Raw genomic sequence first — 288,358 nt, 5'->3', positions numbered from 1 at the left:
GAAGGGGAACTTGTCAGCTTGGTAATATAGAAAAAGATGGTATAAAACTGAAGAATACTTAAAAGCTCTCTCAATACTCATTCTAAGGAATTGGTCATGAATTTTGTCAGCTATGAACTTGGCATAATCATACATGACAGCAGGGGGTTGTCCTGGAAAGAAAATGGACATGAAGTCTAATATGATTTCATCTATGTACTCACTGGTGGTATAGCCTAAAATACTAGATATCATTGCTACAATGTCCTGACCAAATTGAGAAAATATGGTATATATGTATGGGGGAGGATCTTTTGGAATATGTTTTTCTTCTACAATAAAAGATTAGAACATTTCAGCAAGCTTGGTAGTGGTAAGCTTGGGAAATTTGTCTAGTAGGTCTCCAATGGAAATAGGGGTTAAGTTCTACCCTAGTTGTAGTTGCAGAATTTCATTGATTGACTCTGTAGTGATGGTGAAAAGTATGGTTAGGTCAAGGGACATCATTGCTCTTTTACTGGGAATGTAGTTTGCATGGCAATAATGGATAATCTCTGGAAAGATGTGCACCTTAGGGAACTGATACTTGGGAAAATTAGACTCCTAAAGACCTATTTTTTCAGCATGGTTTATGTATTGGTCTCTGTATCAATAGTATAATTTGAGAGGGGATTCATGGACAAAGGTGTCCTTGATTTGGAAATATTGGTCAGCAAGGGGAAGGTGGTCCAGGTCTAGGTGAGGAGTGGTAATTGGTCTAACATCCATGGCAATTGGGGCGGCTATTCTTAGTTCTTATGGATTTAAGAATGGGGAAGGTAAATTTCCAGTCTTTAAGGTAGTGGTGGTTCAATTCCAGGTGGATTTTATTGTTATAGCTCCAAATCTCACTCTTATGGTTTGTGATGCTGCACTCATGGCCTAGGGCAACCCCTCCTTCCAGACCTGGTCCAAAAATTTAAAAAACAGTGTTTTATTCCCTATACGCGACATTGTCCTGAGTTAAACGCGTGTACACGCGGGTCAGCGTATACCCAACCCGCGTGTATGTATTAAAACACTTAAAAAAATATATAATTCCTTATTTTCGGGCGGAGATCGCGGGTTTTACCTGCTGGATCACCTGTTAGTGCCCGTGGCCCAACTGTTCCCAACCAACTCCTAACTAAAAAACTACTTTGGAGATGGTATAAAAAGACATCAAAGGGAAGGCCAAAGAGGAGAGAGAAAGGAGAGCAAGATTATTATGCTGAGATTTTCCCCTTAGACCATGTCTGAAGTCCTTGGTGCTTTCTGCACTTCCCCCATTTTGCATAGGAAACCCTTGTTTCCATGTGTATTGGTGATCATTCATCCTTGATATCATCATTGAGTAAGACTTGGAAGGAGCTCTTGTTGGAGGCTTGAGGCTGGAACGAATCCGGGAGGAAGCTTTGCTTGGAGCCTGCTGAAGCTGTTCAGGTGATATCTTTCCGTTATATGTACTTTATCTGCCTTTATATATAAAGAAACACGTCTTTGTTCCCGAAACAATCTTTCTTTATGCTTATGAGATTCTTGTTTTGAATTCTTATGCAAGTAGTTACTTAAATATTTTTATAACTAACTTTATAGCATAAAGATGGTTTATACATAAGTATTTGTACATGTACTGTTGTGTTCTTTGATTTGTTTGTCTTGTCAAAGGAAGAAGAAGGGAACTCCAAGAAGGGTTTGGACCCTAAAGGCCTTCTCGAACGTAGGACCTTAGGTACGTACCCTTAACATTAGAATTTGCTTAAAAGTAAAAATGATGGCTGTGTGTGTGTTTCTTTGAATAAGCAATTTTCAGTCTGGTAGAGTCTTAGCCCAAAGGACCCTAGGGGTACTTTCCCTTCAACCATTTATGTTACTAAAGTTTCCTTTAATTTCAATTAAGAAAACTTAGAGACTGGTTAGGAAATCTACAAGGCTTTCAATGGATTCTGGCTTAAATACTTGGAATTTAGAGTAAACTGGGTCTAAACTAGGTCACTAGCAATTCTGAATGGTTGAAAAGGCTTCAATCAGGGTAGAAGGAAATCTGGGAGCTTTTGGCATCTTCTGAGTGCAAGTGTACGTGGGTTGACGGATTTCAGTTTTCATAGGTGCATGCATGGAAAATTACAGTTAAAAATAACGATAAAACAATGATTTGGGGCTTTTTTGGATTTATGCGCAAAAAGTCAATTTGGGGGGTACAAGTGTACAGTGATCATTTGTCGCGTAGTGGGGTGAATAGTGACTATTTTGGCAGGTAGTGGGCTAGCGATAAGTGGTTTACTTCACACAGCCTTTGGGCGCTTGGCAGTATTGCGGGGAGGTCGCCCAATTCCATTCATCGAGCACCAAGTCGCTTCAGGGGTCCAGCAAAAAACAACCCATTTCGGGTGAGTATTGTTCGGACGAGTATTGTTTGGATTTCGGGCCCTTCCGAAATCAGCATGGGCCGTCAGATGGGGAGGGGGGAGATCATGTGGTGGTCGGGTGTGGGAGTTGCACGGAAGGTAATGGGGGGCTCGGCAAGCGATTAAGCGTGGCGGTTTTGGTTTAATACATGATTAATGCGGGGGTTAAGGCTTCGGGTGGACTTTCATTGGTGGATGGTTTGACTTTAATTAGTCGCAGATCGATTAATTATATCAATTAATCGGGGTTTGATAAAGTAAAGTTTATATTTCAAACTTTGGGGTGAGGATATTAATATTTAAAGGGATTTAATAAAATATACGGGAAAAGGGGGTTTTTTCGAGAATTAGTAAATATAAATAAAATCAGAAATTAATATTGAAAAGGCGGAAAATGGATTGCTCTAAGCATAATGTGTTTTTGTAATTCATTTTCTTTTTACATAGAAACATTATAACTTAGGCCAAGTGTATTTTTGTGTGTTTTTTATAAAAAGGGGTATTCATGGGGGGATTTCTTTTCCTTAGGAGAAATAAAGTTTTAACCTTAGGAAAAGGGATTTATTAGGAAGAATATATGAACTGAGGGGGGTAATGAATGCTTATAGGGGGATTTTAGTAATTATAGCCTATAAGTCATTGAGCCGAGGGTCTGGTCCCTCCAAAAGTCAGAGAAATGTTCTGAGCCTCTTTGACTTAGGGTTTTTAAGTACCTTGATCTTTATTTTGGGAAATTAGTTAAGTAAAAGGTGAAAATGAATGAAGGGAGTTAATTAATTGACTTTGATATTCATCTGCATGCTTGAGTGCCCATTCACATTTGGAACTTTTATGATGAGGGTGATAAATATGCTTTTGTCTAACAATAATCACAACTCTACAACCTTTCTTGTACTTACCCATCTATTCATCCTACCATTTTTACTTCTCTTTATTAGGGCGCATTTGAGCTAGCAAACCCTTATCAAACATTTTTCTTTTTCTTTACAATAGTAAACTAACTAAATCTAACCTTATTACATCCAAGGGCTCAGATTAAATAGTTGAGCTCCTTTTATTTACCTTACCTAATCTACTTATCTGCCAAGATTAAACAGTTTGGTCATATTTTATTATCTATCTATCAACATGAAATTGAAACGTGAAATAGTCAAGTTTAAACATTTTGACCATCATGGATTGTGGCAAAGATTACAAGCTGCACATAATCATTTATTTTGCACAAAAAGTAAATAGTAGTTGCATTTTGACTTGCACACTTTCATGGTCTTTTTATTTCTTGGGGTTCATATTTTTCATATTTTTTAACCTTTTTATTCTTTTTGTCCTTTGATTTTTCTTTTAGGACATACCCTCTTTACATTTTTTAATTTTTTGAATATGGAAAACATTTGCAAAAAGTAATGGTATGTACATATTACATGTTTAATCTCAACCATTCAAAAATTATGACTCCTATTGGTATAGGAACCTAAGAGTGGTTCCACTTAGGGATGGCATTTCTTGGTGAAATGTCAAGAACTTGTAGATCAATGGCCTTCTGAATTGCTATGATGTTCTCCTACAACTTTCCTTTTCACTTTTTTTGCATTATTGGTGTTTATGACAGTAAAACCTTTGAAGCTGAGGGCCTTCTCTTTAGGCTTCAACTCCAAAGAATCACTATCCAATCAACTCTAGACTTCTAAAAAATAGAATATGTACAAATGATTAGTGAAATTAGTAACTAGGTTCAATGTAGTGTTTAAGCATTCGACCATTAATTGGTCCTTCTTCTGCTTCTGTGCCATTTCTCTGAGGAAGAAAGCATTATTAACTCTGAACGCATAGGTGACATATGGGCCTTTCCATAGGAAATCAAATTTCCCATGTTTACCTTTATCCTCTCTTCTTGAGTCCCATTTCAAAACTTTGTCCCCTAGGTAAAAATCTTCTGCCTTAGTCCTTTTATCAAAAGCCTTCTTGATCCTTTCCTGCACAACTTGAGATCTGATGTACACTTCTTCCCTGGTCTGCTGTAAATGAATTGTTTGGTTGATTCTTCTTTGGATGTCATTTGGTTCAACCTGCAACTCTTGGAGTAGCTTCATCATTGGTGTTCCCAAGGATGATGGGAAAACAACTTCCATTCCATAAACTAATTGATAAGGACTAGTACCAATGGACTTCTTTGTGGCTAGCCTGTCTACACATAAGGCATTAACTAGCTTTTTGTTCCATGTTTTCTTGTTGTCTTCTAACAAATTTTTGATGATATTCACTAAACTCTTGTTTGAGGACTCTTCTAGTCCATTTCCTTGGAGGTAATAAGCTGTGGAATGGCACAAATTTATATGGTACTTATTACAGAAATCAATCATTCTCTTAGACTTGAAGGTTGTTGCATTATCAGTGATGATCTTGGTTGGGCACCCAAATCTAGATAGGATGTTGGATTCAAGGAAGGTTATTATAACAGTGTCAGTGGCTTGCCTTGATGGTATGGCTTCTATTCATTTGGTAAAATAATCTGTAGCAGTGAGGATCCATTTGTGTTGAGCATAGGAAGGTGGGTGGATTTCACCAATGAAGTCATGACCCCATTTTTGAAAAGGTGCTTCAGCAGATATTGGTTTCAAGGGGAGGCGTAAAAGCTTATTCTTTTCTTCAAAAATTTGGCATTTATGACATGAAGTTACAAATTTATTTACATCAGAAAACAAAGTGGGCCAATAGAAACTGACTCTAAGAATCTTGTCAGCAATGGTTTTCCAGTAAAGATGTCCTCCATAGTCACCTACATGAAACTCTTGTAACACCTTGTCAGATTATTCTTTCAATAAACAGTTAAGAAGGACACCTTCATGATTCCTCCAAAACAAAGCATTGTCAAGTATGCAAAAATTTAAAGATTTCATTTTTAAAAACCTACTTTTGGTTCTGGATAATTTAGGAGGAGCTTGTAAATTTTGTAAAACATATATGATGTCAGCATACCATGGTGATTCAATAAAGGCCTGGATGATTGGTGGAGTCACCATCTCCTCTCCATTATCCATTTCTGCAATAAAATTTATGTCTAAGGCCTGACAGTTCGATTCATCCATGAGCTTGGCTAAACCTTGGCCTTTGATTAACTTTGTTGGCTTGATTTCTAGGTCATATTCTAATATAGTAGCAATCCATTTCCCTCTCTTTCCATCTGGACCATCCTGAGTTAGGATATCGTTGACCACTGCATTGGGGACATAGGCTATTATATGTGAATATAAAATGTAAACTCTAAAATCTTTGATAGCTTTGACTATAGCAAAGGCTTGATTTTCCATTATATTGTACTTTAAAGGGGCATCTCTCAAGGCTTTGCTAAAAAAGGCAATAGGTTGTTCATAACCTTGATCATTCTTCTGCAGTAGGACTACAACAATTGTATGTTCTGAGGCAAAGGAAAATATGATGAAATCCCTATCAAACTTTGGACTGACCAAAACTGGTGTCTTTGTTAAGGCTAGCTTAATATCTTCAAAGGATCTCTTAGCTTCAATGGTCCATTTTATGGTCGAATCTTTTTTCAACATGTTATTCAATGATCTAATTAATTCTGCCAAGTTAGAAATAAATATTCTAAGAAAGTTTATTTTTCCTAAAAAGGCTTGTAATTCTCTAATGCTCCTAGGGTGTTGTATCTGTAAGATGGCTTCAATTCTTGCAGGATCTATTCTGATACCATCTTTAGAGATTATGTGGCCTAGCAGTTTTCCCTCTTCTAACCCAAATAAAGATTTTTTAGGATTCAAAGAAGTTCCATAATTCCTACATTTGATAAAGACCTTCCTTAGATGATCTCGGTGTTGTTTGTCAGATTTTGAGAATACAGTGATATCATCTAAGTATATTACTAGGAATTTAGCAAAAGCTATGTCCATAACTCTTTTAAAGGTGGCCCATACATTCTTTAATCCAAAAGGCATTTTCAAATAAATGAATGTGCCCCAAGGAGTAGTGAACGTTGTTTTAGCCTAGTCATCTGGGTGAACTAGAATTTGATTGTAACCAAAAAACCCATCCAATAATGAGATTCTGGTTGACCCTACTACCCTTTGTAATATATGATCCATTTTAGGGAGAGGGTAATTGTCTTTGAGTGAAAATTTATTGAGATTCCTGAGATCAACACAAAGTCTAATCTCACCAGTCTTCTTCCTTGTTGGCACCAAATTTGAAACCCAATCAGAGAATCTAATTGGTGCTATTATCTTGGCTTCATACATTCTTCTAATTTCTTTTTCAATAGAAGGCAGTAGAATGGGATTAATCCTCCTAAGCTTCTGTCTAAAAGGTTTCTGGTTTTCTTTTATGGGAATGGTGTGTTGTATTATGCTGGTGTCATAGGACTTGAGGTCCTCATAACTCCAAGAAAAGACATCTTGGAATTCCTTTAGCAGTTCAATGTATTTCACTTTTTCAGTAGGAGGTAAGGACTTTGAAAGTTTTATCAATTTTGGATTTTCCTCAGTACCTATGTTACACTCCTCTATATTAGATTTTAGGGGTTCCATCTTTGGTTTTCTAGTGACATCATTTGAATCAAACAAGTCTTCCAAAGGGGTTAATCCTTTGGGAAAAAATTATGTTTGAGATTGATGATTTCAGAATCTTCGTTAATTATCTCTTCAATTTCAATTTGCTTTAGATTTTGTACATCTCATTTTGTAAATTTAGTGGGATGGAATATATCTATCTCTTCATCTTCTAATTTGTTAATTTTTATTTTATCTGTAAAATAGGTATCTAATGTTATGTTAGTATCGATATTACTATTTACAAATTCTTCTTCTAAAGTTAAAAATTTATTTATCTATTGGTCATTAGTGAATACTTGCCAGTTTTTCAAGTTATCTAGGATAGCAGGTCTGTGTCTAACCTCAGCAATGTACTGATGGTTAGGTTGAAATGGTAACTTACAAGTGTTGGAAAACATTGCTAAACTATGGGCCTGCATATTATGTTTCATGGAATGACTGCAAGCTTAGTTTCTAGAAAAGTGTTCAATATTTCTACAAATATTCCTTTGTAAAAACTTAATCTAGGGTCTTTGGTCATATATACAACATTAATTTGTTTTATAACCAACTCAGGATCTCCCATAATAGACACTCTTATGGCTCCTAACTTTCTAACCAATTTGAGACCTAAAATAAGCACTTCATACTCAGCCATGTTATTGGTGCATTTGAAATTCAATCTGTAAGCATGGCCCTCTGAGTAATCATTCTCTAAATTGTAAATCCATACTCCTGCTCCTACTCCTAACTTGTTCACTGATCCATAAAATTCAAGATGCCATAATATTTCATGTTCATAATTCTTACTGTCTGGGGGGACAAAATCTTCATTGATTAAGGTGTCTTGATCATCATTTTTATCTGAAATCTCTTGAGTTTGGACAATTTCATTTTGAGATGTAACTGCAACTTATTTTGGTTCTGAAATAATGTTGTTTGAAGCAATTTCTTGTGTTTGTTCAGCATTGTAAAGAATAAAAGAATCAATGTCAAAATGCATGGAATAGATAGGAATGTTTTGAGGCCTAACCTAGCTACTCACTACATATCTCATTAGAGTTTCTCTGTACAGTTTTTTAGGATGTACAAAGACTGAAATTGTGGCATATGGCATGTCAAGTTGCAAAGATCCTTGGAGTGTAGCCTCCCATGATCTAGACAATATCATGCCATATTTAGGTGGTATATCAACAACAACTATGTCCATGAGAATGGTCTTAGCAGGATATTGTACTAAGGAAACACATAGGTCTTTGATTAACCCTAGACACTTTACTTGACTTGAATCAAATGAAAACAAGTCTTTGTAAGGCCTAGTGATGTCCAAGTTCAATTTTTCCATAACAGATTTAGGCATTAAATTGTGTGAAGCCCCAGAATCTAACATTGCATTGTGTAAGATCTTATCATGAATGTTAAGGCTAATATAAAAGGGTGGTATCCCTCCTTCTAATGGTTTGCCATTAACATCAAGACCAAATATAAGCTTAGGCTGATCATCAAACAAGTTAACAGAATCTTCATTCTCAACAAAGTTTAAGGATTTGCTTATTTGAGACTTGTAAGTTTCATTTTTAATCAAATCTATTAAGGGGACTAAGATTTTTAGCTTAGCCACCTCTGCTCCTAAATTGCAAGGCAAAGTGGCTTTCTCTATTTGAGGATTTGGAATTTTCATGGCAAGATTTGGAGTAGGCTAGTCTTCTTTTTCTACATTTGAGGTATTTTTATGTGGATTTTCTATTGTGATATTTGGAGATTCCTCCACTGTCTCCATGGAGGGGGTTAAAGTGGATGGTTGATTATCAAGGGGTTGGTCATTGGTTATATCTACAATGGTGGGACTAGAAGGGTTTTGATTTGGTGTAGAGAGGATTTGGAGAGTTTTAATAACTGGAACTGTTTTGATTTTGTTCGCTTGATTTGGTACTGCTTTCTTGTTTTGGTCAGGAGTATCAGTGTTATTTTTACTCCTCAAGTTGTACTGTTTGTGCACTTCGAAGATAGTAGAATCATAACCTTGCTTGTAATTGAATGATTCTCCAGATTGGGTCTATAATTCCTGAAGCATATGTAATTCTTGATCATCTTGAGTCAAAAAGACAGTTTCCTCCTCATCTAATCCCATTAAGTTAATTTGTGTGTCTTTTTCAGGGTCTTCTGAATGGGAAGTTTCAACATAGTTTTCTTGAAAAGGAGGCATAATATTCTGATCAGGTCCATTTTTTCTAGTGTTTTGATTTTGATTCTTTCTAAAATTTGGATCTCTCACTAGAGTTGCTTGTTGATTATCCCAGTGAGGCTTCCTTTCAATGTTCTCTATCCTATCCATCAGTTTTTCCATTCGTTTGGCTAGGGCATCTATTTTAAGGTAAGAGGGTGAGGCTTCATCTTTCAACATACCTCTCCTTTCATTCCTAACCCTAGCTCTTTTTGCTAGAAAATTAGCTTCTACACTAACTGCTACACTCTACATGTATTCTAAGGTTGGGGGATTTCTCTCTCTCAGTTGGAAAGCCATATTAGCATCAAACCCATCAGGAAACTTTATCAGAGCTAAACCAGGTGGGGGTTTGAGATTAACTAGTATTGCATTGTATATATTGTTAAATCTGGTACAGTAATCCTGGACTGTTTCATTTGGTCCTCTCCTGATGTTTTCATATTCTGAAAGGATCTGTAGAGAGTTCTTTTTCTTTTCCCATCTATTTAAAAATTGCTAATAAAATAATTCTAAAGTGTCTATACTATTAGTAGGTAAAGATCTAAACAATGTTCTTACATCACCAACTAGAGTCTGAGCAAAAAGTCTCATTTGGACATCTCCAATATAAATTTCATGTAATTCAAAGAAATCTGTCATTTTGTTTGTATGTTGTTGTGTTGTGTAAGTTCCTATTCCATCGAATTGGACAATTTTGTTCTAGTAATCTTGTGGTATGGCACCACATGGAGCAGGTAACACAAGAGGATCATATCTATTTGCCATAGCTCTAAGTTGGGCAGAACTAAGAAGTGGGGTTGGGGTACCAAGAGGTGATACAATGGGTGATGGAGAACTAGGAGTAATGGGTGACTGATGTGTAATGATAAGTTGGTAGGGAAGTGAAGATATAAATGGAGGTGAGGAATGAACTTTAGAGGTGGAAGGGAATAATGGTGAACTAAAGGGAGTTGAAACTGTTTCAGAAAGCTTAGGGATCTTAGCAGTAGTAAGGGATGACTGAGGGGAATTTAGAATACACTGATCAATTGACAAGTTTACTTTTTGGACTTCAAGATCTGCAATAAACTCTAGGTCTAGAACTATGTCATCAAGTGCACTTTCAGACCTGGTTCTAAATAGGGAAAGGTCAAATGACTCATCAAAGGGGAGGTCTTCTAAAAACAACCACTCATTAGGGCATGAATCTACTTTCATTGAAGGTGTAGGACTGACTAAAATTTCTTGTCTTCTGGATATTCTCGAAATTGGGTTGGGATTATCAAATACTGGGATAGGGTTAGGATCAGGATTGGCCCTAGTATAATGAGTTCTCCTTGAAGCAAGAGTTTCGAACTTTTCTAGTTACTTTATTTTTATGAAATTTTTATAAATAACTTCTAATAAACCCTTCAAGAGGCTTGAAATAAATATTTGAAATTTCTCAAAGGTTTATTAAGACTGAGGATTTGAGTCCCCAGTATGGTTGCCACTATGTTATCACTCAGAAGTCTTCCCTAGAAGTTATGAAAAGAAGGAATAATCTGAGGTAACCACAAACCAATCTTCAGACTCGGGTTCTAGCCAACCTAAGTCCAGAGAGGGCTCTCTCTTTATAATTTAACTTTGTTTGGGTGGGATTTTAGGCTAGTTCTTAATGTTCATAAGGTTTTGATTTTGGTTGGGTGGTGGAATTCTAGGAACAGATGGGTAGAGCTAGTTTCTTCAAGCCATTGGGCTATGGAGTCAATAAAAGGATAGCATAACTGGATCAGATCATTAAAGGGAGTGTTTACAAGGTAGGCTAGCAAAACAAAAGGCAAATATTCAAGGGCTGATGGATGGAATGATTCTAACCAGGGTAAAAGGGCACTTAAGAATCCTTGGACTGGGATCAGAATGAGGAACAGGGGGTGATCATCAACAAAGGGCAATTAAGAATCCTTTGCTACATAGACCACAAGGAAAACTACAGAAGCTAAGGAGCAGCTAAGAATTCCCTAGCTAAGATAGTTTAGCAGAAAACATTAAGAATGTAAACAGTCAAGACAGAGTGCATTGAAGCAAATTCTGAAATATCATTCCTAGTTTAACATTCAGATTTCATAGAAACACATATGATTATTAAGAAACATAAGGAAAAACAATAATACACATGAGAGAATACTTATTTGATTTTCGCTTTACACAAGAATCCTATAAAATGTCTGAACTTTATTCCATGATCCAGCAAGCCAATCCAGTTTTTGATACAATAAGACTTTGATTTGAGTGAAAATTCTATAGAAATGTCTTTGAATCCACACTAAATACTTTGAAATGTGAAGTATTTATACAAAAAATATTACAAAATATCTCATAACAGTTTGAGAATTAATTAAGGAAATAAAAATATCTTCAAGGATGAAGATAGAGACAGATGGAAAACTACATCATGTTGTCCCTTTAATTGTGGTAGTGGTGGCTATTGCAGTTGAGTTTGAGCCCTTTTAAGCTGGCTCATATTTGTATGCTGGAATCATCTTTGTCTTTAATCTTTTACTAAAAATCTTTAACATGCTACTCTTTGACCCTGTTTATCTGTCTCTTACCTGCCTTCAGATTTACTATGGTAACTTATAGTAAATCTTTCATCTTTTCCCACCATTTCATCCTCAGGTAACTTTACTTTGAGCATTCTCTTGTAGATCTTGTTTGCCTCTGTGTATTTGGAAAAATTAAGCTTGGTGACAAACAAGTGTTTCACCTCATGCTCTAGAAAGAACAAATTCTCTAAAGTATCATACAATACTTTCCTTGTTGGGAAGGCCTTGCTACCTGAAGTGCTTGCTTGATCCTTGGCCAACTTCATTAATCTGTCAGTGTAGTCCAATTGGGTCATAAGTTTATCATGGATGACCATAGGACTGGGAAGGCCTCTATCCCTCAAAATTTGAAACTTGGCCATGAATCTATCAATGCCCACCTGCATGTTATGGAATTTTTCCTCTAGGTTTACCATAAGGCTTCTTTTGGAAAGAACCTTTTTGACTTCTATGATGGCTTTAGTTTTGTCCTCTACACCAAGCTCATTAAGTTCATGTTTGTTCTTGTTGTTCAAGAAGTGGATGAGTCGATTAGCATCCTCAGGTTGATCTCCCAAATCTTCCCTTACTTTCTTAATAGCCTCAGTGGCCACTTTCACCAGTTCTGTTTGCTCAAATATTACTTGAATTGATGGCCAAATATCATTGATAGAGTCAATGAAATTGGCCCAGAGCATCTCCTTGGTTTGTCCTAGTCACTTTTGTAGAGAAATATTTTTCTAGGACCTTAATCTTCTCACCCATCCTTAGGGTTTTTTGTGTTTCTTCTCTCTGTTGTATTTGGGCAAGCTTACAGTCAATTTCTAAGCTTGCCACTTTCTCTTTAAGCCTTTTAAGTTCTATTGCCTGGATGGACATTTCCTCCATGGCTTTCACTAGTTCTGATGTCTTTTCTGTTGAAGCACCTACTGTTGTAGACTCAATTGTGACTGGTAGTGTTGTGGCAAGTGGAACTGTTGGTGCCAAAGATGCTACCAGTGTTGAAGGAACTGCATTTGTTACTATGGGAATGGTAGTTGTAGGAGAGGTGGCCAATTCACTTTGTTTGGACTGAATCAATATGTCCAATTCTTTCTCTGTTTCTTTCAACTGGTCATTTAGCTTTAGGACCAAGTCCATAAGCTCTTCTTGTCCTTTTTGGGTCTCCAATACTTCTGTTGTTTGTGGGTGATGTAATGGTGGAATCTTAAGTTTCTTCTTCAAAGCAGCTATGTTATCATTCTTCTTTTTTATCAACTTTTCAGTGGCCTTTACATCTTTGGGATCATGTCCCAACTCAATGATTAAGTCCTCTAAGGACTTGATTCTGGTGTCTTTTGCCTGTGAAGAAGCCTTCTCTAATTGGAACTGAGCTGATATGTTATTTAGGGAATTTTGCAATTCATGAGTTGCAATGGCTTTCCTTATGAAGGTGGAGTAGATCATCTCCCCTGTCTGCTTGTGCAACTCAATCTGGTCAATAGGATGTATGACTTTGCCAGCACTTCGAAATCTATCTTTTTGAAGTTAGCTGTTGTTCTTGGTTGCTGAGTGGTAGGTTTCACAAACGTCATTTGAATTTCGCCTTCTTTCACATCATAGGCTAACATAAGCCTTGTCCGGTTTGTTGGTGCCATATTTAGGTATTGTGCATAAGTCTGGGCTTTTAGCCTCTCATTCCTCGCTTTTATATCTTTCTACCTTTCTCTGATGTCTTGGTCCTTGTCAGCGGGCATCCTAAATGAGGACACTTCAACACTTTGCAACCTTTCCAACATCTGAGTATGTGATGTGGAAGGTTCTAGTGTGCCCCCAGAAGGAGTGACAGGCCTGCTTCTTTCTCTTTCTGTGCTGGTGGCCCCAACTGTTTCTTCTGTAAATTCCTGTTCAGAAATAGGATTTAACCTTTGCCTTTTGACCAAGCTAGTCTCTGCATATGTCTATGTGGTTGCTCTACCTGATGTAGTGGCCTCTTCCCTATTTCTTTTGAAGCTTTTCTCCTCATTCAGAGGAGTTTGCAAGGTAAGGGGAGTACTCATGTTGGGTTCTAGTATACTAGTTTGATTTAGTTCCTCTGATAGACCTGGTTGTTCTGACTCTTCTTGCACCTGGGATTCTTCTTCTATATGTGATTCACTTTGTGCCTGAGATTCTCCCTGTGCTTGTGATTCTTCTTAGATTTGAGACTCTCCTTGGACTTGAGATTCTCCTGGCACCTACAGGAAAGAACCCTCATCAAGCCTTTTCTCTAGATCAATTAGAGCATTTTCAACTGCAACTTCAGTGCTATCCCTATCTACTAAAGTATTCTCCACCCATTCCAATTTATTTGCATATTTCTCGATTTCAGGGATTTGGTGGTGAATGTAGGGAGCCATCTTGTTTTTCTATCTTCTGTTGCAAATGAAGTCATAGGGATCATATCTCCACGTGAAGCTATGTTCTAGTTTAAGTCTCTAAAGGATTTCCTCTGCTTCTCTTCCAGCTTCTCGGCTATTACATATGAAGGAGCCTAATTGATCTTTGATTCTGAGCTGGGCCTTCTTTTCGGCCTTAACAAAATGCACCTCATCTAAATTGATTATCTGCCTATAGTACTCCAGAGAAAATAACTTCATTGGGAGGTATCTGGGCAGTTTATATGGGGCCAACTCATAGCCATAGATCCTAATTTCTGTGTGATTTTGGTACAAGTACCAATCTCCCACTTTGTGTTGTTTTGACAGTTGCATGATCCTCCTGATATCTAAACTGATTCTAGGAGGAGGAATTCCTTGCAGCATGGTCACTACTGGATGTACAAAGAGATCTATGAAGTCTGTGTATGGATATGGTGAGTCATACTTGTGGATCAAAGGAGTCCAGAAAATCACTGACCTAGGATTACCTTTGGTATCAAGCTTTTGGAGAGTGAAGGGGAACTTGTCAGCTTCGTAATATAGGAAAGGATGGTATAAAACTGAAGAATACTTAAAAACTCTCTCAGTACTCATTCTAAGGAATTGGTCATGCATTTTGTCAGCTATGAACTTGGCATAATAATACATGACAACAGGGAGCTGTCCTAGAGAGAAAATGGACATGAAGGCTAAGATGATTTCATCTATGTACTCACTAGTGGTATAACCTAAAATACTAGATATCATTGCTATAATGTCCTGACCAAATTGAGAAAATATGGTATATATGCATAGGGAGGATATTTTGGGATATGTTTTTTTTCTATAATAAAATATTGGAACATTTCAGCGAGCTTGGCAGTGGTAAGCTTGGGGAATCTGTCTAGTAGGTCTCCAATGGAAATAGGGGTTAAGTTCTGCCCTGGTTGTAGTTGCAGCATTTCATTGATTGACTCGGCAGTGATGGTGAAAAGTATGGTTTGTTCAGGGGACATCACTACTCTTCTACTGGGAATGTAGTTTGCATGGAAATAATGGACAATCTCTGGAAAGATGTGCACCTCAGGGAACTGATACTTGGGAAAATTAGACTCCCAAAGACCTATTTTGTCAGCATGGTTTAGGTATTGGTAATTGTATCAATAGTATAATTTGAGAGGGGATTCATGGACAGAGGTGTCCTTGATTTGGAAATCTTTGTCAGCAAGGGGAAGGTGGTCCAGGTCCAGGTGAGGAGTGGAAATTGGTCTGACATCCATAGCAATTGTAGCGGCCATTCTTAGTTCTTGTGGATTTAATAATGGGGAAGGTAAATTTCCAGTCTTTAAGTTAGTGGTGGTTCAATTCCAAGTGGGTTTTATGTTACTAAAGTTCCATTTAATTTCAATTAAGATAACTTAGACACTGGTTTAGAAATTTACAAGGCTTTCAATGGATTTTGGCTTAAATACCTAGAATTTAGAGCAAACTGGGTCTGAACCGGGTCACTGGCAATTTTGAACAGTTGAAAAGGCTTCAATCAGGCTAGAACGCAATCTGGGAGCTTTTGGCATCTTCTGAGTGCAAGTGTACATGGGTTGAAGACTTTCAATGTTCACAAGTGCGTGCATGGAAAATTACAGTTAAAAATAACGATAAAACAATGATTTGGGGATTTCTTGGATTTATGCATGAAAAGCCAATTTGGGGGGTACAGGTGTAGAGTGACTGTTTGTCGCGTAGCAGGGTGAACAGTGAGTGTTTTGGCAAGTAGCAGGCTGGCAGTAAGTGTTTTACTTCGCACGGCCTTTGGGCGCTTGGCAGTATTGGGGGGAGGCCGCCAAATTCCATTCATCGAGTTCCACGTCGCTTCGAGGGCCTAGCGGAAAACAACCCATTTCGGACGGGTATCATTCGGATTTTGGGCCCTTCTGAAATCAACATGGGCCCTCAGATGTGGAGGGGCGAGATCGTGTGGTGGTCAGGTGCGGGAGTTGCACGGAAGGTAATGTGGGGCCCAGTGGGCCATTAAGCACAGTGGTTTTGGTTTAATGTGTTTTCAATGCGGGGGTTAAGGCTTCGGATGGACTTTCATTGGTGGAAGGTTTGGCTTTAATTAATCGCAGATCGATTAATTATGTCAATTAATTTGGGTTTAGTAAAGTAAAGTTTATATTTAAAACTTTGGAGTGAGGATTTAATATTTAAAGGGATTTAATAAAATATATGGGAAAAAGGGGTTTTTTCGGGAATTAGTAAATATAAATAAAATCAGAAGTTAATATGAAGAAGGTGGAAAATGGATTGCACTAAGCATAATGTGTTTATGTAATTCATTTGCTTTTTACATAGAAACATTATAACTTAGGCTAAGTGTATTTTTGTGGGCTTTTTATAAAAAGGGGTATTCATGGGGGGATTGATTTTCCTTAGGAAAAATAGAGTTTTAACATTAGGAAAAGCGATTTATTAGGAAGAATATATGAACTGAGGGGGATAATGAATGCTTATGGGGTGATTTTAGTACTTATAGCCTATAAGTCATTGAGTCAAGGGTCCGGTCCCTCCAAAAGTCAGAGAAATGCTCTGAGCCTCTTTGACTTAGGGTTTTTAAGTACCTTGATCTTTATTTTGGGAAATTAGTTAAGTGAAAGGTGAAAATGAATGAAATGAGTTAATTAATTGACTTTCATATTCATTTGCATGCTTGAGTGCCCATTCACATTTGGAATTTTTATGATGAGGGTGATAAATATGCCTTTGTCTAACAATCATCACAATTCTACAACCTTTCTTCTACTTACCCATCTACTCATCCTACCATTTTTACTTCTCTTTATTAGGGCACATTTGAGCTAGCAACCCTTATAAAACATTTCTCTTTTTCTTTACATAGTAAACTAGCTAAATCTAACCTTATTACATCCAAGGGCTCAGATTAAATAATTGAGCTCATTTTATTTACTCTACATAATCTACTTATCTGCCAAGATTAAACATTTTGGTCATATTTTATTCTCTATCTATCAACATGAAATTGAAACATGAAATAGTCAAGTTTAAACATTTTGACCATCATGGATTGTGGCAAAGATTGCAATCTACACACAATCATTTATTTTGCACAAAAAGTAAATAGTAGTGGCATTTTGACTTGCACACTTTCATGGTCTTTTTATTTCTTAGGGTTCATACTTTTCATCTTTTTTGACCTTTTTATTCTTTTTGTCCTTTGATTTTTCTTTTAGGACATACCCTCTTTACATTTTTTAATTTTTTGAGAATGTAAAACATTTGCAAAAAGCAAAGGTATGTACATATTATAGGTTTAATCTCAACCATTCAAAAATTATGACTCCTATTGGTATAGGAACCTAACACGAACTTCGTTTCTTGCTGAACCAAGATACTAACCATGATTCCATATAGAATGCACCTCCACTACTGATTTTTTGATCATCAACATTTCCTGGCCAATCTACATCTGTATATGCATGAAGAGTAAGATATTTCTCTTTAGGATACCATAGAGCAAAGTCTTGAGTTCCTTGAAGGTATTTGAATATTCTTTTTACAACCTAAAGATGTGATTCCTTTGGATTTGCTTGGAACCTTCCAACAATTCCTACTGCATGCATGATATCAAGTCTGGTACCTATTAGATAGAGCAGACTTCCAATCATAGATCTGTATGTTGGTTGATTCATTGTAGGTGATTCATCATTAGAATTGAGACTGCATCCTGTTACCATTAGGGTACATACTAGTTTAGAATCTTCCATTCCATACTTCTTCAAAATCTGCTTGAGATATTTAGTTTGTGAAAGAAAAATACCATCTTTTGTTTGTTGTACTTGTAGACCAAGAAAATAAGTAAGTTCAACAAATAAGGACATTTCAAATTCTTGCTGCATAACCGAGGAAAGATTCTGGCTCATAGATTCTTCATTGTTGTCGTTCCTCAGCTTTAGCTGAACATGCAGTGAAATCCAATCACCTTGCTTGCATCGAGGATTCCCGGGTCATTGCTAGGATTGATCACTTCCATCATAGGAAGCTTTGAGAATCCACTAAAATTGAAAAGTGTGCTATTAATCTTAACAGGGACGATGGTTGGAAGTTAAGTAGAAGTTGGATCCTCGCGCTCTTTTCATAATTTTTTTTTAAATAAATATAATAATTAATAATTGATTATTTTTACCTTTATATTGCAATATATATCCTCTTTGACCTCCCTATTAAAATATTATCCATTATTTTAATATAATAATATTTAAATATAATTGTTGAATATTATTCATTTTTAATAATAACCATATCAAACTTATTTTTAATTATATATTTACAAATATTCAATTATTATTATATTATTATTAAATTAATATAACTAATTTGAATTCAATATTATTTTAATTAAAAATATTAATAAATTAAAATAAAACATAACAAAATAATAATAAATTTATTAAACTAATTTTTTAACGGCTAATTCCTAACAATTATTTCCTAACCACTAACTCTGGAACAGATGCATCCTTGCTATTTAAACATTCTGACTGTTTGATTTTTTCACCTTTGTCCTGAGGATGAACCACATTAGATGGTTTGAAACGTCGACAAAAAAGTCATGATGTGACTAATCCGAAAGAATTTATCAAAAAAAGATGATAATGTCAACATAAACAACAATAATTAGTAGTTTATCATTCTCAATCTTGGTGTATAAGTTGTTGTCTGCAGATCATTTTGTGAACCCTTGTTGTTGTAGATATTTGTCAAGGTGATAATACCAAGCCCTTGGAGTTTGTTTCAGTTCATAAAGAGCCTTTTTGATCTTGCTTACAAGCTTTGCATCATTTCCTAGAATGAATCCTTCTAGTTGTTCAATATAAACTTCTTCTTCTAACTCTCCATTAAGAAATGCAGATTTTACATCCATTTGATAAACTTTGAATTTCCGAAAACTTGAAAGAGAAAGAAACATTCTTGTGGCTTCAAGTCTGGCAACAGGTTCAAATGTTTCTTCAAAGTCTATACCTTCTTGTTGAGCATACCCTTTATAGACAAGTCCTGCTTTGTTTCTAATAACCTCTCCATTTTCATTCAATTTATTCTTGAATATCTATTTTGTTGCTATAACATTTTTATCAAGAGGTCTAGGAACTAGTTCCCAAGTATCATTCTTTTCAATTTGGTCAAGTTCTTCATCCATTGCCTTAACCCAACATTCATATTTTCTAGCTTCATTAACATTATGTGGTTCTATGGAGGATAGTAATTCTAGATAACTGGAAGTTCCTACAAGAGTTAGACTTCTTGTTTGTACTCCAGACCCTTCTTCTCCTAGAATTTGAGATTTTGGATGATTCTTTTGAACATACCTGGATGGAGTCTTCTCTTTCTTAGTTGTATCTTATTATGATGCTTCATTGGTTTCTTCCTCTATATCATTTTGATTTGATATGAGAAATAATTCATCGTCTTCCTCATTGTCATCATCCTTTGTTGACCTTATCTGTTCCAAATTTCTACATGCTTCATCAATTACTACATCAATGCATTCAACAATTTTCTGAAGTTTCTTGTTATAACATTTGTATCCTTTACTTATGGATGAACAACCAAGAAGAATTCCTTCATTTGCGCTGGGTTCAAACTTACCAAGTTTTTCATCAGTCTTTTTGATGAAACATTTGCTTCCAAAAACTCTAAAGTGTTTTATAGTAGGAGGCTTGCCATACCAAAGTTCATATGGAGTTTGATCACTATTTACCTGAACATTAGCTTTGTTGAGAATAGTCACGGCAGTAAATGCAACTTCACCCCAGAAGGTGGCAGGAGTTCTAGATTCATCAAGCATAGCTCAAGCAATTTATTGAACTATTCTATTCATTCTTTCCACTATGCCATTTTGTTGAGGAGTTATGGCAACAGAGAACTACGTTTTTATTCCATGGTGTTCACAAAAATTTAAAAAAAAATCATTTGATATGAATTCTCCCCCTCGATCAAATCTGAGACATTTGATTTTTCGATCTGATTCATTTTCAACTAAAGCTTTGAAGGCTTTAAAATTTTCAAATTCTTCATCTTTATGCTTTAGTATACCTATCCAACACATTATAGAAAAATCATCAATGAATAAAATAAAGTATTCTTGTCCATGAGGTGACTTTTTCCTTATTGTTCCACACAAATCAGTATCGATGATTTCAATAGGCTTACTTGCTAATAATTTTTTTCATTGAAATGAAGTTTGATTTGCTTACCGACTTGACATGGTTTGAAAATGGTATTTTTTGGGATGTTGATTTGCTTAGATGCCCCAGTGTTCTGCACCATAACCAGTTTTCATCTGTTTTGCTTAGATAACATTGTTTTTGTGCACCTTTCAGAATGTATAGATTGTTTGGAGTTCTTTTACCTTTGATTACGGTCTTTCCTGTATCAATCTCATGAAACACACATCCATTTGATCGAAACACAACTTCATTTCCTTGATCACACATTTGATTGACACTCAAAAAGTTATGTTTTAAACCATCAACATACATGGCATTTCCAACTTTAACCTTTTCTTTCAAATAAACAGAACCTTTACCTTTAATGATAGCTCGTGTGTCAATTCTAAAGGAGACATTCTTTTCTTTTTCTAAAGCATTATATGAATGAAGTTTCTCTTTATCACCGGTCATGTGTTTAGAGCATCTGTTGTTAATGTAACATTGAATTTCTTGTCCTTCTGCAAACAGATCTATGCCACATCTTTCTGATTAAAATTCATTGTTTCTCCATACCTTGGAATTTGATGATGTTTTCTCCTTTTGAAGTGTTGCCTAAAACTTGCTCCCGCCTTTAGATTCTTCACGACCAAAGTTATTACAAACAAACATTCAGTTTCATCTTCAAGAGGAGAAAAGTTATTATAGGAACTTTTCTTGATTCCTGTTATTCTCCTTTGATTTTTTGCTTCTCTAGTCATGATAGTTTTGTAAGCAACAAGTTGAGCAGCCTTATGCCCAAAGTTCTAGCATGAAAAGCATTGTCCATTAAAGAAGTTTCTGTGATCATAGAATCTTTTGGTATTGTTTACCTTTTGGTTGATGCTTCTATTGATGTTCACCCTTAGAGTAAATTGAGCATGATTTACCTGATGAGTACTTTTAGGCTTTTGCTGACAATTGACATATTGTTCACTGGTCTTTGTTGCATCAAGATAGCTTCTGGTGGAGGCTGATGGCTTTTGTGATTGGGATGATTCTTCAATATATCCAAGACCAGTCTTTATAAGAGGAGAACTTTGAATCTTGATGATTTCATTTAAGGTTTTTGATCCTTTAGAAAATCTAAGATTAAGATATTTTGTCTTCTCAAGTTCTTTTCTTAGATCCACAACTTCACATTATAGTTTTTCATTGTGCTTTTCTCTTTCAGTGAGTTGATGTGTCAACGTGTCTATGATCATATTCTTTTCTTCCAAACAGATTTTGATTTTAGTGATTTCTTCAAGAAAGCCTTCCTCTTCTAAGGCATCCAAAACATCATCATTCTCATAAGCCCTGAGTAGTTTATAATCTTGTTCAGTTTCATCTCCATCACTATTAGATAATCCATCTCTATCTTCATGAGTATAGTAACTTCTTCTATCAACAACTTATTTCTATTGCCTTTTGCATATTCCTTTCCTTTTTCATGATTATATTTATGACGACATTTTGCACCATAATGACCAACTCTACCATAAGCAAAGTATTTTAATGGTAGATTACCTCTAAATCTTCTGGAACCCGATTGAAGCTTCTTGACAAAGTTTAGCTCATCTTCTTCTTCTAAAATATATCCTGATTCATTGTGCTTTTCCTTTTCTTTTCCCTTTGCTGAAGCTTTGAAAGTGACTTCTCTCATATCTGATGGACCTCCTTTCCTCATTTCAAAGGTAGTTAAAATTCCATGAAGTTTAAGAACAGTAATAGATTGAAGATCCTGCTTTTCTTCTATGGCAGATACTTTTGACTCAAATTTAGAAGATAAAGATCTCAAAATTTTCTCTACTAAAGTAGCCTCCTTTATCTCTTCACCCAGATTCGTCATACAGTTAACAATCTCATCTACACGTAAAAAGTAACTAGCAATACTTTCATCATTATGCATCTTAAGAGTTTCATACTGAATTCTGAGAGTTTGGAGCTTAGCACGTTTTACCTGGGAGTCTCCTTCATAGCTCTGAATGATTTTGTCCCATATCTCTTTGCTTGTCTTGAGCTGCATGATTTTGACGAATTCTGATTCTGACAGACTTCCCAATAAAATATTGACTTCTTTGGCACTGGTTTCATATAACTTCTCACCCGTTGTATCTGTAGGTATTGTTGTTGGAAATTGGTATCCTCCTTCCACAATCTCCCAAACATTGGCTCCAAGCGACTGAAGATAGGCTCTAGTTATTATTTTCCAATATACCAAGTTGTTCCCATTGAATATTGGTGGTCTTATAGATCCCATGCCTTCGTGATTTTTCATCTTGAAAGATCTCCCTTCAAGTGATCAAGCTTCTTCTAAATGACCTCCTTTGATACCAATTGTTGGAAATAATAATGAAACGGGGGTGAATCAGTATTTATAATTCAATATTTTTTCATTTCCCAATCATATTTATATACGCTACTTCAGTGAAGTGAACTTGCGTGTGCATGCACCTGTGATTAAAGAAATCAGTGCATACCCAGAGAACTTATGATTTAGTTAATTCATCATGTGTTGGTCTTTAATCAGTACATCAATATTTTATTCTATAGTGACTATGTGTAATAATAACATAATAAACTATCACACATAAGCAACACACATGAACACGAAGATTTAAGGTGGAAACCCAATGCGGCAGAAAAATCACCTGTTGTTGTCATATTTGTCTTCTTTTTAATATAAAGAAAATCTATTTACAATCTTGTACTAGTGCAAACTCATAAAGTACGCAGGCACCCACTTGCAGAAGGCTATAACCTTCTCTTGTTCTCCAGCTTCTCTTGGAAGGGAGCTACAACCCCCTAGCTCGTGTACTGTCCGATATATTTACTAGTATGTAGGCATTGGCCTATAGAAGGCTACGAACTTCTCTCTTCCTCCAAGGACCACATTTCATAAATTTTCAGAATGGATGCTCCTGGTACACAACAACACAATATGAAGGCCTTGTTTCATCAAATTTTCACACTGGACCCATCAGAAACTTTGAAGCTCAAAATGTATAATAATAATTGCATCAACAAATAATCAGTCAATCTAAACAGTCAAATCACTGTCTCTAGAACACTGTATTGAACCAAGAAACCTACATCATCATTCAGAACTAGCTACAACCTCAAAAATCATACATCAAAATGCGTACGCTACTTTAATAAAACTAACTTGCATGTATACACTACTTTCTTTAACCAAACCTGCGTATACCTCCAAAACTACCGAATCATAAAAACTTCTTAATAAAATATGTACCAACCAATAATATTCTGAACATCTACTGTCAAATTACAGAGATCTAGACAATCAGTAGTAAAGATGACCCTTCTCACTTCATCAATCAATCAATCAATCAGTCTCAATCTCCTTATGCATTCAGTTCTATTTTTAGATCTAAGTAGACATCATTGGCAGACAACAGTAAACCAGCAACACTGATCAGATAGATCAGTCATTTCTTAATTACATGCTTTTCTTTTGTACATGCTACTTGGAAGCTTCGAACCAGCATGTATATACGTCTTCACCAAGTTGAACCGACGTATATATTTGCAAATACTAACTTACAACTTCATTGCTATTCTAGATTTTAGATGTACCCATATCATGACGTTTAAGGAATAAAACATGTGCAAGCAATCAGATCTAGTCCAACCAATATCAGAACATTCAATGATAAGTCATTTCAGGTCTCATGATCTTGATCCAACATTGAATTCAAGGTGCACATAGGTCTCATGATCCTGATCCAACATTGAATTCAAGGTGCACACAATATTTCAGATTATATCATAATCATAGCCCCTACAACATAAAATGTACTTCAGATAGAAGTATTCCTAAGAAATCCTTTTCACTTGCACCCTTGGCCATTTGATCTTCTCCTCCTTATATAGTTTTTGGCCTTTCTCAATACCTCAGACGAAAACAACATTTAGAACCTATGGTATTCTTGGACGTGATCAAATAGTCATTACTCTGCTCAATATTGTGGGCTAATACCATGGTATTGACCCTTGGTATTCTTTAATCTTGAATTTGCTTGATTTTCCAACCCATACGTGCTTTTACTCTTGTGAAAGTGTGTGCATATGTATATGCTATTTTTGTTCTGTGAACTTGTGTGTATACACTTCTTTGACAAGGTCAACCTGCGTATACAGCTTAAATTATCTTAAAACAACCTTTTCCTTCAACTTCTTGATTCTGATCAATAGACCTTTGTTCCAACTTCTTGTTCTTCTGTACCAATGCCCTGTTATGTCTTAATTGACATGTTACAATGTGAGTTTTCATTTATCAAATCTAAACAAACTTGTGAGTGAGTTACCATCAAGGACAGCACTTGTATCATAATGCCAACATATTTAATGTGTTTTCCGCTTCATGGGTTTCTTATTTTCTTGAGTATTATTCTCTATGTCCATTGCTTCTTAAATATCTATTATAGTGAATAAATGATATCAGAGTTGTTCGAGAATAGAATGTGTGGTGTGAGTGTTGTTTTTATTCATCATTTCATATGATTTCAATTCTCACATGGAGAATAAATTGATAACTACCTCCCACCATTTTTTATGGAATGAGAATTAATAATAAAAATATGAATTCTTGAGGTACGGTTGTCTATATTTTCGAGGAGGAGTGGAGAGAAGAAGATAATGGAAGTGAGAAAGAAAGAATTAAGGTTGTAGTTACCTACTTTCTTACTACACAAAGTGGAAACATCAATACCAATATAGATGACATCAAATCCATTCTCGTAATAGATGGAAACTTAGATGACTGTGATGATGTTCGGAAGGGAGAAATTTGCTAATCATATTTTAATTTTCTCCCACTTGAACCTAGCAAGAGGAGAGCCATATTATATCACTAGGTTGTGTTTCTCCTTTTACTATATGTTGATAAAATATCCAGTGGAACAATTTATTTTTATTTTTCATCACGAGTTCAAGTCTCTATAGATCTCATATTCAATGAGGACTATTGTGGGAAAGATGTCAATTCTACTTGCAACAACCTTGGGAGAGTTTACTAGAGCCTTCTTATTTCCATGAACATTTTGAAAATATTACGTCATGGCAATGCATCGAAGGGTTTGGCATGATGTGAAAGAGTAGAGATTTCCATGAAAGGAGAGTCATTCAATACTGAAGAAAATAGAGGTGATGGTGTATCCTATAGTAGTTCCTGCCACTTGTGAATAATATTTAATATCTAAATTATGTTATAAAAAATGTAATGAGGTATACCAATCATAGAATTTTATGAAAGCATGAGATGTTATGAGAAATATTTGATGTTAGGGATGAATAATGTGTTGTCGTTGCTACAACACGCTCCAAATTCTTTTCCTACATTCAAATGTTTCAAGCCTCCTTATGATCATGCCATCCTTCGATTAAATCCATTAATGTCATGCTCAGTCATGTTTTTTAAGTGTTCAAGTATTCCTTTAGGAATATCTTAAAGTTGCGATCAACACCCTACAAACTTTTGTGTACACTTGAATTTTGGAGCCTATTGAGGATCTTGTGATCTATTATTCCATGGTCACTTCATGGTCAATTAATGCTTTTTAAAGTGTTTAAGCATTCTTCTCTGGTTCTAAGTGTCAATGTCACTTGCTCACACGTCCACAACCTTTGATGAATTCACAAATGCACATATTTGTTATGCAAGCTTAGTTAGGAATTACACAACTTTTGAAAGAAAGGCTTTAGTACAATGCACTGTGCAACTTATGTCAACAGTTAGTGTGCACTCTCCATTGACAGTCATCCTCTCACTTTTGGTTGCATTTGTCTCATCATTCTAGTGAGTCTCAACTATCACTTTTGTGCACCTGTTCTTTCACAAGTTCCCATTTCATGTTCACGATTGTCATTTTTGCTTGATTTCACTTTAGCAAGTGGATTTTTCATGTTATCTTTGCTATGACATGTGTTTCTTTCAATTTCTTTAGCTTTCACAAGTGTCATTTTTACTTTTCCTTACTTTTTCATGTTTCACTTTTAACTATGTTCACTCATGTATGTGTTTCACCTTTGAATATCACTAGAGGTAGCTCTAGTGTACTCTTCTACATTATATGGTACTACATATCATTATAATGTGCATTAGACACATTCCTATAGCTTAGTGCACTTTCTGGTCACAATCGACACTTGTGTCACAATGTGTGTTCTATGTGTCATAACGCTCTGTTTCAACTGTCGCACTTAGAAATAAGTGTCACTTTCTGGTCATTTCAAGGTGTGATTGTTGTTCATGAGTCCTATGCATTTCCTTCGATTATTTGATGGCTTTCATATGTGTGATCCATGTTTGAGTCTCATTCAAATTCATTTCCCTCTCTTACTCCACCTGTCTCACACTTAGCCATTTTGGAGCTCTTCTTGGTCCACTTTCCCAGTGCAAGTTATGAAAGCATCAATCCTTCACCAGATGATGAGCATTGTCGATTCATGAGCCTCATTAATGAGACCTTTCCCTCCTAGACTTGTGCACCGAGTCCTCTTTAAGGTAAGCTCCTATGATTTCACACTGAAAAAATTCAAAGCATAGTCACCTAACCTTCTTGCTTGTACTAACTTATTGCATTGAGTTTTGAGCATTCTACCTTTTATAGCACATGGAGTATTTCTAGTGGCCCTCTACAAAAGAAAACTATGCCATGCAAGGTCTCTCCCCTCTCACAATGCATTAAGCCTCTTCTTGGGAAAAGTGACTTGCCTTTTGCTGCCCACCTTAGCCAACTGTGCAATTTCCTCTTCCAATGAGCCTTCCTAAGCATAGGGTGCATATCTTGTGGATAGTTCGCCACTATGGAATTAAACTGTGCTAGTATGGAAGCCTCCCTTTCAAGTATAATGCATGACACAGTTACAATGCCTAGTCCTTCCTTCATTGCAGAGTACAACCCTTCACTGCACCAAGACCTTCTCTGCCTTCCTCTCTTGGCACAAGGGGTTGCTCTAGTGGACTACTAGTCACTAATGAAGAAAAATGTTGCCTCCCTTAAGCCTGCCTCTCAGTTATAGTGTATGGTGTAGTTTTATTCAACAAGCCATGAATACTTGTTCACTAGTCTACCTCATTGCACCAAGGCTGAGTCTTTCCCTACCTCATAAGTGTGTGTCACATTTCTAGTCCACATCTAGGGCCTACCTCTATCATTGTGAAGCTCAAATGTGCTATCATTGTCTCCTACTCCCTTAAGCCTAGTGGATGGCGCAGTTTCAGTTAACAAGCTCATCACACTATCTCTTACACTTGCCCACTACATTGGACCCTGAAGAGCCCCTCCTCATAGTGTATGGCATAGTTCTAGTGAGCAGTGGTGCTCTCCTCAACCACTGTTGAGCTCAACTGCGCCATCCTGATCAAGTTCTTCCTTCTTATTCCTTTCACAAACCTATCACAAGCAACTTCTTCCATGAGTAGGGTAGAGATAGAATAGATGATTTCAATATTGGTTTTGTCTTGTCATGAATGAACTAAATTGGTAGGTGTACCACATCAACAAGGAAAGGTGATGGTCAAGGAAGATGTCAAGGAAAAGAAACAAAGAAGCACTTGTAGAGAAGAAGCATAAAGAAGGACCATCATGAAGAAGTGGAGAGATCCTGAACAAATACAAATTGAATACATTTCATGATGACTCAAAAGGTCCCACTGCTAATCAATTACCCTTTGGAAGGTGAATACGAAGAACAAATCCAATATTTCATGAATATTGAAGATAAAGAAACAAGGAGATCAACTTGGCATTGCCACATCATGATGAAGTTCCATGTTATCATTATCAAGTTATGGCTTGTACAAGTGTCATCATAATGTCATATGTGTCAATGTGTATTTCCACATCATTTGTGGATGTAATTACTGTATTCTCAAAAAATGAAAAAATGTAAAAGGGGTGGAAGTCTAATAGTGATTAGGATTTAAATAGGAACGCAACCAAATACGGAAATAACCATATACACAGAGATGCAGCGGAAATAATACTTCATTTCATTAATGTAAAACATTGATATATGCTTACAAACAAAAATGGAAATAAACCAGCTAGGGTGATCCTGTATAATGAATTACCCAAAGTAATAATAATAGAGCGAGGCCTTGACTCATACACAACATGTTGCCTCCACAAGTATGGCTAGCCTAATAATACATCACAAACATCCAGAGGTGCAACATCACACAATACCTCGTCTGTGAAGGGCTTGATGTTGTATGGAAGGCGGAACTGCTAGCGGACTCGGAGATCTCATCCTTGGTGAAGCCACCCAATAATGTATGGTTGCAGGTGTGGTGTAGTCGGTAGGCCCAACTGCTTCATAACCTCTGCTGAAATGAGGTTATTTTGGCTACCATTGTCAACAATGAATTGCAGTGGCGAACCCTTCAACCACATCTGTGAGTGGAAATGACACTCCCCCTCCTCTGGATCTTTGAGATCATTCTTTTGGATCTTGGTGGTGGCAACAGTGGTGATGAGCTCTGCGTCAATGATCTTCTTCCCTTTTCCATTCCCCTTGTCGGGTTCTGACTCAGGATTGGAACATGCATCTGATTCTAAGGCCTTCAACTCGGCCACAAACGAGTGCTTGGTCCGACACTCACTTGTGTTGTGAGTGGGGCTCTTATGGAACTCACACCACTTTCATGTGTCCTTCTTCGACTTCGTGGTGTTGTTCTTTTCTTGTGGCTTCGACAGGTTGTCTTGGGTTGCCCCATCTTGGCTTTTTCCTTGGTTCTGCGATTTTGGGAAACCTTTCCCTTGCTTCGAATTCACAGATCCAAAGTCCCGCTTCTTCTGTTTAAACTTTTGCTCGATCTTGACAGCGTATCGGTACGCTGTGCCGAGTGAGGAGATGTTCAGGAACTCCATCTCATCCTGGATGTATCTGTGTAGGAAGTCGCGGTATTTGAGTACCAAATGCAGCTCATAATCCTTGATACCCAACTATGTGCGAAGGGTATGAAAAATGTGTGTGAACTCTGGCACATCTTGGTCCCTTCCTTGCCGCAGCATGGTCCACTATATGTATTTGACCTCATAGCTTTTGACAGGGTAGTATTGCTCCTTGATGGCATCCTGGAATGAATTCCAAGTGGGTGCGGCTGAAAATAGTGAGCTCGTACTTTCATCTTTCTGTTCACAGTAGGTTTCCCACCAGTCCTTGACGTGGAGGACTACTTTGAGAAGAGCGAAAATAAGCTTTTCCCGACTGGAAAAATCATGAACAGAAAAATACCCTTCTAGCAGATTTAACCATTTATCTACGGCATTTGCATCCATCTGACCCTCGAATATGGGGATTTCAAAATTAACTTGTACCTTAAAGGGTGTGGCGTTTCCAGAGTAGCTGTTGGAAGTCGATGCGTTGCCTTTGGGTAGCTGTTGGGAACATCTTGGTCCCTTCCTTGCCGCAGCATGGTCCACTTTATGTATTTGTCCTCATAGCTTTTGACAGGGTAGTACTGCTCCTTGATGGCGTCCCGAAATGAATTCCAAGTGGGTGCGGCTGAAAATAGTGAGCCTGCACTTTCATCTTTCTACTCCCAGTAGGTTTCCCACTAGTCCTTGACGTGGAGGGCTGCTTTGAGAAGAGCGAAAATAAGCTTTTGCCGACTGGAAAAATCATGAACAGAAAAATACCCTTCTAGTAGATTTAACCATTTATCTACAGCATCTGCATCTATCTGACCCTCGAATATGGGGATTTCAAAATTAACTTGTACCTTAAAGGTTGTGGCATTTCCAGAGTAGTTGTTGGAAGTCGATGCGTCACCTCTAGGTAGTCGTTGAAGGATCTAGGAAAAGTTGTCCATCATCGCGTTCCTTTGTCGCTCGAGGGCTTCTTCAAGAAAAAATTTGGTAAGATCTCCTGCCTTTTCATCCACCATGGGAGGCCGTCGGGATTTGTGAGGCTGGTCTTGCAAAGGTTCGACTAGTTCAAGCCCTAACTCCTTATATCCCGACCTCATTGGGGACATGCAAAGAAAAACATAGAAAAAGAAGACTGCTCTGATACCACTGATCCGGATTTAAACAGGAATGTGACCAAATACAGAAATAACCATATACATAGAGATGCAACAGAAATAATACTTCATTTCATTAATGTAAAATACTGAAACATGCTTACAAACAGAAATGGAAATAAACCAGCTAGGGCGATGGTAGCTTATCTCTAAGAAGAGATGTGGTGGTTACATGCCTCTGAACTGTGTTACAATGAGGCTCGAAGGCCTATTTATTGTTGAGAAACAATGGAAAACCCTAAACATCCAAAAACCTAACCCTAGGAGATGAAACGCCAAACTGTGGACCCCATTTGGGTAAATTGGTACATCAACTTCCCGGGGTCGTAACTTTGGCATACAATCTTCGTTTGACACGCACAATAGCTGGTTAGAAAGATCTATTCGAGGGCTACAACTTGCACTGATGCTACTCCTAGATTTACCAAAAAACATTGTTTAGGGCCTCAAAACGGCTCCGAAAGTTTAGGACCCGAAAAAAACTGCTAAAAATAGTAAATTGTGCTACAATTAAGGAAACTAAAAAGCTGAAAGAGACAGTTGTGGGGATCCAAGTGGGGTAGGTGGGTGGCCACCAACATCCACCTGGATCAAAGAGTCATATGTGGAATATGTAAAGTCACATGTGGACAAAAGAGTCTTATAGAAGTTTAAAGGTCATTTAGGAGTCCAAGAGTCATGGGGATATGAAAGGTCATTCCTCTTCTTATAAAAGTAACCCAGAAGTCAAGCAAAGATATTTTTGGAGGCTTATATTTTGGAGAGATAGCCTAGGCTTCTTCAGCTTGGCATAGGAGAGAAGATCATTTTTTGGAGAAGTAAGAAATGATTTAATGTTCCACTATTGGAACTAGTGTCTCACCATTGTAACTGTGTACTTGTATCTTTCACTTAATAATTCAAGCTAATTGAGGCAACACATTTTCGTTCATGTATCGCGAATATTGTAAGACTATTCTTGGAATGTTTGTGGTATCTGTTATGTTCATAACTACTAAAGAAATTGAATTACTTCGTTGTCTTTGGTGATCATTATGTTGAATGTGTGTTTTATTTGATTTAATGATCATTGTGTCTATGTGAACTATTTCGCTAGATAACTAACAAACATTTCCTTTCTCTCATGTTCCTCTCCTAGGATTGTACTATTACTTTCCTTCTAGATACTCTTGTCTCCCCTCTCGTGAAGGAATCCTCTTACACATTGCAATTGGTGTTTCACAAGGGAAACTTACTTGTTTGTTAAAAGGTTATGTGTATAATCTCTTATGCTATCCATTGAAATGAAGGAAAACCTTAAGTTATGGTGGTTGGGTTGATACTCTGGATGGGGATCCTACTCCAAACGGTGTGATTTCTAATTTCCCATTGGGGGGATCCCCTATTTTTTGGCGGTATCCAACATCATCAACATAATCTTAAATGTCAAACTACTTTCCTTCACATGCCCAAATCTTGATGGCTTCACAAGCACACGTCTTCAAACACGAAAGATAGTGCATCTCTTATTGAGAAATAATAATTGCGCAAACCCTAGAGATAGCGATCGTGCAATCCTTCTCAATAGTGATTGTGCAGTTGCTAGTGATAGTGACCGTGAAATCCTTGCTCACATTCATTGCACAATCCTTGATCACAGTCACTACGTAGTCCTTGCTAATAGTGATTGTGAAATTCCCAGTGACAATGTAATGGCATCCTCTGCAGATAGTGATTGCACACTCTTTCTTGATAGTGAGAGTGTACTTATTCAAGCTAGTAATATCACACCTCTTAGTGGCAGTCAATTCAGCGTTAACTCCTAGTTTCCTGACATGCGCTAAGCTCACTTAAAAATACTAACCCTAGTTGCATGTCTACTCTCCCTATATAAAGAGTCCAGTCCAGAGCTCATTTTCACATTCATCTTTCACTTTTGAGCTCCGTCCACTTTTTTATTACAAGGAGAATTCTCTCACTTGTGGTTGTGAATGCCCCATATTCTAGGTGAGTTTCTCAACTATTGATTTTGTAAGTGTCACTTTTGCTTTCTTTTTCTCTTACATGTGTTGTTTTTGTTTGCTCTATCTTTTCAAAGTGTCTCTTTTGCTTGCTTTCATTCCTGCATGTGTAACTTTCGCTTATTTTCACATATCCTAAGAGCACCATGATACACCTTCTAAAGGTAACTCCATCACACTCTCTTTCACTAGTTGATGCTATTTACAATGAGAACATGTACTGGAAACTCTCCCATATCATAGTGCACCTTTTGGTTACAGTCGACACTTATGTCGTAAAGATATACATCTTAAGTGTAACATTCGGAGACAAGTGTTTTTTTACTGTTGGTTTTTGGTACTGTGTATCTTCTTTTGATATGATTAGGTGTATATGTGTGTTCATTTAAAGACTTGTTAAATGATCTTACTCTCTTGTCTCATTGATCTAACACTTAGTCAATTTTGCAGTTCTTCCCTGTCTTCACCTCTTGCACAACCCATGAGCACATTCAACTTTTAGCTAAGTGATGAGTATATTACACATTCCTAAGCCTTAGTGACGATATCCTTACCTCTTGAACATGTGCACTATGCCCATCTAGAGGACAACCTCCTTCAACTGCACATTGAGCAACCTCATAGCACAAACCCTCAACCTTGCTACTTACACTTGCCCACTTTGCAGTCCTTGATCAACCCTGCCATATATTGCATATTATGCAGTCTCACTAGATAGTGGGGTCCTTTCTTGGTCCTTGCAATGGAAAACTACACAATATCTTATGTCTCCTCTTCAATCATTAGAATTGCACAATCACATTACTCAAGCCTATCACTCTTATCTCTTACACTTTCTCTCTGCACATAGCCTTGGCTAGCCTTTCCCTCACTGCACATTACACTATCTCAGTGGACAACAGGGTCATTTTTCCTTGCAATGCTCACTTGTGCAATACCTTAAGGATCCTCCTCAATTATTTTGCACTGCGTAATCTCAATGATCAATCTTGTCACCCTTGTCTCCTGGAATTTCCAACTATGCAAAACCTTACCTCTACCTCTTGCCATTGCACATTATGCATCCCCAGTTCCATACCTCCATCCCTTACCTCCTGAATCTACGCTTTGTGCCTAAGAAGGCTGCTAAATCAAGCTTTGCGCACTGTCCCGTCATAGAGAACATCTCACATGAACAAACAAGATAGAATAGGTGATTTCAGGACTGATACTTTATTGTCATGAGTGAACTTCATTTGCAGGTACTATCATCCTTTCATGGAAAGATGATGATAAAGGAGGTTAGAAATAAGAGGTTAAAAGAAGGACACTTATGGATATGAGACACAAATATGTTATCACGCAGGAGTAAAGGAATGTTGAACCACGATAGAGTGATGTCAACTCATGTAGACTTAAAAGGTTCCAATTCTTATCTAGATCGTTTGGAGGGTGAATATGAAGCACATAAAAAATCAACCATGAAAATGGAAGACATATTAGCAAGGAAAATAACTTAGTAATGATACATTACAATTAAGTCTTATGTTCCAATCGCCAAATTATGGCTTCTCAAATTGTCATCACTAAAGTCTTAAATTATCCATGTATTTTGCCACAATTTGTGAAATGTAATTTTGTATTTCCAAAAAAAAGAGAAAATATAAAATGTGTGGAAGCCCAAGAGTCACGCGTGGAATGTGGAAGGTCATATAGAAGCTCAAGAGGCATGGGGGAGATCAAGAGTCACATGGGGGATGGAGGGTCACCTAAATTGTTATAAATAAACCCTCATAGCTCAAGCAAATGAATTTTCACCTTGGCTTCTCTAGCTTAACATAGGAGAGTCTTATCATTATTTGGAGGAGAAAGTGTGGCTTATTGTTGCGCTATTGGAGCTAGTGTTGCATCATTGAAATTGTGTATCGTGAAACTTTCACTTAACATTTGAAGCTGTCAGAGTTGAAACACTTTCATGCATGTAACTTGGATGTTGTAAGACTATTCTTTTAGTGTTTACGATATATGCTTATTTTCATACATGCTAAAGAAAATGAACTATTTCATTGGCTTTGGTATGCATATTGTTGAAGGTGCATTGTTACTTTATTTCATGATCGTTATTACCTTGCGAACTATTTTGTAGGTTAATTAACAATTATTTCTATTCTCTTGTGTGTGTTTATTAGGATAGTACAATTACTTTTCTTCTAAAAACTCACTTTATCTCTTCTTGCCTGTGAAAGTACTTTATATACATTGCGATTTTATGCTTCATAGTGTCAACTTGCTTGTTTCAAAGGTTATGTTCATACTCTCTTATGTGGTTTATTGCAACCAAGGAAAAATTTTATGGCGTCTAAACCTATATCTGGATGGGGCTCCTATCCCAAACATTGTGAGGTTTAACTTGGACTTCATACTAGGGAGACCCTGTATTATTAGCGACATCCAACACGCAATAGAATTGGCACTAGAAGGAGGGACAAATGAAAAGCTGAGTCCAATGAGTCTATTTTGAATCTCTCATCTTGAATGACTCTTTCCCAAATCTTAATCCAGGGATGTTTTTATGAGAATTTCAATCTTTCAATCATGGTAAAACTGATAGATGACTTATCGCATCTTAAGTTTGATGGTGAGGGTAAAACATCTATTCTAGAGCATACATTTTTGTTTCTCCAATTTTGTGAATTCATGAAATCCATTCTCAAATGGTTGCTTGTACACTTTTTACCCCCACACTTGAAGGTCAAGTTAAGTAATGGTGTCATACTTTACCAGTTGCTTCTATTCATTCATTCGAACAACTCTTCAAGGAGCTTTATCAAGCCTTTGACATGTATGATTATAAAAATATATATAAGAGGATCAATCAACTTATAATGAAACCTGAAGAATCATTAAAGGATTTTCTAGATCATTTTCTTCACCTTTTCTATGAATTTTCTGAGGTGGATGTTGATTGGGATTTCATGAGTGATAAGTTTTAGAATTTGGTTCTAATATCCTTCAAAAAATTTGGATGATTTTTCTCTTCCAACTCATATTGATCGTAAGACACCTCAAATCCTAGAGGAGGAACCTACCACCCTTTTTGTCCCTTCTCCTCCCTTTTCATTGCCAAACAAGGTAGTCTCTAGTGTTGTTGTCGAGGTTGGGAAATCTAAAAATCAAATTTTTGATCCACTTATCCCACCTTCATTTTCTTCTAATGGTAAAGACTTTATCCTAGAAAAATTTGGCGGTTCTAATAAATCCATGGAGCTTGAGGTGAAGATTTATCCCTTGATTCCTTGAGGTGAATTTAATGTGCATAATTTGAATCTCAAATATGATATGATCGAAAGCATTATTTCTTCAAGGGATACCTATCATACTCTATCATTTACATATCTTGAATTGTTGTACCTTGATTTGTTTGATCAATACACTCCATCACCATTTGCTTCAAATACTCTTGATTCTCACATTACTGGCTCAAATGGTGATCAGGCACAATGTGGTCACACTACATAGGTATATGATAAAAAGAGTGAAGACACTTTCCATGTTTCTTTCCTCTTTCAAATTTCTCTATTTCAATATGATGTTTCTACATTTTTTGTTGACCGAGGACCTTTTGATCTTAGAAATCAGTTGAATGAAATCGAAGCTCTTAATTGAGATGAAGGTTTGGACAACCATCACCCTGAAACCAATGACTCTGCCGATATATGTGGTGATGAATGCACAAGTACATTGGATTATCTCTTGTTTTCACAAAAAAAATTTATATTTGAAAATATTTGATCTATAATATGATCTAATCATAGAAGAGTTTCTCATAGGAATTTCTCTCTCATCTCCCCAACCCTTGTGTTAAGATGTTAAGATGTGTGTAATAAATCAACTGATATATCATGTTATTCCAATTCACATTATGATGAATTAGATCTCAACTCCACACAAGGTTGTAAGGTTTCACATGATGAAGAAGATGGTGTGGTAATCATTGAACATATTTTTTTACAATTTTGGTAATCTATTTGGTGATGTTGACACATCCGATGAAACTATTGTTTCAAACAAGTACAATCTGATTCATAATGATCTTGCTTAAACAATTTGTGACAAATGTCTTCACACAAGTGATGATCTTTCCATACCCTCAAAAATTTTATCATTCATCAATTGAAAGTTCAGGGAATCATCAATAAGTCGAGCCACTTCAACTTCCACTGATAGTTATGCCAGGTTCTTGCTGTTAATTTTTCCAACTGCAGTCAAATTCCACCTTGGATAGCTCATATGACTGAGATGATGGGTGCATTATATTCCTCTTTTCAAGAGGACCAAAATCAACCTAAATATCACCTTATTTGGTCAAGTGGAAGTTGAGTTTTGAATTATTTTATTCATACATGTATTATGGAATGGGTTGACACTAACCACATGTGTAACTTCTTAGGTTGGTCTCAACCCCAAGGAGACCCTCATGAAAGCATAGAAATAGAAGAGACCTAAAGCTCATTTGGACACATTGATCAAGTCGTCTTCTCTTCTATTATTGTCTTGGTTCGCACAGGTATGTTACAGGAAAGTTCGTGCAAAAGTATGAAATCGCAGGGTCGAATCTCGCATAGATCTAGGGCTTTCTAGTTCCTGGATGCTAGCAAAAAACTGGGCATTTTATTCCCAGGACACTGGAACAGAGTGGCCAGGAAAATGTCCAGAGACCCATAGACGCTCGCACAGAATCTTATGAGAGCGTACAAGGTTTCAGAGGCATATTTGAAGGCATCGGTGCCCGGACGCTCTCACAAAGTGGTCCTTAGAGTGTCCATGTCATCAAGGACACACACATAACAAATGAAAGAGAGAATCTGAGGATTTTGGAGTAGATCTGGTGATTTTGATCCTGGACGCATGCACATAATGGTCTGCGAGTGTCCGAGCTGCCATAGACATTGGCATACAGTTCACAACGAGCATCCAAATCTCCTATAGACGCTCGCACAACTCCTCCTGCCTACGTCTAGTAATCATAGATGAGATTTTAGTATTACGAAGATTCCACATAGTGTTTATTAGTGTTCAACACACTGACAATAGTACCCAATAGTTGTCTACAGTTAGTGACACCATATAATAGTCATCAGAATCAGGGTTTTGTTTTCAAGCATGATTATATCTGTTTCATGGATATCATAGTTGTTTTGTTGCACATATAAAGTTATGGATCATTGTACTCTCTTTTGTTGAATCATTTGATGACGATCCAAGAAAAGAATATCTGCAATGGTTTTCCCTGTAGTGGGTTTTTACCCTAGTCTCAGACCAATCCCGATGTCTCTACATGTCCATGATTTTCTTCTATTGTTCCTTTATGTTCCACTGCATTGATGATGATGATATTGTTATTTCTATATAGTTGCATATGCTGATGAATAATGGTGCAAATGTGAATAATTTAATGATTATATGGGGTGAACTTAATGTATTAATGAATAAATGCAATTATCAAAGCAAAAAACAATGTAGCCCTATGGAAAATTAACAGTTGCAACCCTGATGAGGTCCTTGAAATAGGTCATATTCATATCTTCTCACATAATTCTTTTCTCAAAATTGTTTCGCTTAATGTAAGCTCACTCTTGAAGGATTTTCAACATTTTCAAGTTGATCTTCTTAGCCCTCAAGATAAATTTTATTATCAAGTGAAAGATTCTTGTTTGGCTAATTTTTGTTCATGCAAATCCCCTGTATCTAATGCAGGATTAGAATGCATATGTTTCTCAGATGTAAACATCTTTGAAGCTTATCATTATGATTATCGAGACAAATATTACCACCATCTGAAATATTCCTTCCTGACAAATTATTTTGTGAGCAATCAACTCTTAATATTTCTTGTGAATGCTATGAAGCTAATCATTTTTGTTCTAGCACAATCTATCATTTTGAGTGTTAGTAAATGTTTGAGTTATTTCGTAAATAGAAATCCCCATCTTGAAATATTGATTTTCCAAGATAATATAAAGATTAAATCTGATTCAACACATGTTAATATGTTGTTAGCCTTTTCTCATTATTATTTGTATCCTTAATGATTTCCTCGATTTTCTATACCAACATTCATTTTTAATCCTTTTGATTTTCATGTTTCTAGTTTAGTTTGAAATAAGATACATGGTAATGATTTTTTGTACTTAGCATGTGAGGAGAATAATTATGTAATTCGAAGCATTTATCAATTTTCTTAATTAAACCTATCTCTATTTTTTAATAAGGGTAAATCTTACTCCTTAACTGATCCATCTAATCATAATATTGGCCTTAATAATTTTCTTTCAATTAATCATTTTCCCATTGGTGTATCTGATGATAGTTGTTTTACATTTATTGATCTCAGCAAGGCCATTAATTCTAATGATTCACCATTTCACTATTCATATACTTGTCCGACAGTTGAGGCATTTCAACTTTTGTTGATGGCTATGCCAGGTCCTTAAGATCTTGACAAGGTTTCTGAACGAGACCAGGTTATTTTTTCTTTTCAAGATTCTTCCCATGATTCTATTGCGTTGATTGAAAGTTCATTCTCTCAAGAGTTTAATGGTTTTCAAAAGGGATGTTTTAGATACTATGATCAAATATATGATTGGCTAGAGGAATCTTATCTGGAAAACTCTATTGCTAATAATAAGTTTCAATCTTTCTTGATGTTTTCTAAGAATGAAAACATGGATGAATGTACATTCATGAGAAACCTTCAAGGTTTGTATGATCATTGTTATAATCAACAAGGTAAATTTGTGGATTGATTAAAGCTAGTTGTTATGGCACACCTTTCTGTCAATAGGCGAGACCTTCTATTTTTTGTTCAAGTTATTTAGGTAGACATCTTTATTTCTGCACATTGTTTTATATTGTTGCTAATCGTTTGTATCTTTCGACTTGCATGTTGGGAAAAACTCTTCTTGCTGCATTCGAAATATGATTTTACATAATCTTGATCTTCTAGTTAAATAGATTAGAGTTTAAGCTAAGTTGCATTGTAGTCACTTTCATCACATTATAACACTATTTCTGCTTCTCCTTTCTCATTTGGGTTTTGTTCTTCGCATGCCCTCTACTAGTATTTACTTTTGTTTCTTAGTTTATGTCTTTTATGTTATGTCCCTTTCTTTCATTTGTTTGCTCATGTCCTATTTTGAATAAGACCATGTATTAAAACCTTACTATTTGGCTCTATGGTATTGTGGAAAAATTCGAAAGATAAATTGTGGCAATTGGCAATGCTTGGCTTATCTTTGGTCTTCTTCTTTCTTTGGGCGTAAATATCTTTTAAGGTCAATGATGCATGTATAAAAGACAATTTCATCCTAAGTGAAAGCTCAAGAAGATCTATGATTCTCGTATCTATAATGGGATCTTCTTTCCTTGAATCAAATTTTATATTAATTGGTTTTAACGTGTCATCTCAGTCGAGTAGAGAGGGGAAAGGAGGAAAAAAATAAGCAAGCATACTAATTGCATAGGTGTATATATAAGAGTCTATACAAAACAAGGAAAAAACTCTCTTTCTCATTAAATAAGTTAGGATACCTCTTGTTGCCTTGGAAAAATAAACACCTATAAAATTCCATTGAGAATAAAGTATAAGAATAAATAAAGGATGAAATAAGAGAAAGGATTCCTACGCAGAGAAGTGAAGCAAGTAACTTTGCTGAGGTACTGAAAAAGCTCACTAGTAGCAAAGCAATACTTGTGATTCCTTGAAGTGACTTCGCTGGTGTACTAAATATGACTGTTGGTAGCAAAGAAACAAGATAGATGATACTAAAAACTCTAAGCATCTTAAAATCACAGAATTTACATACGCCTACTCCTTAATCGAAACAATTGAAGTTTGACTAGTCTTTTGAAGTGTGTTAAGACGACAAGAGGAATAGAAGGGACTACATATTTAACAGGGATAAGTAAGGAAGCTAGGGAAATTAATAGAATGAGACAATACTTCTAGAAGGCTACACATCATGCTCAAAGTTAAACCTAAACAGAGAAGTTGGGGTTCTTCTAAAATTTCGCCAAGTGTTGTTGCAGCTACAACACCCTCCAAATTTTTCCTACATCTAAAAGTTGGAGCCTCCTTATGATCATGCCATCCTTCATTTCAAGCCATTAATTCCATGCTCAGTGATTTTGTTTAAGTGTTCAAGTCTTCCTTTAGGAATCTCATGTGTAAAACTACTTGCCTTCACATGCCTAGCTCTTACACTTCTTCCAAGCATGTAAGATAACACATATCTTGTTGAGAAACAATGATTGCATAGTCCCTAGAGACAATGACTATCCACTCCTTCCCAACAATGATTGCACAATTTCTATTGATAGTGACTGTGTAATACTTCCTCACAGTCACTGTGAAATCCTTGCTCATAGTCACTACACAGTCCTTTCCAACAATGATTGCATAGTTCCCAATGATAGTGTAAGGGACTTCTCTACAGATAATGATTGCACACTCTTTGTTTATAGTGGGAACATACTTCTTCAAGTTAATACTATCACACCTCTTAGTGGCATTCAATTCAATATCAACTCCTAGTTTTCCGACATGCACTAAGAGAACTCACAAATATTAACCCTAATTGTGTGTCTACTCTTCCTATATAAAGAGTCCAGTCCAGAGATAATTTTCACATTCATATTTTTATTTTGAGCTCTACGCATTTTTGGAGTACAAGGAGCATTCTCTCACTCATATTTACGACTTCCCCATATTCCAGGTGAGTTTATCAACTGTCACTTTTGATTTTTCAAGTGTCACTTTCTATTTATTTCATTTTTTCATGTGTCGCTTGTGTTTTCTTTTGTGTTTGCATGTGTCACTTTTGCTAGTGCATTCATCACTTTCACTTCTTTTTGCATATCCTAAGAGCACCATGGCACACCGTCTAGAGGAATCTCAAGTGCACTCTCTTGCACTAATTGATGTTATTTAGCATTAGAATATGTGCTAAACCCTCTCCCGTAGCATAATGTACCTTTTGGTTACATTCAACACTTATGTTGTAAATATATACATATTAAGTGTTGCACTTGGATATCAGTGTCATTTTACTGTTGTTTCACTATATGCGTTTTGGTTTTGGGTATTATGTATCTTCTTTTCATATTCTTGGGTGTATATTTGTGTGTGTTCATGTAAAATGTGTGGAAGCCCAAGGGTCACACTTGGAATGTGGAAGGTCAAATAGAAGCTCAAGAGTCACAGGGGAGATCAAGAGTCACATGGGAGGTGGAGAGTCACCTAATTTGTTATAAATAATCTCTCATAGATCAAGCAAAGTATTTTTCACCTTGGCTTCTCTAGCTTAGCATAGGAGAGTCTTATTACTCTTTGGCGGAGGAAGTGGTGGCTTAATGTTCCATTTTGGAGCTAGTATTGCATCATTGTAATTGTGCATAGTGGAAATTTCACATAATATTTGAAGCTCTTAGAGCTGATACACAATCATGCATGTATCATAGATGTTGCAATACTATTATTTAAATGTTTATGGTATATGTTTATGTTCATACAAACTAAAGAAAATGAACTATTTCATTGGCTTCGGTATGCATCTTGTTGAATGTGCATTGTACTTGCTTTCATGATTATTGTTGCCTTGTGAACTATTTTAAAGGTTAATTAATGATCCTTTATATGATCATGTGTGTCTTTATTAGGGTCGTACTATTACTTTTCTTCTAATGACTCACGTTCTCTCTTCTCACTTGTGAAAGTACCTTATATACATTGAAATTGTATGCTTCATAGTGTCAACTTACTTGCTTGTTTCAAAGGTTATGTGCATACTCTCTTATGTGGTTTATTGCAGCCAAGGAAAACCTTTAAGTTATGGCAACTATGCCTATTATCTGGATGGGGCTCCTATCCCAAACTATTTGTGGTCTAATTGGTATTTCATATTGGGGAGACCCCATACCTTTGGTGACATCCAACACCAGCAACAGAATTCTTAAGCAAATTAAGGAGAGATTCATGGAGATATTGTGAAGGAAATTGAGGAATTGGTTTGAACCAAAAATATAATTATGACATATTGTGTTATGGTCACATATCATTTATATAGTGACCATTTGTACAATAAAGAATACATAAGGGAATATGAATATTTAATATGTTTTTCCATTCGAGAGTTTCTTCATTTCTCGAGTATTATTCATTGTGCCCCTTGCTTCTTAAATGGCTATTATAGCTCGAAATGATCATAATAATAGGTATCCTTAGTATAGATGTAACAATCCCACCTTTATACCCCTTGTCTTTGCATATGTGTTCATAAATATAAAGGCCAACGTGGAAACAATGACTAGTTGAGACATCCTAGAAGAACTTCAAGCATTAAACCATTTTCTTGGATATAATTAAAATATGAAATGTTGTCCTAAAGAGATGGACTCATGGATCCAAGTATGAGGGATAACTAAGAAGTGGGAAAGTGGTATATGGTGGCATAGCAGATCGAACCGCCACCTAGTAGTTGCAAAGGACATTATTCAACGAAGGAAAATGCCCATGTTTTCCTTGTTCCACATCATGAGTAAAGGGAAGATTGATAGTCCCTTATGAAATAGAGGGACACAAGAAAGAGTAGCCATGGAAAAAAGAATAACATGAATGAAACTAAAAAATAGAAAACATAGGAAAAAGGAGAGCTAAACAACACACTGGAAAAAGAGAAAACACAATGGTAGAGAAATAATTTTCTGAAATGTTGGATATGGAGCGTAGGAGCAATGTTGAAGTTACAACTAAGTCTTATAATCTAAAATTGGTGTGATTTCCCCTTGTATTGATGTGTTGAGGCCACTTGGCTGAGTGTCTCCAAGCCTAATTATCCAGTGAGAGGCTCGAGGAGGACTAAACCATGAGTGCTTACTGAGTAAGCTAATGAACCACTAAGGGCTTGCTAAATAAGTTGATAAACCACTTAGTGCTTGTTAAGTGGGATAATAAACCACTTGGTTGTTTGTTGTAAGGTTGATAAACCACTTGGCAGGGTAAGCTGACCCACTGTCGTGCTTGTCGTGAGGTTGATAAACCACATGGATAGTGGGCTATAGGCTCCTACAATGCTTTCATTAAAAATATAGCTGATAAACCACCTAGATAGTGGATTCAGAATCCTGGAAATGAACAATACCCTAGATGGTCCTTGGGTGAATTCCCTAAGTAAGCATCACCTAAGATTTTAGATCTGGCTCAACGTTGGTTAGCTGCCAAAAAAAATCACTGTAGGTAGCCTACGATTGGTTGGAGAGTGGAAGTCCCTTCTTCCATTGTCATTTGATTTAATTCATTTATATGAGTATAAAGATTTATGTATAGATGATTTCTGAATGATGAGTTGTGCTTAACATGATAACAAGCTAATATATGCTTCTGTATCATTGATGAATGAATGCTTCAACCTCTATGTATCTATGGTTGAAAGCTACCTAATATGTCAATGGCCATATCAGTATGTAGTACTATTAATTCTGTTGTAGAGCTTATAAACCATAGACTATGTCATATGTTGAGTGTTAGATACATGTCTAGTTAATACTGAGAATGCTTAGTCTATGAACGATGAGATGATCTTAAGGGTATATGAACACTTGTATGTGTTACTATAATGTTTTAAGATTCACTGTTCAAAGTGAGACCTATAGGATACTTGTGAGAGCATGTAAACTACATGTCACCTTAATGAGGAATTGAGAAATTCCTATCTTACGAAAGAAACTACGTCATCTACAATTGGCAGTAAAGCTGGATTGCATGAACCTGTGTAAACAAGTTATGGAATTGTGTCTTTCTTGTTCAAGACCAGGTGTAAAGTTTGTTCCTCCTTGTACCCAAGGTTATATCATGCTAGCCTTATGTGATTTCCTCCTCATCACACATATAATCATAGAGTGGCCCATAGGCACTTACCCAAATAACATCAGTACCGAGATCCCTAGATTGAACTCTGATAGTTTTTTTCTCAAACTCCCACAGAACCTTAGTTTTTTTTCTCTGATGGTTGGAAGACTAAGAGATAGGACTAAAGGTGATGGGAATTTATCCATTGTTAGGCATGCCAAATAATATATAGGCTCACTTGATGGTTCTTAGCACACATCCCACACCCAATAACCTAAAGTCCCAAGAACAGAGACAAAGATGAGAAGTTCTTCGACATTTGAAAAAACTGTAGGGCATATTGTATGAGTGATTATTGTTAACCACTGATTTCTTTGGAAAACATGATCATGGAAGTGGAACAAATATATGGCCCAACATAATCATGGGCCCCCCCAATTTGCAATATGTTATCACTTGGGGGGCCCACAGAGGAAACTGCTCGAATTAATCCTAGTGTATGTGGATGACCCTGATCCATCGTGGGCCCCCCCTAGTTGGTTTACTAAATCAAGTATACACCCTCCCCCATGAACCCACCTTTTATTTTTTACCTTTGAAAACCTTTTCCATAGAAACAACTCTAGTTTTCGATAACCTGGAACTAGATATAAAAAACCTTACTAGTGAATGAAGTTCCACTGAGTGGGGTTTGGGTGGAACTTGGAACACTGGAAATGTGCTACCGCCCCACCACTCACCAACCAATGCCTGACCTTGGAGCTTTCTCGCAGTGGGTGGTATCACGTCTAGGCAGCATGACCCTTTTGGAATTGGATCTTAGGAAAAATGTGTATAATGGATAAATCCCATAAGCACTTAGGGGAAAGACCTTGTGGGCTCTGTGCCCAAGATGAAGTGGTAGCGACCACATGGAGGCCATATAGGACCTGAGAAGCAGTGGACCCTTATTGTTCACAAAGCAGTGCCACATGAACTACACATGGATTCCATGTGGGGAATCCCATATTGATGTGGGAATCATTATATATTTCCCACTCCCCACTTCCCATCGATAATGTTTAACCTTGGGAACTTTCTCGATGGCGTTGGCGATGGAATGATGATGGTTATTGTCATGGAAAAGTCTATCTATCACAATCTTCTACCAAAAATATCACTCCCACTCATCAGATCGACCTTCTAAATCCTTTGTCATGATTGATGTGGCGGTGCCAAGTTAGACAGGTAGGAGACACGTGGACAAAAACTAGAAATTTTATGTTGGTGTGGTTCTCTATGATTGGTCAGACATCAAATAGTCATAGCTTTCAATTTGAGAGTCAGATTGAGATAAAATTTATATCGGTAGAAAGTTCTCAACAAGATGGACATGATGGTGGTGTCAAAAATTAATTCCACAAAATTTGGAATAAGGAGTATATTTGCAACCTCATCTTCAAGACAAAATTTGGAGTTCAAGTCAATTCACTAAGTAACACCTAATGCAGGTTGAGATAGTACAATGGGGTGGGAGGGAGTGTTACAAAGTGGTATAAGAGAGAACGTTCAACATTAGACCTGAAGAGGCTCACATACACATGCACATAGGATAAACACTTAATATAATAGTTTAATTGTTATATAATCATGAGTATTGATTTTAGACTTATAACCGATATGATTGTTGGCTTGACATATTCCTAATGTGTTATTTTATTTTCTAACTTGCATATTAACATGGGATTTGATTTTATAGCTAGTTTTAGATCAACATGCTTATTGAAAATATACCAAGGTGATGAGTAAATATATTTATTTTGATTCATTTGAGTAAATATATTTATTGATTCATTTAACTAAAAAGCATGTGTGTGTAACAATATATATATATATATATATATATATATATATATATATATATATATATATATAGAGAGAGAGAGAGAGAGAGAGAGAGAGAGAGAGAGAGAGAGAGAGAGAGAGAGAGAGAGAGAGAGAGAGAGAGAGATCCATCAAGGGAGAGAGGAATAAGTAGCATAGTACAATACAAGTTAGACAAATCCCATCATAATTGTGAAGAGGACTTAGTGGGGAAGAATTCAAAAATTTCCTTGATTGGATATATACTCTCAGGTGTTAGAGAGCTAAATTGAGAAATTTCAAGGAAGACAATGAAAATATCACCAAAGAAAAATAAATGGAGGTAGAGGTGAATGGAGTGATTTTCTAAATATTATCAAACCTACAGAGATAGAAGCAACATGAGCTCAATGGCAACTATCTAGGGAGGAAAAAATCCAAGCCAAGCCCATCAGAGGTCCAAAAGAAAATACTGGAGACTAATAGGGCATAATATAGCAAGTCAAGGAAAATACAAATGAAAACAAGTGAAGACACATTAAGAGGAGAAAGGGCCACTTAGCATTATGGAAAGAGAAACAAACATCCATGACCGATCATTAGGTACTGCAACTGCAAGTCACCATCATTTCAAGGAGAAGTAGAAGAGCTCAATGCCAAAAGAATTCAAGAAAGAAAATCCCCCTACCTTCGATGGAAAAATAAATAAGGCTTAAGATATAGAAGCTTAGTTGTTGATGACGGAGAAATATTTAGAGTGCATGACTACTCTGAAAACATGAAGGCCAAATTAGTCATTTTCGACTTAAAGGGGAAAGATGATATATGGTGGGAGGATTTGAGAAATGTTAAGGACATTATGAGAAGGAATTGTTGTGGAGAAAGTTTGAGAAATATTTCTAGGAGAATTACTTGTCTAAGAGGTACTATGATAGTAAAGTTAAATAATTCCATGAGCACATGCTAGGAAAGATTACTACTAATGAGTACACTAACATATTTTTGGAATTATTAAGTTATGTGCCATATATCAAAGATGAGAAGGTGAAGATTCAAAGGTACTTCAGTGGGTCACCAAAATCTTATCGAGGCAAGATTGAGTTTTATGAGCCAAGAACATTAAAGGACACTATATGAAAGAATAAATATTTCTATGAGCAATCCACACAGAATGTTGTGTTCTCAACATATTAGAAAAATAGAGATAAGGCCATCTTAAAGGGAAAAGGGCCAAAATCCTTAGAATATAAGTAAGGATGGAGGAATGTGAAGTTCATCACTCATACCAAGAATAAGTATCAACAAAAATCCACTACTACCAATAGAAACTAGCCCACTAAACAATCAAGAGAAGAGGTAGAGGGGTTTGGGAAAGGGCCCTTGTAGTTTTGGACATGTGGAGAGAACCATCCACGAAGAGATTGTCCTCAACAATAGAAGAATGAAACAAGGTTGTACAATGTGCAAGAGGAAACAATAGTGAATGATGTGGATCATAATATACTTCGCGTTTACACCGTATTAGAAAGTAAGTAGGAATACCATCAAGCTTCAATAATTGAGATGGGAGGTATGGTCATTAACTAACATGCTTTAATTTTAATTGACTCGAGTTCTAATTTAAGTTATATTAGCCTAAATATTTTAGAGAAATGTTCTTTGCAAAAGAAAACCCATGAGAAATTGTGGTTGGTTCAGTTGGCCACGAGAACCAAAAGATGGGTGGACGACATGGTTGAATCATGTCCCATGATGATAAGTGGCTTATCTACTTTATTTGATCTCTACCTTTTACCATTGGGATCATATGATGTGCTAATCAACATGGATTGGCTATATTCTCATCAAAATAAAATTTACTATTATAATTAATCGTTTTAGTGCCTCAATGACGAGGGTGAGGAAGTGATGCTATAGTGAATAATGACGCATGTCACAGTTAAGGTAATATTACGGCTGCTAGTGAAAATATGCAATAGAAAAGGATGTTCCCTGTATGCGGTCCAAGTGACCAGTGAGTTAGAAAGTAGAGAGGATAGAATAGAAACTTACATGGTGCTAAAAAAATTCAACAATGTATTTTTGAAAGAAATATTAATATTTCCACGTAGGAGAGACATCAAATTTTCCATTGAGTTGATTCTTGGGGTAGTGCTAGCCTCGAAAGATCCCTATTGTATGAGTATTTCATAGCTAGTGGATTTGAAGATGAAACTGAAATAAATGCTGGATAAGGGGTACAATAGACCCAACATGTCACCTAGGGACCCCCAATACTCTTTGTAAAGAAGAAGTATGGCACATTATGGCTATGCATTGATTACTGATAGCTGAATAAAGCTATAGTGAATAAAGTGTACTTGGTGCTCTGAATCGATGACTTATTCTATCAAATGTGAGGGGATGAAATGTTCTCTAAAATAGATTTAAGATATGGTTATCATCATATTGTAATTAAGGACAAAGACATCTATAACACAACCTTAAAAATAAGATATGGACACTATGAGTTTTTGGTGGTGCTATTTGGGCTCACAAATGCACCAATAAATTTATGTGTTTTATGAACAATGTCCTCAACCCATATTTGAACAAATTTGTATTGATTTTTGTGCATGAAATCTTAGTTTAATTAAAAACTAGAGAAGAGCATGAAGAGCATATAAAAGTAGTGTTTCAATTACTGAGGGAGGATAAGCTATATGCCAAACTCAACAAACGTGAATTCTTCCAAACACAAGTTCAATACTTGGGACATGTCATTTCAAAAGGAGTGGTTGTAGATCTCAAAAAGATCAAGGCCATAATGGAGTTTCCCATTCCTTGAAATGTCATAGAGGTTAGATCCTTCATGGGATTGTCTATCTCATACTGATGGTTTATTCAATATTTTTCAAAGATCAGGCATCCTATCACAAACTTACAAAGGAAAGGAGTAAAATTTCTCTGGACATCAGGGTGTGCAATTAGTTTTGAGCAACTTAATAAATTACTCACATGCGAACTTATTTCGAGAATAGTAGATCAAGAGGACTTTCTGATTTGTACAAATTCTTGTAACGAAGGACTAGGCAGAGTCATGATGCAAGATGGACATGTGATTTTTTATGAGTCAAGGAAATTGAATTAACATGAGAAGAACTATGTTACTCATGACTTGGAGCTTGCAATAATGGTCAAGCATTAAAAATGTGGAGGTACTACTTTCTTGGGAGAAATGTTGTGTTGATGTCAGACCGTAAAGGGATGAGATACTTGTTTTTCCAGCCCAAGCTAAACGTCAGGATTTGATCAACTAATTTGACTTCAAGATAAAGTACATTAAGGCAAGGAAAACAAGGTAACATACACATAATACAAGTTTTCAAGTGCCCCACTTGGTGGTCATGAGCACTTGTGATATTGATGTCAAAGAAAGGATCAAAGAGGCATTGGGACATGATGAGAATTACCAACATGTGAGGTAATGTTTGTAGAAAGAGCCAGAGGGATCAATGAGCAAGAGCTACAACTCCACTGATGATGGTATGTTGTTTTAAAAAGAAGGATGGCATGTGCCTTGTGTAGCTGATTTAAGGAGGATCATCATGGATGAGTTTCATAAGAGACCTTACTGAAGAGATCCTAGTTATTATATATAATAACCATAAAGAAAATGTATTATAGGCTAGAATTGAAGAAGGAAGTTGCTAAATATATTTCCAAATGCCTATAATTCCAAAAATTAAAACTAGAATACAGAGACGCAATAGGATTGCTACAACCAATCCTAGTTCCTGAGTGGAAGTTGGAAGTCATATCCATGGACTTCAGTATGAGATTACTGAAAAAAAAAAAAAAAATAAATAAATAAATAAATAAATAAAATAAAAATAAATAAATAAATAAATAAAATAAAAATAAAAAACAAAATAAAATAAATAAAATAAAATAAAATAAAAAATAAAATAAAAATAAAAAATAAAAAATAAAATAAAACAAAATAAAATAAAATAAAATAAAATAAAATAAAAATAAATAAATAAAAATAAAAAATAAATAAATAAAATAAATAAAATAAAATTTATTGATGCCATTATGGTCATGGTGGACAAGTTGAGTAAATAATCCCACTTCATAGTTGTAAATTCCACCCACAAAACCATTGATATAACTCAAAAATTCATGAATGGAATATTTAGATTGCATGGTGTACCTAAGAAAATCGTCTCAAATTGGGATGCTAAGTTCACTTCCAATTTTTGGAAGGCATTATTTGTTGGTTTTGGAACCTAGCTAACTTTTAGTACTAAATATCATCCTCACACATATGGCCAAACAAAGAGAGTGGATAGAATTTTACAAGACATGATGAGAATGTATGACATGCATCTACCAAAGAGATGGGAATAATTTCTACTATTATTAGAGTTTGCATACAACAATGATACCAAGAATCACTAAAAATGATCCCTTTTGAGGAATTGTATGGATAAAAATGTAACACTCCTATTATCTGGGATGACCTAGCGAATAAAGTTGTTCTTGGACTAGACATACTGAAGGAAATCAAGCAAGAAGTGCTCAAAATTTGACAGAAATTGAAGGTAACCCAAGATAGGCAAAAGAGTTATGTAGATCAGTACAGAATACTCAAAGAATTTCAAGTGGGAGAGCATGTATAACTTTGCATAAAACCAGGGAAGAGTTCACTGAAAGTGCAGTCATGTGCCAAGTTGCAACCCAAATTTTTTGGATGATTTTATATTTTGGAAAGAGAGGGGCCAATGCTTATAGATTGTCCTTACAACCCATAATGAAATCACTTGTTGTTTTTCACATTTCTTTGCTTAAGAAATATGTATATGACACTAATCATATTATTGAGCTCAAATCACTATTCCAGATAAAAAATATCAATGCATTCTTAAATTTATTGATATTATTCAATGGCATTTTATTTTACTCATGGATTTAAAGCCACAAATCCTATTGGTACACAAAAGTAAAGGCTTACTTAAAATAGTAGATTTGGGACTTACACGCATTAGGTTTTTCCTTAATCCTTTCTTGTTGGATAAAGAAACTTTCTTTGAGTTACCTTCCTTTAAGTTCTTGGTTCTTAATTAAGATTTAGAAGTAGGCTCTGAAATCTATATTTTCATATTGCTAGCATGCACTGGATGTGTTTTAGGTTAACCCTCAAAACTCAAAATTCTTGGCAATATAGGGAATGTTGTTATGTATGTGAACATGGATTACAATGGTGAGAAGTTTATGCAAAAGATCATTTGCCATGATGGATCCTCTAGCTCATCTCTTGGTTCTTCTCTTCAACAAAACATCTAGGCATGGCGTGTAGCAAGAATACTCCCTACAAATATCATTGTTCATGTGAAGAATCATACCCTCAAGCTCCATAATATGGAGAAATTATTATTGATCATTGAATTTGATGATAATCTAAGTATCCTTTGGTGTTAAAAGGTGATTACTTGAAATAGAGCTTATCCAATACATTTTAGATCATTTTGACATTATAAAATGATAGCATTGAGCTCATGTTAAAAATATATATGGATTCCTTGAAAGTTTTAGCCTTGAGATGCAAAATAGAGTTTTTACAAATGGAAACATTCTCATTAATTATGGTAATTTCCACCACCCATCAGTAGAGTTCTAAGAGTTGTTTCGAATATTGGGAAGTGGGTTGTCTCATCACTAAACGGACTTGAGAGCCAGAAAAATTCCCAGACATTTCAAAATTCCCCATATAAGGCCTTGGAATTTGGTTTGGCTTTATAGAAAGCCCACAAGCCCGATTTCCTATCCCAACACATCACACACCTTAAACAAAAATTTAAGTTAATAAATACCATTAAAAAAGTGAATACGTTGTTGAATTCATATGCCTCCAAAATGTTTCATGAATGAGGCAACGTGGTTGCATTGAGTACGAAAACTAAAGCTACATGTGGGATATTTTATTCTAGCATCTACCAACGTTCCCATTTTTTCCATCACACCACCTCACCAAGATACTCCATCCACTTATGCCAACAAATTGGGGTCAATCAAGCAGCAAAGCCACAAGTTTACTCAACAAATTCTTCTACTACCCCTGCTAAGGTATATGAGACTCAACTAATTATGAATTGAAATTTTTTGTGATCTTTTGCAGTGAGGGCCTATCATCAAACTCTTCAAACTTGTCACCTCTTGCTTTCCTAGATGTTTCCCCTATCTACACCATGAATAAACCAAAGTTTTATTGTGGGGGGCTACCATCGTGATAAGGGATGGTGTGATGGGGCCCACGATAAATCAGGGAAATCCATGTATGTTGACGATATTAAGGTTGGTATATATAGCTAACCTCCCCCTCCACCATCAAACATTAAAATCTATTGGGACTAAAAGCCCCACAAGCTGTCAATCTTTCAAACCCTTCGATCGTGCCATCTAGAGTATAGCACTTGATAATCAGGTTGACAATAACCACCAAGAAATGAGCGGTCCTACCCAGATATGGCCCCAAAAAATAAAAACATTCTCGTCAATTGTGGCTACTTCCACCACCCACTGATAGAGTTATAAGGGTTGTGAGAAGAATTGGGTAGCGAGTGGTGGGGAATCCCATCACTAAACAAACTTGAGAGTTGGGAAAAATTCCCTGGCATTTGATGATTCCTAATATAAGGCCTTGGACTTTGGGCTTGCCTTATAGAGCTAAGGAAATGCGCTTGGGAGTGTTGTTGGAGAAAAAATAGAGGAATGGAGAGGAGAAAGAGACACTCGCCAAGTTTTGTGGAGTGTTTTCACCAAAGTACAACCCCCAATGTTCTTAAGTGTAAGTGCTAAGTAAAACACTTAGCATGTCTACTTAGCGTGATGGTGTTATGACCAACACCCAAGTCAAAAGGTGCAACCCTCTTTTCGGATCGGTAGATGGATTTTGGATTAGTATTGGTGCTTAAACCTCCAACTCCAAATCAACAGACTTCATGAACAACATCTCACATTGTATAATATTCTTTAGTTGTCCAAAGAGGTAGGGACTAGCTACTTCATAGCTTATCCCACTTGTTTTCCATAAACTCTTGTGTAAAAGGTAGAAAAATGTCTTTAATGGACAAATTAATTTTAATGGAATAGTAATATATATACATATTTTTCAAACACTAAGATATTTTATATTTAAATAAAATTGATATATAATTGGTATTAGTGGAGAATTAGAATATAGTAAAAAAAATTAGTGTTAGGTCTAGAATATCGGTTATCACAAGAATCAAGTACTTAGGTGATGTTGAATATTATAATATAAAATTTTAGATGTTGATCATATTGGTGAACAATTGATGAACATGGATTTAAATATTATATGGGTAACTTAAAAGAAGAAATTAAACATGAACTTTTTTTAAAACATTCTGTAAATAATATGGAATGTAATTTTTCATTATATTCAATTCAAGAATAGGGCTACACATAAGTTTACAATTTGAACACATTCCAAAATAAAATATCATTTTGGGGTTCATAAGACAACCCTACGTCAACCTACTTGAATATCATATCATAGGAGAAAATGGAAGTAAGAAGAAAAAAATAACTATGTTTTAGTTGTAACAACAAATGGTGAAAAAGACATAAATATCAAGAAACAAAATTATTCACCTTGGAAAATAATGATGAAGAGGAAATGGAGGCATCTACACATAAGCATAAGAATAACTTGTTAACTTAAAAGAGTAGGAAATGAATGCAAAAATTGTGCACAACATTTGTTCAGATAGGTGTGAAATATTTGTTCATGCATTGATAAGTTTGATAGCACCTCAAACCTTCAATATTGTAGGTACATTAAGAAGTAAAAGGTCATAAATATCTTTCACTTAGGTAGCACCCATAACTTCATTGATAAAATGTTGGCATATTTAGTGACATATTTTCGAGTTTGGTTGTTAATTCGGGGAGTATTATTTATGTGGGAAAATGCCACAATATTAAACTATGGTAGATTATAATTTAGAAATTCCAATGTATGTCATCTCATTGAAGTTGTAGATGTTGTTATGGGGACCAATGGTTGAGAACATTAGGTAAAATTTGTTTAAATTACAAGGTTATATGTGACAATTGAATCAGAAAGAATTCAATATTAACTCAATGGGCCCAAAATCTAGACCTTCTCAAGTCAACAACTCTTATATAATGGAAAATCTCCTAAAAAAGGTAGTTGGGGAGTTATGGTAAGACTTTGTTCTACAGAAGTAAAATTGGAAGATGAAAATATTTTAGAAGAATTAAAATACAACTTAGGGAATAACTATAGATTCTTCCAATAAATACCTAAATGTCTCCATCCATCTAGAGATCATGAACTCCAAATTGAACTAATACCCGAAATTACTCCTCCTAATAAAATGCCCTATATATATTGTCATCAACAAAAGGGGGAGATTGAGAAAATGGTATAAAACATGTTGGATTTAGCATTATTCAACTTAATAGGAGTTCATTTTCAGCTCCAATGATGATGGTGATAAAAAAATATAATTCTCGGAGGATGTGTTCTTATAATAAAGATCTAAGCTAAATTAAAGTTAAGAATTAAATTTGATATCCCAAGTATTAAAAAATATAATTCATAGAGGATGTGTTCTTATCATTAAGATATAAACAACATAAGAGTTAAGAGTTAAATCCCCTATCCCAAGTATTGATGAGATACTAAATGAGTTTCATGAAGTCGCTTATTTTACAACACTTGATCACAAATCATGATACCATTAGATTAGATTAAGAAAAAAAGTTCCCAAAATATCATTTAGAACACATCAAAGGACGCTAAAAGTTATTGTTCATGCCTTTTGGGTTGACTAATTCTCCTACTTTTCAAAGCCTTATGAACAAAAATTTTGGACCCAATCTTAGAAAATTTGTGTTGGTTTTCTTCCATGATATACTTATCTATAGAAAATCATGGGTATACCACATTAAACATGTTGATAAAGTTCTAAAAATTCTTGAAAACATTCAATTATATTCAAAAGGATCAAAATGTGCTTTTTGGAAACAAGAAGTAGATTATTTGGGTCGTATTGTTTTAAAGGAAGGAGTTAAGGTGGACCCTCCAAAGATCCAAGCTATTACAAAATTAACTATTCCTAAGAACATCAAGAATCTTAGAGCATTTTTGGATCTTATATGGTATTATTGGGAATTTGTTAAGAATTATACACGCATTACAAGTCCACACACCTGTATTGAAGAAAAAATCATTTGTATGGAGTGATGAGGTTCCTTTGGCATTCTCTCTCTTAAAGGATGTTTTTTCTTCTACACCAATGTTGGAAAAACCTGATTTTGGTAAAAATTTCATAATTGAATGTGATGCATCAAGAAAAGGAAATGGAGAAGCATTGACACAAGAAGGGAGACCATTGTATTATGAAGGTCAATAATTCATGGGAAAATATTTGGTAACATCTACAATAAATAAATTTTCATGCACTTAAAAGATGGTGATAATATCTCATTGGGAAGCACCTTAAATTCAAGATTGGCCATGATAGCCTAAACTAATTTTTGGGGCAAAGAATGTCATCCTAAGACCAACAAAAATTTAGGTAGCTAAAATGTAAGGGTTTTGTTTTGAAACAATCTACAAAAAGGGGAAGGGTAATTTAGTGGCGGATGCTCTTGCTTGAATAGAAGAAGCCTCAAGTTAATATGTTATTACATCGCCTGTTCATGTATTGCTAGAAGAAGCTTTCCATTATTGGAAAAATGACAATAGAATGAGACAGAAACAATAATGTATGAAAAAAGTGATTGCCTCTATGAAACATTAGGAGTGGAAGGGAAATACACTTTGGTACAATAGTAGAATATTTTTACGCCTTTGGTAAAATTTCAATAAACAAATATTAAGAGAATCTTATGAATCTTTTTTGACAAGACATTCAGGGTACCTTAAAACATGTCAAAGGATTAGAAAAGTTATTTTTGTGAAGGGATGAAGAAAGATATTCAAAAATTTGTAAGAGAATGTCATGTTTTCCAAAGAAATAAAGGAGAGATAGTAAAATATCTAAGGTTACTTCAGCCATTAATCATACGTAATCAATGATGGTAAGATATATTAGTGGACTTCATTTATGATTTACCAAAATAGAAATGCAATAATGCCATTTTTGTGGTTTTCAATAGACTCACAAAACATGTAAACTTTTGTGTAATTCAAAGAACATACACAACAAGCCAAGTGGAAGAAGTTTTCATGAATAAATTCATCAACTTCATGGTTTTCATAAAGTCATAGTAAGTGGCAGAGATCCAAAATTCATTAGAAAAGTTTGGAAATAATTATGGAAGATGAGTGGAACAACACTAGCCATGAGATTGTCCGCTTGGGGTAGCTCAATTGGCAATGGTTGTGGAAATGAAGTTTCACCGAACCAGAAGACTTGGGTTCAAATATTGTGCTATCCCCCCTGATCGGGTTGAGAAGTTGGACATGCTGAAGATGTAGTCATACCAAGCTTACAAAATAAACACTACCTATGAGATTGACATATCATCCATGAAAAAATGGTCAAACATAAATATTTATAGGGTTGTCTACAATGTTACTCTTCATACAAGAAATAGCAATAGATAAAATTGCTTCCTTTGGGATAATGGAGGTATAAAACCACTTATCATAGATCTACTAAAATGTCCCCATTTGAGGTCTTTTATGGATATTCAACTCCTAGTGTCACATACTTTTTGTAAGATAAGCCCAAAGTAAAGGAAAAAAAGAGACATATGGATAGGACTAAAGAAACTTTGATAATTATTAAGGAAAACTTTCAAATGGTGTGAAATAGGATCAAGAAGCAAATACATCGACAACAAAGTGAGAGAGAATTTGAGGATGATGATTGGGTTTTTTTGAGGCTACAACCTTCATGGAAAATTTTAGGGGCTAATGTTCGCCCAGTGGGCTAATTTTCCATGATTTTTCCACAAAAAAGATTCTCCAATTTCCAATTTTATAAAAGACGATTCGCCCAAATTTTAGAATATAAAATTATTTTACCTTAAAAATCGCCAACATTGTATAGAGGCTATATATAAAATCATTATAAATTTGAATAATTTTACAAATATATCAATAAAAATTTTATAGTTTGCATATTAGGGATTAGTGAGATTCGCCAATGTTTTTAAAATTCAAGAAATTTTTCCATCCTTAAAATTTTCCTTGACAACCTTACAAACAATCTACACTCAAACTAATGAAGATCCATAAATTGGCTCCAAAATTTTAAGGAACCTCCAATATTATTCATGAGATTGGATACGTTGCGTATGAGTTAGATTTTCCTTCTTCTTGCATTCATAAGGGTTTCCATGTATCTTTCTTAAAAAATATTTTGGTACAAACTAGGCCAATGCAACCAAAACTTATAGAATTAGATGAAGGGAAGTTGTTTCTTGAACTATAATAAATTATAGATTGGTGTTATCTATCTTTTCAAAATAAAACCAGTATGGAGTACCTAATGAAGTGGAAGAATATGCCCCTAGAAGAAGCTACATGGGAAAACAAGTAGTTCATGAAAGTATGGTAAAGTTTTTCCGAATGGGACGGTATAGGCTGGTACAGGGAAGGCTTCAACTCAAGCTTCTACTGTCATTTCTACTTCTAAGGATTCTAAGGCTACCCTTGCTTCTTGTTATTTAGGCACCTGTTTCTTCTGGATCATATTCTTCCGTTTTAAGGCATGTTGTAGCCCAATCTTTCAGAATTGTTGAATGATGATTCGATTGAGGATTTCGAAGTTGGATGAGAAATTTTCTGATTTTGATGGCAAAGAATTCCAAGATTGATTATTCTGAGCTCAATTCTGAATTTTTTGATGTTGATTATTCCTTTGGCCCCACTCTGAACCTAACGGATCTACGCAGACTCTGGATTTGCTTGAAAGCTTGCAGACACCATAGTTTGACAAATTTATATAAAATCAATTGCAATTTGTCAAATTATTATTATTATTTAGCGAAAACTGAGGATAAATTGTATTAAAGGAGGTATGAACATCAAATTCAGATATAGTACATGAAAAAATTATTTAGAGACTCTTCTCAGATATATTGTTTTTGCCTTCACCCAATCTCTACTTTGTCAGTACATCATGTTTAAATATATGATGCTATTGATCTCTTTACATCACTTATATAAGCACAAAAAATGATCAAATATAAAACAAATTTTCATTTCATCAAAGATGACTTAAACTAATTATGTAGTTGAGAATCCTTGGAGGCTCTTTTGTCTCCATATGTTTCCTTATAGGTCTTCTCCATCTTAGTTTAAGTCTCATCTAGATGAGGGTGCAACACATTTACTTAAACTTTCAATCTGTAGATGCATATTGGATATAATTGGGTTCCTTCCACACCGAGGGAGATTTCATGATGGACTAAACTGAAAGATTATCTTTGGTGTTTCCCTTTGGTGTTATAACCTTGTACAAAGCAACTCACAGAATAAGGCAGTAAGAAGAGAGCACACTATTAGGACTCCACTATGTACCATTTTTGCTATATATTTTGACATCACTTTACTCTTAAAACCATGAACCTCAATGTCTTTTTCATTCACTTCATCCCAAGGTATATTGAAACCTCTTCTTTATTATATGGTTAATCTGTCTTACATTTAATTCCACAATACTCTTATATTTTATCATTTATTGAAGTGCATTGTTGCTAACACAAGTCAAAGATCGCAGATAAGTTATATGCCTTGTTGGGAACAAGCGGCCGTTGCTGAAACAGCTGACTCCGTTGCTGAAACAGCTGACTCCGTTGCTGAAACAGCTGACTCTGTTGCTGAAACAGCTGGCCCCGTTGCTGAAACAGCTAACTCAGTTGCTGAAACAGCCATCAAGCACGCAAATCCCGTTATGCGTAATTTGCGATTCTGGAAGAACTTTTTGAGGATAATAGCAGCAGCCCGAAGATACGGTTACCTGGATTATCTTGAAGATAGCACTTCTGTTGTCTCGGTTGTAACAATATCTCTTTTTAAAGAACAAAATAGTCTTGTTTTGAACAGAATCGAGATATTCGCTCTCATGTAAATTGTAAATGATGTCTCCTCTTTAAAAAGAGGAGACATCATCATTAGAGGGGGATTGAATTGTAAGTCACAGAACAGTATTGGGTGAGAACAGGAGCTAGTCTCCTTCTGTAATGTATCAGTTTCTTGATAGATGAATAAAAACTTCTTTTGAGCATTTCAAATTAATTCTTTCTCTTGGGGAATCTTGTGAGAAGGAAAGGGCCCGCCTTCCTCACAAGATTCACCCCTTTGGTTCCTGTAGTTTGTTTATTTATTTATGTGTTTGCACTTCTCTTAATTCTGTTGTTGAAACACTAGTTACATGGTTTTCAATACTCTGTTTCTTAGCGCTACACGTATTGAATGCACGAGTGAATGATGTTGAGAGCATGTGCTGAAGATCCCTGCATAAAGGGATAGGGTCTTGCTCCCATTGATTGCTTTCCTTTGCCTGCAGTGTGATTAGAAACAAGAGGACAAGTGCTGAAGGTTCCTGTTCCTGGGAATAGGGTCTTGATCTCTTGAAGTACTTTTCTTACAGTGTGATTAGTGCCAGGCAGCAGGTGCTGAAGTTCCTCACCAAGGAATAGGGTCCTGTTCCTGCTATGGTTGAATGATTTCTCTTCTTGTAGATTGATTTTCCTTTGCTGTAACAGAGAATTCGTTTCTGCTATAATTTAATTAACTGCAGCTTTAATTAAGTAGAGTGTGAATTGATAAATTGATGAATTTAACAGATGTGTGTCTTTCTTTCACTACAACATTGATCCCGCTTTTGAAATTGAGCATATCCAGTGCGCCATTACCTTTGAAATAAAAAGACCTTCTCGGGTTGACAATTTATGTGGAGCTCGAATTGTGAAAGCAATTAGAGCGACCAACATTTTGGCGCCGTTGCCGGGGAAGGTAATTATAGATTTCAAAAGCATTCATTTTTCTTACTTTTAATGTGCAGATTGTATGAGAGGACGAGGAAACCAGAAGAAAAATAACCGCACAGGTGGCAAGGGCTGGGGAGGACGAAAAACGTTCATTGACGAGATTGTATCGAAGGCTGAATCATCACAAAGATTAAGTTCTCGGAAATCAAAATTTCAGCGTTCTCCTCAGTCAGATTACAGAACAGAGGAAGTTGTGGGTCCTGAAAATACAGAAGAACCAGCAGTCAGCGCTGAAGAGTCAGAAGGAAGTATTGGCAGATCAGCAGAACACATTGAGGAGATAGTAGAGAGCGTTGGACGACCGGTAGAAAACATTGAAGAATCAATAGAGGATTCTGACGATCGAGAAAGTGCAGTAAGAGGACCAACAATGGAAGATAATAATGATGCATTCCTCTTTGGAGGAGGACGTGCAGGCCCTGAAGAAGAAAGAAGGGACGAAAACTCCCTTTCTACCTTGGGATTTCCCATCAGTGATCTTCCTGCAGGAACAATGAAAAATATCCCATTGTCTGCCCTACCTAACTTTCATGGTTTATCCACTGAGGATCCTGACAAATTTCTTTTTGAATTTGATATTTTATGCAGAAGTTATGATTATGTTACTAATGCTCAAAAATTGAAATTGTTTCCAGCCACCTTAAAAGGGAATGCTTTAAGGTGGTTCATGAGTCTTGGAAGTCAGGTAATCACAACATGGGAGCAAATGAAACAAAAATTTCTGCTTAAATATCAAGACTACTGCCGGACGAGAGAGAAGAAGGATGAACTATTCAATATGGCACAAAAATCGGATGAAAGTCTGGAGGACTACATCGAAAGATTGCAATACAACATACAGAGATCCGACCATCCAGATATAAGTAAGGAAATTCGTAAAACAATATTACTTAGAGGTTTAAGGGATGATTGTTTAAATATGTTAAATATGCTTGCTAAGGGAGATATATCTAAAGAATCATATGATGAGATTTGTGAACTTGCTAAAAGGTGCTCTAGGGGAGCTGCAAGAAACAGAATAAGAGATTCCACCTATTCAAGGGTGCAGAAATCAGCCAATGGAGGAGCAACAAGAGCAAAAATAGGTAATTTACTTGAAGAATTTAAAACCGAAATGCTAAGTTCTTTTGCTTCGCAGATTGACACTTTGCAGGTTAAGAAGAAGCAGGCTGAAGCAGAAACAACTCTGGCTGTCTATTGCCCGAAATGTAGAGACAAACATCCACTAAGGGAATGTCCAAGAGATAAAGTACCAGTTTGCACCCTTTGTGAGAAAGATCATGAGACAGAACAGTGTCCATCTCTACCAGGAATAAAAGCAGCATTGCAGCCAACGGAAGAAGAAGCTGAAGCAGTCTACCTGCTAACTCAAAGAAGACAATGGCAACCTAAAGGGCAAGGTACGAACTCTGGTATGCCATTTAATCGTTGGAACAATTATTCTGCTTTTGGCCAAACAAGTTACCCCCCCTTCAACCAAATGCAATACCCACTTTTCAATCAAATGAATTTCCCACCCATGCAAATGCAAAACCCTCCCTTTGTTGACCCTTCAATGTGGACTCCTTGGCCTCCACAGCAACCACCTCCTTTCAATCCTTGGAACCCAAATTGGAATAGTCAATCACTCCCGTACCCAAATCAAATGCCTCAATTCCAACAATCACTCTCTCTGCCATCAAATGCTCCACCAAACAACCAAATGAGACCCCAACTACCTGCGCAGCCAAATCCTAACCCCAATAATAAAGTTGTGCAAGTCATTGATATTCAGAATCAGTCTATATTTCCTACTATGCAATGTAATGATATTCATCTGAGATCTGGAAGAGTAGTAGAGCCTATTATAGATGACATAACTGATTCAGATAAAAATGAAACCGAGAAACAAAAAGAAGCTCAACCACCTCCTAACAAAAATGTTGAATTAACAGAACCACCATTCCCTGAGCGTTTGGGTCTAACCAAAACAGCTGAAACACCTGCTTTCAATTTTATGGGGGAATTGCAAAATTTGTATATTAAAATTCCACTTTTACAAGCATTAAGAGATGTACCAATTTATGCCAAAACATTAAGGGATATTTGTGTTAAGAAACCTGGTAGGAAAACCAAGGATCCCCTTACAGTACATGTGATGGGAGACTTGTCTGCATTAATGTCCGGAAAAGCCCCTCCTGTAAAATATGGTGATCCTGGCCATCCTACTGTCACAGTTCAGATTGGTAAAGCAATGATTCCCCGAGTTTTGGTAGACTTAGGTGCAGCAATTAATATAATGACTCTGGAAACTTCACAATTGTTACAGCTGAATAACACAATCAGAGATACACCCACCATCTTAGAGTTAGCTGACCGTTCCACAATTAAGCCAGAAGGGATTGTTGAAGACCTGCTCATTTCAGTTGAATCCTGGAAATATCCAGCTGATTTTGTTGTATTGCAAACTAAAACAAAGCTGGGGGGACATCCCTTAATTCTAGGAAGGCCATGGTTGGCCACTGCTGATGCATTTATTAGTTGCAGATCTGGTTCAATGACAATATCTAATGGTTATGAAACAAAACAATTAACTCTTTATCCTCACGCTACGCCAGTAGTTAATAATGAAGATTCTATATGGATGGATTATGATGATAATGCTGTTCAGCCGATTCTAACTATAGGACAAGCTTTAACTCTTAAAGACAATACAAAGGATGAGATAATCAATAATTTTATTTGTGAACCTTCTTCTGTCATTGCTGAAACACACAATCAATTAACTGCAATTTTTGAAACTGATGTGCAAGAAAAGATTGAACCTGAAGATTCATCTCAAACTTTAACCACGACCTCATCTAAAAGCATAACAGTTGAAATTGAACCCGGTAAGACATTAAACATAAATCCTGATCTAACAGATGCTGAAACACAGCAGCTAATGAAGTTATTACACGAATATAAGGAGGCATTTGCCTGGGATTACACGGACATGAAAGGTATTTCTTCTGAATTATGTACTCACAGAATTTACATTAAAGAGGGATGTCGACCTGTTTGTCAACCCCAAAGACGAATGAATCCTAATTTACGAGAAATTGTTAAAGAAGAACTTCAAAAACTGCTTAACGCAGGATTTATATACCCCATATCTGACAGTGAATGGGTTTCCCCGTTAGTAATTGTTCCTAAGAAAAACGGGAAATGGAGGGTATGTGTTGACTATAGAGCTTTAAACAAAGCTACTCAAAAGGATCACTTTCCCTTACCTTTCATTGATCACGTGTTGGACAGTCTTGCAGGGAAGAAATTCTTTTCTTTTCTAGATGGATTCAGTGGGTATAATCAGATAAAAATTGCACCCCAGGATCAAGACAAGACCACTTTCACCAGCCCCTGGGGAACTTTCGCCTATAGAGTTCTTCCATTTGGATTGTGCAATGCACCAGCAACTTTTCAAAGAGCTGTTATAGGAATATTTTCCGATATGCTGAATGATTGTATGGAAATATTTATGGATGATTTTACCCCCTATGGTGTGTCTTTTGAAGAGGCATTACAAAACCTTGAGAAAGTACTTAAAAGATGTATTCAAGCTCACCTCTCCTTAAGTACCGAAAAATGCCATATGATGATGAGTGAGGGAATAGTGCTTGGACATTTCATTTCATCTCAAGGTATTCAGGTAGATCCATCTAAAATATTAGTCATTCAGAATCTTACTGTTCCTAAAACTCAAACTGATGTGAGAAGTTTTCTAGGACATGCTGGTTATTATAGGAGATTTATTAAAGATTTCTCTAAAATAGCTTCTCCATTATTTGTATTGCTTATGAAAAATGCTGAATTCAAGTGGACTAATTCTTGTCAGAAAGCTTTCGAAGAGCTGAAGCATCAGCTGTCTATTGCTCCTATTTTGAGGGGGCCTGACTGGAATCTTCCATTTCACATATCTTCTGATGCTTCAGACATTGCTATTGGAGCAGTTTTGGGACAAGAGGAAAATCATCTTCCTTATGCTATATACTTTATCAGTAAGAATATGACCTCTGCTGAGCTTAACTATACAGTTACCGAGAAAGAGTTTCTTGCAGTAATCTATGCCATTAATAAATTCCGACACTATATTACTGGTTATCCTACTTTTGTGCACACTGATCATTCAGCTATTAAATACTTAATGAACAAATCTGTCACAAATGCTAGAGTTACCAGATGGCTATTACTATTGCAGGAATTTGATATTACAATTGTAGATCGGCCTGGTAAAGAAAATGTGGTGGCTGATTTTCTTTCACGGTTAAAAACTGACAATGATATTCCAGTAGATGATAGTTTTCCTGACGAATATTTGTTTGCAGTTTCTGCTCATTCTCCATGGTATGCAGATATTGCTAATTACTTGGTTGCAGGAAAACTACCAGCACACCTGTCATATAGAGAAAAGAGAAGAATTGTTCAACAAAGTGCCAGGTACAGCTGGATAAGCGGATGTCTCTTCTATACTGGGCTTGATCAGGAGATCCGAAGATGCATTAGAGAAGATGAAGTGTATGACATATTGAAAGCTTGTCATGATGGCCCTTGTGGAGGCCATTTTGCTGATAAAAGAACAGCACATAAAATTCTGAGGATGGGTTACTATTGGCCCTCATTATTTAAGGATGCAAAGAAGTATGTAAGGGCTTGTGACAGCTGCCAGAGAATGGGTCAACCCAATCATAGAGACCAAATGCCATTAAATCCCCAGGTAGTTTCTGAACCATTTGAAAGATGGGCCTTGGACTTCATAGGACCCATTAACCCTCCATCCAATCAAAGAACCTATATATTAGTCTGCACAGACTATATGACTAAGTGGGTGGAGGCCAAAGCACTTATTAGAGCCAATGAAGAGGCTGTTCTAGCCTTCTTGTTTGAAGACATCTTCACTAGATTTGGAATTCCCAGAGAGCTAGTTACTGATGGAGGACCTCCATTCAATTCTCATGGTCTTAAATCTACCCTTCACAAATATCATATTCAACATAGAATGACTACACCATACCACCCCCAGGCCAATGGGCAGGTGGAAAGCACAAACAAAGTTTTAGAGGCCATTCTAACTAAAACAGTGAAGGACAACCGAAAGGATTGGTCCCAAAGGCTCCCTGAGGCATTATGGGCTTACAGGACTACTTGGAGAAACACTACAGGTTTTTCTCCCTATGAATTGGTTTATGGTAAAAATGCTATTTTTCCTGTGGAATTTGAAATTAAAACTTTAAAGACTGCTTTAGCTGTTAATCTTGATTTGAATGATGTGCAGACAGCTAGATTGCAGCAGCTTTTGGAGTTGGATGAAAAGAGATTAGATGCCATTCATCAAACAAACATGATTCAGCAACAAAGGATGAAGTGGCATGACAAAATTATCAAACACAAGCAGTTCCAAAAAGGTAATTGGGCCTTGTTGTATGACTCTCGGTTTGAAAATTTTCAGGGAAAGCTACGTACACGTTGGCTTGGACCATATGAAGTAGATGATGTCTTTCCAAACGGAACGGTAAGGCTTGTAACAATTGATGATGCTAAAACACCTCTACTAGTCAATGGCCATAGGCTCCGTTTATATAAGCGCCCTGTTTCTAAAGAGGATTTCAAGACTGCTTGCATGACTGATATTCATTATCTTTTTCTAGGGGAGTCTTCTGCTCCTCACAGCACTTAATTTTCTGCACTATATTTTTAGTACTAGATTAGATTTAGCACTAATAATCCCTGTCAAGGATTGGCATATTACAATTGAATTTTGCAGATTCTGGAAAAGCAATAAGGAGGACAGATTCATCATGAGAAGATCTGAAGCTTTAAATCAAGAAGCTTCTTCCCATCATTTTACCCTCTTTCCTAAAGCAATATCCCTTCATACCCACATTACTTCTATCATTCCCACCACTCCTGAAATATCCTCCTTCAGTCAGTATTTCCCACCCCTTACTGCTGAAATAATCCCTTATCATTCACGGACCTAACTCACTTATCCCATTTCTCTGATTTTTCCCGTTGCTGAAACACCTGTTTCAGCAACATATCATTGACTTTTCCCGTTGCTGAAACGCCTGTTTCAGCAACGTATCATTGATTTCTCCCGTTGCTGAAACACCTGTTTCAGCAACGTATCGTTCATTTTTCAGTTGCTTAAACACCAGTCTCAGCAACTGGTTATCATCAAAACAATATCCCTCTTTGCTCTCACATAAGCTTTCTGGTTCTTCACGATATTACTTCAGATCCTTTTGGTGAAAACTATTCAGCATGTACCAGATTCAATTACACTCTGTTCTAAAAATCAACAAATTCTTCCATGTATATTAGAGCTATTTTGAAGCAACCGACACTTCGAATTATTAAATCAAAGGTAAAATGTAAGGTATAAGGTTTTAATGTAATTCGGTTAAATCATATTAAAGAGAGGATTTCATTTCATAATGATTGCATATCTTTACACGTCCAATCATTATTACACCATACGTAGGGGGGGGAATTCCGAAAATTGAGTAATTATTTCGCATGAACCAAGCAGCCGCCCATTGTCATATCCATTTCTGCCGTCATTTAGACTATGCAGCCTCTGTTGCAACAACTAGTGCGATCAGGATCTGAGTTTACTGTATTGGTGCCTCTGCGGAGAACTCAAAGCTATAGCCATGGGAGGGTCGGCCATTAGAAATGAGCCCGGCTCCATAAGTCTTCTTCAGTTGTTTCCTGAAGTTTATCAGATCTTCCAACAAGCGGGATGGACAGTATATTTTGAAAGGTTGGGGGAATTCAACCCGGAACAAGTATTAGAGTTTGCACAAAACCTTGAAGACAATTTCTCAGTGGTCCAAGGGGTTCGCATTTCAGTGACAGAGGATGACATAGTTCAGGTATCAGGGTTGCCAGCTGAGGGCATTCGCTGGTTTAGCAGGAAGCAGGTCGTTCTCAACGCACAGCAAGAATTTCTGCGTCCGGACGAGCAAGTGGAACCCAGAGGCCGCGGGGTTAGTCTGCACTCACTTCCTCAACCATGGCCATCAGTGGCAGAGTTCATCAAACACTACTTAACCTGTGAGGGGCGTTATTAGGTAGTGTACAATCATGATTTTGTTTTGCTGAATCACTTGAGGAATGGACGACTGATTAATATCCCTTATTTTCTGCTTGGTTGTATTAAAAACATGTCTTATTATTGTAAACGAGCCAAATCTCCAATGTCATCCCTTACCCATCACCGTTTATGCCAGTTGCTGATACAGAGGGGTTTTGCGCAGCAAAATCCCCCTCTGCAAGCCCCACCAGAAATTCCCCAACTACCCAAAGTCCCTCTGCAAGCCCCACCAGAAATTCCCCAACTACCCGAAATCCCTCTGCAAGCCCCACCAGAAATTCCCCAATCACCAGAAATCCCTCTGCAAACACCGGAAATTCCCCAGCCGGCCGAAATTCCTCTGCAACCACCCGAAAATCCCCAGGATATTCCAGAAATTCCTCAGCAGGACCAAACGCCCCAACCATCTGAAAGTCCTCATGACATTCTAGAGATTCCTCATGAAGAACAACAGGAGGAAACCCCGCATTCCCCAGTCAACCCAACCCCGAGCTCGCCTCGGTTAGCAGAGCCAATGGCCTCTACTATTCCTGTCCCTAGTGACGATTCTCTAACACCCCCTTCTTCACCCGTTAAGAAAAAGAGGAAAACCTCAGCAGTCACAGGCTCCAGACCACGGACAAGGTCCACATCCCAAATTCCTACCCCTCCGGAAAACCCTGTCCCCAGGAAAAAGCCCTCCCTTTCAAAGAAAAGGAAGGGCAGCGATTTTGCTGCCTTCCTATCAAAAAGAAAGAGAACAAAGACTGTTGAGACAAAATCCACTTCCATTTTCCCTAACCCTGCCACTATTCTACTAAAACCTTTATCCCCATCCCAAACTTCCCAACCTGTCTCGTCCGAAGGCACTGTCACACAAGAACCAGTGCCTCGGGATAATATGACATTGTTTATGGGTCAAGAAGTGACTGCTCCACAAGAACCAGTCACTTGCCCAGTGACTGAAACACAAGAAGCAGTCACTGAAGCACAAGAATACACCAAGCAGGACAATAGTGGGAAATGCCCAGTGACTGCTCCACAAGAACTAGTCACTGAGGCACAAGAGTCCATGTCTAGCCCGGTGGATGAAACACAAGAACCACCCACTGTGGTATCAGAACTAGTCACTGAGGAACAAGAATCCATGTCTAGCCCGGTGGATGAAACACAAGAACCACCCACTGTGGTATCAGAACTAGTCACTGAGGAACAAGAATCCATTCCTGGCCCGGTGGATGAAACACAAGGACCACCCATTGTGGTATCAGAACTAGTCACTGGAGAACAAGAATCCATTCCTGGCCCGGTGGATGAAACACAAGGACCACCCATTGTGGTATCAGAACTAGTCACTGGAGAACAAGAATCCATTCCTGGCCCGGTGGATGAAACACAAGAACCACCCACTGTGGTGCAACAACCAGCTACCACTGTGCATCAACAAAATATTCCAACAGAAACAATCAGCATACAAGGTCCACATACTATGACATCTCTACTGGAGGAAAATGAGTTCCTGAAGTCTGAATTAGAAGCTTACAAAGCTGAATTAGCCATGGCTCGAGAGGCTTTTGAAAAAGAACTCAATCTCCATACATTAGCACACGTAGCCTCAATGCAAAACAGGGAGCCATGCAGGGAATATATGTGCAAGGAGTGTGGCATCATTTATCAGAATGCAGGATATGAAGTAGTTGAAATTCCACTCCCTGAAACATTGATGACAGATGGAATACAAGAGGAATGCCCTACTGCTCCACAAGAACCAGTAGGACCCCCTATGATGCAAGAAGAAGAAGAAATCAAACCAGAGATATCTCATCCTTTGTGGACTGATGCAGCCATCCCGACAGAAGAAACACTGCCCCAGCACACTACTTCTGATGTAGCCATTCCGACAGAAGAAACACTGCCCCAGCACACTACTTCTGATGCAGCTATTCCGACAGAAGAAACAATGCCCCAACACATTACCTCTGAGGCAGCCATACAGACTCTGCCATGGGACCCATTGGAACAACTGAACAGATGGAAGAAGCAATATGCTGAAGAACAAGATATAATATTACGACAGCATAAGTTGCAATGGCAGAGCTATGTATATACTAACTGGGATAGCTGGGAACAAATACTGCAAGAGCACAGGGAATATAAGAAGGAAGCCAGACAGTCTAAGGAATGGATAGCCTTGATGTTTTCATTGGTGCGGAAATTGATGGTTACACGTAAACCCTCTGTAAATTACTCTCTCTTTCTTACTGAACGACTAGTTTATTTTCAATTAAAATCAATAGCAAATGGCAGACCACATGAATTAATGACTTCAGAGAAATTTGTTGAGACCTTTAAGGAGGCCCCTGAAAGTGACCAGCATCTGCTGTGCGAACTCTACCTTCATAATGAGGCCATTCCTGAAGATAGGAGAGTTAATCTTATTCCAATTGCAGGCGATATACAAATTAGGGCATTTGCTTCATTTTTGTCTAATCAGCTCACTTGGCAGACTGCGTTCACTGCAAGCAGTCATAATGAGGAGAATAAACTCCTGTGGATCAGACCAGAGCCTGTAGGCCCAGCCATGTTTATAGCACAGTATTATGAATTCTTGCAGAAGCCAGGAATGAACGAGCACATACAGCAATTACAGGCTTCAATCCTTTTTAAGTGTCAAGAGCACATTAGAATGAAGGGTCCTGCTGCATTGAAGGCCAATGATATCTTTTGGCAGCAGTCATGTAAGGAAAGACAAGATTATCATCCTTTTAACCCCCTCAACCTTCAAGCTGCATTATCCAGGGTCCCTAAGTATATTAATTGCATTCAACATTGTGGAGTAAACTGGATTGGGTATCATTTCCGTTTTCCAACCTTATGGCTGCCTTCAGACAAATATCAATGTCATTATCAGTTGACTGACAGAGAGGAAGCCTCGGCATGGCAACAGTTGCAGACCAACAGCGGATTCCGAGCTCCTACAGATGCCACCTTCTCCAGCTATTGCTTGAGTAATTTGCATGCTCAGTCCCAGTACTCAGACTCTGATTCAGACGAGGGGTTGCCTAAGGACATGCAACATTTTTAGCTGGGGGGGATGTTAGGACTCCACTATGTACCATTTTTGCTATATATTTTGACATCACTTTACTCTTAAAACCATGAACCTCAATGTCTTTTTCATTCACTTCATCCCAAGGTATATAGAAACCTCTTCTTTATTATATGGTTAATCTGTCTTACATTTAATTCCACAATACTCTTATATTTTATCATTTATTGAAGTGCATTGTTGCTAACACAAGTCAAAGATCGCAGATAAGTTATATGCCTTGTTGGGAACAAGCGGCCGTTGCTGAAACAGCTGACTCCGTTGCTAAAACAGCTGACTCTGTTGCTGAAACAGCTGACTCCGTTGCTGAAACAGCTGGCCCCGTTGCTGAAACAGCTAACTCAGTTGCTGAAACAGCCATCAAGCACGCAAATCCCGTTATGCGTAATTTGCGATTCTGGAAGAACTTTTTGAGGATAATAGCAGCAGCCCGAAGATACGGTTACCTGGATTATCTTGAAGATAGCACTTCTGTTGTCTCGGTTGTAACAGTATCTCTTTTTAAAGAACAGAATAGTCCTGTTTTGAACAGAATCGAGATATTCGCTCTCATGTAAATTGTAAATGATGTCTCCTCTTTAAAAAGAGGAGACATCATCATTAGAGGGGGATTGAATTGTAAGTCACAGAACAGTATTGGGTGAGAACAGGAGCTAGTCTCCTTCTGTAATGTATCAGTTTCTTGATAGATGAATAAAAACTTCTTTTGAGCGTTTCAACTTAATTCTTTCTCTTGGGGAATCTTGTGAGAAGGAAAGGGCCCGCCTTCCTCACAAGATTCACCCCTTTGGTTCCTGTAGTTTGTTTATTTATTTATGTGTTTGCACTTCTCTTAATTCTGTTGTTGAAACACTAGTTACATGGTTTGCAATACTCTGTTTCTTAGCGCTACACGTATTGAATGCACGAGTGAATGATGTTGAGAGCATGTGCTGAAGATCCCTGCATAAAGGGATAGGGTCTTGCTCCCATTGATTGCTTTCCTTTGCCTGCAGTGTGATTAGAAACAAGAGGACAAGTGCTGAAGGTTCCTGTTCCTGGGAATAGGGTCTTGATCTCTTGAAGTACTTTTCTTACAGTGTGATTAGTGCCAGGCAGCAGGTACTGAAGTTCCTCACCAAGGAATAGGGTCCTGTTCCTGCTATGGTTGAATGATTTCTCTTCTTGTAGATTGATTTTCCTTTGCTGTAACAGAGAATTCGTTTCTGCTATAATTTAATTAACTGCAGCTTTAATTAAGTAGAGTGTGAATTGATAAATTGATGAATTTAACAGATGTGTGTCTTTCTTTCACTACAACATTGATCCCGCTTTTGAAATTGAGCATATCCAGTGCGCCATTACCTTTGAAATAAAAAGACCTTCTCGGGTTGACAATTTATGTGGAGCTCGAATTGTGAAAGCAATTAGAGCGACCAACACACACAAAAAGGCTCTCTTTGGTCCTTGATGATGGATGAAGTTACCATTCAAAACATTGGACGTATCACATATATTGCACAGTGCTATTCTGGAAATATCTAACAAAAGTTTAGCTTCCCAAACTATCTCGGTCCTATGGGTATTGGTACTAAAATTCAATAGAGACAATGGTGCAATCCCGTCTCCATCATGTAGAAAACCAAGAATCAACATTAAAAACTTTATAGGGGTTATATTGGCTCTAATTCCAAAGTTTCTAAAGAGAATAGTGATAGGGAGTGGAACAGGGGGGATAGGAAAAGTAGGCAAAGATGCCAAAAGTGGTGCAGATTAGATCATCGATATGAGGAGAAGAAGATAAAAGGAGATCCAAATAAAACTGATAAGAAGTGGAAATTACAATAAACAACCTCAAGACATGTTTGGGGGGGGGCATATAAATATAAACAAGCCAAGAGTAATAAGACTAGGCGAATTTATGCAAAAGCATTGCCTCTGAAATGAACATTACAAGAGAGAAACCACAAACCATGAAAGGAAGAATTCACGGATGTGAAGCGAGGAAGAGGGAATTCCTAGATAGATGTTTTATTGTCCATGATTTTCTTCCAAATGGGTCTTTCATTCCATGTCATTCACTCACAAACATCATATGCATCAGAGTCTTCACTTGAACATGAAATCACGAGGAGGGTGTTTCTCCTCCATGAAGTACCAGCCCACTTCTCCTACTTATTCTGACCTTTCCCCATGTTTGAATTTTTCCATAATAATTGAGAGTTATTTTCCATCATAATAGAGTGTGAAGAGTTGAACACGCAAGGGCCTCCACTACCCCTGTTATGCATTTTTTCATGCACAATAAGCCAAGCATTTTAGAAGATGGTGTATGTATGTGTGGGCATGTGCGCTCCTCATGATGCAAGCTGAGGAGACTAAGGAGAGGGCCCTCCATTATAAGAACTTTAAAATTTTTAAAAATGTACTTGGAACTTATCATATGAGATATTAGGGGAGAGGGTCCCTTTAGATCTAGCCTTGACATACTAGGTCTCCTTTAGGGGAGTAGAGCCAAGATTGGTCATTTCGTCTACTATTGAGTTATTCACCCTTAAGAAATGATAACATTGAGTTATGAAGATGAGACAAAGTTCATGATCCATTTGATAATCTAAGCTAGCTTTAAATCATTGAGGAGTGGTCGATTTAAAATTATAGATAAAATAAGAAGAGAATCTCCAATCACAATAATCTCTTTAATTTTTAGTTGCACAACTTGTTTTGTTCCCTAATAGAAAGCATATGATTTATAAGACATATTTCGGCGTAAATCACATGCAGAAAATATCTGTTGACGCGTTTCGAACCAACTAGTGTGGTTCATTGTCAGGATAAGTTAAAGAAACAGATCCAGCTTAGCATGTTAAATAGTCTGAGCAGAGCCTCCAACGGCTAACTTGACCAACGACTAACTTTGACTTTAGGACCAGGGTCATAAAAATTATTATAATTTACTAGAAATTAGTTAGATTAGGTGACCTAATCTAACTAATTTCCAGTAAATTATAATAATTTTTTTGACCCTGATCCTAAAACTAATTTCCAGTAAATTATAATAATTTTTATGACCCTGGTTATTCTTATTGTAGTATTATAATTGTTATAATAAGGAAAATTGCGAGGGGTGGTAGGAGCAGGGGGGTGATTATTCATTCTAAGAAACTCAGCTAGCAGCAAAGGTGAATTTGGGCCAAAATTTCAAGGTCAACATTTGGCCAATTCCTTCATGGGTTATTCTGGGTATTTGGTGGAGAGGCCGGGGTTAATTTTCCATAATTTTCTGAGCATCATAGGTGGGGTTTCCAGCAACATCCTTGCAACAGACAACATAGTTTCACAGGGGCAGCGCAAGGCATCATTGCAGCAGTTATTGTGCCATCTGGGCTTGACATATTACCACGTGGGGTTGATCACACTTTCCATCGAGGCAAGCTCGGGTGCACCATTTCCACATTATTGTACTCTTCTCCCAGATTATAATAAAATGGCTCAGCTATTGGATATTCTTGGACTTTTTATGGGTGTGCACTAAATGTTTCAATTTTATGGTGTTGTTTTTATTATTTTCTTTGCATAGCACTATTTTTCCTAGTTTGGAACATTACAGTGGTATCAGAGCATGATCCTAGCCCAATAGTGGGAAACTAGCCAGAAGATCAAGGAAGCCCTGGGTATGAGTGCACAGTGATGGGGGAAACTGGAGACAAACCCATGGTTCGAGGGAAACCCAATATGCAGAAATTTTGGGGTAGAATTCATTGCGCTGATGAGAGGTTGGCACAGTTGAGGAGGGTGACAGACCAAACCCATCCTCACCCTTACAGTAGAGACGTGAAAGGTATGCAAGTTGTGGGGGTGCAGCCACCAACATCATGTGGGGAAAGTCAACCAGATCAGGACACCTAGTCTCTTGAAAGGGAGCAGGCAAGATAGAGACAGTTAAAGGGTGAGACCAGGGGGCAATTTTTCTAGTGGAGACATGGCTTCAGATATCAGGAGTTGGAGGAGGAGGTTGAGCATGATGCTGAGAGCCCACAAGATGGTAAGGAGGACATTGATATACCCGGTGTGGCACATGAGTGACCTTTATTAGAGACCTCTTTGATAGCCCTAGTTGACACCTAGAGCACATAGAGCCATTTGTTTGGGGGGAGCCACCCATGGATGAGATGCCAACAATTGTTGAGGTATCTGGAGTTGTAACCAAGTTTACAGGCAATAGATGCACATGAAAATTCCACGAGTTTCAGGTCGACCTTCTAACATTAAAAAGGAAGGTCGCATTGGTGTGTGAGGCTATTTTGCAACAGAATGAGGAGCTGGAGGGCATGAGAGTGGTTTGTACCGAGTCCACAGCCAGATTGACTCACATTGTGGAGCAAATGGATTTCCTACTGGTGCAGCTAGAGTGCACGTTGGAGCATGAGAGCAACCCTCTTCAGGCATACTTAGACAGGGATGGCATCACTGTTAGGTTACCTTGGCCCATTGGACAGAGATAGATAGAGCTACCTAATCAGATTTTATGTATTGAACAGGATAGCGAGATGAGACAACTCGAGTTGCATAGGATGCAACACCTGCATGTTGGGGTTGTTCTATGTGCGGGAGTTCCTGCATTCGATCCCTCTCTTGGGTTGGGTGGCGAGAGATTATGAGTTGGTACCAGGTGGAGTGGGTTATGGAAATGGTAGTGGAACCAGGTGGAGCTTAGCAGGAGTTTCCAGGAAATGGAGATAGTGGAAGCCCCAACTAGCATTGGGATCCGGGAGGGACCACCTACCATTTCCTAGGCATACCAGTTGACTATGACCTAGAGGGTATAGCTGACCTAGCAGTCAAGTGTGCACCTCCACTAGGAGAGTTTCGGTTAGTATCAGTGGTCGACCAATGTTTGGGCAAACTCCTTGGGTTGTCTTGGTATGAAAATTATACACGGGGTCTCAGAATGATCAACATAATCTAGTAGGAGTTTGTCATAGGAGGTGGCATTGGCAGGCCACCAGATAGTGCCTTGTATGGAGCTGGGGATTCTTCACATTTGTGTGAGACACGGAGGAGTAGAGCAGGGGTGGCATCGCTACTAACATCTGGGGAGTTTCACTTCTTGGGTCCCTTAGGGAGGACTTGGAGGGGAGGTCCCCTTATCGGAGAGCATGGTGATGCAATAGTGGAGGTGATAATCCAAGTTGAATGCAAGCCGACACATATGGACACAACTTTAGGTCAGTGAAGGATGGGTAGGAGCATCTAGCATGGAGTAGTGGTCTATATATGGGCATGGAGATGCATGGAGGTGTGTCACAGTATGTTGGACTGCATTGTGGAGTGGGAATGCCTCACATAGCATTGAGTACATGCGGGGAGTGACAAGTATAGTGACACGGGTAGGACACATGACAATACAGGATGGCATAGTTGTAGCTGAGGGTATCCAACGGTGTACAGGGGTAGGCCACAGTGTATAGTCGCATGTACAAGAGTACTAGGATAATTGATGGTTTGCAGGGGTGTATAGCACTGCACAGTGAGGTCTTGGAGTGTTGCCTCCAGGGAGACCCTAGGATGGAAATATCGGGAATACATTTGGGCGTAGTTCACCCAGGATCGACAGGGACATAGATGAGCGATACTTGATGGTATACGTGGGGACTCACATGCTTTACCCTCTTCTACATCCCTCACGGACACAGTCAATTTTACTGTCGACTTTCTACACTATGGGCATGAGCAGCGGGGGACAAGGAGCTCACCTGAGATATTTGGGTGACACTCAATGCACTAGGGGGGAGACTTTCCAGCAATGGAATTGGATTGGTGCATCAGTTGATAGCCATAGGTTGGAGGATGAGGTGATCATCTACAAGGGTGGCATATCATTCATCACCGAGCCTACATCTAGGGAGCTAGTCCCAAGGGAGACGTGTCACTCTTTTCTCAGGGCATGTAAGGAATAAGCATGAGCAGAGAATATCGGGTACAACTGAGGTAGTTTCCTAGTATGTGTCCAGGATCCAGACCTTATATTGGCACATTAACTAGAGGGCGGATGGCAGACCCAAGGGAGCTAGTTGGCAGGGACAAGGGAGATCCACATACCCTGAGTTGATTACAAGTATCAGATACCCATATTTTGGTTGCATTCAGGGGGTAGCTCTTTGGAACACGTGGCTTCCAATGATAATCGGTACTACACAATGACATGCACAGGGCTGATTAACATGCATTAGATTAGCCCACGATATATGGAGCCTATATATTGATCACATGCAGGGACTAGAGATGAGGCATGGATGGATTCTTGTAGTTGTCAGAAAGATGTTGCAGCAGGTCCAACTAGGGGATGCAGGGATTTAATCGATTGATAGATCACTCTATCTCATGATGGTTGGAGTCATGGCAAAGAGTGGTCTAGTTCACTCTAGGATTGGCACATGGGGGTACACAATGACCTTCATCGAAGGGCGAGGCAGGCTTTCTTTGTGGCTGCACCGGTTCAGAGTTAGATCTAGATGGGTAGACTTTGGCGTCATGGAGATGTCGGGGCAGGATGTGTCTCACCTCTATCAGTATTCCACCATCGAGTTCCAGGAGAGGAGGATACAATGTACGCACGATGGGCAGTCAGCTAGAGCCAGAGTGGTGCAGCGACAACATGGTGGCACCCTTCTATGGCTAGCAAGGGACCCAGACATCACAGTACTAGACAGCTCAGCGACCATTAGGGGTCAACTGACTGCAACAGGGGGAGGTCACTCAGGTCTTCCTTTAGGCCTTAGCGAGTCACCGATGGCGTGGGGGACTTCTGGTATTTATACCAGACATGATAGTGAGTGGAGCGAGGGGAGCTTCAGGTGGGACAAGATGGATTGGGATCCTGGTATTGAGGGATTCCTTCATGTCAGGACAGTGCAGGGACCTAGGATGACTCAGTGGCATGTTTGGGACCCCGGTATTACTGATGGTGATAGGGGTGATCAGCAGACAGAGGAGGCGCTTGTTCAGGCATTGCTGGAGGACAAGCGATTTTTGGTGCATTGGAGGAATTTGCTAGATGAGGATGCCACCTGGGAGGGTGAACACATACGTGAGCATCTGGTGTTGAAGTTGCTTGGGGACAAGCAACATTTGGGAGGGGAGGACTGTAATGTCCCTTCCGAAATTAAATTGTTACAGGTTTATTTATTCTACAATTCTGACAATTTTGGAGGCCATGGGACCCATATGCTTTTTGGAAAAGACTTAGGAAGGAAAAAGGGGATGAAATGTTTTGTTGGCATAGCATGGGGGTTACCCACATGAGGAAATATGAACCACCTTAGAGGGAAGTTCTAATAACTGAGGGAAAGTTGAATTTCTAGTTGGAGGGGGCCTACATGGGAAAAGAGGCCCATGAATTATAAATAGAGGAGGCTCAGCCTCATTTTGTATCTTTTGACATACTGAACTCAACCTTAGTTGCTCGAGTTTCTTAGCCAGGTTACTTTGTTGTGTAGCACACGAGTGTCTCTGAGTGGAGATCTCGACCCTTGCTTCAGTGGACTTCGAGTGCCACCCTAGGAGGGAAATTCGTACTACCTTGGAGGAGAGTCGGTGGAGTTTCACAGTCATATCATTCAACTTTTGTCTCAGCCAATGCATGTTTCTGGAGGACGTAGAAGGGGAACACATAGGTGTTGCTTGTGGGTTCATCCGAGCAGAAACTGGCGGGGGAGTTTGGGCATTGAAGTTACAGTGGAGGATCAACCTTCCAGGAGAGTTTTGGAGCAAGAGGTTGTTGCATTGGAGCAGTTCGATTTACAATCACTTGGGCCTGCGCAGAGAGCCATCACTGGGCTCATGTGGGAGTTGGAGGAAGGAATTGTAGAGATGGAGTTGGTCGGGAGAAGTAGGAGATCACTTGGAGGGCCATTTGAGGAGGATTGCTAGAGTTGGGAGAGCAGATATTGACAGGATCAGTCACAGTAACAGAGTTCGAAATTGGAGGAGGGCCAAGCTGTGAAGGGTCAATTTTTTAAGATTGGAACCAAGGGAAACCCTTTTTGGGATTTTCTGGGTTTCGGGCAAGGATCACACTTCTAATTTTATAGAATTTTTTGGGCAAATCTAAGGGGTCAAATAGGGGTCCCAACTCAGCCAACAACTAGAGTAGCTAAGGGGAATTTGGGCCAAAATTTTGAGGTCAACATTTCGCCAATTCCTTCATGGGTTATTTTGGGTATCTAGTGGAGAGGCCGGGGTTAATTTTTCGTAATTTCCTAAGCATTGAAGGTGGGGATTCCAATAGCACCCTTGCAACAGACATCACATTTTCACAAGGGCAGCGTAGGGCATCATTGCAACAGTTATTGTGTCATCTGGGCTTGACATATTACCACCTGGGGTTGATCACACTTGCCATTGAGGCAAGCCCAAGTGCACCACTTCCACATTATTGTACTCTTCTCCTAGATTATAATAAAATGGCTCAGCTCTTGGATATTCATAGACTTTTTAGGGGTGTGCACTAAATGTTTCAATTTTATGGTGTTGTTTTTATTATTTGCTATGCATAGCACTATTTTTCCTAGTTTGGAACATTACACACCCGAATAGGGTGGGGAATTGAATGATGACTTAACATCTAGTAGTGCCTTAATAGTGCACCCAATCACCATCTATCCAAGATCCATGAACACATTTACACATTTTTTAAATAAAATTTTAAAAATATTAAGTTTAAATTAATCCTCTTTTAATTAATATTAAATATTAAAATTTATATTTATTCTAAATGTTATATATATATATATATATATATATATATATATATATATAAATATAAAATAATAAACTTAAATATAAAATCATATATAATATATTATTTTTAATGATTTTTTTTAAATCTAAATTTAAATTTAGTATTATAATGATAATAAGAAGAAGTTAATTTTAAAATTACAATAAAAAAAATTATATAGTAAATTAGTGTAAGATATTTTTTATCTGTATGATAAAGAACTTAGAACCTATCATATCTTAAACATTACTTACTATCCAAAGTAATATATAGTTTCATTAAATATAAAAAAAAAAAAAGAGTTGAATAGAACATAATTAAAATAATAGTACTTATATATATAGATAGATAGATAATAGGGAAAAAAATAATTAATACAAATTTAAGTATATATAAAATATTTTTTAATTATTTAAAAAAAAAAATTAGAAAAATATATATTAATGTTTAAATAATATTAAATTCAATTTTTTTAATAATCAAAATACAGTGACTAATTAATATATATATAATTTAGTTAAAACATTTTAGTTAAAATATATATGTTTTTTATTAAATTATTTGTGTTTTTTTTAAATTAGTTAGGATTTGTATTATTAAGAAAACAAATTACATATAAAAACAATTTTTTTTTGTAGTTTGTGATAAAGGAAGCCAAATCAATAATATATCATAGAGTTTTTGATATAGTATACTATTTAAATTTGAAAATAAAATTATCTTGATAATATAACATATATTTATCGACATTTTTAATAAAATAAAAAATATTGTCAAAGGATCTTAGCTCGAGTGGTTTGTGGAACAATTCGTTTCTCTAGCTATGTGGGTTCAAGTCTCTGGCTCTGTTTAAAACAAATAATAATATAAACAATATTGTGCATATCTCAGTGAACAACTTTGCTACTTGTAAATAATATCGCAAAAGTATAGAAATAACTCATCTATTTGGATGAAGAGTACTGAATGGTATCTACATGGTCCTCCTTTTATGATGAAGTGAAGAATTCTAGGTTAGCAATATTATTTTCCAGGGAGGAGAGTCTTCTCATAATCTTGTTGTTCTATCTTTGAAGCTGATAACTACAAAGTAGAATCTCTTTATGAGTCTCCAAGCGCTCTAGCAAGACCTTTCCAAATATATTTTTAAGTTTCTAGTAGATATTTGATGGTCTACATGTATCTATTGTTCCAGGGTGTCGTGTTTCCTATGTTTAGAATCCATCCACCCACCTTAGCCTCCACATGTGCATACATGATAAATATACGCTCCATCCTAGCTTCATGTTCAACTTCATCTTAGCTCTAATTGTTGGAGGAACATACTGGACATAAATGGAAGTTGACCTCTCTCATACATGTTGAGCGTTGAAGGTGTAGGGTATAGAGTTTCGTCTCCCTTCCCTACAGGTGGTAAGGCACCTAGGTTGATTCATGACAGAGGGTGACAAAGTGACAATGCCAGAGAAATTATCTAGGATAAACACAATAACCAAAATGTTGGGGCTATTTGAAGTAGGTAAGAGACTAGGAGATCTAAACCCCAGAAAAGTGTATCCAACACAGTTAAATTGAGGAGGGTTGGAATCCAGAAGGTTGATCAATGGGTACGAGGGGAGTCTTATGACAAAGATATTTGAGAGCAGAGTAAACTTGAGACAAATTGAGCCCATACAAATTGACCAAGGTTTCGTAAAAGGGAAAGCTAAGAATATCTAGATCCTGAAGTGAAATTCCAAGCCTAGACCTATGAAATGGACATATAAACTAAACTAAACTAAATTGAGCCCATACCATCCTAAAAATTGAGTTGATATCTCTAAGTTTAGACAAATAAATAGGGACATAAACCACATGAACATGGAAAAAGGATTGATTATGGACTTTCCTACCAACACCATAGCTTGAACCCACCCTTGGCTTGCATTCCAAGATATCTTAATAGAATATGCACTCTAAGGAGAGTTAGACTCCTAGAGATGAAAATTGTTGAGTGGATTTACTCCCAAAGGGTTAAATCCCAACTAACTTCATCAAAGGAAACTTAAAAGCAAAGAGCCCAAACAAAAAATTTCCTTCAAGTGTTAGGATAGACACAGAGAGAAGAGTTACTATGTGGAATTGGAGGAAAAGAAATATACTCTTTAAATCAACCACTTCACTGAAATAAACTTGCACATAGTAAATCATCCAAAAACCACTTTAGATTCTTGCATATCTTTGTCCTTGGGTGCAGTCATAGCTTGTATCATGCCCACGCATTTCCATGAGTTACATACAACATCAACTCAGTATTATCCTCATTACCAACCACAACCAACACCTTTCATTGAAATTAACTTGATGATCAACTTCCCTTCATGATTTCAAATAATTGTCATGTGGAGAAAGCCTCATGAGGCATGCCCTCCCACACATTATCACCTCATGTCTATCAATTTCCTAAATGAGCACCTATCATGGAGGAGTTGTGTTTATTATTTAGTGAAAGACTATTTTCATTAATATTTGTGGATAATCTAAATATAAATTCTACTTAGTCATTTTAAATTCATGATTTTTTTGTTTTCAGTTTGAAATTTAAGACTGGTAAATTATTGTCAAAATAAAGATAAACTTTTTTCCTTGGAAAAAGCATAATTTTATTATCAAATGAAATAAAATTACATTTTGTAGATACATGACTAGCATGTACTTAGAGATAAAAGATCACATGGATCTGTCACAAAAGTGGATTAGAGCCCTCATAACTGCACAAGAAAGAAAAAACTAGTTGGAGATCCTAACAACCTATATAGTTGTAGAAATCATCCACCTTGCCTTTCTTCCCTTTCTTCTTTTTTACTTCCTTCCATACCCCTAGGGAAGGTTAGATAATAGCCAATGTCATATCTGCCAAGTTTGTTGCATGGGGGAGCTCATTTTTAGATTTAGATATCTTTGTTTCATGAGATCTTTTAGTTCATCACATCATTTCTTTCTTTAGTGGTACTACTTCCATGACTGCAAGATTTGGTGTGATTTCCATCTTTATTTTCTAATTGGCATCTATGACCTATTGGGGGAGCTCATCCTGTGTGGTAGTTTCAGTCATTTCCTCATTATCTTTTTTGAGGGGGTCCTTTTGAACCTCCTCTTCTTCATTATCTGAAAAGGGGGGCTCATAGGGTTTCCAGATCTTTGTTTTAGTCTTTGACACTTTCCTCTTACTTGATGGTTTTTTGTCCAAGGAATAGCTATCTTGTAAACATCATGTTTGGTTACATACATGGCATCCAAAGGCCATGTTCTTGTAATCAAGACTTTTAGTCCACTAGAAATGTCCATTTTTTAGTTGGATGTGATCTAGAAACCCCTTGTGAAGATTGATCTCCACACAAATGCCGATGTATGTGAAAATCCCCTTTGTTATTCTATCACTATATATTTTTATAAATGCCCCTAGTGCGTTTCCAATGTCTTTAACTACTTGGTGATGCCAAAAGGGAACAGGGAGGTTTGGAAAACAAATCTAGACAAGAATTTATGTGACTTCCATGGTGGATGAGTCAAATTATGGGAACAAAGGAGTAATGAATACCTGATTCTTCCCGAGAACCATGGTCCTTCCTCTAAGATTTTTTGGTAAAATAAATATAAACTATTAAAAGCTCTATATTGATATTAGACATTGGATAATTACTAAGACATTGTGGGTCACAAAATTTGTCATATTTGTGACACTAAAATGATTGATGATGAAAAACACTTTCTTTTAAATTGTCCTTCCTAACCTTTTAACTCATGAAAACTATAATGATTCCAAAAACACTTTTTGAAATATTTTCAAACGTAAAAATAGAACTAAAAAAAAAAGATAATTTTCATATTGCATCAAAAGGCACTCTATAATCCAGTATAGGAGTACATTAAAAAATTAAAAAATACTTACATTGAAAAATAAAAAAAATTGTAATATTAAAAAAAAAATTCAATATGAACCATAAATATTAATAACAAAAAGAAATCTTTCAATATCTACCATAAATAAAATACTTTAATGTCCACCTTAAAATGTAATTTTAAATTAACTTTATATACAAAAAAAAGAGATAATGTAATTGAATGTAAAATTTTATAATTGTATTTATAACTACTCGTTACTTTTTAGCATGAGGGAAATGTGTAATTTATCTCATGTTATGTTCAAGGTAGAACATGTGGTGTGTGTGTGTATGTATCTATATATATATATATATATATATATATATATATATATATAAATATATATATATATATATATATAAACAAAAATATATTTTTATGTCACCCTCAATAAAATATTTCAATTTACATATTGAGTAGCATAACTTTATATCAACTTTTTATATAATAAGAAAGTAATTGAAAATAAAAAATTTATTAAATTTCTACTTTGTACTATGAGGAGGATATGTAATTCCTTCATTATTTTAAAATATTTAGATATAAGTTTTAAATAAAAAATTCTAATATCCATGTTAACTAATATTTCAATACCAGCTTCATAGATATCTATATGTAGAGTGAGAAAATAAATATATATTTCTTAATGTTAACCAAATATAAAATATTTCAAGGATATATATATATATATATATATATATATATATATATATATATATATATATATATATATAAACCCCAAATCTAACAAGTATTGAGAGAGATTAAATATCTCAAAGTACAGAGATTTAAGTTTTATATCTAAAAAAATGTTTGCAACTCAAAAAATTTAATTCCTTTGTGAAGGTTTTAACCATGTATAGATAATACTTACAAACAAATTCTTAAAAATTATGAAATATACAACAGCGAGAACAAAAAAATATACACATATTTTTCGTCTGGAACTAAAAATTTGGAAAACCAAATTGATTTTTCATTATGTCATTTTCAATGTTACAATACAATATATACATATAGAAACGTCATAAAACCCTCAATCCATTAACCCTGGATTAGAACATAACCATAATTCCTTTGACCATATCTACAAAACCCTGGGAAAAACCATCATGCGTAAAAGCATGGGTGGGTCCGCCCAAAAAAAAAAACATTTTCAGGGTACTACCCCGAACCCCCTAATAGGGGGGTGCTATCGCCACCCTTGTGACCCCACCCCCCACCCCCCTCACTCAGAACCAAGTACAACGTATCACATGTGGGTCTGGTTGTGAAAATAATATAACACATACCCAACACTATGAACATTTATAAATATGAAATTAAGATAAATTGATGATAATATTTTATAAATTCTAATAAACCGAATTTTATTTTATTGAATCTTAGTCATCTTTCACAAAAGTGTCTTAGAGCCCTCATAATTGAGCAAGAAAGATCGTAGGTCCCTATAATACTAGTGTACCCCCGTATTGTTATTGTTGTGCCCCATGTAGCCCCCATATTGTTATTGTTGGGCCCCATAGAAACCTATTATTGTTATTGTTGAGCCCTTACATTATTATTATTATGTACGCCCTAATCATAGTGTGACCCTTTAAATTCCTATATATACCAAAGAGGTCTTGTCATTTGTATCATCAAAGAATTGTTCATTTATCTTATGTATGTTGGATAGTTGGCATTGTCTTAATGATTGGTGACACTTGGTATGTTGGCATTGATGTCAACCAGACTAGCATTGAGGTTAAAGACAACATATGTTGGCATTGAAGAGCATTTTGTTCAGGGGGGGTCACATGGTTACTGTAGTGTTCTATAGAGAATCATCATAGTAGTAGGCTTAGTGGAGAAGCCATAAAAATATGACTATGATCACTAGGGATTACTACAATTTGGAGGAGATTATGTATCAATGGATCAACTTAGTTTCTCCTGAAAGTAGCATAGTTGGAAATTATTCTCGAAGATCTTTCCAAATGGTATGTTGAAGTCTAGAAAAGGCCTTCTGGATTGGGAGTTACATTCAGTTGAAGTTTTTAGACATAAAATCTCATTCACTCAGGATTTAGGTAGATTTTGAACTAAGGTTAGAACTTAGGTGATTCAGGTCTAGTCAAAGGTCAGGTCACGCAAGAGAGTTTGGCAGGAAAAAAAGGTCCCAACCCCAACCTCCTGACCTATGAAGAAACAACTATCTAGTCGGAGGTTAGGTCGTGCAACATAATTTGGAAGGAGAATAAAGTCCTAATCCCCGACCCCTGAGCTATGTGGGACCCAGTACATACAAAGAAATTGCAGAGTTTGATTGGATCACGGTTATGTGTTGGTAGCAACGTGGAAGATTATTTTAGCATTACATGGCAGTACAAAGGACATGTGGCATGCAGTTTAAACATTTTTGGGTGGCCTAATGGGCCAAATCTAGGTGACATGTGTCACCATATAGAAGGTGCCACATGGCTTAGAAGATGTTAGCATAACATAAGCTAATGATGTGGAAATACCTTGAAGTTTGTGCCAAGGGGTTGTTTTGTGAATTGGTTCCTGTGTATTTAGTTTTTTGGTGTTGAATGAATAGAATGGGCCTACAAGAAATTCAAGGTTAAACTAAACACAGATGCATAATAGATGGAGCGGGCGGACCCATGACCTTCTGACCTCTCGATCAACATTGAAAGGTGTACCCAAGAGTGAGTTTTGCATGGTTTTCCCGTGTTATTGGTGACTTCACTTACTATGGGAGAGGAGAAAAATTGTTGCTAGTATTAATGACGAGTGCAGAGAATGGAGACAAGGCAATTGTGACCACGACTTGCAAAGCTAATTTACTAGGCCTAGCTCCAACGAAACAAATCATCCCTAATTTATCCTACATGCTACAAAGAATTCAATGGAAAAGATAACTAGGTGTAGAAGAGCTGATTACAAAACACGAAATCCATGCCTAAGGTACAAGTTGATTATTATGATTAGTTTGTAAGCATGGAACACCTTATTGGAGTTCACGATTTGACTAAGAATTAATTCTCAGCATAGGGAAACACTCATAATTCCATTATTTGCATTAAATCAGTTTTCATGACTAAGAAAAGAAGTTACATTGGAATGGGGAGCCTGGCTGAAGTGTGGAGGATGACTAAAAAACTCATTCTCAATATGAGGTACACCCAGATAACCAATCAACGATTCAATGCAACTGCGATGGTTGAGTGAACTATGCCCATCTCCAGAATTGAATATGGTTGTAGAGTGCATGCGCCCTGATAGAACAACTAAATAACATGCCATGTTGTAGTACATTACCAGATTCAAATACTACAAAGACAATATTGTTCCTAGCATAGCAGAGGAACAAAACAATGGAGTGTAGTTGATAAAAGTGGGGAATGTAGAATTGTTGTGAGTTACAGTGTTTAGCACTATGAGTGTGTGAATGAGCCAAGTGTTTACTGAGAGATAGTGTATCAGAGGGAAGAAACCAAAACTAGTTGAGTAGAAAAGAGAACAGTTCAAAGGAGAAGTGTTGGGTTCAAGAAGATGAGTTGGTATTGCAGTAGATTAGATTTATATTACTATGTTAAATGTATTAGCCTTTGTTGTCAGTTTGAAAATTGTGTGAAAAGTATAACATTGGCTAGAGAAAGTAGTGGCATGCATTAATAATAGGTTGGTGCCTCTTGGAAAGTGGTGGCTTGCTATCTAAAGAGGTTTTGGGGCCTCCTGTGAGTGGGTGCTCACAAACAACATGATGTAATTAAGTGGGTGCTTAATTTACATCATAATAGAAAATAGATTAGTGGTTTTTTCCCTTTGGGTTTCCACATAAAAATACCTATGTCAATATGTGTGTGTCTCTCAACAGATGAATTATGTGCTCATGTGAATGGTTTTCTTTACTACACATTTAAATTGTAGTCTGAATGTTCATACAAATAACTAGCATAATTCAAAGGAAATATAAGAATTGGGCATAAAATTTTAATAACCTCACAATTACTGAATCAACCCCCCCCCCCCAGAAATTCCTTATTCCAAAAATGTAAAAGGAGGTTTCCCCATCAAAGAGGATTATTTTCAAGTTGTTGATCTAACTTTTCTTCTATTTTGTGATCTAGTTACATAACATTTGGTATCAGAGTTATGGATCCTAGGGGTTCGTTGCTTCAAACAAGTCATCTTGGAATTTTCACTCTAACATTTTTCTACAAAGAGTAATAAGCTGAAATTGTGATCACATGGAGCCAAAATCTTGGTGAACTTCATGTAAAAAATTTAGATCTTGTTTTGCTATATTTTATGAGATATGTTCTAAAGAAGTTATAGTTTTTGCATGCTACGACATTCAGTATCAAACATGTGACCTAGCGAAAATTGTTATAAAATTCACTTTGGGCATCAAATTTGAATTCTGTAAAAGGTTCCTAAAATTTCATGGAATTTGGTTTTTTGAGGATAAACTTTAGGGTTGAAGGTCGAAATAATGACATGTGGAAATATGTACAAGTTTTCTATATCGAACCATTCTATAATCAGGTCATTGTGGGAAATTTGGTATAACTTTATTTTGAAGAATAGAATTTTGGTCTAAGTTATGGGGTTGGAAAGAGGACACAGAAATATACCTCATGAAATAATTTCAGACCTTCGGAGGCCTAAATTATAGAGATACAATAGTTTCAAGATCAAGCTACTAAAATTAAGAAAAAAGTGTGTATTATTTTAAATTACATAACTTTTGTTTGAAAAATCAATTTGAAGTGATTCAAAGAACATATTGAAGCATATATATTAGCTCTTAATTCTAATATGCCTAAAAACAAAAGATTGGATATGCCTTGTAAGCCAACATAAATCTCATCTATAACACATAAAGAAGAGGAAGAAATGCAACATGATATATCAAATTACAAGACCAGGGGCAATAAATTTCTCTCTCAAAAAGAGTAACAAAAAATGTATTGGAAGCTATGATGAATGTTAAGATGGATGGTTTAGAAGAAAAAATAAAATGGACATAGAAATTTTGAAGAATGGTTTAAAATAAGAAATAAAGGGCGATATGGACAGTTTAAAAGTAGAAATAAAAGGTGACATGGAAGGTTTGACAAAGTTGCTAGAAGAAAGGCTTCCTAGTAGTTATAAGGTATTTCATGAAACTCATGAAGAGAACAAACAAAATTTGAATCATGATTTTATAGACTCCAACTTTAGGATGAATACCAACCATATTCCAAAGATCAATATGATAAAGTTTGATTTAAAGGATCCGGTAACATGGATACTACAGATGGAGCAGTTCTTTGATCTACATGATGTGCAACATACACAAAAGGTACACATTGCATCTGGATATTTGCAACCCAATTAATTTTTATGGTATTGATGGATTTGTTCTCTTAAAGCACTAGTCACTTGGACACTTTTTATGGAGGAATTGATAGCACATTATAAGGATACAAAGAGAAATACCTTCTTCAACCAAATGATAAATCTCAAACAAAAGGGCTTAGTTGGGGAGCAGATTGAGGACTTCCAAAGATTGAATATTAAGGTAAATGATATTTCATAAGAGCATCTGATTGATGCGTTCTTAGGGAATTTAAAGGATAAAAGTCATTAGAGAATGCATTCAGGGTGGCAAGAAAAGTTTAAAGAAAAATTATGCCAACAAGGAGGTCTATCACTCACAACTATAAATATGGAAGCATTTTGAAGATCGAAGGATATATTAATAAAAAAAGGTAATAGTGTGGATGATTCGGGTATAACTGATAATTTTTTTCATTGTAAGATGGCCAAGGATTTGAATTTCTTTCTATATCTAGCACCTAATTCTCAAGTAATGGTTGCAAATCAAGGAACTATACATTTCGAAGGGAAGTGACATAATATCAACCTAACCATGAGGGAATATGTATTGAATGCCATTCCAATTTGTGGTGCTGATGTTGTATTAGGAGTCCAATGGTTACAATCTTTGTGAATGATAAATTTTATTTTTTAACAACTTTTTCGGAATTTTTTCTTAGAAGGAAAGGAAATTGAATTAACGGGTATCACAAGTAAACTTGGGAAGATAATAAGATCTAATGGCATGACAAAGATTTTGAAGAAGGAACGACGAGGGGTAATTTGACACTTATGTTTGCTAGATGTTAAAAAATATAATTCATCAATTTCTTCAAATCTCCAAAGTGTCCTTGATAATCATTCTAAGATATTTGAGAACCCCAAAGGTATCCCACCTATTTTTGATCATGATCATGTTGTTTACTTGATTCAAGGAAGTTTTCCTACAAAAATTAGACCTTACATATACCCCTATGCTCAGAAGAGTGAAATTTAACATATGATTGTAGAAACACTAGAGGCAGGTATAATTCAACCTATCAAAGTTATTTTTCTTATCCAGTAGTATTGGTGCACAAGAAGGATGGATCATGGGCTATGTGCCTAGACTATAGAGAGATCAACAAGCTCACTGAAGAAATGGCACCCTTACCTAATTACTTAACGGGAAGACACTTCAAGATAAAAACAAATCATGATAGTCTTAAATACTTCTTAGAACAAAGATTATCTTCTAAAGTGCAGTAAAAATGGGTCACAAAGATGTTGGGTTATGACTTTGAAATCATCTACAAAAAAGGGAAGCAACATATTGTTGCAGATTCACTCTCAAGAAGGGATGGGGATGTGGAAGCATTCCTCTATGCCATTTATATTATGCAACCTAATTGGATAACTGAAGCAAGGGATGAATGGAAAAATGATGAAGAGGTGTGGACACTCATTCAAAAGTTGCAGTACGATCCCAATACATTTGATATATTTATCTGGAAACATGATTCATTATGGTACAAAGATCACTTGTATCTATGTCAGAACTCCCAACTCAAACAAAAAATTATTTTGGAATTGTAAACCTCTCCTTTAGGAGGTCACTCAAGATTTTAAAAACTTAACACAAGGTCAAGAAGGAATTTTTTTGGGATGGACTTAAATCCAATATTCAGTAGTTTGTGGCACAATGTTTGGTTTTCCAACAAAACAAAGTTGAGACAATTAAGACCCCAAGTCTCTTACAAGCTTTAGCCATTCCATGTCAACATTGAGAGGAGGTCTTTGTGGGTTTTATCACCGGTTTACCCAAGTCTAAAAGAAAGAGTGTCATCATGGTAGTAGTTGATAGACTTACCAAGTATGCACACTTTTGTGAACTATCTCATCCTTTCAAAGCCAATACAATTTCTACTATATTTATGGAAACCCAAAGATTATTGTAAGTGGCAGAGATCCCATTCTCACTAGAAATTTTTAGACAAAATTATTTTCTTGTCTTGGTACTCACTTCGCTCATATCTCATCTTATCATCCTCAATCTTATGGGAAAATTGAGATAGTGAACAAATTTTTGGAAGGATAACTTCGTTGCTTTGTATCTGATAAACAAACACAATGGGTCAAGTGGTTAGCTCTGGGAAAATGGTGGTATAGCACTTCCTTCCATACCGCATAAAAAATGACCCCGATTATGGCACTTAATGAATATCATCCAACGTCCATCACATCGTATTTAAGAGAAAATTCTAAGGTTCAAGCAGTGGAAGATCACATTGAGCATCAACAACAAATTATCCAACTCTTAAAGGATAATCTAACTCTAGCATAGAATCAAATGAAACAACAGGTAGATGAACATCGCAGTGAAAGAAGTTTTGATATAGGTGATTGGGTATTCTTATTGCTACAATCATACAAACAAATGTCCCTTAAGCAAACTAAGAAGGGTAATAATTTATCATGCAACTACTATGGTCCTTACAAGGTGTTGCAAAAGTTTGGTACTATGGCATACAAATTGGCGTTGCCTACATCTTCCTGAGTACACCCAATTTTCGATGTTTCATGCTTAAAGAAGGTTATAGGTGAAAAGCTCTAAGTTCAAATAATATTTCCAAAACATGGTGACGAAGGACAAATCATATTGGAGCCAGAAGCAGTAACAGAAACAAGAACCCAACAACTACATAATCAATCAATTTCATAGTATCTTATTAAGTGGAAGAACTTACCCACTAAAGATTCCACATGGGAGGATGATAATCTTATACAGAAGCATCCAAAACTACTCAAGTGTTGAGGACAACATGTTTTTGAAGGGGAGGGGCATGTTAGGTCCCTATAATACTAGTGTTCCCCCATATTGTTATTGTTGTGCCCCATGTAGCCCCCATATTGTTTTTGTTGGGCCCCGTAAAAGCCCACTATTATTATTGTTGAGCCATTACATTATTATTGTTATGTAGGCCCTTATTATATTGTGACCCTTTAGAATCCTATATATACCAAGTAGGTCTTGTCAGTTGTATCATCGAAGAATTATTCATTTATCTGATGTAAAAAGAGGTTTCCCCCCTGAAGAGCCTTATTTTCAAGTCATTGATCTATCTTTTCTTCTGTTTTGTGATCTGGTTACATAATAAAAGAGAAAAAGAAAAGGTTTCTAGAGAAACTAACGACTTGTATAGTTGTAGAAATAATCCACTTTGAATTTTTTCCCTTTCTTCTTTTTTACTTCCTTCCATACCCCTGAGGATGGTTGGATCATAGAAACCAATGTCGTATGCACTGAGTATGTCGTAAGGGGGGATCATTTTCATATTTAGAGCTCATCGTTTCATGAGATCTTTTAGTTCCTAGAATCATTTTGTTCTTTATTGTTGTTGCTTCGATGACTGCAAGATTTGGTGTGATTTCCATCTCTATTTTCCACTTGGGATCTATAACATGTGTGGTTGTTTCAATCATTTCCTCATTATATTTGTTGGGGGGGGTCATTTTTATCCTCCTCTTCTTCATTATTTGAGAAAGGGGGATTGTACGGTTTCCAAATCTTTGTTTTAGTCCACGACCCTTTTTTTCCCGAAGAATATCTATCTTGTAAATGTCATATTTGGTTACATATATAGCATCTGAAGGTTGTGTTCTTCTAATCAAGGCTCTATATCCACTAGAAATGTCCACTTTTCAACTGGAAGTGATCTGACAACCCCTTTTGAGATTGATCTCCACACAAATGTAGGTGTATGTGAAAATCCCCTTTGTTATTCTCTCATTCTTTGTTTTTATAAATGTTCCTAGTGTATTTTCAATGTCTTCAAGAACTTGGTGATGCCAAATGGGAAGAGGGAGGTTTCAAAAATGAAATCAGAGAAGAATTTTTGTGACTTCCATGGTGGATGAATCAAATTTTGGGAGCCGAGGAGTAGTGAATAACCCAACTCTTCCCTCGAACCATGGTCCTTCCTCCACGATTTTCTAGAAAAATAAATATAAACTCTTACCAGCTCTATTATTGATATTAGGCATTGGATGATTCTTAAGACATTGTGGGGCAAAATAATTTGTCATCTTTGTGACACTAAAAAGATTGAAGATGAAAAACACTTTCTTTTAAATTGTCCTTCCTAATCTTTTAACTCATCAAAACTATAATGATTCAAAAACACTTTTTTCAAAGATTTTCAAACATAAAAATAGAATTAAAAATAAATAACTAAATAAAAATCTTATTGTGTCGAGAGGTACTCTATAATCCAGTATGGGAGTACAATAAAAAAACAAATAATACTTACATTGAAAAATATAAAAAAATGGTAATATACAAAAAGTATTTCAATATGAACCATAAATATTAATAGCAAAACAAGTATTTCAATATCTTACATAAATAAAATACTTTAGTATCCACCTTTACATCAACTTTATATACAAAAAGATATAATGTAACTGAAAGTAAAATTTTATCATTTTATTTATAACTACTCATTACTTTTTAGCATGAGGGAAATGTGTAATTCTTCTCATGCTATGCTCAAGGTAGAGCATATCACATACACACACACACACACATAGGTCAGTCTAAATAAAATATTTCAATTTACATATTGAGTAGCATAACTTTATATCAATTTTTACATAATAATAAAGTAATTGAAAATAAAAGATTTCTTATGTTTTTACGTTCTACTATAAGGGAAATATGTAATTCCTCCACTATTTAAAAATATTTAAATATAAGTTTTAAATCAAATATTCTAATATACACGTTAACTAATATTTCAATATCAACTTCATAGATATCTATATATAAAGTGAGAAAGAAAATATATATTTCTTAATGTTAACCATAAATAAAATATTTCAAGGTTAGATATATATATATATATATATATATATATATATATATATATATATAGATATACCCCAAATCTATCAAGTATTGGAGGGATTAAATCTCTCAAAGTACAAATTAAGTTTTACATTTTAAAAAAGGGTTGCAACTCAAGAAATTCAATTCCTTTGTGAAGGTTTTAACTCTATACAGATAATACCTATAAACAAATTCTTAAAAAACAAGAAATATATAATGACAAGAATAGAAATTATACACAAATATTTTTCTCTTGGAACCCAAAACAAGGAAACCAAATTGATTTTTCATTATGTTCTTTTCATTGTTACAATACATTATATACATGCTAAAACATTCACAAAACCCTCAATCCATTAACCCTAGATTATAACACAACTATAGTTCCTTTGACTAGATCTACAAAACCTAGGCAAAATCATCATGCATAAAATCATGCACAAAAGCATGGGTAGGTCTACCCAAAAAAAAACATTTCCCGGGCATTGCCCCGAACACCCCAGTATTGGGGTGCCATCACCACTCTTATGACCATATCACTCTTGTGGTGCTATCACCACTCCTATGACCATATCACTCCTGTGCCAAGCATAGCTTATAACATATAGATCTAGTTGTGCAATGAATATAACACACCCAACACTTTGAATATTTATAAATCTAGAATTAAAATAAATTTATAATAATATTTTATAAATTTTAATAAACCAAATTTTATTTTATTAAACCTTATATATATATATATATGATTTCTATCATTTTTTTAAAACTATATAAATGATATTAAAATTCATAAAAAAAAAATTTAAAAAAAAAAACAATTTATAGAGCAATCAATTCAAACTAATTTCAACTCCATTTTAAAAAATAAAATAAAATAAAATATCTTCCTTTATTGGTTTATTAGTTCTTACATTGAAGGCATTCGTTTATAGAGAGGTTGCCCTTGATCCCTTCATCCTATGTCTGCAACCTTTGAACTTATTTACAAATGCCACGGCATCTGATGTGTTTCAAAGTTTTGAAGGTTAAGGAGGTTGATGTGTATGATCATCCGCAAATTTTTAGATTCTTTAAAATATTTATATTAATTTATAATATTCCCTTAATGTGATGTAATCATGGCAGTTTTTCTTTAACTTCACGGTATATGTTTTTTCCATTTATTTTTTAAATGGTCTACTATGAATTATTGTTTTCATATTATACGGTGGTACGTCTATGCCAAAGCATTGCTAGAGTTAGATTTGAATGGAATCTAATGGAATGATTGATTATCCAGTAGTTTTTATTAACATAATTTAAATGTATTATAATTTATTATTTTTTGCTTTTCGAGGGTCTTCTCGGCTTCACCCTACTCCGGTGGACTCTTTTGCTTTCTCTAAATTGCCTTGGTGCATTTTTTCCTTTTGGTTGAATTATGTTAAATGTTTTTTTCTTAATATCAAATCTTATTTTTTTATTTATTATTATTATTATTTAGCATGAATTGATTTTATCATTATATCATCTATGATCATATTTTTGAATTAGTTGTTGCTTATTCATTAAAGGAAAAAGATCATAAATTACTTGCCCCGTTGTGAATACAAGAGTTGTCTATTCTAATGGTGAGTGTGTCTTGAAGGTGAGTAGAAACAAGAGACATGAAAGACAAAAAGTTAACTATCTTTCTTAATCTTTGACTCCGGGTAAATAGAAACACTTCACTCCTTTTTCTCAATTTTTGAGGGTTAAGAGTAGTATAAGACAGCCCTAATCGAGTTCCTTTCCTTAGCCATTGGCTCTAGGCAAACGATTAAAGATTGTTCCTTTTCTCCCTTTTTAAGGGCTAGAAGAAGCATCAATAGTAAATAAATTATTTCATATTAGAGAGTTTTCTAGGGGTTATTTACTTGTCTCTAACATTTTTTTGAGAGTTGCATGGTATATTTGAACTTGCTTGAGTATAAATGAAGAAACCTAGCTGGCCACCATTAGTATCATAACAATTTTACAACATAGTGCTTTTTAGTGTTAGACTTAGAAGTACAACTTATGGACATATTTAAGTTAACCTAATATTATTATTACTATAATGCCCAGGAGGTTTTCACTTTAACCTCATTCATACGTAATAGGTTTGGAATTTGTTTGACAGTATTAGAATGGGATTATGCTTCCAACAAATTTAAAGGTTTTTTTTACGGTTTTATATTCTTGCATTTTCTCTTTGCAAGGTTGACATGTGTATGTTCTACATTCTTGTTCGATTTTTACATGAAAATATAATTTGAGTCATCTTATATATGTCGGTGGGGTAAAGAATCAAGATGGATTTCAACTTTTTCTGAAAGATTATGTGAGCATTTAATCAATGCATGTCCAAATTAAAGTGTGTGATGTGGTGGTGGATGTGTATGCATTTTCTTGAAAGGCATGGTGCATTAAAAGGTCATAGTCTATCTGTTATAAGTTTTGGAAGGTTTTCCAATATATATTTTTGGTGTAATTTGCCTAGAATCTGTCAGTGATTTATTGGAATCACAAATTTGAGTTGTGAAATCTCCACAATATGAGTACCTCAAAGGTATTTTAGGGTGTTGAATCCATATGTGCAGTCAAAACCCCATTTTAAATAACAACTATCAAGATTTAACTAAAAAAAATCACCAAAATTTGGCCCAAAATTACATAACATATAATGTTTAGGTAGTGTCCATTAAAAGCATCACATAGACATCTAATGTAACTTGTGCATTGTACTTTTAGTTGTTGCTTCACCTGAGTATTTTGCGGTAGGTTCATTCAATTGTTCTCATTATTAATTTCTCAACAAACTCTAATTTCATCCCAAGAAGATGCCCAAACATGGACTTTATTTTTTCTAGTGAGGTGTGAAGCGCCCAACCACTACTAATGACGATGAAGAATACTTATCAGTGTGTTGTGTTGAGGTCGACTCATTTAAGCCACAATGTTGATAATGGTTTCCCATGGATCCCGTGCATGGCCTTCCCACTTATGTTTATAGTGGTGTGGTGGGAAATATCTTGTATTGTGCTTCTTCATTAAATGAGGAGCCCAAATGGTATTGATAGAGCAGAGTATCTACCCTATATTTAAAAAAAGAGATAATTCTATCATGGTTTTCTACAATATGATATAGTGGTTGGTAATTTGTTTGTTGATGTTTACTACCATTGTCAAATTTTATACTCATCATATTATTTATATTGATATACGATATGGAAAATGTTTTTTTCGTTTAATTTTATTAATGGTTTGATATGAATTATGTTTTCATTTTGTAGGTGATCCGTCCATACAAAATATTCAGGGTGTTGGATTGGAATGGGATGAATGGAATCAATTGGAACTTTTCAAGGAAAATATTGTATATCTTGTAGAGATGGTTGATGGAATTTCAAATTTTGTTGGAGAGAAAGAGTGAGGGATAACCTTCCTTAAGAATAAGAGAACAATAACATTCTAGAGACAATGACATTTACCTACAGATACCCCCTCCTTAAGAATAAGAGAAAGAAAATATTTGAGAGAGAACAACATTTATCTACCAAAAAAGTTGTGACAGAGAGAGGGAAAAAAAAAAAAAAAAAATCAAATTCTAGATGGATTTTGCATTTAGAGAGAGCACATCCTCAATGTATTGAATAAGAGAAAAAGAAGATTCAAGAGAGAATGGCATTTAGCTACAAATAAAGTTGTGATAGAGAGAGGGAAACAAAAATATATTTTCAAATGCTAGATGGATTTTGCATTTAGAGAGAGCACGTTCTCATTATATACATCTAATGGATATACATTTAGCTATGCTTATTCACATTCACCTCCTTTATATATGTTTTTTTTATGTTCTTGTTGCTTGATTTTGTGAGTGTATGGAAGTGTTTCCAATTTTGTCAGTCTTTGTGACTTATTGTAGGTATTTTTGACTTATTGTAGTCATGTGTTTCTGTGTGCTTCATATCATATGTATATGTTTGATGTGTGTGTTGTGTTGTGTAAAATTTTTATGCCTTATCGTAGTTATGTGTCTGTGTGTTTTATATCATATGTATATGTTTGTTTTGTGTGTTATGGTGTGTCTTCACATTGGTTTAGAAAAGTTGGAGGTTGAATTACATATGAATTTTCTAGAACTTGACATATGATCAAAATTAGAAATAAATTGGACTAAGAATGAAGAGTTGAATCAAATAAGTATTGGAAATTGTAACTATGTTCAGCGTTCATAATTTTTCATTGTACTTATTATGTATTTTTATGTAAAATATATATATATTATTTCATTAGTTAAGCATGTTCTTCATGATTTTAGGATTTGTTGTGTTAAATATTCAAATTCATATTTCGACCTGTTGTAAAGAAAAAGGAAAAAGACATTTTGAAAATGTAATTTGGGTAAAATCACCTCCAGAAGCCAAGTCAACCCTCCTAGATATCAAGTCATCTCAATGAAAGTTTTGTCTTTTCACATATGAGAAAAATTATATATAGGCATGCATTCTCCTCCAATTGGGAAAGAAACTCGGGCCTTTTATGATGCAATTCTAAGGCAGAAATATGTGAAATTTTGAGTTAAAGTGCGAGATTTCTGGCCTACAAAAGATGTGAAAATGTGCAAGCTTCCTGGGCTACAAAATATTTGAAGAAGTGAGAGATTCCTTGGTTACAAAAGATGTGAAACAGTGCAAATTTTTTGGGCTACAAAAGATCTTAAAAAGTGTGAGCTTCCTAGGCTACAAAAGATGTGAAACAATGTGAATTTTCTTGGCTACAAAAGGTCGGAAACATGTGCAAATTTTATGTGGATTTTGGAGGGCTTGACTTGGCCTCTTGGAGGAAGGATTTGGGTCTTGGATTTCTCATTTTGATCTGATTCTATAAGAAGAAGAGATTTTTTGGTTTCCCCTTGGAGGGCTTTTTCCCTGGCTTGGAGCCTAGGTCTTGTGTTCATTTTCCTTTTTGTGATTTTCATGTTTATGTTTTTGGTAATTGTTTTATGAAAAGAACATATTAAAATAAATAATAAGACAACAAATTCACAAATAATTACCATGCTAAGAGAAATCAATCCTAATACATAAATACACTAATCTCTCAACATGGTATCAAAGAAAAGGTTTGAAGAAAAAGCCCTGAAGATCACATTTTGTTGGCTTTCAAATACAAATATTTCAAGTCTGTTTCATCCTTGGAGGTCTTTGAATCTCTCTGTATGGTTTTTGTTGGATGAAGTTGACAAATTGTTGTAGATTTTTTCTCTATGTATTGGACAATATTCTGGGCGTATAAATACATTTCCTAACCTCTATGACATAAATAATACCTTGATTAATCTTTGATGTAAAGATATGTTGTATATTTATAGTGGCTTGCTTATTCTTCTTTGGTCTGCATATATACTTGGCTCATACACTACAAATGTTTAGTGGATCGGATATTCTTTTATACAACGGATTACATTAAATATACTGTGGAATAGAGAGGCTCATACTACAGTGGCTTGGAGGATCAAATATATTTCTCTGTGGTTAAATTACATTAGCTTGTATGGATTAACTCCCCCTATTGATCGATTGTTGTAGCTCACATATGTTGACTTCCTTATGGACTCACATCTATAATCACAGTGAGGACTCAATTCTATGGATCGTCTAATCTTTTCAATAGCTCATTATAGGGGTTTTCTTATTGACATTAGTAGATTTGAATGGTATTATATCATGTGGCTAAAATTCTTTGAAGACATACTATAGTGGCTCGTTCAACATATTAACTCAATGATAAACTCTACGGAAAGCTATGTGTACAGAGGCTCGACAATAAACTTTGTGGCTCATATTTGGCGACTCATAGATTGATGTCTCGCATACTCATATTCTATATGGTTCGCTTTGTCTCTCTATGATTCTTTGGATTACTATGGCATCATCTTTACAATGAAAGTTATACTTTGTGGTGGAATTTCTCTCTACAATAGTATCACATTACTATACAATGTCTCTTACTCATAGTGGTGACTCGTTGATGGCTTGTTTACATACCTTTGTGGCTTGCCCTATGGCCAGTCCTGTAGCTCGCATAAAATAACTATGGTGTCACTTTTGATGCTATTATGACAATGACCTTGTTCTTATGATAATGATGATATGTGATGACAGTCACCTTGCATGACCTAGTATGTATAATTATGACCTGATATAGTCTTGATGATAATGACTATGTTCTTATGATAAAAGTTATATATGAGATCCTTAATATGATAAAAACTTGTATATGACAGTAACCTCAACTAGATGGATAACAATGATATACATGTATACAATGTCCTAGATAGATAATCCAGTGGTCTTCTCTATATCTGACATCAGTGAACATGGTAATGTTCTGATCTTCTTGACCATGAGAGTAACCTTGATCATGAAACTTATCTACTTGGCAGTAACATCAACCATTAATATGGAAATGATAATCTGATGTATGGCTTGTCTTCGTAACAATTAATTTAGTAACTTAGAGAAATGGCGTTTACAGAGACTTTGTTTCTTGATGACTGTGACTTTTCTATATGATGACAGTAAGTGAATAATCTATATGAAAAAAAGATCATAATCCTACACAAAAAACCTTTGATGACACCTTGAGACTTTGCTTCTACCATAAAACTGATCCATTTGACAGTGAAGCTTAAAGTGAAGAACACCTTTGTGCTTGGAGGACAAAGATTTGAGCACATTACTCAAAATTTTGAAAGGTCATAAGACGATCAAAGATAGAAAAGGAATGATCCCTTAAAGAAAAGGAAATAATGGAGATCAAGTAAGGTGGTAAAGGTATGTACAATTCTAGTATGCATTTCATCATAGTGATGGTCATTCAAAAAAATAGTAAAAAGGTTTGCACACAGTGACATAATGTTGATTTGGTAGCATACCAAGAGTATCACTACATATGAAGACTAGACTAAGAAAAATGAAGTGAATAAAAAGGCACATCAAACAATATCATTAGGGTTTTGTAGCATTTTTTAATGCATGGATGACAAGTCTTGATAACTATAGAGAATATAAGGTTTATAGATATTACAATTTCTAACATCTTGAAGGTTTTTGGTATCTAGGGTTCATAAACCCTAGATGAGACTTGAATTAGAAAACCCTAGAAAATGAAACCCTAGCTAATTGCTTCTTCCATAAAAAAGAATCTAGCTTCTGAGTTTAACAGGTATGGCATCATGATGATATGGAGACAAGGGTGGTGAACAAGTCCAAGATTAATAGGGAGTTAACCCTCTTCAAAAGGATAAGTACTCTAAATTTTGGTTATTATGATAGATATTTCATCCTCGTACTTTTCCTTGTTGTTATTTCATAAAGGTTGTAGGCCAAGGCTGACTAACAAAATAAAGAAGTAAAAGAGTGTGGCAAGCATGAAGTAGAAGGGAGTAGTTATAATTTTACATCATCAAAGTTGATTAAAGGGCAATAATTTCACTTAGCTCAGAAGGAAAAAGGGAGTTCTGAAGACCCTAGTGATTATATTATTGAAGCTTGTTGATTGGTTTTCTCCTAATCACTAATTGAAATTTGAAGAGCATAAAACATAACTATGTTGCAATATGAGATATACCATGAAAAGGTACGTTGACCTTAGAGGGAGCAAGTAGTGGAATTTGGCATAAAGAATCCCACACCTTGACTTGAGGCCACTGTGATTTAGTAATTTTGATATTAATGATTTGTTTGAGAGATGATTTGGCTCCCTAGAAAGACATATTGGAGAAGTTGGAAAGATAGCAGTTGAGATAATTTTTTGGATGATATTGATGTACCTACAACTGTGTGGTTTGATCATGGAACACTTGGATTGTATGGATAGCACTATTGACAGCTTGGAAAAGCATAAGGGCTCAATTGATTTTTTGAAAGTTGATGTGACTTATTGAGAAATATGAGGTATAAATTTTTTATGAAGAAAGAAGGTATATGATAGCAGCTATAAGGAAGTTTGGCTCCTTGAAGATGACAGATGAACCATTTAACGACAATGATTTTTGATGATTGGATCCAGGAAGTTTGAAGTTTGATATGAACTGATTTTGTTAGGAACCAAGCAACCCTGTCATAAACATAGAATGTAAAATAATTTAGCTCTATAAAATGTTTGACATCCAAGAAGGTTGAAGTTGTAACACCCTCCTCCCACATCGACCCAAGTAATCAGCCAATCGGGGTAAAATGTGACGAAGAGTTACTATGATATGATTTGACTCCCTATGTGACAGTTAAGGAAGTGGAACCGATGGAACACAATGACACATACCTTCCAGACCTACTTCAAGACCCCTAAGAGCCATCCAAACCTTCCATGTGACTAGCCCCTAAGACAAACTAACGCTTAGTGCATTAATCCCCCAGCCGCTCCCATGGGTATGCATGTGACTGGGGACTTTCCCAAGTAGTTATGTGCCTGTGAATCTGAATTTTGTGCCACTTTTTGAGGCCCATGGCTCAGGTCGCTACCCAGAACTCCATGACACTTCTAGAATGAAAGATAGCAATGGAATAATGATACAAATGTAATTACTTGAACAAGGACTTTATTGGACCCCTACTAGCCATGACAGGAATTTCATCAAACATGTCACAAGTGTGTATTCTACATGTTTAAACAACAAATATAAGCATAGGGTTATCCTACTTATTTGAGAATCACTGAGAAGCATTGATGCCTCATCGCAATAACTACATTACCATCTATTAAATCACATATTCATTAACAATTAGTGATTAACAAAAACATGATGAGAGCCATACATTGTCACTGTCATAAAACTCATTCATAACCATCATATAACCAACAGAAAAATCAAGGATATAAAAACCATATAATCCACATATAAACAAGTATATTTACCCATGAAATACCAAGGAGAAAGAGAGCTCTTATTGATGATTGCATAAGCCGACAAAGTATGGGACTTCCATGAACCACCTAACCGTAGACTAGGTTGAACCAAATATTTCTTTCAGCCAGTCACCCCTGTGTCATATTCCAAGCATGAATCTGGGATATTATAAAACAAATCAATCAAAACCATCTAGGGTTTCCAGAGGCCAAACCACCTCAACCCTCAACTAGTGATTCCACCTCATGGTCAAACATCACTAACCATCACCAGATTCCACCCCATGCCTTTCCAAAGCTTTAGCCATTGCCTTTTTCAATCTCCATAGCTATTAATTAATCATAATTGGTCCCCATCACTATGTTTTTTCCCAACATTCAGCTTGGAATATGTTCCCCATGACCAAGGTCTCATTTTACCTTTCTTAATTTTTACATGGATTTTTTATCAGGGTTATTACAGAAGCACTGGTATGATGTAATGCAAAGGATACCTACAAATTCAACTATATCTCCACAAAAGAACAAGTAGTCGATGAATCGATGAATTATGAGATAAGCTAAGGATTGTAATGATGTCTCCCTAGTTGAGAGGGAGCAATGATCTACTCCCTATTTAAGAGGGAATGAGGACTACCCCCCGATTGAGAGGGAGTGATGTGGGACATTGTATTATCCATGTTTCATGCACTAGGCCAATGTTAACAGACGTGCATCTAGTGAAGGAACTGGTAGGGAGAATGGAGGATTAGATAAGCATATGGGACTGATACTTATTGGGGATTGGGAATTCAATATAGAAGTAGTCACGTGGACCGACATTCTTTGAGTATTGGGTAGGGTATCCAAGATAAGAGTGGTCGAAGAGGAGTGATATTCTTTGGGGATTTGGAATCCAATATAAGAATAGTGCTAGAAGGACATACCTGGTGCACATCTAGATGGTGTATGTGCCTTGAGAGGCAGTTGTGGTGGTGTCCATATGTAAGCCTCCCAACATTGTGCTTTAATTTAGTGGAGAGTTAAAGCTTGTTAAGCCCTGCTATGTTGCAATTTGACAATGTTGGTTATGATGTTGATGCTTGAAGATGGCTTATCAATCTAACTCTTATTATGAGAATATTTAAATTTGAGAGTATCATTGTACCAGTTGTGGAATTATGAATACCTCCCTAGTTAAGAGGGAGTGTTGGAAATTGTAACTGGGTTTGGTATTCATAATTTCTCATTGTACTTGTATCATTATGTATTTTTATTTAAAAACGAAAAAAGAAGAAAAAGAGAAAAACAAATCTTTTTTTATTAGTTAAGCATGTTCTTCATGCTTCTAGGATTTCTTGAGTCAAAGAGTCAAATTCCTATTTGGACCTATTGTAAATAAAAAGGAAAAATAGAATTTTAAAATGTAGTTCGTGTAAAGCCACCTCAAGAAGCCAAGTCGGCCCTCCTGGATGTCAAGTCAGCTCAATGAAAGTTGTGTCTTTTCACATATAAGAACAACTATATATAGGCATGTGTTCTCATCCAATTGGGAAAGCAACTCAAGTTTTCTGTGACATAATTCTGAAGCATAAATATGTGAAGTTCTGATGTAAAGTGCAAGCTTCCTGGGTTACAAAAGATATGAAAAAATGTGAGCTTCCTGGGCTACAAAAGACCTAAAAAAGTGCAAGGTTCCTGGGCTACAAAATATGTGAAAAATTCATGGGCTACAAAAGACCTGAAAAATTACAAGCTTCATGGGCTACAAAAGATGTGAAACAATGAAAATTTTATGGGCTACAAAAGGTTTGAAACAAGTGCAAATTTTATGTGGATTTTAGAGGGCTTGACTTGGCTTCTTGGAGGATGGACTAAGGTCTTGGATTTATCATTTTGATTTGATTCTACAAGAAGAAGAGATGTTTTTGGTTTTCCCCTTGGAGGGGTTTTGCCTTGGCTTGGAGCCTATATCTTATGTCATTGTCTTTTTTATGATCTTCATGTTGATGTTTTTAGTAATTGTTTGATGAAAATAACATATTAGAATAAATAATAAGCCAAAAAATTCACAAATAATTACCATGATAAGAGAAATCAATCCTAATACATAAACACATTGATTTCTCAACGTTAACCACACCACTTGACTTGGGTTCTTCATGTATTCCAATGAGCTATTATGTAGTGTCAGATGTGGGTTGCTCATGTATTCCAGTGAGGTATTGTATTTTATGCATTGTTTTTGTTTGGGCATGATTTTTATATTTTAATTAATTAATTATTATTATATGTCTTTATTTTTTTTAAAGGAAACAGGTAGGTTTGTTTCTATTGATTCAATCTAGTTTGAAGGCCATAAACTTTTACATTTTCTTTGAGATCTTCATCATCCATGTTCAAAAATGTCCCAAAAAGATTTGAAGTAGTAATTCTTTAACTACATTCTTCCATTATAAGCTAACACTTTTTCTATATCCTTCAAAATACTCCTAATATAACTAAAAACTTCCATAACATGGATTAAATTAACTTTGTGCGTTGTTGGCTTGACTATTTCAATAATCATTGGTTGATTGCCCAATTTTTTGTTTTGTTTCGCTTCTATTTCTCAAGTTGTCTTCTTAGCCAACCTTCCTTTATATTCCTTGTTTCGTTTTGTCTCATGGTTGCTGCCCTCATCTGCCCAAGTTAGGGTTTGCGCCATTTTGCAAGTGATTACCCTTGTTGATGAGGGACCACCTTTAAATGGGGAATTTCCTTTATAATTCACACAAACCTTTTGGGTTTCTACAAGGGGTGGATCCATGTGTTGCAGATCTGAATTATTCTCAAGGTTTGGAACCTCCTCTATTTCATATATCTCCTCATTTTATTGATTTGTTATTATTGTGTCTTTTGTAGAAGCTCCTTTCTTCGAATTAGTATTTGGATCCTCCTGGTCGATCTTAGCTTGATTCTGCAAAACATCAAATTGGTTTGCTGATGATGAAGCCCCATTTTTATTTTTAGTATTTTGATTCTTTCATGTTGATGAACTGCCTCTATTCCATCCTTTCCTTTGAGTCTATCACTAACCTTCTTGATCTATTGGAGGATTTGTTCCCTTACTAGCAGGGGCCTTCTTACAATCTCTAGCAAAGTGACTATATTCATGGTAAAGTATACATTTAAATTGGATCTACTCATAATGAAGACTCTTGCAATGATTCCAACCCCAGAGTGAGGCTTATTTATGAAGGAAAAACCTTCTCTAGATCTACCTCAACACAGATTTTAGTGCATGCAAAATGAGATCCTTTTGGTTTAGCCGTATCCAAATATTTTCTCACTCAATTTCCAATCTCTCTTAGGAAATCATCACTCCAACCGGAGACTAGAAGCTGAGGGAGCTTAACCCATAATGGGAATACATTTGGGATATCTTCATCTGGGTTTAAGTCTAAAGACCACTTGTTCAGACACATCCTTTGGGATACAAAAAAATAGGGCTTTTGAAGATCACATATTTATCTTCCATGAGTTCAAATAGAAAAACGAAAAATCCATTTCCACGTGTATAATGTGATATTTCCCTTCATCATTGGTTTCCAAGTCTTGTCAATCCATACTTCCATAGATCAAGGGGATGGCCACATCCTCGTGAAATTTCCAACAAGATCATGATCAGAGAAGGCCAAGGTTGTTCTTCAGGCTCCCAATGGAAGAGGCGCCGAGGGGATGGATTCCAATTTTTTAACGAACTTCACCTATACATTTTTATTCCTCGGTTTCTTTGAAAGAGAAACCATAAGGGCTTCAAAGGCTTTGATTTTGTCAGGGGAAGGGGGAGGATCCCCCTCCATAGAAGCCATCGTGAGTGCAAGATTTTCTTAGGGTTTTTGCAGTGTTTCTCTCTCTATCTCAGTTTTTCCCTCTAATGTTAGTTTTTTAATAATATTTCTTAATCTATGTCCTTAGTATTTTCTTTTTTACGTCTAATGCATTCTTGAAGGGGTATTAATTGACATCCCTTCGTTGTCTCTCCATAGTGTATGTAAAAAGGCCACACCTCTATTAAAATATGTCATCTTTGTGCCAATAATGAACCACTTGTCACGTGGTTTTGTCTCTAGGCTTCATCGTTAGGTTTTGCGAAGGTCACAGGTTCAAAACTAGGACCATTTTATTCTTCAATGCTATTAGCTGACAACATACCAACCGCCATACATACCACCTACTACTGCTATTGGTACCTACTCTTCTTTTCTTTACTATAAAAATCCAATCATAGAAAAGACATAATACTAGCATAATCTTTCCATGGCTCAGACTTCTTAGATTAGTGTTATATATATATATATATATATATATATATATATATATATATATATATATATATATATATATATATATATATATATATATATATATATATATATATATATATATATATATATATATATATATATATATATGCATATGCAATGTCATCCATGGACATACAAATAGTTGCTTGCAAGTTTAATTCCTAACATGAAAATCAAATCATAGGTTACTAGAGTTTGATAGACTGGACAGACGTACCTTAACTTCAATTTATACATAGTGAAAAAAAATGAGAATGGATGTGCGTATGTCTCTTTGCATTTCTTTGTCCTATTAGTAGACATCTTGCACGCCATGACTATGGTTAACAATTTTCAGCATTTGTCATTCAGAACTTTCAATACCAAAGAAAATGGTGTTTATCCTTTCAAAACCAAATAAATTGCATGATCTCTCCTTAATTAACTCTAAAATACAATTTTCACTTATGTTTTTTTCTTTCCCAATTTTCAAATTCAAATTATGGTTCCATTGATCAAATAGAGTGACAAAAGTTCAAAGGCACAAATAGACTAATTAAAAATATGAAAAATTAATATTGAAAAAATATATAATATTTATCTATTTATTATTGTCTTAATAACTTCTAAAACTTCGATGTACTATCACAATATTATGTAGAGACAAAAATTTCAAATTTTGTACATTCATTTCTCTATAGATTCTCCAGACTCGCCCACTCCTGAATAATACAAGGAGTTGGAAGTAGTCTTACCAACAAATAGAGATGGAGGCAGATAACTGTGAGGAAACAACGCTTGACAATGTAAAATTTGAGGAAGAAACAAAGTAAACATAACACTTATGAGGAAGACGACGAAGACTCTGGTTATCCGAGAGGAAAATGTGCACAACCATGAGAATAACTCAATAGCTTTGTTTTAAAATTATACACAAATATTATTCTCCTTTATAGTTGGCATTGGTGGTGTGACAATATTCTACATACACATTATGGACTTTGCATTGGTGGTGTGATAATATGATACATGAGCATATGGAATCAACACAAATGTTATTCTATTTTACAATTGACATTTTTTACATGACAATATGTCACTTGCAACATTCTAGAATTAACCATTTTCATTTCACTAATTTGAACTTGATGCAACACTCCTCCCCATGTAGTATTATAAATGAGTAAGGTAATCAAGAGTGAAGAAAGTTGGTTATTATAATTCCTATTGTAATCACTTCAAACTCTACTAACATGTGGGCATCCATATGTTTATTCTCAAAAACACCCTTTGTGTGAAGAACATTGGTTTTAATGCAATATTCTATCTTCATTTCAATGTGACCATATACATGATTCTCGTAAAAAGAAAAAATTGCCCTATCCAAATATAATTCATTCACAATTAAAATATGTTATCTATTGGTATATTCAACCTACAAAAAATTTGATAAGTGTTAATTGTAGGTTTTAACCCCATATAGAAATTACTTGCATATGAATTCTAAAACATAGAAAATAAACAATGCGAGAGCATAACACATATACACAGAGATTTTCCCCTGGATTCCAAAACTGGGACTACCAGATTGATTTTTCATTATGTTCCTTTCAATGTTACAATACATATTTATACATGCTGAAGCATCCAATACCATAGATAAAAAACCATCATGTCCAAAACCATGGACCGAAAACCATCATGTCCAAAACCATGTGCGAAAAGCATGCACAAAACCATAAGTAGGTCTGCCCAACCTAATATAGGGTCCAAAAAATTTTTCGTTGGGGCTACCCCAGACCCCGTAGAGGGGGGCTAACCACCCCCCTCAAACCCCCCACTGCGCAGTCGGCACAACAAAGGGGGGGCCTCTAACCCCCTGGTTAAATAGGGGGACTAGTCATGGAAAGAATATAACACAACCCAACATTCTCCCACTTGTTGTTTTCTTTCCACAGGGGGCCACAAGAGAGCTTAGTCATTTATCTAGCCCTGAAACGCCCATTGTTTCTCTACACAAAGGGAACTTCTCATAGCTCATAGATTTTGTCAATGCATCTACAATTTTCTTCAAAGTTTCCACCTTTACCAGTAACACCTTTTTGTTTTCTATTAGATCCCTCACAAAGTGATATTGAACATCAATGTGCTTTGTCTTTGAATGATAAGCAGGGTTATTTGCCAAGAAAAATGCACTTTGGCTGTCACAGTCTATCATTATAGCTCCCTGTACTAACCCCATACTTGAACACAATCTCTGCAACCAAACTGCTTCCTTGATTGCATGAGTGGTTTCCATGTATTCTACCTCTGTAGTTGATAGTGCCACTACAGATTGTTTCTTATTCATCCAACTGACTACAACTCCAAATAGGTTAAACACATACCCACTTGTAGATCTTCTATGATCGAGATCTCTAGCCTAGTCTGCATCAACAAAGACATGAATATCCAACACTCTGTCCAATCCTGGTCTTCCTTGGTAGCACAAAACATAATCACTAGTGCCACGCAAATACCTGAAAACTCACTTCACCGTTGTCCAGTGCTCCTTCCCTGGTTTTGACATAAACCTGCTCAATACTCGCACTGCATGGCAATGTCTGGTCTAGTACAGACCATTGCATACATCAAGCTACCAACTGCACTTGCATATGGAACACGGGACATGTCCTCTTACTCTTCTTGTGTCTTGGGACACTGTTCAGCACATAGCCTCACACCTATAGAAATAGGAACCTTCATCGGTTTACTATCCTGCATATTAAACCTTTGCAGTATTGTCTCGACGTGCTTCCTCTAGTTTAACCAGAGCTTCCTCTTTACCTGATCTCTTTTAATTTCCATGCCCATAATATAGTTTGCAGCACCAAGATCTTTGATGTCGAATTTGGAGGACAATTGGGTCTTCAAATCCTGGATAATTTCTTTGTTATTTCCAACCAGCAACATATCATCCACATACAATACCAGATAAATAACACGGTCACCAATTAATTTAAAATACACACAGTGATCTGCTTTGCTTCTAGTGAAGCCAAGTCCCCGTATAAATGTATCAAATTTCTAATACCACATCCTTGGTGATTGTTTTAACCCATACAGAGACTTCTTTAACTTGCATACCATTTATTTCTTACCCTTCACCGCAAAACCTTCAGGTTGCTTCATGTATATCTCCTCTTCCAGATCCCCATGAAGAAATGTTATCTTCACATCCATCTATTCTACCTCAAAATCAAAAGCAGCAACAACAGATAAAATTAATCTAATAGAAGCTACGTTGGCAACAGGAGAAAAAATATCACCAAAATCAATTCCCGGCACCTGGGTATAACCTTTTGCTACCAACCAAGCTTTGTATTCATCCACCTTTCCTTTTGCATTTGTCTTCTTCTTGAACACCCATTTTCTGCCAATGGGTTTCCTTCCAGCGGACAACTCCACCAAATCCCAAACCTCATTTTTGTGCAAAGATGACATTTCATCAACCATGGCCTTTTTTCATAGTTTTCCATTCTCTGAATCTACTGCTTCATTCACAGTTCTAGGATCATCATCAGTAATAGATAAAGCAAAATTTGAACAAAAAGAAGATGGACTATACCTTTCAAGCTACCTTCTTTCTCGAACTGATCTTCTCACACCCAGAGTTTGTGGCTCTTCGTCTTCTGATTCCTCTTCTGCTGTAGAGTCTGATTCTTCCTCCTTAAGCTCAAACTCTATCTTCTTAGGTTCCTTTGGTTGGACTTCATGTTTAATAACATCTTTCACCTCTCCAAACACCACATCTCAGTTGTACACAACCTTCCTTGTTACTGGGTTCCAAAGCTTATAACCCTTTAAACCATCCTTATACCTAATAAAGATGCACTTTTCAGATTTACCATCCAACTTGGTCATTTTCTCCTTTGGAACATGTATATATGCATCACATCCAAATACCCTCAGATGTGAAAGAGAGGGTTTCTTACCAGTCCATACCTCTTGTGGAGTCTTATCCTCCAACGTTGATGAAGGTGATCTATTGACAAGGTAACATGCTATCTCCACCGCCTTTGCCTAGAATTTATGTCCTAACCCAACACTACTAAGCATGCTTCTTTCCCTTTCCATCAACGTCTTGTTCATTCTTTCTGCAATTCCATTTTGCTCAGGTGTGTATGGAGTAGTCTTCTGCCATGCTATACCACACTTCTTACAGAATTTTTCAAATTCCTTGCTGCAAAACTCTCCACCGTTATTTGACCTCAACACTTTTATCTTATTCTGTCTGGTTTTCCACCAGGGCCTTAAATTCCTTAAACCTGTCAAAGACTTCAAATTTCTTCTTAAGGAAATATATCCATGTATTCCTTGATAAGTAATCTATAAATGATACATAGTGCATAGACTTACCCAGTGATGGAACCTTCACAGGTCCAAACACATCACTGTGCACAAGCTCTAATATCTGTTTTGCCCTCTTACCACCAGAGGGGAAACTCACTTGATTCTACTTCTCATATATACAATTCTCAAAAAAATCAAAATCCAGAGAGCTATTACTCATACCTTCTACCATACCTTTACCATGAAGTATTTGAAGGCCCTTCTCTCCAATATGTCCAAGCCTTTAATGCCACAACATGGTCTTCTCTCCAGAGACCACTAGATTTTCTGCTCCACTTTCAGGAACCACAGAACTGTTGCACCCATCAACAACAATGTTACCTTGCAGCTTGTACAGAGTTTCAATCCGAACTCCCCGCATCAATACCAGTGCTCCCCCAACCATCTTGCAGGTATCCTTCTCGAACACTGTTTTTACACCTGAATCATCTAGCTTGCTTACAGAAATCATATTTTTGGCCAATGCAGGAATGTGTAGAACACCCGGAAGTGTTCCAACCCTTCCACTTTGCAACTTCAACTTTACTTTTCCGCAACCAACGATTCTAGCCTTCCAATCATCCCCTAAGAAGATATCACCACCATCATATTTCTCATACTAGCAGAACCACTCTCTATGGGGAGTGAAATGAAATGATGCACCTAATTCAATCAACCATGCCTCATGATCTACATGTGTATTTGAAGAAGCCAAGTACACATCCCCACCTTCATCTAAGGTGGTTTTCGCCTTTGCAAAAGGAGCATCATGAGATCCCTTTCCTTTGTCAGGAGCTTTAGATTTACAGTGCCTTTTGTAATGCCCTTCCTTTTCGCATTTCCAACACACCACCTTTACAGGTTTTCCTGGAGATTTAGATCTCCCACTCAATAACTTATTTTTGTTTCTATTCTGGGACCATCCTCGTACAGACAAGGCATCACCATTCTGGCTCTCCATATTTTTCCGTCTCATCTCCTCCGTCAACAAGGATGAGACTATTTCATCAAATTGCAAGGCAGTTGCATTGCTACCTATTGCAATAACCAGACTATCCCACGAATCTGGTAGAGAACAGAACAAACTGATGCACTTATCTTCATTTAAAATTTTAATATCAACAGATAATAACTAACTTACTAAAGTATTAAATGCATTCAAATGTTCTATCACCGAGTCTCCATCTTTCATCCTCAGGTTATACAGTTTTTTCCGTAGGAACAGTTTATTCACCAGAGACTTAGATTGGTACAAAGTCTCTAACTTTCCCACAAAGCCTTCACCGTAGCTTCCCCTGATACATTCAACAACACTGAATTTGAGACATACAATCGTATTGTGCTTTTAGCCTTCCGATCCAACTTCTTCCATTCTTCATCGGACACTCTCGTTGGTTTAGTACCTGGATATACCGCGATCCACAGATCTTTATCCACCAACAGATCCTCCATCTTGAGTTTCCATAACTCAAAACTCTGACCATTAAATTTCTCGATCTCTATCTTTCCACTGCTCACCATCTTCTTTCACCACCAGAATCGATCCCGCAGATCTCTCATTGAACAGGGTCTACCACAAGCCCAAGCGAAATCCATTAGCAATAAAGGCGTCCCCATGAAGCCAAAACAACTCTGATGCCAAATGTAGGTTTTAACCCCATACAAAAATTACCTGTATACTAATTCTAAAACATACAAATAAACAATGTGAGAGCATAACACATAAAACACATATACACAGAGATTTTTCCCTGAATCCCAAAACCGGGACTACCAGATTGATTTTTCATTATGTTCTTTTCAATTTTACAATACATATTTATACATGTCGAAGCATCCAACACCATGGACCGAAAACCATCGCGTCCAAAACCATGGACTGAAAACCATCACGTCCAAAACCATGTGCAAAAACCATGCACAAAACCATAGGTAGGTCCACCCAACCTAATATAGGGTCCAAAAAAAAATTTCCCGGGGGACCTTGTAGAGGGGAGCTAACCACCTCCCTCAAACCTCCTGTGACCGCCCCACTGCGCAATCAGCACAACAAAGAGGGGCTCCGCCCCCCTTTAACCCCCCGATTAACTAAAGAGACTAATCGTGAAAAGAATATAACACAACCCAACATTAATGTGTTAAAATTTAAAAACACTCATCACATATTAATTTCATTATTTTAATAACTTAATAAAATATATTTAACCATATTTCTTATAATTAATTCTATTATAAATATTTTTTAATTATTTTAAACCAATTTTATATTTATATTTTCTCTAAGACACATTGAGCCATTATCATTACATTCTGTTTTTAAACCAATTTTATATTTATATTTTCTCTAAGACACATTGAGCCATTATCATTACATTCCGTTTTCCCTTTGCATTGACCCTCCCTCAATTTACTTCACGTCTCCTTCCCTTGCTTCAGGGTATGCTAATTATATTTTATAAATGTTATGCGCAAATAATTTCTGGCCTTTATTTATAGGAAAAAACGTGGGCAAAACCTTTAAAGCTGAAGCAAACCAAAAAAGCTTAAGCGTCCAACTCAAAAATCTAGGAGACAGTGAATGAGACTCACATGTTTGTCAGACTTGCCCGTAAGCATTTTGTTCTACGATAAAGTGGCTGCCGTTTTCCCATTCACATGCCCTTCTTTCTTATAAAAGTGAGTTTGTCTTATTTATTTAATACGTAAGATCATAAAGGAAAGGTGAAAGCACGTATCAAAGGTTATTCTGCCTCTTTTTATATAAATGTGATTTTGTCTTATTTATTTATTTAACAAGTCTTTTTGAGTGGGATTACTGGTAAATCAATTTTAAATATCAAAATTAAAAAAAATAGTAATAATATTTTAAAATTGTATTTGGTACCAAGGGTGTTGTAAGAGATGACAAGGATGTTTAACTTAGAAAGTTAAGAAATTTCAAAAAGTGGTGAAACAAAGAAAGTTTTGGATGAGAATGTATGTGATAATGATGGTAATGGGAAAGGATGTTTGCGTAATTTAGCAAGTTAAGAAAATTCTGAAAGTGGTGAAACAAAGAAAGTCTAAGATAAAGATTGTTATGGGAAAATATCTTAGTGCATAGTAAGCTTTGGAGTTTTCAAGGAAAGCTTAGATTTTATGATTATTACATTGAGGGGTGGAATTTTAATATTTGGATTCATAAAAGTTGGGTTTTGATAATTGGGTATAGGTATGTCTTTCATATGATTATTATTTGAGGTTAGTTAGGTTTTATATTTCGCTCAATGAAGGACCTTCAAATGACTTTTGGTTGTAGATGGTTTTGGGGGACAATGTATCTATCGCTGAAACCATGGTTAGTGTGTTTGTGGGAGGAAGACATAAATTAGAAGACCTAACCAACCCCATATGCATGGTCCAATTCCCTAATTTTAACTATCCAAACTCAAAGACACTAATCCAACAATGGATGTGGGAAAATCAATTCCTATTTGGGCCAAATTCCTAGAGTTGCCTTTGTAGTTATTATCTTCAAAAAGTTTGAATATGATGGGTATGCATTAGGGATAACCTTGTATATTGATGTGTCATTCAAAACTAGAGCTTATTGAAGTATAACTTGTGTCTTAGCTGAGGTGGACATTAGTGAGGGATTAAGGCACTAGGGTCTTTATAGGTATTGGAGAGTATGACAAGGGTATCTAGTGAAAATTAAGGATATCTAATAAAAAATGTTTTTTTTACTATAAATATATATTGAGAGGGAGGTTCAACAAAAAGGTTTTGGAGTATATTTATCAATATTTGGTGAAATTAAAGGTATTATTTAACCATGAACAAACATTCTATGAAATAGGAATTCACTGAGTGAAGGTCCCTTGTCTATTCTCCATGAATCTTGCTAAGAAACGTATTGAAACATTCCATGATCATGTCCCCTTTTAAAGAGGTAGTACAAATATTAATGATATAGAAGCTTAGCAGAAAAAACAATATAGAAACAAAAATTGATTACATGGGTCCTTACAGTGGGACAAATCCATTCCCAAGTGTCCAAACGATCTATTTATCCATGAATACATAAGGTCTTGGAAGTCCCTTTAAAAGTCTTGCCTTGGTTTGTTTGGTGGATATTCTTAAACTAAATGTGATTCTTATTTAAGAAACCACAAGAGAAGGGGTTAAGATGATAGGAGACATAGGAAAATAATTGAAAGAATGGATTCTTTGTTATATATGTTGCTGGAAATTCATGTGGTTTTCTAACCCATTGAAAGAAATCAATTTTCTTACTTCTTGCACCTCGAGGGCTTTGATATCTCTCTGCACTTGGTGGATGACACTTAAATATTTTTTTATTTATTAATATTTCTTTTGAAATACCAAACGCCAACTTTATGTTGAACATGGAGGGAGTATTACATCTTCTTCATAGTGAGTTGTGATATCAATATCATTTTAGATGTCACATGTAAAATCCACATTGAGTAATGAATGAAGTGCACTTCTCTCTATTACACGAAAAAGTAGAAAGCACTAATGGATGAAATTAGAAATTTTTTAGTATCAATTTCCATGAAAATGTAAATTAAATGTGAGTACAAGGTCCCATGTTTAAGTCCTCGGTTTTTTATTGTGGCCATGTACTAGGGCGGCGATGCAGTTCACCTAGCATTTATAGTGTTAGTAGTTAGAATTGACCTTGTGTCACACAAGTAAGAGACTAACCTAATTGTCAATTCCTCTACACATAAAAAAAATAAAAATAAATAACTAAATAAATAAAATAAAATAAAAATCATGTTTATTATTTAGCTAAGATTATTTTCTTTAAGATTTGTTGATAATATAAATATAAATTTTGTCTAGTCATTTTGTATTTATGATTTTTTTAAAATTCAAAATTGATAAATTATTGTGAAAATAAAGATAACCTCTTACAAGCTATAGTAATATTAGACATTGGACAATTCCTAAAATGATGTGGATTGAAACAATTTATCATCTCCATAAAACTAAGAAATTTAATGAAAATAATTTTCATTTAAATTATATGTTATTCATCAAAACTATAACATTCAAAAACACCGTTTTTAAATATTTTCAAATATTAAAAAAATAAAAATAAAAATAATCCACTTATACTTTTTAAATTCTAATATAGCAAATTATATATATATATATATATATATATATATATATATATTACTTTTATTTATTTATTTTGATTTTTTTTTTAATTTTTAATTCTAATTATTTTAAAATTTAACCAAAGATCTTCCAGAGAAATCACATAGATATTTTAGGGTCGACACGTTTCAAACCTCTATTGAGGTTCATCATCAAGACAAAGTTGGAGAGCAAGATCAATAGATCAAATATATGCAACAATAATTTTTTATGAGTCAAAAAAATAAATAATATAAAATAAAATGGAAAATTATAGAATCCAAATAAATAACTACAATAAGCAATTAATTAATTAATTATAGTTTTTATTTATCTAATATTCCTATATGATTTGACAAATATTAATATTTACTCATAAATTATAATATAATAATAGGATTCAACTACAATCATTCAAATATATAATAATAATAATAATAATATCAATAATATTAATAATAAAATTAATAAAAATCAAAATTTAAAATAAAATCAAAATAAAAATAAACTGAAATCAAATCAAAATAACAAAGATATAAAAATAAGGAGAACATAGAAAAATAAATTATTAGAAAAACATAAGCACGACAAGAGAAGGAAACCAAGGAGGGGAGAAAAACAAATGAGGGCTTAGGGATAAAGGGAAGGGACCCATGAACTGTCGATCTCCCATCCATTATCCCGATTAAGAGTATTAATTCTCTTCTCAAATTCAATGGCTTCTCTTAATTTACGGTGATGGAAATGATCAACCCTAGCAAGGACCTTAGAATCCTCTAAACATATATGGTGTTTCATTAATTCAGCTTGTTCTGCTAAAGTAGAGGAGTGTGTCCTACAGTGTATAAGGTCTATTGTGTGCTCTTGAATTCTCTGATATATGAAACGACCAGTCTCTCCAATGTAGGGGCTTCCACAAGAACATGGAATCAAATAAACACCCTTCATGTTTTTGGGATCCACAGGATATTTGATGGATCTTAAAGAGCCACATATGGTTTTTAATGGTCTAAAGGTGGAAACCACCTTTTCTTCCTAACGATCATAGCAATCTTATCAATGGTCCCTTGGATAAAGGGAAGTTGGACACTAGAGGCCACCTCAACTGGCTCTTTCTTAGTCCTAGGTCCTTCACTAGATTTTAAAAAAGCTTAGATACCTTGGGACCTATTATAACCATTCTTCTTAAAAACATTAAGGAGATGGGTTTTCTCATCAACAAGATGGTCTTCATCAGAAACCCTTAAAGCCTGAGTTGCTAGTGTGTTGAGAACACCTAGCTTTTGGGCTGGAAAGTGATGGGATTTTGCATGTAAATATTGTTCAGTGTGGGTTTTCTTACAAAAGACCCGGTGAGAGAAAAAACCATCATCTTTCTTTGAGATAAGCACATCAAGGAAGGGTAAGCTTCCATCAACCTCAAATTCCATGGTAAATTTGATGGAACTAGATTGATTGTTGAGATGCTGGAAAAATAAATCTAATTTCTCATGACCATGGGGCCATAAGATGAAGGTATCATCAACAAATCTTTTCCATACTTTCAACTTAAATTGAGTCGAAGCTAAAGCTTTAGATTCGAAACCCTCCATTAAAAGGTTCGCAACAACTGGAGAGAGGGAAGAACCCATTGCTACCCTGCATGCTTGCTCATAGAATTCGCCTTTGAAACTAACAAAGGTCGAGGTAAGGCAAACCTCTACAAGCTTGACAGTATCGGGATCAGTTATGTGATTGATAACATCTATAGCCTCCTTAATAAGGATGTTAGTGTAAAGAGAAACAATATCAAAACTAACCATAAAATCCCCAAACTCAAATTTATATGATTTCTAAAATATCTATGTGATTTCTCTAGAAAATCTTTGCTTAAATCATGAATCATAGAAATATTCAATCTAATATTTTAAAATTATTAAAAATTTAAAAATATATATATAAAAATAATAAATTACAGAAAAAGGGAACAAGTGCAAAACCTTTGAAGCCAAAGCACTCTGAAAAAGCTTAAATGTCCACGTCTAAAATCTAAGAGACATTGAATATGAATCATACATAATGTTTGTCAGAATTGCACATAAGCCTTTCGTTCTATGATAAAGTGGGTGGTGTTTTCCCAAATTCAAATGATCACTTCTCAATGTTGCACTTTTCTTTCCCTTTTTTAAAGCATTTTCCCCTTATTTAATACATAAAGATCACAAAGGAAAGGTAAAAGCATGTATCAAGGAAAAAGAGAATGTAAGAGAAGAAAAATAAAAATGAAACTAAGTGGTGTCAAGGGTCTTGCAAGAGACAGATGACAAGGATTTTTCTGTAGCCTAGAATGTTAAGGAATTTTTAAAAGTAGTGAATCAAAATAAGTTTTGAATTTTTTTGAGAAAGGCTTAAATTTGATGTTCATAAGATTGGGGAGAAGGATTGGGGAGAAGAATTTTGATTTTTGGATTTATAAAAGTTTAATTTTGATAATTGGGTATGGGAATGTTTTTTACAATCTTATTAAAGGTTAAACGAGTTTTATTTTTTGCCTAAAAGAAGAACTTAAGATAATTTTGAGTGTTAGATGGTTGTACATATCACTTAAGCTATGGTTAGCATGTTTGCGAGAGGAAGACATAGATTGGAGAACCTAACCAACCCTAGTCAAATGGTCTAGTTCCTTGATTTCAATGATCCCAAATCAATGACAATAATCCAAATATGGAGGTGGGAAAACACATTCCTATTTGGTTTAGATTCCTAGGGTTACCTTTGGAGTTATTATCTTCAAACATTTTGAATGTGTTTGGGTATGCATTGGGAGGCACCTTGGATATTAATGTATCATTCAAAACTAAAGCTTATTGAATTGTAGCTTGTAGTCTAGTGGAGGTAGAAATTGGTGAGGGATTAGGGCATTGGGGGGTTATAAAAAGGGGTATCTAGTTAAAATACGATTTTTTTTTTTGGAAAGACATATTGGGAGGGAGGTTCAAGAAAAGGGATTTGGAGCATATTGATTAATATTTAGTGAAATTAAAGATATTATTTAATATCTCATGAATGCACATGCTATGAAACAAGTTCACTAAGTGATGGCCCCATGTTTAGTCTCCATAAATGAATCATTCCACAATGTTTTTCCTCTTTATAAAGAGGCAGTACAACTATTGATGATATAAAATCTTAGCCCTTCATGGCTGAAATTATAGAGTGCTTAGGGGTTTTCAAAAGAGTTAAAGTTTATCTAGGGTTGAAAAAGCTGGGGATTTATTTTCTTGATCTTGGCAAGGGTGAGGAAATTTTATTATATTGACTTCGTTTACATTGTCCCTACGGGGTGGGTGTAAGAAGGTCTCTTTATCCATAGAAGTCCTATATATAATGACATCTGTGGATGATCCAAATGACTATAAATATTGCTTAAGGCCTAGAAAAGGGGACTATGAAGTGGGCAACAAAGTGAGGGATGGACGTTTGGGATTTGATCTTATCTTAGAATTAGGTCACCCATAAACTAGAAGAAAATATCTCTTCACCGTGCATAAGAAAAGTATTTGAAGAAAAAATCAATATAAAAATAAAAACTAACTACAAGGGTCCTTAGAGTGGGACAAACCCATTCCCAAGTGTTCAAATGATTTATCTATCCATGAATATACAAGGTCTTGGAAGTCCCTCTAAAAGACTTGCCTTGGCATGTTTAGCGTAAATTCTTAAGCCATATGTGACTCTTGTCCAAGAAACGACAGGGGAAGGAGTTAAGGTGATAGAAGAATTTAGAAAATAGATGAAATAATGGGATTTATTGGATATCTATATATATATATATATATATATATATATATATATATATATATATATGTGGTTGGAAATTCAAGTGGTATTCTAACCCATTGAAAGAAAACAATTTTCTTATTTCAATCAAATCTTCTTGATTGAATTATCTAGTCAAAATTTATGTTCAAGAACTTGGGTTAGAATATATCAACTATGTACATGTATTGGGTTATATATAGATAAATATTTTGGGAAGCCTTCTTTTCATTAGGGTATGTTAAGCAATAGTGAACTGCTATAGCGATGGGCTTAAATTTTCACTTAAGTAGATCTAAGATTTGGGGGAATGTGGCTAGGTTGGATGGCCTAGTTGATTTCTTTATGAAGAAAAATTGAAGGTGTGGGCCTTGTTGATGTGGAACCAATCAAATTGGTGCTAACTTGGAGAAACTATATGTCTGGTGGAGATGATGTATAAAAAAGGTTGGATATATTTATGGTGTCAGAGAATCTCTTAAATGAGTCAAATCCTATATATCATGGGTGGACATAGGAGGTGGCTTAAACAATTTTCCATACATATTCAAATAGAGAAAAAACATGATAAACAAATTAGTCGTTTCAAATTGAACTCTGCATGGCTAGAAATTGATGAATTTCATAAGCAAGTTAGAATATAGGGTGGGATATGATTCAAGGTCTAGAGACTCTACTTGCTTCTAATTTGCTTCATCCTTGAAGAAGCTAAAATGAGTAGTAGCATCTTGTGATGCAAAAAACACAACAACTATCAAATAAAGAGTTAAAAGAAGTTGAATTGGAAATGGATTCTTCTTATGACAAGAATGTTGAAGGAGATTTTGGGGAGGAGGAAAAACAAAAGTTTTAGGAGTTGGAATGTAAGAATAGGATGTTGTTGGAATGGAGTATGAAGAGTATCACAATATGGTTGAAGAAGGGAGACAGAAAAATAAAGTTTTCACTAATATTACAACCATAGGAAAAGGATAAATGTGACTATTTGGGAAGTGAAAAATGAGGAATGATGAGAGGAAAGGAAATTTTTTGAGCTAGTTCATTTAGGAATATATATTTTTAGGAAACTATAAAGAACTAGATTGGGAAAATATTGTCAAAATCCTGCAAATGCCTACTTATTTTCCTACATTGATTGTGAAGGAAGATAATGAAATGAGGATGGGGGAAGTTTGAAAGGAGTTAAAAGAAGTCATAGATAGATGTAATAAGGATGAAATTCCAAGGACATATGGGTGGAAAATTGACTTCTTTAGTTGTTCTTATGAGCTCCTTGAACAATATTTGATGAAGGTCATTGAGAAAGTCAAAACCTTAGTAAAGGTGTTGGGGGTCTTTAATTTAAATTTCTTAGCACTGATCCTAAAAAGAGATAAACAATAGTCCTTTGAGGAGTTTGGGCCTATTTATTTGTGTCATTTTGTTTATAAAAGTGTGATCAAGCTTCTAACTATCTATATTAAAAGAGTTCTCTCAAAAGTGATTTCAAAAAAGTAGTTGTATTCTTAGTGGGGAGATCGATAAATGAAACCATAGGGAAATGCAAAGAGTCTATACACAAGACAAAAAAAAAAGCCCAAATATGGTTATGAAATTAGATCTTTCAAAATCATACGAAAAAATTGCTTGGCTTTATTTAAGCTTGATCCTTTTCATATTCAGTTTTGTATCCAAATTCTTAATTGGATTATGGGGCATATATATTTAGTTTCTATTGTAGTGTAGATAAATATAATTGCTTTAGAATTTTAAGTCTTCTAGGGGATTAAGGAAAAATGCTTTCATTTGTGAAGTTAATTTTCTATTTCTATAAGTAATATTTACATCAAATTTCCATAGTTTTGTGTTGGTATGCCTCTAATAAAACTAAACTAAACATAGAAATGCAATTTTCAAAAAAAACAAATGAAGAGTTTGTTGAGTTTTTACCAAAACAAAAAAAAAACATTTATAGAGATTGTGCCACTAGGGCCATTTTTCTCACTGAATTAAAAAACTAAGTCTCAAAAAGGAATAATTAGTTGACCAATAGTGCATTAAGATTTGTAGGATTCAGAGACCTCAATGAGGACATGGTTGTTGGTGTCATGTAGTGATCATTCCATTATATGAGATAATACTAGGTGAGCCTCAATTTTATCAAGTCTACAACCCATAGACCGTGAGATCACTTGGAGTTCATCCAATGGTAGGAGGATTTCCCATCTATATTCATTCATATTTATCAAAACCATACCAAAAATTGCTTTGAGATGCTAATAGAGGTAAATAATGTGCATGTAATAATGGAAGCATCCCTGTGAGTGATCTATATCAAGAACCCAATCTGCCATTTCTGCTAGCACTTCATAATCTCTTGGGAACTAGTGCTTGTCAACTATTTCTCTCTTTACGTTAGCAATAATTTCTTGTACCTAGGGAGGATTATGAGCCCAAAATAATGCAACATAAATTTATTCTCTTTTCTAAGCCCTAAACCACCCATTTCCTTGTATTAAGTGTGCCTTGCTTGACATCAACCCCTTGTCATGTTGTTATAGAGCACAACAAAAGGAGGGAGGGGAGGGACAAGTATAAATTCAAAATTTTTGAGGTAGAAGGAAGCTCGGAGGGTGGTGAGGGGGTCGAGGAAGGGGGTGGGTGGCAAAGGAAAGGGAAGGAAATAGGGAGAGGTAGTTTCAAATAATATGAGAGGAATAAAATGAGAAGAGGGATGCCAAGCTAGTTAGAATTAAGACCTAGTGAAGAGCCAAGGAGGACCAAAATTTGGTGTTGGCGGTTCAAAATTATTGTGGCAGCTACAACAACCCCGAAATTTGACCTATTCAAAATTTTGGAGCCCCCCATACTAGCCCCTCGATCTTTGTCTTTGAAATTCTATGGCCTCTATTTCCTCCCTTGCATTCCCCAGGTTCTTATGAGAGTTAGGAAAATATCAGATCACCAATCTTATCTCAAGTTATCTCTCCTAAGTCGTCGGTCACATTTGCTGACCCTGACCTAAGCTCTAAGTATTCGACCTATGGCCATTCTCCTTCGAGTCGCATGCAAATTTCTCTCCGCATTAACTAATTTGCTTAATTGCCTAGTCACATAGTCGCATGTGGAGAAGCTAGTGATTTTGCAACTTGGTATATCATGTGACCTTGTGATCGGGATAAGAATGCGACCAACAACTAAGTGTGCCCTCACCACATGATCTCTCCTTAAGGAGGTTGCATGCAACCACTCAAGTCACACATTTTGCTAGCAACCCCTCTCCTTCCACACTTGAGACTTCCTTTATAAACGAACCTCCTTCTCCCCTCCATTTCATTATGGCACGATAAGCTAGCATAGCATACCTAAATGGCAATCTCAAGACCACCAGGTACATAACCCTTCATTTACTAGTAATTATTATTTGCAACATTGGATCCACCACTTGTCCACTACACTTTATGCCTCGCTTCTACATATTCCTCTTCTTTCCATCTCCCTTCCCCTTCAATTCACCCTAAGATATCTAAATTCTCAACACCGTGGCCATACCTTATGCCTTTATTGGCATTCTAAATATGCTCTCATCGTATGTTGAATCACACCAATTCCCTTCCGTTCCTTTAGCTCTACACTGTGTAGCTGAGGATCTCCATATTGTTTCCCTCACTTGGTTTGTTAAATCTGAACCCTATCCCAAATTTTCACCCCTCGAGCACATCCATAAAACCCCAACCAATGTTAAATCCTTCTCAACGATGTCCATCGGTCCCTTAAATCCATAGGATCACTCTAAAAGTGAAGAATCGGTTGCAATTTTGAATCATACGCACGACCCAAAATTCCTGTCGTGCCTTAAGTCACCAATAACCCATGTAGTCACTAGTTGCAAACGAAGTCAGGTAGTATCACTACCACTTGCAACCTATAGTTGAACCCTGACCTACTACTATTATTCCATTCACCCAAGTCGCAAGGTCGTAACTCGATATCCATCAACTTTCGTGACCATCTCACACGATAACTAATGTGACTATTGTTGGGTCCTTAATATACCATTATTATTGTCACTTTTGAATGCTTATTCCACCCATTTCTACCATTCTTCATCACGTCATTTATCATAATTTATCATATAATTCTATTTTACAATGATTTATGCTCTTATGTAAAAATATTATTTATTCTCCTTATTTCTAATAAATTGATGATTATGTATGATTTTATCAATGAAAGTTTAATAAATTGGTTATAACATTATTCACCATTTTTAGCCTTCACGATAATTTCCAGATTGAAGATTTGATCATTAAAAGTGCCAACTCAGAAATGCGCTGGAATAAGAAGTGACAGTTTTGCGGTTGATATTCTGAGCAAATGAAGCAGAATATGGAAAATCTGGAACATGGGTTTTGTCCAGAACAGACCCAATTAATTTTAGTGAAGAATGGCTTGCCCAAATTCAGCTTGTACTGAGAGAAACGCAGGGTTCTTTGAGCACGATTTTCTCAGATTTGTTGTTGCGGTCGTCCTCCAAATCTCAGCTGCAAAGCCAAATTCGTCTTGCTCTTGTTGAAATATGGATGGAAATATATCTTCTTGTTGATCAGTTGGTTGGAAACAATCTAATTTTGTAATATAAATTATGTTGTACTTATCTTTATTGTAACTTCTCTCTGATCTCTCTCTATTTAAATGAAAACAGAGATCAGAGATGGGGATGATTTGGGGATGGAAAAATGATGGAGAATTGAGGATTCAGAATTAGAGATTCAAGAATGATGATGGGATAGGATAGAATAGGAGGAAAAGGAGATTGTTGCATTGCCATTGTAATTCTCAAAGCTTTAGCTGTTGTAATAATTTCACAGTTTGATGATGAATAAATAAAAGGGTTGTCGTTCACTCTTCTCATCTGAAGTAGCCCAGCAGCATCCGCTAGCGGCTAAGGGCCCAGCCACTGGTGGATTATGTTGCTGCTCTGTATTATATCTTTCCAATTTCCGCCGTGTGATGGTTTGATTTAATTCTTATTTCTTTGAATCGTATTGCCTTACAATTTCATGTTTTTGCAGCGGGTTGTTATAATATTTTATGAAATTGTTTTATTGCACAAGCTGAGATTGAATCGTGTGGCTGTTCTTTTCCATCATGACAGAGGTTATCATCCTTCTCAATGTATATTGTTATGTTGTTCATTTCAAATGTAAAGCTTCGTTGTTCATTCCAGACCTTGATATTCATTATACACTGTTGGTTATTCGATTCCTTTAATTACATTTTGCTGCCCATTTACTTTGTTGTTCATTTCGGTTGATTAATTGCAATAGTTTGCTTTTAAAGAGTTTTCTTAGTTTACTTTCAATGGCAGCTTTAGTTCAATTTCTATTTCATTTTAATTGCTTTAAAGCAGGACTGTCAACTGTAGATAACATTGGTTATTGCTTCCTCGTTCCCAGATTGATTGTCTTGTTCTAGTTTGATTTCAATTGCATCAATCTCTAGAGGAATGAGTTATTGCTACTGTATCCTCAATTGATGTTTGCTGAGTGAATAGTTGGATTTCAGAGCATTTGAGTTTATGTTATTGTTAGATTTCTTTTTCAAGCATTCATTTACTTTTGGATTTTAAGCACTATACTGCAAAACATTACTCTTGAGTAAATAGCCGCCTCAGACTGAGTACACTCTTGAAATAAAAAGTCGTCCCTGGGTTGATAATTAATGTGAAGGTAATTAGGAGTTAAAAAGACACCTTTTTATCGCTCCACAACTATTTTGTCTCTACTACAAATCGCATATCGTAACTAGAGCTCAGGTTGTAACAACCTGGGTTAAAAGTTCATGTAATCAAGCTAATAAAGGAAAAATAAGACCAAGGTCATGGGACAAGTAGTCCAAATTGAATGGTGGGAAAATCATCCTAGTGGGTGTCACCTCGATTAATTTACGACTAAGGAAATTACCAGAGGAATCTGCAAAGGAAAAGAGGTATTAATTTACATTTGTTTATGCAAATAAAGGAAAATAGGAGAAAATGGAGATGAAGGGTCACATATTTACATGAGAGGGAAATTGAAGGAAAAATAGAGGAAACTGAAGAAAATAGAGGCCTCAATAATAAAAAGGCTTATGAGGATCAATTCACAAACTTTTTTCATCTTGGCTTTGGAATTGGTTTTACAAAGAGAAGAGCACTAAGAGGAGAAAACAAGAAAGCAAATGAAAGCAAAAGAAAAGTAAGGAAGGTTGGATCGAGTAGCTTCAACAGGAGGATTCTGTAGGTGACAAATTGCATGTCTGATTTCCTAGATGGTTTGTGAATGCATGGTACATGCAATTGTGTATTTGGTTCCTTTGTTGTCATTGGCATGGAATTTTTTGGGTGTGACAGTGGTTTCAGCCTTGCCTTGCCATTTCCAGGTAGCCATTGTGTGATGGGATCTCTTTTCTTAGTTAAGCTTTGGATTGTCGGAACGTTTTGGAACCGGGTGAGGTGGTATCAGGAAAATTTCTAAGGGTTAGGGGTGGAGGTGGTTTAATCTTTGGGAAGCCCTTGATAGGTAGGTGGAGACAATAAAATTCCTTAAGATAATGATGAAGAAACTTTGAGGCATCCAAGCTTGTTTTGGGCTTAGTGATCTCTTGAGTAGTTTTGGAAGGATCGTGGTAGCATGAGGGTGGAGGTGGTTTAATCTTTGGGAATCCCTATTTTGTTATGTCCTGAGTTCCCACATACATGCTTGGAATATGACATGGTGGTGATTGGATGAAAGAAAGATTTGGAGCAACCCAATCTATGGTTGGGTGGTACATGGAAGTCCCTAACTTGGTTGGATTTTGCATAAGTTAATAAGAGCTATTTTCTTATTGTGATTCATGAGTACTTGTACTTGTTATTATGTGGCTTTGATGGTTGTTCTATCATGGTTAATATTCTAGTTATATGTTGGTTATAAGCATGGTTCCATAACATGTTCTAGCTATGGCTCTTGTTATGTTTTGATTAGTTGATTAATGGTTGATGAATGCATGGGCTAACAAGTCTTGTTGCGGGTATTATGAGAGGGAATTAGGCCTTCTTGGTGTTACAGGGAAAAGTGTCTATATAGAACTGCTCTATCCCACTAAGGTGTGACAGCTGCCTTAGAAAAAAACAGAGAAAAGCTACTTTTGTTTTTCCTTTATGAATTATAGATAGAGAGGAACAGAAAGACCAACCTCTGTCTTGCGCCAATCTCCTGATTTGATCCCTCTCTTCTTTGATAGTCCTCAGCTACCTGCTCCCTTGCATGCCTAGCTTCACAAAGTACCTGTAAGATCACATAAGCATAGCACTATACAAAGACATGGATCTATAATCATAAACAATCTAGGATCAGATGTAAATTGACCATACAAATGTAACAAGCATCAATGACACAAAAGCATGGAGGAAAACTCAAATAGCTTTTATTGATAAACAAGAAAAGAGCCAAGAGGAGTTACAACCAATTGTTCTAACCCAGCATCAACCTCCCAGCAAAGAAGCCCCTCTTCACCTCAAACAAAGCTTAGATCACCCAACAATCTGATGTTTGTCTCAAGAAACCAACAGAAATTCCTTACAATATGCAAAATTCCAGCCTCTGGATCTTTGGGAGGAGGGATCCATATATAGATATCTGTAAGGGGGATGAGTCAGCTTGTGATTTGATTAGTGTCTTCTCTCTGATAGTTCTTGCTTCCACTTGGAGACTGATGGCCTCTTACTCATCCTTGGTCGAATTCAGTGAGGCAAGTGTCACATGAGAAGATTCTGGAAGCTTCCATTGCCTCTCCACCTCGCGGAATGACACTGCCATTTGTCATTTCTCGCCCATCGCACCCCACAGAAGGGACTTTTGAAATGCAACGCACCCTCACAGTGTATTTGGGTGAGATGCAACGCACTTAGCTAGTGGAGCAGCTGCAATGATCCTGTTTTGACCAATTCTGAGCAGTTTCTCATGGAGAACTTCTGGGAGAAGCTGTAATCTGTTGACCTTGTTCCTTTAGGGGTTAGAACAACACTTTTAGGGACTTAGGAGCCCTTGGTTTATGGACATTTCATGCTTGGGGTTGTAGGGCCCAAAAATGTCTATAACAGTTGCCCCCTAAAGTATGAGTCCGTTAATCTTTTGATGTCGGGTGAAATGCTTTATTATGAGGATCCGAAGTTCTTTCAATGCTGGGAGGAGACCTGTAATAAGATACAATACAATACATTATATTCATAATATTTTCATGATCTGGCTGAGGCGGGCATTCCCATGCTCAGCTTTATAAATTCATTTCCATTTACATAGGACAGACAATCGTCTGAGTGTAGACTGATGATTCTGATAGAGCCATCATCCTTTTGAGTGGATGATTATCTGTGCAGCAATGATGTACATTTAATGTCTTTATTTCCCTGAATATATATCGCAGCCCGGATGAATGAAACTAGATCTGGGGTCTTCAATCTCGTCCGATCTTCGCTCGAAGTACAAGTCGATCCATGTGAGAAATGTTCTGAAGTCGAACATGGAAAGACATCGCTTGATTACCAGTCAATGATGTAAACTGTTAACAAGCGCGAGAGGAATCACCGATAATGATAATGACACTCAAGGTACTGCAGTACAATTCACGTGGTGTGAATAAAGGACTTGGCGTCGAACACCACGCAAAATCTTTTGGTCGAAGGCCGTTGATGTAAACCTGTCGCCGGAAGTGAGAAACTTGCCATTGAGGCATGCAAGCTTCAAAGTACTGAATGGGGTGTTCCTAGATCAACTTCTTGGATAATGAGCTGATGTCGACAAGAAGTGATCTGTCACAGGAGGGCCTTAATGAATCCCACATCAATGACACGGAATAGAGCAAATGATTTTAATGGAGGTGAAAACGATCTGGTGATATAAGGTTCAGGGTGGCGGTCATGAAAGAATGGAGTATAATGTATGGTAGTGGGTGAGACATAGGTGAATTCACTGAATGACTTCTCTTGAACATATCGGCGACACTGATGTGATGGATTGGTAGCATTAACCCCAAATGTGGATGGTATGGCGTGACCATGGTGATGTGACCGGTGAATGAAACAACCCAACCCGACTCGGACACGGAGTGGAAGTGTCATGTTCAAGAGCGACTTGCTACCAACAAAGTTTCTTCAAGTTTTCTTCCCAATTTTCCCCAGTCATTGCTGACCAGTACCTCTTTATTTTTGTCAAGCTTGAGGAGGATAACATATGCTTGTTCTATAATTTTCCCTTCGGGCAAACCCATCGCTATGTTTTAACGAGCCTAGCGATAGTGAAACTCGTTCTCGTCTATAGACAAGTTTGTCGCTATTAATCTTTTTAACGAGTTTAACGACAAAGATAACTCGGTCCTTTTCAATTTTAGAGAGTCTGAAAGGAACGTAAAGCTAACTCCAAAATTCCTTTTTCGTCATCTAATCCCTTAAGTCTGAAAAAGTATAAAACAATACAGAAGGGATGAATTTTCGATACTTTTAACGAGCCAAACAAAACAAGCGCTCGATCTTTTTGTGTAATAATCCCTCAGGTCCAAAAAGATTAAAATCTAGACGAGGGATAGCACTTCCTGTCCCTTTAACGAGCTGGAGAGGCCAATGGCTCGACAATATTTTCATATTTTACGAGTCAGTTGAAAAGAGCTTAAAGGAGACTCGTCTTTTGAGGAACGAGTGATAAAATGGGTAGCAGCTGATTCCAGGTAAGGTTTGGAATTTTCAAATCACGACAGTGTTACAAGGATGGCTAGTGAAACCACTCTTCGCAGCTGTTCCTCAAAATGGGTAAACAATCAAATGGAGGTGAATGATCAGCCAATGAGAAAGTGGAGGTGACAGTGCAAACACGACCAAGGCTTTAATGGCTGAAGTACTACATTCACGATGGTTATTTACCGAGGAATAGTTCATTTTTTAACGAGCTTAAATGCGGGGGGAAACATTTGCTCATGGCTTATGTTTATTTTTTAACGAGCTTGAACAATGTGCTAAAACTGCTCGATTAATCCAGTCGTGTGATAAGAATGTCTCATATAAAAACGACAACTTTTAGAGTTTTGCCCCGCATCCTTTCTTTATGCAAGTTAGGAAACGACCAATCCTACGAGTTTAAAGGGTTAGAGAACCTACAAATTTAAAAAAATAAATAGTCGCTCTTCGCTTACACTCCAAAAGTTTGCATGCCCCCAGGTATAAAACAAAGTTTCAAGGTTACCCCTTCTTTAGTCTGTTAAAACATTTGTTTTACCGAGAGAGGCCTACCTCTTACAGGTTACCCAAAGATTGTTCTATTCACAGCGCAAACAAAACACTTCTTCGGCGATGTCTACCGAGATAAACAAAGGTGAGTGAAGGAGGCTACTCCACTCACATAACTTTGACAAGAGAATCTTGTTCTAGAATAACCCCCTCTTCCAATCACGGACGGGAGTACAGACTAGTCATATTCTCTCGCGAAAACCTACCCTATACCCGGAGTTTTCCTGCCGAAGCAGACTAGGGTGCATGCCCCCTGGGATTCAGTCATGTCCCCCCGAATCACTCGCGCTCATCGGGTGGACGAACTGGAGATTGAGACATTTCTTGCGTGAAAAGACCATTTAGGGATGGTATATGACTATTTGCTCTGTATGATCTGGGAAATGAAAGCTGGTCTACGAGCTTGACCACTCTTCCTTCGTGCGGAAAACACATTACTCTAAAGAGTGAGGAGACAATTGCTCCCATGCAATAAATATAGTCTCATCCAAGGAGTAGATTGTAATCCAGGGGTCCTTGAACTACCATTACGTTCATGTGAACGGTTTTCCCTCTCAATGTTATGGGCACATTGGGAAGGATCCCTAATGGTCGACTGGTTCCTTTATCAAAACCTGTTAGATTTCTCATCTCAGGAAAAAGCGATGGAGAACCAAGCGCTTTCCAAGCAGTTGAGGAAAGGGTACTCACAGAAGCCCCCTCATCTATGATGGTACCAGCAATAACCATTCTATATATTTGAACAATGATTTAGAATGGTATACTTGCTGGTAAACGGGGTCTGCCTAGTTGATTCCAGTCGAAGGAGACAACTAGGTTGCTTGGAGGTGGGACCGAATAGACGGCCGGGTATGACTCTGACAAACTTCCTTGCTGCAGTAAAGGAACGGGTAAATTGCCCCCATGTTCGTTGGAGTCTGTGCTTATGAAAAGAATTTGGACGGTGTCATCCTTGTTCTCTTCAGTGATTGTATCATCTGAAGATGGAACCTCCGAAGGCAAGACCGGGTCAACTGCCGCCTCGACCTTTTGACTTTCATCTGGTATGGATTCAGATGGTTTATCTTCAATGATAGATGCTTCGGCTGACCACCTGAGCGGGTTAGCCGGGTTTTCAACTAGTGACGGACTCGACAAGAGTTTTTCATATCCAGGAGGAAGTCGTAACGGTGAAACCCGATGATCGTCCAAAACTCTTTTAGCTTCGTCTAAGAAGGGACAATGGTGGACGACATGATCGCCTTCGCACAGTTTACAAGGAAATATATATTTTCCTTTTTGTCCTGGGGCTTCACTTTCACTAGTTGACGGTGTGTTTTCAACATGACCATCAGAGGTTGACGACACCGGGTTGTGAAAACCAGGAGACCAGTCCCTTAAGATCCGAGGGATGCAAGGACAATCTCTGTGATAGTGGTCTCCTTTGCAAATGACACATGGCGAGTTAGGCTTGGTCGGTGCAGTGTGTGGATTTTCGCTAGACGACGCTCGTTTGCCCCCATTCGCTTTTGGCTCCTTCTTCTTATTCTCTTTCTTCTTCTTTTCCTTCTTCTCCTTAGGTACTTGACTTTTGGCTTTACCAGCCCCATCAAGCGAAGAGGAAGGAGGAGAGGAAGAATTAGAGGAAGTAGAAGGTTGGTGGGTAACTCTGGACTTGTCTAGTTGCTGATTCGATTGTTCAGGAATTGTGGTGTTCTGAACGACAGAGGTTGAGAAAAGCCATACAGGCAAACCAATTGTCAGTCCTGGAAGCGACAATGTGGCCATATGGGGTGCACCAACATCTCCCCAAGAGGAGAAGGGACTAGGATTTCCTCCAAGGGGAATTCCTTGGTTGGTGGACTCCATTTTCTCAACCCAAGATCAACGCAGGAAAGGGTAATGAATATTCCGTTTAAAATAAATTTTAGACGCTTTGACACAACTTGTTTTTTCAGTTTTTAAGAGTCGAGAAAAAACAAAAGATGACTCTCCTTCGATTTTTAATGAACCTGAAGTGACAAGTGCTCAGATGGACCTTTTCTGTTAAGGAGTCTGAAAAGGAACGAAAGGGACTACTCTCGAAATCTAGGTAGAGGGATTACCAAACCAATCGCAAAACTGCAGAATACTTTTTATGGTACGACAGTCAATCTTCCCGAATGCTGTGTTCAGTGCATTGCGATCGATAGGGCGGCAGACACAGCTTCCTATGGATAAAGGAATAAGCCTATTGGGGTCTCCCAAAATATACTTGACGGTACGTGGGAGCACAAGTCTGTACTGGCACTTATTGTCTCAAAGTGGAGGAATCACCCAACCATCAGTGAGAACAACAGTTACCAGGCTTTACGACGCCGAATACGTCTCTAACCTAGACTTCTAAATGTTGTGCATTAAGTTCCAAAGCGTTGTTAGATTCATTGAATTTATTTTAAGTTGATCTTGTTTATGAATTTTTCCTTTCGGGTTCACCACGAGATGTAGATGTAATTCCTAAAATGCAATCTAAGATGATAAACAAACTTTTTATCTCCTTTATGCAATGAAAATCCTAGCTACTAGGGAAAAGAAAGACAAAATCTTTTCACAAAGAGAAAAGAGCACACTCTAAATGCACTTTCCTAAATCAAGCTAATCAGACTGTCTATATGCAAATGCAAATGCACATGCATGTATTTGTTTTTCGACTTTCTTAGTATATGAATGCTAAAAAGAAAGTTGATGCACAAATCTGAATTTCTTTTCAAGCGACAAATATCAACAAGTTTCTTTTCGAAATAAAAAAATGGAGACGATCACAACACCTTACGATTTTGAAATGAATACTTGTTCTCGACACTAGAAAATTACAAATTCAGACCAAAAGCAATAGTAACAGGATAATCGACCATCAACAGCAATTAAACTCTTTCCTACGATTGAAATCGACACTTGCGATAGTTTCAAATCAAATGGCGACAGTACGATTACGCTACTTTTGCAAAGGAGAACTGTAAATGACTCAACAAACACACAAAAACATCTACAGTTCTTTTGTACAAAGGAGGCGGAATAACAGTAAGGAAAAGGGGTTTCAAACAGACATATACTGATCACAGGCAGCAAAATTCAAGAATAGAACTAGAAAGAATGAACCACAGAAGTCAACTGCACAGAGCTAGTCTGATCAGTGCACCTGTAACACAGAGAATCTGAAATGAAGCGCAGGTTGTCCACTCGGGAAGTGCGATGAAATTTAGAATCTCTGAACAGTACCTGCGCTGGGCCAGAAACGAGACTCTGTTTGGGTTCCGGGTCACAGTTCGCAGTTCAGTTCTTGGGTTTTGGCCGAGCAAAAAGCAATCAGTAATGCAACAATCAGGGGTAGATCTAAGGAGGATCTAAGAGCTATCACAAGGGCAATCAGATAGTTTGTGAATCAGTTGTTTAAATCATAAACAGATCCAGTAGATGGATTGAAGTAGCAGTTGTCTACTTTGCATTTGTTATGGCAAATGCAGTTCGAATGCTACTTGTAAATTTATGAAACAAACAACAAAGAATGATAAACAAACAAACTAATTAGCTCCCCAGTCGAGTCACCATTTTGTTACAGGGAAAAGTGTCTATATAGAACTGCTCTATCCCACTAAGGTGTGACAGCTGCCTTAGAAACAAACAGAGAAAAGCTACTTTTGTTTTTCCTTTATGAATTATAGATAGAGAGGAACAGAAAGACCAACCTCTGTCTTGTGCCAATCTCCTGATTTGATCCCTCTCTTCTTTTATAGTCCTCAGCTACCTGCTCCCTTGCACGCCCAGCTTCACAAAGTACCTGTAAGATCACAGAAGCATAGCACTATACAAAGACATGGATCTATAATCATAAACAATCTAGGATCAGATGTAAATTGACCATACAAATGTAACAAGCATCAATGACACAAAAGCATGGAGGAAAACTCAAATAGCTTTTATTGATAAACAAGAAAAGAGCCAAGAGGAGTTACAACCAGTTGTTCTGACCCAGCATCAACCTCCCAGCAAAGAAGCCCCTCTTCACCTCAAACAAAGCTTAGATCACCCAACAATCTGATGTTTGTCTCAAGAAACCAACAACAATTCCTTACAATATGCAAAATTCCAGCCTCTGGATCTCTGGGAGGAGGGATCCATATATAGATATCTGTAAGGGGGATGAGTCAGCTTGTGATTTGATTAGTGTCTTCTCATTGATAGTTGTTGCTTCCACTTGGAGACTGATGGCCTCTTACTCATCCTTGGTCGAATTCAGTGAGGCAAGTGTCACAAGAGAAGATTCTGGAAGCTTCCATTGCCTCTCCACCTCGCGGAATGACGCTGCCATTTGTCATTTCTCGCCCATCGCACCCCACAGAAGGGACTTTTGAAATGCAACGCACCCTCACAGTGTATTTGGGTGAGATGCAACGCACTTAGCTAGTGGAGCAACTGCAATGATCCTGTTTTGACCAATTCTGAGCAGTTTCTCATGGAGAACTTCTGGGAGAAGCTGTAATCTGTTGACCTTGTTCCTTTAGGGGTTAGAACAACACTTTTAGGGACTTAGGAGCCCTTGGTTTATGGACATTTCATGCTTTGGGTTGTAGGGTCCAAAAATGTCTATAACACTTGGTGATTCTCAGATAATATTTAGACTCTTGTAATCAGATATGCATTCATGACCTATATCTTACAAGTTTAGCATGTGTTTGATGAAATGATTGTTATGGTTAGGAAAATACCTTGTTCAAGTTTTGTATGAATAGCTTTGTCCTTGTGTCATTTATGCTTCTGGAATGTCTCAAAAAATTTTGGGCAATGGTCTAGAGGCAAGCTTGAAAAGGTGGTAGAGATCTTGGGACTGCATGCTCAGAACTAGAGGAATTGGGCTATAATCGCATGGATGTAGTGTTGTACATGTGGTTGGAGGCCTATAACCACATACATGCCTTGTTGTCAGTGTGGTTATGTGCCTAGGGCAGTAAAATAGAGCCTCAACTCAGGGATTGACCATGCGGGATGGTTCTTTGGCCCCTGAGTGTCCTATAGTCCCTCTAGGATGTCTCAAACGTTTTAGCTCGTAGGCCCCACTTTCTTAACTAGAATTTGGAGGTCAATTCATGTTATAGTAGCACTCAAATAATGTTTACCTGGGTATGCCAGTTAAAGTGGGTAAATGTGGGAGGAGGCGTTACAAGGGTGGTATCAAAGCATGGTTCAAACATTTGGACTGGATAGGTTATGGTTAGCCCATTTAGCCCATCTAGCTAAATGTATATGATTATGCATGCATAGTATGTCAGACATGCATCATGGTAGTTATTATGTAGTTTGTGTCATCATGATGTTGTTGGTATGTTATGAGGTTGATATGTTGGCCGAGATGGAGCAAGAGATGCAGATCATCAAAACGAGGTTGTAGTACTAGACCTCGGGGTAAGATAATATTGCCATAAATGTATCATATGTTGGCATGCAGGTATGTGGTTAATGATTTTTATACGCATTATGGTTATGTATATGCTAGTTATTCTATTGTTGTTGTAGTTACATGAATGATAGATGTTAGTTAAGCAGTGTGGTTATATGCGCCTAAATTTTCAAGTGACATGACAATATGTCACTTGCAACATGCTAGAATCAACCATTTTCATTTCACTAATTTGAACTAGATGCATCTCTCCTCCCCATGCAGTATTATAAATCAGTAAAGTAATCAAGAGTGAAGAAAGCTGGTTATTATAATTCCTATTGTAATCAATTCACACTCTACTAACATGTGGACATCCATATGTTTCTTCTCAAAAACACCCTTCTTGTGAAAAACTTTGGTTTTGATACAATATTCTATCTTCATTTCAATGTGACCATATATATAATTCTCGTAAAAAGGAAAAATTGCCCCATCCAAATATAACCCTTTTACAATTAAAATATATTAATGTGTTCAAATTTAAAAACACCCATCACATATTAGTTTCATTGTTTTAATAACTTAATAAAATATATTTCACCATATTTCTTGTAATTAATTCTATTATAAATATCTTTTTAATTATCTTTAACCAATTTTATATTTATACTTTCCCTAAGACACATTGAGCCATTATCATTACATTCTGTTTTCCCTTCACATTGACCCTCCCTCAATTCACTTCAGCGTCTCCTTCCCTTGCTTCAGGCCATGCTAATTATATTTTATAACTGTAATGCACAAATAATTTCTGCCCTTTATTTATAGGAAAAAACGTGTGCAAAACCTTTAAAGCTAAAGCAATCCGAAAAAGCTTAAGCGTCCAACTCAAAAATCTAGGAGAGAGTGAATGAGACTCACATGTTTGTCAGACTTGCACGTAAGCCTTTGGTTCTACGATAAAGTGGCTGCCGTTTTCCATTCACATGCACTTCTTTTTTTAATAAAAGTGATTTTGTCTTATTTATTTAATACCTAAGATCATAAAGGAAAGGTGAAAGCACGTATCAAAGGTGATTTTGCCCCTTTTTATAAAAAGTGATTTTGTTTTATTTATTTATTTAATAAGTGTTTTGAGTGAGATTATTTGTAAATCGATTTCAAATATCAAAATAAAAAAAGAAAAAGGAAAAAAGAAAAATAATATTCTAAAATTGTATGTGGTGTCAAGGGTGTTGTAAGAGATGACAAGGATGTTTAATCTAGAAAGTTAAGAAATTTCACAAAGTGGTGAAACAAAGAAAGTTTTGGATAAGAATGTATGTGATAATGATGGTAATGGGAAAGGATGTTTGTGTAATTTAGAAAGTTAAGGAAATTTTGAAAGTGGTGAAACAAAGAAAGTCTAAGATAAAGATGGTTATGGCAAAATATCTTAATGCATAGTAAGCTTTGGAGTTTCCAAAGAAAGCTTAGATTTTATGATTATTAGATTGAGGGGTGGGATTTTAATATTTGGATTCATAAAAGTTGGGTTTTGATAATTGGGTATAGGTATGTCTTTCATATTACTATTATTTGAGTTAGTTAGGTTTTATATTTCGCTCAATGAAGGGCCTTCAAATGATTTTAAGTCGTAGATGGTTTTGGGGGACAATGTATCTATCACTGAAACAATGGTTAGTGTGTTTATGGGAGGAAGACATAAATTGGAAGACCTAACCAACCCCATATGCATAGTCCAATTCCCTAATTTTAACTATCCAAACTCAAAGACACTAATCCAACGATGGATGTGGGAAAATCAATTCCCATTTGGGTCAAATTCCTAGAGTTACCTTTCTAGTTATTATCTTCGAAAAGTTTGAATGTGATTGGGTATACGTTAGGGATAACCTTATATACTGATGCATCATTCAAAACTAGAGCTTATTGAAGTATAACTTGTGTCTTAGTTGAGGTGGACATTAGTGAGGGATTAGGGCACTAGGGGCTTTATAGGTATTGGGGAGTATGACAAGGGTATCTAGTGAAAATTAAGGATATCTAGTATAAAATGTTTTCTTACTATAAATATATATTGAGAGGGAGGTTCAACAAAAAGGTTTTGGAGTATATTTATCAATATTTGGTGAAATTAAAGATATTATTTAATATCCCATGAACAAACATGCTATAAAATAGGAGCTCACTGAGTGAAGTTCCCATGTCTATTCTCCATGAATCTTGCTAAGAAAGTTATTGAAACATTCCATGATCCTTGTCCCCTTTTTAAAGAGGTATTACAAAGATTAATGATATAGAAGCTTGGCCCTTCATAACTGAAATGTATAGTTCCCTAGGGTTTTCAAAAGAGGTAAAGGTTGTCTAGGGTTAAAAAAGTTGGGAATTTATTTTCTTCGTCTTGGGAAGGGTGACAAAAACTCTATTGTGTTGACTCCTTTTATCTTGTCCCTAAGGGATGTGTGTAAGGAGGTCTTTGTATCCATAGAAGGCCTAGGTATAATAGCATATGTGGATGCTCCAAATGGTTATTGATACTGCTTAAGGCCTAGAAAAGGGGATTATGAAGTATGGGAAAAAGTGAGAGAAAAGTTTGGGTTTTGATCCCATCTTGGAATTAGGTCACCAATCAACTAGAAGAAAATATTTTCTTCACTATGCATAAGAAAAGGCGAAGAAAAAACTATAGAAACAAAATTTGATTACATGGGTCCTTATAGTGGGACAAATCCATTCCCAAGTGCCCAAACAATCTATTTATCCATGATTACACAAGGTCTTGGAAGCCCCTTTACAAATATTTCCTTAGTTTGTTTGGTGGATATTCTAAAACTAAATGTGATTCTTGTATAAGAAACCACAAGGGAAGGGGTTAAGATGATAGGAGACATAGGAAAATAGTTGAAAGAATGGATTCTTAACTATATATGTTGTTGGAAATTCAAGTGGTCTTCTAACCCATTGAAAGAAATCCTTTTTCTTACTTCTTGCACCTCGAGAGCTTTGATCCCTCTCTGCACTTGATGGCTGACACTGAAATAATTTTTTAATTATCAATATTTATTTTTAAATACCAAATGCCAACTTTATGTTCAACATGGAAGGAGTATCACATCTCCTTTATAGCGAGTTGTGATATCAATATCATTTTAAATGTCACATGTAAACTCCACATTGAGTAATGAATGAACTGCACTTCTCGCTATGGCACAAAAAAGTAGAAACCACTAATGGATGAATTTTTTTTTTTTTAGTATCAATTTCCATGAAAATGTAAATTAAATGTGAGTACAAGGTCCCATGTTCAAGTCCTCGGTTGTTTATTGTGGCCATGTGCTAGGGTGGCGACACAGTTCACCTAGAGTTTATAGTGGTAGCAATCAAAATCGACCTTGTGTCACACAAATATGAGACCAACCCAATTGCCAATTCCTCTAAACATAAAAAAAAAAAAAAAAAAAAAAAAGAAAGAAAGAAATAAAATAAAATAAAAATTGTGTTTATTATTTAGTTAAGATTTTTTTCTTTAATATTTGTTGATAATTTAAATGTAAATTTTGCCTAATCATTTTGTATTTATGATTTTTTTTTTTAATTCAAAATTGATAAATAATTGTCAAAATAAAAATAACCTCTTACAAGATCTATAGTAATATTAGACATTGCACAATTCCTAAAATGATATGGATTGAAACCATTTATCGTCTCTATAACACTAAGAAAATTAATGAAAAAACTTTTGCTTAAATTATATGTTTTTTTTCCGAAGGTGGCAAAACTATCAAACTCAGGTGTCAAACCAACAGTGAGGACAACCATCTCTTGCTATCCGCGAATGTCGATTTGACTCATCACCGTTATCAAGAAAACCACGCCACCTGTAATAACCCGCTGGTGGTCCGTAAAGCAGGCTTTCATCCTGCCAGATGCCTCTGGGTCTTGAGCCATTAACTTGTTTCCTTACGTCCGAAAGACGAGCTCTTAGCCAAGCAAAGCAGTTTTACGGCATACTCCAGGCCGATTTAAATTATATGTTATTCATCATAACTATAACAATTAAAAAACACCATTTTTAAATATTAAAAACAAAAATAATCATCTTATATTTTTTAAATTCCAATAAACCAAATTTTATTTCATTGAATATTAATCATTTTCATTACTACCTCTTTATATATATATTATTTCATTGAATCTTAATCATTTTCATTACTATCTCTTTATATATATATATATATATATATTTCATAAATATTTTATTTTATAAATAGAGATATATTATATTTTAATATTATTTATATTTATTTATTTTGAATTTTTTAAATTGATAATTTTAATTATTTTAAAATTAGTAAAATTATATATATAGTTTTTATTTAAAAAAGTCGTAGTCTAATTAGCAGGAGGAATTGCCCGGAAAGTTATGGAAATTCCGGTCATATTTAAAGAAAATCTGGCAAGGATTTTTGTAAATCCAAGTTATAGTTGTTAAACTTCAAAATTTTAGGTGTCCTAGAAGATTTTGATGGTGATGAATCTATTTCCACCATCAAAAACACGATTCAAACACTGCCTCTATAAGATTTTTAAAATTTTTACCCACATTCCGACCACTTTTAGCCATCCAAAAAATTCCTCCGCCTCCTTCTTAAAAAAAGTAACAAGTACAAAACCTTTGAAGCAAAAACACTCTGAAAAAGCTATACATATCTAATAAATGGAAAAGGGAACATGTGCAAAACCTTTGAAGCCAAAGCACTCTGAAAAAGCTTAAGAGTCCACGTCTAAAATCTAGGAGACACTGAATAAGACTCACATTGAATACGACTCATACATAATGTTTGTCGGACTTGCACATAAGCCTTTCGTTCTACGATAAATTGGGTGGTGTTTTCCCAAATTCAAATGACCACTTCTCAATTTTGCACTTTTCTTTCTTTTTTTTTTTTTTTTGTTTTTCCCTTATTTAATGCATAAAGACAAAGGAAATGTAAAAGCACGTATCAAGGAAAAATAATGTAAGAGAAGAAAAATAAAAATGAAACTAAGTCTTGCAAGAAACTATGAATTTCAAGTGGTGCAAGAGATGATAAGGATTTTTATGCAGCTTAGAATATTAAGGAATTTTTGAAAGACATTCTAACGAATTTTTGAAAGTGGTGAATCAAAATAAGTTTGGAAGTTTTTGAGGAAGGCTTTGATTTGATGGTGATTAGATTGGGGTGTGGAATCTTGATTTTTGGATTTATAAAAGTTTAGTTTTGATAATTGGGTATCGGTATGTCTTTCATATTTTTACTAGAGGCTAGACGAGTTTCATCTTTTGTTTAAAGGAAGAATTTAAGATAATTTTGAGTGTAGATGGTTGTACTTATCACTTAAGCCATGGTTGGCATGTTTGCGGGGGAAGACATAGATTGGAGAACTTAACCAACCCTAGTGAAATGGTCTAGTTTCTTAATTTCAACAATTCCAAATCAATGACATTAATCCGAATATGGAGGTGGAAAGACACATTCCTATTTGGGTTAAATTCTTAGGGTTACCTTTGGAGTTATTATCTTCAAATTTTTGAATGTGTTTGGGTATGCATTGGGTAGAACCTTGGATATTTACGTTGTAAGGTGTTTCCTTGTGGGAACAATTCTCCTCTTGCACATGTGTCATCACTCTGTGTCATTCGATCCATCGTTAGACGATTGGATTGTGCTCGTCCGTTGATTTGATAAGTTGCACCGACACCGGTGGTTGCTCCTCATTGTATACTTTCTAATTTCCCTTTGCACAACTATCATATTGCAGTCGGCCACGTTCACGGTGAGTTGTGTCGATTAGATCCGAAGGAAGTAAGTTGTTAATTTGATTCGTTGAACGAGGCGATAAAACTCTCTTGGTTGCATTTTGATGAGAAGGGTTTGATTGATCGAGGTAGAGAAGGTAAAGATAATGGATAAAATGGAGTGGGTTATTATGCAACATCTCGATTTGCGACAGGTCGCTCACTGAGTGAAGACCTTACAACCTCACTGCGGGGCCTTTCACCATACACAAGCTTTACTACTTACTCCTAACACATAAGTGCATATTGCATTAACTTCTCTTCAACTTGTATTATTTTTGGATTACATCGACGTATGAGCATGATAGTTGAGTGTGACAATTGTGGAAATTGGATTTAAGACCTCTGTGGTTTAAATCTTTTGAATTAGTTTCCGGAGATTCCACAGTAAGAACCATTTTCTGCCAACGTTTCAAATCCCAACCGGGATCCATCATCAGGACTTCTTGAATGCTTGATAGAAGAAGAGCTACTTTAAGAGATTAAATAGTAATGAGGAGAGTAATTTGAGAAGAATGTTGGCTCTCCTTTTGAATAATTTTGACTTTGATTTATTAATGATGAGAGTAAATTGAGATGAATGTCGGTTTTCTTTTTAATAATAATTTTTGATTAATTTATTGATGAGCTAATTTAATTAATATAAATTATTATTATGTTGATCATTATCATAATTAGTATTAATTAATTATAATATTATTAATAATTAGTTACTTTTATTCTAATAAAATAATTATCATTAGTATCAATTCTTAATATTATTATTATTATAAATAATCATAATTATTATTCATATAATAATTAATAATAATAATTAATACTAATATTATTGATCATAATTAATATTAATAATATTAATCTTAGTATAATGTAATATAATATTATTAATAATTAGTTACTTTTAATCTAAGATAATAATAATTATTAATATTATTATTTATTTATTTATTTTATTAGTAATATTAGAGTATTATTAGTGTGATGTATTAATGTTAAAATTAGTTAAAATGTATTAATATTACAAATACTAGTTATTGTATTAAAATTTTATATTATAATATTAACAGTCAATATAAATAATTAATAATAAATAATTAGTACTTAATAATTATTCAGTATTATTAATTGATAACTAACATCAAGACCTAATAATTAATATTAATAATTAAAATATTTTAACTAATTAATAGATTTTAATTAATACTTAATAATCTTGATCTATAATAATAGTTAATGATAATAGTGAAAGCTATTATCATAATAGTTATTGTAATGGTTTAATTATGAACTAATTATTATTATTATTATACCAAAATTATTATAGCGAGTTTACTAACTACTAAGATTAGAAAGGGAGAGGTAATTCTACCACCGAATACTAAACCTGAGAAGTATTGGTGAACCTAATTTATCTGATTAGGGGAAGCCAACTTCCACTAATCTTCATACCATTGTCTCTATTTAGATTATGTGGATGCTTGATAATTTCAAGAGGTTCTCTAATCTTCCGCTTATGGTTTTGTTCTTCCCTAGCGATAATTGAGGCACTTTCCAAGCAGACATGGTGCTTAGTTTTTGAGGAGTGTTCTGCTAGGGCCAAAGTACGAGATCGTTCATTCTTAATATCAGCTCCATGTTCCTTGAGTCTCGTCTGCAGGGAGTGACTTGTTTCACCAATGTAGCTTTTTCCACACGAGCAATCTATTTTATAGACTCCCTTAAGTTGATGTCTATCAATACTGTCTTTGATAGATCTCATACCTTGTCTAATAGTTCTAGGTGCTGAGAATTGCATGTTTATGTTTTTCTTCCTGAGGATTTTAGCAATCTTATCTGTAACTCCATGAATATAAGGTAGAAAAACCCTACCACACTGAGGTTGGTCTTGTGGAAACTATTGAAGGTGGAAGGGCACCTACAAAGATAACAACAGATCTCAATAAACCTGTTGCTAATCTTGTTTTCCATCCACAAAGCCCACTCTTGTATGTTACATATGCAGATGGTTTGGTCAGGGCTTAGAACATCCAAACATTTGTAGTTCATTATACTCTGCATATTGATAATTCTATCAAGCTTGTTGGAGTTGGAGCTTTTGGATTTCATCCAATGTTGGAGTGGGTTTTCATTGGTGATAGATGTGGAACTCTTCTAGCATGGGATGTATCAGTGCAAGCAAGACCTAATATGGCTGGAATTACCCATGTGGGCTCAAAACCAATTGTTGTAGTTGCATGGCATTCCTTGCAATTTCTCATTACACTCTCTAAGGATCACTCTTTACATGTTTGGAGTACTTGTATCATTATCAATTCAAATAGGCCACCTATGTGTGCTAACTTCTTTGAACCTGCTGGGATTGAATCAATTGACATTGCCAACATACTCTCTCCAAATGGTGGAGAAACAGTTTACCCACTGACACATATCAAGGATTTACTTGTACATCCTAAATTGAATTTATCCAGTCTTATTTTTTAATGTCGCAACTGGTAATGATTTCAAAGGTATGTCAAATGTTTCAATTGGTGATGATTTCAATGGTAGGAGTGTCTCGTTCTCTCGTGAAGCAAGGAAACAAGTTTTTGAGGTTCTGCAAAGTACAAGAGGATCACCAGGTGATGTTATTAAAGAAAAGTTGTTGTTACTGGGATCAACAACCATTTTAGCATATCATCATCTCTAGATGCAACTACAGGTTCAACAAGCCAAAGATCGAATCAGCTTACGATTTCAAATATTGCTAGGAAGGATTTTATCCACAGTCATTTGTTGGAGGAACATGCAAAGAGTGGCCCAATATCACGTTTGTCACTTCTTACTATTGCAGACACAAGACATCCAGTTAGAGACATTATTGTGTGCCAGTCGTTCCACTTAGATCTCAATAGTTTCAACAAGGAGCAATGTATTTTGCATTATCCGGTCAAGGCATTTTTTATGGATGGATGCAACCTCACTTCTTATAACCTTTTGACTGGAGAGTACAATATATACAAGAAACTTTCCCCAATGTTGTTTCTAAGTTGAAAGCTCTTGGGGGAAATGAACGGTATCCAAAGCACATGCTATATAGTGAAAAGCAACATCTTTTTCTGGTTGTCTTTGAATTTTGTGATGCAATGAATGAGGTTGTTATATATCGAGACCTTATCAACTTGCAATTTGTTGGTGAAAAAGTGAACACTTTTACAGGGCAAGACAAAGCTTTCATTGGCCCTACTGATAATAAGACTGGGCTTACTTTGCAATTCATGGAAGTGAGTGCCAAAGATCCTATTGTTGGAGGTACAAGTGAGGGCAGGAGTAATGGAGAATTAGATCCAAACTCATTTTCCAAGTCTGGTTCTGTGAATGATCGAGCTCCATTGTAGTTTACCTTTGAAACTAAAGTTGATGGGATTTTATCTACACCTGTAGAGTCAACAATTTTGGATGTTTGCTTTGGAGGCCATATTGGGCTTACCAAATTGTTTGCTTCTACTTGCCGGATTTCTAGTGATCATGGTCAATATCTGTTAGGTTATGGTATGTTCTATGCTTATAACAGTTTACTTATTTTTCTTATTATATTCCACAGATTAGCAATCACATGTACATAAAGTAAAGTGCAGATAGAACATTAAACGATCGACAAAAAACAAGTCAAGACAAGAGACACAAGATGTGGCAGCTAGCCAGGGACAAACCCCACAATGTGTGGGGAAACCCTTTGATCAAATATTCTTTTATCTTCAATAATTTAGCAGAGAGAAATAGTACAATAAATCTGATTTATATCAGTAGTAGCAAACCCTAGATTAGCAGCATCAACACTAGCGGCTTCATCATTAAAACTAGGGCAATCGATATCTCACAAACCGACCGTCAGATCGGCTTGATTCCACCACCAAAAGTTGCAGCCTTCAGAGGAGGTTTAGATGAACCTACAACGTAGTTCATATGAGGATATCTTCTGCTCCATGCAGGTCAAACATCACTTCTACAGTTGCAACTTTAGTTTCAGCAGCGTCCTTCAAACTAGGGTAGTCAATATCTCGCAAACCGTCTGTTGGATTGACTTGATTCCACCACCAAAAGTTGCAGCCTTCAGAGGAGGTTCAAATGAACCTACAACATAGATTAGAAGAGGAGGATTGATGGTCCACGCTGGTCAAATTTTGGATCTGCAGTTGCAGCTTCAGTTTCAGCAGCCTCCGGCTTCACATGTGTGAGAGAGAGACCCTTTTCTGCGCAGTAGAGAAGAGACTCTTTTCTGCGCAGTAGAGAGAGAGAGAGATGTGATGAGATAAGTGAGTGCAACTGAGGAAAAACCCCCATGATGTTTGAATAGATGCGACTATTGGGCTTCTGAGCCTACATGAGTTGTAGGTCGGCTTGATAATAATTCCATAATCAAAATAAATTCATATCTCCATAAATACTTATCAGAATCGGATGATCTTTAGATCAATCCTACACCTCTCAACAAGAGGAATCTAATAAAAATATTATTAGCCATGAATAAGATGACCCACATGAAGTTTGGCACTAGTTGCCAATTTAACACTCCCTCTTAACTAGGGAGAACTTCATCTGTGATCTGTCTGTCGGTCACTACTATTCATCCATCAAATGCACTGCCCTATACAGCCTGACCCTTGCCCTGCTCTGCTCTATTCTGCTTGTTTTGCTTTGTCTTATTCTGCCCTGTACTAATCTGTACGACTCTGATCTGTTATGCTCTGCTATGCTTTGTTCTGTTTTGATCTGCTTTTGTCCGAATTATGAAGAAGAAGAAATGATCGAGGATGTATCATACTGACTCAAAGTCTGTCTTAGAGTATGTACCACTGATCCCAGACTAGTCTCAACCAACCCGAAGTCAACATCATAGTGAGTACAACTCCTACCACTGGTCCCAGACCAGTAACATCCTCCACTGACTCAAAGTCAAACTCAAAGTGCGTACCACTGGTCCCAGACCAGTAACAACCGACCCAAAGTCAGTGTCATAGAATGTATCACTCCTACCACTAGTCCTAGACTAGTATCATTAATCCCAGATCAATGCAGGTCATCCTAGCATAGGGAGTATGGTAGATACAATGATGCGTCCATCGGTACTACTATGGTCCCTAACTTCATTTCCCTGCTCATTGATCAGATGAGAGGTACTTCCCATGAGTCCTAGACTGGATGGGTAGGATGTCTCGACAGGAGAAATTTATCAATCCCATCCTCATAGGAGAACACATCAATCCTGCTACAATCGCCATGGAGAACACATCAATCTAGGCCACCATGGAGAACACATCAATCTAGGCCTCACAAGAGAACACATCAATCCTGCTACAATCACCATGGAGAACACATCAATCTAGGCCTCACAGGAGAACACATCAATCCTACTACAATCGCTATGGAGAACACATCAATCCAGGCCTCACAAGAGAACACATCAATCCTTATACAATCGCCATGGAGAACACATCAATCCAAGCCTCACAGGAGATCACATCAATCCTGCTACAATCACCATGGAGAACACATCAATCCAGGCCTCACAGGAGAACTAATCATCCTGCTACACAGGAGAGAAAATCATCCTGTTCCACAAGAGAGCGAATAGTCTTGTTCCAGTGCACACCACCAGGGGAGGGTGAGTCACATTGTGGTCGTATGTTGCTCTAGTAAGAACTGCAAGCCCTCAGAGCTCCCAGAGCTCAATGCATCATATAGGATCCTCATAAGAGAGTCTTTGAACAACTCCAAGTTGTTCTCGGAAAGTTAGGAATTTTACTTTCCCAAGGGGCTTTGTTAGAATGTTGACGACTTGTACATCTATACCGATATGCTGGAGCCTTATAGCTCCCCGCTGCACCATATCTCGAATATAGTGGTACCTGATATCGATATGCTTGAGCGATCATGAAATATGGGATTCTCTGAAAAACGAATCCCACTCTGGTTGTCACAAAGGATCACGGTGGTATCTAATGTAAATCCAAACAGCTCACTGAAGATCTTTCGCAACCAAACTGCTTCATACGAGATCACACTCGTAGATATGTATATGGTCTCAGTGGTGCTTATGGTAACCAAATTCTGCTTCCTGCTCATCCATTATATCAAAGCAGAATCCAAAGAGAAACAACACTAAAAGTGCTCCAGGGATCCTCCACACTACCTGCCTAATCAACATTCAAATAATCATGTAGTTTCATATTTCTGGCAGTGTATCTCAATCCATGAGAGATTGTGTCCTGAAGACATCTCAAAAGATTCTTGGCACCAATCTAGTGAGGCTCAACCAAATATGAGCTCACAATGCTAACTGCAAAACATATGTTCGGACTAAGGTTCACCAAGAACATCAACGCGAATGAGTTTATGAAACTCAGAGGCATTTCCCAAATCTGGTCCGACATCACTACCATATAATTTCTGAAAGTTAAGATCCTCGAGGTAGTCACAGGCTTGCAGTCCACCATACCAAATCTTTCCAGAATCTTCACCACATATTTTCCTTGAGATAGGAAAATTTCTCTTGGCTTCTGCCACACTTCAAGTCCTTGGTCCTTCATTTCAAATTCAGAAGCCAACTCCCTCTTACATTTGTGAATGAGAGGGTCTGCACCTATTAGAAAGAGGTCATCCACATACAACACTAGTACGAGAGGCTTTTCATCTTCAACCTTAAAGTAAAGGTTAGGATTGGCTTCACTCCTGGTGAATCCCAACTTCATCAAGTAGCTATCGATCCTCTCATACCATTCTCGAGGTGCTTACTTCAGCCCATAGAGAGCTTTCTTCAACCTACATACATGAGATTTTTGATCATAAATCTCAACTCCTTCAGGTTGCTCCACGTATACCTATTCTTCGATCGAACCATGCAAGAACGCGGTCTTGACATCCATCTGATGTAGGTTCCATCCTTGTGAAGTCGCGAGGGCTATGATCGAGCAAATGGTTGTATATCTGGCAACAAGTGCAAATATCTCATCATATTCTATACCTTCCTTATGGGAGAAACCACGAGCAACAAAATGAGCCTTATACTTTTCCGTACTTCCATCTGCTGCATGCTTTATCTTGTAAAGCCATTTTGACGTGACAACTGTCTTGTCCTGGGGTCTGGGAACTACTTCCCAGACATCATTCTTCATAATAGACTCATATTCTTCAGTCATAGCATCCTTCCATACTTGATGCTTGACGACATCTGAGAATGATGAAGGCTCATTTTGTATGATTGTGCTCATATTGGTCAGGTATCCCTGATACCTGTTGGGTTTCTTACTTTCACGGAAGGTTCCTCGGGGTGTAGCATGTCTTTCAGCATCATCAAGTATCCCCCTAAGCCATGAAGGCCTCTTCCTAGAATAGGAAGGCTCAGGTGGATAAATAGGATCCATCGGTTATTCCACATTAGGCATTATTACATCATCTACCCATAGAGACAGCTTCCACAATCGTATAGTGCCACACCATTTTGCTCTGGAGTTTGTGGAGTAGTAGTCTCCCTCTTAATTCCAACCTCAAGTATGCCTGAGTGAACCAATTGTAATATATCGGAGGTCTTGCTTAGGCTTGAGGGGAATGGTCCCCTTTTGAGCTTTCCTTCGGCACATCCCAAACATACACCTTCTTTTTCTACTCGGAATTCGGGTATCCCTGTTACCATATGTCTTACATCGGGTAGATATTTGTAATGAAGGTGGGAAAACCTCCAATGCCAAATTTCGGACTGAAGAGATGTGTCATAAGAAATGACACCTACCTGACTTTCATCGACCTGATATAATGAATCAACATGAAACCCAAGAGTAAAGGCATCTTTAACATTATTTTTCGATACATGTACCTTACCATCGTTGAAGTTTACCTTGTAGCCTTTTTCCTCCATTGCTGAGATGGACACCAGGTTCTTTTGGAGGTTAGGTGCATTTAATACATCCTGGAATTTCTAGGCTTCTTGAATGGTTGTCCTCGTCCTTGATTTCCAACATTCCTTTTACCTTTTCTATTGAATTTTCCATCCCTTCGATTACCATGAGAGGGATTTTGATCATCGTCACAGTGAGAGTCCTTTCTATCAGGGCATTCCCTTGCATAGTGACCTGATTTATTGCAAATGTAACATCATCCTTTTCTTCCACCCTTAGGTCCAACCTTTCTTTTTGATTTAGACCCGAAATTATTTCTTTTCTTAGCATGAGAAGAAAAAGTAGCAAGAGGACCTTTAGGCAAGGACACTTCTTGCTCTTCTACCCTTGTTTCTTCTTGAATGCATCTAGCCATTAATTCCTCGAAACCAGGAGTTACATTATTGTTCAAAAGAGTAGTCCTGAACACGTACCAATCAGATGGTAATCCTCCAAGAGTTGTGAGTGCCATTTCCCTATCCGTAATAGTTTCCCCAATAGATAGGAGATCGTTCTTGATCTCAGTGATTCTTAAGAACTTGCATACTCTCATCTTTACCCTTCTTGATTTCTCTCAGCTTATTTCTAAGAAAAAAACATGATTTGCATCATTAAATTTAAATAAACTCACCAGTCTATCGTAGATTTCCTTGGAGGTGTCTAGTTCAGAGATGTAGGCCACCAAGTGCTTGTCGATAGAGTCCCAAATGATCTTCTTTGTTTTGAATTCTCCATTTTTCCATTTGTTCCAGGCAGTAGCGGATGCATTTGATGGAGGCTCAATAATATTGCCTCTTACATGGTCCAACACTCCTTGATCTTCTAGGGTTAGATCAATAGACATCTTCCATCCGTGATAGTCAGCTTTCTCACGGAGCTTGTCTTCAGCAGGAAAGAGTGTTGAGGACCCCATAGTTCTTTTAGGATAGCCTTGCCAATCTTCTCTTTGGTGATTGCTCTTGCTCTTGCTCGGGCTTTGTCTTCACCTCAGCTCTGATACCATGTTAGGTTATGGTATATTCTATGCTTATAATAGTTTACTTCTTTTTCTTATTATAGTCCACAGATTAGCAATCACATGTACATAAGGTAAAGTGCAGATAGAACATTAAACGATTGACAGAAAACAAGCCAAGACAAGAGACACAAGATGTGGCGGCTAGCCAGGGACAAACCCCACAATGTGTGGGGAAACCCTTTTATCTTCAATAATTCAGCAGAGAGAAATAGTACAATAAATATTATTTATATCAGCAGTAGCAAACCCTAGATTAGTAGCATTAGCATTAGCGACTTCATCATCAAAACTAGGGTAGTCGATATCTCACAAACCGACCATTGGATCGGCTTGATTCCACCACTAAAAGTTGTAGCCTTTAGAGGAGGTTTAGATGAACCTACAACACAGTTCAGATGAGGAGATCTTCTGGTCCACGTAGGTCAAACTTCACTTCTGCAGTTGCAGCTTCAGTTTCAGTAGCTTCCTTCAAACTAGGGCAGTCAATATCTCACAAACCGACCGTCGGATCGGCTTGATTCCACCACCAAAAGTTGCAGCCTTTAGAGGAGGTTTAGATGAACCTATAGTGCAGTTTATATGAGGAGATCTTCTGGTCCACGTAGGTCAAACTTCACTTCTGCAATTGCAGCTTCAGTTTTAGCAGCTTCCTTCAAACTAGGGTAGTCAATATCTCACAAACCGTCTGTCGGATCGACTTGATTCCACCACCAAAAGTTGCAGCCTTCAGAGGAGGTTCAGATGAAACTACAGTGTAGATCAAAAGAGGAGGATTGATGGTCCATGCTGGTCAAAGTTTGGATCTGCAGTTGCAGCTTCAGTTTCAGCAGCGTCCGGCTTCACATGTGTGAGAGAGAGACCCTTTTCTGCGCAGTAGAGAAGAGACTCTTTTCTGTGCAGTAGAGAGAGAGAGATGTGATGAGATGAGTGAGTGAAAATGAGGAAAATTCCTCTTGTATTTATGCACAACTAATGATGTTTGAATAGATGTGACTGTCGGGCTTCTGAGCCTACATGAGTTGTAGGTCGGCTTGATAATAATTCCATAATCAAAATAAATTCATATCTCCATAAATACATATCGGAATCGGATGATCTTTAGATCAATCCTACACCTCTCAATGAGAGGAATCTAATAAAAATATTATTATCTATGAATAAGATGACCCACATGAAGTTTGGCCATAGTTTCCAATTTAATAATATCTCTTTACCAAACTAGAATTGGGGAAATCCATCAAGCTTAAATCGAATGAGACAGTACTTAAGGTTCAATGGCAGGAAACTTTAACTGGACAAGTTTCAGGAATCTTGACAACACGTAGAGTCATGATTGCCTCTGCATATATTGAGAATTGAGATTTTAGCATGCAATTCAACTTGCTTTCATAAGGGTTTTCCTCCATTTAGATCTTTGTTGTGGGTAGGTCCTACACTTTTATTTTCCACTACGACTACAGTAACAGGTGAGTTAGAATTAGCCTTGGGTGCTCATGAAAAGAAAATGTTTCATCGGCATAAATCCCCTATAACCCCTTGAATTGAATTTATTGGCATTAGAATGTTATTTGCAAGCACGATGCCAATGGCATCAAACCTGAGCATCTAATAGATGCACTGCCACTGAAGCAAGTGTAAGAGAAAATTAAGCAGGTCTTATACAATGGAGAAACAATTTGGCATGCTCGTTTAAAAGGAGGAAGAGCAAAGGTTCTTGTAGTACATGGTTTGGATCATGATTTCCAATGCTTGGCAATGGGATATCCTGGTCATTTAATTAGGTAACTTGGTTATATATGTGTGTATGTGTTTTTTCCATCCATTATATGTATATGAGTATTCATAAAATATCAACTAACATAATCATGATTATTTCAGGGACACTTCTCAGTACACACCACTACTTAAGAGTAGAAAAACCAACAACTCATTGAAGTAGCTCACTCAATCATTTTTAGGGTAAGTTAGCACCCTATAAGCTTATTTTTTTCTACAATTCTTGTGCAAGAATGTTTTTCACAATGCCAATTTATTGAACAAGATTTGTGGGCAATACATTGTTTAAAAAATTAAGGACATCATGCCCTTTTCTAATAAAATTAATGTTATTTAAAGTTTCAAAAAGAATGAAGCATATATCGGTTTAATTGTTTGCAATGCTTGGCATAATAGGTACAATATTCAAAATGGTGTTCATGATCCATACGAAGATTGTGTGGCAGCAATGCGTCTTTACAAGAAAATGGACAATATTGGCCAGTCAACTAAGGAGCACTTGACTATAGATGAATTTCCCATTGACAATATATTTGCAAATTGGAAACAAAAATATTTGGAGAAAATGTCACGTGAGACTTTGCTTAAAATTTTTCAATCAGACTTCTATTGTTGGTTCTTGGATTCTAGGCCACAAACACATTTAGCCCCTTTTATAACCACTCTATATTGGAGCCACCATGTATCTTCAAAGTCATCTAATTCATGGGAAGAAGGAAAAAGCACCATGTATTTTCAAAGTCGTCTAATTCATGGGAAGAATGCAAAAGAAAATTAACCTGTAGATATAATAATTTTTTTTTGAAAATTGGACGTGCAATTAGAATTGATGAATGTGTTTTAAAGGTAACAAATTATACCAAATTGTTTTATATAGTTATATAAATTAAATGACTGATAAATGTGTATATATATCAATTCATAATTAGAATCAGAATTCATGCAATTTGATGTCGATACCAATGCCATCTTGTAGACTTCCCAACGATGATGGTGTGATGATTAATGGCATTTTGATAGCTAGCCAGAGCCAGAGTCAAAATCAGATTGTGTGCGACTATAAATTTTCTCTGCTACCGCATTACAGACCTCCTCATGATGAGGGTGTGAGAGTCATAGGTGTTACATTCCCTGTTGAGAATCAGATCCAGAGCCTGGCTTGGGATGGGGATGCTATGGCATGATGCCTAAATTGGGTTTTGTTGCAACCTTAATAGCTACCCTTAAGGATTTTATGGTATTTCACTACACTGTGGGATGGTCGGTGATGGTAAGGATAGAACCCTTGACCTTTGTGCATGAGTTTCCTTGGTTGATGAAGATGAAAAGTTGGTCTTCCACAATTATGTCAAGACACAAATTCTAGTTACAGATTATAGGTCATATTTTTCATTTACAACTTCTTTATTTAATTCTGGCTTGGCGCTTGCTAAACTTATCTCATTTGAATTAGGTTAGGTCGCATTGCATGACTGAAGCACCTAATTGATTATGTTATTTGTAGGCATGATGTCAGTGGCATCAAACCTGAGCATCTAATAGATGCACTTCCACTAAAGCAAGTGCAAGAGAAAATTAAGCAAGTCTTATACAATGGAGAAACAATCTGGCGTGCTCATTTAAAAGGAGGAAGAAAAAAGGTTCTTGTAGGACATGGTTTGAATCATGATTTGCAATGCTTGGAAATGGACTATCCTGGTCATTTAATTAGGTAACTTGGTTATATATGTGTGTATGTGTTGTCTGACACAGGAGAATCCAAGTCATTCTCACTACAAATGAAGCTCTTTTTGGTAAATTCAGGGAGTTTGCAGGTTGCATGGAATGGACCCTCATGAATTCTTGATCATACTTATGAGAAATTCTAAGATCTTTCAATAGAATTTTTTGTCCTCGAGATGCCCAAGAGAAGACCCTGGTTTGGTATTCTGGTGTGGACTTACACTTACATGGATTGGGGTCCAAACAATCCATCTTGCTGCTCTTCAATGAAATATAATCATTGCATCGGTGCTATACAATCCATGCCTTCACCTCTTGGTTGGGTTTAAGGTTGTTTATGAAAGTAAATATTCTGTAGGATTTCAATTCTTTCTTCCAAAATAATCTTTTGTTTGTATTTTTTTATTATACTTCAATTCCATCTAGATCGCCTTTCCGCGTTTAGCCTCTTGAATGGGAGAGATTGTTTGTATTGTCTTTATGCAGTTGAGTGTATAGAATGAGGGCCTTTATCCTATCTTGAAATCTCTCTTCTGTATCATTTGGATGGTGTGTGAGGAATAAATGCTCATAATTTCTTAAAATATTAATGTGCAGATACACTAGCACATATTCATCTTTAACCTAGGATCTCCCATGCACTCTGAGGTATCAAATTCTTCAAGCTGAAAATCTCAATACATTCACAACTGCTTAAAGACTAATAAAAAAAGTTTCCATGGTTGAGAGAAAAAATTAGTAAATTTAACCACAACAGGGAAGCTATGATATGTCCAAGCTAGAGACTGAAAAAGAAAACCTACCACACAGAAAATTTGCACCTTGGCACCCTTTCTCTTCTTGTAATGCTTTTGATGACATCCCTTGTATTTCAATCTGTCCATGCTCTCCAAAAGGGGCTTAGTTTCTTCTAAACCATCTTTAAAATGTCTCTACCTGCTATTTTGCCCTTTATTTTTGGCTGAAGTAGCATCAATGTTGCAAGGGCTGTAAGGCGCCTTGTCCTTGCTAGAACTACTACCCTACAAACCTAAAGAAGAAAAGTGCTTGTATGAACTATTTGATAATTTGGATTGGAAAGAAGTTGAAAATCGAGATCTTGATCAGAGATACTCTGCTTGATATTTGTTGAGACTAGGCATCATCAATAACATTATGATCTCTTTATTCCTCTTCATCTTTTACAGAACTCTGACTTTCTTTTATTTGGGTTTTCCTCACATTGTCTGAGTTTCCAAATTCTATATCTGATACAGGAGAATCCCAACTAGTTCTCACTACAAATGAAGCTCTTTTTGGTAGATTCAGGGAGTTTGTAGGTTGCATGGAATGGGCCCTCATGAATTCCTAATCATAGTTGTGGGAAATTCTAAGCTCTCTCAGTAGAATTTTATGTCCTGGATATGCCTAAGAGAAGACCTTGGTTTGGTGTTCTGGTGTGGACTTACATTTACAAGGATCAGGGTCAAAACAATCCATATTTCTTCTCTTCAATGAAATATAGTCATCAACCGATTTAAAGTTAGAAAAACTAGAATCCTTCATAGGCACTACATTTGACATGTCTATGGCAGATATAAGACAGTTTTCCAAGAGAGCAAGAGCATAATCCCCATTTGAAGGAGACCTAGAAATTGACGACTTGTTGAAGGTAGATGAAGGGCTATCTAGGAATGGATAAAAAATATGAATTCCAAGCTCTGCACTTCTAGAGACAATCACAGGACTATAGTAAGGATATCTTCTAGTAGCAAACTCTGCACTCTTTGTGGAAAACCTTTTGCTGTTGTTTTCAACAAAATCATAGATTCCCCACTTATAACTCTTGGAGAAGTTCAAATCATAACTTCTTCGAGAATGCATAGCTTGAAATGCTTGAGAAGGATAAGTATTTTTACAAAGTTCAACCATTTCCTCTTCATCTTCTTCGGTTCATGATCAGAATTTGTTTTATATCTAGTATGGGTTAAATTGGAGACAAGAGAAGTTTGCATATTTCATTAAAAGAGAATCAAGGCAAGACATTTTTTATTTTGGGGTTTATGATGTTTGCAAGCATAAACATTCTGTATGATTGAAGATTTTCCTACTTGGTTTTTAATTTCATTTTTCATCAGTGCTGTACAACCCATGCCTTCAACTCTTACTTGGGGTTTAAGGTTGTTTATGAAAGTAAAGATTCTGTAGGATTTAAGTTCTTTCTTCCAAAGTAATCTTTTGTTTGTATTTATTTTTTATACTTTAATGCCATTTAGAGTGCCTTTCCTCGTTTAGCCTCTTGAGTGGTAGAGATCATTTATATTGTCTTCATGCAGTTGGGTGTCCAAACATATTAGTAATAAATTTTTAAATATCCATCTCCAGTGCTTTCTGCTATATGTATTTTTTTTCTTTAGTGTGTGGCCATCTAGAATGCCTTTCCTTGTGTAAGACTCTTGAGTGAAAGAGAATCTTGTATATATGTGGTACACATATTTAAATACATTGACAATATTGATTTGTTGGGTTGCTGGTTTTGCTCTACACCATATCTGCTAGTTGATGTATCCACGTAAATTGAATTTTTGGGGTTTGTTGGGCTCAAAGACTTCACTAATTTGTTTGCGACCTTCATTTTGCATGGTTTGAATGAATCATTTGGGTTAGAGATTGTGGTAATGATTATAATATATTGTTGTTACAAAATTTGTGGAATTTCATCTTTGACCTTTATTACACGCACAAATCCCCTAGGGTAACTATTGCTTGTATGTGGATCTACAACATATAGGAGATTGTTTAGAGTATTTCTAGTTCCTAACTAGAGTTTTTCCTTGTTTTAAGATTAAAATATTCAATTACGTCTACAATTGTTCCTAGATATAGGATGAAGGTCATTACTCTACTCACCAATTTTAAGATAGACCCGTTAGCTCCAACTTTTCTATATAACTATACATGAATTTAATTGGATGCATGCCCAATTGGGACTGGAATTTATTCTTTTAGGTCAGGTTGACTATTTTAAGATTAAAAGATTCAGTTACATCTACAATTCTTGTTAGATATTTTAAAATTTCTCTTTCTATTGTTTTGCCAGTCCTTTTTGGTTGAAGTAGCATCAATGGTGAAAGCTCTGTAAGGCGCCTTGTCCTTGCTAGAACTACTACCCTATAGACCTAAAGAAGCAAAGTGCTTGTATGAACTATTTGATAACTTGGATTGGAAAGGAATTGAAAATCTATATCCTTGATCAAGAGATACTCTGCTTGATATTTGTTGAGACCGGGCATCATCAATAACATTATGATCTCTTTATTCCCCTTCATCTTTCATAGAACTTTGACTTTATTTTATTTGGGTTTTTCTCAACTTGTATGAGTTTCCAAATTTTATATTTGATACATATAATCCCAAGCAGTTATCACTATAGATGAAGCTCTTTTTGGTAGATTCAGGGAGTTTGCAGGTTGCATGGAATGGGCCCTCATGAATTCCTGATCGTACTTGTGGGAAATTCTAACCTCTCTTGATAGACCGTTCTGTCCTAGAGATGCCTATTTTTTATACTTCAATGCCATCTAGAGTCCCTTTTCATGTTTAGCCTCTTGAATGGGAGAGATTTTTTGTATTTCCTTTATGTAGTTGAGTGTATAGAATGAGGGCCTTTATCTTGTATTGAAATCTCTCTTCTGTAGCGTTTGGATGGTGTGTGAGGAATAAATGTTTGGAATTTCTTAAAAGATTAATGTGCAGATACACTAGCACATATTCATCTTTAACCTAGCATGTCCCATGCACTCTAAGGTATCAAATTCTTCAAGCTGCAAATATCATACATTCACAACTGCTTAAAGATTAATAAAAAAAAGTTTTCATAGTTGAGACAAAAACTTAGTAAATTTAACCACAACAGGGAAGCTATGATATTTCCAAGCTAAAGACTGAAAAATAAAACCTACCACACATAAAATTTTCACCTTGGCACACTTTCTCTTCATGTAATGCTTTTGATGACATCCATTGTATTTCAATCTATCCATGCTCTCCAAAAGGGGCTCAGTTTATTTTAAACCATATTTAAAACGTCTCTGTCTACTATTTGGCCACTTATTTTTGGCTGAAGTAGCATCAATGATAGAAGGGTTGTAAGGTGCCTTGTCCTTGCTAGAACTACTACCCTACAGACCTAAAGAAGAAAAGTTCTTGTATGATCTATTTGCTAATTTGGATTGGAAAGGAATTAAAAATCTAGATCCTTAATCAGGAGATACTTTGCTTTATATTTGTTGAGACTAGGAATCATCAATAACATTATGATCGCTTTATTCCTATTCATCTTTCACAGAACTCTGACTTGCTTTTATTTGAGTTTTCCTCCCCTTGTCAGAGTTTCCAAATTCTATATCTAGTACAGGAGAATCCCAGGTAGTTCTCACTTCAGATGAAGATCTTTTTGGTAGATTCGGGGAGTTTGCAGGTTGCATGGAATGGGCCTTCATGAATTCCTGATCCTACTTGTGAGAAATTCTAAGCTCTCTCAATAGATGTTTCTGTCCTAGATATGCCCAAGAGAAGACACTAGTTTGGTGTTCTGGTGTGGACTTTCATTTACAAGGATTAGGGTCCAAACAATCCATCTTGCTTCTCTTCAATGGAATATAGTAATCAACCGATTTAAAGTTAGAAAATCTAGAATCCTTCATAGGCACTACATTTAACATGTCTATGGTAGATATGAGACAATTTTCCAGGAGGGTAGGAGAAAAATCCCCATTTGAAGGAGACCTATAAATGGATGACTTGTTGAAGGTATATGAAGGGCTATCTAGGAATGCATAACAAATATGAATTGTAAGCTCTGCACTTCTAGATCCAATCATAGGACTATAGTAAGGATATCTTCTAGGAGAAAATTTTGCACTCTTTGTGGAAAACCTCCTGCTGTTGTTATCAACAAAATCAGAGATTCCCCACTTGTAATTCTCAGAGAAGTTCGAATCATAACTTCTTCGAGAATGCAGAGCTTGAAATGCTTGAGAAGGATAAGTATTTTTACAAAGTTCAACCATTTCCTCTTCATCTTCTTCCCAGATTGATTCAAGAGCATATTTTTTTTATCCAGTTTGGGTTGAATTGGAGACAAGAGAAGTTTGCATATTTCATTAAAAGAGAATCAAGGCAGGACATGTTTTTGTGTTGGGGTTTATTTTGTTTGCAAGCATAAACATTCTATATGATTGAAAAATTTTGTACTTGGTTTTCAATTTCATTTTGCATCAGTTCTATACAACCCATGCCTTCACCTCTTAGTTGGGGTTTAAGGTTGTTTATGAAAGTAAAGATTCTGTAGGATTTTAATTCTTTCTTCTAAAGTAATCTTTTGTTTGTATTTATTTTTTATACTTCAATGCCATGATCTAGAGTGCCTTTACTTGTTTAACCTCTTGAGTGGTGGAGATTTTTTATATTTTCTTTATGCAGTGGAGTGTCCAAACATTAATAAATATTTAAATATCCATCCCTAGTGCTCTTTGATATCTATAATTTTTTTTGTTTAGTCCGTGGCCATCTAGAATGCATTTCCTTGTGTAAAACTCTTGAGCGAAAGAGAATATTGTCTCTACGTGGTAAAAATATATAAATACATTGATAATACTGATTTTTTGGGTTGTTGCTTTTGCTCTGCTCCACATTTGCTAGTTGATGTGTCCACGTAAATTGAATTTTTGGGGTTTGTTGGGCTCAAAGACTTCACTAAATTTGTTTGCAACCTTCCCTTTGCATGGTTTGAATGAATTGTTTGGCTCAGAGATTGTGGTAATGATTATAATATATTGTTGTTGCAACATGTGTGGAATTTCATATTTGACCTTTATTATATGCACAACTCCTCTTGGGTATCTATTGCATGTATGTGGATCTACAACATATAGGAGATTGTTTAGAGTATTTCTAGTTGCTAACTAGAGTTTTTCCTTGTTTTAAGATTAAAAGATTCAATTACGTCTACAATTATTGTTAGATATAGGATGAAGGTCATTACTCTACTCCCCAATTTTAAGGGAGACCCGCTAACTCAAGATTTTCTATATAACTATACATGAATTGAATTGGATGCGGGCCCAATTGGGACTGAAATTTGTTCTTTTAGGTCAGGTTGACTATTTTAAGATTAAAAGATTCAATTACGTCTACAATTCTTGTTAGATATAGGATGAAGGTCATTACTCTACTACCCAATTTTAAGGGAGACCGGCCAGCTCAAGCTTTCTATATAACTATACATTCATTGAATTAGATGTGGGGCCAATTAGGGCTGAAATTTGTCATTTTAGGTCAGGTTGACTAAATGTTGATGAAATTTGTTCTTTTAGGTTAGGTTGACTAAATGTTGATATTATATAACTAGATTATACAATAGACTAACTTGGTTATCATTTATAATGATTGTGAATGTTATTTTTAACTCTATTTTCTGGGTCAAAGTTTTTAGGGTTTTTTTTGTTTGATTTTTCAGGAAATTTTATTGAGAAACACTCCCCACAAGACTTGCTCTCAGCTTCCTCCCTTGTTTGAAATATGCCAATTTGGTTGAATTTATATTATTAATGCTAAAAACTGTGTGGAATTCAAAGACTCTTCTAGGGATTTGATTGTAAAAGTTAGGGTTTCATTGTGTCTTAAAAAAACATCAACACCAGAGAACCATTGCATTCAATCAAGGATCCATACCTACATTCACCAACCATCCATTTCCAAATTACCAGGCTATATCGTTCCCTAGAAGGGTATAAAACAAAACTAAAGTTGCAAGTAAAATGTTGAAATTGCTAAGCATTCCCTCAATTGACATATTGCAAATCAAATCAATAGGATTGATAAAGAGGAGTTCGCTTTACTTTTAACACCATGTTATTTCTCTCACTCGAATTGTAACATATCACACCTATCTCCATCTATGCTCTTTCTCCATATGTTATTTCCTTATAGCATGCCTTTTCAACATCTGGTGCAATTGCTAGTAATGTATCATTCAAAACTAAAGCTTTTTGAATTGTAGCTTGTATTCTAGTGGAGGTGGGCATTGGTGAAGGGTTAGGGCACTGGGGGGTCTATGGGTATGGGGGGTTATAAAAAGGGGTATATAGTAAAAATAAGTTTTTTTTTTCTTTGGAAGACATATTGGGATGGAGGTTAAAGAAAAGGGATTTGGAGCATACTGATCAATATTTAGTGAAATTAAAGATATTATTCAATATCTTATGAATGCACATGCTATGAAATAAGTTAATTAAGTGATGGCCCCATGTTTAGTCTCAATAAATCTTGGTAAGAAAATTATTTAATCATTCCATGATGTTTGTCCTCTTTATAAAAAGGTAGTACAAATATTGATGATATAAAAGTTTAGCCCTTCATAGTTGAAATTATAGAGTGCTCAGGGGTTTTCAAAAGAGTTAAAGTTTTTCTAGGGTTGAAAAAGTCGGGAATTTATTTTCTTGATCTTGGCAAGGGTGAGGAAAATGTTATTGCATTGACTTTTTTTACATTGTTCCTAAGGGATGGGTGTAAGGAGGTCTTTTTATCCATAGAAAGCCTAGACATAATGGCATATGTGGATGATCCAAATGACTATAAATATTTCTTAAGGCCTAGAAAAGGGGACTATGAAGTGGGAAACAAAGTGAGGGATGGAATTTTGGGCTTTGATATTATCTTATAATTAGGTCACCCATCAACTATAAGAAAGTATCTCTTCACCATGCATAAGAAAATGTTTTGAAAAAAAAACATTATAAAAGTAAAAACTAACTACAAGCGTCCTTAGAGTGGGAAAAACCCATTCCAAAGTGCTCAAATGATCTATCTATCCATGAATATACAAGGTCTTGGAAGTCCCTCTAAAAGAATTGCCTTGGCATGTTTGGTGCAAATTCTTAAGCCATATGTGACTCTTGTCCAAGAAATGACAAGGGAAGGGGTTAAGGTGATAGGAGACTTAGGGAAATAGCTGAAAGAATGGGATTTCTTGGATATAGATGTGGTTGGAAATTCAAGTGGTCTTCTAGCCAATTGAAATAAATCAATTTTCTTACTCCAATCAAATGCTCTTGATTGAATTATCTAGTCAAAATTTATGTTCAAGAACTTGGGTTAGAAGATATCAACTATGTACATTTATTGGGTTCTATATAGATAAATTTTACGGGAAGGCTTCTTTTCATTAGGGTGTGTTAGGGAATAGTGAATTTCTACAGATAGGGGCTTAAATTTTCACATAAGTAGATATAAGAATTGGGGTAATGTTGCCAGGTTGGATGGGCTAGTTGATTTCTTTATGAAGAAAAATTGAAGGTGTGGGCCTTATTGATGTGGAACCAATTAAATTGGTGCCAACATGGAGAAACTATATGTCTGGTGGAGATGAGGTATCAAAAAGGTTGGATATAGTTATGGCATCAGAGAATCTCTTAAATGAGTCAAATCATACATATCATGGGTAGACATATGAGGTAGCTTAAACAATTTTGCATACATATTCAAATAGAGAAAAAGCATGATAGACAAATTAGCCCTTTCAAATTTAACTCTACATGGCTAAAAATTGATGAATTTCATAACCATGTTAGAATATAGGGTGGGATATGATTCAAGGTCCAGAGACTCTACTTGCTTTTAATTTGCCTCATCCTTGAAGAAGCTAAAATGAGTAGTAGCATCTTGTGTGGCAAAAACATAACAACTATCAAATAAAGAGTTGAAAGAAGTTGAATTAGAAATGGATTCTTTTTATGACAAGAATGTTGAAGGATATTTTGGGGAGGAGGAAAAAAAAATGTTTTAGGAGTCAGAAAGTAATAAGAGGAAGTTGTTGGAATGGAGTATGAAGAGTATCGCAATATGGTTGGATAAGGGAGACATAAAAATAAAGTTTTCACTAATATTCCAACCATAGGAAAAGGATAAATGTGACTATTTGTGAAGTGAAAAATGAGGAATGATTAGAGGAAAGGAAATTTGTCGAGCTAATTCATTTAGGAATTCATACTCTTAGGGAACTATACAGAACTAGGTTGGGAAAATATTGTCAAAATCCTGTAAATGACTACTTATTTTTCTACATTGGTTTTGAAGGAAGATAATGGAATGATGATGGAGGAAGTTTGAAAGGAGTTAAAAGAAATCATGGCTAGATGTAAGAAGGATGAAACTCCAAGGCCATATGGGTGGACACTTTACTTCTTCATTGGTTCTTATGAGCTCCTTGAACAATATTTGATGAAGGTCATTGAGAAAGTCAAAATCTTAGTAAAGGAGTTTGGGCCTATTTATTTGTGTAATTTTGTTTATAAAATTGTAATCAATATTATAAATATCTATATTAAAAGAGTTCTCTCAAAATTTATTTCAAAAAAGTAGTTGTATTCTTAGTGGGGAGATAGATAAATGAAACCATAAGGAAATGAAAATAGTCTTTACACAAGACCAAAAAAACCCAATATGGTTATGAAATTAGATCTTTCAAAAGCATAAGAAAAAACTTCTTAGATTTATTTAAGCTTGACCCTTTTTCATATTGGCTTTTATCTCCAAATGCTTAATTGGATTATGGGGCATATATATTTAGTTTCTGTTGTGGTGTAGATAAATAGAATTGATTTAGAATTTTAAGTCTTCTAGGGGATTAAGGAAACATGTTTTTATTTGTGAAGTTAATTTTATATTCCTATAAGTAAGATTTACATCAAATTTCCATAGTTTTGTGTTGGTATGCCCCTAAGAAAATTAAACAAAACATAGAAATGCAGTTTAAAAAAAAAAAATGAAGAGTTTGTTGAGTTTTAACCAAAAAAAAAAAAACATTTATAGAGATTGGGCCACTAGGGCCATTTTTATCATGGAATTAAAAAACTAAGTCTAAGAAAGGAATAACTAGCTGACCAAGAATGGATTAAGATTTGTAGGATTTAGAGACCTCAAAGAGGACAAGGTTATTGGTGTCATCTAGTGAGCATCCCATCATATGAGACAGTCCTTGGTGAGCCTCAATTTTATCGAGTCTACAACTCATAGACCGTGAGAGCACATGGATTTCATCCAACTGGAGGAGGGTTTCCCCTCTATATTTGTTCGGATTTATATAAACCCTACAAAAAAATGCTTTGAGATGCTAATAGAGGTCAATAATATACATGTAATAATGGAAGCATCCACGTGAGTGACTTGTATCAGGAACCCAATCTGCCATTTCTCCTAGCACTTCATAATCTATTAGGAAACCAGCTCACCAAAAGATAGAAAAGATAAATCAATGCCTTAGAATTCAGCCTCTTTGAGGTCGAAACCTCCTTTACATTACACAAATGAAAAATTCTTAGATGATACAAATGACTAAACCTCCCTTCTATATATAGCAGTCTAAGGGGTCATAATATAATCAAGCCGACATAACAGTAAGAACATAAGGGCACAAAAATAACAATAGGGGATACAATGACAATAGTAATGGGGGAATCATTAGTATTATAGGGGCCTAACATGCCCCTCTCCTATTGAAAATAGCAACAAGAAATGCTAAAAATAGAAGTGCTAAAAATAGCACTGCTATAAATAGAATTTCGGGATACATTCCAATTTTAGTTAGTCCCTAAACTAAAATTGAGAATTAAAATTCGAATTTGATCTTAGTAGCTTTTTGTAAAATAATTAATTAATTCATCTTGAGTTAATTAGTTGTAGGAAATCAAACATGAAGTCTATGTGAAGACATGCAACAATTTATCCATTGATTGAGGAAGTTATCCCTTGATTAAAGGAGATTAGGATGAGTAGAACTTTGAGTTGTAATTAGTTAGTTCAGTTAACTGAGTTAAGTCCAGTTATATTAGTTCAAATAGTTTGTTGAAATAATTGTGAGTTCAGTTAGTTAATGCATGCATGCATGTAACTGCTGCACTTCAGATAACTAAATATTCTCTCATAAATAACTCATGCATGTCAGTTCATTCAGAGACCCAGTTGAGATCAGATGATGGGACAGTGTACTATCAGGTGTAGGAACATTCCATGGAGGATATCTCTTGCATGCAGAAGGAATTCATTCCTTGGAGATTGCGTAGTTACTTTTTAGTTTAATGAGTGTGTGATGAGGCCAATTCACACAAGTGGCAGCATTAGACCCCAAGGGAAACTGCACAAGGAAATAGGAGGCTTGGAGGGCTGAGGGAAGGCATATGTTGTGTCTATTCAGTCTGTGATCTGTATTGTTGGATTGTACTGAGAGCAGGATAGCTTATGAGTTAATGCTTTGTGTAATCTGAACATTTTTTCCACTTGTATGATAATACAAAGATCGGGGTTTTTAGCTGAGGCTTTCCCCAGAGTATTTGTTTGTGTTCATGTGTGATTGATTTCTCATTCTTAGTTATATGTGTTCTATTTGATCTTGCTCATAATCGATTAAGATTCCACAAGTTTGTTGTAGAAGTAGATCTTGTATTTTTCTTTAGTATATTGCATAATCTGTTGATCTACAGTGGGAATTTCTACATGGTATTAGAGCAAAGGTGATCAAAGCGAAGAATAATATACAAAGAAGGGAGAAGTTCGAAGGTTGAAGTTCCTGATTATAGAATTCAAATTCTTATCACATCTCAAATTTCCCCAATGGCGTTCAATGGTTTAAGACTTGAGTATACCCTTGATGGCAGCTCGAATTATATAGCCTGGAAGGATTGCATGGAAGAAGTATTAGAGGACAATTGTCTAAAGGAATTCATTGATCAAGAAGTCCCCAAGCCAACAACAGCTAATGCTAGAAAATTGGCAGAATGGAAGAAATGTGTGGCTAGAGCGAGGAGAATCCTCTTGGAGGGAGTTTGAGACCACGTTGTCTCGAGCCTCCATGGGAAGGAGACATTGTTTTCAATGTGGAAAACATTGAAAGATATATATCAGAACAACAACGATCAGAGGAAGCTGGCGCTGAAAGACAAGCTTCAAAAAATCAAGTGTGAAAAGGGAAACACGATCTCTACATATCTGAACAAGCTCACCACCTGCAGGGATGAGCTTGGAAGTGTAGGGGTCACGACAGCCGATGATGACATGGTGAGTCTTGCTCTCCTAGGTCTTCCTAAGAGCTGGCATAGCTACCAAGACTCAGTTAATGGAAGAGAGAAACTGCTAGATTGGGAATGACTTTGGTCGGATCTGATGCAGGAGAGATAAGAAGAAGCACCAGCGATGGATCTTCATCAAAGCAAGATGATGAAGAAAATATAGCCTTAGCGAGTAAGGCGAGGAAAGGGAAAGGGAAGACATCCCATCCCAAATCTAGTTCTTCCCATGGTGGGAAGAAATTTGACAAATCGAAAGTGTGATGCTTTCATAGTCATGAGGTGGGCCATTATGCTACGAATTGTCCACAAAAGAAATCCAAGGAGGGATCCTCGAAGGGATCAGACGGTGAGGCAATGGCCTCACAGTTCAAGTTGGATTTCTCTCTCATCACATGGATGGTGTCATCCATGGTGGGATATGTTTGGTACTTGGACAGTGGAGCCTCTTTCCACATGTCCGGTGACACGAATCTTTTCAGTACCTTGGAGGAGAAGGATCTCCAGATGCAGATCGAGATGGGTGATGATGGAAAGTACCGTGTTTCAGGTGAAGGTACGGTTGTATTTCAGAGGGAGCATGGAGCTCCTCTCACCTTGACTGATGTAAAGTATGTATTGGGTCTGAAGAAGAATCTTGTGTCTGTCACTATGCTTGAAGATAAAGGCTATGATGTAGTCTTTAGTAAAGGAAAGGTATTCCTGAGGCATATTGGTACCAGACAGACCAAGAGGATTGGGATTCGAGTAAAGAATCTCTACAAGTTGGAGGTAGATGACTGTGCTGCATTGAGTTCCAAAGCAGAGGTGGTGCAAAGCCAAGATGTTGGTGAGCTTGGCATAGAAGACTAGGCCACTTGCACGATGGGGCCTTGAAGATCATGCAACAGATTTCTACTAGACTTCCCAAGGGAAAACTGGAGCAGACATATACATGCAAAGGTTGTATCTTGGGTAAGTATGCGAAATCTTCCTTTTAGTATCGAGACAGTAGAGCTGGAGCAATCCTGGAGCGAGTTCACACAGATGTTTGTGGACCATTCTCTACAGCCTCCACTACTAAACAAAGGTACTATGTTATTTTTATTGATGATTTTTCTCATAGATGTTGGATCTACTTTATGCAAAAGAAGGATCAGACCTTCTTGAGGTTTTGTGAGTTTAAAGCCTTGGAAAAGAAAGAGCTTGGAAAGAAAATAAAAGCCTTGCGTAGCGACAATGGTGGAGAGTTTGTCTCCCAACAGTTTAAGGACTTCTATGCTGCAGAAGGAATTAAATGAGAGTTGACGACACCCCATAACCCACAACAGAATGGGGTGGCCGAAAGGAAGAAGAGTTCGATTGTGGGAGTAGCTTGAGCGATGTTGCATGACCAAAGCCTACCACTTCATTTGTGGGCTGAGGCATGCAATACAACAGTATACTTTCAGAACAGAAGCCCGCACCATATACTGGGAATGAAGACACCTATGGAGGCCTTTTCCGGGAAGCGACCAGATGTGAGTCATTTTAGGATCTTTGGATCATCAATTTATGCCATGTGACCAAAGATGCCCGGAAGAAGCTAGATCCAACAACTGAGTTGGGGATACTTGTAGGGTACACTGATACACCCCACAACTATCGGGTGTTCCGGCCTACTAGTCAAAGGACAGTGGTTCGTAGAGATCTGAAGTTCGATGAGCAGAAAGCCATGAGAGTATCACTTGAGAGGGAGCTCAATTTGCATGTAGAGGAGGAACTTTCAGTTCATAAGGAGGAGGAGCCTTAGATTGATGCGGAGTAGCCGCATGCAGAGGATCCAGGAGTGGAGACATCCACTCATGCTGAGTCTTCCAAAGATGGGCAGAAACGCTCAAGGGAAGCTGACAGGTTGATTCTGGATGCATGAGAGAATGTGGGACAGCCATCTTCTCAGCGCAAACAGAGGAGGTCATCCGAGTGGTACACTGGTTACATGGCCCTGGTTGGGGAGTGTGTAGAGTCCGAACCTTCTTCATTCGATGAAGCACTGGAGCAACCAGTCTGGGTTGATGTAATGGTAGAGGAGTATGACTCTATCATTCGGAACAGTGTGTGGGATGTTGTCCCAATACCTCAGTACAAGTCAGTGGTGAGTTCCCGATGGCTTTACAAGGTAAAGCAGGTAGCTAATGGCAGTGTTGAGAAACATAAGGCAAGGTTTGTTGCCCGTGGTTTCTCACAGGTTGAGGGGATCGACTATGATGAGACCTTTTCTCCTGTAGCAAGGTACTCATCTATCAAATCGATGTTCGCACTATCAGCTTAGATGGGTTGGAAGATCCATCAGATGGATGTGAAGACAACGTTCCTCAATGGTCAGATTGAGAAAGAGGTGTACATTGAGTAGCCGGAAGGTTTTGAGATCTTCAATCGTGAGTTGCATGTGTGCCGAATCAAGAGGGCTTTGTATGGGCTGAAGCAAGCACCCTGTGCTTGGTACACTAGGATCGACAGTGGTTTCACTGGGTTGGGCTTCACCAAGAGTGAAGCAAATGCGAACCTTTACCACATCATGGTAGAAGGTAAGCCATTGATCATTGTTCTTTATGTGGATGATATGATTTTGACAGGTGATGATCAATTGATCAAGTCCTGCAAGGAGGACCTTGCAAGAGAGTTTGAGATGAAAGACATGGGTCTTATGCACTACTTTCTAGGCATGGAAGTGTGGCAAAAAGATGGGGAAGTATTTGTGTCTCAAGGCAAGTATGCCAATGAGATACTCAGGCGCTTCCACATGGAGAAGTGCAAGCCCATGCAAACTCCTCTAGCTGGGAACTGGAGCAAGGAGGATGCTACTTCAGGTGAGGTAGTAGCTGCTACGGTTTATTGGCAGCTTGTGGGTTCACTAATGTATCTAGTGAACACATGACCAAACTTATGCTTTGCAGTGAACTAGCTGAGTCAAGCTATGGTTCAGTCTACCAAGTTGTTTTGGAAGGTAGCGAAGCATGTGCTGAGATACCTCAAAGGCACATCTCAGTATGGATTGTGGTACAGACGGACAGAGGGAGTGAAGCTTCAAGGCTTCACAGATGCAGATTGGGCAGGGAGTCCATTAGACCGAAAGAGCACTTTTGGAGGAATCTTCAACCTTGGTTCAGCTGCAATTTCCTGGTACAACAGGAAAAAAAGGTCAGTTGCACTTAGCTCAGCAGAGGTTGAATACATGGTTGCTAGTCAGGCATCATGTGAGGCCATTTGGATGCGGAAGATTCTAGTGGGATTGTTTGGTTAGAGGATGGATCCAACTGTGATCTACTATGATAATTAGAGTTGTATCAAACTCTATGAGAATCCAGTTATTCATTATTGGTCCAAGCACATCGATATCCGGTACCATCATCTTCGAGACTGTGTGGTGAAGAGGATCACATTGTTGTTGCTGTATGTTTAAACCGAGGAATAGGATGTAGATATTTTGACTAAGGCATTGTCAAAATGCAAGTTTGAGTTCCACAGAGACAGGATTGGGATGATTGATAAACCCTTTCTTGTTGAGAGGGAGTGTTGAAAAATAGCAACAAGAAATGCTAAAAATAGAAGTGCTAAAAATAGCATTGTTATAAATAGCATGTCAGGATACATTCCAATTTTAGTTAGTCCCTAAACTAAAATTGAGAATTAAAATATGAATTTGATCTTAGCAGCTGTTTGTAAAATAATTAATTAATTCATCTTGAGTTAATTAGTTGTAGGAAATCAAACATGAAGTCTATGTGGAGACATGCAACAATTTCTCCATTGATTGAGGAAGTTATCCCTTGATTAAGGAGATCATGATGAGTTTTAATTAGTTAGCTTAGTTAACTGGGTTATGTCTAGTTAGATTAGTTCAAATAGTTTGTTGAACTAATTGTGAGTACAGTTAGTTAATGCATGCATGCATGTAATTTCCGCACTTCAGATAGCTGAATATTATCTCATAAATAACTCATGCATGTCAGTTCAGTCAGAGACCCAATTGAGATCAGATGATGGGACAGTGTACTATCAGTTTCCAGAATACTCCATGGAGGATATATCTTGCATGCAAAAGGAATTCATTCCTTAGAGATTTCGCAGTTACTTTTGAGTTTGATGAGTGTGTGATGAGGCCAATTCACACAGATGGCAGCCTTGGACCCCAAGAGAAATTGCACAAGGAAAAATGAGGTTTGGAGGGTTGAGGGAAGGCATATGTTGTGTCTATTCAGTTTGTGAGTTGTATTGTTGGATTGTACTGAGAACAGGATAGCTTGTGAGCTGATGCTTTGTGTAATCTCAACATTTTTTCCGCTTGTATGATAATACAAAGATCGGGGTTTTTAGCCGAGGCTTTCCTCCGAGTATTCTTCTATGTTCATGTGTGATTGATTTCTCATTCTCAATTATATGTGTTCTATTTGATCTTGCTCATAATCGATTAAGCTTCCGCAAGTTTGTTGTAGAAGTAGATCTTGTATTTTGCTTTAGTATATTGCATAATCTATTGATCTACAATGGAAATTTCTACATCTCCTTCCGAAAAGTGTTGTCCTCAACGCTTGAGTAGTTCTGGATGCTTATGTATAAAATTCTCATCCTCCCATGTGGAATCTTCGGCAGAGAAGTTCTTCCACTTGATGAGATACTCTGAAATTGATCGATTTTGTAGTTGTCGAGTTCTTGTCTCTGTGACTGCTTCCGGTTCCAATATGATTTTTCCTTCCTCGTCAAGTTCTGGCAATATTGTTTGAACTGGGAGCTTGTCACCTATAACCTTCTTTAAACATGAAACATGGAAAATTGGGTGCACTCTGGAAGATGCAGGAAGCTCCAATTTGTATGCCATAGTACCAATCTTTTGTAACACCTTGTACGGACCATAATACTTTGGTGATAATTTATTATCCTTCTTAGCTTGCTTGAAGGACATTTTTTTATATGGTTGTAGTCGTAGGAATACCCAGTCACCTACATCAAAACTTCTTTTGCTGCGATGTTGATCTGCCTGTTGTTTCATAATATTTTGCGCCAACGTGAGGTTATCCTTTAAGAGTTGGAGAACTTGTTGTTGATGCTCGATGTGATGCTCCACTGCTTGAACATTATAATTTTCTCTTAAATATGATGTGATGGATGGTGGATGATATCCATAAAGTTCCATAAATTGGATCATTTTTGCTACAGTATGGAAGGAAGTGTTATACACCATTAAGCCAGAGGCAACCATTTGACCCATTGTGTCTATTTATTAGGTACAAAGCAATGAAGATATCCTTCCGAAAATTTGTTTACTATCTTAGTTTGCCCATCAGATTGAGGATGATAAGATGAGCTATGAGCTAACTGAGTACCGAGACAAGAAAATAATTTCATCCAAAAATTTCCAGTGAAAATGGGATCTCTATCGCTTACAATAATTTTTGGGTTTCCATGTAGCTTTTGAATTGTTTCCATAAATGCAGTAGAAACTATACTGGCTTTAAATGGATGTGATAATGCAAAAAAGTGTGCATACTTGTTTAGTCTATCAATTACCACCATGATGACACTATTTCCCTCGGACTTGGGTAAACCTGTGATAAAATCCATTGAAACCTCTTCCCAATGTTGGCTTGGAATGAATAAAGGTTGTAAAAAACCTGGGGTCTTCATTGTTTCAGCTTTATTTTGTTGGAAAACCAAACATTCCGCCACAAACTTTTGAATATTTGATTTAAGGCCATCCCAAAAAAAATTCCTTCTTAACCCTGTGGTAAGTTTTTAAAAATCCTGAGTGCCCTCCTAAGGGAGAAGTGTGAAATTCCATAAGAATCTTTTATTTGAGTTGGGAATTCTTACATAGGTATAAGCAATCTTTGTACCATAACGAATCATTTTTCCAGCTAAATGTAACAGATGTACTGGGATCTTGTTGTAAATTTCGAATGAGTGCTCACACTTCTTCGTCATTCTTCCATTCCTCCCTTTCTTCGTTTTTCCAATCTGGTTGGATAATAGAAATGGTGCACAACAATGCTTCCACATCCTCATCCTTTCTTGAGAGTGCATCAGCCACAACATTTTTCTTTCCTTTTTGTAGATGATTTCAAATTCATAACCCAACATCTTTGTGACCCATTTTTATTGCTTTTCAGAGGATCATCTTTGTTCTAAAAAGTATTTAAGACTATCATGATCCATTTTTACCTTGAAGTGTCTTCCCATTAGGTAGGGTTTCCATTTCTTAAGTGCATGTAGTATTGCCAACATTTCCTTCTCATAAATAGCTTTGTGTAAATACTTTCCCTTGATTGGACGACTTTCGAAAGCAATGGGTCTTTCATCTTTCATTAAAACAACACCAATTCCATTTCTTGAAGCATCACATTCCACAATAAACATTTTTGTGAAGTCCAGCATAGCTAACACCGGTGCTTGGCACATTGCCTCTTTAAGATGTTCGAAGGCCTTTGTTGCTTTTGGAGTCCATGAAAATGCATCTTTCTTCAATAATGTTGTTAGAGGTTCTCCTATTCTCCCATAATTTTTAACAAACTTGCGATAATACCCTGTCAACCTGAGAAATCCTCGTAGATGCTTTATGTATGTGGGGATTTTCCATTCCTTAATGGATTTAATTTTGCTAGGGTCGACCTTAACACCTTCATGAGATACAATATGACCCATATATTCCACCTCTTGTACTCCAAAGAAACATTTGGAGCTTTTTGCGTATAATTGTTTCTCCTGTAATAGTTTGAGCACCCTGTCAACATGTTCAACATGATCCTTCCAAAACTTGTTTTAGATTATTATATCATCAAAAAATACTAACACAAATTTTCTAAGGAAGGGTTTGAAAATGGAATTCATCAAACCTTGAAATATAGAAGGTGCATTGGTAAGGCCAAAAGGCATGACCAAATGATCCTCATGAGTTCTAAATGTTGTTTTCGGAATGTCTTCAGTCTTTATTATGATTTGATGATATCTTGAACGAAGATCCAACTTGGTGAAGTAAATTGATCCATGCAATTCATCCAATAATTCATCAATGATAGGAATGGGAAATTTATATTTAATAGTGAGCTTGTTGAGCTCCCCCTAATATGGACACATGCACCATGATCCATCCTTCTTGTGCACCAATACTACTATAGTAGAGAAAGAACTTTGACTAGGTTGAATTATACCAGCTTCTAGCATTTCTGGAACCATATGTTCAATTTCACTCTTTTGGGCATAGGGATATCTGTACGGCCTAGTGTTTGGAGGAACACTTGTTGGAATCAAATGAATAGCATGATCATGATCACGAATGGGTGGGAGACCTTTGGGAGTCTCAAATACCTTGGAATGATTGTTCAAGACGTTTTTGAGATCTGGAGAAATAGATGATTTCGATGTGGGAACCTCTAGTGAACATAATTGTGCAATTACACCTCGTTGTTCCTTCTTTACAATCTTTGTCATACCTTTAGAGCTGATTATCTTTCCCAGCTTCCCTGTAATACCCCTTAATTCAACTTCCTTTCCTTCCGCACAAAATTTCATGAAAAGTTCTTGAAAATTAAAAGCTATTGTACCCAAGGATTGTAGCCATTGGACTCCTAGTACAACATCAGCACCACCCATTGGAATGGAAAGCATTGGGATATTCAACACATATTCTCCCATGGATAGCTTGACATTATGGCACTTTCCAGAGAAATTTATGGTTCCTCCACTTACAACCATCACTTGACACTCTGGTGCTAGATATAGGAAGCAATTCAATTCCTTTGCTATCTTACAATGAATAAAATTATGGGTACTTCCCGAATCAATCAACACTATTACCTTTTTCTTCTTGATATGTCCTTCTATCTTGATAGTTTGAGGAGTGGTAATTCTAGCCAATGCATTACAAGATATGGTTGGATTCATTTCTTCTTTATCTAGGGTTTGTTTCTGCAGTATATCCTCTTCTTTTGACATTTCTTGTTCCTTTTCTTCCTCCTTTTCACAATCTATGTAGAATAATTTCTTCTCAGCACACTTATGACCTTTAGTGTATTTTCTATCACAACTGTAACAAAGCCATTTTGTTCTTTTTCTTCCAATTGTTGTGGTGTCAACCTTGTAGGTCGTAGAAGGCTAGGGGCAACAACACTTCCATATTTATAGTTGTGGGTGGGAGGCTTCCTGGTTGCCATAATTTTGCTTTCCATTTTTATTGCTAACCTGAATGCCTTCTCCAATTAATTAGGTTCCCAAAGGCGAACCTCATGTTGGATATTATCCTTTAAGGTCCCTATGAACACATCAATCCTGTGCTCCTCTAGAATATCTTTTACCCTTATGTTCAAATTTTGGAAGTCCTCAATGTGCTCCATCATTGAACCCTTTTGTTTGAGATTTATCAATTGGCTAAAAAAGGTGTTGCTTTTTGTATCCTCATAATGTGCTATCATTTCTTCCGTAAGAATTGCCCAAGTGACAATTTTTTTACAAGAGCAAAACCATCGATACCATACAAACTAGTTCCAAATATCAAGTTGCAATACGTACCTTTTGTGTGTTTTGCACATTATGGAGATCGAAAAATCGCTCCATCTGTAGTATCCATGTTTCGGGATCCTTGCCATAAAACTTCCTCATATCAATTTTTGGAACATGGTGGGTCTTCAATCCAACATTAGAGTCTATGAAATCATGATTAACATTTCTTTTGTTCTCATCATGAGTTTCCTTTACTACCCTTTCACCATTAGTGACCATTTCTTGTAGCAACTTATTCAAATTTATCTTCAATTCTTCCATCTTATCGTCCATGCTATTCATCTTAGCTTCCATGCCATCCATCTTAGCTTCCATCTTAACTTGCGTGCCATTCATGTTAGCTTTCACGCCATTCATCTTGGCTTCATTTACCTTTAGTGAAAATGAAATGTTTTGTACTTGGTCTTGTAATTTTGATATATCATGTTGCATTTCTTCCTCTTCTTCACAAGTCATGCTAGAGCTTTCAGGTTGCTTATTAGGTGTTTCCATTTTCTTTCTTCAAAGCATTAATTAATCCTAATAATTCTTCACTATTCCCTTTGAATTCCTTCAAACTAATTTTTCAAACCAATCTTATGCAAAATTTAAAAAAACTACACACCTTTTTTTCTTTTCACTTTGTGAGAGCTCGATATTGAATCTATTGTATCTCTGTAACTGTGGATCTCAAATATTTGAAATCGCGTACTGTGGTATCCCTTTGAGTTCTCTTTCTAACCCCACAAGTTTGATCAGGATTGGATTCTCCAAGGAAGAGTTATGCCAAATCTCCCACGGTGACCTGATTATAAACTAGTTTAGTAGAGCGAACTTGTACGACATGCCATGTGTCACTGTTTCAACCTTCGTACCTGAAACTAATACATAGAAAATTACAGGTCGTCCTCTTTCTGAAACTTATTATGAAATTTCAATATGATGCTCAAAACAAAAGTTATGATGATTTTCCATAGGTCACCTATTTGGAGTGTAATTCAGGAGTTTGCAAAAACCCTAATTTCCTCATATCATGTCTCTGCAAATATAGCGAGACAAGCTCTAAAATTCAGACCCGAAGTTCAGAACAATTTCAGCTCAAATGGGTTTTTGTTGTAGATTTTGAAACTTCTGTTGCACTAAAACTCGTCACCTTGACATTCTGCAATCTGTGTGAGTCCATTACGACTCATACTCTCCTCCTTTGCAAGTCTTAAGCCTCAGTTCTTCATATTAAGCCTTGAAAATAAGAGAAAATCCTCAAAAGCCTCTAAAACTCTGGTTCCACACTTTCTCTTAGAATTACCTGTGGTCTCGCGCCTGAAGCTCATTTCCCCTACGCACCTGACTGCTCTGTCTCTGTGTTATGGGTGCGGACCCCTGTAAAAGTTAAAAAGGTGCAAGCATATTCTTAAAAACTCACTTTGAGACATTTCTAGAAGCTTCTGGAAGGAATCTTGAGGTGGCAAGTTTGCTCCCTTAAGGTTCATGCATCCCATACCTTAAGGAGCTAACCGCTTGATGTGAGGAGATTATCCCTTTGAAGGAGGACTCTATCCCTTCATAGGTGGTCCTGTAACCTACTTCCTTTGCACTATAAAATGAAGCATTAGGCTGGTTACTGGGGAGGTTGAAAGCTGAATATTTTTGAGGTGAAATGCTACTGGAACTTAGTCTTCCTAATTGAGATTTTATGAGGAGAGATTACATACCTCTTTGATCTCATTTGGAAGAGTGTAAGGGTTGTCAAAGTAAAAGAGATTCCTGTTTCGGACCCTGGGAAGAGATTTTTCAACATGAAGGCACCAAAGGTTGTAAGGTTCTTCTATTTCAAAGTTAATACAAATAAGTTTGTTTTTCTCAATAAGCTGTGTTTTATGGTTTATTTTATGGATTCCTTGATCACCATAATGAACATGATTTATGATATTAGCTATGCAGGTGTTATTTGATGTTTGCTTGTTTGTGTTTACAGGTTCTCAAAAGGAAACTCTTTCGGACAGTTGAAGGTTGGCTGCTACAAACTAGCGTTGGACTTAAGGTAGGGTCTAAACACCTTTATAGTTAATGAATCGTATATGTTTAGAGAAAGATAGATTTCTTGTCATACTAGGGAGATCGGCCTTGTCTGCAAGATCGATTTATCCAGTCAACAAATTGGCGACTCCACTGGGGACTTGAATTTGGTTTTTGGTTTTCCTTTGTCATTGACTTGAGAAGCTTGTTTGCATTTCTAGTTTTTGATTGATGTATGTTGACTTGGGTAGTTTTTAGGATTTGGATTATTATTTTTTTTTCTAAAGTTTTCAGGGGACCGCGCTTTCTATTTACAGATAATGTGGGCATTTCTGCACTTTTCCTTTAGTACACAGAGCGGTACTGTGCCTGTTTCTTCTGGAAGCCTGCAGACCTTGTAAATTTTTTTGAAAAACCTAAAATGTTTTTTTCCAGTTAAGTTTAGGTTTTATTTACGGTTTTTAGTGTTTACCTAGATCTGCATGTGTTTTGTCAAAAATCTCTTGTGAGTGAGTTCCATTGGTATTTTTGTTTTAGATGATTTTCTAGAAGTTTTGCATGCCTGGAGTGGTTTTCACATGGTCTCTGTAGTGACTCAAAGATCAGAAGCTTGAGAAACCTTAGATTACCCTGGTGTCTTTTTGTCTTCTTGATGAGTCTGACTGAATTGTGAAATCTATCCTTTATGAGAAATAGATTTACTTTTCTCCTTGCAAATCTTTGAACGAACTTGGTTATAAGTTTTGAATTTCATTTTTATAAAAGAAAACATATTTGGATGTTTTTTGATTGATTTGTTATTCTGAATGAATGAATCCTTAGTTTGCTGAACAACTAAGTAAAACGTCCTCAAAAAGAATTGAAGCTTTTATTCAATTAGATTTTTAAAAGTTTTTAGATCTCAAGATTAGTTTTTATAGTTTTGAGTGTTTTCTAGAAATTGTAGAATCTCTTTTGAAAGAAATTGTTTTTTGTAATTTTGAGTTTTGAAAAAGAAAGGGATTTATTGTGAGCATAATTAGTAGTCTCGTTTTGAGTTCTTATTGAAAAAGACAAAAGATTTTCTTTTCATTTACATGTTAAAAGAAATATTTTTTTCTCAAAGAATTGCATTCTCGAACTCTTTATTTTAGCTAGAAATTCATTGAAAGAAAAACGAATTGTTTATCATTTTAGGTGCATTTTTTAGTGTTTTCGGAGTCGAGTCTTCACACCATCAAAGTTTCATTTCCATACCTATTGACTTAAGGAACAACCCATAAAAATAACTCTTAATTAAAATTGGTCTAGCAATCTTTTTTATTTCTAGGGCTCTTATCACCAATATAGCTTAGGCTGGTATCTTGGAGTAGGGAGTAATTAACTCTCCAAGATAGTTAAAACAAACAAGTAGCTATATCTTGCGGTAGGAAATAAATCCAATTGTAATTGATACATACTGGGAAGCCTCTCTTAAAGGAGTCAATCACTAGATCATGTCCGAACCTTTGAGACAATCAAGTCTGTTTCATTGGGAAAGATAGAAGATTTGCACGTATTAAAAACGGTAAACCTCGGATTAACCATTTTCGAGGAGCCTGGGGTCACTTGTCGATAAACCTTAGATTAATCATGTCGAGGAGCCTTCAAGGGGATTGAGCTTTGTTACTTTTCCCTTGCGCGTAGATCGGATTGTAGGTTGTTCCCCCAGTTGTATTTGTTGCTTTTGGTAACCTTAGTGTCCATAAACTTAAGATTATTTCCTAAGGTGATGGTGAAGGATGGGTCTCACTGTGCTTGGAGTAGACATCAACTAGACTCACTTGGACTCTCTGGGGGTTTCTATTCACTCGAGATGGTCTTGTGAAGAAACTTGTGCCAGTCTGTTTCATTAAGTAGGTTGTCAGGGTAACTGTTCCAATCGCTCTTTCTGTATTAAAATTATACGACGTTGGATTTAATCACCAACTAGTGTTTTTAGTACGAGAAGTTACTATTTGTGTGTGGTTTGACCTCTTAGATTTCTTAGGCGTGTGATTCAATTGTTTGTTTCTTTAGAGACTTTAGGTGCTTTTATTGAAATTTTCTTGTTTGCGTGTGATTATTTTCATCCTGCACCCAGAGATTATTATCCTTGATCAATCATGTCAAGACAATCATCTATGTTTTCCCAATCACCGAAAACATTTTTATATGGTGGTCCTACTGTTCCTTTGGGGTACCAGTCACTTTCTGGTACTTTTTTAGGAGTAACTCCTCGACCGATTGAACATCAGTTATCACCTGGTAGTAAAGGAACTAAAACGTTGAATGCAGAGTAGATTTTTATGATGTCTGGTAGTATTCCAAATCCTCAACCTCAAGGTAGTCAGTTACCGCCTGGGGGGCAAGGTAGTCAGTTACTGCTTGGGGGTCAAGGGAGGCAGTTACCACCTGGGGGGTAAGGTAGTTAGTTATCGCCTGGGGGGCAACCTCAAGGTAGTCAGTTATCACCTGGGGCGCAACCCCAAGGTAGTCAGTTTCCGTTTGGAGGGCTACCTCAATGTTTTCAACCTTCAGGATAGTACATACCCCAAGGTCAACCCCATATTCCTTAGGATGCTTATCAACCCTAGATTCAGTACGTGCCTCAAGGTTATCAACCTCAAGGTCAGTACCCAACTCAAGGTTTCCAACCACCGTCTGGTTAATCATTTTCACAAGGAACTGGAAATGTACCTCCTAATTATCAACGCTACGTTCAACCAGGTTATGGTCCTCTTTATGTACAACCTTTTATAGGTCCTGGAATGAATATGGGGTGGGATCCATCTCAAACTCAACAGATTTTGCAACCTAATGTGCAGTTATCTAATCAAGCTGGACAACTTTTGGTTTCTGGCCCAACCCAGCAACTTGTCCAACCTACAGTTCAAACCTCTGCACCTGGTTTAGTTTAGGAGCCTGGGCCTAGCTCACCTCAGACTCTGCCTCGAACTGCTACTGCAACTGCTACAACTTATGTTCAACCTACCACACTTGTTTCTGGAGTATATGTAGCTCCGCTTTCTACTATCCTTGCATCAGTACAAACTCCTCAAGTGTCTGTGCCCCATTTAGGACCTACAGTTCAGACTTCGGTCCAGATACCTGCAGGACAAGATGGTCCAAGTACAATTTCCACGAGTCAAACGTACCAAGGACAGTATCAATCTGGTCCTACTGTACAAAATCTAGTTTATCAGAATCAACCATACCCTGGCTATGCTTATCAATAGCCTCAACAACCCCATTTTTGTCCGGTTAATCCTGGTTTTCCAGGAGGTTATAACATTCCTAATGCAAATCCGATTCCAAGTTATCCTGGATATCCTCCTCATGGAGCTGGTCTCATTACTCAAGGTTTTCACGAACCTAACCATGAGTTACCATTTATTGCAACTTTGGATTTACCTAATTTGTCGCGTCTTACAAACGATATGATTTACTATCTTCTGTATTGGCCGCCAATGCCTAGTAAGTTTCCCAGTGATATCTCGAAATTCGAGGGTAAGTCAAGTGAGGATCCGTCAAATCATGTTATGAATTATCACCTCTAGTGTGCATCTAATTCAATCGTTGATGATTCAATTCGATTGCATCTTTTTCAAAGAACTCTTATTGGTCTTGCCACCAAATGGTACATTGAGTTACCACGAGGCTCTTTTTATAATTTCAGTTAGTTAGCCACTTCTTTCTTAACTCATTTTTAGTTGCCTATCAGATACGACAAAGGCACGAAACTATTAAATTCATTAAAACAATCCACATCCACATATATTTCTAATCATATTCATGAATGGCGACGTAGAAGGTGTTTAGTGAAAGTTTTTATTCCGGATCAAATTTTAGTAGAATGGTTCGTTAAATCATTGTTACCTAAAATCACTGAAGATGTAGCTAAGGTAGGATTTGTCACTGAAGAGCAAGTCATTGCTCAAGCTCAATACCTTGACCTCATTTATACGCAGTCAGATACTTTACACGAAAAATCCCTAATCTTCCAAAAACTACAGCTCCTTCAGGGTCTCATGCCACTGATGGTATGATTGGTTCAATTAGTATTAAAAGCAAGAAGAAATCTTCAAAGAATTCTTCTCCTGCAATAACTTTACCTGATTCCCCGAAAGGAGATTCTTCCTCTGAAGTTTCTGCCGACGTCCATGTCGTAGATTCGTTATTGGCCAAATCTGGTAGTAAAGAGAAGGGGAAGAACAAAAACAATCAAAATTCAAAAGATAAAACAAATAAAAACGAATCTATTGACGAAAAATGAAAACCTCGCTATCCTTGTTTCATTTGCGACGAGGATCATTTTACCAAAGAATGCCCATATCGAGTAGAGTTTTCGAAATTTGTTAAAGGTTCTCAAACGCCTACTGTCTTGAAGGATATTTCTCCTACTCAAGATAGTAAAGTGGTTGCTTCTTCCTCGAATACCTCAGAAGAACCCATTATGATGATGTCTCATGTCAGGATTATGATGCGATCGCAAGATTATGGTAGTAAAAATCCTGTTGATGGTAAAGAAGCAGAATCTTCTAATTCAAACCCATCAACTTCACCTCCTCCTGGTTCCGATCCACTACATATCGAGAAAACCAACCCTGACTTAGTAATCAAACCGCTTGCTAAAGGTATATTTCAGAAATCAGCTTTCAGTCCACATGTGAGAGCTTCTCAGAATTATAACATTGTTGAAGACTTAGCCATTGCGCCTTCAACAATGTCGGCTTTGGAAGTGCTGCAATCATGCACAACATAATGTAAATTACTATTATCTACTATAGGAGCTGTCGATATTCAGGATTCAAACCTAATAATATTCAATTTAGAGAATAGTACACCCCGCCTCCCTCATCAAATGGCTTTCCAGATTCCAGTGTTAGTAAAAAATAGACCTTGCTTTTAGACTATGATTGATAAAGGGGATTCTACATGTATTATGCCAATCCAATGTTGGAAATCGCTTGGTTCTCCTACACTCAATCATTCTCCGACAATTATAAAGGCTTTTGATGGCTGAGGGTTCCATCCTTTTGGTATTTTGGAAGATTTACCTATAGGGGTTGAAGGAAAAATTGTAAATCTAGATGTGGAAGTCGTTGATGCCCCTCTAGATTACAACCTTCTCCTGGGTTGCAGTTGATCTTATGCTATGACTGCTATTGTTTCATCGGTCTTTCGACTTATTAAGTTTCCTCATAACAGAAAGATCGTTATGATAGACTAGCTGACTTATTTCTCATTCGACCCAGCCTCTTCAGATAGTATTTAGCATGTCGGTAAAACAACTATCCCTTATAAGGATGTTGGGGTAGGTTTGATTAAAGATTTTGTTTTACTAGGAACTTTTTCCTTCCCTCCTCCTAACATATCGCCTTATATTGCAAATATTCATATGATTTCATCGAATACTGTTACTTTTGATGATCCTCAGATCGTACCTTCTGATTCTGAGGTGGATTCATTTGATGGCGCGATGCCTTTGAGTCCATGTGAAATTGCATATCAGGCTGTACAGTCATTTTCTGATTCCTGACCATTTGCAAGGATAGTTTGTTTCAGTGTCAACCTCGTTAACAAATGAAATTGGATGTCTAGAGCATAGTTCTTTATCTTGTGTCAAGCTTGTTAAAAAATGAAACAAGGAGTCTTGAGCATAGTTCCTTGTCTTGTGTCAAGCTCGTTAAAAAAAATGAAACAAGGGTCATGAGGATAGTTCTTTTCCTATGTCAACCTCCTTTAAAAAATGAAACAAATCCCTTTCCAAATCGAGTCTTTGAGTCTTTCCAAGATCTTGAAAGTGAACCTTCATTCCATCCACCTCGTTGAATGCAATGAAGCTTGGGGGGAATGTACCTCATTTTGAGTCATTATGCTGGGGGCATGCGAACTTATAACAAGCATAGTTTTTCGTTTCAAGCTTGTGTAAACATGAAACTGAATCCAAGCAGAGTTCTCTATGGTTCAAGCTTGTGTAAAAATGAACCTATACCTGATTTACAACTTGTGATTGCCGTTTTTATCCGCCAAATTCTGTTAGATGAGCCTTGGTTGTTTTCATTCCATCGCCACCATCTCTTTGGCTAATCATATGCTTTCACTTGGTTGTTTTTCCTTTCCTGAGGGACCGCAGCTATGAGTGGTTTTGTTAGCTAGCCTCTTAACCATTACATGTTTTGAGCAGTTCCACCATTGCCGGAACCAGTTGATACCCTTTATACCACTCGTTCCTCTAGGACGAGTCCTCTTTAAGCTCTTTTCTGACTCGTAAAATATGAAAAGATTATCGAGTTTTTCCCTTTTTAACTCGTTAAACAGAATTAAAAAGGCGGTCCACTTACGACTCTTTTCTGACCATATAAACATGAAAAGATCACCAGGATTTTGTCATTTCAAGATCGATATTGGTTATAAAACGACGTGTCTTCAATCACTTTTTTACTTTTTCACATCGGGACCACTAATTATGAAAAGTACTCCTAGATCGTAATGGTCAAGTGGTTCTCTCAAGTATTATTTTATACCTTTTCGGGCTTGGGGGACACAAATTTACGAAAAAGGACACCCATGGAGTTTTCTTAAGTTTTTCTTCTAACTCCCTAAAATTGAAAAACACCGAGTTTTTCCTATACTGGACTTATTAAAATTTAACAGTAAAGGACCTGTTCAATTTTAAACAGGAACAAACCACTCCTTCTTATGGTTCAAATCTTAAACTAAGTTGGACTCATCTGAAGGATGAGCTTATAAACAAGCAAATGTTATCCTCCTAAAGCTTGTCAAAAATGAAGAGGTACTTGCTAGAAATGGTGGGGGAAAAGAGAGAAAAATGAACCTGTTTGTCACACTTTGTGTTTTAGAAAAGCAGTTAACCACTCTTGATCACGACACTTTCTATTCACCTGGGTTGGGAAATCCTTTGCCTTACAGTTAATCAAACCATATTGAAAGTCTTTAGCCAGTTTCTGGGTATTAGCTCTGGGTCAATTGTCACCAAACCATCTGCAGTGTCGTTTTGTGTTCAAGAGGTCAGTTCAAATAAACCATTCATCTGCAAAATATCTGTCATCCATTTTGACCATCCCTGAGTTAGTCCTTGCCAAATATATTTCTTCAAAACTTGATCTATGATTTTGTGTTGTGGGCTTGCCTACAACAGATTTCTTTTTATCGACTTCAGCTCATTATTTAGAAAGATGATCTAGAAATCGTTAGTACCTTGGAATCTGCATGGCCTAATGGAAGGTTTCTCGCCTTCGACGATAGGTTGCATCATTGACACTCGATCAAAGGACTTTATGACATGTTCGACATCAGCTCATTTATTCACATTTCATGGATTGTACTGAGTACTTTGAGAGCCATTGACATTACTGGTGGTTTCTCTCACACTTGTTAACAGTTCACATCATTGACTGGTAATCAAGTGGTTTCTACAATGTTCGACTTCGACACATTCATTCACATGGATAAAATTGTACTAGTTTGGGAAGCAGAAATCAAGACCCTGGATCTAGTTTCTACCATCTAGGCTACGAGGAATTTTGTTATTCATTATACAGTGGACTATTTATAAATAGATGGTTGTGTCCATACTATGCCTTCATATGTCTATACTCGTGATGTATTACAAAAGCATTCCTGTATCAGAACAATTTAGTTAGTTTAGTCAGTTTTCTAGTCAGTTTTGATCTGAGTATGGGAATGCCTACCTCAGCGATGATATGTTCACATATATATATTTTGCATTGAATTTTTTTATAGGTTCCGACTGGGTTGTCCACAGGATGATCCTTGAAATGATAAAGTACTTCACTCTTCATACATGAAAGACTTCATCTTCATCTATAATAGACTTCGCACTTTAGGGGGCAATCTGTTGCACTAAAAATCATCACCTTGACATTCTACAATCTGTGTGAGTCCATTACCACTCATAATTTCCTCCTTTGCAAGTCTTAAGCCTCAGTTCTTCATATCAAGCCTTGAAAATAAGAGAAATTCCTCAAAAGTCTCTAAAACTCTAGTTCCACACTTTCTCTTAGAATTACCTGCAGTCCCGCACCTGAAGCTCATTTCCCCTACGTACCTGACTGCTCTGTCTCTGTGTTATGGGTGTGGACCCCTATAAAAGTTAAAAAGGCGCAAGTATATTCTTAAAAACTCACTTTGAGTCATTTCTAGAAGCTTCTGGAAGGAATCTTGAGGTGGCAAGTTCGCCCCCTTAAGGTTCATGCATCCCATACCTTAAGGAGCTAACCCCTTGATGTGAGGAGCTTATCCCTTTGAAGGAGGACTCTATCCCTTCATAGGTGGACCTGTAACCTCCTTTCTTTTCACTATAAAATGAAGCATTGGGCTGGTTACTGGGGAGGTTGAAAGCTGAATATTTTTGAGGTGAAATGCTGTTGGAACTTAGTCTTCCTAATTGAGCGTTTATGAGGAGAGATTACATACCTCTTTTATCTCATTTGGAAGAGTGTAAGGCTTGTCAAAGTAAAGGATATTCCTGTTTCGGACCCTGGGAAGAGCTTGTTCAACATCAAGGCACCAAAGGTTGTAAGGTTCTTCTACTTCAAAGTTAATACAAATAAGTTTGTTTTTCTCAATAAGCTGTGTTTTATGGTTTATTTTATGGATTCCTTGATCACCTAATGAACATGATTTATGATATTAGTTATGCAGGTGTTATTTTATGTTTGCGTGTTTGTGTTTGCAGGTTCTCAAAAGGAAACTCTTTCGGGCGGTTGAAGGTTGGCTGTTACAAACTAGCGTTGGACTTAAGGTAGGGTCTAAACACTTCTATAGTTTTTATTAATGAATCGTATATGTTTAGAGAAAGATAGATTTGCTTGTTTGCTTGTTTCTAGATATCTTTAGATACTAGGGAGATCAACCTTGTCTGCAAGATCGATTTATCCGGTCAACAACTTCACAGAAAAAAAATTATAGCGAAAATGCCACGATGACTTGTTTAGCAGCGAAACCCTGGAATCCAAAGCTCTTATACCAAATGTAAGGAAACCAACTCACCAAAAGATAGAAAAGATAGATCAACGCCTTAGAATTCACCCTCTTTGAGGGGGAAACCTCATTTACATTACAAAAATGAACAATTATTAGATGATACAAATGACTAGACCTCCCTTCTATATATAGGAGTCTAAGGGTCATAATATAATCAAGCCGACATAATAGTAATAACATAAGGACACAAAAATAACAATAGGGGATATAATGAAAATAGTAATGGGGGAATCACTAGTATTATAGGGGCCTAACATAATCTCTCCAAAACTGGTGCTCATCAATTATTTCTCTCTCTATGTTAGCAATCATTTCCTGGACCTAGGGAGGAGTATGAGACCAAAATAATGCAACATTCCTTTCTTCTCTTTTCTGAGCCTTAAACTACATATTTCCTTGTATTAGGTGTTCCCTACTTGACATTGGCCCCTTGTCATGGTGTCATAGAGCACGACGAAAGGAGGGAGGGTAGGGGAAAGCATAAGCTTGAAATTGTTGAGGTAGAATGAAGCTCAAAGGGTGGTGAGGAGGAAAAGGCAAGGGAAGGAAATGGGGAGAGGCTGTTTCAAAGAATATGAGAGGAATAAAATGAGAAGAGGGATTCCAAGTGAGTTAGAATTAAGACCTAGTGAAGAGCCAAGGAGGACCAAAGTTTGGTGTTGGGTGTTCAAAATTTTTGTAGTGGCTACAACAAACCCAAAATTTGACCTATTAAATTTTTTTGGACCCCCCATAATAGCCTCTCGATCTTTTTCTTTGACATTCTATGGCCTCTTTTTCCTCCCTTGCATTCCTCGGGTTCTTCTGAGACTTAGAAAAATATTGGATCAAAAATCCTATCTCAAGGTATGTCTCCTAAGTCATTGGTCACATTTGTTGACCATAACCTAAGCTCTAAGGATTCAAACTATGACCATTCTCCTTCGGGTCGCATGCGACTTTCTCTCTGCATTAACTAATTTTCTTAATTGCCTAGTCACATAGTCCTATGTGGAGAAGCTAGTGATTTTGCGATGGGGCTAAGAATGTGACCAACAAATAAGCATGCCCTCACACACAATCTCTCCTTAAGGAGGTCGCATGCGACCAATCGGGTCAAACATTTCACTAGCGACCCCTCTCCTTCCACACTTGCAACTTACTTTATATACACACCTCCCTATCCCATCCATTTCATTATGGCACGATGAGCTAGCAAAGCGCACCCAACTTGCGATTTTAGGACCACCATGTACATAACCCTTTGTTTTCTATTAATTATTGTTTGCAACATTGGATCCACCACTTTTTCACCACACTTTATACCTTGCCTCTACATATTCCTCTTCTTTCCATCTCCCTTCCCCTTCAACTCACCCTAGGATATCTAAATTCTCAACACTGTGGCCATACCTTATGCCTTTACTGGAATTTTGAACATCGTCTCATCATATTTCCAACCACATCAATTCCATTTCATTCCTTTAGCTCTACACTTTGTAGCTAGGGATCTCCATATTTTTTCCCTCACTTGATTTTTTCAAGACAGACCCTCTCCCAACTCTTCGCCCCTTGAACCAGTCCATAAAACCCCAACCAATGTTAAATCCTTCTCAATGATGTCCACCGGTCCCTTAAATCCCTAGTATCACTCTAAAAGAGAAGAAGTGGTTGAAATTTTGAATCATGCACATGGTCCAAAAATTCCCATCGTGCCCTAGGTCACCAATAACCCATGTAATCGCTAGTTGCAAATGAAGTCAAGTAGTATCACTACCAATTGCGACCTACGGTTGAACCCTAACTTGCTACTATTTCATCGTTCACCCAAGTCGCAAGGTTGTAGCTTGATAGCCATAAAAATTTGTGACCATCTCACATGGTAACTAATGTGATTATCCTGTTTCCTCTACAAATCACATATCGCAACCAGAGCTCAGGTTGTAAAAACCCCAGTTTAAAATTTCATGTAATAAATCTAATAAAGGAAAAATAATACCAAGGTCATGGGACACGTATTCCAAGTTGAATGGTGGGAAAATCATCCTGGCAGGTGTCACTTCGATTTATTTACGACTAAGGAAATCAACAAAGGAAAAGAGGTATTAACTGGCATTTATTTATGAAAATAAAGGAAAATAGAAGAAAATGGAGTTGAAGGGTCACATATTTGCATGAGAGGGAAATTGAAGGAAAAATAGAGGAAAATGAAGAAAATAGAGGCCTCAATAATAAAAAGTCTTATGAGGACCATTTCACAACATTTTTTCATTTTGGATTTGGAATTGGTTTCAGAGAGAGAGAAGCACCATCATGAGAAAATAAGCAAGGAAGGAATAGAAAAGGAAGTACAAGGAAAGAAAAGGGAAAGCAAGGAATGGTGGATCAAGTAGCTTCAACAAGAGGATTCTACAGATGACAGGTTGAATGTGTGATTTCCTAGTTGGTTTGTGAATGCATGGCACATGCAGTTGTGTATTTGGTTCCTTTGTTGTCATTGGCATGGATTTTGTTGGGTGTGACAGTGGTTTTAGCCTTGCCTTGCCATTTCTGGGTAGCCATTGTGTGATGGGATCTCTTTTCTCGGTTGAGATTTGGATTTTTGGAAGGTTTTGGAACCAGGTGAGGTGGTATCAGGAAAATTCCTAAGGGTTGGGGGTGGAGGTGGTTTAATCTTTACGAAGCCCTCGATAAGTGGGCGGAGACAGGAAAATTCCTTAAGGTAATGGTGAAGAAACTTTGAGGCATCCAAGCTTGTTTCGGGCTTAGTGATCTCTTAACTAGTTTTGGTGAGATCATGGTAGCCTAAGGATGGACATGGTTTAATCTTCGGGAAGCCCTATTTGTTTATGTCTTGAGTTACCACATTCATGCTTCGAATATGGCATGGTGGTTATTGGTTGAAAGAAATATTTGGTTCAGCCCAATCTATGGTCGGGTGGTACGTGGAAGTCCCTGACTTGGTTGGCTTTTGCATAAGTTAATAAGAGCTATTTTATTATTGTTATTCATAAGTAATTGTACTTGTTATTATGTGGCTTTGATGGTTTTTATATCATGGTTAATATTCTTGTTATATGTTGGTTATAAGCGTGATTATGATAACATGTTCTAGATATGGCTCTTGTTATGTTTTGATTAGTTGATTAATATTTGATGAATGCATGGGATACCAAGTGTTATTGCGGGTATTATGAGAAGGCATTAGACCTTCCTGGTGATTCTCATATAAGCTTTAGACTCCTATAATCAGATATGCATTCATGGCATGTAGCTTACAAGTTTACCATGTGTTTGATGCAATGACTGTTATGGTTAAGAAAATATCTTCTTCAAGTTTTGTATGAATATATTTTTCCTTATGTCATTTATGATTCTGGAAAGTCTCATAAAATTCTAGGTAGTGGTCTGGAGGCATGCCTGAAAAGGTGGTAGAGATCCTAGGGCTTCATGCTCAAAACTTGAAGAATTGGGCTATAATCGCATGGATGCAGTGTTGTACATGTGGTTGGAGGCCTATAACCACATGCATGACTTGTTGTGGGTGTGATTATGGGCCTAAGGTAGTAAAAGAGAGCCTCAACTCAAGGATTGGCCATGTGGTGTGGTTCTTTGGCCCCTGACTGTCCTGTAGTCCATGTAGGACGTATGAAAAGTTTCAGTTCATAGGCCCCACTTCCTTAACTAGAATTTGGAGGTCAAGTCATGTCATAATAGCCCTCAACTCATGTCATAATAGCCCTCAACTCATGTTTACCCGAGTAGGCCAGTTAAAGTGGGTAAATGTGGGAGGAGGCATTACAGGGTGGTATCAAAGCATGGTTTAAACACTTAGACTGTATATGGTTATAGTTAGCCCATTTAGCCCATCTAGCTAAATGTATATGGTTATGCATGCATATTAGGTCATACATGCATCATGGTTGTCATTATGTAGTTTGTGTCATCATGATGTTGTTGGTATGTTATGAGGTTGATATGTTGGCCGAGATGGAGTAAGAGATGCAGATCATCAGAGCGAGGTTGCAGTACTGGATCTTGAGGTAAGAGAAAATTGTCATATTGGTTTCATACTTTGGCATGCAAGTATGTTGGTTAATGGTAATTATGCACATTATGGTTATGTATATGCTTGTTATTCTATTTTTGTTTTGTTTACATGAATGATAAATGCTAGTTGTGCAGTGTGGTTATATGAACGTGTGTCAGATAGTCATGCATGGTATTTAGCTTGTTGATATATACATTGCAGTCATACACATGATGATTATGGTCATTGCATTTAGGATCTTGATGCTATTATGCATCATGCTAATTTGGATTGACCTATCCAGATGGTTATGGTTATGCTATTTAGGTAAGAGTCGATATACTTGTGATATCGTGTTGTACTAATATGGACTGACTTGTGTAGATGTGATAGCCTCCCCTAAGATACATTGAGGTATGATTTTAATTATTTCATCTATTTATTTTATCTAACATGGTATGTTTGCAGGAGATAGAATATCAGGGATGAAGAGAAGAGTAGTGGATACAGTTCACATGACTTCCCTTACTAGCCTAACGTGAAATCTATGGAATGGAAAGATGGCATGATTATGTGGCATTTTTCAGGTTGTTCGAATGTTTGATTAATTGCATGATATGAGTTTGTGTCGATAAGGTTTCGCACAGTAATGATCTTTTTTAAGATGATTGTAATAATACAATATGTGCTGAGACAATTCATATGCACTTGGGTGCAAGTAGGTTCTAGTTGTAGTATTATGACTAATGACTATGAATTTTACTATGACATGGTTGTTAGCCTTGGTAAAGGATATTTCAAATTAATAAACATGATGTCTTTATCTTTGGAACATGTGCCTCACATGTGTGAATAGGTGTAGGGAAACATGCTAGGTATTAGCATTACAAGGTAATAGTTGATTTGTTTATATAACTAACAACTAGGTGATGTGATAGCACCTAATGAGACTCAATCGCAGCAAGGAAAAAGGTAAAAGAAATAAATTGGGTGAGAATTCCCTCGACTATGTTTCGAAACCACAATTCGAAATGAATGAGTGATTTACATGAATATAGGAAGTCTTCTTAACCTTGATTTTGTCTGACATTATGTGGATATGTGCTATGTTCCTGAACATGTAATTGACAGGTATAACAAATGGTTTCCAGTTATGGATAGATTTGCCAAGGAATTAGAGTCCCTTGAGAGATGATATATGTACATGTTCAATTATGGTTTAGCCTATTGTGTACAACAAGGTAAGGTAACTGGTATATTTTTATGTTTATTTATGCACCGACAGTTATGTGTTGGTCGATATGAAGCAAGAGATGCAGATCATCAGAGCGAAGTTGCAGTACTGGACCTTAGGGTAAGAGAAAATCATCATACATGTATCATATGTTAGCATGCTAGTATGTTCCTTAATGGTTTTTATACACATTATGGTTACGTACATGCTTGTTATTCTATTGCTATTGTGGTTACATGAATGATAGATGCTAGTTAAGTTGTGTGGTTATATGAACATGCATTGGATAGTCATGCATGGTAGTTAAATTGTTGATATATACATTGCAACAATGTGCATGATGATTATGGTCATTACATTTAATATCTTGATGTTAATCATGCTAATCTGGATTGACCTGTGTAGATGGTTATGGTTATGATATTTAGGTATGAGTTGATATACTTGTGATATTGTGTCATACTAATTTGGACTACAATTCATATGACTTCCCTTACTAGCCTGACGTGAAATATACGGAACAGAAAGATGGCATGATTATGTGGCATTTGTCGAGTTGTTTGAATGTTTGATTAATTGCATGATATGATTATGTGTCTATAAGGTTTCATGAAGTAATGATCTTGTTTTAAGATGATTTTACTAACACAATATGTGATGAGACAATTGATATGCACTTGGGTGAAAGTGGGTGCTAGTTGTATTATTATGACTAATGATTGTGAGTTGATTATGACATGGTTGTTAGTCTTGGTAAATGATGATTTCAAATTAATAAACATGATGTATTTATATTTGGAACATGTTCTTGATATGTGTGAACATTTGTATGGAAACATGCTAGGTATTAGCATGACAAGGTAATAATTGATTTGTTTATTTAACTAACAGTTGGGTGATGTGATAACACCTAATGAGACTCAATTGCAACAAGGAAAAATGTAAAAGAAATAAATTGGGTGACAATTCCCTTGGCTATGTTTGGAAACCATAATTCTAGATGAGTTCTTTACATAAATACAGGAAGTCTTCTTAACCTTGATTTTTTCTGACATTATGTGGATATGTGCTATATTCCTGAACATGTAATTGAGAGGTATAACAAATGGTTTCTAGTTATGGATATATTTTTCAAGGAATTGGAGTCCCTTGAAAGATGATATATGTATGTGTTCAATTATAGGTCAACCTATTGTGTACAACAAGGTAAGGTAATTGGTATATTGTTATGTTTATTTATGAACTGACAATTATGTGTTTATGGTAGTATGATAAAGGGGATTTCCTAGCAAAAGAGACTACCATGAAATCTTGAAGAAGGCTCAGGTTGAGCTTTCCCTTGGAATCATTGGTAACCATGGGGTTGATTCATGGTGTTTGTTGCTAGTTTTATTCTTTCGATTTTTGTGATTTTTTTTCACTTGATCTGCAGTTGTGAGTGTGCCTAATGCATGGCCATGTCACTTTGTTTGTGGTGTTGTATTGTTATTGGTTTTCCAAGGTTTCTTCTTGTTGCCTTCTTGTTCTTTCCTTTTATGTTTTGAGGGTATTGGGAATTGGTTGGAGAAAGAGGAAAGTTAATGGAGCTTGGGGAGAGATTTGTGGTACCTAACAAGTAATGTAAGACTTGGATGAAGCCCAGTGCATGAGTAAAGGGAAGTTGAAGGAAAGAATATGAAAAATAGTTGGATTGGTTGGGTCCATTGGAATAAATGGATGGTGGTAGGATAGTAATGGGAAAGGTAACATGAAAGGTAAAGTAAATGTATTTGAGGCGTCATATGCCTTGGCTATGTTGAGGACTATTGTTCTCAATGTTGTCACACATGTTGTGCATGAATAAAGGGAGTATTCTTAACCTTTACCTTATGATATCTAGTAATTTTGTTATGATTATGATTATGTTGATGTTTATATATGTATGTACACATGTTTTTGTTTTTTAGGGTCCTCAGGGATCATGATTTCTTTATTCTAATGTTTACATGTATATATGTATGTATGAATATCATTGTCTGATAGGATCGACAGGGATCATGCTTATGGAGTAATGATTGCTTATGCAAGTGAATGGCATGAATAGGTTTCTGGATTATGTGGAATCAAGTGGTAGAGTAGCCCTAACAGATTTATGAGGATATTAGCGTGTGGATATGGTTTGATATTATGTTCATATACTATGCATATGTTTATGTTATGGACAAGTAATGTTGATGTAATGCCCCCGCCCCTCATTTACCTACTTTTATAAGACCTACAGGTAAATGTGAAACAAAGTGCTACTATGATATGGCTTAACCTCCTAGATGAACTTAAGGAAATGGATTCGACACAACAAGACCTTACTAGATTTCATCAGGTGCTATAGGGCCCTCCAAGGGCTGACCCACCCTTCCTATACCTCTGTCCTTGAGACAACTTACACTTTCCTAAATTAGAGCCCTAGTCACCCCGTTTCCAAGCCCTCCAAGCGACTGAGAGCCTCCAGTCACTCCCATGAGCTTGTCTGAGTGTGACTGTAGCATTTTTCTTCCAGTGCTATGCCAGTGACTACAAGATTTAATGCTATTTTCTAGGGCTAGAACGTAGTCACTGCTCATAACTCCATGAAACTTCCAAAAATCATAAAAGATATTAAGAAAATGCTTTTGATAACATAACTGATCAAGGACTTGACCTAATCCGGTCTAACCATAACTGTCATTCTATCAAACACTTGGTAAATATGAAACCTACAGGTCATGAATGCAATTTTAAAGATAAGGAGTTGAAAAAGTGTCTGAGGTTTAACAACAAGGATCATTTCCCTCTCACATTAACCGTCATAACATCAATTAGGTCTTACATTCATTATTCATTCAGTTACAAGTAAAAACATGGAAAGATCCATGACCAAGAGTTGTCAAATAACCATGCTTATAACCAACATATAACTAGATAAATAAAAATGAGAGAACAACCATTAAAGCCACATGATAACAAGTAAATTTACTCATCAAAATCAAGAGAAACTTAGCTCTTATTAAACATAGGAAAAATCCAACTAGGTTGGGTACTTCCACATACCACCCAACCATAGATTAGATGAACCAAATATTTCTTTTAGCTAATCATCCCCATGTCATATTTTAAGCATGAATGTGGGATCTCAAGGGATAGACCAATACATAAACAACCAAGGGATTCCATAGGTTAAACCACCTCCACTCTCACCATACCGTGACCTCACTTAAACTGGTGTCGAGATCATAAAACCGAACTGAGCTTGGATGCCTCAAAATTATTCTCCAATACCTTGAGGAATTTTCCCATCTCCAGCCTTAGGCTTTACGATGTATCCCACCATTACCGGTCAAGGAATTCTTAGTACTTTGGGAATTTTCTTGAGACCACCTCACCCAGATCATAAATCTCCCAAAAATACAAAGCTCAAACCAAGAAAAGTCCCACCACACCATGGCTATTTGGAAATGGAAAGGCAAGGCTAAAATTCACTGTCCAAACTCAGAAAATTCAATGTCAATGACAACAAAATAACCAAATACAAACATGCACATACCATGCATGTCAAAACCAATGAGGAAGTCATACATGCAACCTCCTACCTGCAAGTCCTGAAAGTATTCTTGTTGAATTTTCTTGATCCAAATTTTCCTTGCTTGATCCTTGTTTTCCTTTGCTTTCCTTATCCCTACCTTTCTTGCTTGCTTTCGTTCTCCTCTTGGTGCTCTTCTCCTTTCTGATATTAATTCCAAAATTATACTGACAAAAGACTACCAACTGGTGCTATGATGCATTTTTATTTTTGATGCCTCTAATTTCTTCATTTTCCCATTATTTTCCTTTAATTTCCTTCTCACATGCAACATGTAACCTTTCACCTCCCTTTTCTCCTAATTTCCTTTATTTTCATTAAAAAATGTCAATTAATGCTTCGTTTCCTTTTCAAAGCCTTTTCCATTGCCTTTGCTAATTTCCCTTTAGCCATAAACACAACATGTGATGCCCACTAGGATATTTTTCCCAAGATTCAGATTGGAATAAGTGTCCCTAGACCTTGGGGTTGGGTTGGGGCCCTAGGGGTAGAATTGAGTTAAACTAGTCAATTTTTGTAAAGAATTTTGTAAAATATGTAAAGTCTCTGCAAAATGTGGATGCATAACACGTAGATAGATAGAGTCAAAGGGGCCTTAGCCCCTTGTTTTTGGTTGGTTTTGAAGACTCACCCATGATCCAGGGGCCATGGTTTTGTATTATGAAAGCTATAAATAGTTGAGTCTTAGCGAGTCTTAGAGGTAAGTTTTGGAGAGATAATTGGGTACATTAGAGATTTTTGTTGCCTTGGACAAGAGCTAAGGCAAGAAGGATCTGCTTCCTATGCTTAGGTAGAGAAGGGAAGGCTCCTGTAGTTGAGTGCGTAGGAGGCCTGGGTAGAGTCCGTAGCTGAGAGCATAGACCCTTGCAACTGTGTATGTAGGATAGGAGAGTCTGTAATTAGTGACTTGAAGATCAATAAAGACAGTGTTTCAAAGAATTACTGAGTATTTCCACTGTATCTGTTTACGTTATATTCTTCTGATTAATGATATGTTTTATGAAATAATGATTGAATGCTACGCAAATTTACTAAATATGTCTTAATAATTTGTGCAATGAATGCTTAGCCACTTCTGCAAAGTTATAGGCCATTTCTCTTTTGTGTTCTAACGAATTAAGTAGATCTATGTGAAATCCAGTCTAGGGTTACTTTTTGATGCATGAAAGTGGGTAAATCAACTATTTAGGGTTTGCAAAGACTGATCATGGACCTTCTCGAAGGTTAGAAGGCATATTTAACTTAGTTGCAGTAACAAGCCCTAGAAGTGTAGAAATCTCGTTAAGGTAGATCCAAGGCGCTGAAAGACATAACACTAGTCTCTGGATGCGGAAAATTGGTTCTTGCATCCCCCAATACTGCTTCAGGTGAGACTGCAGCCTGCGCTACGTGGGTTGTTGCCACAAAGGGCCAACAATGTAGGGTTTTGTTGGTTGGCATAACTAATCCTGAACCTAGTTTAGGACCCCCTAAGCTGACAAATGGTTCTGCTGCCGGTACTGGGTCATGCTTAAAGAGATGTGTGATGTCGTATCATTGAAATCCAACTAAGAAATAAATTGAAAAGTGGATGGATCAAAAGATTCACGAGTTCATGGCTCAATAAAATAGGAATTTGAGCCTGTCAAAGGAGGATTGTTTGAATAGATACCTATATACATAGATACATGAAATCTTCTTCTGCACCTTCCCAATTGAACTATAAAAGTGGTTAACTAAATTGACAGACAGTCAAGGAAGGTGAAAGCTCGATAGTCCTATAGTGTGGACTCCAGAATTGGTGCGACAACTGGAAGCCTCTGAAAACAAGATCACGAAGGCTGTCGATCATTGGCTTAACTGAGTTCTGGGAGAATTTGTTATGGAATTTGTGGTTGACACCTCACTCAGCTATAGCGAAGATTCTTGAAAAAATCGCGAGGTAAGTATTTAAGGTCATTGAATACTTGGATTAAAATGCTATTATGTGAAAAGTAGGTTATGCCATTATCTTGATGTTCAGAGTTACGTGAAGTGGAATATTATTTAGAAATCATGAAGATTCAGGACCAGAGTATAGCCCATTGATTGAACCTCCTTCAAGTGAAGACGAAGGGGCAGTGCATACTACATCGTGAAGTGTTGTTAAACTAATAACTCAGGGTATTCCTAGAATGCATCATCCATCCACTCCACCACCACCCTCATCGCCATTGCATACACCTTCACCCACATCTTGACCTCCATCACCACCATTCAACATGGCGAATGCAATGAAGATGTTGATCTTAAAGGGCATAGGAAGTGAAGCACCAGAGTGGTTCTAATATGTTGCGAATGTTGTATGGACAATGCAACAAATAACCAATGATAATATAGAGAAGGAGCAATTGTTTACCGCCTTACAGGATCGCGCACTAACCTAGTACATTAAGTATTGTGCTGACAACCCTCATGCATCGCTAGCAGAAACTTAGACAACATTGAACAAATAGTTTAGTAAGCCTAAATCTGAGGCACAATTGATAATTAAATTTAAAGAGATCATGATGAAGGTTGAGGAGACACCTTATGACTTTGATTAGAGGTTGAAGTGCTAGATTAGATAGGATAACATGTAAATCTCAGATAGCCAACATTGTGATTGGTTCATCACATCGCTTGTGCCCCATTTAATAATTTCTATGTCACAGCAAAAGATAGCAACATAGGCATAAGCCTTGGAGATCGCGATGAGGCTATATGAATCACCTATTCAGGATACAAACCTAGGGGTACAACATATCCACTTGCAATTAGCAAGCCTACATCTAGAATTACAGCGTTTGAAGAAAGAAAAGGAGACTAAGCCAAAAGTGCATGTAGAGGTGTGGTGCTTGAAGTGCAAGGGCCATGGGCATGATAAAGATCATTATCCAGTATACGTGAACTATCTTATAGGGGGAGATCCATCCCCCCTGAAGCCAGAATCCCTAGCCGTGCCAAGCATGGGAACTGTGCTATGGTGCACCATTTGTCAAGTCACTAGGCAAAATACGGTGGATAACTACCACTTGCTTCAGAAGTTTGTTCAGACACCTCAATAGTTGTTCTGTAATTTCTGTAAATCTATGGGCCACGACGAGAGCCACTGTTGGAGCTATGAGTTGATGATGGAAAGAACCCTTACTTACCCTATGCAAGCAGAAACTTGGCCTCCAGATCAAGGTGCCTGAGGAGCACGCAAAGGTTTTTAGGGCCATGGATGAGGACGAGGAGGAGAACTTGTAGAGGTCATGGTCAAGTTATCTGCTACAAATGCGGATAGTTGGGGCACTTCGCGCGAGATTTCCAAAATCTGACACACCCTTCGTGTCAATGCTATAGATAATTTGATCATGCCATAGAAGAATGTTCGGTGCTGATATCTAAAATGCAAGAAAATAAAACGCAGCCTCAACAACCTATGAAAAATCTCTATGCTTTGATGGTATTACATTGCTGTGATTCTACAGGTGCTCTTTGAAGCTGGACAAGTAAGGAAGCAGTGGTGAGATTCTGTCAAAGGGGAAAGGAAACAAGAAAAGAGCCAAGAGGAAGATTGAGGTTGGTACTCTCTGCTTCTTTCCCATCTCTCTCTTGTAAAGGAAAAACAAGTGACTTTAATCTGTTTGTTTCTAATATAGCTACCCGTCTTAGTGGGACTAGCAGCTCTGAATAGACACTAGATTTCCCGATAACAAAATGGCGACTCCACTAGGGAGCAATTATTTTGATTGCTTGTCTCTATTTGTTTGATTCATAAACCACAGATGGATCCTGAAGTCAAGCCAGCTAGCCTTCGAACTACATTTGCTATGCAAGTGCAAATTAGATCAACGCTGCTTCAGTTAATATCTGGGTTTGTTTATGAACTGAACAACTGAATTGCAAACATCATAAGTGCCCTAGAGGTAGCTTGAGTAACCTCATTAGATTAGCCCTATACTTTGTAGTTACTGACTATCATTTGCTCGGCCTAAATCCCTGAACTAAACTGCAAACTATGACCAAAAACCAAGTTAAAGTCTCGTTCCTTGACCATCGCACCCTCTCCTTTAGGAAATCTGGATGCATCACACCTCCCGTGTGTAGTAGGTGGGATGCATCCCTGTTTTCGTGTGTTATAGGTGTGATGATCAGACAAGACTAGATCTGTCTCCAGATTTTGTTTTTTTCTTCACTCTCTTCAGTTTTATTCAGGAGTTTTGCTGTCTGTGATCAGTAGACCACTGTTGAAACCCCCTTCTTTGCATCATCCAACCTCTATTGTACAAATAATTGTGAATTTTTTTATGTAATATGCACCATTTACAGTTCTCTTTTACAAAATAGTAGCTTAATCGAACTGTCGTCTTTTGATTTGGAAGTGTCGCAAGTGTCGTTTTTAGTCAAAGAAAAGAATACTTCTCTTTTTTATAGTCGATTACACTGTTACTCTTGTATTTGATCTGAATTTATAAGTATTTCAAGTGTCGAAAGTAGTTTTCAATTCAAAATCGCAAAGTTTCGTCTTACCTTCCTGTCATTTTTTGAAAAGAAAATCGTTATACTGTCGCTTTGAAAGAAGAAATAATTCAGATTTGTATTTAACATTCTTTTTGTCACTCAAACATTAATAAAGCAGAAAACAAATACATGCATGTGCATTTGCAGTTAGATTGCTTGTTGATTATGATTTAGGACAGTGCATCTAGTGTGTGCTCTCTGCTCTATGTTGAAAGGATTTCATTTCTCTTTCCTTAGTAGCTAGGATTTTCATTGCAAAAAGAAGATTAAACCACTGTTTATCATCTTAGGTTGTATTTTAGGAATTGTATATCTACATCACGCGGTGAACTTGAAAGGCCAATTTCTTAAGAAAGATCAATTGTAAAATAAATTTAATGAACATAAAAATGCTTTGGAACCTGACACACAACATCTAAAAGTCTAGGCTAGAGATGTATTCCGGCATCGTAAAGCCTGGTAACTATCGCTTTCATCGTAGGTGTTGGGTGATTCCTCCTCTTTGAGACAATAAGTTCCAGTACAGACTTGTGCTCCCACATACCACTGAGTATATATTGGGAGATCACAATAGGCTATATCCTTTATCCTTAGGAAGCCATGTCTGCTGCTCTATCGATTGCAATGCACTGAACACAACATTTGGGAAGATTGACTGTCGTACCGTAAAAATTATTTTGTAGTTTTGCGATTGGTTTGGTAATCCCTCTGTCTAGATTTCCAGAGTAGTCTCTTTCGTTCCTTTTCAGACTCCTTAAAGGAAAAGGTCCATCTGAGCACTTGTCACTTCAGGCTCATTAAAAATCGAAGGCGACTAGATTCATCTTTAGCTTTTTCTCAACTCTTAATAATTGAAAAAGCAAGTTGTGTCAAAGCGTCTAAAATTTATTTTAATTGGAATAATGTCACTGTTCCCTCGTTGGTCTTAGGTTTAGAAAATGGAGTCCACCAACCAAGGATTTCCCCTTGGGGGAAGTCCTAGTCCTTTCTCCTCTTGGGGAGATGTTGGTGCACCTCATATGGCCACATTGTCCCTTCTAGGACTGACAATTGGCCTGTCGGTATGGATTTTCTCGACCTCTGTCGTTCAAAACATCATGATTCCTGAACAATCAAATCAATAACTAGATGATACTAGAGTTTCCCCCCAACCTTCTACTTCGTTTGTCTCTCCCTCTCCTTCTTCCACTTCGCTTGGTAAAGATAGTAAAACTAAAAACCAAGTAGTTGAGAAGAAGAAGAAGGGGAAGGAGAAGAAGAAGAAGGAGCCAACGACAAAAAGGGGCAACCGTGCATCGTCTAGCGAAAATCCATACACTGCACCATCAAAACCTAAATCTCCATGTGTCATCTGCAAAGGAGACCACTATCACCTAGATTGTCCTTGCATCCCACGGATCCTAAGGGACTGGTCTCCCCGCTTGCACAATCCGGTGTCATCAACCTCTGACGATCATGTTGAAAGTACACCATCAACTAGTGAAAGCGAAGTCACCGGACAAAAAGGAAAATCTAAATTTCCTTGCAGACTGTGGGAAGGTGACCATGCCCTCTATCGTTGTCCCTTCTTGGACGAAGCTAAAAGAGTCTTGGATAATCGTCCTGTATCACCACAACGACTCCCTCCTGGGTACAAGAAACTCTTGCCGAATCCATTGCTAGTTGAAAATCCGACTGACCCACCTTTGGAGTCGGTCGAAGCACCTATCATTGAAGATAAACCCTCTGAGTCCACATCAGACCAAATTCAATAGGTCGAGATGGAAGTCGACCCCATCTTGACTTCAGAAGATTTACCTTCAGATGATACAGTCACCGAAGAGAATGAGAATGACATTGTTCAAATTCTTTTCATAAACACAGACTCCGATGAACATGGGGGAAATCTACCCATTCCTTTACCGCAGGAAGGAAATTCGTCAGAGTTGTATCCGGCTGTTTATTCGGTCCCACCTCCAAGCAACCTAGTTGTTTCCTTCAATTGGAATCTACTAGGCAGACCCCGTTTACCATCTAATGTACCATTTCGAATCATAGTGCAAACTTACAAAATGGTCATGGTTGGTACCATCATAGATGAAGGGGATTCTGTGAGTATCCTTTCCTCAACTGCTTGGAAAGCGCTTGGTTCACCATCGCTTTTGCCTGAGATGCGATATCTGACAGGCTTCGATAAAGGAACCAGTCGGTCGTTAGGGATCCTTCCAAATTTGCCTATAACTTTGAGAAGGAAAACCATTTATCTGAACGTAATGGTAGTCCAAGGACCTTTAGATTACAATCTACTCCTTGGGCGTGACTACATTTATAGCATGGGAGCCATCATCTCCTCACTCTTTCAAGTAATGCGTTTTCTGCATGAAGGCAGAGTGGTCTAGCTTGTAGACCAGCTTTCATTCCCCGATTCACACATAGATAATAGTCAAATACCATCCCTAACAGGTATTTTTTCACAAGGAATGTCTTGTCAATCTCCAGTCTGTCCACCTGATGAGCGCGAGTGATTCGGTGGTCAAGACTGAAACCCAGGGGGCATGCACCTTGGCTTGCTTCAGTAGGAAAACTTCAGGTATAGGGTAGGTTTCCACAGAGGATATATGATTGGTCTGACACACCCGTCCATTTAGGAAAATGGGATTAGACCAGAATAAGATACCTCTATTAGAAGGTAGGCCTTTCTCGATAGAACAAGTGTTTTGTCTGCAAATTGAAGGGTAACCTAGAAAGGTATGCCTTTCCCGATAAAACAAGTGTTTTGTCTGCAAATTGAGGGGTAACCTGGGGAAACTCTACTTTGCTATACCTGGGGGCATGCAAACTTTTTGCGTGAAAGTGAAAAGCAACCATTTATTTTCTTAGTTTATAGGTTCTTAACCCTTTCAACTTGTAGGATTTGTCGTTCCTACCTTACATAATGAAAGGAGTCGGAGCATAATTTCGAATGGTGCAAGCTCCCTAAAAAATGAACCTATCGATGAGACATCCTTATTATACGACTGGCACGAGTAGTTGTACGTGAAGTTCAAGCTCGTTAAAAATTAAACCTAACAATGAGCATATGTTCCACCAGAGTTTAAGCTCATTAAAAAATGAACCCACTTCCGGTAAATAACCATTGTGAATGATTATCATCATGTTTTGAGCCTTGGTCATGTTCTTACCATCACCTCCACTCTGTTGTTGCTGATCATTCGCCTCCATTTGATTGTTTACCCCTTTTTAGGAACATCTACGACGAGTGATCCTATTAGCCACCTTTTTACACTGCCATGATTGGAAAGTTCCAAAACGTACCTGGAACCAACTGCTATCTGAAAACACCACTCGTTCCTCAAAAAACGAGTCTCCTTTAAGCTCTTTTCATCTTACTCGTAAAATATGAAAAGATTTTCGAGCGATTTGCCTCTCCAGCTTGTTAAAGTGATTGGAAGTGTTATCCCTCCTCTAGATTTTAATCTTTTTTGGACCTCAGGGATTATTACACAAAAAGATCGAGCGTTTGTCTTATTTGGCTCGTTAAAACTATCGAGAAGTCATCCCTTTCGTATTGTTTTATACTTTTTCGGGCTCAAGGGATTATGTTACAAAAAAGGAATATTGGAGTCTTCTTTCCGTCTCTTTTCAGACTCTCTAAAATTGAAAAGGATCGAGTTATTCTTGTCGTTAAACTCGTTAAAACAATAGCGACAAACTTGTCCATTTAGACAAGAGCGAGTTTCACTGTTGCTAGGCTCGTTAAAACATAGTGACGGGTTTTCCCGAAGGGAAAATTATAGAACAAGCATATGTTATCCTGCTCAAGCTTGACAAAAATAAAGAGGTACTGGACAGAAATGACTGGGGAAAATTGGGAAGAAAAATTGAAGAAACTTTATTGGTAGTAGGTCGCTCTTGAACATGACACTTTCACTCCATCACCATGATTGAGTCGGGTTGGGTTATTCCATTCACCGGTCATATCATCATTGGTCCACCGTACCATCCACTTTTGGAGTTAACACTACCAATCCATTTCAGTGTCGCCGATATGTTCAAGAGAAGTCGGTCAAAGAATTCACCTACCCAGCTTGTGTCTCATCCGCTACAATACCTTCACGCTTCATTCTTTCATGACCACCATCCTAAACCTTGTATCATCAGATTGTTTTCACCTCTACAAAATCATTTTCTTCGTTCCGTGTCGTAGATGTGGGATCCATTAATGCCCTCCTACGACGGGTCACTTCTTGTCGACATCAGCTCATTATCCAAGAAGCCGACCTAGGGACAACCCTTCAAGTACTTTGAAGCTTGCATGCCTCAATGGCAAGTTCCGGCGATAGGTTTACACTAATGGCCTTCGACCGAAAGATTTTGCGTGGTGTTCGACATCAGCTCATGTATTCACATCGCGTGAATTGTACTACAGTACCTTAAGGGTCATCATCATCATCAATGATTCCTCTCATGTCTATTAACAACTTACATCATTGGCTGGTAATCAGGCGATGTCCTTCCATGTTCGACATCAAAACATCTTTTCACGTGGATCGACTTGTACTTTCGGGCGAAGATTGAATGAGTTTTTGAAGACCCTGGATCTAGTTTCATCCATCCGGGCTGCAATATAATTGGGAAAATAAAGACATCAAATGTACATCATTGTTGCATAGATAATCATCCAAAGTAAGGGATGATGGCTCTACCAGAATCATCAGTCTGCACACAGACGGTTGTCTATCCTATGTACATGAAAATGAATTTATCAAGCTGAGCATGGGAATGCCTGCCTCAGCTAGATCATGAAAATATTATGAAGATAATGTATTGTATTGTATCTTATTATAGGTCACCTTCCAGTGCGAAAAACCTCAGATCCTCATTATAAATCATTTCACCCGACATCAAAAGATTTACGACCTCATGCTTTAGGGGGAAACTGTTATAGACATATTTGGGCACTGCAACCCCAATCACATATGTCCATAAACCAAGGGCTTCTAAGTCCCTAAAATTGTTGTTTCATACCCTAAAGGAGCAAGGTCAGCTGATTACATCATCTCCCAGAAGTTCTCCATGAAAAGCTACTTAGAACTGGTCAAAGCAGGACCATACAGACTGCCCAGTGCTAAAGGTGCGATGCATCTCACCTTCCACATTCAAAAATTGCGATGCATATTGGAAATCCCTTCTATAGGGTGTGATGAGCGAGAGAAGACAAATGGCACAAGCAGTTTGCTAGGTGGAAACCTAGAGAATCTTCTAGAAATTGCTCATTTGACACTTACCTCTCTGAGTTCGCCTAGGGATGAGTAAGAGATCTAAAATCTCCATGTGGAACTAAGAACTATCAGAGAGATGACACTAATAAAAATCCCAGAAGCTTACTCACCCCCTACAAATATCTATAAATGGATCCCTCATCCAAGAGATCCAAAGGTTGGAATTTGGTAATTTTCAAAGAGGTGCTGCTAGTTTCTCTTTGAAGACATTGTTGGGTGATCTTTCTTTGTGTGAGGTGAAGAGGGCTTTCAAGCTGGGAGGATGGTGCTGGGTTAGACCAAGTTGTCATAATCCTCTCTTCTATGACTTTTACTAATAAAGCCATTTGAATTTTCCTCCATATTCTTGTTTATCTTTGAATACTGTGTTTGTTATATGCATTTGTATGGTCAATATATATCTGATCCTATATTGTTTACAGTGAAAGATCTCCATGCTTTGATGGTATTACGATGCTGTGAATCTACAGGTGCTCTTTGAAGCTGGACAAGTAAGGAAGTAGTGGCGAGATTATGTCAAAGGGGAAAGGAAACAAGCAGGGAACCAAGCGGAAGACTGAGGTTGGTACTCTCTACTTCTTTCCCATCTCTCTCTTGTAAAGGAAAAACAAGTGACTTTAATATGTTTGTTTCTAAGATAGCTACTTGTCTTAGTGGGACTAGTAGCTCTGAATAGATGCTAGATTTCCCGATAACAATGGCCAAAATACTTTATATATAACTATCATTTTCTTTGGAAAAAGGAGAGAGAGGATTGGAGCTTTGGGAATACGAGAAACTTGATACAACACATATAAAAAACAACTAAAATCATGTCATGAGTCAGACATTCCCACACTTAATAGCTATGTTAGAGTGATTTCTCAACAAAGAGATATGACGATCATGGCCACCGATAAGCACAATGCGGAACCTGTGTGATAAGAAGATCATTCTGATGAGTTGTCTCCAAAAAACAATAAATGCAACTTGGGAGAGGAAACAAGGATGAGTGATGTAAGCCTCTACCCAAGGTCTTGATTTTTGCTTACCGTAACAACATAGTTTGATACATGTGAATAAAGGTGTTGAGGTTGAACTTGTACAAAATCGTCTGACTACTAGTCAATAATGGAGACTGTTAACAGACGCGAGGATGGCCACCGGTAATGTTGATGGTCTCCAAGATGCATAGTACAATCTAGCAAGTGTGAATAATGTTTTTGTTGTCGAACACTCGTAGAATTGTTTAACTAGGAGCCAATAATGAAAACCCTTGACCAAACACAAGGTAACCTACCACTAATGTCTACAAGTTCCAAGGCACTGAAGTGTTTTTGGCTCTGCTTCCTAGATAGAGTGTTGAAGTCGATAGGAAGAGACCTGTCGAAAGGTAGGCAATAATGTGTCCTACATGAGTTGACATGAAACATGTTTTTTGAAGAATAGTTTGACCATTGGGTCAAATCGACAGAGGGCATGATGGAAGAATATGCTTGATGGTTTGATGGAGGAAATAAAAGATCAAGGTTTTCCCTTGAATAATACAAGGCACGACACAAAGGTTTTAACCATGCAGAACTAGACTCATGAACATGAAAGAGTGTTAGGATACAGAGATGCAAGAACATTGGGGTATATAGACTAAACTCATAGGTTGTTAAGGTTAATATTGAGAGGCCGTCACAAGGAAGTTTTTGCTGAGGGAGTGCCATGTTCAAGGGAGTGATTGCTGCCAAAAAACTCTTTTCAAAATACTGACACAAAGCAATTGTATTGTCCACTTTCCCCATCTGATTAATTAAGTGAGTCTGGACGGGTAAACTCATTGGTATTTTCGTATTTTAAGAATCAGAAAAGATCATAAAGAGAGACTCTATTCCTCATATGATTAGTTTAATGAGTTAACACGGGTAAACTCGGTGGTCTTTTCATATTTTGAGAGTCTGAAAAGATCATAAAGAGTGACTCTAGGGTGGTAACTTTGTCATAGTTTTTAATCGGGTGTGACAAAGGTTTAATAGTAAACCCGAAAAGGTTCCTTTTCCATAAGTTAATATACTTAGTCTAGATAAAGAGATAAACCTACGCTCAATAGATGTTTGCCTCATTTTGTTATGAGTATGAGGAGATGGGCAAAACTTGATATTCATCGTGAATTTTTAATGATTCACGCGGCAACAAACTCAATAGACCTTAATAAAATTTTAATGAGTCAAATGAAGAGAATTTGAGATATATTTTTTAGTTTAATGAGTGAGGAAAAAGAGGTAAAATAACTGCTCATTCCTTCTTCATAGATTTAACGAGCCCGAAGAAGGGAAAAACTCGGGGATTTTTCAACTTAAGAGCAAGAAAGAGTCCTAAAAAAGAAAGCGTTCATACCGTCATCGTAGGAGTTTAACAAGACCGATGACGAAAAATCAGGGATTTTTCAGTTCAAGAGTGAGAAAAGATCCCACAAAAGAAAGCGCTCATTGAGAATCGAACATGGTCATTTATGCAATTCAGCCCTAAAAGTCCTTTCATCAAAACATGAGTAATTTATGACAATATGGGGACATGGCACTTGATAAATATCATAGGAAATGAACTACTTCTAATTTAATGACTTTAATTAAGACATTTCATACCTCCAGAGTGACTATAAGGCAGTTTTTGAGCCTCCACTTTCACCATTTGCATCATTTTAGTGTTGTGAGAGTGTTTTGGAGCTAAAGAGGAGTAGATCTTCCATGGATGATTGCAGGCAATCCAGGAAACCATTCGACTTGACGTATGTCCCAGGTAGATGCCAAAACCTTTATCCTACATTATTTAACCTTTTTTAGCTACATTGGGGGTGGATTTTTAGAGATTGGGGAATCCCTAGGTCATTAAATGTGACTAACGCCCCCTTCTAGGTCTAGAGGGAGTGTTAAATGCCCTTCACGACCTAGAGGAGGGCATTAGTCCTCCCTGTTTTCCATAAAGGCAGGGGGTTTAATGCATGAGGGTGCATTCTAAAACCCCAGAAAGTGATTTCCCAAGTATTTTTCCCCATTTGCACTGATTTTTGGGTTGATTTGTGTAGGTTTTGATCAATCATGACTAGTTTATGGAGAGAATGGGCCCATGATTGATAGGAATTAATTATGTGAAATGATCAAGCTTGTATACTTGCATTGCACTGATGTGGTTTGATGAAATATGCACAACTTGACCTAATCAAAGGTCAGGAGGAACTCTTAAGTTGGATCATTTAGTGTTGGGATGAATACCAAGGGGTGTTCAGGATCGGGGACCATGAGCTTGCTATCGACCGAGATGACATCTATTTTTTGACTGGTTTGTTGTGTAGAGGAACATGAGAAAACTTTATCGGTGGTAGGCCCGATCCACGATCCAATTTAGATTTGGTCTGAGCCTATTGTATTCTTGAGAGCGGACTTGTGATCAATAGGGATCCTATAGAGCAGATCAGATCCAGGTCGATAAGGGCTATATTATGGATGATTGTGCGCTTGGCGGGGTCTAAAAGTCCTCATGTCATGACAAAGGCCCAACTATTGCTTGCCATTGATTGTGTCTAGCCACAGATATTCAACTGGTGTGAGGTGGTGCTTCGTCAACTAAAGGTGGATTTGACTACATGTAAGACCCTGGCCCACCAAAGTTTTAGGTACGGTACTCTCATTGTATCCTTTATATTTGAGAGGGTGCTAGTTATGCAACCATGGATACGTTTAGGTCCACTTGATCCAAGAGAGCCTAGGCAGAGGCGATGGGCATCTCTCGATCCTCGCATTGGAGGGGGGCCCATCCGACATTTTTTCGAAGAGGATTTCTTCAAATGGCTTAGTGGTCGGATTGTGATGATAGATGACTATGCCTACGAGGGCATGGAATTCACGGGTGATCTTGACATGATCTTGCCACTTGGTACAAACTGGGGGCCTCAAGGTAAGAAGGTTTATTGAGAGTACTTAAAGTATTTTTAAGCTTTTGAATGTTTATGTAATGTTTTTGTTGATTTTATAGGTGAACAAGTACTGACATGAAGCTTTTTTCTTGACACAGATGTGGCACCAGTGCGACCTGCAGGTGAGCCTCACCAAGTGAGGTGAGGTGGCCAACTACCCGAAGGTGGGGGTGATGCTCAAAGTCTTCACGAGGTTCTAAGGAACCTCAAAGGTCTGAGAATGGGTGTTCCCCCCCTTCCTATGAGGGAGATTTTCTCTCACATGCAGTGACACAATGTGCCTGAGTAGTTTTTGGTTCCTCTTCGAAGGATAGCTAGAGTTGTATTGTCATTTCATGAGCAATAGGCTCTGTTAGTAGGTGCATGGTATAGCCATTAGGTGTTTATAGCGAGGCTTAGTAGCATTTTGTACTTAAAAACACCCAAGTTTTGGGAAATTTTCTAATGTAAAAGACTAGATTCAGTATCTATATATATACAGAGATTTTGGTATTTTATGATGTAAATGTATTTTAAGTGTTTTTTTGTAAATTTTTAATTGTGTAAATATTTACTTTCATACAAGTATCTATAATAAATGAGACAGGTGCTAATCTAACACATATTTTGCCAATGAATCAACAATTGTATTGAATTCTCGAGGAATGTGTTCATATGTAATAAACTCAAATTGTCGTTCCAAGAGTCGTACCCTTAAATAATGACGTAACAAGATTGGATTATGAATGTGATAATGATTTGTCAATTGCATAATGACAAGCTGAGAGTCTAACCTGACCACCAAATTGGAGATGTCCCGAGATGATGCTTTAGGGAGAAGTGAAAGTAAAAACATATACTTGGCAATATTGTGGTGGCAATACCAAGAAAGACTCCCCTGGAACAAAGTAGTTCCCACTCAGTTGTGTAAATGACCCAAGCAATTGATGTAATGTGCCATGTGTGATGACTAGCACCATCCGCATATCCTACGTATGCTAAGGGTAATGAAGACACTTGCACAATGAGAAATATGTATGAGACAACTACTTCAAAAAATACCAAAAGATCCATTCACATCAAAACTTACAAATACATAAAATTACAATGCACATGCCTAGTGCAATACTAGGCATAATACATTTTCAGATAGAGCCCGTTTTGGGGCTCAGTGAGTGGGATGCCTTTCCAGTCCTAAAGTTCATATGCCCCTTTTGAGAGGGCCTTCGTGATGACATATGGACTGAGCCATAAGGGTTGAAGTCTTCCTGCCCCTAGAAGGTCATGTTTTTTATCATAGCGTAAAACAAGATCTCCCTCTTGGTAAGAATAGGCTTGACCTTTTTGTTGTACTCGGCCTTGACCTAGCACTTATGGGCTTTGAGTGCCAATTTGGCATCTCGACGAGTTTCATCCAGTTGATTGAGGTATGGTAGGTGCTCTTCTTCGGCAGTCATGTCGAGGAAGAGTTCAATGTTGATTTGTAAGGAAGGAATCTGACACTTGATAGGTAAAACTGCTTCCAGGCCATAAGCTAGTTGAAAAGGTGTAAAGCCTATAACTGTTTTTACTGAAGTTCGGTATGCCCATAGCGCAGGATATAACATTCAATGCTAGTGGGTTTTGTGATTCCCTACTAACCTACAGATCATGGTCTTTAAACACCATTAATAGCTTCTACTTGGCCATTATCTTGGGGTTAGTAGGAGGACAATTGGTCTTGGCAAAAACCAAGCAATGATGTTAAGTCAAATATCACGTGATTCTAAAAATGAGACTCATGGTCTGTAATGATCGTGTGGGGCACACCAAAGTGACAGATAACCTAATTGAATAGGAATAGTGTCACGGTTTCTCCATCGGCCTGGAAAGTGGGAAGGGCTTTGGCCCATTTCATGAAATAGTCCAATGCTACAATAATGTAGTTGTGTTTGGTAGAGGAAGTGGGGTTTCATGTGACGAAGTTGATACCCCATTTGGAAAAAGGTCTGACGGAGATGACTAGGTGTAGTAGGGCTGGAGGAGCGCACATTTTCTTTGTAAACACTTGACAAGGGTGGCACTACCAGATAGCCTTGATACAACCTTTGAACAAGGTTAGCTAGTAGTAGCCTGCGCGTAAAATTTTCTAAGTAGTAGACATGCCAGAAAGATGACCACCAAATGCCCGAGCATGGAAGTCATTTAAAACATGTTCTGCATATTCATGAGTGAGGCAACATTGAAGAACTGTATCAGTGACACGACAATATAAAGTATTGTTTAGCACTAAATAGTGTCGTGCTTGGTGGCGGATGCAATGACAGTCACCTGATGATAGTTTAGGGTAGAAATGTTGCACTTGGAGGTAGACAAGAATGTCACCTTACTAAGGGTTAGTAGAGTTGATCAGATAGATAGTTTCATCCGGGAGAGGATCATGGGCTATCTCTTTGGGATTGACGGTGGGAAGATTTGACAAAAGTTCGACGAAGACTAAGGATTTTTTCGCCTTGGAAGTGGCAAAAACCAAATCAAATTGTTGGAGAATAACTATCCATTTGGAATATTTTCCTTCAATGAATTGACGAGACAAAATGTGTCTCATGGGATTCCCCAAAGTGATGATGGTAGTCTGTCGCAGCAGTATATAATGTCGGAATTGATTGACAATGAAGACAACTGCCAAGGACAACTTTTCCACTTGTGAATATTTGAGTTCGGGCCTAGCCAGGCCTTTTAACATATAATAGATCACATGCTCACTTAGATCATCATGTGTTTGGGCCAACACCATTCCAAGAGAGGATGGTGAGGCTGCCAGGTAGAGGAGAAATTCGTGCCCATAGTTGGGAGCACTGAGAAGTGGGGCTAATATAAGTTCCTTTTTCAAGGCATCAAATGATCGTTGGGCTTGATCATCCCACAAGTATGGTACTCCCTTCTTAAGTAGGTGCATAAAGCCTTTTGTCAACTCGGTATTATTTACGATGAACCATCATAAGAAGTTTTCTTTCCCTTGCAAACGTTGGAGCTGAAAAATGGATTGCGGTTCAGGCAATTGAGTAATTGCCTTTACCTTATCAGGATCAAGCATAATCCCGTACTTGGAGATAATGAAATCAAGTAGGCATCCAGACTCAATAAATAAAACACATTTATGCAAATTCAAACATATTTTATAGAACCTGCACCTAAGAAAAATTGCTCATAAATGAACTAGGCGCTGAGCTCGCTTCTTGGAATGATCTAGGAGGTCGTCCAAGTAAGACTGAACAATATGTCTGATATCATGGAATGTGTAGTCCATGGCCCATTGAAATGTTGCTCCAACATTCTTTAAACTGAATGGGAGTTTTCGATATGTAAATATTCCCCAAGGGAAAACAAAGGTGTTTTTGTACTGGTCTGTCAGTTTTATGGCGATATGGTTATAACACAAGAAACCATCAATGGATGAAAAGGATTCACAACTAGTGCAGTCATCGATTATTTGGTTGATGAATGGTGTTGGATAATTATCCTTTGGACACGCAACGTTCAAGTCTCAATAATCGACACAAACAGGGATGGTGCCCTGTTTCTTATCAACAGGAACCAGATTGGAAACCCATTTTGTTAAGGGGATGGGGTAGACGAAACCAGCACGTAACAATTTTTCCACCTTAGTCTTGATGGCTGCAGTTTTGTGGGGGTGGACTGGTCAAATCCTTTGGCGGACAGGCTTGGCATTGTCATATACCTTGATCTCATGCTCGACAATAGATGGATCTATGTCGGGCATTTCCTCATAAGAACAAGCAAATACATCATGAAATTACTTATAAAGGTAGGTGAAGCTTGCAATTTCCTCGAGAGTGCAATCAGATCCAACCTAGATGTTTTCCACGATGCATGTCTTGATAGAAATATTGATGTGCAATGTCTTAGAAATATTTCCCATGTTCCCTTTTGAATCCAGAGTTTGGATAGTCGTATAAGGTGAGGGAATGATTTCATGTGCATCATAAGACAATATTTGAATGGGAATCGTGTCTGAATCAGATATCAAAACATGATGGTGAGAGTCCTCCCAAGGTCGCTCTTCTAAACACATGATCTCTTGAATAGCTTCATCTGAAGGTAGGACTTAATTGAGGAGATCGTTAGAAGGAGCATTTATGGGACAGGAGGCGGTACTGTTGGTCGTGACCAAAGTGACTAGAGATTCATATGCGGATTGAATAGCTTTGTAGGCCAATTTAGCTGGTGACAGTGGCATTTGTTCTCCATAAGCATCAATGTCTGAAGGGGCTAGGAGGATCCAAGAATCGGTCAGTTCATGAGAAATAGATGAGACCGTAGAGACCATTTGTGGAACCGCGGGTGGCAGGAGAGGAAAACAACCCATCAGGGAAGAGCCCTTCAATAGATCGGTATCGACACTGATGTAAGAGTTAGGTACACCACCCACTAAGGGTACGGAGCTGCAAGATAATGGGGAGTAATCTGGGGTGAAAAAGGACAGCTGGTCCACTATGACCATCGTTCCATCCAATGGAAATAGGATGATGTGAAAGACAGTAGGCACAATGGAGGTCATGGCGTAAGTCCAACTGTGACCCAACAATAGATTATAGTAGAGTTTTCGATCCATGACTTCGATATCCACCGTTGCCATTTTACCATTCAAAGTGATGGGGTAGTTGGCTAGGTAACCTTTTGGGATGAAAGTGTGGCCGTCGAAAGCTTTAGGGGAATTCGATGGTGGTGATAGGGTTGGAGAACCCAAAGCGAGGCAACATGAAGCTGACATGACACAGGTTGAGGCACCTTCGTCAAAGACAATTCTATGTACTCCTCGCCCTTTCGAAAATATTTGTACCTGAAATGAAAGCTAGTGTGAAAGGGGAGGTTTACATTTGTCCATGTCAAAAATTGCAAGCATAGAATCCTGAGGGTTAACCCCACCAATTTTCGAAAGTAGAGATTTCATTTGTGCTAGACAAGTTTGCAATACTTCGAGTGCCAACATAGCTGATGGTGCTTGCACCAAATATTCTACAATACTGTAGTTTTGGGCGGCATGTGCCTATGTATTATGCATTGTGTGACGAAGTGCCCCTTTTGGGGGGTGAATCACAAGATCAGCAGTCGGCCTTTTGATATTAAGATCGTCAGGCGGTGGTGGGTTTTGACTCGAGGAGGCTTCCTTAGCATTAGCGACTGGAGCTCCATAAGTTTTGTCTCTTGTTTTAATATCTACCATTTCAAAGGTGTAAATGGTAGATGGTCCTTCACCAGCTGAAGGATGATGCGAACTATTGTTGCCCCCTTTCGGGGGTTGGGGTTGGTTTGCAATAAGGTGTCGTTGCTACTGAGTAGGGAAAGGGGTGTTTAGGACCGCAGGGATCCGACCAATGTCCTTTTCAAAAAGTAAATTTGTGCATTCATGACACGGACAATGATGTGTCATATGGTCTTTCGCACAGATTTTGCTAGGGAATTTGGAGGGTTTGTCCTTTCCATTGTCAAGAGGTGCAACAATTTTCTATTTTGGGTTGTACTGCTTGGTTGACTGCTCTTCAGAAGGAGCAATCTTTTTCTTATTCTTCTTGTTCTTACCATCAGGTTTTTGTGTAGTCGACATAGAGTTTATCGCGGTGGTAGGAAGAGCAATCGATTTGGTATCAGGGTCAATTGAAAACTGGGCAATGTGACCACTAATTTGTTTTACAGTAGCCCCGGAGGTAGCACTGATAATACCATCGGCGTGTGCACCGGGTTACTGAGTAGCGGGAGCATTGGAGTTTCTAGGGGCATTGGGAATGAAATTGTATAATGTGTCAGACTGTGAATAAATCAAATCTAAGTGTTGGGCACGATGAATGGATTGGTCTTCTGTGACCACACCACCTAAGGCGACATCTTTAGCGATTTGAGGGAGAAGAGATTTGTAGAACCAATCCAATAATAGATAGTCTAGGAGGGGAGCTTTGACTAGCCTCTACCTACATCTCCATTCATGGATGTGATGAGAGATGTGGGTGGCGATGTCCTGAGGTAAATAAGTAAAGAGTTTCGTCCCAGTTTCATAGTGGATGTGTAGCTGAAAATTCTTTAAGAATTCCATCGCTAAAGTGGTGGGCCCCAGTATTGTAGCAATAATGCTACAACTCCTGGAACTCCCTTCTTTAATTTTATCAACCCGGTAGTTCGTAACAAACTTGGAAGCGACGGTGCTGTATGCACAAGTACTAGCTCTTGCCGCAGTTGTCACTTGGTCAGCTGGCACAAGTCCGCTAGGAGCTTAAGCCAACTTCTATGAGCTCTTAGAAGAAGCTTTTTAATTGATGGATGAAAGCTAACTTGAAGGAAGCTAATCTAATTGCGAAAAGAAATTGAAAGCCAAAAAGGAACGCAAACCCTAGCAAACCCTAATTCTACTAGCTAGTCCTACTGACGCAAAGGAGAGGATGCAAACTACTGAAAAAGATGCCATTGCTTCTAGGAAGGTAAAATGCATGTGTCTAAGTTACCACTATCTAAAGAAAACATCTTTTTGTATTTTTGATTAAGTTATTAGAATTATCATGCATGTGCTTTTAACTAGCTTTTCACTGTGCAGAGGTGGATCAAGGAGGAGAAGTGCTTGGGAAAGGTTGGGAAGGTTCAGAGAGGGTCTAAAGGGTCCCTAACACCCTTCCAGAGAGTCTCACAAAGTTTGGCTGCCAAGAAACCGTGTTTATGAGCTTCTACAGGAAGTCTGCAGGGGTTCTACAGGATGTTCAGGATTTCTACAGGATGTTCTGTAATTCTTCTACAAGATGTTTCGAAATGGGATTTTGGAGCATGGATGGAGGGAAAAAAATGGAGGAATGAGTATGGAGGTGAAATAGGGGTGTGAAGAGGCCTAGGACTTGGTGGATGAGGCTAAGGAGCGATTGGATTTGTTCAAGGATGGAGGAAGCGATGATGCACAAGAGTGTAGGAATTAGGGCAAGGTGGGGAAAGTATGGCAAATGAAGGGTACGAATCATGGACTAAGGGTTGGAGCAGATTATCAGATGGATTATGGGTAGATAGAGAAGGATAACAGGTACTCTGCAAGTGGTTTTTCAAACTGAACAAACAAAGACATGCAAGAAAACAAAGATCTAGTTATGCTACCCTAATATGATCTATCTAACAGTAACAAGAATGGACAACAGCTTTATTTGCAAGGAAACCATGTATATTAACTGTGCAATGAAGCATTCAAAGATCTAAACATGTAACCAACTTCTGCAAATGAAAACCAAACACTAATGATTGCATGGCAAAGCAAAGTCAGTGCTTTTGTGGGCAGCAAAGTCATCCTAGTCACAGCTCCTGATCCCACTAAGGGAGAGGTGAAACCACAGATGTTTTTTGGCCCTTTTCTTGAAGCTTTTTCTATTAACAACCTATCAACTAAATCTAAGCATGAAAAGCTATTTTACACATAAAAAAAACAAACTAAATAACAACACAAGAGTTAGATCTAAATAGCAGATTTTATTCTAAGAATGCAGCAAAAACACATAAAGATAATCAAAGGAGGTATTGGGCGCTTGAGATGGGCCCAACCCCAAGAGCTACAGCCTCCTAAGAGAGATTTAGAGCTGTTGCAAAGCTGGATTCATCTTTATTGATCAAGAAATGAAGAGTTACATCAAAACTATCCACAAGGAGAACTTGAAAATGCGCTGACAACAAAACTAATCTATTGCCTAGAAATCGAACTACAAAATGACTACAACAAGACTATGAAATGACTAACTACCAGCTACAAAATGACTAACCACTAGCTAACTAAAATGAGGCCCTAAGCCTTCTTATTTATACAAATTGAGAACCCCAACAGTCCTCCTAAAATTTAGGGACTCGGCTGCCCAAAACTTGTAGTTAACAGCAGTCCTACTTGACTTGCTTGGCTGCCCTTGTGCTAATTGATTCGGTGGCCCTTGAACTCCGAGCTGATGGTGGAGAATTCGAGGTAAGGGCCCATAAATGAAGGGGACACCTTCCTACAAATCCTCTCCCTTGTTCTCCCACGAATTTGGCTGCCAAGTGCTCATTAAGACCTTCAATTTTGTCTCCAAATTGACCAAAAAGGCTACACAAAGCACCCATTAGACTTGTTGGCATAATGACTAACCAAATTCACTCTATTAGCATAAATATAATCAAAAACATGCAATAAACTAATGAGAATGGTGGATTAAGTCAAATTAGGAGGTTGAATGAGCCCAAATAATTATCCATTTTTGGGGCTCATCATCACCCCCCTACTGAAAGTGTTGCTCATACTCTGAGCAACCAATCTCTCTCCTCATATTTGATGGCCCTGGTGGCCTCCTTGTCATGCCAAGCTTCTGAAGTGATGTCCTCTTTTCTGTCATGAAACCATGCTTCTTTGCTTCTTCCCACTCCCTGTTCCTTTTCCTAGTGAATTCTCAGCCTTGGTATGAGTGTGCAAGTATATTCAATATCATGGCAGCAATGGTGGCGAAAGGAGATGAAACCAGTGGAGGATGGAAGAAAAGAGTGGTTGCATGTCTCCTCAACAGTCTTCAAGCTTCAAATCCCTCTCCATAATTGATTCTAGCCTACCCAAAGGCTTCTACAGGATGTTTCTGGTAAAAATACAGAACTTCCTGTAGAAAGTTAAACCATGACTAAATTGTGTCTGAACCCTGAAAAGAATGAGTGTTCATGGAGGGGATGGATGTGCTTAGGGTGGCCAACACAGGTGCTGCCTCCTTAGCTAAAATCTCGGCCGATTTGTCCTTTTGCTGCCCTTTTTCCAAACTTCCTGTAGAAAGTCCTGTAGCTGAGTTCCGGCTTCCTGTAGAAAGAGTCTTCAATGTTTTTGCCTGCTTGACTGAAGATGCCTTCTCTTTGACCTGTGTTGTGGTTGCCTTGGGTGTGTCCCTACTTGTTTTGACATTTTTAGTTCTCTCTGCCTGTGTTTGAAACCATTTCTCCCTTGGTGTTTGTGCCTTCATTCCTCCCACAGTTTTGGCCTCAACAATTTGGCCTTTGCTCCTTTTCTTCTCTGTTCTTGCCTTGCCTGAATGTCTTGCATTTCTTCATCATTGGTTTTCTCATATTTTTCAATGTGTTTTTCTTCCTTGCCATCCTTTATTTTTCTTCAGCACTTCCACTAACTCATCAACATTAGTTCTTTGAGTATCCAGCCTTGTCCTCCCCCTCTCGCTTTTATTTGGCTCCTTGTATTTCTCTTGATCATGTAAAAGATCCCACCTATTCATTGTATGACTGTACTATGACAAGACACAAACTTGTTGTTCTTGGTTGGTTAATTACATGCCTTGAATGGTCCAACCTATGATTGATTTCCACCTTACACTTATTTCATCTCATTAGTCTTATGGTCAACTTTAAGTCGCACCAATGTTTGTTAACTCTTCATTTGTGCAATTTTGGCCACCTTCAAATAATCCTTCTTGCTGTAACTGGTTGTCAGCTGCCAAACCTGATCTGTCACAGTAAATAAATTTTTCATTCCCAGCCTGATCGCTTTTATAAGCACTCTCAAAGTAGTGTTCCCCTGTTCTCGATTTAGACAGCTCCAAACTAGCTTGGATATGTGACATAATCCCTTTACAATCCTGGATCACCTGCATAAAATTCTGATATGATACCTTACTCTGTTTTAACAATTATGTTCATGCATGCAAAAGACCCTAACCACGTTTTTTCTTCTGTTCTCTTCTTTTTTGGTAGAAATAGATCTGAAGGACATTAAGAATTCTTCAGCTATCTGGTTATGAGAGGAAGAGTTTGCTTCTACAGATAGAGGACAGAGACCAAGTTTTCTTCTCAGGACAAATTCAGATATGAAAATTTTAAAAGTTACATCCACAGGCTGGCTCTCACAGCTGCATATGCCTTCTTTATAAGAGAATTTTAGACCAGAAACGTGGAGAGATGCAGAAAAACTGAGAAATTCCATGCAACACACAATCACACTGCTATTTTTGACTTACAGGCAAACTGGTCTCTAATTCTCCTGCTCCAGATAGTTCAATTCACCACCTTTCAAAATATATATCATGCGTGGAAGAGTGCTTTCGAGCCTACCCTTCTCGGAACTCCAAATCTGATGAGGGAAAGCTCAAGTTTCTTTGTTCCAAAACGCTGTGTCATACTTCCTGTAGAAGACCCACCCGTTTTCTGTAGAACGCCCTTGCATAGGTGGGTTTAAGAAAAAAATGGCTGAGAAAGCTTGGTTTGCTGCTATGGGGCTGGTATGGAGCTTGTTGTAGCTGCAAGGAATGTGATAAACTGGAAACAACATCGGTGAGAGTTCGATTGGCCATTATGAAGATTTCCGTTGATGGAGGGTGAGCTGGCCAACTGCACGTTGGCCCCATGCAGACTGTTGGTCCCCACTGTAGTGTAATTATGAACTGTAGTCCTCTGCCTGTAATCACTTACCATTAGTTGCACTGGAGTTTGGAATATCCACAACTGTCTGTGTTTTTTTCAAATTTCACGTGAATGACCATACACGTATGCTGCGTGATTTTTGGCTGATTGCTAGAGAATTGGAAAAGGAACTTATCGGCTCAATCTTGCTATATTCATGATTTAATTCCACCATTCCATTTGTTTAAGCATTTCTTCAATTAGATTCATGCAACAAAGGAACAAGTTTTAGTCACGTACCTGAAGTCGTGCATGGTTGTTGTGAAGCTGAGATCTTTCATTCGCTGCATGCATTTGTTTTTGTGATTGCATTCGGCTTGGATGTTGATTTTTTGGTTGTTTTCCTTGTGCAGGTGTCCTCTGGCCAGATGCATGCTGCAGGAGTTCATTTCCACGTTCAGATCTGCACCTTCAAGCTGCTGCTGCTGAATTTCACAGGACCAGAACTTGTTTTCGCCATTGCTCCCAAACGGTAAACTGGATTGATCTGAAACTTGCTGAGCATGTTCCTATCATCATTATGCACCTCCCATAGCAAAATCGTGATCAATGGATGCACAGATTTCGAGAAAAATGGAAAATGGCTGAAGATTTCAGAGATCAATTTCTCGGAAACCGTGCATCAGAATCGGCTGAAACTACTTGGGTAGGCTACTATCAACGATGTACATCTCCCCATGAAACAGGTTTTGAAACGGATGCACGGATATGGAGAAAATGCAAAAATGGCTGATGGTGATGGAGGTTGATTTCTTGGAAACCGTGCATCGGAATGGCCTGAAACTGCTCGAGCATGTTGCCATCATCCCTATACAATTCTCTGTAAAACGGTTTTTCAAATGGATGCATGGTTTTCAAGTTATGGCAAAAACAAATTTTGTTCTATGTATTTTCTCTTCAAAGCATTTTGCAAGTTTTTGCATGGAAAGAAAAACTAAGCTTGGGCTGTGATGCAGGTATGGAGATGATGGAGGAGGAGTTTGAAGATTGCAGGAGGAATTCTGAACCCTTGAGGAAGCTACCATGTTCGCCAGACCACCTTTTTGACATCCATTTCTAGCTTCCTACAATTTCTACAGGAACTTCCTGTAGAAGCACAATGAAGAAGCACAATGAGGTGGAAAAGATGATGGAAAAGGGTGAGGAATGGGAACATGGATGCTTGCAGGCATAACCAATGGATTCCAAGCTTTAGATCCTTTCCAAAATCGAATCTGGCTCACTTGAAGGTTCTACAGGATGTTTCCTGTAGAAATATAGAACCTCATCTAGAAGGCACAAAAACTCCTTTGTCTTTGTTTTGAGTGATCCTCTTGACCTACAATGTCATTGCTGCAACCTGAAATTATTCAATGGAAATTAGATTTCCTTTTCTTTTTCTTTTTGTCTCTTTTTTTGAAAAACAAGTAGGGCGCCTCATGGAGGTTTTCACCCTAATTGCCTGCCCTGGGCGCCTCCAAGGGAGGTTTTCACCCAGAGATCTTATTCTCTTTTCTCCTTTTTCCCAACCCATTGACCGCCTCATGGAGGTTTTCAATCAATGAGCCAATCTAAGGCGCCTCCGAGGAGGTTTTCACCTTAGATTTCTATTTTCCTCTTTTTTCATTTTTTTCTCTTTTTTTCTTTTTTCTTTTTTCTACCCTACCCTACTTGAAAAACAAAATCATTCTCAAGTATAATAATACTTCCAATGGAGCCATGTGCACATCGAGATTAGAGACAAACTGATGTGGAGGCTTGAAATGCATGCTTTGACAACTATCCAGATCTCAGAGACAAAATGATCTGACTTTGAAGGGATCAAACATAGCTGAGGAAGAGAGTACTACTGCAACTTAGTGACCGTCTGAAACCATATCTCAATATAGCTCTGATATCCTTGGTTCTTTTGCTGATCTGGATCATGTTTCATGTCACCTTCTAACATGACTTTCTCATCTTCCTCTTTTTGCTGATCTTTCTCTTGAATACATGGAGGATTCGATGGTAACTGTCTAGTCAATTTAACGTCTTAAATTGCTCTACATAAATTATCAATCCGGGTATCGTAAACTGATGAAGTGTGGTGCACCATATGTGCTTAGTTAACCTTTCTCTTACTTCGTCGTTTTATAGTTTATGTTGTTTTTGGGGTTTTGTTCTTGTTGCTTTTCTAAAGTGTTTAATGCAACTTAAAACATGTTATTGATGGAGTTAGTATTTAAACAAAAGTGTAAATATACAACTAGTTCAATTGAAATAAAATGCAATAATCAAATAACGAGAGAATGACTATGAGACCCAGTATCCTTGCTGCTTCAGCGAAAGGACAAGATGATTCTATCACGTCATTAGTTCATTAAAAGGCTATGTGCATCACTAATCTACAATCAACTTGAAAGCAATTTATGTATAGCTAATATACATGGTGAAATAAAATGCAAAAATAAAATGACAACTATACAAGGCAGGGGCCCTCTACCACCTATGAAATCAAATGCTTAAAGGAAAATAAAGACATCAAATAAAGGACTAATGGCACTGGCCCAGTATCTCTGCTGCTGATTTAAAATGAAAATGAAATCTATATTAAATTCAATTAAAAGTGAGAACAACTATCTCACACTATTTTAACTCTTCAACTTAATCTAAGCAATGTGAAATCTAAGTGACACTACATAAAGGAGACAAATCACACTACTTTAACCTTTTCTTAACCTTTTTGCCTTTCAGCTAGATTTATCATGTGAGAACAGTTATGAACAAGTCAGCAATGTGAGTCTTAAAGCAAACTAAACCAAACTGTACTAAGTGATATTTTGGCTCCAATAAAGTTATTTGATTATGGAAAAAGAACCATCAATAGATGAACAACTTGATATCTAAGAGCAGAAAGTAAAGTGCAAGTTAAAGAAATGATACTAATGAAAATCAAACTGCAGAAAAATAAAGGTCAGCAACATAGACAAGATGATCACACATGCCACTAGTTATGAAATCAAAGCAAAATTGAACACACTTGCATGAATTAAAATTGCATGAATGAAAAATCTAATCTACCTTACATTCTACAAAGCAATATTTACAAAATGAAATTTACTCTACCTTACATCCTAATATGCTCCATGACATCTACTTCACATCTCCTTCCATGTTGATAACATCAAAGCTTTATTCAATTTCTTCAAAAGTACAAAGTACAACAAAGTTCTCCAAAGCTTTCAAAAGCCATCAAGGAAGAACTACAAACTTAAGAACTAGGGACTAAAAGACTAACAAATGAAGGAGAGAGATCTCCTATTTATACAAAAAGATGAGAGTCATCTCATTAATGATAGTCCATGAATCTCTCCCTCTACCTCTAGAGTCCTAATCAAAATAGGAACTGATAAGACACATGTCTTTTTAGAGTTACAATACAATTAGGAGATGTGACACATATCCTCATGATCCCATGATTCTTTCCAACCAAATTCGAATTTGGCCTTAGAGTGCCACATAAGGGTCTTCTAGAAGCCTCCTTTCAACCTACACATGTCAACAATCTCAACCCATTTGTTAGGTATAAGCATATGCACATTATTTTCTAATGTTTAACCACAAATTCACTTAAAAGGCTTAAAATAATAAAGATTGGAAAAACATAAAGGTGGCCCAATGATAATGAAAGTGGGATGAATGTGGTGACATAGTAGTGAAATGGAGATGAAATGGAGGTGATATAATGGACATAATAGTGAAAGTGTAATGGAAATGAATGACATTTTCAAGGCTCAACATACCCCCCAACTGAAGCTATTGCATGTCCTCATGCAATATATATTACATTAACTCTTTTGATCCTTGAGCTTTGGCTTAACTTTGCATGATATCATTTGATAACTTCATATTTCTGCAAAGTGTTTTACTTGAATTGCAACATGGTTGGTTCTTGTGTTACAACCATTTTTTTTTTTTTTTTTTGTTGCCTTCTACTTTGATCTTTAAACTTTGCATAATGATATTTTGATTATTGTTTCAAAGTATATCTTTATTGGATTGCATGATGGTTGGTTCTTGTGTGACAACCATGATTTTGTTTGTATCCAATTTATCCTTTAAGCACTTTTTCAAAAGCCATTGTATGCTCATAATAGCAATGTAATAATTAATATATGTTGGAAGTATGTGAGCTCCTGAATATGATATGGACATGGCAAGATATGAATATGAATGTATTCCCCCCCAACTGATGGTAATGGCAATTTTATGAAATGAGGAAGAGAAATGTTTTTCCAACAATTATCATTCTAGCTTTTATGGAATTCTATGGTCAAAAGTTAGAAAATGCCGTACCTTCACTTACCCTTTGGAATGGATGAGTTGTATGTGTAGTGGCTGAAAATTTCTGATCATATTCTTCTTCAAGTGGCTGAACAAGAGGAGTCATGGATAGAGAGATAAGATGAATTTTTATTGCTTCTACTAAAACTTGCTGAATCTGCTCCAAAATGCTGAAAATAATAGTCTTCATGTCTTCAAAACTCATTGGCACAATTCCTACTATGTGAAAAGATGTTCTGATGTCGAACATAGTAGGAAATTGTTGGCTTAGTGGCCATTAATGGATGCCACTAGTCAACACGAGAACTCTCACCATTGATGACAATGAGAGTCAAGATGCCCAAACACATCTTGCTAGGTACGAATGAATTTGCTGAAGTCGAGTCACCTAGAAGATCTGACGAACAAGGGACATTAATGTATTCCCATTGTTTGTCAGCATGAGGACTTTCCATTAAGGTATGCAAGCCTCAAGGTGTTTTTACAAAGAATTTAGACTCAAAGGACTATGGACTCAATAATTTGCATTGAAGCAGGGCTTATTTGCAGAATGAAAATGACAGGAAATGGAAGATGAAAATGGAAGATGGCAATGGAGAACAGAAATGGCAATGGCAATAAGCATGTGAATGAGCCTCTTGCTTTTATTTGTGGGTTATGAATGGACAAAAAGAGATGGAAAGTGTATGTGAATGAAAATGGAAAATATGGAGAAAAATGAGATGAATGGTTTATTACGAGGTATGGATGTGATGGATGGATATGATGGAGACAATAGTATCTGAAAGATTTTCAAGTGTTTGGATTTGATTTTGCATCAGCATATTTCCTCTTTGTTGCTGATCATCCTCTTATGAAACAAATTGGTCTCTTAGAGAGACACCATTCTCTTGTAATCATTTGTCCTTCCTCCTGGAACCTGCAAAAAAAAAAAACTAATACTTCTTCTGCAATGGAATGTAAGATTATCAAAGGAGAGAGATGGCCAATCTCTCTAGTTATGATATTTACACAAAAAAACTAAGAATTTGTATTAGTGAAACAAGTTCTCAAAGGAAAAATCAAAAGAATTTATACCTGATTTGGAATTAGTGCCTCAAGTTGATGTTGCTTCTTTTCAGCAATTTATTTCATTATTTGCCATTTCAAACTCAATGATTGATTTCTCATTATGTATATCTTATTGAGATCTTTCCAATGGTACTTAAATCATCAAAATCTGATTTTGTATGAAAAAGTTAGGCTGATTTGAACAATGAGGTTTTTTCTGGTTGCGGAATTGGAGAACAACTGTGGAATTGGACTTTAGCTGCGGAATGTGCACAGTTCTGTAGCTAAAAATATTGGATACAAAGTTAGCCATTCATCTTTCATCATCAATCCAAAATTAATCAATACCTTCAGAAAAGTGAGCAAATAACTTGTTCATTTCATTGATTCAAAATTATTATTTTTTCTTGACATGTAGCGACTTAGTGTGGCGACTTTGTGATAACACTCAACTTGACTTCCCTTTGACCGGGGTCTTTTTCATCAAATTTGACCGAATGAATAGGACACCATCCATGTACCAACATTCCCCCAGCTACCCATGTGACTTGTTTTGCTTGATAACACCTGCAACCTAGAGTTTAACAAAACAGCTGCGGAAAGTTGGGCTAGCTACGGAAAGTTGGGCTAGCTGCGGAAAGTTGAGCTAACTGAAACAGTCAACCATCATTTTTTTTTTTTTTTTTTCATTATCTGCAAGTAGGAATTCTGTGAATTGTAGTGGCATATGGACCAAACCAAGGTACTTACTCTTTTGCTGCATTTTGTTTCATGTGCTGACGGATTTTATATCATCGCATGCCTTTTGATATTCATATAATACAAATCAATTGAACACTGATTCAGATTGTTTGTGTGTGACATTAATAGTTTATAACATCAGCCAAAAGAAAGTTAGGGTGTAAACGAACTGATCTTCCATATGATAACCTTTTCCATGGAAATAGCAAAGGAACCACCCTTTTTGATTGCAGAAGTGGTGAACCTGAAGGATGTTGTGCTTGACTCAAAGTCCATACACGTGAAGATTGTAAAATGCAATGTTTCTTCTGCTTCAAACCTCATTGCAGTAAAATACTATTGTAGCAAGAACACAATTGCAAATGATGGGAATTTACACAATTATGTATTGCTGGAGACTACAATGGTAGATGGAAAACTATTCCCATGATTAATGCTACTGACTGCTAATCTTTTGAAACAGTGTAAGTGCCCCCTCAAGACAACTAACTTAACTAATGCAATTCACAGTTCAGCTCTGCCAAGCTTTGTTTGGAAAACTGCCATGTTTTGTTGAGTCTTCAATCTTGGAACCTTCAACTCCTTTGTACCCGAAAAACAGCTTGTACCAGGAACCTCTGAGGCCTTAGTGGTTTTGGCATCCATCGGCAAGCTACTGCGAACAAGTTGGTTCTTCTTTCGCTTGTAGTAATGATCTTGTACCATGCCATTGGATGGTGATTGGCTGCCTTCACCGATAGACGCTGTTGAACTATGCAATTTACACGTTTGAGTGGCGGAAGACGTGTTATCTCACACAACCAAAGCGTGCCGTGTTCAATTCAGACTGTTATTAAACATGTGTTGGATTGCAAACGGGTGGCATAAGGGCAGAAGATGTGGTGGCAAAGGGTGGAAGACGTGGTGGTGCCATCACACAACCGAATTAAATCTCTGTCCGCTCATTTAATTGAAAGTTCTGTTTTTTTTCACGCGGGGCAGTCAAAAATGGGCTCCAAAGAACCGAAGATTTCTCTCAGGCCGCCACAAATTTCTTCAAACGGTTTCTGGGTTATCTAATTAACCCACCTGGAAAAAAAACCCATGTTTTAGTTTTTCTAAATTCGTCTCTGTTTGGTCAAATCGAACGTTTGAAGTTTGACATTTTTCTGTGTTTACGTTTTTCTTGGGTTAACTGTTCTCTGTTCTGCATTCTTTCTGAGTTGATGTTTTTATTGCTGCATTCGTTTTTCTTGTTTGATCTACTGTTCTGTAGGTGTATTACACAGGTTCAAAAATTACAAGAAGCTCAAAATCATCATCAATTATATACGATATGTATGAAGAGAATAGAGAAGCGTTGCACATGAAACTGATAGGAAGGAGGCAAGTATTAACACTCCAAAGTCCTTAGGGTCTGAGACAATCATTCCCATGACATAACCCAGCAAGTCCATGCATGATTGAAGAGAGTTTTGAACACCACCTACAACACCACGATCTGATTCAGGGACAGAATCCTGCATTTCTTGCACCACAACAAGATCAAACATCCATAGTCCCAAGCGAGATGTAGCCACTCCTCCCATTAACATCTAAGATGATAGTTGTTGCTTTTGAACCCAAATTGAAGCTACACATGGAAACAAAATCCACCACTGAATCCAAATGAACCAAAGCCACTGAATCCAATGATTGCACTTACTGCACGGGCAAGGCCCAACACATAGGTTGGAATACCTCTCCATTCTAAGGCTGCTGTCATCAAGGTACCAAAACTTAAGACTGTGAAGTACAGCAGAGCCAAATAAAAACCTGCAGGTGCCACATCTTGCTGCATGTATACCAACCATCCTTATGATATAAACTTACTTTTATATGCATTTTTTTCTCTGAATTTTTGCATTTTTATATTGCTTAGTCATACTTGCATTTTCATTTTATTGCACTAACATCTTGACTGTAAATGTGAAAAACAGAGTGGTGGCTGCGGAAACTGATTACAGCTGCGGAAATCAGTGTCAGCTGCAGAAACTTGGCACAGCAGCCACTTAGCTAAATAGAGATAGTTAGGCAATCCTAATGGAAATGATCATGGGGAAATAATTTTTATTGATGAAATGGATGGCATGGAGTGAAAATGGAAATGAAATGAAGTTTATTTTTTTTTTTCTTCTTTTTTTTTTTTTTTCTTGAATCAATTGAAGTGATGAAGTTTATTTTGTCTCCTATTTTTTTTTAACAATTCTTTTTCTGATCCTCCAGATCACACAAAGTGCAGGAGGAGAGCATACTCAAGAATTATTATTTTTCTTCTTTTACTTAACAATCATTTTTCTGATCCTCTAGATCACACAAAGTGCAAGAGGACAGCATACTCAAGAATTATTAACTTTTTTTTTTTTTTTCAGATGTAAGAAATAAGGTCTCCTAATTACACTTCCCCGGCAATGGCGCCAAAATGTCTAGTCAATTTAACGTCTTAAATTTCTCTACATAAATTATCAATCCGGGTATCGTAAACTGATGAAGTGTGGTGCACCATATGTGCTTATTTAACCTTTCTCTTACTTCGTCGTTTTATAGTTTATGTTGTTTTTGGGGTTTTGTTCTTGTTGATTTTCTAAAGTGTTTAATGCAACTTAAAACATGTTATTGATGGAGTTAGTATTTAAACAAAAGTGTAAATATACAACTAGTTCAATCGAAATAAAATGCAATAATCAAATAATGAGAGAATGACTATGAGACCCAGTATCCTTGCTGCTTCAGCAAAAGGACAAGATGATTCTATCACGTCATTAGTTCATTAAAAGGCTATGTGCATCACTAATCTACAATCAACTTGAAAGCAATTTATGTACAGCTAATATACATGGTGAAATAAAATGCAAAAATAAAATGACAACTATACAAGGCAGGGGCCCTCTACCACCTATGAAATCAAATGCTTAAAGGAAAATAAAGACATCAAATAAAGGACTAATGGCACTGGCCCAGTATCTCTGCTGCTAATTTAAAATGAAAATGAAATCTATATTAAATTCAATTAAAAGTGAGAACAACTATCTCACACTATTTTAACTCTTCAACTTAATCTAAGCAATGTGAAATCTAAGTGACACTACATAAATGAGACAAATCACACTACTTTAACCTTTTCTTAACCTTTTTGCCTTTCAGCTAGATTTATCATGTGAGAACAGTTATGAACAAGTCAGCAATGTGAGTCTTAAAGCAAACTAAACCAAGCTGTACTAAGTGATATTTTGGCTCCAATAAAGTTATTTGATTATGGAAAAAGAACTATCAATAGATGAACAACTTGATATCTAAGAGCAGAAAGTAAAGTGCAAGTTAAAGAAATGATACTAATGAAAATCAAACTGCAGAAAAATAAAGGTCAACAACATAGACAAGATGATCACACATGCCACTAGTTATGAAGTCAAAGCAAAATTGAATACACTTGCATGAATTAAAATTGCATGAATGAAAAATCTAATCTACCTTACATTCTACAAAGCAATATTTACAAAATGAAATTTACTCTACCTTACATCCTAATATGCTCCATGACATCTACTTCACATCTCCTTCCATGTTGAGAACATCAAAGCTTTATTCAATTTCTTCAAAAGTACAAAGTACAACAAAGTTCTCCAAAGCTTTCAAAAGCCATCAAGGAAGAACTACAAACTTAAGAACTAGGGACTAAAAGACTAACAAATGAAGGAGAGAGATCTCCTATTTATACAAAAAGATGAGAGTCATCTCATTAATGATAGTCCATGAATCTCTCCCTCTACCTCTAGAGTCCTAATCAAAATAGGAACTGATAAGACACATGTCTTTTTAGAGTTACAATACAATTAGGAGATGTGACACATATCCTCATGATCCCATGATTCTTTCCAACCAAATTCAAATTTGGCCTTAGAGTGCCACATAAGGGTCTTCTAGAAGCCTCCTTTCAACCTACACATGTCAACAATCTCAACCCATTTGTTAGGTATAAGCATATGCACATTATTTTCTAATGTTTAACCACAAATTCACTTAAAAGGCTTAGAAATAATAAAGATTGGAAAAACATAAAGGTGGCCGAATGATAATGAAAGTGGGATGAATGTGGTGACATAGTAGTGAAATGGAGATGAAATGGAGGTGATATAATGGACATAATAGTGAAAGTGTAATGGAAATGAATGACATTTTCAAGGATCAACAGTAACCATGAGGAAGCTTTCTCGATCTCTGATTCTGATCTCTTCTCTTCATCAAGTGCAGCCCATGGTTCTTTGATCTCCTCTTTTGAATCTTCTTTTGCCTGATGTGGTCCTTCATTGCTTTCAATATAGTCTCTTTTTTGCAATACTCTTCCTGAGCTATGGTGAAGATCATTGAGCTCAAGAGCAGTTGTTTGGACATGTTGTGCCTCAGCTTTGCAATTGGGTTGAGCTGCTCCATGGTATGGTTTTGGAAATGGTGGTATGGGTAGTTGAGTGGAGGTGTGTATTTGAGATGATGTGGATGGGGTTGTGGTTGAGTAGGCATTTGGGGCTGCCTTGGTGGAGGAGGAGGCGATGGTTGTGGATGAGCAGGTGGTGGAGGAAAAGAAGTGGGAGGAGTGTTGTACTGGGGCCTCCACCCCTGATGAGGTGCATTCCACTGAGGCTATGGCTGAGCATAAGAGTGAAATGAATGAGCAACTGGTTGGGCATAATATGGATCTGGGAAGGAACAAGGAGGAGGTGTGAACCAAGAAGGATGAGCAGGGGGACCCCAAGAAGGCATGAAAGTGGCTTGATAGGGGTCATAATAGGTCTCGGATGTCCCTTGCAGTTCCTGCTGGTAAGATCTAGGTCCATGTGTCCTCCTTTGGTTCATATAATGGAGTGGTTTAGTGGCTCCTTTGGCTCTCTGATATGCAACTTTAAGTCCAGGCAAGGAAGGGCACTGATTTGTAGGATGGTATTCTTCACAGATGAAACACACTTCTAGGGAGTGCATTGGACATTCGTTCCTAGGATGCTTTCTAGTGCACCTAGGACAAAAGATGACCAAAGCGCTCTTGGCTCCCTCTTGCTTCCTTTGGATCTGTAAGGTATCCAGTTGCATGGCAAGAAACTGCCTCATATCACTCTTGAAATCTTCCATTTGAGTTGCAAACTCATTCTTGGACAAGGTATTGCTCCCAACATTTCTACTTGTAGCCATTTGCTCCAGAGGAATGGTTTCTTCTTCTTCTCCCCTAGAGGTTCTTCAAATATGTCTTGATGTCCACCCAGGGGTTCTTCTTAGTCACAGCCATCGAAGAAGAGAGAAGATTGGTTGTGTGAAGCAAAGGGGGGTGTTGTGAAAATATTTTTCTAACTTATCTCTACTCCTACAAGGCATGAAAGGAAATATTTTTGGTTGATTTTTTGTATTTTTCTTCTTGTACGTTCAAAACTAAAATAGATTGAACTACAACTAACTATCTTGCTGAAATGAAAATGCGGAATTGAAATGAAAGCAGTAAAGGACTAACCTATTTTGCTCAAATGAAATTGCAGGAATGAAATGCTAAGCTACACTTGTGGAATTGAAATGCTACTCTACACTTGCAAAAATGAAATTGCGGAATTGAAAAGCTAATCTATGAAAGCGGGAAATGCTAATCTACTTTTGCATAAACGAAATTGCATAATGGAAATGAAATAAACTACTTAGCAGAAGATTGTAGTGGAAAATAGAAGAAAAGCGGCAATCACCAATACTCTGACGCGTCCCCGGCAACAGAGCCAAAAAGATGGTGGGCCCCAGTATTGTAGCAATAATGTTACAACTCCTGGAACTCCCTTCTTTAATTTTATCAACCCAGTAGTTCGTAACAAACTTGGAAGCGACGGTGCTGTATGCACAAGTACTAGCTCTTGCCACAACTGTCACTTGGTCAGCTGGCACAAGTCCGCTAGGAGCTTAAGCCAACTTATATGAGCTCTTAGAAGAAGCTTTTTAATTGATGGATGAAAGCTAACTCGAAGGAAGCTAATCTAATTGCGAAAAGAAATTGAAAGCCAAAAAGGAACGCAAACCCTAGAAAACCCTAATTCTACCGGCCAGTCCTACTGACGCAAAGGAGAGCATGCAAACTACTGAAAGAGATGCCATTGCTTCTAGGAAGGTAAAATGCATGTGTCTAAGTTACCACTATTTGAAGAAAACATCTTTTTGTATTTTTGATTAAGTTATTAGAATTATCATGCATGTGCTTTTAACTAGCTTTTCACTGTGCAGAGGTGGATCAAGGAGGAGAAGCGCTTGGGAAAGGTTGGGAAGGTTCAGAGAGGGTCTAAAGGGTCCCTAACACCCTTCCAGAGAGTCTCACAAAGTTTGGCTGCCAAGAAACCGTGTTTATGAGCTTCTACAGGAAGTCTGCAGGGGTTCTACAGGATGTTCAGGATTTCTACAGGATTTTCTGTAATTCTTCTACAAGATGTTTCGAAATGGGATTTTGGAGCATGGATGGAGGGAAAAAGATGGAGGAATGAGTATGGAGGTGAAATAGGGGTGTGAATAGGCCTAGGACTTGGTGGATGAGGCTAAGGAGCGATTGGATTTGTTCAAGGATGGAGGAAGCGATGATGCACAAGAATGTAGGAATTAGGGCAAGGTGGGGAAAGTATGGCAAATGAAGGGTACGAATCATGGACTAAGGGTTGGAGCAGATTATCAGATGGATTATGGGTAGATAGAGAATGATAACAGGTACTCTGCAAGTGGTTTTTCAAATTGAACAAACAAAGACATGCAAGAAAACAAAGATCTAGTTATGCTACCCTAATATGATCTAGCTAACAGTAACAAGAATGGATAGCAGCTTTATTTGCAAGGAAACCATGTATATTAACTGTGCAATGAAGCATTCAAAGATCTGAACATGTAACCAACTTCTGCAAATGAAAACCAAACACTAATGATTGCATGGCAAAGCAAAGTCAGTGCTTTTGTGGGCAGCAAAGTCATCCTAGTCACAGCTCCTGATCCCACTAAGGGAGAGGTGAAACCACAGATGTTTGTTGGCCCTTTTCTTGAAGCTTTTTCTGTTAACAACCTATCAACTAAATCTGAGCATGAAAAGCTATTTTACACACAAAAAAAACAAACTAAATAACAACACAAGAGTTAGATCTAAATAGCAGATTTTATTCTAAGAATGCAGCAAAAACACATAAAGATAATCAAAGGAGGTATTGGGCGCTTGAGATGGGCCCAACCCCAAGAGCTACAGCCTCGTAAGAGAGATTTAGAGCTGTTACAAAGCTGGATTCATCTTTATTGATCAAGAAATGAAGAGTTACATCAAAACTGTCCACAAGGAGAACTTGAAAATGAGCTGACAACAAAACTAATCTATTGCCTAGAAATCAAACTACAAAATGACTACAACAAGACTATGAAATGACTAACTACCAGCTACAAAATGACTAACCACTAGCTAACCAAAATGAGGCCCTAAGCCTTCTTATTTATACAAATTGAGGACCCCAACAGTCCTCCTAAAATTTAGGGACTCGGCTGCCCAAAACTTGTAGTTAACAGCAGTCCTACTTGACTTGCTTGGCTGCCCTTGTGCTAATTGATGCGGTGGCCCTTGAACTCTGAGCTGATGGTGGAGAATTCGAGGTAAGGGCCCATAAATGAAGGGGACACCTTCCTACAAATCCTCTCCCTTGTTCTCCCACGAATTTGGCTGCCAAGTGCTCATCAAGACCTTCAATTTTGTCTCCAAATTGACCAAAAAGGCTACACAAAGCACCCATTAGACTTGTTGGCATAATGACTAACCAAATTCACTCTATTAGCATAAATATAATAAAAAACATGCAATAAACTAATGAGAATGGTGGATTAAGTCAAATTAGGAGGTTGAATGAGCCCAAATAATTATCCATTTTTGGGGCTCATCATAAAGCGCCAAAGGTATTGACTGACGCCCATGGTAACTCGATGTACCACTTGGCTGCATTGCCAATAAGGATGCAGGGAAAGAGTCATAGCTAGATACTATCATCCACCACGAAATTAGAAACATGACATAAATGATAGGTGGTGATGTGTGTACCCAAATCCTCCCATTTTTTCCCTTAGAACTTTGGGATGTCTGTGGGAATTTTGTGTGGGATTGGGGGCCAAAGTAAGTTGTGATAGATGGGGTCATTGGTGAGTTTGTACAAGTCAGGGATATCAAGCGTTGCCAAAAAAGCCAAGGTGTTTGATGCCCACGAATCAGACCAAGGTGATGCCAACTGACTTGAGGACCCTTGCGGTCCTCCCATCATGTTGTTCCCAATATTATACACAGGATGCATGGAATAGTAATTTCCTTAGGTTACAGTCATGTATTGTGGTTGTCCATAGGGATTGTTAAACTAGGGGATGTAAGTGCCCCCAGGATAAGGAATTGGCCCCTTGAATCATTTGAGGTTGAGAGTGGGATGCCCATATGTATTGAGCGAGACCTTGTTGAGGTATCCTGCTCGCCACGTAATTAACTATAGGTCCTTGACTGACATAAGGAGGGTTCATGTAAATAAATGATTGTCCCTGTTGTCCTGTAAATGGAGGGGGAACTATAACGTTCCTGGCTGGTATGTGCATATTGGGAACAGTGTCCCTAGGCATCTGAACCTAGGGGTTGGAACTAAAAAATGGATTCCAACCAAAGTGGTTGTTGAAGGGACCTGTGCTAATCATGCTATATGCAACATTATAAGGAGCGCTATATGTAGCACTTGTTGAAGGTCCAGGAGCTGACACAAAAGGGGCGGAAACTGGTATGTAATTGGTTCCATTCACGTTGGGTGTCATGATAGGGTTTGAACTTGAGACAAGTGGGATAGTAGGGTTTTCCATCAGAGGTGTGGTACTAGCTGTCTACTGGGGAGGTGGTGGTGGACCAAAAGTGTCCACAAAAGCCCACGACCTGTTAGTCATCGATGGGATGGTAGGTGTAGGTCCAATAGAAGACATAGGAGGTACACATGCAACCAGAATCAAGAGTGGTCCCAACAGATTCGTAATCGGAGGATTGTATGGAGGAATGAAACCTTCAGTAAAGAAAACTTCTGGTAAGCTTGAACCATAGGATGTCCAAACTAATTCAGTGTTAGATCTTGGATATTGAGTGCCTGAAGATGGGTAATTCAGTTCATTGGGGCTCGACGAATCCTCCACAATGTGTGGGGGAAGACCTAACAACCGTCTAGATTGACGACGAGGGCTGGATGTAGCCACGGTGACCGATAAATTTTATTAATATATTTTACAGTGATATTTATTAAAGTCTTGGTGATAACAAGCTGGCACTTAAAAAATAAAAAATACACTAATGAAATCAATCAACAAGTAGAGGGTATGACCCTATCTGATAACCACCATTTGTTGGAGATGAAACCCAATATCACAATGGATAAACGAGAGAGTTGGCCAAATGTAGAGTTATGATTACTCTTGAGCTTCATCTGAACCTTAGATTAAAGGGCCAAGTACTCTCATGAAGACAAGCACCCTCCCAAAAAACGAAGATAGAGTAGGTTCGTCTGTGTTAGGTACCCAGGTAGCCCACCCCAGTCCCCTTTTGTTCATCCCTTAAGGTATGGCCACTATGGTTACCTCAAATCACAGACACTACCGGGGGGGCATAGTCGCAGATAGTACGCTGTGTGGGCAGGATACCTGAGTCCCCAACTTAGCTCTGATATCCCTGATACACAGAATACCTAAAGGAGATGTAAGTGAAGGTAGGCTACCTTCATTTACATTCCAATGTTGTCTCGTATTTAGCTCTTCTTTTACTGGAGTGGTCCCGGATAATATGAATGTAGAAGGATTTCCCTCATTAATGACACTAGTTTCAGTGTATGATCTTGGGAAGCTAATGCACAACTGCCTAACCCAAGATACTAGCCTAAACTAATATGTGTTTATTAAAAAAAGAGTTGTTGATTGATTTTATTAGGTAAATTTTAAATGTACCTTGTTAAAGTCTTCGATGGGGGTGTTGATGTATGAAGTTATGTGGGACTTTGACTCAAATCGTGCAAAAACAATGCTTTTAAATTTCACTTTCGATGAATAAGTTGCTTCTACAAAGGAAGAGTCATTTCTACGTCAATATATATACCATGCATCCTAGTTCAGTAAAACACAAGCACAACCGATAGAACTACAATGATCACAAACAATTTTTGAAACCAAATAAATGCAGATCTAACCAACTTAAGAAAAAAATAGTAAAGATTTTGTATTTTCTCTTTTATGAAGAAAACAATTTAAGAAGTAAAGCTATTTCTCTAAAAAAAAAAAAAAAAAATGTTCACGAGACAGATACCAATCAAACATGCACAGCTGCAGATCCCTGATCAGTCTACAAGAACATTTCCCAACCCATGAGGTCAGAGAGCAATCTGTTTATCAAGAAATGAATGGCTAACACACTGTAACAGAGGATACAGAGAGTTAGTGGCTGCACTAACACACTATGTGTGAGGCCATAGTGCTTTATAAATCACTGTTTACACTAGCATACAATGTTAGTGAGGAAAAAGGCTCAAAAATAAGGTTGTGGGGATCATATCTAGGGCTGAGCACTAAGAGAAGGGTGTTGTATAGTCCTGAGTGGTCAAAAAGGGGATCAAGAAGTACAGGAAGGCCTGGAATAAAGAGAGATCTAGGAACTTTCTATGAGAAAACCAGGAACTAAGTGTAATCCCCAGTGGAGTCACCAATTCTGCTATAGGGATTAACAAACAGGTGTTTGATGATGTAGAAACCCTAAAGGATCTTCCTAAGATCCTTGGACAACTTTCAGATTAGCTGCAGCTGGCATGGAGATGCATGCATATCTATGTTAAACAAATGAGAATCAAAGCAGGAAGGACTTATTACCTCAAGTCTTGGTGTGGTATTGCTGGAGAGCGCAAAGTAGCAGAGTGGAAGACCCCTCAGCTAGCTCTAGATCAAAACCTGCACATAGATAAGACAAGGCGTAATATCACAACATATAACTTTGACAATCAATGCACTAACATATAAATATATCTAATTACATGTATCTAAGCCACTCATAATAACGACATTGCATAAATATGTAAACAAATTACACTACCAACACCATGGAGTGGACAACACAATTGCAGTTCTATATTAATGTAGAAAAGGGTGATTACAACCATCGGCTGTATCAACCTTCCTTTACTCCTCAAACTCCTCTCTCTCTCTCTCCCTTCTTAACCTCTTACAAATTCCTTAGTCGAAGACTAGTCTCGACAGTCAAATAGGAAATCCTTTCAAATGTTTCCACCTTTTCCACAATGGCCCTAGCCTCACATATATAGCATGAGAGGATAAGCCTTGCCAAATCCCTCATGAGTTCCTTTGGGAAAAAGCAGAGATGTTTCCATGCTTTTGTGCTCTTTCCCATTTGTAGACTCCGTTAGGAATAGTAATTCCTCCAAACAGGTCGAATCTTGATGATTCCCTATTTTTGTGAGCTGACATAGGAGTGAATTTTGGTATATTTCCTGGTCAACTTGTTCCTTTGACCCATGTAAACTCATTTAGGTTGACTAACGCCCTTCCTAAGGTAACAAACAAAGTTACCCTAGGCACTAAAACACCTGCTACATTGCTAGGAAGATTTATAAAGTAGGTTCCTAGTTCCTAGACATCGTTAGCTTGACAAATGGGCCTGCGAACTTGATTAGTCCTTCAATCATCCTGCTCTTCTCCTCTAAGATGATGAGGACATCATTTTCCTGTGTAACAATAACAATGTTGGAAATGGAAACCATAATTCAAGATGTATGAAACAAAATGAAATAATTCTTCATTCACTACATTCAAGATATATTTTGTCAATAGATTGCACAAGGTGCTTCATAAATTAATCATGAAAATCATCATTATGCTCTTCAAGTCACAAATTTATCCACTAATCCAAACTCTAGAGGTGAATTGAAATGGAGAAGAAGCAAGGCTTAAGAGGTCTTTTGGTCTTACTTAATCATGAATTCAGAGCTTAGTGGTCATGATTCAATCCTAAGAGAAGAAAACCAATATTTTGGAGAATATATGGTCAATTTTACACGTTCTATGAGAGTGTTAGAGGACTGCTACAAGAGGTGCTATAGGAGGCCCTATTTTGCTACTGGAGCAGGATAACTTGTTTAATTCCCAAGTAAATCAAATGAAAATGGGATGGTATTTTTTTATTATATTAATTAGGATGTATTAGTACCCCATTCCAAGTGTAATCACTCTAAAATACCTCTGTTAACGCATGCTAAAAAATAACAGAAAATTACTACTCTAAAAACTTGAAATTCGAAAACTAGTGAGCTAGTTAACCTACCAAATGCCTAACCTAATCAAGTGAAAATGATATGGGATGAATTTTGTTATTAACTTTAATTTTTTTTTATGACCCAATACAATTGTAATAAACTCAAATGAATCTCATTAAAACGTTCTAAAAAATAGCATAAAATTACTACTAGTTTACTACAAGGGATTTCCAAAAATTCTGGATTTTTGAACTAGTAGACCAATCCAAGTAGCTCAATGATGAATATGAATTTTCACAGATTTTCTAAGGATGAATAATGATTTTGAATATGTTCAAGAATTTAACCAATGTAAACTACAACAAAAGAAGATGAATAGAAAATGCAAAAATAAAAGATGCAAGTGAAAAAATCATTCAAAGGAAATAAATAAATTATACAAGAGGGCTCTAAGCCTCCTAGGATAGCCAAGCCTAAGGAAACTCATGGTCCTATAAAATAAACCAAAATTTAGAAGTTAAGAATGACACAAAAATTTATTATTTGAATCCCTCCAAGTACATCCCTGCTAGAAATGAAAGTGGAGTTGCTAAATAACATTTTTTCTCCACAAGAAGACTAAGAAATACATGCCCCTAGAGGCCAATTCGAATTGGTACTTATATAAAGTGATGAGGAAGAATTCTCATTGAAAGAAGGAAGATTTCCCCTATAAAATGCCTCAAATAGTGAATCTGGTTCCCAACACTAAGAATATGCATTAAATGACAGGGAACACATTACTAAATTTTCTCAATCAGAGGAGCTCCAAAATTTTCCAATAATTTCATGATATGAAGTTCATTTATTATCCAATATTGGTCCATCCTATAGTAGGGAGAAAGTCCATATATTATCTCATTCATAATTTATTCCATATTCTCTCAATATTCTGCAAAAGTAAATAATATTCGGCACATAATATGAAATTATCTCTAAACCTCCCTAAGAACATATTAAAGGTAAAATCCATTATTAAGTGTAGAAGTAGATATTTAATATAGCCTTTATGTCCTTAGGAAAGGTTAGATGGCCCTTAATTTGTTTCTAGTTTGGAGGCCCATCATACCCCCTAATGAAATTGTTGCTCATCCTTTGAGCAACCTATCCATCTTCTTCCCCTGTTGTTATTCATGAAATTCTCTTCCTTGGATCATTGGAATATAATTTAGATGGCTGCCTGCACTGGATAGATTTCATGGGAAATTTGCACCTCCTTTTGCTATTTTTTTTCTAACTGTAGTTTCTCTTTCATGACATAGTCCCTTAGTCTTAAATCATTCACATCCTTTCTAATTTCTTTCACTTTTTCCTCCATGAGGCCCACATCCTCTACCTCCTTGGATTTTTCAATTTTCATCCACTGGTGAGTTATGCCTCTTTTTGTAATACATTTGTAATAGGGTCCAATACCAGGCTGTGGAGTTGGATCTTGGAGTCCTTGTGGACCTTCTCCCTCCTCTTGAGTTGTTGTCCCTTCTTATAGTATTTTTTCTTCATCCTGTAGCAATTATTTTTTCAGTTGTAGCATATCTGTTTGCACCATTGCCATTTCGTTTGAATATTTCCTTGCTCTCCAAGGCTCTAGTGGATGTTCTACACAAAATCTATCTTCCTATAGCACTCTGATATCTTCTTGTAGAAAATTGTTCCTTCCAATAACAACTTTGTTCTTACTGTAGCAATTTTGTTCCTCCTGTAGCAGTTCTATTCTTCCTGTAGCGAATTTGTCCCTTCTTGTGGAAGATAATATTTGCATGAAAATAGGTGGTGGGTCCACCTTTGATTTTGTATTTTTTATTTATTTTTTATTCTTTTTCAATTTTTTCTCTTTTCATTGCCTGCAAAATAAACTAAAAATGTTTTCTTGTTAACTGAGTTGGACCTCACTTACCCATTCACACTCCTTGTCTACCATCATGACTAAATGAATGCAACCCACTTTCTCAAGTCCTCTTCACTTTTTTCTTGTTCCTCTCCCACACGTGCAGGTATCCTGGTTTAAAAGTGAATCTAACTGCTAAATAAGGTCGAGGTTTCTCTAGTGCTAATTTTGGCTATAAAAAACCTTTTCCTTCATACAATTGCAATATTTTTGAATCTAAAATAGGTTCGCAGGAAATGTTTATGGGATTGCATACCGAAGCCTTACCCTTGATGTGTTTAGGCAAGTGATATTGAGGCTACTGATATGACTTTTTGAAGTTTCCTTTCATGGTTTTGAAGCTACTAATAATGATCCTTTGATGGCTACATGGACAATCTGGACATTGGTGAGGTTGTTTTTTAGTGTCTTTTGTGAGGTCATTTCTTTGTCTCCCTTGCCTTCTACAATTCCTTGAGAAGTATAGAAATATTTTGTGTTCTTTGTTGGCTGAAACTAGATGATGTAGGTCCTTTGTCTTTTGTGCAGATGCTTTTGGAATAAAGTGTTGTTGCTTGCTAGGTGGTCAAGAATACTGTAAGAGCTGATATGAGGTCTTGTGGCTACTGAAGGATCAAAATTGCAATGCTCAAGTGCTCATGGTGACTAAATTCTAAATATGATGTTGTAGCTATCGCCTGATAGGGGATGTAAAGACGGCTACATGAATGTGTTCCCTTATGTAGAAATCGCATATACCATCCTAGGACCATTATTTCCTTCGAGTGATACCTTCAAAAATATTGAGAAATCATGAGTAATATGTTGACAAGGATCATAGCCATTTTTTATGGTGGAAGGGATGAAAGAACGGGTGAAAATGGGTTTTGTTCATGGACAAAGATGAAAATTAGAGTGGACAAGAGGTAAAGTGGTGGGGAAAATGAATGATGAGGCTATTGTGGAGCCATCCTCTTGTTATTAGATTAAAAACATAAGATTTTAACCCTTTTTCCATGCCAATCACGCTCCTGTAGCAATTCCAAATACTCTTGTAGAAGAATATTTTATCCATATCTCTAAAAAAGTAGATTGGATTGACCTCAAATTTGGTGAGCATGTTTCCTTCATCCTTATTCATCTCCCTATAAACAATCTTGGCCAACAGATGCACGAATCTTGAGAAAAATAAAAAATATTTGTAGGTGATCGAGGCCAATTTCTCGAAAAGTGTGCACTACAATTTCTAAAATTCCTTGAGCATGTTACCATCATCTATATGCATCACCCCATGAAACATATCGGCCAATTGATGCACGACTTTCAAAATATGGTAAAAAAAATATCTTCCCTATGTATTTTGGCCTCCTCTAGCAAAACAAAACCTTCCTGTAACATTTTAAGACAACGAGGGAAATGAATGGGAAAGGCTTGGAAATGATGGGTGGATATTGGAAATGGATGAGGTGGATTGACATGGTCTTGGTCCTATTGGATCATCTAGGCAAAGGGGGAGAAAGCCCAGGTTTGATTTCATTTGACTAGGTTTCTAATCAATTTTTTCTTTTGGTGCTACATTGTTCTTGTTTCTTGCAAAGGTTGGAGATCACCTGCATTCATCAGAGAGTGATACATGGTACAAATAATTTTTGTCTTTTCATTTTTCACAGCCTACTAGCTACCTCAATGAGGTTTTCAACTAGAAGGTTTGCCTAGGCACCTCAAACGAGGTTTTCACCTAAGATATTTTCCTTTTTCTCTTTTTTCAAACCCATTGACCACCTCATGGAGGTTTCTAATCAATGAGCCAATCTAAGGAACCTAAAAATGGTTTCCACTTGAGATTTTATTATTTTCCTCTTATTTTTTTTTCCAATGGAGCCATGTGCACATCAAGATGACATATAAAATCACATGTAGGCTTGAAATGTATTCTTTGACATGTACTTGGATATGAGAGACCATTTACTTTAACTGAGATGATATCAAGTATTATTGAAGAAGACTGTGTTGTTGTAACTGGTTGAATAGAACCATATTTAAATATAGTTGTGATGCCCCTAGTTGAATTTCACATTTGGATCTATTTTTGTGTCCACTTCTACCATGACATTCAAATATTCCTATTTTTGTTGATTGTTCTCTTAAACACATGGAGGATATGACGGTAAACATGAGGGAATTTTCTCAATCTCTGATTCTGATGTCTGCTCTTCATCTAATGCAGCCCATGATTCTTTGGTCTCCTCATTTGAATCTTCTTCTTCTAGATGTTGGTTTTCAGTGACATCAAGAGAATATATTTTTTTCAATATACTTCCCGATCTAAGGTGAATAACATTCAGATCAAGAGGATTTGTTTGGAAATATTATACCTCATCACTATAAGTTGGTTGAGTTACTAGATTGTTTGGGTGTGGAAATGGTTATACAAGTAGTTGAGTGGGAGTGGATATTTGAGATCGGTGTGGTTTAGGTTTTGGTTGTGGTGGAGGTGGATGGTAGGGATAACATGGAGTTGGGTATGGAGGATATTGAGGAAAATATTGAGGATATTGTGGATTAAACCCAGAAGTTATTTTCCAACCTTGTTTCCAAGATTGGTTTTGGGGTTGAGATGGCCAAGGTTTCCAAGGAAGGAGTGTGTTTCAATTACTTTGATATTGATGTGCATAAACTTGAAATTGTTAAATAGGTTCTTGCATCATATCAGATTGACTAGGCTGCCATGGTCTTCTTGGAGCTACATAACATAGCTGCTTTCGTAATTGACTTGATCTATTGTCCTCTTGGTAAAATTTCCTTCAAACTTGGTAATGATGGAAAATATTTAATGGAATGTTATTCTTCATGGACAACACAAATATAAACATATTATTTTTTCTCTTCTTGCATTCTTAAAAAAAAAAAATCAATTATAGGGTCTCTTCCAATGGAGCCATGTGCACATCATGATGACATATAAAATCACGTGTAGGCTTGAAAGACATGCTTTGACATGTACCTGAATATGAGAGACAATTTCTTTGACTGAGATGAGATCAAGCATTGTTGAAGAAGAGTGTGTTGTTGTAACTTAATGATTGTATGGAACCATATTTAAATATAGTTGTGATGCCCCTGGTTGAATTGCACATTTGGATCTATTTTTGTGTCCTCATCTACCATGACATTAAAATCTTCCTCTTTTTGTTGATTGTACTCTTGAGCACATGGCGGATATGATAGTAAACATAAGGGAATTTTCTCAATATTTGATTCTGATGTTTTCTCTTCATCTAGTGCAGCCCATGATTCTTTGGTCTCCTCATTTGAATCATCTTCTTCTTGATGTTGTTTTTCAATGACATAAAGAGAATATAATTTTTTCAATATACATCCCGATCTAAGGTGAATACCATTCAGATCAAGAGAGTTGTTTGGAAGTATTATACCTCATCACCGTAAGTGGGTTGAGTTACTAGATTGTTTGGGTGTGGAAATGGTTAGACAAGTAGTTGAGTGGGAGTGGATATTTGAGATGGGTGTGGTTTAGGTTGTGGTTGTGGTGGAGGTGGATGGTAGGGATAAAATGGAGTTGGGTATGGAGGATATTGAGGATATTGTGGATTGCTCCCATAAGTTATTTTCCAGCCTTGTTTCCAAGATTGGTTTTGGGGTTGAGATGACCAAGGTTTCCAAGGAAGGAGTGTGTTCCAATTACTTTGATATGGATGTGCAAAAACTTGAAATTCTGAAATAGGTTCTTGCATCATATTAGGTTGACTAGGTTGCCATGTTCTTCTTGGAGCTATATAACATAGCCTCTCTGGTAATTGACTTGATCTATTTTCCTCTTGGTAAAATTTCCTTCAACCTTGGTAATGATGGAAAATATTTAATGGCATGTGATTCTTCGTGGACAACCCAATTGTAAACATCTTATTTTTGCTCTTCTTGCATTCTTAACATTTCTACTTGTTCGCGTAGATTACTAATAATTTATGTTTTAAAGTTATCAAGAAAATTTCCATGTTCAACTTGACTTACCGATCTTGACGTTGATTTACTTACACTTGCCATTCCTCTTGATATGCGTTTGCATGTTTAACAAATTTCTTCAAATGATAATTGGTATACATCACTTCTACTCATGAGATCAAGGAGATCAATCCACTCATCCCTAATTGTTCTAAGTAAAAGGGTTTTTAGTGTGTCAAGTCCTAAATGATGTAATTTTTCCCTCTTAACATTATACATAAATCTCTCTATTAGATCCTCAAGGCCATCATATTCTTTTTGAGTCATTCTAAAGATTTCTTATTTAATATCATGATCTTTATATTTTTCTAGAAATATCTTTTTCTTATCATTCCATGATCTTATTGAATTAGTCCCTAAACTAATGAACCATTTAAGAGATCTATCCTTCAATGTTGTCTGAATCAATCTCAATTTTTGAGTGTTTAATAAGTAATCATAAGATCTATGAAGGATTTGAAATTCAAAGAGAAAGGTTTTTGGATCCTCTGACCTCATGCCATGGAAGTTGGGAAGGAAATATGGAGGGATATTATTCATATGAACATTGATATAAATATATTGAATGGTGAATACCATAGGATATTATTCATTTTCATCATCTCCATCCATTATTTCTACCTACTCTGCCACCTTTTCTTCTTCTACCTACAAAAGTCAATGGTGATGTGGTTCTTACTGCACCACATGATCAAATGGGGGGGTTTGGGGTTGGAGAATTATTTTTTGTTTTTAATAATTTTTTTGATTAAGAATGCTAATGTAATGTAATTTTTCTGTCTCAGAAATGAAATATGCCTAATGAATTTTTTTGTTCTTATAGAAAGTAAAAGAAATGAACCAACTATGGAAGAAAACAATGCATACTGTTACACAATTTTTTTTCATACCTCATGTTCACTTCCCATTCCATATCCCGAAGTGCCAAAACATTTTATATTGTGCAACATATCCATGATGATATACAGACCATAGCCTCCTTGAAGAATCAAAGGAAAAGTGCCCTGAATCGATTATGGAGAAGGTTTCCTAAAAACCTAATTTTTGGCATTAGCACATTTTTCTCCATTGCACGCCCGTGCTAATGGCAGGTTTCTCAATTATGCACTAGCATTGCCAGCGCGGGTTTTCATAAGAAAATCCATGCTGAAACCCTTCTGGCAGCTTTTCCCAAACTGGAGGAGAAGATTCATTCACAAGAACCTTCGGGAACAACGAGTTGGATATTGGTTGTTGTTGATATGGTTGAGATCTTTCATTTTGACCTCTTGATCTTATCATCATGGGATTTCCCCTTGATATGTGGACCTTCCTCCCTCTTTTATGGATGCCTAACTCCCTTTCCCTTCCTATAAATTCTATCCATTCCATCCCCAAATGGTTGGTCATTGATTGTTGCATCCCTATGTTGATATTATGCTTACATGCTACCCATTCTAGCTTGGAGAAGGAGTGCTTGAAGAGACTTTGATTGGACTTGGAAATCCACCAAAATGAGGTCTCAATAATCAAGGCGTAGGTTGTATGCTTCCCTTTTTAGCTTATAAATATATACATCTAATGTTCACTTTCCATAATTGAGTAAATGTTTGTGCTATTAACTTAATGTTCCTTGATCTGTTAAGTAGTTTATGTTTGATGAATGTCATATATTCTCTTGTATCTTACATAGTGCTTTGATATTCCTTGCAGGTACCTGGACGTGAAGAACAACTAAGGAGAGAGGCCTGGATCGAAAGATTCAAAGCCATCTCCAAGGATCGAGCGATTAACATCAAAGCAAGGTAAGTTTCTCCTTATCTCTGTAATTGTAAATCATAAGATCAGAAAGTGTATGTGAGATTGTTTAGCTTGTTGCTACACCCACTCATTGGGCTAGAGGGTTTGCCTCTGTCCATAGAGGGGATTTTCCTTCACAACAAAATGATGACTCCAATAGGGAAGCAATAGCCTTTTAATCCTCTTTTCTCAACTAATCTCTCAATTAGTTTGACCGAACATCAAGTTATTATTTAGTTTGGGTTGATATAGGTCTGCACAATCATTGGTTGTTACCTTAGAGTGCTTAGCCTAGAAGTGTTTGTGAAATTCCTTTTATTTTTTACCTTTTTCCTCGCTCAGTGCACTTTTTGATCTGATGGTCATGCTGCTAGTGAACTTTTTATTAAAATAGTCACGCTAATCCCCTATTCAGTGTGATTTTGGCCTTAATAGCCATGCTGATCCTTGATATTGGAAACAATCTAGGGTTTCTCTATCAAACTCCAGTGCATCTGAGACCTTGAGGTCTTGCTTTGTCCTGCATGACTAGATTTTATTGATGTTTTCATTGATTACCTCATTTATTAGCAAATTATTACTTCTTTGAACTTTCAGGTGTTTGAGTGCAATTGGATTGATTTTAGGGTTCATAGGTTGATTGGTTGTCAGTTTCCGCTTGTGAGTGTCTTTGGGTCTCTAGTTTGTTGAATGATTAGGTATGTTCATATGGTTAAATCACTTGAAACATTGACATACATTGGTTTCGGTTTGTCTTGTGAAAATTTGTTTTTCATATGTACTAGGTCATCTTACATTTGAAATCCATCTTTGTCATTTATCAAACATAGATTACATTATTTGGTTTGCAAACTAAAATGAGTATATTTAATTATCTATTCGAAAGGGAAAGTGAGAGACATTTTCATTGAGTGCTTTTGAATTTGGTGTTACTTTGATTGATGGCTTGTTTGCATTAGGATTACTTTGAAAAAAAATCTTCATTTTTGCTTTAGTTGAAGCTTAGTTGCATGTGACCATCTGAAAATCAAAGAGAATATCATATAGGTAAAGTGCATCTTAATTAAGTGAAGATCATTTTTGTTTTCAATACATTTCATATTTCATTAGTGAACTGAAGTTTAATTTTTCTCTTGCATTTTTCATTTGGAAAAGTTATTGGAGGCATATTGTTTGATGCATTTATTGCTTGAATTTTCTTCCCTCATTAATATAGAAATAATTGAAACGAAAGTTTTCCTTTCTCTCATATAGTTTCATTCTAGGATTTAGGTGACATCATTTGAGCTCGAAATTGAAACCTAATTCAAGAAAAAAATTTAAAATTTACTAAATTAACCTAAGGAGAATTTGGGGCTGAACACAAACATTTAGAGGTATAGGCTAGAGAATTTTTTCGACGTCTATAAACCTAGCAGTTGTCATTAACTACCTGCATTATATCCCGGGGGTGAAATCCCATTCTAGTATGGAAGTATATTGGAGGTTCTCCAGTACTCTAGGGTATATCAGAGGCACTTTATTATGGCAAGTATATCAGAATGCTCTCATTGAATGGTTATGCATTAGACAACGCTAACATGGACTTGTGCTCCCCGTACCATTGAGTATATATTGGGAGACCACAGTAGGTTTCTATCCTCTAGCCACAGGTAACCGAGTCAGCCGCCTTGTAAACATGATACACCGAACACAACATTCGGTGAGATCAGTCGTCGTATGTTAAGTCCTTGGTTTCGGCTAAGGTGTATATAACGATTCATGAATACTTGATAAACCCTATCGTCTAGTACACCCTTTTTGATTTATTTCTTATTTTTTAAGTTATAAAATTTAACTTTCCATGATAACATGACTTACTTATGCAGTTATCCTTGGCATTATATTGCCTGACTAATAGTAAATTTTAATTGTAGGCTCAAATCAACTACCCTCATTGTTTTTTAGAAAAGGTCATTGCTACTGAACCACTAGGTTCACCTTACATCTCCCCTTCATCATATAGCATTGAAGGGTCATCACAAAGAGTTCATCCTGAGTTTTCACAGTCATTTGAAGCCCAAGGTCTTGAACTTGGAATTATCTTGAGTATTCAACCCCTTTCTTCTCATCCTCCACCTCGAGACTCATCATCATCTTAGGAATATGATCCAAAAACCCTGGAGAGTCCACAAAGTTTTGTTTTATTCACTCCAAATCCACTTTTTCATCCATTAGTTATATCTCCTCAACAACCTTATAGTCCATGCGATAATCCTAGTGTGCCTTTCGAGTTATCTCCGCGATCATCTTAGATTCCTCCTGGCCAACTGTTTCCACCCATGGTTTCAAAAGGTGAGTTTCTAGCCTCTTCTCAAGGTCCCCCAGAAGTCTCAACTATTCATACTCCTAGTGTTGACAATGACTATGAATACGACTTTCCACTTGAAGGTGATCCATATGTGGGAAGTGTTGCACCTACACCACCCCCTTAAAGTAGTGAGCCTTTATTTACAACTAGTTATACATCTTTGGCTCAATTTGTTTTAGGTACTCCAAGTGCATCTTCACTTTATCACAATCTGACTTGGTCATTGGGCCTCATGCCTACTTCTGGTTCGTTTGTTTCAAACATGGCCTCTCAAATTCCTATACCCACTGTAGTTTCGTGAGTTCCTGTACAACTGGCAGTTACGGTTGGGGAACTTAATGTCCCTATATGTTCTTAAGGTCCTCCGTTAAGTGGACAATATGTGCCACCACCTATCCCACCGCATGGGGTGCAACAACCACCTCCACCTTATGTACCTCCTGTTTCAAGTGGATCCTATGTGAGAGGGCCTCAAACTCATGCTGCTGGAGTGAGTCAAAATTTTGATAGTGTACCTTGTCCTAGTGGATCATCAATTCCGTCTGGCTCAGGTCATATCTCGTATCAACAACCTCTTTCAGCTCAGATACCCTACCAGCAACCATACCCTCCGTATGGCTCTCAATTGCCTCCAAATCCACCATTTATGCAACAAGAAGGCCCTCAAATGTAGCCTAGTTCAAATCCCTCATTTAGGGCATCTGGTCAAATGCAAGCTACAACTTATCAGTACCAACCTGGAACTCAACAAATTCCACAAGGAACTATCCAACAATAGCAGCCTTATCTACAACAACAAAATTTTGTCCAACAAGGACCATTTGTGCCACAAGGGCCTTACCAACAACCTTTGCAACAACAAGGAAAACCTTTTCAACATCAAAACCAACCCTTATATCAATAAGGTTAGCGCTTGCAGCCACAAGGTCAACCCCTGCAACAACATGGCTAATAGTTTTACCACCAATTTCAATAGTTGCAACAACCTTATAATCCATATATCGTGCAAGTTATTATCCACCTTATGGTTCTCAACAACCTATGGCAGGTTAATATCAAACCTACCTTGGTCAAAACCAACCTCGGTGGTCGCAGAATCCATCTTTGTATCATCAGAATACCCCTCAGTGGGGGAAATATCAAGCTCCTTATGGTCAAAATCCACCACTTTGGGGGCATAACCCATACCAACAAGGATGGAATCCATAAGTTAGGCCTTATCAAAGGCCTACCATGCCTTTCAACCCACAATTGGCATTTCTAGCAATGTTGGAACTACATGATGTGTCAAGCTCACTAATGATATAATACTACATTCACCGTATTGGCCTCCAGTTCCTACTAAGATTCTTGGAGATTGTCTGAAATTCAAAGGAAAATATAGATAAGACCCCCATGACCATGTTATGACTGACCATTTATGGTGTTCATTTGATTCTTGGGTTGATGAATCTATTCATCTACATCTTTTTCAACGCACCCTTACGGGTCCTGCCACGAAATGGTACATCAAGTTGCCTCAAGGTGCTTATCAAGACTTCATCTCTTTGGAAATGGTCTTCATTACTCACTTCCAGTTACTAGTTCACTATTAAACTAGTACCCATATGCTTACGTCTTTGAAACAGAATACTGCTACCCACATCTCTGATCATATCCCTGAATGGAGACGTCGGCATCGCCTTATCAAGTTTGATATACCTGATGATTTGTTAGCTCAATGGTTTAGAAAATCGTTCGTCAACAAAATTGCTACAGACACAACTATGAGAGGTTTCTTAACCAAAGATCAATCCATTTCCTATGCCTATTATGTAGATTTGGTGCATTCACAATCTGGCACATTATATGATCTCTTGCCTAATGCTTCAAGACCATCTATGAATCCAGCATCTTCTAAACCCCTGGATGTACCACCTGTCGATGGTATCATTGGATTAGTGACTCAAACTTCTAGTAAAGCTTCTTCGAAGCAAAAATCCTTTTCAAATTCTACCTCCAATCCTCCTTTGAATCCCTCTTCAAATCCTGGTAAAACCTCTAAGATTAATGTCATTCAGTCTACCATGGCAGAAAAATCCTCCAAATGTAAAAATAAGGGTAAAGGAAAGAAAAATCTGATACCCCAAAATAGGATCCTCCAAATTCATCTACTAATGATGCATCTAAACATACGCCCAAATATCCTTGCCTCATTTGTGAGGAAGATCACAATACCAAGGATTGTCTGTCATGCGGAAGTTAGTTGCTTGTTAAAAGGCACTTAAGGGATGCCAACTGTACTAAACAAACCTTTCCCATCATAGCAGATCCAATTTGTAGAAAAACCTCAATCTTCCACATCTTTGGGTTCTTAGGTTTATATGAGTGGAACATTGCCTATTTCTATTGCCACCCAGTCAAAAGACTATCAAACTCCTCCGAAACAGACTATGGAGAAACAAGTTACTGATATGCCTTCTACTTCTACTCCAACTAGATCCGTTCCTCTTCATATTGGGAGACCTAGCAATGACTCCATTATCCAACTGCTTCCCAAGGGTGTCCTTTGGAAATCATCTTACAATCTGAATGCGCGAGCTGCCCAACATTACAATATTGTCGAAGATTTAGCTCAAGTGCCTTCGGAAATGTGTGCCTTGGAATTTCTCCAAACTTGTCTAATGCAAGGGAGAGCATTACTATCCTCTATAGGAGGAATTGACCCTACGGATTCAAATTTGATTACTTTTGAACTGGAAAATCATATTCCTCGGCTTCCCCATCAACTTGCGTTTTTAATCCAAGTCATTATAAAAGGGAAGACGATTCATCGGACTGTCATTGATGAGGATGATTCCACCTGCATCATGCATGTTTCATCTTGGAAAGCTATCGGATCTCCGCCTCTCAACCAGTCATTGAACACCTTAGAATCCTTTTATGGCAGAGGATATACTCCTTACGGTATTCTCACGAGTTTACCCATCACGTTGGAAGGGAAAACTGTTGAATTAGAAGTAGAAGTTTTTGATGCAAGTTTGAATTATAACCTTCTACTTAGACAAAGTTTCACCCATGTTATTTTTTGCGTAGTTTCTTCTTTGTTCCAGGTGCTCTGTTTTCCTCATGAAGGGAAAATAGTCATCATTGATTAGTTAGCCTTTTTCTCTTCTAGTTCTTTGAATGGAAGAATGCCATATGTGGGAAATTTTGACATTCCTTATGAGAGCGTTGGGGCAGGTATTTTTAAAGATGCTGCTCTTATGGGAACATTTTCCCTCCCATCCCCTCATGTCGCTTCTGTCAACATGATCTCTACTTCTTACGATCCTTGGATCATTCCTTCTCTTGATCAGGTTGATTCATTTGGCGACGTTATGCCGCTCAACTTAGCAAAAAAAGCTTATCAAGTTGTTATTTTGGCTTCAGTGACCACTTCTGAAAATCATACTACTTTTAGTATGCATCTAGACATGTATTCACAATTCCCTTGGCTTAGTTCTTGGGATTCTCTGAATCCCTTGAATGAGACATTTCTCACTAATGAGAGTATCATTGAGGTCATGTCTCTTGAAGAAACTCCCTGGAATGGTGCTCATCATCGTTCCTCATTTCTCTCTAGTCTTGGAGGTATTTCATCGTGTTTGAATACCTTTGTTTCCTGTACACTTACACATTCACTTAAAACACCCATCTTGGTTCATGAAGTTTTGTCTGACGAAAACATAGGGAAATTTTGGCTACCGCGCCCATTGAATTTCGGTCCAACTTGAAATTGGAAAAATATTTCAACTGGGGGCATCTTTTTCTTTCCATGAGATTAATATTTTTTTTCCCTCTTTTATGAGATTTTCTCACCGAATATTTACTGTTCACCCATTATCGTAATGGGGCATTCATCCCATGACTCATAACCCTCACTCGACTAGGGGGCATGGGGGAATTGTCATTTATGTATCTTATTACACTGTTTGGCTGACTTGATGCTTACATGTCATGCCAATGGTGAACCTCATGTTTTATTCTCTGTTGATAGATTACCCGAGTCCACAAATGGGCTCCATCTGAAAATTTATATGCGTTTTCCATGTAAATACCTATGTACATTAGTGTGTTTTCATTAGTGCGTAGTGTGATTTTGGTGTGTTATTTTTCTTTTGCAAACATTTTCCTCTGCTTACCTCGTGCTCTACTTGGTTTGCAGATGTCATCCAACCATTACGTCAGTTTTGTTGATGGTGCTTGTTGTGGTGCACGGATCTATCTTCTGATGCATAGGCAATATATGACCCTAATAGTGAGTTAGTGAATTTACAAGGTATATGTTTAGGTTGGATGACTAATAACATTGTCGAATATAGTGCGGTCATCAAACTTTTGTCAGAAGCTATCACTCTTGGCATTAGAGAGTTAATCGTCCAACTTGATTCACAACTCATTCTGCTACAACCTAATGGAAAATATTCATTTTGAAACCCTCAAATTTTGAGAATGTATTTGCGAGTTCATTTATTGGAACAAGAATTTGATTTTATTACTTATCATCACATTCCAAGACGCATGAACACATTAACATATGCATTGGCTAACTATGTGTTAGATAGACATTTGTGAAACTTGTAAATTGTAAAGCATCACATATTAGATATGGTAAATTGGAAAACATGTGTATAATATATATATATATATATATATATATCTAGCAATTTTTTGCAAAATATTTTTCTACATCAAAATAACAAAATTTGTGTCCTGAGACACATGATTTTATATGTCTACATAGTGTAGAAAGTAAACTAGAATTTGGATATCCTCCCACATGGTGCTCATGATACATTGAGAAAACTATGATGACTCGACCTAGCAGTTGATGCAGTTTAGCGAAAACTCCTAAAATGTGCATCTGGTAGTGTAATGGTACCTCATCAATCCAGGCATACTCATGAATCCCCCTGGTTAAAACTTTGAGGTTGCACTCTACTTCAATGATAGGATCTTCTCCCTGCACATATGGAGGAGCCTCCTCAATCTGGCATGCCACTCGCCTGGATATTATAAAAGCCCCTGAAGGTCTCTCTGGTCCAACATCTACACAACATTATAAGTCAAATCTTAGTACACATATAGAAAAAAAATGATGATAAAAAAATTCAAAAAATTCAAAAATAGTTTTTTACCTGAATTAGTCCACTGTGCCCCTAGAGGGAGTGAAAGATCTAGATCTCCTTGGAAATATGTGCCTACATATGCCCAATCATCGATCATGATTAGTTTCTGACACATCCATCCAAAAAATGTTGGAGGGAATGACATTTGTTCACTGCCTCCATGTCGAGGCATCAACTCTCCCTATCTGAGTAATCGTGGATTTCTGGGTGATAGTGGATCCACTTTCAACCACTAATAGTGGAATAATGGCACACATTCTAGGATGAATGTCACTAGAATAGATCTAAAACCAAATTTATTAAGTTTCCTTGAATTTCACTTGGTTATTTGGCGCTTCATGTGCAATAAAAAACCTTCATAGAAGTTGAGAAGTATGGGATTTAGGCACTCGATCTCATATTGGGAATGAGATTTTTTTGCCTCATGCATCGCTTGCACCCCAACTATTTGGGCCATGGTGTGCAGGATTGTTCATACGGGAAAGTTGGTAATGGTATTTATGTCAATTTTCCCATTGTTTGTCTTTTTGGCTCTCAGATAATGCCTCGCAATGAGCATATCCGTGCTCTCTCCCCCAGTACGTGATCTAGATAACTATACCCGTTGTCCCTTTCTGGACAACCTAGTGATGAATTAAATGTCGACGACCTCTATTACAAGCTCTTGATCCCTGAACATGAACAATTGGTGATCTACATCCCGCCAAATGATTAAGTGCTGCAATAACTCAGGTTGTGCTCTGATCCTGGGAATCATGAGGAACTTAAGAAATCCACATGCTCGTAAGGCATTAATATAGTATTGATCCTACATATCCTCATGTTCTACAACTTCAAGACCCCTCTCTTTCCATTCAATCACCATTTTGGACTAGTTATCCTACAAAAAAACAACAAACCAACATTTCATGAGCATCAATGGAGAGAAAATCCAAGATTAACTATTTTACATGGAAGATTTCAATTTAAAATTTTACCTCAGTGCCAACACGACTATTTAGGGATTTTCTCGCGCTACCAGTGTGAGGGCCTAACTAACAGCAAGGGGAACAACGTAAGTCCGATGGGTGAAACCTGTGCTGGTCACTCACGATGTAAATTTTTTGCAATTCTTCCTTGCATCCTACCAGATGAATGAAAATTCATAAAATTACTACCAAAATGAAGGGAAGGGACATATCGCTTACCTGCAAAAAGTGGTTCGACCAATGCTGTCCCGTATTGGTCATGCTCCTTGCCTGAAAATTGAGGTAAAATGAGGTAAAAATGCTCTCACAGTTGCAAATTGGTAAAATGGTAAAAAATAATTTACTTTTTTCCCTATTTATAGTTTTAAAATAATAATTTTACCAAATTAGGGCATATTTCACTATTTTCAATATTTTTCCTCGAAAATAGTAATGTGTGTTTCTTGTGCAGCGACAGGTCATATGTTCTTGGTGATGGTGATTTATCTTGACTGATTCAACAAGTTTTATTTTATCACTTTTTATGACTCATTCAAAATAAATGAAAACGTGACCCCCTGGAGTCATCTTTAAGCTCTTTTTTGACTCTCGAAAAATGAAAAGATTGTCGAGTACTTATCGTTTTGAACTCATAAAAGTAAATGAAATGACGTCTATTTAGTATAAGTTTAACCCTTTTCCGGACTGAGATAGATTATTGTATGAAAAAGGAATACCTTAGTTGAACATGGCTAAGAGGTTCTCTTGGATATTATTTTCTACCTTTTCGGGTTCAAGAGACGATTTATGAAATGGGACCTTTGGAGTTTTCTTTTTTCGCTTCTTTTTCAAACTCTCTAAACATGAAAAAGATGTCGAGTTTCACCTCTCTCAGACTCGTAAAACTTAAACGACTCAAGACTTGTCACCATGATGAGACCAAGTTACTCCTTCCTAGGGCTCGCGAAACTTAGTAGGATGGATTCATTCGAAGGATGAACTTATATGACAAGCATATGCTATCCCCTTCAAACTTGCAATAAAAAATAATGGCATACTCACCAAAAATGGTGGGGGGAAGTGAAAGTGATCATCTCTTGTATTTTGTAAAGGTAGCATGTCGCTCTTGAACATGACACTCGTCTATTTCTCATGTCAGGTTTGGGACATCCTCACTTAGTCACTTGCCTTCCTGGGTTTGGGAAATCCATTTTTCCTCTCATCTGATCATACCATTTTGTCATCATGAACTCTGATCCTATGTTGAGTCAACTGCTGCCAAACTCCAAAGTCGTGTCGCTGATATGTTCAAGAGAAGTCCTATATGTAGTTCTTTACTGCCTATACATTATCTGACCTTCTGTCACATTCCTGGATCATACTTATCTGGTCTACTACATCCTTTTGTTTCGTGTCTATGATGTTGGATTCATTATGGCCCTCTTTCGACGGATCACTTATTGGGATAGGGTCCCTGGGGGTTAAGTTTTGGTCAAATTTTGTAAATATTTAAAGTCTCTATAAAATATGGAAGCAGAGAACAAAAACAGCATGAGTCAAAGGGGCTTTAGTCCCTTAGGTGGGTAAGTGATAGGAAGGTTTTGAGACCTGCCCATGCTTCGTGGACCATGGTATTTTAAAAGAAATGCTATATAGATGAGTCATAGTGAGTCTAGAAATCTAACTAAGATAGAAGAATTTTTGTAAGGGAAAGTAAGCTAAGGTAGGAAAGGTTTGTTTCTTGTACCTAGCCGAAAGGGGAAGGCTCCTGTAGCTAAGTGCGCGAAGACCTTGGTAAGTTTGCAGGTTGAGTGCGTGGGCCCCTGTAGCCGAGTGCACAGCGAAAATATGTATGTAATGAATTGATTATACTTAATAAAGACAATTTTGAGCTAAATCTAACGCATATTTGTCTTCTTTCTTACTCCTACAAATTTATGTATTTTTGCTCTGTGTTATAATTTATATGAATTAATTCTTATCTAGTGTGCGAAAATAGTAGATCAGTAATAATTATGCATGTTATGAATGATTAAGAGCCTCTGCAAAGACCCGAAAGTTGTTTAAGTTCATTTACAGTAATTGTCTGCTTGGAAGGGTTAAGGGTTCATGAAGATAGATCTAATCCGTAGGAACCACAGGAACCTATCACATTAACCTTTGGATGAAGAAAACTGGTTCTAGCATCCCCCAATATTGTTTCAGGTGAGACTTCAGCCAGTGCTACACTAGGTGTTGCCAAGAGGGCCAGCAGTTAGGGTTTTGTTGGTTGGCACAAATAACGTTGAACCTAGGTCAGGCCCCATCAAGACAAAAAATGGTTCCATTGTCGGGACCGAGATCTTGCTAAAGGGATGTGTGATAAATGGTTCCCCATGAATAAATAAATTGAGAAGTGGATTGATCGAAAATTGCACGCGTTTGCAGCATAAGAAAATAGAAATTTACGCTTGTCCAAGTAAGAGAGGCTAAACAGATACATGTACATAGATGAGGTTGAAATCTTCTTCTACTCTTTTCCTGGTGAATTGCATGAGTGGCTATCTAGGTTAGTATATTTTCAAGGTACGTGGAAGCTTGATGGCCCTATTGTGTGGACCCCAGAACTAGTGAAGCATTTGGAGGCTTCAGAAAATAACATCGTGTGGGTCGTTGATCACTGGATCGATTGTATTTTAGGAGGTTTCATCATTGAGTTCACGATCGATACGACTGTCAGCTATAGCGAAGCAGAGCACAAGTTTTTAAGAGACCAAGAAGTAAGTACTTAAAATCTCTGAATACCTGGATTAAGATGATGTTGTGTGAGAAGAAGGTTATGCCATTACATTGATGTTTGGGACTACACAAAGCACAAAACCCTTCAGAAGAAATGAAGAATCAGGCTCTCAATATAATTCGCTATTAGTATCTCCTGATAGTGATGATGAAGGAACTATTCTGAGAACAACATGAAGTGCACTACTGATAGTAAGCTAGGGTATCCCGGGGATACCCCATCCATCCACTCCACTACCACCACCACTTCCACCACATACACCTACACCTCCACCTCCATCTCCATCTCTGCATCAACCATTCAACATGGCGAACATGATGAAGATGTCAATATTTAAAGGGGTGGGAAGCAAGGACCCCAAAAAATTCTGGTTCATCACGGATGTTGTGTGGAAGGAACAACAGATTACTGATGATAATATAAAGAAATCACAATTAGTCATAGCACTGCAGGATAGGGCATTGATGTGGTATATCAAGTTCTGTACGGATTAACCATGTGACGATGGTAGAGACTTAAGAGGCATTGAACAATGAGTTTAAAAAGCCTAAGTCTCAGGCATAGTCTGTAAGATAGTTTAAGGAAATACAACAAAGGGTAAATGAGTCTACATGGGACTTCGATCAAAGGATAAAATTCCTGATTCGACAGGCTAATATGAAGATCACAGATGATCAACACAGAGACTGGTACATTGATTTGTTATTGCCTCATCTGAGATTGTCATTATCACAATAGAATATACCAACACAAGTAGAAGCTATGGAGATCATGATGAGGTTGGAAGCCTCACTAGTGCAGGATACGAATGTTGGAGTATAATAGATTTAGTCACAGCTGGAAAGCCTACACATGGAGTTGCAGAGATTGAAGATAAGAAAGGAAGCTTAGCCTGAGGTGTGTGTAGAAGTTTGGTGCATAAAATGTAAAGATAAGGGACATGATAAGGATCACTATCCTGTTTATCAGAATTACCTGATTGGAGGAGGTCTTGTTCCTTTGAAGCCTGAGAACATTGCAGGACTAAGCACAGGAGTACCCTTATGGTGCGCTATCTACCAGATAGTTGGGAAGCACGCGACTAACCATTGTCACCTCTTGAAAAATTTTGTACAGACTCCGTAACAGTTGTTTTGTACCTTCTGTAAATCAGTTGGGCATGATGAGTGAAATTTCTGAAGCTACGAATTGATGATGGATCGGACGCCTACATATCACATGCAAGCAGACTCTTGGCCTCAGGATCAGGGCACATTTGTAGTGTGCAGAGGATTCCAAGGCCGAGGACGAGGAGGAGGAGGAGGGGCTGGAAGAGGTCGTGGATAAGTTATTTGCTGCAACTATGGAGAAGTAGGACATTTTTCACACGACTGTCAGAACCCAACACATCCATCCTGTCAGTATTGCAGATAGTTTGACCATGTGATAGAGGATTGCCCAGTGCTAATAGCCAAAATGTAGGAGAAAAATGCTAAACCAACCACACAAAATATACAGATGATGAGGGCAAAGACTCGCAAAGAGGACCATAGCATCGATATCGTGACATGAAGTGGTATTGCCACGGGAGAATAGAAAGGAAAGAAACTAGAAACCGAGGGCTGGGTTCGCAAGGATATTGAAAAAAAAGTTGGAGTTGATCTCAACAGGGCTAAATAAACTTTTATGGAGGCCAAGAAGAACTTTGCTGAGGCTTCTACATCTGGAAGTCAAGAGAAACCGGCTAGAAACAATGAAGCACAAGACATGGATCCCTCACTATTGGTTACTTTTATGAAAACCTGTATGAAGATTTTGTGGGATAGGAAGGCGGTGGAAGGGCTCCAGGAGATAATTAACAACTGTATGGGTAAAATCAAGACTCTTCCCGAAAAATGTGTTGTTAGGAAATTGGGTAAACATAAGAAGTGGACAGGGCATGAAGTGAGGCTGGCCGTGTAGATTGGAGAAAATGAAATGGATCAAGTCATCCTCAATCTGGGATCTGATGCGAATGTGATACCAAAGAAGATGTGGGAAAAGATGGGGAGACCTACATTACAATGGTATCCTATACAGCTAGGCATGGCTAATCAACAAAGTATAGTTCATATGGGGCACCTTTATGAGGTAATAATAGACATTGAAGGGGCAAGAGCTTTGGCCGAATTTGAAGTAATTGAAATAGTGGACGAGAGAAATTCTTACCCTGCGCTATTAGGAATTAGTTGGGCCTTCGACATGTATGCAATAATTAATCTGAAAAAGCAAAGAATGACATTTGAAAGGAAGGCACTCCAGGTTATTGCCCCATTGGATCCCACTAAAGGAGCATGCTACACTGAACCAGTCTGCGACTATGAAGAAGAAGATGACTTGGATAAAATATACAAGATCACTACACATAATGAAGATTGGATCAATACCATGGTAATTGGATAAATTACATGGGATATAGATAGCTCATGTACCTCCGCTTCAAATGAAGAACTCGAGCACTAGCAAAATAGGTTGCACGAAGTCTCAACGCTACGCTGCAATATGATGACAAAATCGCTTCGATGCGTATCTACAAAGGTACGAAATATACCTCATTATGATGCTTTGAAATATCTTAACTTGTTTTTGGATCACTTTGAAAACGAGGTGCCAAAGGAACATCAGTTCCAGGTGCTATGCATGCTCGATGGTTAGGAACACATAAGCATAGCTTCGCTGATTAGAAAGAGTACAAGTGAATGATGAAGATAATGTTAGGGTATACGAATACACACCTGACCAAGAAACAGTCAGGAAAGGATGATCCACGTGAGCATTTGGTGCGATGGACTAAAGCCTGGGGGGAGGAGCCCCAACTTGAATGGGTACATATATTTTGTCACACCCTAGATACTATTCCGATGAGCTGGTACTTGGAAACGGAGCTAGGCCATGGGATAGTCGAGTGGGATATCTTGAGGGAGAGTTTCTTGTTAACTTTTAGCTTTGAATATGAATTTGTGTGTATTGATGAAGCTCTCTAGGAAATTAAGGGCACACTATTCAAGACACGTGAGGAACCGGTAGAATGTGTTCAACCCGAATGGAATACACAATTGCACCATGCACTTGAATGCTACAATGTGACTGCAAAAGAAGAAGTGGATCCATGAAATGTCAACACTCCAGAGTCTGAGGAACAGTGTGAGGTTGAAGGACCCAAAGTAGCAAACCCTAATATAAAATAACCTTTGAATACTAGGCAAGTGAACATTAGATTCAACACACAACCTAAGTTTGCAAAGATAGGTGATTATTGGGATGAAGATATAGTCAATAAGGTTGTGGAACTAATGCGTGAATACCAGGACTTATTTCCTACCAAGTTCTCAGATCTAAATGGAATATTATGGGATCTGGGTGTAATTAAGATCACCCTAAAGACCGATGAAAAGCCTGTGAAATAGAGACCCTACCATCTGAATCCCAAGTATAAGGAAAAGGTGCACAAAGAGCTGGACAAAATCTTGGAGGCTAGAATCATTGAGCAGGTGGAAGACTCTGATTGGGAGAGCCCTATGGTTGTTCAGGAGAAGAAGCAACAAGATGAAATTAGGATATGCATAGATCTATGGAAGCTCAACAATGTGTGTGTTCATGACCCATTTCCGACGCCATTTAGAGATGAAGTTTTGGAGAATGTCAGAGGGCAGGAGGCCTATTCATTCACTGATGGGTTCTTTGGGTGCCATCAGATTAAGATCATGTCAAGAGATCGCAACAAGACTACCTTTGTGATGGAGTGAGGATGCCTCCAGTACACAGTGATGCCATTTGGGCTAAAGAATTCGCCTGCGGTCTTCTCAAGGGTCGTAATTGCAACTTTTAAGGAGTTCATCCATAAATTCTTAGAAGTTTATTTTGATGACTAGACTATGTTTCTGTTGGTAAAGCGCCACATTACGAGTCTGTGCCTTATGTTCGATACTTGTCACAGATACCAGATTTCCCTGAATTTGAAGAAATGTATCTTTTGTGTGTCCTATGGGATATTGCTAGGCCATGTGGTCTGCAAGCAGGGATTAATGGTAGACCCTACAAAGATAGTTTTTATTGTCAATTTAGAGGCTCCAAAGAATGTAAAGCAATTCTATGCAACTCTAGACAACATCGGATACTACAGGAAGTTTATTAAACCTTATGTGTAGATAACTGCACCAATGGAGAAATTACAGAAGAAGGACATGACTTTTTGTTGGGATGGGGAGTGTCAGAATAGTTTGGATGTTTTAAAGGAAAATATGGTGACTGTGCCCATTTTGGTGTTCCCAAACTGGAAGAAGGAATTTCATGTTCATGTGGATGCCTCTTGTATTGTGTTAGGTGTGGTATTAACCTAACCAGATGAGGGTGAAATTGATCATCCTATAGCCTTCATGAGTAGGAAATTATCAAAGGTCGAGAAGAACTACTCAACTATCGAGTGTGAAGGGTTGGCAATGGTATATTCATTGCAAAAATTTTTACATTACTTGTTGGGCGTGCACTTCAAAATTTACATTGATCATTCATCTCTCAAGTACCTGGTCAGCAAGCCTATGTTGGGGGGGAAGATCTATAGGTGGTTGTTTACTTTTTAAGAATATGAATTTGAGGTGATTGTGAAACCCAGAAGATTAAATGCGGGACTAGATCACTTATCCAGAATTGATACAGGCGAAGACCCCACTAGTTTGGAAGAAGGATTTCCAGATGCACAACTCTTTTCTATACATGTCACGGACGATCACTTTGCTGACATAATCCAGTGTTTAACCATTGGCACAACCCCGAAGGGATATTCTACAAAGTAGAAAAAGGAATTGGTGGTCCGTGCGGCTGATTTTTCTATGATCGTTGGACACTTGTATAAGATGGGCTCCGATGAAATACTACACCGATATGTTCTGGAGTTTGAATGATCCAACATCCTCACCGAAGCACATAGAGGAGTGGTGAGGACACTATGCAGGCAGAGCAATCACATAGAAGATTCTACACGTAGGATTGTGGTGGCTGACGGTGCATAAGGATTCTAAGGCATATTGCAGGGCATGCAATGTTTGTCAAAGGATGGGGAAGCCATCGTAGAGGGACAAACTGCCCTTAAACCTATAGATTTCTTTACAGGTGTTTGACAAATGGGTGATTGAATTTGTGGGTCTGATACAACCACCAGGGAAAAAGGCAAGTGTGTGATACATTATTAATGCAACTGAGTATTTGACGAGATGGGCGGAAGCACAGTGGGTCAAAGACTGTAGCACTACTATAGCTATGAAGTTCCTTTTCGAGTTTGTCTTGACTCGGTTTTGGTGTCCTAAGATACTGATGATCGATACAGGTATGCATTTCTTAAATGAAATAATTATCGCAATGCTTGAATAATTATGAGTCTATCACTAGAAGAGTATGCCCTATCATCCTCAAGCTAACGATATGGTTGAAGCATTCAATAAGATCTTGGAGAGCGCGTTGATGAAGGTTTACAATGCGAAACAAAATGATTGGGATGTAGGAATACCAACAGTTCTATGGGCATATAGGACAACGTGTAAAACGCTGACAAGACAAACTCTCTTCAAGTTGGTCTATGGAATAGAGGTTGTGATAGCCATGGAGTATATTGTGCCAAGTCTACAAATTGTAGCACTCACTGATATGGTTGATCACGACACAATGGAGGAGCATATCGCATAGCTAATGGAATTGGAAGAAGATAGGTTTTTGGCAGAATTTCACCAGCAGGTGCAAAAGGAACGTGGAAAGGTGTGGCACGATCGACATATTAAGTATCGCACCTTCTAGGTAAATGATTTAGTGTTACTTTATGATAGAAAATTCACAAAGTTTCCTGGAAAATTTAAAATTCATTGGTTGGGGCCATATGTCGTCAAAGAAATTACAGATGGTGGTGCAATTCAGCTCGCGAAGCTAAATGGGGAATTGTTTCCAAGAAGAATCAATGGAAATCAATTGAAGTTGTACAAAGGTGATCCTACCCCTGTGCAATGACTATATGATGGAGGGATAGCCTTAGTAATCCAGGCAGCGACAAGGAAGTATGGGAATATAAACTACACTGCGCAAAAGTTGAAAATGTGAAGTAAGGGGGCTGCATGATGGAAGAAACTAGGGTGCTGAGGAGAGCTGCACCATGAAGGTTTGTGCCACGTAGCCAGGTCAAAAAGTAGTCATTATGTGCACTGTAGATGATTGGATGGAAAATTTTCCGTTAGAAGGAGAAGGGAAGGTGCATTTTTGGGGAAAATCTTTGGAAATTTGTCGCCAAAGGCGCATTAATAAAAAAAATTGGAGGGAGTGGTTGGATGGAATTCAAATTCGCCTATAAATCTGGTAGGTTGATGAGCATTTGAACACTTTTCTTTCAATGAGTTTTCCTTAATCCTTGTTGCCAAAGAGATTTTTGTATGTCTGAGAAGAGTTGGGAACACATTTTAGCATAGCTAGAATTCACTAGCTTACTTGAGTGGTGTCGAGAGATCATCTTTGAGAGAATGATGGCCACTCCCCTCGTAACAAAATCCACAACCAAAGTCATGCATTCTACAGCTACAATGTCTGATGTTGCAACTGCTGAAGCTGCAACCACTGAAGCCGAAACCGTTGAAGTCCCGCCCGTTATTCCAATGGCACCTAGGTATCCTAGACCTAAGCTGTCTGCCACTGCAAAGAAATAGAAGAAGTTGCAATAATTTCTCATGGGGCAACGGGAGCAGAAAAACCCCACTAAGGTTCACCAAAAGGGGAAAATGGATAAGTCACAGCAATAGTATGAGCCCCTTGATCTTGATGAGGAAGAGCTTCATGAAGGAATTGAGGAGATAAAATCCAAAGAGGGTGAGTCTATGACTCGACTCCCGAAATATATCCCACCACGAAAAGGTAAAGCTAAGGTGCAAAAAGACCCAGATACCACAAAATTCATGGTTTCAACACCACTACTGCTAGAAAAGGTGGTGTTTGAAGGCGTGCTATTAGGGCTCATTCCCTTTCTTAAGCTGGAAGATTAGGATATGGCAGACCATGAGAAGTTCCCACAGCTTGTGTCGAATATGTGTTTGGAGAAGATTTATTATAAACAGATCGGAGTAACGCAACTTGAGCCAATGAAGTGGGTTACGGGGTTTGAGAAAGCAGGATTGTTGAACATGCTCTGGGTGCCGCATTTTAGGAGAACAAACATCAACACAGTCTGTGTTCGACAAATGCTCACCCTGGTGCATGATGGTTGTCTCTGGTTGGGAGAATCCATCCCCATTACTGATATTCTAATCCACAACATCACTATGTTTCCCTATCAAGGGGTGGATCTAGTAGAGGTGTTTAGAGGAAAAACCAAAGAAAAAAAACTCATAGACCAGATGAAGAGAGAGTTTAGCTTGGTGAAGAAGTCACATGGATATTCTCGTCAACTTTAGCTCATTATCTGAGAAGATGATCCAGAAACTCCCTTCTAGTACCTTAGAGCTTGCATGCCTCAATGGCAAGTTCTTCGCATTCACCAATAGGTTTACATCATTGATCTTCGATTGGATGATTCCATGAGTGTTCGACTTCAGTGTAATTATTCACATTCATGGATTGTGTTGATTATACCTTGAGAGCCATTTTTATTACTAGTGGTTTCTCTCGTGCCTATTAACAGTTTACATCATTGACTAGAAATCAGGTGGTTTTCTATCATGTTTGACTTCGACACATTTATTCGCATGATTATAATTTGTACATTGATCGGGTCGCGACAAGAGCGCAAGACCCTGGATTTTGTCTGATGAAGTCCAGGTTGCATAGAGTTATGAGTCATTCATTATTTTACACATGTTTCCTTTGGATGGATGGTTGTAACCATACCATGGATCCATATTCATGATCCTTTATTTGGATGGTTGTGACCATACCAAAGATCTTTGCACATGATCCCTCCTATTCAAATGGCTGCACCGATACTGCAGATTCATGTATCATTATATGCCTATTCATGTATCATTAGGCATGATCATAAAAGATCCTAGATATGTATATGTATGTGTATATTCTTGATTTGCAGGTCTCCTGATGGTGTTGTTCTCATCCTTGCACTGACTTGTAAAGCATCTCGGCGATCATTCCCTGTTTTTCCTTTATGCTTTATGGGGAATTTGTTACACAATATTTTTTCATACCTCCTATTCACTTCCCTTTCCATATCCAAAAGTTCCAAAACGTTGACTACTGTGCAAAATATCCATCATGATATACAAACCATAGCCTCCATGAAGAATCAAAGGAAAGCTGCCCTCAATCCATTCTGGAGAAGGTTACCTAAAAGCCTAATTTTTTTCATCAACACGTTTTGATCCACTGCCTTCCCATTTTGATGGTAGGTTTCTCAGTTATACACTTGAGCTACCAATGCAGGTTTTCATACGAAAACCCATGCTAAACCTCTTCTGGTAGGTTTTCCCAAACTAGAGGAGAATATTCGCTCACTAGAACCTTCGAGAACAACGAGCTGGATATTGGTTGTTGTTAAAATGGTTGAGCTCTCTCATTTGGGCCTCTTGATCTTATCATCATGGGATTTCCCCTTGATATGTGGACTTTCCTCCCTCTTTTGTGGATCCCTATATCCCTTTCCCTTCCTATAAATTCATTCCCTGCCATCCCCAAATGGTTGGTCATTGATTGCTACATCCCTATGCTGAGATTATGCTTACATGCTACCCATTCTAGCTTGGAGAAGGAGTGCTTGAAGAGTGTTTTCTTTGACTTGGACATCCACAAAAAGGAGGTCTCCAACATCTAGACATAGGTTGTATGCTTCCCTTTTTAGCTTATGAATATATACATTTGATGTTCACTTTCCATAATTGCATAAATGTTTATGCTATTAGCTTAATGTTCCTTGATCTATTAAGTAGTTTATGTTTGATGAATTCCATATATGATCTTATATCTTTCATAGTATTTTGATCTTCCTTATAGGTACTTGGATGTGAAGAAAAACTGAGTGATTCTTGGAGCGAAAGATTCAAATCCATCTCTAAGGATGAGCAATTAGCATCAAAGCGAGGTAGGTTTCTCCTTCTCTATGAATTTGTCAAGGATAAGCTAGGAAAGTGTATGTGAGATTGTTTAGTTTGTTTCTAGACCCACTCATTGGGATAGAGGGATCACCTCTATCCACATAGGGGATTTCCCTTCACAAAACATACTTTGAAACCTCCCCAGCAACGGTTCCATAAAGTGATGAGCCCTAGTATTGCAACAAGAATGCTACAACTCCCAAGGCTACCAAATTAAATCATGAACCAGTGGTTTGTACAAACTTAAGAGGTGTCAAAACTATATGTACAACATGTAGTGTGTCCTTATTTCGTTGATATGTTGCAATGAAGTGAATTCCATGAAATTCAAGCATGAACTAGTTGCAGAAATGGAAATATTACTCTATTTGCAGAAAGGAACTCTAATTACTTTTGGAGAGAGGAAATCCTATTTAAATTTGTAGAAAGGAAAGACTATTATTCTTTTCATGAATTTAAAAATTAATCCTATTTGAAAAAATGTAAACATTAACCTATTTTCATAGTGTAAATGGTACATCAAAAGGAAGCCTTGTCTATGCAATATAAATAACAATGATGGAAATGGAAACCATAACGTAAGATGTATGAAACAAAATGAAATAATTCTTCAATCACTGAATTCAAGATATATTTTGTCAATAGAGTTCACAAGGTGCTTCATCATTAGGGGAGTTTTGGGGTCTAAAATGGGCCTCTTAAGGAAAGTATAAAAGAATAGTGGAAATAATAAAATAATATTTGATTGCATCATCAAATTTTAGAAGGAAAAAAGAAAAAACCATTTTGTCAACTCATATTTTCAACGTATCGCTCTATGGGTTTACTCAAATTTCGAGTGGAAACACTTTTTGGATGTAGAATTTGATTCCTCATCCAAGGAGTACCCATGTTGTAAACTTTTGATGGACCCTACTACATGAAAAATGAGAAATACATGAAAAACATGATTGTAATCACGTTTTTTCATGTATTTCTTATTTTTCTTGTAGCAGGGTCCATTGAAAGTATGAAACATGGGTACTCCTTGGATGAGTAATTAAATTTTTCATCCAACTAGTACTCCTGTGTGAAATTTAAGTAAAATCTTAGTGAGATAAGTTGAAAAAATAGTTTTATTATTTTATTATCTTTTTACTTTTTTACTCCAAAAATGGTGAATCATCCCCGATGGTTGACGACATCATCTTGAATCCTGTTGGTTCTTATAAAGTTTATTTTGGTTGTAAATTTTTCTTAGGAGGCCCATTTTATACCTCAAAATTGCCCTAATGAAATTAATCATGAAAATCATCATTATGCTCTTCAAGTCATGAATCTGTGCACTAATCCAAACTGTAGAGGTGAATTGCAATGGAGAAGAAGAAAGTCTTAAGAGGTCTTTTGGTCTTACTAAATCATGGATTCAAAGCCTAGGAGTCATGATTCAATCATAAGAGACAAAAACCAAGCTTTTGGATCATATCTGGTTAAGTTTACACGTGCTACAAGGCTGCTTCAGGAGGTGCTAAAAGAGGCCATGTTTTCCTACAAGAGCAGGATAACTTGTTGAATTCCCAAGTAAATCAAATGTAAATCAGATGGAATTTTTTTTTATTAATTAGGATGTCTTAGATTCTATTCTAACTGGAATAACTCCGAAATACCCCTGTTAACACGTGCTAAAAAATAACAGAAAATTACTACTCTAAAAATTGGAAATTCAAGAACTAGTGATCTAGTTAAACTACCAAATGCCTAACCTTATCAAGTGAAAATGATATTAAGTAAATTTTTTTATTAACTTGAATTTTTTTATGGATTGATACAAGTGGAATAAAATCAAATGAATCTCATTAACACATTTTTAAAATACCAGAAAATTACTACTATTTTACTACAAGGGGTTTCCAAAAATTCTAGCTTTGTGAACTAGTAGATCAATATAAGTAGCTCAACGATGAATATTTGTTGGGAACAAGTCCCCTAGGGTCATTTTTGGGACTAAAAGCCTAATTTTGCGGCAGAAAGCTTGAATTTTTTACAAAGTAATGTAAATTCTCCGCATTTTGTGGCCATGGAGCACGAAGATAGCAAGGGTCAAAAAGGTTTTCCGCCCTTAGTTTAGATAGCTTGTGTCGGCTTCAGAGATTTTCCCTTGGTCCGTGGACCATGGGATTGTATAAAAAGGGAGTCTTAGAAGTAGAGTTGTAAGGAATTTTAAGTGCTTGATGACTGTCTTTGAAGATCTAAGAGCGAGAGTCTTAGCGTAGGTAGAGGCTCTGCAGCTAAGTGCGCAGAGGCCTAGGTTAGAAGTCTGCAACTGAGTGCACAGACCCCTACAGCTGTGTGCGCAGGGCAGATAGAGTCTGTATTGAAAATCTAAATCATTAATAAAGAGAAGTATTCTTAAATTAATGTGTATTTTTCCTCTGTGGATCGTATGTGATTATATTATGTTAAGTTCTGGGTTTATGTTATAATGCTAATTTGATGCGCGAATGTATATTTGTATATATGTTATATGAACGCAAATAAGGATGTATGTTTACGTGAATACAATATTAATTACATGGTAAAATTGGAAAAAACTTAAGATAATTAGGAAATCATACAATAATGCAGTAACAAAGGTGCATAAGTACCTGAGCCATTGGTTATGGTTGCGTGAGGGACGATCGTATACCTTCGCGGAGGTTCTAAGAGATGAAAGAGAAAGTACACCAATAAGCCCTAAAGGCTTATCGATTTGTGTGAAGGATACTGATGAGAGTAAAACGAAGGTGCTGAAGGATATTGTGTCACCCTACACACCCCTACTACCAGAGAAAATTGTATTTGAGGGATCACGCTTGGGGCGTGTCTCCCTTTTAAAATTAGAAGACTGGGATTTAGCTGACATGGAGCATTTCCCTCATTTAGCGACAGACAAACTTATGCAATGTGTCTTCCACAAAAACACTATAGTGACCACTTTGGAGTTGAGGAAGTGGATGAAAGGTGTGGACAAGGCAGGCCTACTAAACCTGCTATGGGTGCTGCATTACAACCACTCGCCCATCACGATGATTGTGATCAAGCAACTATTGTGCTTGGTGCACGATGGGTGTCTGTGGATGGAGGAGCTGACACCAATCACTGACATGCTGATCCATAGGGTCACATGGCTGCCGCATTCAGGAGAAAATTCGACCATGGTATTTGGCGGAAGCGCCGATGAGCATACCCTTGCTGAGGCGATGAAGGAAAAATTCAAGCTAGTCAAGAATCCACATAGCTATGCCATCACGAGTATATATGACCCCACAGTCAAAGTGGCAATGCAAATCTTGGCAGGAAAGGTCATGAGGAAGTGTCACGCAGATGAAGTGCCGGTATCAGTGATAGCCTTGACAACCCAATGTGCAGAGGGTGTACATTCTAACTGGGTGTGCTACCTCTGCGGTGAGTTCCTTGCAAGTTGCTGAGATGCGTGGAATCATAGTAAAACATTCCACTATGCATGGCTACTACTATCCATAGTGTTGGTTGCGTGGGAGCTACCTGTGGATAGCTAGTTTCCTCCTGTCATGCCAGACCTACCGAAAGCAGTGAAGTTCTCTTTGCTATGGGATACGAAGGATCCTCAACGAATCAAGGACAATAAGATCTTCTAGATCTTGATGGAGATGAGCATCCATATGGCCATCAACTGCAAGCGGCGGTTGGCACCAAAAAAAATTTGATAAGCTGCAGGAGTACGTGGAATTCAAGGCCGACTTCCACCATGTCTCAATATGTGTGCAAAAGGACCCTAAACAAAAGTGGCATGACCTGCCATACTTGGCCAAATATGACACGATTGCAGCGGTCCTCGACCATTGGCAGTTAGAGTGGCGCACTACCACATACTTGATAGTAGGATCTAGCAAGTCCGCCGCACAACGAAAAAAGGAAGAAACCAAGCTAAAGATGGAATAATTGGCCACGAAGAAAATAAAGGAGATTGAGGATAAGGCCAAGGTAGAACACACTGCCATGAAGAAGACAGGTGGGAAAGCAGAGGAAGAGGAGCAGGGCTCTGACCGGAGTCAGAAGTCGCCTTCCCCGGAGCCAGAAGAAGAGGATGAATAAATAGAGTAGGTAGGAGTGGACTCAGAGATGACTCCATTCCGCACCAAGTGCACTAGAGATCCAAAGAAAGTGGGGCCGTGAAAGAAGTCCAAGGCTAGCAAGACGTCTCTGAACCCAATCACCCTAACAGAGGGGGACATGAATGACATAGGTGATACGGTGAGGGATTCCATCGCGTAACTTCTGTAGTAGTTCGAACAGTAGCAACAATAGGCTTTGGGTGCTATCTAGACGAGTTTGTGTGAGCTGAAGATCCATGCATCACAGGTACAGACCGGCGTGGCGTCAACTAGTTTGGTGCCTAGCACCTATGAAGCCTCAAGGATGCTACACACATGAGATCCTCGAGCAATAGTGTTGTCAGATGGAGCATTGACTACAAATATAGAAGCTGACAGGCCCACTATTAGCACTGTCAAGGGAGTTGGACTTAACTTGGCTGCGCTTCCCAGTGAGGCACTTCACCTTTTGCAGGATGGCGTGATTGTGGAACTGTGGGCCCGCGAACAACACGCGTTACAGGTCATGAGTGAGTGTAATATCAACAATGCCCAGATGGTTGTACAACATGACTTTGCCATTGACCTTATGAAATACCTTATAGACAAGAGTTAGTGCATGGCTAAGGTCATGGCTAAGGCATGCAGATCTGTCCCAAAGCTTGACATTCCCGAGAGTGAATCAGTAGATGTTCGGGTTCAGAAACTCCCTGCTAGAGTACGCTACGTAAGCCTAGAATTGGCAACGGTCCAACTGGAAATGAACCTCAAAATCGTAGAGTTTCAGTTGAAGGCCCTGCCTTCAACTCCACCAGAAATCAGAGAACAATGCAATTCAGTTGTGAAAGACATCATAGAAGCAGTACACAGCGCAGTAAAGGACTGGACAACACTTTTTGAGTAGTCGCTAGAGGTGGTCACCAGCTTGTAGGAAGACCCCACTATGCAGAGACTTGAAATAGAAGCGTGAGAGCTATAGCAGCGCTACGATGAAGTTAAAGCGATGACACGCACTGTCGCCATCACGTAGCGACTGGAAAAGCTGTAGGAGGCCAAGGCTTTGAAAGAGCAGGTAGATGTAGCTCAGCACAAGGAAGTAGTGCTGAAGGATCACTTACAACCTTGGTTGGATGAGGCCTATTTGATCACGACCACAATTGAAGGTAAGCTAGATAGTCTGCAGAAGACTTAGCAGAATATTCAGTCAGACGGTACAGGGCCAGCAATGGAACAGCTAGTCGAGGTGATGAAGCAGGCGGCAACACAGTGTACCGCCGAAGTTGCAGTAGTCAAAGCCGAGTTAGGAGGTCTTCACAAAAATATCTTCACACCAACTGAGTGACTGGAGGGCGAGTCACCATGTTTGTGTTGGGGGCCTGTTGGGAACGGGTCACCTGGGGTCATTTTTGGGACTAAAAGCCTAAGTTTTGGGAAGAAAGCCCAAAATTTGTACAAAGGAATGTGAAGTCTCTGCATTTTGTGGTTGTAGAGAGTGAATATAGCAAGGGTCAAAAATGGTTTCCACCCTTAGTTTAGATAGATTTTTTTGGCTTTAGAGATCTGCCCTTTGTCCACGGACCATGGGATTGTATAAAAAGGGAGTCTCAAAAGTAGAGTTCTGAGGAATTTTAAGTTCTTGATGAGTCTATGAAGAGCTAAAAGCGAGCGTCTTAGCGTAGGTAGAGGCTCTGTAGCTAAGTGCGCAGAGGCCTAGGGTAGAAGTCAGCAGCTGAGTGCGCGGACCCCTGCAGCTATGTGCGCAGGGTAGATATATTTTGTATTGAAAATACGAATCATCAATAAAGAGAAGTATTCTAAAATTACTGTGTATTTTTCCTCTGTGGATCGCATGTGATTATGTTATGTTAAGTTTTGGGTTTATGTTATAATGCTAATTTGATGCACGAATGTATATGTTTCTATCTGTTATATGAACGCAAATAAGGATATATGTTTACGTGAAGAAAATCTTTATTACATGGTAAAATTGGTGAAAACTTAAAATAATTCAGGAAATCATACAATAATGCAGTAAAAAAGGTGTGTAAGTACATGAGCCACTAGTTAGGGTTGCGCAAAGGACGATCGTATACCTTCACGAAGGTTCTAAGAGACGAAAGAGAAAGAACATAGATAAGCCTTAAGGGCTTATTGATCTATGTGAAGGAAGGGTTTAAGCTATAAAACCGACATCACAACCATCTCAGGGTGCAGAAACCTGGTTCCTACATCCCCCCATATTGCTTCGGGTGAGACTTTGGTCCGCGCTCCGTGGACTGATGCTGAAAGGGCTAGTAGTGTAGGGATTTTCTTGGCTAACTAATGTTGAACCTAGGTCACGACCCATCAAGCCAACAATATTAATTAAAATTGTTATAAGGATGCATCATTCTTTTGAATCTGTAAATAACATGTAAAAAAACTCACTTCAATCATTCAACCAATGTGACCTAGAGCAAAATAAGATTGAATAGAAAATGCAAAAATAAGATATGTAAGTGAAAAAGTCATTCAAAGGAAATAAATGACTTGTACAAGAGGGATCTGAGGCTCCTAGGATGGCCAAGCCGAAGTAAAATCATAGTCCTATGAAGGAAGCCAAGCTTTGGAAGTTGAAAAGGGCACCAAGCTTCAATATTTGAATCCATCCAAGTACATCCCTACTAGAAATGAATGTGGAGCTACTAAATAACAAGTTTTCTCCATAAGAAGACTAAGAAATACATGCCCCTAGAGGCCAATTCGAATTGGTACTTATAAAAACTGATGAGGAATAATTCTCCTTGAAATGAGGAATATTTCTCCTCCAAAATCCCTCAAATAGTGGATCTGGGTCCCAACACTAGGAATCTGCATTAAATGACAGGGAACACATTCCTAGATTTTCTCAATCAGTGGAGCTCCAGAATTTGTCAATAATTTCATGATATTCAGTTCATTTACTATCCAATATTCATCCATCCTATAGTAGGGAGAAAGTACCTATATTATCTCATTTAGAATTTACTCCATATTCTCTCAATATTCTGCAAAATTAAATAATATTAGGCACATAATATGAAATTATCTCTAAACCTTCCTAAGAACATATTAAATCTAAAAACCATTATTAATTGTATAAGGATATATTTAATATAGCCTTTATGTGCCTAGGAAAGGTTAGATGGGCCTTAATTTTTGTCTAATTTGGAGGCCCATAAAAAAGGTCAATCAACATAATGACTCATGAGTACTAACCCTAGGGAGAAAAATAGGTTGATAACAATAAGTATGGCCACTATTCCCATCACTGTCCCTATCTCAAAAAATTCCGTGATACACTTCAATTTCTTTGCAAGTTAGACGTCCCTCGTAGTAACTCTACTTCCCCTCTACTTGCGGGTTTTAGCCCCACTGCCTTGCTAGGACAGGAGGTTTCTCAGCCCACCATCATGATTCCATATTAGAGGTCGAGATGACAGATATTTCAACCCCTATTCTCTAACTATCATGATCTATGCGATCGATATATTTAGACTCTTTAGGATTTTTCTATTATGCTTCTTTTGAAGCTTCTTCGAAAGACATTTTGGTCTCAACATCAATAGATTTCACATCTATTAATCATCCGTCCAACCCTTCTGACGATGTGCATGTGAACCTTTTCTCTCATGATGATCTCGGTGGATATTGGTGGTCACCCACCAATTCCACTTGGACCCCCACCATTGTTCCTTTCAGTTTTTCAATTTATTAATTATAGCACAGTTTACTATTTTTAGCAGTTTTCGGGTCCTGAACTTCCGGAGCCGTTTTGAGGCTCTAAACGACATTTTTTTGGAAAAACTGGGAGCAACATGGCTCCATGGCCATTATTTTTCTTCCCAAAGTTTTATTCCTCAGATAGATATTTCTAACGAGGTATTGTGCACATCAAACTGAGATCATATGCCAACGTTACGACCCTGGGAAGTTGATGTACCAATTTACCCAAAACGGGGCCCATAGTTTGGCGCTTCATATCCTAGGGTTAGGTTTTTGGATGTTTAGGGTTTTCCATTGTCTCTCAACAATAAATAGGCCTTCGAGCCTCATTGTAAGATAGTTCAGAGCCATGTAGTTTCCAGATCTCTTCTCAGAGATAAGATACCATCGCCCTAGCTAGTTTATTTCCATTCCTATTTGTAAGCATATTTGAGTATTTTACAGTAATGAAATGAAGTATTATTTCTGCTTCATCTCTGTATGTATGGTTATATATGTAATTTGTTGCATTCCTGTTTAAATCTAGATCAGTGGTATTAGATCAATCTTCTCTTTCTCTGTCTTTCTTTGCATGTCCCCAATGAGGTTGGGATATAAGGAGTTAGGGCTTGAACTGGTCAAACCTTTGAAAGACTAGCCTCGAAAATCCCGATGGCCTCCCATGGTGGATGAAAAGAAAGATGAGGGGGTAGGAGATCCTATCAAAATCTTGCTCGAAGAGGCCCTCGAGCGACAAAGGAACGCGATGATGGACAACTTTGCCCAAATCCTTCAGCAGCTACCCAGGGGTGACACATCTACTTCCAGCAGCTACTCTAGAAGCGCCACACCCTTTAAGGTACAAGTTAACTTTAACATTCCCATATTTGAGGGTTAGATAGATGCAGACGTTGTAGATAAATGGTTAAATCTGCTAGAAGGTTATTTTTTTGTTCATGATTTTTCCGGCTGGGAAAAGATTACTTTTGTTCTTCTCAAAGCCACCCCCACGTCAAGGACTGGTGGGAAGCCTACTATGAGTAGAAGGATGAAATAGGGCCTCACTGTTTTTAGCCACACCCACTTGGAATTCATTCCGAGTTTCCATCAAGGAGTAGTAATACCCTGTTAGAAGCTATGAGGGTCAATACATAAAGTGGACCATGCTGCGGCAGGGAAGGGACCAAGACGTGCTAGAGTTTACTGATATTTTCCATACCCTTCGCACAAAGTTGGATATCAAGGATTCGGAGCAGAATTTGGTACTCAAATACCGTAGCTTCCTGCATAGGTACATCTAGGATGAAATTTAATTCCTGAACATCTCCTCGATCGGCACGCATACCGATATGCTGTCAAGATTGAGAAAAAGTTTAAACAGAAGAAGCAAGACTTTGGATCTACAAATAGGAAGCAAGGGAAAGGTACCCCCAAACAGTAGAACAAAGGACAAAGCCAAGGCGGTGCAGCCCAATACAACTCGCCAAAGCTGCAAGTAAAGAATAGTTCCGTGAAGCCAAAAAAGGACACGGGAAAGTGGTGTGAGTTCCATAAGAGCTCCACTCACAACACAAGTGAGTGTCGGGCCAAGCAGTCACTCGTGGTCAACTAAAGGTTTCAGAATCAGATGCATGTTCTGACTCTAAGTCAGAACCCGACAAGGGGAATGACAAAGGGAAGAAAATTACCGATGCAAATCCCAACGCCACCATTTCCACTACGAAGATCCAGAAGTAGGAACCTGAAGATCCAGAGGAGGAGGAGCACCTCTTCCACTCCCAGATGTGGGTAAAGGGCTGCCCGCTATAGTTCATTATTGACATCGGGAGCCAAAATAACCTTATTTCAGTAGAGCAACCACAGCACATCCACAACTATACACCATCAGGTGGCTTCACCAAGGACAGGATCTTCACGTGAGCTTGCAGTGTCACCTTCCATACAACATCAAGCCATTCATAAATGAGGTATTGTATGACCTTGCTCCCCTTGATGTTTGTGATGTATTTTTAAGCCAACTATACTTGTGGAAGTGAAATGTTGTGTATGAATCAAGGCCTCGTGTTGTTATTGTTACTTTGGTAAATAAGTTGTACAGGATACCAGAGGTAGCACTGCCTACTGCCATCTCTTTGGTTACTACAAAGCAATGCAGCAACCTCATTTACAAAACTAGGAAATTTGTTTTCCTGATGATATGCCCTCAAGGAAAGAAGAAGATGGTGGCCATGACCTCCAGACAGGGCCCCTCCGCATGACAACTACAGATGGACAAGGTCGTAGAGGAGTATGAGGACATCTTCACCTCCCCCACAGGGGTTCCTCTACACTATCAGGTCAAGCCCTCGATCGATTTGACCCCAGGTGCACCGCTGCCCAATGGTCCAATCTATCGGTGCTTTGTTCTAGAGAATGATGAAATCAAGAGGAAAATTTAGGAGCTATTGCAAAAAGGTCACATCCATCTGAGTTCATCACCCTGTGGGAGCCCAATCGTGTTGGTACAGAAGAAGGATGGGACTTGGAGACTCTATATTGACTGTCGCGCACTGAGCAAGATCACTGTCCATAATAGGTACCTAGTCCCACAGATTGATGACCTCCTGGACCAACTGAAGGGGGTAAAATAGTTCAGCAAGATCGATTTGAAGTCAAGATATCATCAGGTACCAATCAAACCCTCTGATGTGTGGAAGACTGCCTTCAAAGCCAAGGAGGGCCTTTTTGAATGGTTGGTTATGCCTTTTGGGTTGACAAATGCTCCTGCAACCTTCATGAGACTAATGGATAACGTCTTGCGGCCATTCATAAACTCATTTGTAGTCGTATACTTGGATGACATCCTGATCATCAGCCAGAGTTGGGAAGAGCACCTCCATCACATTCGATAAGTTCTCCAAACACTGCGGCAACACAAGTTATGTGCCAATTTGGAGAAATGCACTTTTGGCATGACCCAGGTTCAATATCTGGGATACATTATTAATGAACGGGGGGTGCATGTGGATCCGGCCAAGATCCAAGTCATTCGGGATTGGCCATCTCCAACCACTCTGATAGAGGTCTATAGCTTTCTGGGTCTTGCCAACTTCTACCGCAATTTTGTGTGGAGATTTTCTCATATCACTTGGCCCTTAAGTCAAGTCACCAAGGGAGGAGAGAAAGCAAAATTCTTTTGGTCTGAATATCAACAGAAGGCATTCATAGAGTTGAAACATCGCCTTTGCTTGGCACTAGTGCTCGCATTACCAGATTTGCAACAACCAATTGAGGTCAAGAAAGATGCCTCTGGCTATGCTATTGGGGCAGTCCTTACTCAACACATGCATCCAGTGGCATATCACAGTGAGACACTTTCAGACACATTCCAAAAGTATCCTACTTATGACAAAGAGATGTATTCCATTATGTAGGGTTGCTGACAATGGAAGCATTACATTTTGGGGAAGGAAACGGTCATCCACATAGACCACTGGCCCTTGTAGTTCATACAGACCCAAGGGAAATTATAGAATGATCGCCATCAGAAGTGGTCAACATACCTGCAATAGTTCCATTTGAATATCACATATAAGAAGGGCAACACCAATAATGTTGTAGATTTCCTCAGTCAACCACCAATCATGGCCTTAACCACCATGCTCAACTCTTGTGGGCACGAGACTTCTGATTGGCCACTTCTCTACAAAAGTGACCCAGAATCTGGCCACACATACCAGACACTCTTGGAGGGTTAGCATGTTCTAGATTTTCACCTCGAAGATGCCTTGTTATGCCACCTGGGTCACCTTTGTGTTCCTTCAAGTGAGCTTGCCAAGATGATTTGGGAAGCACACTACAGTTAGGCTGCTCGGCATTTCGGTGTTGAGAAAATAGTGGCACTACTACAAAAGTATTTCTATTGGCCAAATCTTCGATAGGATGTCGGGAAGTACATCAGATCATGTAATACCTGCGCCATTTCCAAACCGACCATCAAGAAGAAAGGCCTCTATACCCTGATGCCTACCCCTAGTCGACATTAGGAATCCATCTCCATGGATTACATGTCAGGTCTCCCTTCTACTAAGCATGGAAATGACTATGTTTTTGTGGTCATCGACAGGTTCTCGAAGATGGCCATTATGGTGGCCTGCAAGAAGAATATCACAGTAGAAGCCACTGCTAAACTCTTCTTTGAACGAGTGTGGGTACACTTTGGGATCCCCCATTCTATCATCTCAGATCAGGATAACAGGTTCCTCAGTACATTTTGGTCCAGTCTCTAGTCGATGTTGGACACCAAACTCACTAAGTCCACAACCTTCCATCCCCAAAGTGATGGCCAGATAGAGGTTGTCAATAGGATGATCTTACACATTTTACGCATGTACAACTCAAAGAATCCATGCACATGGGATGAGAGCCTCCCCTATGTTCAGCATAGCTATAACTGGGCTCTCCACAGCTCGACTAGCCACATCCCTTTACAGGTGGGCTTGGGATTCCAGCTGCTCTGTCCCATTGATGTAGTCATGCCATTTGTAGCTACTCAAGTAGATTTGATTCATGTCTAGTCTGAAACAAATAAGGAAAATAGCTTCATTTAGAACATCCAACATATTTTCCAGCAGGTCCATGACATTCTGGAGAAATCAAAGCCAAGTATAAGCAGTGACATGTTCAACATCAAGTGCCACACAAGTTTCAGGTGGGCGACAAATTCTGGTTGCATTTGCAAAGGAAATGTCTTACCAGAGCCTAACGGAAACTTAGATCACTTTGATATGGTCCTTACACCATTACCAAGGCTATGGGAGACAATGCATTTGAGCTCAGCATTCCCCCATTCCTTGGCATGCACCTAGTGTTCAATGTGGACTACCTTTGGCCATACTTTCCACCATTACTAGACACATCCGACATTGCAAAACAACTCACACCCACAGAGTTTAATCCATATTGCATGGAACAAGCTTCAAATGATTGGATCATGGACACATAGATCAAGCACACTCGCTAGCAAAAGATCCAACTGTATCGAGTTGTCGAAGCAAGCCAACTCCTTCACCAGGGCAAGTGGCTCACCAGGGACCAAGTTCAACAGAAGTTTCCTCATCTCATGGAGGAACTCAACACAATGGGAACCATTTCTTCCTAAGGGGGAGGAATGATCCAGGTGGATATTGGTGGCCACCCGTGAATTCCACTTGGACCCCCACCATTGTTCCTTTTAGTTTTTCAGTTTTATTAATTGTAGCACAATTTACTATTTTTTGCAGTTTTTCAGGTCCTGAACTTCCGTAGCCGTTTTGAGGCCCTAAATGACATTTTTTGGGAAAACTGGGAGCAACATGGGTTCATGGACCAATGTTTCTCTTCCCAAAGTTGTAGTCCTCAGATAGATATTTCTAACGAGGTATTGTGCATGTCAAATGAAGATCATATGCCAAAGTTATGACCTCGGGAAGTTGATGTACCAATTTACCCAAAATGGGGCCCATAGTTTGGCACTTCATCTCCTAGGGTCAGGTTTTTGGATGTTTAGGGTTTTCCATTATTTCTCAATAGTAAATAGGCCTTCGAGCCTCATTCTAAGGTAGTTCAGAGGCATGTAGCTGCCACATATCTTCTCAGAGATAAGCTACCATCGCCCTAGCTAGTTTATTTCCATTCCTGTTTGTAAGCATATTTCTGCTACATCTTTGTATGTATGGTTATATCTATAATTATTTGCATTCCTATTTAAATCTAGATCACATGAAGATTCCTTAGGTAATTCCTCTTCATCATGTGGTCCCTCTTCTTCCCATCCTCCCATCTTTCATTCTGATGAAGGCATCATGGAATCCATGGCCACCTGTGATTATCCTTGGGAAGATATGCATCATTGTGTGTACTTCCTTTCAAAGTAAACCCATGAGAAATATGTTGTGGAGTCCAAATACTTCATCCATGGTGAGATCGATTGGTTTAAAAAACCCATTCCTGCATGAGATGCTTTCGAAGAATGAAATATGGCTAACATTTCATCTACCATAAAAATTAACATTTCAAATAAACTAGGGGGTTAAAGAAAATATCACCTTGGGGGAACAATGCACACAGGGAAAAATTGAGGCTTACACTAAGTTTTTCAAAGAATTATGTGATGTTTTTGCCTGGTCCTATTCTGAGATGACTAGACTTGATCCCTCCATTATTGAACACCATATCGACACATGGCCTGATGTCATTCCTATTTGCCAGAAGAAAATTCCTATCCATCCTTCCAAACATGATGCTATTAAAGTTGAAATCGATAAGCTAAAGCAATTTGGTTTCATTTATCCCATTGAATACACCACATGGGTGTCCAACCCTATTCCCATTTTGAAGAAAAAAGGCCCCATTCGTGTTTGCATAGACTTTTGTGATCTGAAAAAATCTTGTCCCAAAAACAACTTCCCCACACCTTTCATTGATGAGTGTGTGGGACATGAGGTCCTTTCCTTTATGGATGGATTCTCAAGATGCAACCAGACATGTTTCTTCTATTTTGATCAACTTAAAACTTCCTTTACTAGTTCTTGGGGAAATTTTGCTTATAGGGTCATGCCTTTTATTTTAAAGAATTTTGGGGCCACTTTTTATCATGTAATGTCCTATTGTTTTCACAACCTAGTTCACATTATACTTTCATATCTAGATGATATCACTTCTCATTCCAAACTTCATTCGCAACACCTTGATGATTTGTGCACCATCTCACTTCGATGTCGCAAGTATAACATTCGCCACAATCCTCTTCAATGTGTATTTTGCGCTCTTTTCAGGATTATTTTGGGCTTCATTGTGTCCAAACATTTTATCACCCTTGACCCTCTCAAATTTCAAGTAATTCTATAACGTCCTCCTCCTTACACCCTTCGCCAGCTACAAAGCCTCTAAGGCAAAGACAAATTTCTTCACCAGTTTGTTCCTGACTATGCCACCATTGCTCATAGGTCCCTTAGATTCCTTCGATATAAGATTCGATTTTTTTGGGATCATCAAGCTCAACAATTCTTTGATGCCCTCAAATGTGTCCTTGCTTCCGCTCCCTTGATCAACCCACCTGACTTTGAGAGGGACTTCATATTGTATATCTCAGCTTCCACCTATTTCGTTTCTAGGGTCCTAATACATGAATATGGTAATGCAAATGAGCATGTCATATATTATTTCACTAAGAACCTTAGTGAACCCCCTATGTCCTAATCCCACGAAGAAAAGTTGGTCGTGGTTGTTGTGTTCTCTATTCATAAACTCCGTCATTATATCATTACGTATACCACCAAATTTGTGACTAATTCCAACTCCACGGCCTTCCTATTGAGTCGATAGATCATCAATGGGAAGTATGCTTGCTAGATCTTTATCCTACAGGATTTTTATTTATAATTTATCATGCCCAAGAGAAAGAAAGGTTTAGTCCTTGCTAAATTCATTCTTGACTTTCCTACTGGTGCGCTAGATCCGCCGGTAAATGACGACCTCCAAAATGAACACTTGTTCACTATAACTTTTGATTATCCTTGGTATGGAAACATCCTCACCTATTTTTGAACCTAGAAATTCCCCCCCATATCAATCGTGATGATCAACGACCCATTCAACATCAATTCCCTTGTTATCTCCTCATCATGACGATATTTATCATCGCAACATTGACATTTTCCTTTGTTGTTGTCTCACCCATGTTGAAGCTGAGAAAGTGCTAAATTCCCGTCAAAATGGCACTTGTGGTGTTCATCTCTCTAGAATGGACACTACCCAAAAAATCATGCATGCCAAATATTTTTGGCCTTCTCTCTTTAGTGATTGCATTGAGGTAGTCAAACATTGTCCCAATTGTCAATTATATGCCCCGAAGGCACAAGCTCCACCTACTCCCCTCCATCCTATCATTTCATCTAATCCTTTCGACTATTTCACCAGGTGGGTTGAAGCCATGCCCACGTTCAATAACACCGCAACTATTGCATGCCTATTCTTATTTAACCATGTTATCGCTCACTTCGGGGTTTTGAAAAAATTGGTTTCTAACCATGGCGGACACTTTGAAGATGAGATATGGTGTGAACTATCCTCACTATTGGGTTTTGAACACTAATATTTATCGTCTTATTACCCTCAAGGCAATGGACAAGATGAACTTGTCAATAAAATCCTTAAAACTATGCTTTAGCAGACAATGAATAAAAACAAGACCAATTGGCATCTTATGCTCTTCCCTACATTGTGGGCCTATAGAAATTCTATTAAAACGCCACTGGGTTCACTCCTTTCCACCTTGTCTATGGATAGGAGGCAATCTTACCGATTGAGTGTGAAATCCCCTCTCTCCACCTTGTTGTCGAACTCCTCCAGACACCAAACCTTTAGAACAAATACTCATCATGCATGAGCGAGCCAATGAAGAATGTCATGTTACCTTGCAAACCATCAAAGCAACCAAAAAATGCACCAAATCTCGTCTATGAAGAGTGGCATCCAATCCAATGAGAAAAAAAACCTTAGGTCGGAACACCCGTTTGAATCCCCCACCTCCAGACTATCACAATAGCTTCCCCTGGTAATGCATCCTGGGTTCTTGTGGCCCCCATTCACAGATCTGTACATGTGGTCGGATAGTAGGGGTCTTCTCAACGAAGAATGAGCAAAAATTGTCCCAAATGAACAATTATCATTGGTCTGCTTCTTGCATAGACTCAATGTATGTTTCAATGACATCAACAACATCTGGGCCCACCCATAGTAGGTCCCTCCCTGTACACTCTCCACTAGCATCCTTTTCCCTCCAAAAATATAGTGGAAGGCATGATACCTAAGATCCGTACCACTCTTGCAGTCGTAGCACATGTCTCAACCCTCTCCAATTCATGTATCTAAATTCTTGTGCCCTTTACCCGAGTACCAGGCACATATTGACAATCCACAAACTCTCCAATATGCCACCCATGAGGGAGAACTAGATGGATCTCTCATGCCTCCTAATCCAAGTCCTAGTAGTTCACAATCTAGGATAAAAGTGTTCCACTAGCCCTCATCAATGGGTTCTTCAACAACTTAAGCAGCCCGTACTATGTTAGAGCCCATCTAACAGCCTAATTCCCCTGAATCTCAGTATGAAGATCATCAAAATATCATTCTCTCCATACCAACTTTTACTTTTCCATACCTAAAAAATACCATTATAATTTTTTTAGTTCAAAGTCATAATATACATTCTCACACCTCAACATAAACTTTCAGGAGACCCCTATCTAAGATTCTCCCTTAGGTTCTGGGCAAATTTTTTCCCTTAAAAACTGTCTTAGATGCACTTTTCAGCACATTTTCTACATCCTCAAGTGCAGAAAAAGGCCCAACAGGTGCATTTCTACTGTGAGGAAGAAAATGAGTTTGCCCTAGTTAGTTGAGGCCCTAATCTGAAAATTTAATTCACTGAAATTGATGAATATTGTTAGGCCACCTACCTAAAAAGTAGTAAATCTGAATTTTGATGGTCATATTATTTGCTGCAAGCTCACCAAGATTTAGGTCTTTCTCCTCCTCCCCAAATTCTCCAACAACTCAATGTGCAAATGAATTGGATTTGGGGGCAAGAATCCTTTTATAGGAAAAACCCTAGTTTTTCCATTGACCATTATGAGCTAACCGTAGCTTAGTTTGATGAACTAACAAAAATGTTTGAAAGCTCTCATCAAACCCTATAATGCATATTTATTTATTTATTGTAATTTGAAACTTCACCACGAAGCCATTTTTTTCCAATAGATCTCACTTTACCACCCCTCAAAATCGATTCTATTCATATGAATCACTTGTAGTCTCGTACCACTTTGCATTTGTGCTTGTTGGCTTATGTGTTGAGTTCTTTCATGAGAAATCATTATTTAATCATGTTTTTATGGTCCCCTTTGGGCCTCTCCCACTTGGCAGAATCATTGAGCAACCCTTGTTTAGAGCATCAAAGATGAGTCCCCATTGCATTAAAGCACTCTGTTTAGAGTCTCATTGATCCCTGTTAAAGTACATCATCCATCGTTGTGTTGCATTCATCCCATTGCATTTATGTTTTTCCTCTAGGTATACTAATCTATCTTTGCAAAACCTCTATCTTAGTAATTTTTCATACCCTATGGAATCGAGTCAGTTGCCTCCAGGTCAACCATGCATAATATGCCCTGACAAGGGAAATTGCCAGTCTACCACACATCTTATTCCTCCATCGTCGTCCATGGTGTCAGCTTAACAATAACATTACTATGATCATCGCATATTGTTGAGGACTCATTTCCTGAACTCTCGCAGACCCTCTTCTTTCGGCTTCAACACATTTATTCTATTTGATAGGTCTAGAGGGTGGTCCCAACTTTCATCATTGTTTGGTTCCTCAAATCAAGAGAAATGAATAATAATTTCCCTTTTCCTTGGTTGGTTCTCATGTGCTCGAGTCTAGCTCATTATCTCACAATTGAGAATTGTACACTTGATGTTCCAATTATCCAGCAGATTATACCATCATTATACTAGCTTGATTTTCACCACTTGCAGAGCCCACAAGATGCATTTCTCCTTTAGCCAGTTCATTCAAATCTTTAGAGCCCTTTCCTATTTAGTAGGGCTTCTTCGGTTGTGATCTTCCCCCTCTCAATTTCGGGGGGGCATTATGTCTCATGTACTCAGATCAACAGATGCCATTGTATTCATTCCTAGCCTCTATTTTCAAATAACATTATGGATATGGGACTTATTGTATCATTGTATCACTTTTTAGCCCATTGATTCTAGCATATGATCATGTACTTTGTTTCTCAAACCCACATAGTTGGGAACCACATTATTCTTTGTACTCAGTTATCTCGGCAGGTATAGGTATGCCCCCCTCGCCTCACTTGAGAATATGTACTTACCAATTAAAGGAGACTTCTATTAGCTAAGTAGGTCTCACCCTCTCCATTCTTAGTCCTTCCTTACATTGCCTCAACTCTCTCTCTCTCTCTCTCTCTTTAACTCCATTTCAGTGTCTCGTGAAAGTGCAACCTACAACGTATTTTGGTCATATGATTTTCTCTTGACACTCTTACGATGGGGGGGATTTGTTATCACCCAAAAATTTATCACCTAGCCATTTCTTACTAGATTGATAAAAATACACCATATAGGATTAATTTTACCATGCTAAATCCACTTTCATCATAGGAAATAATTTAGTAAATTATTGTAGTGTTTTCTTCTGAAAGATGTACAAAAATAACCCACTTAAGATTATGGATGACAAACAATCTCAACAATATAAATGGCTACTAAACATTGTAGATCTACAACAACTGATAGAAACAAAACCTGCCAAAATTTTGATCTATGCCACAATCATAGTTAAATAGCAAAAAGAAATAGTAATAACTCCAATCATCCAATAGAAACCAGATATACAAACAATAGTTTTATTATAACACCTATGAAGGGAACACATGAATGTTACCCATCCCCCTCTATGGGATGGGTTCTTGGCTATCCTCAAACATCTTCAGATTGTGTAGAGACTATCTCCTCTATAATGTGTAAACCCAACAAAAATATGGTGTGCGACAATGAAAATAATCAGAGTTACAACAATGAGTGCAACAATGAAAATAATCAAATAATGAATGGAAAACACTTTTATTTATAACAAAATATTGAGTTATCCTCAAATAATGAGCAATAATAAAATATTATTAACCCCATTCTTGGAATAGCGACTTGTAATATTTTATTATATTTGGTCAGGAGGGAAAAAGTATTTAAAATTTTATTTAAAAATAATAAATAAATAAATGATTAATTTATCATTTCAAGAAATTGGTTAAGGAATAATAAACAAATAATGATTTATTTAATTATTCCTAAGGGATTTAGTCAAATTTGACAAACAATAATAATTAATTAGTGATTAATTAATTATTCTTAGAGAAAAATAAGATAATTAATGATTTATTTGTTTATTTTTCATAACTGGGTCAAATATGACAAGGAATAATAATTTATCAATGGTTTAATTAATTATTCCTAGAAGAAAATAAAATAAATAGTATTTTATTTAATTATTCTTCATGGGTTTAAATATAAATTACTTAACAAAGGTGGTTTATTAAGTAATTTCTCACATTAAAAGCAATTCTACTATGGTAAAATTGCCTTTACATGGTGTACTTTGATCCATCTACTAAATTAGGCTAGTTGATCAATTTTTTGGTGATAACAGATTGTCCCCCAAGGTACGAGTGTTAGGAGAAAAACATATGACCGAAGTACATTGTAAAGACACGATCACTAGATAACACAGTGGAGAGAGAGAGAGAGAGAGAGAGAGAGAGAGAGAGAGAGAGAGAGCAATAAAGCTGAAGTGAAGGAGGATAGGGACAAAGGGGGAAAGACTAATACAAGCTTCCTTTTATGTTGTGGTACCAGACCTCAATGAGGCGGGGGAGGCATACCCATACCCGCCGAGATAACTTAGTACAAAAATAATGGTGCACCCAGAAAAATAAAATTGAGCAATGAAGTACATGTTGAATGGTACATGACATGCTGCCATAATAGAGCCAGAAAATAATATGATGTGTCTGATATATGTAATGCACCTAGAAAAACATGATCCAAGACTAAATACAATAATATATGAGTGCATGAGATATAATGGCCCTTCCCTCAAAAAATGGGTGTGGGGGAGGGTAGAACAACCGGAGAAGCCCTGCTGAACAGGGAAGGGCTCTGTAAAACTGAATGGATCATCTGAAGGAGATGTGCATGCTATGAACATTGCGATCGGTAGGGACCGAACCCATAAAATCTGCGGAATAGCATCTAAGGCCGTAGCATAATAGGAATGTGTCCAGGCATGCGAGGGGCTACCTGAAGGGCCACCCCCTCATGAGGTATGTAACATATCACACACACCCAAGAATCACTAGTACGATATGCTGCATCACTGGACCATGAAGTGTATGAATTGCAAACATGAAACAACCAAGTCAAAGGGAAGTAATGAGTCTATCTGCTCGATCCAAGGCACCGAACAAGAATGGAAGCTGGAACCAAGATACATCACCATCTAGGCCATTCTTCTCGAATGAATGAGTTGATGTTGACAGAATAGGGCTTGCGATAGGTGAGGCAATGAGGATCCTTAACTAAGGCATGAGGGAAAATAGTAATGTGACTGATGGAATGACACCAGGGACAATGGAAAAAGCGGGACTAAGAGACAAATAGACGACTTCCCCTATCAGAGCATAAAGTGCATGGTTGACCTGGCAGTGACTTGTAGGAATTTACAGGGTAAGTTCTTCAGATAGAACACCAAAGGATGATACTCACAAACAAATCACATATCAATACACCAGTATTCTTGACGTGGTTAAAACCCTCAAAGAGGGAAACAGTCCACGACCTAAGCCAACACTGCCACTTTATTCAATTTATTAATGTAAAAGAAATAAAATTTACATAAGCTTCTCTCATGAACGGTCACCCTACAAATGACCCTCCATGCTCTTTAAATAGAGATCATGGACCAATCGGGTGTTAAGCCATGAATCAAGTGTCGGTAATACCGAGGAGAGAATGAACTGTCAGATAACTTCATGTCTAGAACATATCATGACCGTTGGATTGTAAGTTACAAAAGTACATAGTAAAGAAACACACTTTTCCTAGCTCTACACTAGACCAAGTTATACTTAACTATTTCCTATGTGTCGGAATATCCTAACACCCCCCCTTAAGAACAACTTGGGATAGGATTAAGGGATGTACAAATATGACACAATAGGATAAGGAAGGAGGCATTGGAGCCTATCCCCGCTTAGTGACAACTTCTTGAACTCCAACCATAAATCAAAGTTTAGTAAACTTTGCTTTTGTGAGACCCTTTGTAAATATGTCTACAACTTGATCATCGGTTGAACAATATTACACTTCAAGAACATGGTCATGAATGAGATTTCTGATGAAGTACATGTGTATTTCAATTTGTTTGCTTCATTGATGTTGGACTGGATATTTGCATAGTTGAATGGAACTTTGATTATCACACCAAGCTGTAGTCGGATGCTGCTATTGAAAGTCAAACTGTGAAAGGATCTGACAAAGCCATAGGGCTTCCTTACTAGCTTCTATAGTGCCACGATACTATGCTTCTATTGAAGAAAGAGAAATGGAACTTTGTTTCTTGCAAGCCCATGTAATAGGTCCATAACCAAGAGTGAAGACATAACCTGCAGTAGACTTCTAATCATCAGGGTCACCAGCCCAATCAGAAACAACAAAACCAACAAATAGAGGAGATGCTTCTGCACTGTAATGAATCCCAAACTAAACTATACCTTAAACATAACGAAGTATTCTTTTAACTACTTTCTAATGATTTTCATGTGGGTTTTTCATAAACCGAGCAATAAGGCCAATATCAAAGGAAAGGTCGAGATGGGTATGGTTCAGATACAAAAATTTTCCTACAAGTTGCAGGTATAAGGTAGCATCAAATTTAGGGGAAGTATAAGTGACTGAAAGTTTGGCTCTAGACTGAAAGGGAGAAGGGGCTGGCTTACAGTCTTCCATGTGAAAGTGGCATAGAATATCACAAGCATACTTGGACTGGGAAAGGGAAATACCTTACCTGGATTGCAAGACTTGAAGACTAAGAAAATAATGCAAGTGTCCTAAGTCTATCATTTCAAACTACTTTTTAAGGCTGGACTTCACATGGTTTATAAGGTTTGGATTACTACTAGTAAGGATAAGATCATCAATATAAAGAACAAGAACGATAAGAGATTTACCCAATTTCTTGGTGTGGACAATATTGTCAGAATGACACCTAGAAAAGCCAGTATCTAAAAGAAAGCTATCCATTTTGGTATACCAAGCCCGAGGGGCTTACTTGAGACCATAAAGGGATTTCTTAAGCTGACATACAAGGCTAGATTTTGTTTGGATAAAGCCAGGAGGTTTTTCCATATAGATTTCGTCATGCAAGTCCCCATGCAAGAAGGAAGATTTAACATCCATCTGATGGACTTCCCATTTGAAGGAGGCAGCAAGGGAAAGTATATTCAATGCCTTCAACTTGTGAAAAACCCTTAGAAATAAGACAAGATTTATGTTTATCAACTTTTCCATGTGATCCAAACTTGGTTCTGTAAACCCATTTGCATCTAACAAGTTTTCGTCCCTTTCGAAGAGGAACAAGATCCCATGTATCATTTGCCAATAATGAGCGATATTCGTCCTTCATAGTTGCATCCCACTCGAGATGGCCTGAAGCTTCTGCAAAGGTGTTAGGATCATAATTCGCTAAAGCTTGAGCCAGTAAAGAAGAGGCTCTATCAAAACGAGAATGTGTATGTCGCTGATCTTTAGGATCGACTACAAGAGCACCTACTGCATCTTGAGTAGCACGGACCCATTTTGGAAGCTGAGGAGTTGAAGGAGGTTCTTGAGAAGGTGAGGGCGTATTTCCATCCTCGCTGTCATCATCTGAAGAAGAAATATTTTCATAAGTAGAAGGGATAGAGAGAGGTGGCACATCTGCCGAGCTAGGCTCGTAAGACGATATATTTTTAGAAAACTTTACATCTCTTCTAATGATAAAATTTTTGGACTTAGGTGAAAGAAGTCTATATCCTTTGACATCTTCAAAATATCCAACAAAAATACATTTTTCGCTCTTATGTTCTAAGGCTTTATGTTTCTCATCTGGAATATGGGCCCATTCTACACTTCCAAA

At 37.3% G+C, this 288,358-nt stretch overlaps 1 pseudogene; it reads left to right on the top strand.

Annotated features, from left to right (window-relative positions):
• The first annotated feature begins 76,874 nt into the window (after positions 1 to 76,874).
• On the top strand, positions 76,875 to 208,080 carry LOC149144300 (uncharacterized; annotated as a pseudogene).
• Positions 208,081 to 288,358: the final 80,278 nt, after the last annotated feature.

This window comes from Pinus tabuliformis, chromosome X (genome assembly GCF_031772625.1).
Source record: "Pinus tabuliformis cultivar Carrire ecotype Pingquan chromosome X, CPIR1, whole genome shotgun sequence".
NCBI lineage: Eukaryota > Viridiplantae > Streptophyta > Pinopsida > Pinales > Pinaceae > Pinus > Pinus tabuliformis.
This window is presented reverse-complemented; position numbering and strand designations above follow the sequence as displayed.